General features: G+C 44.5%; 4 protein-coding genes across 6 annotated transcripts; 2 read left to right on the top strand and 2 right to left on the bottom strand.

The window, feature by feature from the left end:
- Window positions 1-49,837: 49,837 nt before the first annotated feature.
- kif16bb (kinesin family member 16Bb) lies at window positions 49,838-231,020 on the bottom strand (the record flags this gene model as incomplete). The annotated part of the gene is made up of 21 exons (XM_084321873.1): window positions 49,838-50,224; window positions 52,029-52,034; window positions 90,138-91,995; window positions 100,965-101,306; window positions 115,595-115,683; window positions 138,700-138,782; window positions 142,988-143,125; window positions 143,655-143,706; window positions 145,879-145,998; window positions 187,328-187,387; window positions 189,583-189,648; window positions 190,815-191,005; window positions 201,182-201,304; window positions 201,901-202,069; window positions 202,751-202,893; window positions 203,547-203,662; window positions 224,298-224,395; window positions 226,948-227,064; window positions 230,459-230,575; window positions 230,660-230,729; window positions 230,974-231,020. 21 exons carry the CDS (start codon window positions 231,018-231,020, stop codon window positions 49,838-49,840), a joined length of 4,392 nt encoding a protein of 1,463 aa, XP_084177999.1.
- Window positions 231,021-232,274: 1,254 nt separating this feature from the next.
- mad2l1bp (MAD2L1 binding protein) lies at window positions 232,275-239,830 on the top strand. 2 transcript variants are annotated; one of them, XM_084321122.1, is made up of 3 exons: window positions 232,275-232,646; window positions 237,010-237,281; window positions 238,522-239,830. In XM_084321122.1, the coding sequence occupies exons 1-3, from the start codon at window positions 232,397-232,399 to the stop codon at window positions 239,047-239,049; spliced, it is 1,050 nt and encodes a 349-aa protein (XP_084177248.1). In that variant the 5' UTR covers window positions 232,275-232,396; the 3' UTR covers window positions 239,050-239,830. The 2 variants fall into 2 exon arrangements, with proteins under 2 accessions (XP_084177248.1, XP_084177247.1); XM_084321121.1 differs by having other exon boundaries at window positions 237,007-237,281.
- Window positions 239,831-240,526: 696 nt separating this feature from the next.
- Window positions 240,527-260,440, bottom strand: ephx5 (epoxide hydrolase 5). Of its 2 annotated transcripts, none has more exons than XM_084321275.1 (9): window positions 260,168-260,440; window positions 259,830-260,052; window positions 258,936-259,116; window positions 257,783-257,992; window positions 253,007-253,136; window positions 244,421-244,632; window positions 242,700-242,808; window positions 242,377-242,538; window positions 240,527-241,462 (listed from the first exon to the last, which is right to left on the bottom strand). In XM_084321275.1, exons 1-9 carry the CDS (start codon window positions 260,188-260,190, stop codon window positions 241,261-241,263), a joined length of 1,452 nt encoding a protein of 483 aa, XP_084177401.1. In that variant the 5' UTR covers window positions 260,191-260,440; the 3' UTR covers window positions 240,527-241,260. The 2 variants fall into 2 exon arrangements, with proteins under 2 accessions (XP_084177401.1, XP_084177402.1); XM_084321276.1 differs by having other exon boundaries at window positions 242,377-242,502.
- Window positions 260,441-260,604: 164 nt separating this feature from the next.
- On the top strand, window positions 260,605-268,236 carry LOC311234531 (cystatin-like). The gene is made up of 3 exons (XM_084321774.1): window positions 260,605-260,923; window positions 264,734-264,841; window positions 267,941-268,236. The coding sequence occupies exons 1-3, from the start codon at window positions 260,720-260,722 to the stop codon at window positions 268,028-268,030; spliced, it is 402 nt and encodes a 133-aa protein (XP_084177900.1). The 5' UTR covers window positions 260,605-260,719; the 3' UTR covers window positions 268,031-268,236.
- Window positions 268,237-288,358: the final 20,122 nt, after the last annotated feature.

Genomic DNA, 288,358 nt, shown 5'->3' with positions numbered 1-288,358 from the left:
CTAATTGGGCTGAGCAGGCTTCCATGGCTGGCCAGGCCCATATGCAGCGTGTGTTGGAGGGAGCGGGGCAGGCCATGCGGTGGAGGGGTGGGTGGGGAGGTGGGTGGTGTAAGGCGACTGAGAGGCTGGTCACACTCCAGCAGAGCAGACACAGGCTCGGTGTGACGGGGAAGAGTGAGCCAGCTGTCACCTCCTGACAGGAACCCCGCTCTCCTCTCCGTGTGTATGAATGAATCCAGCTTCATGAACACACACACACACATAAACACACAACTAAATAATAATACACAAAGGCCAGCTTATGAAACAAGCAGGTTAATCAAGGTGCAGACTACGAGGGGTTTGGGGTGGGCAGTAATTTGGACCCAAACAAACAAACAGGAGGGGAATATGAAAGACAGAAAGAGGCAGATGTGTGTTCTATGCCTCCCTCTGGATGTTCACTGCCTGGCAGTGGAAACAATTAGAGGCGATTAAAATGGAGGTGAACTGGGGGAGTGCACCCCACCACACATACTGTACACACACACACCATTCTTCCTTCATGCCAGGGAGACGGGGGTGTTAGTGCGTGTCATGCTCAGGGGGAGAATCGATTCCCTTCACACTCATGGCAGCATTAATTAATGATCTGTACCCTGTACTGTACTATATGGAAGTGACTGACTGTCACATACACATATACTCTCTATTTCCCCGCCTCCCCCTCCCCACTCTTCTCCCTTAACCCTTTCACTACCACTACAGAAGGTGAACCTTTCACTACCACACTAAAGACGTGGTAGTGGTAGTGGTAGTGAAAGGGTTAACCTTCTGTAGTGTGGTTGTGAACGAGTTAACCCTTTGTTGTGTGGCAGTGAAAGGGTTAAAGGTGGGGTAGGCGATTTCTGAGAAATGAGCAAGCGTGCGCTTGCATGTCCAGCAGAACTAGAACAAGCTCTGCATCACAGCCAGGCGACGTGCGCTACGACTCCCAGAGGCGCCGGCAGCCTCAAGCTAGATTTATCAGAAAATGCTCAAATAAAGATAGTTCCCGCCCTCTCTGCAGGGGTGGATTTTTCAATGAAGAAGCCAATAGTGGTCTTAGTTTTCCCATGTGACCCTGGGCACACCACTTGGAAGGCCAAATAAATCTGATTGGTTGTTGAGATTCAGGCCATTATGGAACGTGATACCAGGACCTGGACAGTCAAAGAGACCAGATTTCTTTCTCAGAACATTTGATTTATTAGTAGCTGTCGGGATGTAAAGATAATTGAACCATTATCAAAATGGTTATGAAAGAAAAATTCCCTATCCCACGTTTAAGCCTATGCTTGTATGTCTACTCTATTTTTATTTTGAAATGTGACAGTATACAGTATAACATAACATACCTAAGCATATCATATTGTAACGTGATGTGATGAGACTTAACATAATATAACGCAACATAATGTAACGCAACATAATGTAACGCAACATAAACATAATATAACGCAACATAATGCAACGCAACATAACATAACGCAACATAATGTAATGCAACACAACATAATGTAACTCACAGTAACATCAACATTTTGATATATTATGAACAAATGAAAACGTAAGGTTATCCTATAAGTTTCAAGTTCAAGTTTCTTTAATAGTTGTCATACAGAAGTACAGAATACTTTCATACAAAATGCTTCTTACTGTTACGCTCCAGAGACTGTGCTAGACAAGATAGTATCAAATAACATAGTATAGCATGTAATTTAGAAGAAGAAAATGAGGTCACAGTGTTCGGTATAGACATATGTACAATGTTCTGAGTTACCATATAATATACAATACTATGCAGTGTACTAATGTACAGTACTATATAGTGCAAAGCAGAAATGGGATGAGGTACAATTTAGGTACAATTTACAGTAAGGTGTACGAGTTGTAGTGCAATCCTTCATCAATAAATATAAAGTGTGGGGAGTGGGTGCTACAGTGTGTTTGTTTAAAGTGGGTGTGTGCTATAAAGTGTGTGGAGTGGGTGCTACAGTGTGTTTGTTTAAAGTGAGTGTGTGCGTGTGGATGTGTGTGCTATGTGCGTTTGGTGGTTGTTGTTGTGTAGTGTTCATTGTTCGTTTAGCAGCCTGATGGCCTGGGGATAGAAGCTTCTTCTGAGTCTTTCTGTGCTCGCCTTGAGACTCCGGTATCGCTTGCCTGACCGCAGCAGTTCAAAGAGGCAGTTGTTCGGGTGACTGGAGTCTTTAATGATTCTCTTAGCCTTGCCCTTGCAACGCTTGTTGTAAATGTTCTGGAGGGTGGGGAGCCCCCCTCCAATTGTGCGTTCGGCTGAACGTGTCACTCTTTGTAGTCTGCTTCGGTCTTGTGCAGTGCTATTCCCAAACCAGGAGGTGATGTTGCCAGTCAAGATGCTCTCTATTGTACATGAGTAGAAGTTCTTAAGGATCTTCTGACTGACTTGGAACTTCCTTAGGCGCCTGAGGAAGTAGAGGCGTTGTCGTGCCTTCTTCACAACACTGTCAATGTGTGTGGTCCATGTCAAGTCCTCGGATATGTAGGCTCTGAGGTACTTAAAGCTGTTGACTCTCTCAACCGGTGCCCCGTCGATGCTGAGGGGGCTGTAGTCCTTGACCCCCGACCTCCTGAAGTCCACAATCATCTCCTTTGTTTTGCTGACGTTCAGGGAGAGGCTGTTTTCCTGGCACCATCCCGCCAGGACCTTGACCTCTTCCAGGTAGGCCCTCTCGTCGTTGGCAGAGATCAGGCCCACCACCACTGTGTCGTCAGCAAATTTGATGATTGTATTGCTACTCCGCTGAGCCACACAGTCGTGTGTGTACAGGGAGTAGAGGAGGGGACTCAGAACACAGCCCTGGGGGGCCCCTATGTTGAGGGTGATGGATGAGGAGGTGCAGTTGCCTGCTCTCACCACCTGGGGTCTGCCAGTCAGGAAGTCCAAGACCCACTGGCAGAGGTCATAGTTCAAGCCCAGGTCCCTGAGCTTGGCTATGAGTATGGAGGGGACTATGGTATTGAATGCCGAGCTGTAGTCGATGAATAGCATTCTCACATAGTTCCCCTGCCTCTTGTCCAGGTGTGATGCTGCTGTGTGCAGCACATGGGCTATGGCGTCCTCCGTGGACCTGTTGGGGCGGTATGCAAATTGCAGGGGGTCCATGTTGATGGGGAGGGAGGAGCAGATGTAGCCCTTTACTAGCTTCTCAAAGCACTTCATGGCTATGGAGGTGAGAGCTACAGGGCGGTAGTCGTTGAGGCAAGCAGGCTTGGATTTTTTGGGTACAGGGATAATAGTGGACTTCTTCAGGCAGGTGGGGATGACAGCCTGTTCTAGTTATATGAATACTGGCTGAGCATCTCGCTCTGCCTACTGATATATCATAATCTCCAGCACCTACTGTGCCCGTGGAAACTTAACACATGCACCCACCTGCACGTGACCACGCCACTTCCGTGCGTGCCTCTACAATAGGCAGGCAGTGGTCACGCTTACACCCTTCCAAGTTCGAATTCCATACACGGAAAACATCCAAGGGACCTCAGGGCACTGAAGAGCGAGACGCTCAGCCAGTATTCATATAACTAGGGTTATAGGATAACCTTACGTTAAATATCATACTGGCCAATCGCGTCTCGGTCTTCCCACTGAGATAAAGGGCAGAGCGGACGCGTGGCCACGTCAAATGCACCCCATGAGGGCCCGTAAGCCCCTGCCAGGGAGGAGGGGAGTCCCGTCCACCCGCCCGTCCTAACGAAGGGGGGGAGGCAGTCAACTACAACCAATGTGCGAAAGGGGAACCAGGCACCCCAGAATGCACAGTGCAAGCGGGACCATGTGTGACACAGCACTCCGCGGTCCACACCCACACACTCCTGCTAGCCCACCTGACGGCCCAGGCAGACCAGACGCGATTCAAGGCGGACGGACGGGCGGGCGACCACCGCTTCACTTCCGCTCCCATGTTAATGGACGTAGCTGTGCACACTGGCCTCAAGCGGGCGTGCGACTCGCGGGGCGGAAGCGATCATTTCCGCTTTGGTTGGATTCGAGGCGGCGCGCAGAGGCGTGCGCCATGCACATTTTCACTGAATACACTCAATATCTGCATTATTACCACACATATAGATGTTGTTCAACCAGCTAATGTATCTGTATCTTTCCCAATGCAAATAAACCATATTACTATACTTAGTACCCCGCCCAACCCCCCCTGTCTGTCTGTCTGTTTGTTTGTCTATCTGTCTATATATCTGGTTGCCTGTCTGTCTGTCTGTCTGTTTGTTTGTTTGTTTGGCTATCTGTCTATATATCTGGTTGCCTGTCTGTCTGTTTGTCTGTCTATCTGTCTATATATCTGGTTGCCTGTCTGTCTGTTTGTCTATCTGTCTGTATATCTGGTTGCCTGTCTGTCTGTCTGTCTGTTTGTTCAGCCAAACCATTGATAATGTAGTTTTATAGTGGCGTAGGAATCCATCTGAAGAACTATACTGTATCTATAACTATATACTGATATCAAATAATAACCTACAATGTTGCATAATAATAATAATAATAATAATAATAATAATAATAATAATAATAATAATAATAATAATAATAATAATAATAATAATAATAATAATAATAATAATAATTGTAACTGAGGGGTACAATTCCCTGACTGTATTGATAAGTATGGTATCATTAAACCACTACCGCTTTATGTACTTTAATTACTGGCCATACAGTACACGATATATGAATATGATGAACACTTCCCACAATGAAATCGGTTCCAGTCAAAGGTATTAATCAAGTATTTAATGGAGCAAAAGGTACATAGGATACTTTACATTATTCTTTGAATGCACTTGTAAGGCAAAGGAGTATGCGTAGGCAAATCAATAACGAATGTCCATTCTCTGGTTACGCAGGAGGTAATTATACAACCTGAATCTTAGGGAATTATATCTATGGTACACTAGTAATAGCGGGAGATACTGGAAAGGGTTCCCACTGGTTGTAAGCCAGCAAGGGGTTAGAAGATCTGTCGGTAGTAGGACGTCTGGTCAACGATGACTAGGGAGACTTCAGGTACAGAAGCCGGTGCAGTAGTCTCTTGATCCACAGACGAATACAGCTTGGTTCTCTTGTAGACTGTAGCTCTACAGTGAAGAAAGCTAGGCGGCCTCAGGCTCTCTGAGCGCCGACTCGACTTGACTCCTCTCGGGTAAATCCAACACGTGCAGGCGTCGGCGATTATCCGCTCCATAAATCATAGGACCAAAGCAAATATATTCCAGCCGCAAAGGGCTATGTAGTCGTCGGGTAGATTAATCCAGTGTACATGTCCATACGGTTCTCGCCTAGGTCTCCTCGGGTGAAAGCGCCATGCGGTCGGCCCAGCCTGGATAAGAACTCTAGCTAATACGAGAAAGCGTTGGAGATGCTGGTCACTATAGAATTCTAACCGCACGATACACTATACACAAATAGACTATTAAAGACTCAATAGAAATATGTCGCACTCGACGGTATAGCGCCAAACTCTGACAATTCAGTTACTAATTCGCACGCGGTCTCGATGCTCTATTCTGAGGCCAAACAGGCCATACTTCACCGCACGTTGTATCGTGGGTGAGGCTTCACTTAGTGGGTAACATACTAAATGGACGAAGGGTACGGAGGTAAGGGGCTAAGGGGCTTCTACATTCACCTGCGCCGTATTTATACGCACGGTGCACAAATAGTGCCACTCTCATTTCTGTCGCCGTATCCCTGGGCAGGGCCGGGGCAAGTACAGACATGTCGTGTCGGTGACTTTGAACTTGGCTCCGGGGGCCGGTCCCTGGCGCCGGTGGACCGCTGTCCAATAGGAGAATGAACTATTATGGGCTGGACTAAAGGGATATTCCGTGTATATGTACAAGGAATATACAAGGGATATCAAACGATATACAAATACTATGCAATATATATCAATAAATAAATATATATATTCGGTTTAATCTGATCCTTTGTAACAGCCGCTCCCCTAATTAGTCCCACCTAATTAGCTAAGCAGAGACAGATTAACCGCACTGTCCACTACTCAATGTCTGCTGTGAGGGGTCTGTCAGTTCACAAAGTCATGGGGTCATGGTCGTCATCGATAGTATCGGGGAGCCTTGGCAGTTCTATTAGCCTCGCCACGGGTCGGGTGTAGGTCCGCCCTTGGACGAGCACTTCAGCTGCTCGGACCTTTCCGTCGGCACCGGTGATCACTTTGCTTACGCGGCCAGCCGGCCACATAGCTCGGGGTAGTGACTGGTCGATAATCATGACGACTGTTCCTTCTGTCAAATTGTCTCTCTCTTTTACCCATTTCTGGCGGGTCTGTAGAGACGGTAGGTAGTGGAGTAGGAAGCTGTTCCAAAACTTGTCAGCCAATACTTGACTGTACCTCCACATTCTTCGGCCGTTCGCTTCTTCAGGCCTGTACATTGTCTGGGGTAGCGCGGGGTCCAGCCGCACCATCAAGAGTGTGTTGGGGGTGACTGGGTCGACATCTGCTACATCACTTGAGACGTAACCGAGGGGCTTTGAGTTCAATACTCCCTCGATCTCCGTGAGGACTGTCATTAGGACTTCTTCCGCCACGGTCTGGGCCCCAAGCACGGCGTACAGGGCTGTCTTTATTGAACGTACTTCTCGTTCCCAAGTTCCACCGAAGTGAGGTGCGTTCGGGGGATTAAACTGGAAGTCAATCTGGGATGGAGCGAGGTGGGTCTTAAGTTCTGGGCCCATAGCTTGGAAGCTCTCTCTCAGCTCTCTTTCTCCGCCTTTGAAGTTTGTCCCGTGATCAGACAACAATATAGACGGTTTGCCTTTCCGCGATGTGAATCTTCGGAAGGCCATAAGGAATGAGTCTGTGCTCATGGTTGGAAGGAGTTCTATATGTATCGCTCGGGTGGTCATGCATTTGAATACAATACCCCACCGCTTCTCGGTTCCTCTTCCTTTCTTTATATACAGCGGGCCGAAACAGTCCATACCGGTGGAGTGAAAGGGCTTGTCGCCGAGTCGGAGGCGACAGGGAGGTAGGTCAGCCATCCGGGGTATACTGGGCTGCGCTCGCCACTTACGACAGTCTAGACAGGTTCGCTGGAAGCGCCGCACTGCTTCTCTCCCTTGCAGTATCCAATAACGACGTCTGATCTCCGCGAAGACTCTCTCTGCCCCTGCGTGGTGCACATCCTCGTCGTATTTCTTTATGATCAGCTCTGTGACCTTGTGTCGGCTGTTCAAGACTATCGGGTACTTGACGTCATCCGGTAAGTCTGGGGCTCTCCGCAGACGACCACCCACTCTGATGAGACTATGGGCGTCGCTCTCGGGTGCTAGGTGGAGCAGTCTGCTGTCTGATGGGACGGGCTTTGCTCCCTGTAGACAGTCTAGCTCATCGGGGAACAAGTCTCTCTGTAGTAGAAGAAGTTCTGCTTCTTCGTAGTCAGCTGCTGAAATGTCAGTAGTGGGCTGAACCTCTGGGTGGTGCCACAGAAATGTCTTTAGCTGCGCACTCTCTAGGGTGAGGCAATCGTCTATGTCGGGGTCTGTGGAGACGAGTGTGTTCAATCCACAGAACACAGATTTCTTGTTTTCGGCCTCCTCTTTACTCGCCTCCCGTGGGGTGGGTGTAGGCCACTCTTCTTCCGGGAGCTTGAGAAACTCTGGTCCATCACTGTATGGGTTGTGACGGGTGAGGTCATCCAGGGACATTCCCCGGGTGATGACGTTAGCTGGGTTGTGTTTTGTGTCCACATACCTCCAGCTTGCTACTTCTGTTAGATCTTGAATCTCTGTGACTCTGACCCCCACGAAGACCTTGTCTCTGCACGAATCAGACCGGATCCATGTGAGTACTGTCGTGGAGTCTGACCACAAGATTGTTCTTTGCACCGGAATGGTGAGTTCACGTTGGATTAACGTGGCGAGGTGCGCTCCTGCTAGGGCTGCGCAGAGCTCTAGACGCGGGATAGATTGTTGCTTTCATGGGGCTATTCTTGAGCGAGCCAGGATGAAAGCAGTATGTATTTCTCCTCCCTCCTCTCGGGCACGCAAGTAGGCCACCGAGCCGTAGGCTACTTCGGAGGCGTCGCTGAAGACGTGCAGGTCCATCTGGCACGTCTCCGGCCTCACTGTGGGTGGGAAGTAGCTGCGGCGTATGTTAACACCTGGGAGTGAGCTGAGTTCCGTCTCCCACTCTCTCCATGTGGATGCAAGGTGTTCGGGTATGGGGTCGTCCCAGCCCTGGTCCTTGTCCCATAACGCTCTTACAATCATCTTTGCCCTGGTGGTGTAAGGTAGAATACATCCCAACGGGTCATATTGTCTGGCGAGTGTTCTGTATACACTCCGTCTGGTGGTCGGTAGTGCAGTCGACCTTCCCTGCTCCTTGGTCAGGGGTGTGTGTTTATAATGGAGCGAGTCTGTTTTGAAGCGCCAGACTAGTCCTAATGTCATTTCTTGGGCTTCTCCTGGGATGGTCGCCATCCAGGTCTCGCTGCTTGCTGCCTTGTCCTCTGGGGAGAGGCTGCGCAATACTTGCGGGTCGCTGCTGGCCCACTGCCTGAGATCAAAGCCGCCTTTGATCAGGGAGGCGCGGAGCTTGAGTAGAAGGGCCTCGGCTTCTTCTGGCGTCGAGACGCTTTGCAGACAGTTGTCCACGTAGAAACTATTTTCTACACTTTTTCGGACCTCTTCATCAGCTGCTGGGTCCTCTGCGACGTGTTTTTGCAGTGCAAACGTAGCACAGCATGGGCTGCATGTGGTTCCGAAAGGGAGGACTTCCCATTGATAGATGGCTGGTTGCTCATCCCCGATCCTCTCTCTCCATAGGAACCGCAGCAGGGGCTTGTCCTCCTCCACTAGTCTCACCTGCAGGAACATCCCTTTGATGTCGCCGCTGATGGCCACCTTGTCCTGGCGGAAACGTAGTAACACGCCTAGTAGGGAGGGGCCGAGTGTTGGGCCGGGCAAGAGCTCTTTATTCAGATTTTGTGATCCGATCTGGTAGCTGCAGTTGAACACAATACGATCCTTGCCGTTGTGGTGGACTTTGTGGTGCGGCACGTACCATGATTCGGTCGTCTGATCGGCCTCTTTAATGTCAATTTTCTTTATGTGTCCCGCTGTGATTAGCTCGTTAATCTCAGCGCGGTACACAGTCTCTTGAGCGGGGTCTCTGGCTAGGCGCCGCTCTGTGTTCAATAGATACCGCTCCGTCGCTTCTTTTGGGGCGTGGAAGGTGGGCATACCCTCTCGCCTCAAGAGTGGAGTTGCGTATCTCATCACTCCGTTGACTTTGACTCTCTTTGTCCCTTGCTCGAGGAGTGCTATGGCGTAAATGTCTTCCTTGGAACGAATGTCTTTCTTTTCGTTCTTAAAGGGCATTGTCTCTAGTGTCCATAGCCTCTCGACATGCTGTAGGAGGGTGGTGTCTTCTTCTGTCACTCTGGAGTGGAGGCAGCTAGTGGCTGCTGTTCGGTTAAGAGACTTAGCGAGGGGGCCTTGTAATGTCCATCCTAGGCGGGTCTCGACTGCTGCAGGACAGCCTCTGGGCCCTGTGTGGACCCGGTCTATCGGGACTATGAGGTCTGCATGGTCGGAGCCTATCAGCAGGGTCGGGGTGGCACCGTCTATGAGCGGGATAGGTAGTTGACGCAGGTGCACATATTTATCCATCAGCTTGGCGATGGGGTAGGTGTACTGCGACAGGCCTATTTCTTGGCTGGTGAAAGCATTAGTAATCCTATACCGTCTCTCTGGCTGCCCGCTTGCTGCGATAGTGAAGGAGACATTCTCGCCCTTTATCGTCTTTAGATCTCTTCTTATTGTCCGAATCGTCATCTGGTTTTCGCTCCCCCGCAGCCCCAGCTGGGCCGCAGCGGATGCGAGGAGAAGGGTCTTCTCTGACCCGTCGTCAAGGACGGCGTAAGTGTCCATGACCTTGTCTTGGTAACTCAGTGTTACGCGGACCACCTTTAAGAGCACTCGGGCGCCCCCGCTGCTGGCGGGGTCAATGTACATAACACTTGCCTTTGTGCTGCTTGAGGGTGCGGGCTTTCTTCTGTTACTGTCGTGTAGGACATCTAGGTGGGCTCCGTCACACCGACTACACCTCTTCTTTAAGCGGCACTCGGCTGCCATGTGACTGCGCGCACATCGGTAACAGCGTCGGTTGGACTTTATCCATTGACCCACTTCGTCGGCGGTCATCTTCTTGAATGTGTCACATTGTGACAACCAGTGTTCTTTCTCGCAGTACGGGCACACCATCTTCCACTTCTCTTTCATCGAGGGGGTACTGTGGTTCTTGCTGCTCGGTACTGGTTCTGATTGGTGCATGACAGTCACCAATCTTCGGCCATCGTTTGCTCTCCTAGGTCCCTCTCTGGAGCTTGGTGTGCTCCGCACGAACGTATCCAATCGCAGGCTGCTGACTTCTCTCGCCAGGAAGTCGGCTAGGTCTAGGAGGGATGGCTCGGGACCGTTAGGATCACGGTGGTCTCTTTGCCGCCTGAAGCGCTCTTGTCGGGCGGGCGGAAGCTTCTCTAAAATCCTCTCGACATTAGAGTTTGCGTATAGTTCGTGCATACCCTTTTCTCGTTGCGCCCCCAGCATCCCTACCAGGGATTGTACCTTGATAGACAGGTCGTCTAGTGAGCGGTTGTCTGTTGCTGGGGGTAGGCGGTCAATATGCCTTATCTCTTGTATTACGTAGTCCCATATGCGTCCATATCTTTGGTCGAGTGCTGCTAGAGCCGCTGTGTATGGGGTAGTAGAGGTGGCATAGGCCAGCGCTATATTGTGCGCTCGGGGCACCTTGAGGTGCTTCAATAGGATAGCATACTTGTGGCGTTCATCAGCTACATCAGCCATCATTGTCTCTAAGCACATCCGTAGCTCCGTGTACTGTGCTCTGTTCTCATGGGTGAAGTCTGGAAACGTCGGTGTGCCAATGTATGATGCCGTAGATGGCTGGCACATCGGTGAGCGTTGGAAGAGAGGCCTCCTAGGCGAGTCTCCTCTTACGCCTCTCGGTGGGCTGGTACCGGCAGGGTACCATGGCCCGCGTATCCAGGTGCTATTCCTCGGGACTGGTCGTGCGTCAATCTCACCCGTGAATTGAGTCGGGGGTCTGTAGCGCAGAGCCGCGGGGGTAGAGCCTGGGCTGTACTGGACCTCCTGGTCCTGTGGAGTACTGTGCTGCTGTCGGGCTTGACTCTCCTCCTCTCCCTCGTCTTCTTCCTCTGGCAGGTCCTCTAGATCCTGTAGTCGTCTATTTAGCCTCTCCGCGGTGTATACCGTTCCTTCCTTGTAGCTGGGTCTCGCTGGGACCGGTCGGGGAAGGAGTTCGGAGGGGGGTATAGGCTCTCTCTGGTGGTCGGGCTCAGGGTCGTTTGATCGGTTAGGGGAGGGTGCCCTTGACCCGTGTCTTGACGAGGCCCTGGAACCCCGTGCGGAGGGAGGGGGTGTTGCCCTGGCGATCAGCTGCTCCATTAGCTGCGCTTGTAATCGGTCGCGCTCGGCTTCGCGCTTGGTGAGAGCGATGTCGCGCTCTGCTTCTCTTTGGGCACCGGCAGCGGCGCGCTGGGCTTCGGCGGCGGCGCGCTGGGCTTCAGCGTGGTCTCTTACCATATTCTCTTCCGTCTGAAGGCGTCTAATCTCTAGACGTATACGATCTTCGTCGCTCCGTTGCTGCGCTTGAATGCGTTCTCTTTCCATGGAAGAATGTTCGCGCTCGCTAAGCATCTGTGCTTGGAGTCGATCGCGCTCTGCTTGGAGTCGATCGCGCTCTGTAGAGGCTGCTAGGCTGGCGAGGAATGCCTGTGCCAGCATCTTGTCCGCCTCGCTGGGGGAAGACGCTGGTTGAGGTGATCCGCTCCTGGCAGTACTCGTTGGAGATGCGTTCTCCTGCGGGGAGTCCTGGAGCTCTATCTCCTGGGCGCTCTCCTCTTCTTGTACCGGGCAGAGTTCCATCTCTGGAGGGTTGTCTTTCTCCTGGAGCTCTCCGGGGACTACTTCTTCGGTCTTGGCGGGGGGTAAAGTCGTGTCAGTTCCCTCCTGGTCCCTACCGTGAGCTTGGTCAGTTACATTAGAACCCACTAGGGCCTCTGTTGGCGGGGTAGCCTGGTTGATAGGGTCAGACATAATTTTACTTTCTACTTTTTCCGCGTTTACCGTCTGTAGAAGGCTAGGTAGTATACTGGCAACGTAATCCTCTAAGTACTGAGGTGGCTGCCGTCTACGCTGCGGGCGATCTACTTTAGGAGGACCGTTTTGTGGAGTGTTCATCATAGGCCATTTCAATATTAATACCACTATATTAATATTACACTAGTTGTTCTCCGGCTCGAAGGACCAATTGTAACTGAGGGGTACAATTCCCTGACTGTATTGATAAGTATGGTATCATTAAACCACTACCGCTTTATGTACTTTAATTACTGGCCATACAGTACACGATATATGAATATGATGAACACTTCCCACAATGAAATCGGTTCCAGTCAAAGGTATTAATCAAGTATTTAATGGAGCAAAAGGTACATAGGATACTTTACATTATTCTTTGAATACACTTGTAAGGCAAAGGAGTATGCGTAGGCAAATCAATAACGAATGTCCATTCTCTGGTTACGCAGGAGGTAATTATACAACCTGAATCTTAGGGAATTATATCTATGGTACACTAGTAATAGCGGGAGATACTGGAAAGGGTTCCCACTGGTTGTAAGCCAGCAAGGGGTTAGAAGATCTGTCGGTAGTAGGACGTCTGGTCAACGATGACTAGGGAGACTTCAGGTACAGAAGCCGGTGCAGTAGTCTCTTGATCCACAGACGAATACAGCTTGGTTCTCTTGTAGACTGTAGCTCTACAGTGAAGAAAGCTAGGCGGCCTCAGGCTCTCTGAGCGCCGACTCGACTTGACTCCTCTCGGGTAAATCCAACACGTGCAGGCGTCGGCGATTATCCGCTCCATAAATCATAGGACCAAAGCAAATATATTCCAGCCGCAAAGGGCTATGTAGTCGTCGGGTAGATTAATCCAGTGTACATGTCCATACGGTTCTCGCCTAGGTCTCCTCGGGTGAAAGCGCCATGCGGTCGGCCCAGCCTGGATAAGAACTCTAGCTAATACGAGAAAGCGTTGGAGATGCTGGTCACTATAGAATTCTAACCGCACGATACACTATACACAAATAGACTATTAAAGACTCAATAGAAATATGTCGCACTCGACGGTATAGCGCCAAACTCTGACAATTCAGTTACTAATTCGCACGCGGTCTCGATGCTCTATTCTGAGGCCAAACAGGCCATACTTCACCGCACGTTGTATCGTGGGTGAGGCTTCACTTAGTGGGTAACATACTAAATGGACGAAGGGTACGGAGGTAAGGGGCTAAGGGGCTTCTACATTCACCTGCGCCGTATTTATATGCACGGTGCACAAATAGTGCCACTCTCATTTCTGTCGCCGTATCCCTGGGCAGGGCCGGGGCAAGTACAGACATGTCGTGTCGGTGACTTTGAACTTGGCTCCGGGGGCCGGTCCCTGGCGCCGGTGGACCGCTGTCCAATAGGAGAATGAACTATTATGGGCTGGACTAAAGGGATATTCCGTGTATATGTACAAGGAATATACAAGGGATATCAAACGATATACAAATACTATGCAATATATATCAATAAATAAATATATATATTCGGTTTAATCTGATCCTTTGTAACAATAATAATAATAATAATAATAATAATAATAATAATAATAATAATAATAATAATAATAATAATAATAATAATAATAATAATAATAATAATAATAATAATAATAATAATAATAATAATAATAATAATAATAATAGCAGGATATAGCAGTCAATCCACCTTGTCACCTATATAACCTACTAATAATGACAAACGTTTTATTTACACATTTTATTTGTTTCCTGACAGCTAATTATGGTAATTATTATTATTATTATTATTATTATTGAACAGCCATCAGTAGGCTTGATATCAGTGTATTATTGTAGCAGCTAATATATATATAGGTTAAATAGGTCCTTGTCACAGCTTTTCACAACCTGTCTGATCAGTGGACCTACAGTCTATAGAAAACCTGAGTATCTATGTCTATGACTTTGTCTAAATACTTCTGGAAATGATCCCTGCACATACTGTAAGACTAATTCTCAAATGCACACAGCACACACACCCACACGCACACACTCACTCAAACAACAACACACTGCAGCACCCACTCTCCACACTTTAGATCACACAAACACACTTACACTTTATATTTATTGATAAAGGATTTGCACTACAACTCGTACACCTACTGTGAATTGTACCTAAACTGCACCTCGTCCATTTATGCCTTGCACTATATAGTATTGTATATTAGTACACTGCACAGTATTGTATATTGTATGGTAACTACGTCTACGAACATTGTACATATGTCTAAACTGAACACTGTGACCTCTTTTTTTACTTCTAATTTTTACTATGTTTTTATTTCATACTTACCTTGTCATGCACAGTCTCTGGAACGCAACAGTAAGAAGCATTTTGTACAAAAGTATTCTGTACTTCTGTATGACAACTATTAAAGAAACTTGAAACTTGAAACTTGACCACAATCACAGGAATTCACTACAGTATCATATCAGTCCAAATCTGGATCACTTTTATTTATTTATTTATTTTGGTCATGGCATACTGGCATTTTTTTTAAATTATAAATAAATAATAATAATTCAAGAATTAAAAATAGCCTGTATTCTATAGGTATTGTAACTGAGGGGTACAATTCCCTGACTGTATTACTAGATATGATACTTACTACCACTACCTTTGTACTTAATATTCGGCCACCCAGTACACGGCATAAATATATTATGATGAACACTGTCACGTAGATGAAACGGATCCAACACAAATGTACGAATTAGAAATAGGTCTTTATTTCTACACAGCGATGGTGTGTAGAACAAGCACTTAATCAAATCAATCACATTTATGAATGGAATTAGTATGCACTTTTATGGCAAGAGTATTCGTCGGTATATCAATAGAGAATGTCCAATCTCTGAAGGCGCAGGTGGTACATATACGACCTGGAATAGTTTAAGGAATAACAGCAATGATACTTTAATGATTATATACTGGATACACTAGAGGGGGTTAATCCGGTCGCTTGTAAGCCGACAGGAGTAGGAAGGGGGGGGGGGGTAGAATCCGACTGCCTCATCCGGCCAAGGGTATCCCAGGTGAACCCACTGTAGTGCCGTTCAATGCACCGGCGATCCTTGGACCACAGATGAAAGCAGGTGGACTCTTTGTGGGCCGGCGTCATCCGGTCCACGGAGGAGAGACGTGAAGCGACCTCGTCTTGCAGAGCGTCTCCTCACCTTGCGTCCTCTCCAGGGGGGGGGGGTTCCAACACACGGCAGTGTCGGGGGTCTTTATCCATGGAATAATCAATGTATACAAAGCATAATCCGTGCCTGGGAAGGCGGGCTGTCGTCGGTAGAATAATCCGGTATACAGGTCCACTCGCTCGTCGGCTCTGGGGCTCCTCGGGTGCAGCTTCACGTGGGGTCAACCACCCTGGGTAAGCAGCCAGTTCTCTGCCCGAAACGATGGGGTACTGACTACGGTAGTATTCTCACCGCACGAAGCACTATATATTAACAGACTATTATTAGCTTAATAGACTATGTCCAACTCGACGATATAGTGCCAAATATGACTATTCAAATATTAATATACACGATGTCTCAATACCGATGGTAGGCGAACTTGGCCTTACTCCCACACGTGGCGTCGCGGGGAGGCTTTACGTCTGTGACTCTATTGGAGGGTAAGAAACTGGACTGAAAAGAAAGTCCTACTTTAGTAGCGCAGTATATATACGCACTATGAACAAATAGTCCCATTAGTGGTGCGGTAGCCAGATTCCTACGCGGAACTAGGACTTGTTCGTACATGTGGAGCGGTACGTTTGAACTGGGTCTGAGGGGTATGGCAGCCTGGCACCAAGGTCTCGACCAATAGTAGAATGGAGACTATTATGGGATGTTCAGTAGGCTAGAATGGATATTCAATGCATATTGTACAAGGAATATACAAGGGATATCAGGGAATATTAGAGAATATACAAATACAATTAAATATATATATATAAATAAATATATATATTCGGTTTAATCTGGCCCTTCACAACAGCCACCCCCTGATTGGTCCCAGACCTAATCAGTTAAACAGAGACAGATTAATCGCGTTGTCTATTTACACATAAGGGTTTGCTGTAGGGGTCAGTCAACTTCACAAAGTCATAGGGTTGTAGGGTCATGGTCATCATCGATTGTGTCTGGGAGTCGAGGCAGTTCTATGAGCCTCGCCACGGGACGGGTGAAAGTGCGACCCTGGACGAGCACTTCAGCTGCTCGGACCTTGCCGTCGGCACCGGTGATCACTTTGCTTACGCGGCCGGCCGGCCACATAGCTCTGGGCAGTGATTGATCAATAATCATGACGACTGTTCCTTCTGTCAAATTGTCTCTCTCCTTTACCCACTTCTGGCGGGTCTGTAGAGACGGTAGGTAGTGCAGTAGGAAACTGTTCCAAAACTTGTCGGCTAATACTTGGCTGTACCTCCACATTCGTCGGCCGTTCGCTTCTTCAGGCCGGTACATTGTCTGGGGTAATGCAGGATCTAGCCGCCCCATCAGGAGTGTGTTGGGGGTAACTGGGTCGATATCCGCCACATCACTGGAGACATATCCGAGGGGCTTCGAGTTAAGTACTCCCTCAATCTCCGTGAGGACTGTCATTAGGACTTCTTCCGCCACAGTCTGGGCCCCAAGTACTGCATACAGGGCTGTCTTTATGGAGCGCACTTCTCGTTCCCAAGTGCCACCGAAGTGGGGTGCGTTTGGGGGGTTGAATTGGAAATCAACCTGTGCTGGAGCGAGGTGGGTCTTAAGTTCTGGGCCCATAGCTTGGAAGCTCTCTCTCAGCTCTCTTTCGCCGCCTTTGAAGTTTGTCCCATGATCGGACAATAGGGTAGACGGTCTTCCTTTCCGTGATGTGAATCTACGGAAGGCCATAAGGAATGAGTCTGTGCTCATGGTCGGGAGAAGCTCGATGTGTATCGCTCTGGTGGTCATGCATTTGAATACAATACCCCACCGCTTCTCAGTTCCTCTTCCTTTCTTTATGTGCAGCGGGCCAAAGCAGTCCATACCCGTTGAGTGGAATGGCTTGTCACCGATTCGGAGGCGACATGGAGGAAGGTCAGCCATCCTTGGTATGCTGGGCTGCGCGCGCCACTTGCGGCAGTCTAGACATGTTCGCTGGAAGCGTCGTACCGCCTCTCTTCCTTGTAGGATCCAGTAACGACGTCTGATTTCCGCGAAGACTCTTTCTGCTCCTGCGTGATGTACATCCTCATCGTATTTCTTTATAATCAGCTCTGTGACCTTGTGTCGGCTGTTCAATACGATCGGGTATTTAATGTCATCCGGTAGATTGGGGGCTCTGCGTAGGCGACCACCCACTCTGATGAGGGTGTGAGCGTCGCTCTCGGAGGCCAGATGAATTAATCTGCTGTCGGATGGGACGGGCTTTCCTCCCTGTAGACAGGCCAATTCATCGGGGAACGAGTCTCTCTGGGCTCGCTGCAGTAGAAGCAATTCTGCTTCCTCGTAGTTAGCTGCTGACATATCAGCGGGGGACTTGCACTCCGGGTGGTACCGCAGGAATGTTCTTTGTTGTGCACTCTCTATGGACGTGCAATCGTCTATGTTAGGGTCGGTGGAGGCTACGGTGCTCAATCCACAGAACACAGACTTCTTATTTTCCACCTCCTCTGGACTTGCTTCCCTCGGGATAGGCATGGGCCACTGTCCTTCCGGGAGTCTTAGGAATGCGGGGCCGTCACTGTAGACATTGCGACGGGTGAGGTCATCCAGGGGCATCCCCCGGGTGATGACGTCAGCTGGGTTCTGTTTTGTATCAACGTAGCGCCACTCTGTTTCTCCGGTTAACTCTTCGGTTAAGTCTTGAATCTCGGTGACTCTGACTCCCACGAAGACTTTGTACTTGCATGAGTCCGATTTGATCCAGGCGAGTACCGTCGTGGAATCTGACCACAGGATTGTTCTAGACACCGGTATGGTGAGCTCACGTTGGATGAGCGTGGCTAGGTGCGCTCCGGCTAGGGCTGCGCAGAGCTCTAGACGTGGGATAGATTGTTGCTTGCGTGGGGCTATTCTCGAGCGGGCGAGGACAAATGCTGTGTAGATCTCTCCCCCCTGGTCTTGGGCCCGCAAGTAGGCTACTGATCCGTATGCGACCTCTGAGGCGTCACTGAAGACGTGTAAGTCCATTTTACATGTCTCTGGCCTCACCGTGGGTGGGAAGTAGCTTCGGCGCATATTAACGCCTGGGAGTGAGTGGAGCTCCATCTCCCACTCTCTCCAGGTGGATGCAAGGTGTGCGGGAATGGGGTCGTCCCAGCCCTGGTCCTTGTCCCACAATGCTCGTACAATCATTTTTGCCCTGGTGGTGTACGGTAGAATACATCCTAGCGGGTCATATTGTCGGGCGAGTGTTGTGTACACACTCCGTCTGGTGGTCGGCCGCCGGCCTTCCCTGCTCCGTAGTCAGGGGCTTGTGTCTGTAGTGAAGCGAATCTGTTTTGAATCGCCACACCAATCCCAGGGTCATCTCCTGGGCTTCTCCCGGGATTGTAGCCATCCAGGTCTCGCTGCTGGCTGCCTTGTCCTCGGAGGAGAGGCTGCGCAGTACTTGCGGATCGCTGCTGGCCCACTGCCTGAGATCAAAGCCGCCTTTGATCAATGAGGCGCGGAGTTTAATCAGGAGAGCCTCGGCTTCTTCTTGGGTTGAAAGGCTTTGTAGACAGTTGTCTACGTAGAAGCTGTTCTTTACGCTGTGTCGGACCTCTTCGTCCGCTGCTGGGTCCTCTGCTACATGTTTCTGTAGTGCAAATGTAGCACAGCAGGGGCTGCACGTCGTTCCGAAGGGGAGGACTTCCCATTGGTAGATGGCTGGGTGCTCATCTCCTGGCTTCTCTCTCCATAGGAACCGTAACAGGGGCTTGTCCGCCTCTACTAATCTCACCTGCAGGAACATTCCTTTAATGTCCCCGCTGATGGCCACCTTTTCCTGGCGGAAGCGGAGTAGAACGCCGAGTAGGGAGGGGCCGAGTGTGGGACCGGGCAGTAACTCTTTATTCAGATTTTGGGATCCGATCTGGTAGCTGCAGTTAAATACTATGCGGTCTTTACCGTTGTGATGGACCTTGTGGTGAGGCACGTACCACGATTCAGTGGTCTGGTCAGCCTCTTTAATGTCCATCTTTGTGACGTGTCCCGCTGTGATGAGCTTCTCAATCTCAGCGCGGTATACACTCTCTTGGGCGGGGTTCTTGGCTAAGCGCCGCTCCGTGTTCAGCAGGTACCGTTCTGTGGCGTCTGTCTTGGCGTGGAAAGTAGGCATTCCTTCTCGCCGCAGGAGTGGCGTGGCGTATCTCAACACGCCGTTGACCGGGACTCTCTTGGTCCCTGTCTCGAGGAGGTGAATGGCGTAAATGTCATCTTTAGAGCGAATGTCTTTCTTTCCGTTCTTAAAGGGCATTTGTTCCAAGGTCCATAGCCGCTCTACGTGTTGCAGGAGTGTGGTTTCTCTCTCTGTGACTCGGGAGTGGAGACATCTAGTGGCTGTACTTCGGTTGAGAGATTTGGCGAGCGGGCCTTGGAGAGTCCATCCCAAACGGGTCTCGACTGCTGCAAGACAGCCTCGGGGTCCGGTATGAACCCGGTCTATCGGGACAATGAGGTCTGCATGGTCGGAGCCTATCAACAGGGTCGGCATAGCATTGTCTATGAGCGGGATCGGTAACTTGCGCAGATGTGCATATTTCTCCATCAGCTTGGCGACGGGGTATGTGTACCGCGACAGTCCTATTTCTTGGCTGGTGAAAGCGTCTGTAATCTGGTACCGTCGCTCAGGCTGGCCGCTTGCTGCGATAGAGAATGAGACATTCTCGCCCTTTATCGTCTTCAAATCTCGTCTTATTGTCCGAATTGTCATTTGGGTTTCGCTTCCCCGCAGCCCTAGCTGGGCCGCAGCGGAGGCGAGCAGCAGGGTCTTCTCTGACCCGTCATCGAGGACGGCGTAAGTGTCCAGGACTTTATTCTGGTAGCTTAGTGTCACACGCACTACTTTTAGGAGTACTCGGGCTCCACTGCTGCTGGCGGGATCGATGTACATGACGCTCGCTTTGCGGCTGGATGGTGCGGGTGAAGGGCGCCGTCTGTTACTGTCGTGAAGTATGTCCAGATGGGCTCCATCGCACTTGGTGCACCTTTTCTTTAAGCGGCATTCGGCTGCCATGTGTGAGCGCGCACAGCGAAAGCAGCGCTTGTTGGACTTTATCCATTGACTTGCTTCCTCCGCGTTCAGCTTGGGGAAGGAGTCACATTGCGCTAGCCAGTGTTCTTTCTCACAGTAGGGGCACACTATCTTCCACTTCTCCGTTCTGGAGGGGGTACTGTGGCTCCTGCTGCTCGGTACTGACTCCGATTGGTGCATCACGGTCACCGATCTTCTTCCATCATTTAGTCGTCTGGTTCCTTCTCTGGAGCCAGGGGTGCTCCGTCCGAATGTATCTAGCCGTAGGCTGCTGACTTCTCTCGCCAGGAAGTCTGCTAGATCGAGGAGGTTCGGTTCGGGGCCATTCGGGTCTCTGTGGTCCCTCTGCCGCCTAAAGCGCTCCTGACGAGCGGGCGGCAGCTTCTCCAGAATCCTTTCCACATTTGAGTTGGCGTAAAGTTCATGCCTCCCCTTCTCTCTCTGCGCTCCCAACATCCCTACCAGGGACTGCACTCTGATGGACAGGTCGTCCAGTGCTCGATTGTCTATTGCTGGGGGTAAGCGGTCAATGTGTCAGATCTCCTGGATCACGTAATCCCATATGCGCCCATACCTCTGGTCCAATGCTACCAGCGCTGCTGTGTATGGGGTGGTGGAAGTCGCGTAGGCGAGCGCTATATTATGTGCGCGGGGCACCTTTAAGTGCTTCAGTAGGATGGCGTATTTGTGGCGTTCATCCAATACATCCACCAACATGGTCTCCAGACACATGCGGAGTTCTGTATACTGGGCCCGGTTCTCTTGGGTGAAGTCGGGTACCATAGGCGTGCCAATGTATGACGCTGACTGTGGATACATCGGCGAGCGTTGGGGGAGAGGCCTCCTAGGCGAGTCTCCTCCCGCTCCTTGGTATGGGCTGGTACCGGCAGTGTACCATGGCCCGCTTGTCCAGGTGCTGTTCCTCGGTGCGGGTCGTGCGTCGTGCTCACCCGTGTATAGAGTCGGGGGTCTGTAGCGCAGCTCCGCGGGAGTATAGCCTGGGCTGTACCGGACCTCCTGGTCCGGTAGAGTACTGTGCTGTCTTCGGGCGTGGTTCTCCTCCTCTTCCTCTTCGTCTTCAGTTAGGTCATCCAGTGCTTGTAGTCTCTGGTTTAGCCTCTCCACAGGATATGCTGCTCCTTCCCGGTTGCTAGGTCTCGCTTGGACCGGTGGGGGGAGGTGGTCTGTGGGGGGTATAGACCTCGTCTGTTGGTCAAGTTCAGGGTTGTTTACTCGGCTAGGGGATGCCGCCCTGGAGGTGTGTCTAGACGAGTTCCTGGAGCCTCTGGCGGAGGGAGAGGGTGTTGTCCGTCTGATCAGCTGTTCTATTAGTTGCGACTGCTGTCTGTCGCGCGCTGCGTCCCGTTGAGCACCGGCTCGTTCTCGGGCCACATTCTCTTCCATCTGAATGCGTCTTATTTCTAGACGTATCTGCTCGTGTTCGCTTCGCTGCTGGATCTGCAGTCGGTCGCGTTCAGCAGCGGCGTTCAGGCTGATGAGGAAGGCCTGCTGTAGGGTCCTCTCTGCCTCGCTGGGAGAAGGCGGTTGTATAGGGGAGCCTTCCCTCGGGGTACTCCTTGCGGAGCCTTGGAGCTCTATCTCCACGGTGCTCTCCCCGTCTTCTTCCGTGCCGAGTTCTCTCTCGGTAGCGTTGTATTCCTCCCGGGACTCATCGGGGACTACTTCTTCAGTACTGGCGGGGTGTGAAGTCATGTCTGGTTCCCACTGGTCCCCACCGTGAACTTGGTCAGTTACATTAGAGCCCGTAGGGGCCTCTATGGTCGGGGTAGTCTGGGCGTTGGGGTTAGACATACTTTTACTTTCTAGTTTTACCGCGTTTACTGTTAGTAGAAGACTAGGTTGTTGACTGACAGCGTAAGCCTCTAAGTACTGAGGGAGCCGTCGTTCGCGCTGCGGGCGTTGGTTAGGAGGATCGTTTCGTGGAGTGTTCATCATAGGCCATTTCAATATTAATAACACTATATTAATATTACACTAATTACCCTCCGGCTCGAAGGACCAATTGTAACTGAGGGGTACAATTCCCTGACTGTATTACTAGATATGATACTTACTACCACTACCTTTGTACTTAATATTCGGCCACCCAGTACACGGCATAAATATATTATGATGAACACTGTCACGTAGATGAAACGGATCCAACACAAATGTACGAATTAGAAATAGGTCTTTATTTCTACACAGCGATGGTGTGTAGAACAAGCACTTAATCAAATCAATCACATTTATGAATGGAATTAGTATGCACTTTTATGGCAAGAGTATTCGTCGGTATATCAATAGAGAATGTCCAATCTCTGAAGGCGCAGGTGGTACATATACGACCTGGAATAGTTTAAGGAATAACAGCAATGATACTTTAATGATTATATACTGGATACACTAGAGGGGGTTAATCCGGTCGCTTGTAAGCCGACAGGAGTAGGAAGGGGGGGGGGTAGAATCCGACTGCCTCATCCGGCCAAGGGTATCCCAGGTGAACCCACTGTAGTGCCGTTCAATGCGCCGGCGATCCTTGGACCACAGATGAAAGCAGGTGGACTCTTTGTGGGCCGGCGTCATCCGGTCCACGGAGGAGAGACGTGAAGCGACCTCGTCTTGCAGAGCGTCTCCTCACCTTGCGTCCTCTCCAGGGGGGGGGGGGGTTCCAACACACGGCAGTGTCGGGGGTCTTTATCCATGGAATAATCAATGTATACAAAGCATAATCCGTGCCTGGGAAGGCGGGCTGTCGTCGGTAGAATAATCCGGTATACAGGTCCACTCGCTCGTCGGCTCTGGGGCTCCTCGGGTGCAGCTTCACGTGGGGTCAACCACCCTGGGTAAGCAGCCAGTTCTCTGCCCGAAACGATGGGGTACTGACTACGGTAGTATTCTCACCGCACGAAGCACTATATATTAACAGACTATTATTAGCTTAATAGACTACGTCCAACTCGACGATATAGTGCCAAATATGACTATTCAAATATTAATATACACGATGTCTCAATACCGATGGTAGGCGAACTTGGCCTTACTCCCACACGTGGCGTCGCGGGGAGGCTTTACGTCTGTGACTCTATTGGAGGGTAAGAAACTGGACTGAAAAGAAAGTCCTACTTTAGTAGCGCAGTATATATACGCACTATGAACAAATAGTCCCATTAGTGGTGCGGTAGCCAGATTCCTACGCGGAACTAGGACTTGTTCGTACATGTGGAGCGGTACGTTTGAACTGGGTCAGAGGGGTATGGCAGCCTGGCACCAAGGTCTCGACCAATAGTAGAATGGAGACTATTATGGGATGTTCAGTAGGCTAGAATGGATATTCAATGCATATTGTACAAGGAATATACAAGGGATATCAGGGAATATTAGAGAATATACAAATACAATTAAATATATATATATAAATAAATATATATATTCGGTTTAATCTGGCCCTTCACAACAGGTATGATGTGTAGGCCCTAACCAAAAATCACAACCCCCCCCCCCAACCCCCCGCCATGCCTGGCCTGACACGTGAAAGTCCAATAGCTGTGAGAAGTAAACATAGAAATACCCGAAAGAGAGAGACAGAGACAGAGAGAGAGGGGGGGGGAGAAAGAGGGGGGAGAGATAGAGAGAGAGGGAGAGAGAGGGAGAGAGAGGGAGAGAGAGAGAGAGCTTGTGCTGCTGCTGGGAATTCCTTTGGTTCTATGGAGGGCTCGCGCTGCAGTCAGTCGTCCGCTCGCTCTGAAGTCGGAGTAGGTGTGCCAGGCCAGGCGCGCGATCTCACACGGAACCCGCGCGTGACTTCGTGCGCGTCTGGTCTGCCCGGGGCGTGATGGCGGGATGCAGGAGAGGTCCCGGACCTCAGGACTGCCTGGGAGACAGAAGCCCCAGTCGCCTGTATCAGTTCCGCAACCGTTCCTATTTCCGGGGTAGGCCTGATTGGCCGCGACAGGCACGTGACCCGCCGCGGCCACGCCCCGCGGCAGCCCCAGGACGCGGCAACGAGGCTGCTGTGTTTCACCGCCGCTTTCCGCCTTCAACGCCGCCCGCAGCAGCAAATTTGCGCGAGCGCAGGATTATTTCAGTGTGTATCATGCAATCATTTATCATTTAACATTTGAAAGGCATACATTGTTGTATGAAATAAAATAGTATAGAGACATATGTACAGCGTTCGATGCAGAATAGAAGTAACTGAGTTACCATACAATATACAATACGCTATAGTGCAAAGCAGAAATGGGATGAGGTACAATTTACAGTAAGGTGATACTATGCAATGTACTAATATACAATACGGCTCACTTTTCCCACTTCAATGACAGAGCCGCTGTTTAATAATATTGTCGCGGCGGAGCTCCGTCGCGGCATCATTATGCAGCAATAATCCCCCTTTTTTACTATCGACAACTAGCTCAACTGGCAGCGCTGCCTTGCTGTGGATCCTCTGGTCCGTTGGTCACAAGTTCGATTCTCTTAAACGTTTTTTTTCTTTTTTTTTTTAACGTGCATTCTTTCGCCGGTTAAGTTTAGGCATGTTAACTTTAAGCATAGTATATTGTATGGTACAGTAACAGTCTCTGGAGTGCAACAGTAAGAAGCATTTGCACTGCAACGCATACACCTTACTGTAAATTGTACCTCATCCCATTTCTGCTTTGCACTATAGCGTATTGTATATTGGTACATTGCATTGTATATTGTATGGTACAGTAACAGTCTCTGGAGCGCAACAGTAAGAAGCATTTGCACTGCAACTCCGAAACAATGCTTAAAGTTAACATGCCTAAACTTAACCGGCGAAAGAATGCACTTTGACAACCTAGGATGGCTTAGAGTAGACGACAGAGTACAGCAACTTGCTGTAACAAGCTTGATAATAATAAACAAACCTGTTCAGCTATAAAGAATGAGAGTACTGGAACAGTGTTAAATTCAAAGAGTTGTATTAACCAAAAAGAGGATCAAAATAAATGGGGCACCCCATAGCAACGTATGGTACAACAAAAATCATCTCAAACCAATAAGAACGGTCCTGTCAGATTTACAGTCCATTAGCCCCAACATAAATGTTACCATGTATAATGTACCGTGTATAATGTTACCCTGTATGTTTACCATGTACAATGTTACCATATATAATGTACCGTGTATAATGTTACCATGTATGTTACCATGTACGTTTACCATGTATAATGTACCGTGTATAATGTTACCATGTATGTTTACCATGTACAATGTTACCATGTATAATGTACCGTGTATAATGTTACCATGTGTGTTACCATGTATAATGTTCAGGCCTACCAGACCATGCAGCCTGCATGGTAGAGTTAGTAGTGTCCAACAACACTCAAACCTTTGAGTGTCCAAAAGGTGATAAGTCCTGGGTTGATCCACATCTTAGAAAAGGAAAGGAAAAAGTAATCCACTGGGAAAAACCACTGTAGCTGAACTGTCCTTGGTTACTGGAGAATCTTTTAGGAGGCCTGGAAAAATCCCCCCTTCCTCTCACAATAGCAGTAAGCAAACAAAACTCCATGAGGCCATGATTCCAATCCAAGATGGCCCCCTGATGGCTGGGACCGCCCCTAACCACACCCATACCTGGAATCTTAAAGGTCAAGTGACCCAAATATGCTGACATTGGCATATCCTAACATATTGGGCCCACACTTCATTTATCAACACATTGACATCTTCTTCATAAAGTAACGCATGTTACACATCCCCCCCACCAAGCGTAGTACCACCGCCATAAAACATCTTCATGTTCTCAACATGCAAGGTGTCATGGGTGGTGGGACTGCTATCCATGGCTACTCTGTAGTTCACTGACCCTAAATGTCTGAGAACTGTGGCTGGCCCTCTCCACTTTGAAGCAAGTTTTGCCATAAACATGGCCTTGGCATCAGACTGTGGGTGCAGCTTAACCCATACCTTCTCTCCTACTTGGTATGTGACAGGAGACCTCCTTCTATTGTAGCTTCGAGCTTGATGCTCCTGGGCCTGAGCCACATTTTGCTGAACTTGTTGCAGGATTTGCTGTTGCCTTTCTAACATGGAGTAGGCCTTTTGGTCCGGCTTGGGAGGCTGATATAGAAGTCGCTCCAGGGGTCCTTTCAATCTTCTTCCCAGCGCAATCTCTGCGGGAGTGAACCTAGTACTCTCATGGTAGGCGGTGTTGATGGCAAAGCGGAACTCGCCCAACCACAGATCCCAATCCTGATGCTGATCTTTGACGTAAGAGGCCACCATGGTCTTCAGGTTTCTGTTGACTCTCTCGGTCAAGTTAGTTTGGGGGTGGTAGCTTGTGGTCAGTTTTTTTACTACACCCCACTGGCGACAGAGTTCTTTTAAGAGATGGCTGGTGAACTGTGGGCCCCTGTCAGATAAGAGGTACTTTGGGGTTCCCCAGCGAAGGAAGATCTCCTGTCTGAGGATATGTATTATCTTTGGTGTTTTGGAGTCTCGTAAAGGGAAGTGTTCCACCCACTACTACAGAACAGTAGTCTACTATAACCAGAAGATACTGATTCCCCTTCTTACTTCTGGGGAAAGGACCCATCAAGTCAATCCCCAACATCTCCCCTGGTTCGCTGACCGTGGTGGACTGAAGGAAACCCGCCGGTTTCTGACACCCAGGTTTGTACTGCTGGCATATGAGACATTTCTTTGTATAGGCCCACACATCATTCCTGACTTGAGGCCAGTAGGCTACCTCCAGCAGTCGCAACAGTGTCTTCAGCCTTCCCATGTGACCACTAAGAGGGTTGTCATGATAATACTTCAGAAAGGACTCCCTTAGTGATCTAGGCACGAAAAGCTGTAACTTGTGGCCTAGAGTTTGACCAGGTATTTGTCTGAACAGAATTCCATTTTCAAGAACATAGACTATCCGACCTGCTTTAGGATTTCCTTTTTCTATCTCCTCCATCAACGCTTGGGATTCTGCGTCAGAAGCTTGGGCGTCAGCAATCTCTGCCCAATCCGCTGGTAGATCGCATCCCGAAGAATCACTTTTGTTCTGCTTGGTCACACAGGCCGCAGCGATGGAGTCTGGGGTTGTGAATGCCCGTGACAAAGCATCAGGTACCACGTTCAATTTTCCCTTCCGGTATACCACCTGGAAATCAAAATCCTGAAGCCGAATGGTCCACCTGATGAGCCTTGATGTGGGTTTGGGGTTGTTGAAAGCCCAAACAAGGGCAGCGTGGTCGGTAATTACTTCAAACCGTTGACCCTCGATCAAGGCCCGCCACTTCTCCACGGCCCATACAACAGCAAGACATTCTCGCTCTGCGACAGAATAGTTGATTTCAGCTGGCTTCAACAATCTTGAGGCAAAAGCAAGAACATGGTCCTGTCCGTCTCTCTGCTGGGTCAGTACGGCTCCTAAGCCAATCCCACTAGCATCGGTCTGCAGTGTGAATGGCAGGCTGTAGTCTGGCTGTTGCAAGATAGGAGCTGACTGGAGTGCTGCCTTAAGGTCCTCGAATGCGCCTTGGCACTCTGGTGTCCATTGCCATTTTACATCTTTCTTTTTCAGGGCATTAAGGGCTGCAGACCGTTCTGCAAACCTAGGAATGAACCTATGGTACCAGCCCACCATTCCCAGAAAACGTGCGACCTCCGGTAGTGTCCTGGGAGTAGGAAAGGCCTGGACAGCCTCAACCTTTTGGTTGTCAGTGACAATTCCCTCGGTAGTCACAATGTGTCCAAGGAACTGCAAGCGGTGTTGCATTAAGTTGCACTTCTTGAGGTTCAAGATGAGGTTTGCCTTCTGCAGGCGGAGAAAAACATCAGCCAGATCCTGAAGGTGCTGTGCTTCAGATTTTGAATAGACTATAATGTCATCTATGTAAACAAAGCACGTGACTCCCTTAAGATCGGCTAGCACCACTTCCATTAAGCGCTGAAACGTAGCAGCAGCATTCTTCAAGCCAAAAGGCATGACTCTAAATTCAAAGAGTCCGGCATGGGTCACAAAGGCAGTTTTCTGCCGACTGGCTGGATCCATCCTCACCTGCCAGTAGCCACTTTTGAGGTCTAAGGTGCTGAACACCTTTGCACCATTCAGCGATTCCAAGATTTCATGAATGTTTGGCATAGGGTAGGCATCAAGAGGGGTCTTGGAGTTGAGACCCCTATAGTCCACACAGGGGCGATCGCCTCCATCCTTTTTCTTAACGATTACCATAGGCGCAGCAGCCCAGGGAGACTTGGAAGGTTGGATAATTCCTTTTTCCAGCATGGACTTCACTTCCCTATCCACCACAGCCTTTTTCTTCGGTGAGACCCGATATGCTTTTTTTCGAACTGGCTGCTCATCTGTCGTTTGGATGGTGTGTGTCACCACCTCTGTTTGCCCAAGCTGTTCTGAACAGACCTTTGGCCACTGGAGTAGAAGGTGATGTAGGGCTTCCTTGGTGGACTGATCCACGTTAGCCTTGCTGACAAGTACTTGGAGATTGACTTCTTGCTGGGCTACAGGGGTTGCTGCTAAGTACAGCCCCACCAAGGGCTTCCTCTTTTCATCCCAGTGACCCTCCCATCCTACCTCCTCTTGAAGAAAGCGATGGAACTGGAGTTTCCCTCCATGCCTAATCCCATATGTCCCCGACTTAAAGTCAAGTTGGATTCCCGTCTTAAACAGGAAGTCAAGCCCTAACACAACTGGGAAGGCCAAGTGTTCTTTGCTCATAACGTAGGCATCCATCAGCCATAAGTCCTCATGCAACTCAAAACAAAGTTTAGCCCGCCCCCAAGCAGGGCCTGGTCTACAAGATACACTATACGACCGGGGTGCCCATGTACATGTCAAAATACTTCCCAAAGGTCAGTGAATACCACAACCACTACACCAGAGGAAGCTCAACTAATCATGTTAAACCCAGATTCGGCTCAAACAAGGGACTAAATACGTTTCGCAATTATGCCACAACAATGTGGAACGCCCTACCCAAAGCTGTAAAGGAATGTGAATCCCTGCCCACATTCAAAACCGCTCTTAAAGAGCACCTACAGGAGGCTGCAATTCGAAACTGGCCACCGTAAATGCCCAAAACCCCCACCACCTCCTAATAGACAGTCTCCTCCCCACCGCATGTATATATTCCCTCCCCGCCGTATGTATATTTCTCTCCCACCCACCCACCCTCTCCTAATGTACAGTCCCCTCCCCATCATATGTATATACTCTGTCAGGATCTAGGGGTAACAGTACTGTATATTTGAATACCGTTTATGTCACAAATGTATCAGTACTAAATACCTATATGTCCCAATGCCATAAATGTCATGTATGTTGTGTATGTCATAAATGTCTATATGAATTGAAAATGGGGGACCCTGATGGAAACAAGACAAACGTCTTTCTCAGGTCTGCATCCCCTTAACAATTGTATGTATTGAGCCGTACTGTATTGTACCCATTCTGCAATCTGTTAAATAAAGTTTTCATTCATTCATTCATTCATTCATTCATTCATTCATTCATTCACATTAAAAAAAAAAAAAAATTTAAGGGAATCGAACTTGTGACCAACGGACCGGAGGATCCACAGCAAGGCAGCGCTGGCAGTTGAGCTAGTTGTCGATAGTAAAAAAAAAAAAGGGGGGATTACTGCTACATAATACTGCCGCGACGGAGCTCCGCCGCGACAATATTATTAAACAGCGGCTCTGTCATTGAAGTGGGAAAAGTGAGCCGTATTGTATATTAGTACATTGCATAGTATCACCTTACTGTAAATTGTACCTCATCCCATTTCTGCTTTGCACTATAGCGTATTGTATATTGTATGGTAACTCAGTTACTTCTATTCTGCATCGAACGCTGTACATATGTCTCTATACTATTTTATTTCATACAACAATGTATGCCTTTCAAATGTTAAATGATAAATGATTGCATGATACACACTGAAATAATCCTGCGCTCGCGCAAATTTGCTGCTGCGGGCGGCGTTGAAGGCGGAAAGCGGCGGTGAAACACAGCAGCCTCGTTGCCGCGTCCTGGGGCTGCCGCGGGGCGTGGCCGCGGCGGGTCACGTGCCTGTCGCGGCCAATCAGGCCTACCCCGGAAATAGGAACGGTTGCGGAACTGATACAGGCGCCCCAGTCATGTCCGACGCCATTGGATCGTCTGTCTTAAGACCGCGTTCCAGTCGAGGACCAGTCGAGGAGCCGGGAGCCGGTGTAGCAGCCAGACCAGGTGTCCATCCGCGGAGAGGGGAGCCCTGAGGAGGAGACCCCTCCCCTCCTCAAGGGGAGATTGCTCCAACAAAAGATACCTGTGAACAAGCGTTGACAGCATCCTAGCCCTCCCTGCGGTTATAGCTTGCGGCTGGGTCAAAAGCTGAATAACCTCAAAACCTTGCGCGATGGTTTTGACGTCGGCTGGCCCTAAGGCCCCACCACCCGACACCATTTTTGACAGAAAAACAGCCAATTGAGCAATGTTATCAGTTGCTGCTCAATTCTGTACTGCGGCGGTATAAGCTTCATCAGCCCACTCAGCCACCTGCCGGGCCGACTCGCCTCTTGGCGTCGGCCGGGCGGGATACCGTTCTACCATGTCAGGGCAAAGGACCGATGCCACCTGCTTTTCTAAGCACGGAACACCAGTGGCGGCTGCTGACCAAAATCTATTACTAGTGAAGCACTGCTCCACTAGTAGTCATGCAATAGCCTCCACTGCGGCACACCTGTGCACCCGTGTAAGGGATAAATGAATGAATGAACGAAAACTTTATTAACATATTGCAGAATGGGCTAGCCCAATACACACAATTGTTAAGAGGATGCAGACCAGAGAAAAACGTTTGTCCTGTCTAGATCAGGGTCCCCCATTTTCAATTAATAGATTCACAAATGCACACCTGTCCTGAGCCCTGTCGTCAGCCCATCCACCCGTGTAAAGGGTAAATAAGCCTCAGCTAAACCCCCAACATTAGACACCGATTGACCGTCAGCAATGAAATGGTTAAGAGGAGGGAAGAGTGGAGACAACCCCGGCGGGGCACATGGGAACGGCGCCCCAAACACTTCAGCATTAACATCAGCTGCGCGCTAGGATAATTGGACAAACATTCAACAATGAGTCATGATGACCACATTTATCTAAATACCCAGCCCCCCGGGCCAATACATCGCCCGGTCGTCTCACGAGACAACGAGTAGTATCGAATATGCCAGTACCAACGCCTATCGGTGTTGGTCCTACCTGAGCACGGCGTGGCTCGACTGCCAAACGCTGTGCGTAGCCCATCGGTCCGCTGCCAAGCGACAAGGAAAGCACAGAATATGACCAACGTTCCGTCTGGACGTGCCGAGAAGGTTCCGGGAGCTGGCGAACCTCTGGCGAAAGTCCAACATTGCGTAATTTCTCCCTACGCTTCATAACAATGTTCCACCTGGTTGAAGTGCATATGAGCAGCTTCCGCGGATGGAAAAGAATGGGTGTAAGCGTGACCACTTCCTGCCTATTGTAGAGGCACGCACGGAAGTGGGGTGGTCACGTGCAGGTGGGTGCATGTGTTAAGTTTCCACAGGCACAGTAGGTGCTGGAGATTATGATATCTCAGTAGGCAGAGCGAGACGCGATTGGCCAGTATGATATATAACAAGTCAATCACCTGTAGTATGAGTGCACATAGTTTTGGAATTGATGACCCTAGTGAGTGTGAAACCAGTAACCATAACCGTGTTAGGGGGCCAGGGGCTCAAGCTACAAAAGGGGACTCTGTACCTAAAATGTTCGGGTGAGATGGGGTTCCAATTCTCTTGATGGATATCCTGTCCCATTTTAAATGGAGATAAACAATCAATCCCTTTCTAAGAGGGCACTCTCTGTATGGCTGCCAGGGGCTCTCACGTTTGAAGCATAACTGTGTGCATGCCTGGTTAGTACCATGCTCTACCCACAGAGACACAAAGGAACAAGCTACTGAATGACAAGTACACAGGTGTACTTTAAAAGCCTGATCCACAATCCAAACATGAACAACATGTTTTTATTCTCTATTTGACAGACTGAGCACCTGATACAAGGACTACACTGTACAACAGGTAAATATGCATTTTAGTATTTGTTGTATTTTGTGTCTGTAAAGGGGTCGTTTGCACTAGTGATATTTCTAAATGCTGGAGTAGAACAGACCTACAGTAAAGTTTGATTCACATTGAGGTAAGAAAGCTCATCTTCAATCAACAAAGTCTTCTGGAATGTATGTAAAATTCTATCCCAAATGTATACGATAAAAAAAAAATATATATATATATATATATATAATACACACCAGAAAATTGGATTGGGGCTTTAAACATAAACGCTGACAAAACCATAAACGTTCCAATAAGGCAATGTAATACAGAAAGAGAATATTTGTTTCCAGGGGACATAAATTCTGGTACATGTCATTCACAAGGCTTTTGTTTTTATTTATGAATTCTCTTTACAACCAAGCAGATGTCTGGAGGCCAGACCACAATCCTGTTTATGAGAGAAAAGAAAGAGAGAGAAAAGGAAGGGAGGGAGGGAGAGAGGGGGGATTGGAAGAGAAAGGTGTAGAAATGTCAAAATAGATATGACCCATGGCTTATTGCTGCCCCCTACTGTATGAACAAAGGTACTTGAACCTACTGGATCACAGCCAGTCTATTCTTGAAATAAAGGTTGAGAAATACTGTCAGTAAGCTGCTGCTAACACAGAACTATTAGTTTTTATAGCCTGGGGACTCAGGTTTTTAATTTCCGTCTGTGTGTGTGTGTGTGTGGCTGCCTCTGTCAATGTGTGAGCCTGGGTGTGTGCACGTGTGCATGTGTGCCTGCTACATGTGTACAGGAACACATGACGCAGTATTTATATTGCCTTAGTAATACCCCTAAGATTCTATTGTGTGCATTGGTTCATGTTAGGTAACAGCGTAAGGCTCCATAAAGCAAGGAAATAAAAAAAAATGGAGACCGAATTGTCACTAGTGAGAATGTGTGATTATGTGAACTTGAGTATGAAGAATGTATGTGTATATATATATATATATTCATGCTCACTCACATACTTAGGCATGTGCACCTGTGTGTGTGCGTGTGCATGTGTGTGTGTTAAATTCATCGGAGAGAGACTGCGATAGTCTCAGGGGGCCATGAGTGAGCCATGAGAAAAATCAGATCACCTTGAATTTGCATAAACAGTCTTCAAACAGCAGCGCAGAGGGTATAAATGTTAGCCGTCCGAGTCTGAATAACTTCCAGCCGCGGATTAGTATGGGGTTCACCTGGGTCATCTAACACTTAAAGATGGTCCCCGGGGAGCCTATTCATGTCGGGACAAATTGTTTTGTCTCCGTGGCAGCTCCTTCCACCGGGGTGCTGTGGGACTTCTGAGGAGCAATTTGCCGCCTGTAGCAAGGGACACTTTGCACCCTGTTCCCTCCACGCGGAGAGCAGGGCCACATCGAGACTCCAAAGTGGCACCTGGAGCAACATCAGCGCCAATTACATGGAAATAGCTCCCAGACTGGGTTGAGGTCTCGGGGACGGCACTGAAGAAAACGCCGGGAATAATGAGTGGACCCAGACACACGGACAAGGGAAAATATAGGTAAGGGCTTCAGATGAGTGAAGCAATGCAATGACATGAGAGGCTGAATCACTGTGTGTGTGTGTCAAATATAATATGTATGTTTTGCAGATAGTGTGGAATCCTACATGAGCCATCGCATTAATGCCTTCACTGTCCCAACGCTTGTTCAGTACCTACCAGATACCCTCTCTCCCTTCCTTTCTTATTCCGGCCCCCTTGATCTCTTCACAGATAAGCTTAACGCCAGCCTTCGTACCACGCTTGACACTGTCGCCCCTCTTAAGCCTAAAAAGAAGCGTGGTCTGCAAAAACAAACTCCCTGGTTTACAGAGGAAACTCGTACCATGAAAAAGGCATGCTGCAAACTTGAACATAAATGCCGTTCGACCAAACTCAAAGTGTTCCGCCTTGCCTAGAATGACAGTCTACATAAATATAAAAAGGCACTCTCAATTGCCAAAACCTCATACTTTTCCAGGCTCATCAATGAAAACAAAAATAAGTTTAAGTTTCGGTTTGATACAGTTGCAAAACGTACTCAGAAACAACCAACTGCGCTAAATCATGTGTTTTCGGCCAATTACTTCATTGAATTCTTTACCAAGAAAATGTATCTCATAAGAGACTAAATTGATGGCTTACTCACCAATCAGAATCCCTCCCAACCTCCGATGGGCCTTCCCTCTGCTATGCAATCCAGCCATACGCTATCCTGCCTTGAAAACGTCTCACTTAGTGTGTAAAATTGGTTGGTGCAGCTAAACCAGGGGTAGGCAACCCTAGGCACGCGTACCTGCATAGGCACGTGGGGGCATTTTCATAGGCACAGGAAGCAGCATTAAAAAAATTATAAAAAAATTATACTTTTATTTTTTTTGCTTTGAAATATTATAGTGAAATATTTTGCACTGTTGTCGCATTTATCTTGTTGAAATCCTCCCACAGGTTATTTTTACTACCACATATTTAATTGAGACCCTTTATTTGTTTATTATTTCAATTTAGCTGGAAATACATTGCTACATCATTCAGTAACATTTGCAGAGCCTTATAACAAAAACATTACGGTCACCATTGTGACCAGTGGGATTAATCAACAAATTTTATTATTTATTTTTCTATTTCATTGAACATTGCAGATGTTAAAAGTCATTTTTTTTACTCAAAATGTGAGTATTACCAAGTCAACTTGTGTTCTTAAAACAATGACAATAAACATAGTTCTGTATCGTATCGCTCTCGCTCGGCATCGCTCTCTGCACTATCTCGCATACGTGCACGCGCACTGAATAAAGACCACAATGTACCTTTAATCCCAATATTCGTCTGACCACACCCCTATCAGCTTACCCATATAAGCAGGGGTGGGGCCACCCACTCGCCTCCTTCTCGCTTTCACCACAAGGAAGAAGTGCCTCGGTAGATCCCCACACTTGACACCATGATGGAAGAAAGGTTTAGGAGCAGCTTGGGAAACAAGGATACGTTGACATCATATCTTTATTTTCTCTCTCACTATTTTCGAGAAAATACGGCGATATTGTCTTCGTACTGGAGGGTCTGGAAGATGATGATCATTCTAAAAACCCTCCACCGGTTTTCGTATTGGGAGCACGCCGCTGCATGCTTCTCAACTGCAGTTCCTTGCTGTGTTTGTTGGGGTGAAACCTGTCAGGCCACAGCTGAACTGTCGGACATGCCGCTGTTGTGAGAAGCGGTGCGTTCCAGGTTGGGTGAGTAGTGTTTTGCTGGCAGGCTCCACTTGTCTGTTAGTGCTATGGGGGCTACTTGACAATGTTTATGGAAACCGGCCCCAGGCTAGGGTCCTTTGTTCAGCCACCTAGGCGACAGAAGGCCTTGGTCTGAAGACCATTATAGTTTTAACTAGTGGGCCGCGACCATTAACACTGGTGATCCCTGTGTGTTCTGGACGAGTGGACATCTCTCTGTCACCGTGTTAAGGCCCCATCTTTCATATCCAAATGAGAGTATTCCTTCACGAGGGGATATGTGCATGGATGTGCGATAGCGGCAGATCCATGTTCAAATCAGTTACACAGGCCAGTTTGGTATTGTGCTGATTCCGTCGGGTGTTGGTAAAATCACCGTTGTAAAGCAGTGTTGACATCTTGTTTCTCTGTTCTCTTAAACAGTGAGGAGAGGTTCAGAACGGCGGCCTGTCTGGGTGAGTGTTATGTCATTGTTTACATGTTCAGTTGATAGCTGCTTAGCTTACGGGGCCATGGCTGGCGCGGGGTAGCTTAGCTTCTCGCGCGCCGCCGTGAGCTCGCTTCTGATCGCGTGCGTCGTTAGCTCGGCGTCTCGCAAGCAGAAGCAGTAGCACCCGAACGGTTGGAGCGGCCGTTAGCTTGATGCTATTCTGTTGAACGTGCTTTGATTTTAACATGTTTTACACTCTTGACCGCGACGTCATCCTTGACAGGGGATGTTTCGTCGACCCTGCCCTGAGCCTGGACGGCAAGGTTGCATCAACGGGGGACTGTAGTACGGGTTGGGGCGGTGACGCTACCCAGTTCGGACAACACAGGAGCGGCTGTGTTCCTACGGTGTCTGTGACTGCACTTCGCTGATCTGCGTTCCGGGTAGGAACGGGGTTGACCAGACCTCATAACACGTCTTCTGGTTTTACTTTGCTAAATGTATTGTGAATAACGGTGTTTTTTCCCAAAACGTGTGTTGTTGCAATGCATTTAGGATACGTTGCGGGTTATGTGTGAGCTGTTTTTTGTCACTGGCAGTTAGCTTCTCCGTGTAAAATCGGGATGTAATGATCTGGTTGTTGTGTGAGAAACATCATGGTGTTTATATGTACCGTGTACTCACAATTAAGGTAACTAACCTATGAAGCTATGCTTGGTGACAAGTGAGTAAAAGAATGTTCTTTCTCAGACTGTAATGACAATGAACAGTGTGTTCACACATTAACAGGTTTTCCTGTTTTAACTGGCCGTATTGAGGGTAAAATAGGAGGATTGTGTTTCCCCCCCGGTTCCCTGGGGACTTTTTCATCCTCCTATCAGACATGTTGTGCATTAATTGTGTCTTTTGTGTGGTAGGGATACGATGTAACTCTTAGCTTGATTGCTGAGGTTGTGCTAAATCTGCTGGAGAAACGTATTTTCTAAAGGGAAATTGGTTTGGTTGCTGTCATGTGTGCTTAGCAAGGCCTGTGGTCGATACTAATCAAGAATGATGTATTCTCTCATTATGAAAAACGGCGTTCCTCTGTAGAGTGTTTTTGCCATTTTTTGTAGGTGATGATGGGTTGTGTGTGTCATGTGACCTACAACTGGGTTGGACTGGCCACAGAAGCACATGTGTGTGTTGGACCGGGGCTCTTAGAGCCCTCTCTATTCTGTGTTTTTTCCTTAGTAAAAATCAGATAGCAGGTTAGCTCATGCGCTGTGTGGAGCTGTGAAACGCTTCATAGAGCTGACTATGACTGTGTCATATTCTCTTTTTGTCGTTACATCGTATCATGGGTGTGGGGTCGTAAAGGGGTGAACTGGTAACCTTTCCTCTCCCCATTGTTCTGTCGGTCAGGGGTACACCCCCTGTCCTTCAAGGTTCCCGTCACGTGGCGGTTCGGCACGTTACAGGGGGGGGGGGGGGGGGGGGGGGGGAGGGAGTTCCTGGTCCCACGGCCTGGTATATTGGGCGTGTGCACCGCAGGAATTCCCCCGCCATAGAGTACGTCACCGTGCGCGTCTCTGTTGGTAGGACTTCCGTGGGCTGTTCAGGTCCATGTGATGGATCTGTTTTCAGGGGGGGTGGTCAGGGCTCCTCCTCACCAAGCGCCTATTCAGGCCTTCTGTGAGTTCGGACTCCTTCTTCCATGTGAGGAAGCCTCCATCAGAGTACAGAGCCTTCCTCCTCAGATTGTCAAAGTGAGTGGACCCTCTAGAAGGGTCCTTTTCTATTGTATGTATATTCGATTCAATTCGTTTATTGAGTGTGTATGGGTTCAGTGCCTCTTCCCCGGAGGCCCTAAAACCAGTTTTTTACATGGCTCAAGGTGCAATATATTCTTTTCAATCTGTACAGCTCGCGTGGGAAGTCTCTCTGGGGATCCCCGTCTCTTTCCTATGGGAGGGTGGTGGGATGTAAAAATGTGAACATTTTTTACCCCGGCTGTGTAGACTGGGATACATACTGTTGATGCTTCCTTCTTTCTATTCCAGAAGTGTTGGAGTTAGGGAGTGTCACACCCCTCTTGTCGTTCTCCTGGGCGCCTTGGGGATTCAATGACAGGTCTAAATAGCCTGTTCATTGATGGGGGTGTGTCCCGACGCACGTATAGTGCTAGCTCGCTGTAAACAGGCGATTGACTGGCACGCCTTGGTTGCTTGTGGTTGAAACAGCGTTTTTATAAAGCAACTGAGATGGGGGTTTTTCCTCTTCCGACGACCACATCCCATGACCTGGGTGGGTTGTCGACGGATTCTCGTTCATGTCTGGGGGATGATGACGGGATGGATCTGAACATATGTGGTGGGGTCTCACGCCCTTGGGGTGGGCCACCAGGCGCGGTTCGTCCGAACGTCTGGGTGGCGCCTTCTTTTCATGTTAAGATCAACACGCATATCTGCCCTTCTCCTGGAGTAGGCATGTCGGCGTGGTTAGGGCACGGGACTGGTTCTGGTCACGCTGGTCCAGATCAGTTGAACCCGTTGTCCGCCGGGGATGCAGATCTGCTGTTCTGGTACCCTGAGGGACTTGGGCTTTTTTCAGGGGGAAAAATGCCAGGTCGGTCTGGGTGTCACAGGGTTAAGCGCTATGGAGACCCTGGTTGGGTATGTTTTTACTCAGCACTGTCGTCATGGCTTACAGCCATGCCATTCTGTACGCGCTCGATCTCGTCGGATCTCGGCCGCTACACAGGTTGGTCCTGGTTAGTACTTGGTTGGGAGACCGCCTGGGAATACCAAGTACGGTGTGCTTAGGGGCTGGTTCTCCATTATTTTTCGATCCTCTCTCACGCATGGCGAAGAGGGGCCTGTGGGGGTGGTTTTTTGACCTCCTCTGGTGACCCTGTGCTTCCCGTACCGCCAGGCCCGGTCCGAAGTGATGTTTGCGACCCGTAGGCCTGGGTTAACCCTTTTTGGAAACTGAAACACTTGTACTGCGGTATAGCCGGTGTATACCCGCAGGTGTGTTTTGGAGTTTTTTCTTGAGGGGTTATAGGAACAACCACCCCATTGGGTAACACCGAGGTGGTTGATTCCCTGGTGTGTTGGTGCAGTGTCAACTCCCGGGTTCACCGTTTGAGGGTGCCCCTGCACGTTCATGACGTCTGCCAATCGTGTCAGCCTTCTCTGCCTCGACCCCTCTGGGTGGGGGTTTTTAAATGGAGGCTTGGTCATGCAACAACGCCAGCATACGCCCCTTCCGCCGGGGCAGCTGTGTTCAGCTGTCCCCTCTGGCGCCTGTCTCGTCCGCAGTCTCCAGGCTAGGGTTAACAGCCTGTTGCCTGGTTTTTCCCCGGTGCGCTGCCTGCTTCCGTTGGTTAACCTTTTTTGTGTGCTTACGGCCATGCTGACTGTCTGTTCTGCAGGGTCAGTGTGCCAGGCGGTGTACTGTTGGGGGGACGGGGCCCGCTCGGCTTACGGCCATACCGACCTGAACACGCCCGATCTCGTCGGATCTCGGAAGCTAAGCAGGTTCTGGCCTGGTTAGTACTTGGATGGGATTCCGCCTGGGAATACCAGGTGCAGTAACTGAGGGGCCTTTGTCCGAATACGCTGGCGATGTGGGGGGCGGGGCACTACGTGCCCACCTGGTGGGGTCTTGATGCTGGCATCATGGACTTCTCCGGGCCCCCATTCTAGGGAGTCCAGTCCTTTTGGTGGGTCTGGGTCTTCCTTCGTGCTCCGCTGCTACGGCCTTGCCACGGGGTTGGGTTTGCCCTTGACCCCGTGATTCTGGGGGCAGTAACGAGGTTGTTCCTCCGTTCGTACCCGGGTGGCATGCGGGTTGTGCGTGTGTGTAGTCGTGGGGTCAAGCCACGGTCTGCTCACCCTGTGCGTTGAGTTGCTTGAGTGCCTCTTCGCACGGTCGGGTCCGTCGCCCTCCCGTGAAGCCCCTAATAGGGGGGGTGCCCGCCATTAGGGTGGGTCGGGGGGGCTCGGCCCTCCCTGTTCTGATGGTTTGTGGGGGGCTGTCAGCGGGGTGTATTTGTCGGCCGTTGGCTCTCGCTCGGCCTCCCTTGTGCAGAGAGCGATGCCGAGCGAGAGCGATACGATACAGAACGTTAGGTTATGACTATAACCAAGTTCTGTTAGTATAGCGACGCTCGGCATCCGACGCCGCTGCAGCCTTTGACCTCGCCTTGTGGCGAAAGCTTGGGAAGGAGGCGAGTGGGTGGCCCCACCCCTGCTTATATGGGTAAGCTGATAGGGGTGTGGTCAGACGAATATTGGGATTAAAGGTACATTGTGGTCTTTATTCAGTGCGCGTGCACGTATGCGAGATAGTGCAGAGAGCGATGCCGAGCGTCGCTATACTAACAGAACTTGGTTATAGTCATAACCTAACGTTTTATTAGGTTGAAATAATGTGGTTGTGTACTTATTTTTCTGTTAACTTATTATGGATTGAAAACTGAAAACCTTAATGCACAGTAACTGAACTCAATATTTTTAAGTTCTGGTAACTTATTATTATAATTTTTTTTACAGTGTAGTCTTGCGATCAATCAAAACTTATTTACACAATATACCTCACATTCACCCTCCATTCACATCCTGGTGTTCTCCTGGTGTTCTCCATTAGGCCTGTAGGTGGAGCTATGACAGCACACGTACTGTACAGTACACACACCGATGGTGTGTGATGTGTCCAAAAATGAATGGGCAAATGTGAGTGAAATGGTCGCACTGTATGCAGCTGTTTGTCTGCATTGCATTCCCCCCCCCCCCCCCAACTCAGATTTAGGGTTGATACAACCATCATAATAATATTGTTAATAATAACAATAACAATAATGATGTAATAATGTAAAAATTATCATTAAAAAGACCTGATTATGAGAAAAAAAATTACGATGCATGGAATATTGTTGAGGCACACTAGTTACAACTATATTTCAAACAGGCACTCCATGTCAAAAAGGTTGCTGACCCCTGAGCTAAACCCTCAACCTGCTCGCTTGACCCTCTTCCAGCAACTCTCATTAAAGAACTTCTCCCAACTTTAGGTCCCACCCTACTAAACATCAACACCTCACTGTCTAAAACTCTAATTCATGCATTTGTCTCATCACGTTTAGATTACTGTAATGTGCCTTTTCCAGGCCTACCTAATGTCGCGGGTGGGGGTATGTGGGTGTACCTGCGGGATCCCAAGAGGAGGACGTGCCCCGGGATGGTCTGGAGGAGGACCTAAAGGCTTACCTGGCTGATATAACAGGCAAGTGTATATATATATATATATATATCGGCCTATGATGGGTATTCGAATCACCGTCACTGTACTGCACCATGCTGTCCCTTCTTTCTTGTCTAGACGGAGTCCAGGAAGTCCTGGTGGGAGAGTGGAGAGCCATCCTGGGAGGATGGTGATTTTGTGCAGAAGACAGCGACAGCAGGCGAGTGCAGGACCACCAGGGGGGGGGGGTAGCCTACTTAACGTCATGCAGTCTACACATGTGTTCCCTCTTTCTTACGCAGCTGGGGAGTGTCGTTGGAGGGAGCAAGAAGTGGATTGGCTGGCTGGCGTGGCGGGGCGGTGCCCGGAAGTACTGCCGCTGTTGAAAGGAGGATCAATGGTGGACAGTAGCAGAAAGAAACGGGAGTCGAGAGGACGACACCAGAGGACGCGGAGCTGCAGGAGTACGAGGACACGCAACTCTTTTTGTCTTGTGCTTTTCTCCAGTGGAACATTTTCCTGTTGCCGACTGCGGTGTCCCCCCCGCTGTGGAACGGGTGGAACCTCAGACAGGAGAGACATTGTCGCAGCACTGCACGCCGTGAGTAAATGGATACAAGATATCAGAATACGCGCCTGACAAGCAAACTGTTTCCAGAGCGGTCAATGAAAAAATAGAAGAACAGTGACTGCATTGGAATTATGAATAATATTAACAGTGTGGAGCTGAAGATGATCAGAATGGCATGCAGTAAGCCAGTAAGACTGTAGAAGATTTGAGCCCAGTGTTTTGGACGTTCCACCCTCTGTGAACTACCTCTCTCTCTTTGTTTTATCATATGGAGAATATATAAATTGTGCATAGTGACGAACCCGTGAATGGGGGGACTTTGCTATTACTGACTTTGCCTTCCATTGCAGGCGGGAGGACATTATTATACGCCCTCGCTTGGAGTATACTAAAACACCCCAGTACGGACAGAACGGTTTTAGCCCGAAGGCGTGAGGGGCTACGGGAGCGGAAGGGGGAGGCGTCCTTCCGGCCCTCACCTTCGGGCCCCGGTCATAACTAAACCTTTTTTTGTATTGTTTGTAACTCAGCGCTTCCACTGCCCCAAACATAGGTTAGGATATGAGAGGAGTATTCTAGGCCTGGTCACAACCCCTAGCGGTGAGCAGCACCCACTATTCTATCCCAGCCCCCTTAGTTGCTGTGTGACACTTGGTGTGTATTTACATAACCTGTGTTCTCTATAATTATTTGCCGAGACTCAACGAGAGATGGTGTGATATATATACCTATTTTAGGCTATTTGCAGTGAACTGTGTTTTGAGGTGTAGTGTGATTCTAGACTAGTGTCTGATAGTCATAGACCCGTGTGCAGGGTGAGCACTTTTATTCACGTGTGTAGTGCCTCAGGGGCGGGGATAGGTAGCGTGGGTGGGAGTAACAGCCTGGGGGTGGGCTGTCAGGGCATTGAGCGCTTCCTCCTTTTTAACTACCCTAGGCCTAGGAGGCGTGGGTCTTTTAAATAGGTTAACTAGTAATTATTTATGTAAAGTATAACCATTGTGTTAGATATCTATTTTTCCTACAATAAAAGCTTTCTTGCTGTTTCTCAAAGCATTCTCCTGTGTCTGTTTGTGGTCTTGGGGAAATTCGTTGTGGTAGGTCGGCTGAGCCCTTTGGGAAGTGTATCCGTGCATTTGCACACCTTAACCTTAGACCTGGTTACTTCCCGTGGGGGTCTGGCGACACTAACTCTAGTGTAAAAAATCTTCAACTCGTGAAAAATGCGGCTGCACGAATACTAACTAAAACTAGAAAATGTGATCATATCACACCAATTCTGTCATCCCTACACTGGCTTCCCATCCAGGCCAGATCTGGATAAAGTGCTGCCCCTCACTTACAAAATTCAAATGGGTTTGCACTGCTCTATCTATCCGATCTCATTATACGATACTCGCCCGCTTGTGTATCTTCACTTAACACCCATCTTTTCTCTCTTTCAGCCTACCCTGATCTCACCTGGTCGGGGATAGACCCTTAGTTTAATCTGGTTAGTTCAGTTAGGATGTCTGTTTATTTGCTCCCATGTCTGCTTATTGCAGACATGGGACATTTTCTAACCCCTGTCCCCGTCTCTCTGAGTGGATGTATCGAGTGATAGTGTGTTGACATACAGATTGCAGCGACTGCTCTACCTCAAACTAGTTCTGACTACCACTGGCGCCATTTTTCTGCTTCATGCCGTCTTCAGTCTGACCTATCTTTGTTCTTAGTTCTATTTATTACTTACATTTTATAATTTTCTTACATACCTTAATTCTATTGCTACTATGTATGCATATATATGCTTATTACATGTATTTATTGCTCCTATGTCTGCCCATTGCGAACACAGGAGCTCTCCAACCCCTGTCCCTGTCTCCCTGAGTCGATGTCTCGAGTGATGGTATGTGTAACGTTTGGGGTTTTGCTCTCCTCAGGGAGCAAAGCCCTAGCGTTACCTGATGATATTTGACCTGTCTCTCTGCCCTAATTGCATTCATTGGCACCTGGTGTGTCTAGTTAAGGTGGCTCTTCTGTGTCACTACTGACACATGAGTCGATCACCAGACTATCCGTGAGTACACCTATGTGAGTAGTCTTATCACTCCTTGCCATAGAAGGATAAGTACGTTCGCTACTGTTCCTTGTTATCATGTCACTTTGATTGCTGTGTCAATCCGTTATGGTAATGAGTTATATCGCTATATATCGGTCGAGAAAGTGCTGATCGACTTGGGACTGGTCTCTCCATATTCAGGAGACTCAGGCATATAAAAGTATATTGGATCATGTCTTCAACACCCTCACAGCAGTAGCTACAACCACTTAATGTCAAGGTTCTCATTCACATTCATTAATTTTCTCCCCTCGCTCTCTCTTCCATGAGCTCAATGTAATGCGGACGTGCAGTGGTCTATCCCAGGCTGAGCTGGCGACTAGAAACATTGAAAGTTTTGAAACCATGACATAAAGGCTCAATCCTCACTTGTAAACATGAACGTAAACAAAAGGGTGATCCACTACTGGAGATTGAAACTAGAGACATATTTTTATGAGCAGATGTATTAACCGTGCTCTTCATATACAGTACTTACTTACTTAAGCCCATTGCTCCCAATGGAGCATAGGCCATCTACGACTATTCTTCATCCAACACGGCTTTGGGCTGTCCTTTCTGCCTCCCCCCAGCTGGTTCCTTGTCTCTTGAACTCTGCCTCAGTGTCCCACCTCCAGGTGTTCTTAGGCCGCCCTCTCTTCCGCTTCCCCTGGGGATTCCAAGTCAGGGCCTGGCGTGTAGTACTGGTTGCCGGTTTCCTCAAAGTGTGGCCTATCCATCCCCACTTTCGTCTCAGGATCTGCTTCTCTACTGGTTCCTGTCTTCCTCTCAGCCATAGTTCCTCATTCTTGATTTAGTTTGGCCACCTGATCCCAAAGATGCGTTTCAGACAGCTGTTTATAAAGGTCTGTATCTTCTGCAATGTTCTTTTCGTCATTCTCCAAGTCTCTGAACCGTAGAGAAGGACGGATTTTACATTTGAATTGAAGAGCCGCACTGGTTGTCATGGCGATGTCCTTGGAGGACCAGATGCTGTGACGTCGCTGTCTGTGCCGCCCTGCTTATCCAAGATGCTGCCTAGGTAAGTGAAGGAGTTGACTTCCTGTATGGATTCATCACCTACTGTGACTGTGTTGTTGGTAGAGGTGTTGATCATCATTAGGTTGGTTTTATTCCTGTTTATTCTCAACCTGGTCTCAAGGGATGTACTGTAGTTGCCAGCTTGGTTGTCTTGTCCTGCATCTGGTATAGTTGTGTGACAGGAGAGCCAGGTCATCAGCAAAGGGCTACTGGGTGAGAAGTTGGAGGCGATGCAAGTAGAGGCCCCCCTGGTGTCCTGGGTTGTGGACTATCTGTCGGGAAGACCACAGTACGTGCGCCTACGGAGCTGTGTGTCAGACAGACTGGTCAGCAACACTGGGGCCCCGCAGGGGACAGTCCTCTCTCCCTTCCTCTTCACTGTCTACACCAACGACTTCCACTATCGGTCAGAGTCCTGCCACCTTCAGAAGTTTTCTGATGACTCTGCGATAGTGGGATGTATAAAGGACGGTGACGAGAGAGAATACCGGGAACTGGTAGTGGACTTTGTCACATGGTGCGACAAAAACCACCTGCAGCCAAATGTGGCGAAGACCAAGGAACTGGTGGTGGAGCTGGGGAGGAGGAGGAGTGCACCCGTGACCCCCGTTTCCATCAGGGGAGTTGATGTGGACATGGTTGAGGTGTACAAATACCTCGGTGTGCACATCGACAACAAACTGAACGGGTCAAAACATGCAGAAGCACTATACAAGAAGGGCCAGAGCCGACTCTACTTCCTCAGAAGGCTGAGATCCTTCAATGTCTGTACAACGATGTTGAGGATGTTTTATGAGTCGGTGGTGGCGGGCGCCTTCTTGTACGCTGTGACCTGCTGGGGCAGCGGACTGAGAGCAGTGGACACAACCAGGCTGGATAAGCTGGTCAAGAAGGCCAGCAGCGTGGTTGGGGTTGAGCTGGACTCTCTAGCGAGGGTGGCGGAGAGGAGGAGCCTCGCTAAGCTCCAGGCCATCAAGGAAAACCCCACCCATCCACTATCAAGTTTCAAGTTTCTTTAATAGTTGTCATACAGAAGTACAGAATACTTTTGTACAAAATGCTTCTTACTGTTGCGCTCCAGAGACTGTGCATGACAAGATAAGTATGAAATAAAAACATAGTAAAAATTAGAAGAAAAAAAAGAGGTCACAGTGTTCAGTTTAGACATATGTACAATGTTCGTAGACGTAGTTACCATACAATATACAATACTGTGCAGTGTACTAATATACAATACTATATAGTGCAAGGCATAAATGGACAAGGTGCAGTTTAGGTACAATTCACAGTAGGTGTACGAGTTGTAGTGCAAATCCTTTATCAATAAATATAAAGTGTAAGTGTGTTTGTGTGATCTAAAGTGTGGAGAGTGGGTGCTGCAGTGTGTTGTTTGTTTGAGTGAGTGTGTGTGTGCGTGTGGGTGTGTGTGCTGTGTGCATTTGATGGTTGTTGCATAGTGATTATTGTTCGTTTAGCGATTATTGTTCGTTTAGCAGCCTGATGGCCTGGGGATAGAAGCTCCTTCTGAGTCTTTCTGTGCTCGCCATAAGACTCCGGTATCGCTTGCCTGACGGCAGCAGTTCAAAGAGGCAGTTGTTCGGGTGGCTCGAGTCCTTAATAATTCTCTTAGCCTTCCCCTTGCACCGCTTGTTGTAAATGTTCTGGAGGGTGGGAAGCCCCCCTCTAATTGTGCGTTCGGCTGAACGTGTCACTCTTTGTAGTCTGCTACGGTCTTGTGCAGTGCTATTCCCAAACCAGGAGGTGATGTTGCCGGTCAGGATGCTCTCTATTGTACATGAGTAGAAGTTCCTAAGGATCTTCTGACTGACTTGGAACTTCCTTAGGCGCCTGAGGAAGTAGAGGCGTTGTCGTGCCTTCTTCACAACACTGTCAATGTGTGTGGTCCATGTCAAGTCCTCGGATATGTGGGCTCCGAGGTACTTGAAACTGTTCACTCTCTCAACTGGTGCCCCGTCGATGCTGAGGGGGCTGTAGTCCTTGACCCCCGACCTCCTGAAGTCCACAATCATCTCTTTTGTTTTGCTGACGTTCAGGGAGAGGCAGTTCTCCTGACACCACTGTGACAGGTTCTCTACCTCTTCCAGGTAGGCCCTTTCGTCGTTGGCAGAGATCAGGCCCACCACTACTGTGTCATCAGCAAATTTGATGATGGTGTTGTTGTTCCGCTGTGCTACGCAGTCATGTGTGTACAGGGAGTAGAGGAGGGGGCTCAGAACACAGCCCTGGGGGGCCCCTATGTTGAGCGTGATGGATGAGGAGGTGCAGTTGCCGGCTCTTACCACCTGGGGTCTGCCCGTCAGGAAGTCCAGGACCCACTGGCACAGGTCATAGTTCAAGCCCAGGTCCCTGAGCTTGGCTATGAGTTTGGAGGGGACTATGGTATTGAATGCTGAGCTGTAGTCGATGAACAGCATTCTCACATAGTTCCCCTTCCTCTTGTCCAGATGTCCACTATATGTCCACTAGATGTCCACTTGTCCACTATACACAGACTTGGCTGACAGGAGGAGCATGTTCAGTGCTAGGCTCACACTACCCAAATGCAGCACTGAACGGCACAGGAAGTCCTTCATTCCAACAGCCATCAGACTATATAATGCATCACTGTGCCTCCAGATGTCCACTATATGTCCACTAGATGTCCACTTGTCCACTATACACAGACTTGGCTGACAGGAGGAGCATGTTCAGTGCTAGGCTCACACTACCCAAATGCAGCACTGAACGGCACAGGAAGTCCTTCATTCCAACAGCCATCAGACTATATAATGCATCACTGTGCCTCACTGCATCACTGAGCACAGAGCGGCAGCTCAATAGTGGCAGGAGGCCGCGACTAGCGGCCTCCAGGCTCCACAACAGGGGGCAGCGACGGCTGCCAGACATTGATATAAGTCTTATTGGAACCCAAGGAGGTCAATACACTACCTAAAGCATACTGCACCTAGTTACACTGAATACTGGAATATATATTTCATATTTCATTTAGTTAGATTTAGATTTAAATTATAATTATAACCAAATTGTTTACCCCATGCTCAGTATGCTCAGTATATTCTTACTGTATTTATTTCTGTATATATCATTTCATTTCATTTTATCCTATTTTATTTTACTCTACTCTTATCCTAGGCAACTTGATTTGATTTGTGTTATTATTCTAATTTGTGACCTGTCCTGTCTAAATGTTTAAATGTTGAGCGATTTGCAGTGTCTAATTTCCCACGGGATAATAAAAGTATTTCTATTCTATTCTATTCTATTCTATTCTATTCTATTCTAAAGTCGAGGTCATCCAGTTGTGTCCATAGGGTCCACTGTATGCCGTTTTTCTTTCCTTTTGTGGTGGTCTTCATAATCCAGTCTATGACTAGGAGGAAGAGAAAGGGCGATAGGAGGCTCTTCATATAAAGACTATATAAAGTTGTCAATAACGTGAATTGCTGTATTTCAAAGCTTTGGTTAGTTTATAACAGGTTAAGCTTTTCAGACATGGCCTGATATAACTTCAGATAATCAAGTAGTCTTGTGAGTGTGGAGGCACAATTTACTGTAAACAAGGGCACGACTGTGAATTAAGGAGCCATTAAGATGAAAACACTGATTGGATTTGAGGCTTTGTTTCCAGGGGCTTTAAGTATCTAAGTTTGTATCCAAATATTGTAAGTAACCAAATATTTCGATTTAAGACCCTAAAAAAATAACAGATGAGCCGTCATTTTAGGCTCTTGGAAAGGGACGGAGCCAAAAGATCAGTCTCCCTTCAAAGAGCCATAATGCCCACCACTATATATCGATTTCCTCTATTTGAGACAGTATTATATAACCACACCTGTACAACCTCCCCTGTCCAGCTCCTACAGAGGAAACCAAGACAACGTCATCGTTTTCAGCTCCAGGCAGCACAGTGTCTTCTGCTTACACTCCCCAGAGAAACAGACAGACCTGTGTTTTTATCTTTTTTCCCCCATCTACAATATGATGATGGTCAATATGATACAAGCGCATTGATCATTCATGTCAGTGCTTTTGTTATTCAAAACACACAGAATATAGCCAAGTTAATGCTAGATACAAGTGCTTGGGACTTCTATTTTGAAGAGCAGGGGCACTGTGACATGCCAGAAATAATCAAGACGCCTGTAGGAGCTGTAGTCTACAGCCTTGCTTAATATCACAGTGGTCTGATTGTTGTATAGCTTCATTTTACTGCTATTTAACTTAATTGTCTTTGTATGACTGCACACTGATTACTTTACAGTGCTACATCTATTAAAAGTGACAGTCTACTGCTGGTCGCTGTAATGCTGTTCCTGTGAAATGCAGTTAACCGTCTGTAGTGTGGCAGTGAAAGGGTTAACCTTATGTAGTGTGGCAGTGAAAGGGTTAACCCTTTGTCGTGTGGCAGTGAAAGGGTTAACCTTCTGTAGTGTGGCAGTGAAAGGGTTAACCCGTTGGTAGTGTGGTAGTGAAAGGGTTAACCAAACACAACAGGCAACATATTAAATTCTTATATCCTCTTTAGCGTTGTAATGTAGATTAATGGTATTTGTCCTCCCACCATAGAGAGCCTGTCTAGGCTCTGGGGCATCACGGTATGTCACTCTGGGGCTTGCTACAGTATGTTGCTCGGGGGCCAATGAAAATATGAATGTTAGGTGTGTGAGCAGCTACTTCACTGTGTGCATAATATCCCCACTGTACGAGTGCTGCATCATCTGATGGAAAACGAGAGGTGGACGCTGGGGTTCAGGACTGGTTCGCGTGTGAGTGGAGTGCGGCAGCCCAGGCCATTGAACAGGGCGGGTCAGTTTTGGTGCCGTGGGGAAGCGGAGGACCTTGGTTCCACTGTTGCTCTGCAGGGTAAAACCAAGGATGACAAAGAGGTCGAGGCCCCTGATGTTCTCACCGTGGAATGCGATGTGGAACGGGAAAGGGTCCGAGGTCGTGGAGCCATAGCACCCAGGGAGGTGGAGTACGCCGACGGCGTACATTTTGCTCTGGCCATAGAGATCTCTGGTCGTAGCTTTGCTCTGGCCACCCACCGCCGATAGAGGCTGCAGCCGTCAATGTGGAAAGAACAGGTTGCAGGTTTCAATATTCAGCAAGGACACATTGGCCCCAGTGTCGAGGAGGAGAGGGACACTCCGTTTGTGTGTCCTGTTTTACATTTACATAGTAGGAAGGTAATATAGGCAAGGTAGATTCCTTAGTAGCAGAGTGCATACTAGTAAAAGACAGTAGTAGTAGTTAGTATATCAGCTAATTGATTATTCAGCCAGGGAGGAGCGGTGCCACTTTGCAAAGTGATTTGGTTTCCGACAGCATCTGCAAGTTTGGCCCTTAGCAAAACAAAGAGTGAGAGTTCCCATGTTTGTAGTGCTGTGGAAAAGCAGAGATGGGAGAAAATAGACATCCTAACTAAACTAGACAGATTAATCTAAAGGTCAGTCCCCGACCAGGTGAGATCAGGGTAGGTTGAAGGAGAGAGAGAAAAGATGGGTCTTAAGCAGGGATTTAAAAGCTTCGACAGAGCAGGCTCCCCTGACAACGGCAGGTAATTTGTTCCACAGGTAGGGAGCGCGGTAAACAAAGGCTCTGTGGCCGGCAGGACAGTCTTGGGCCCTCGCGGTGTGACGGGTGGAGCCACATTTCCCACAATGCCTCTGCCGGCACGTGTGCTCTGGGGGGGCGCGGTACCTGTACTGCAGCGTTGGTGTCGGCTAAGTTGTCAGAGCTCAGTAGCTGTCGGACCGGCATGCTCCCTAACAGCTATTGGCTTCAGCTATTCTAGCAGCATATTCAGCGGCTAGGGCTGTACCAAATTTTTTTTTTTTTTTTTTTTTACATTCAAAGCTTCTATTGAAGTTTTCGAATAAATCTTTGAATGTCTGTGGTCATATTTTATGACGTAATCATAAAAAATTTAATAAAAAGGTTATTCATCTGATTAAATTAGTCTTTTTTTTAACCTCTTAACTGGCGCCCCCAAAAGTGGCAATTTTTTTACTTGAACTTGAGGACTGCATACTTCTTTTGCAAACCAAAATACTATAGGCTACTATAGTAGTATTTCCAAAATAATTGAGAGAATTCTCTTCCTGTATTTGCTCATGGCTTTTCACCTAGATCCCTCATTCCCATTGGAAAGCCACACTCATTCGTTACAACCCTGTCCAATCATTTTCGAGATCGCCAAATGATTGACGGAGGTAGATGCTCAAGAGTCGGGAGTGGTATTTGAAAACATTTCAAATCTGCCGTCTACTTGGGCGCACGCCTCACATACCGGCATGTAACTCGAGAATCGCTGAACGGATGCTGTCGCCTGAAACGGCTCTCGACATGGAACAAATCGATCTATATATATTATATTGTATAAAAAAATATTTGACGATTTGCCCACCGGTGCGACGCGCCACTTTGCTTTGCTTATTTATGTTTTATTAAAATTTTTATGACGAGTCATATACTATAATAGTGTAGCGACCTTGGGATTTGGGTCGGTTGGTCAGCCGAGCTGTCACTCTGCACTCTGCCAACCTGGGGCTGGCAGCGGCGACGCTATTGGTCGTGCGAGCCGGGGGTTGGCAGAAGGGAGGGGGCAGGGGCTGACCTGGAAAGGGTATAAGAGGGTGTGGCACCTAGGGTGCGCTCTCTTGAGGCATGGGAAGTTGTAGAGATGAGTCTAATGATGACAAGCAGAGGTGATGCACCCCGTCTTGATACGGAAAACCTGTAACTGAAGTGTGAATAAAGAACCAAAGTGAGAACTATAACATCTGCCTTGAGAGTCGTCAATAGGGTGAAACGTTACAATAGTATAATAATACTATAATATTAGTGTAGCCTAATCTTTACCGGCAACTGTGAAGAAAAACCACACAGAATTTAAACAGAATAGACACATTAAAAAAATATAATAATAATTTGAACGTTGATTTAGAATTCGAATGTCAACGTTATGAATGAAGCTTTGAACTATTCGGTACAGCCCTAGCAGTGATGAGCGCATCAGCAGGTTTCAGTGCAGTATCTTTCAGCAGCAGATCTTCTTGAACTCCGGGATTAGAGGTTTTTTCCCCCCCAATGAGCCGGTCACGTATGAGATCATCTGTGAGGTCACCAAAATTACAGCACCGTGACAGGGCTTTCGGGTCAGCTCCAAACTGCTGAGCAGACTCATCGGGTCGCTGACATCTCTGTCTGAACAATAGCCGTCTATAGTAGGACGTTCCGGACGGGATTTCACAAAATGTCCGCTCGAAGACGTTATGGCTGTGTTGTAAAGGCCTCTCTACATGCTACAGCAACTGCGAAGCAACTGCAACACAACATCGACAACGCAACAGTGTTGCAGACACTCTGCCTTTATGCTTCTGCAACATCGACGCGCAGCCTATGCAACATTGTACCCCGGATGTAGCTAGGTTCCCTAGATAGATGAAACTTCCCTTCTCAACCAACCCATTGATAACAAGCAGATAACGAAGCATCATAAATACTTCCGGTCGGGGGGTTTCAAAATAAAAGAGCGACGTCTAAAGCACCGGAAATACGTTTATTTTGTACATTATCTAACGTTAACACAAACCTAAACTAACTTTAAGTGTCCGCGGCTCAGAGAGTATTGAGGATCCGGTGCCCCTCTGCCCCCGGCAAGTGTAGGAGGAGAGCTCACTTCCTCGAGCTAGCGACGCCTACGTCTCTGATTGGCCAGGTAATTTCTGGTCATGTGACATGTACGCCCAATCGTGGGACCGCAAGTGTCTACACTGGTTAAGCTTAGGCGCTCTTTTGAAGTTGGTTAAGGTTAGAGTTTGTCTTAGAGCATGGTGATAGAACGCCTGCCCTTCTTTCGACGGTTAAGCTTAGGCACTCTTTCGAAGTTGGTTAAGGTTAGCGTTTGTCTTAGAGCATGGCGATAGAACGCCAGGTAGTTTGCAGGCTGTTAGACCCGGAAATAGGCGCAGAACTTGCTGTCCCACGATTGGCGCACATGTCACATGACCTGGCCAATCAGAGCGCAAAACTCGCACCCGGAAACACAACTGGGTTGGGTAAAGCATACACGCATCCAGGCCAGTGGCTACAACAAGGTAGTATGTCTCAAAACAAGCTTTTCCATTGATCCCAGGGGATGACAGGATCACCAGGAAGAGGTACAAGTACAACGTGTACATTTATCTCATTCCTTACAATATCCCACTTGTAGTTCAGTATGTTATATTCAAGAAGGAGGAAACTTTAGGCTGGAGCCGTGTTTACTTGTGTATTTTCACATTACACTGCACCGCGAGCCACTCCTAACTCTACCAAAGTACTGTACCCCATAAACTGGGTATATTATTCTCAATCACAAACTGAAAGGTGTAATCAATGTAACACACAACCTTTATTTATTCTCAAAATTACAATTGAGGTCGCTCTCATTTTCAATGTAGTCGAGACTTTACAGACATTTCAATGCACACATTTCTACAATATAACAATAATAAATATTAATAGCTATCTACATAGTACTCCCAGTCCAGAGTGCACCACAGCAATTAGTATAATCTTTTTTAAAGAAAATAAAAATGAACATGGGCATAAAATCAGCACCTTGACAGGCCCAATGGGGGCAGGACCAGGGCTGGCTGTATATATAGGCTGTGTACCTGTATATCATCATACAGTCACTCGAGACATCCACTCACAGAGAGACAGGGACAGGGGTTAGAAGACCGACATCCTGACTATGTTCCCATCAGCTCTACCTTACTCTAGCACGTAAACTGAACTAACCATACTAAGCTAAGCGTTTGTCCCAGACCAGGTAGGATCAGGGTAGGCCGAAGGAGAGAGAGAAAAGATGGATCTTGAGCAAGGATTTAAAAAGGAGGTAGGGAGCACGGTAGGCAAGGGCTCTGTGGCCGGCGGATTACCCTAGGGATCGATAGGAGCTCCGCATTCATTATCATCATCATTATAGACCAGACAGTGTGTTCCGTCGGTTAAATAAGATTTAAACCAAGCGAGTGCGTGACCCTGAATGCCAACGTGATTCTCAAGCCGACTGAAAAGAATGGAGTGGAACATTTCCACTGAGGTCAAGCAGCAAGAGCACAGAGGTTAAGTTAGTCGAGAGAAAGCAGTAGGTCAAATTATGATAACATCATCTATGCCAGGGGTCTCAAACTCGCGGCCCGCGGGCCAATTGCGGTCCGAGGGATGATATTTTGCGGCCCCCTACTTGACATCAAAGTGTAGTGTTAATGCGGCCCGCGCGCTACTGTTTGCCGAGACGTTGCGCGAGAGTTGGAAGTTTTATTTATTTGATCACTTGTAGGCTACCATAGCGCAGGCTCATGACAGCAACGTTATGTTAGTGACTTGGTTGAAACGTGATTCCGGAGTGATATCAAGTAAAGTGGAAGGCAAATGCATCCTCGCTATCTCCAGAGCAGTGCTCTGCATAAGCGGCTGGCTGCACTGCCACTGTCCGTGTCTGTGTACGGGTCTGGTCCAATCACATTCAGCATCCCGTCAGCGTTCCCCCCCCTCACCCACAGTCTGCGAATCAGATGCAGAGTAGGGCGGGTCTTCACGGAATGCAAGTCGTCTCTCTCTTTCAGTCTGAGTCAGTTGACAGCGCATCTACAGTAAACTCGCTCCCAGTTTTATCTCTGTGAGATAAATGTAGCTACTAGCCTAGTTTCTAGCCATTTTCAAAGATGGTCAGTAAAAGAAAAGTCGACTGCAATTCAAAGGTGAATGGACTGAAAAATATGCATTCATCCTGAGTCCCAGCACCAAACCAATGTGACTATAATTATGCCAAGAAACGGTAGCTCTTGTGAAGGGTGGCAATTTGAAAATAATGTATGACTGAGTGATGGAGACCATGTTTGAAGGCAAACAAAAGCAAATCCCCCTAAGATCGCACAGCAACCAGAATAACTGAAATACTGGCTGGTGATTTGATTAAACAGCTTTGTGATAGAATAAAAAAAAATGCACAGTGCATTTCCATAGCTGTGGATGAGTCCACTGACACCACTGAGAAGCCTATGTTCTGAAGAACTGTTCATGTTCTGAAATGTTATTGCTAAGGATCGAGAAGATTGGATCAGTTGTACCTTTTTTTGAATGCTTGAAACCCTTTTTTGTGGAATATTTGATGCGGCCCAGCCTCACCCAGACTCTACCTCCAGCGGCCCCCAGGTAAATTGAGTTTGAGACCCCTGATCTATGCCATAACAACGTAGCTCCTTCTGAAAGTCAAAAACCCACAAACATCTGTACCATTCCATGAATACCTCTTGCTCGTCTCTCATCATACAGTAGTGTCATCATACCATAGGATGTCAACCAGGCGGGTGACATTTGCAGACATAGTTGAGCTGAGAGAAGGTCTTGGACCGCTTGCAAATTGTCCAAAATGCAGCTGCTAGACGTTTAACTAGAAATAATAAGAGGTCTCATATCACACCTATTTTGGCCTCCCTACACTGGCTCCCATTAAAAATGTGTTAATTTTAGGGTGCTGCTTATTACTTTTAGAGCCCTTCATGGTCCATCACCTGGATACATTACAGACCTTCTTACACCTCACTCAACTCACCGGGCCCTTAGATCCTCAGAAGAGACAAACTTTTATGTGCCTAGAACCAGACTTGAGTTGCAACCCAGGGTGATCGTGCCTTTTAGGTAGTTTCTCCCAAATTCTGGAATGCCATCCCATTCTTTCTGAGATCAATAGAATCATGCGAATCATAGCTAAAAACGCTACTGTTCAGCCAGGCGTTTGGCTAGTCTTATCTTGATTTTACTTGGTATTATACTCTCTAGTTGTGTGTTTGATTGGTTCCATGTATTGCTGATGATGATGTTTGATGTTTAATGTTTTTGTGGAAAGCACTTTGTGATCCTACTTACTTACTTACTTACTGAGACAAACACATAGGCAGGAAACAATAGCTGTCTAAACAACTCTACCTCCCTACATCATAAGAATAAATCCGACCATTGTGAACTATTCCAAGAGAATGTAGCTGTCAAACCCACTAACATTACGTGCAATGAATATCGTCTCATCACATAAACGGAGCATTTTATTGCGTGGTCCGTAACAGCTTGTTTTTATAGCATAACAGTACCGTGAGTAGGCGACACGTAAGCAATCAGGACACAGTTTTTTCTTTGTTTATGACAACCGATGTCTATATAGCACAGGTGCATTGGCATCTGTGTGCCTTCTGATTTGTGTGCACCCTGTGTGGCGGTAATCACAGATATATGGTGTGCCTAAGTAAGAAGGCTGTCGTATTTCTAACGATGCAGAAACAGGCCACGTGTACGTACGGGCATGTGGGACATCGCTCGTTTGGTACAGTAGAATGGAGTCATTTTACTTATGGCGTCTCGTAGATCATCTCAGACCCAGGATCCCAGCAGCAATTGGCTCTGCATTCCCGGACTGTTACTAAAATAAGATAAGATATTCCTTTATTGATCCCCTTGGGGAAATGCGGGTGTCATAGCAGCATGGGGGAGGGGAGGCACAGGTATGGGCAGGGTAATAATATAAAGACATAAATATAGGCAATAAAATTTGATCACAATATAAAAATCTGAGAAAAAATAAACAAGTGTAAATAATATAATTAACTCGTAAACTGTTAAAAAAAAAAAAAAAAAAAAAAAAAAAGTGCAGATGAGGGTCTGTATGCCCTATCGGTATATACTGTACACAAGGTGCAGTATACACAAGGTACCGTAACTGGCATGATATACGTCATACGTTGTAGTCTGTGCAGGTTTTGGTGGTTAAGAGTCACAGTTAGTGGTCAGACATTCCTAATAGTTCTTGAGTGTTGCAGCCGTTAGTTCTCCAGCTGCTGGCAGCGGTCCATGCCCACGGTTGTGGAGCCTGATGGTCGATGGCATGAAGGACTGGCCAAGGCGGATAGAGGAGTGTCAGGGGGGTGTGAGTCTGAGGCTGAACATGCTCCTCATCTTGGCTAGCTCCTCATAGAGGGGGGGGGGGGGGTAGCCAGTTTCCTTCTCATCCTAGTCACTGGCAGCTTTACTCCCACCACAGAGCTAGCCTTCCTCACCAGCTTGTTCAGTTTGTTGGTGTCCCCCCCCCCCCCCCCCCCCCCCCCCCAGCATACAGCAGCAAAAAAGAGGACGCTGGCTACTACAGTCTGGTAAAACGACTGCAGCAGTCTATTGCACACATTGAGCCAGTGAATATGGTAAATTGCCACCAGCCCTAGTGGCTGCAGAATGTCTCGCTCGAAGAAACATGTTAAATGCAAGGGCATCTAAGTTGTTTGCTTCTCTTCAATTGACAACTTTTCACATTTCCAACCTGACAACACCATCATGACCACCCCTAACAATACCCCCCCTCCCCCCCTCTGTGCATGCATGTGATGTTTAAGTATGTCACTTTGTTATCCATTACACAATCAATATGGCGTCTTCCAAATTAGAACTCAACTGCGTCTTCTGGTTAATAGATATGTCTTTCAAATTATTAGATCCCTGTGGGGGAACCTCATTTGCCACCAAAAACAACTCATACAGACAACAATCAATAAAACAATAAAGACATTGCAATCATGGTACACAGCAAATAAATAACACCATGAGAAGACATTTGAGATGTGATGTGAGATGTGCTAAAAGATGCTATGGATCTAGAGTAGACCACATCTAGACATGAAAGTGTTCATTAAGAAAGTTGACCGCTACTGGAACACAAATTGTTGAGTAGAACACAGAGGCATCACTAGTCACTCACTGAATGAGCTTCCGAGTCATTCAGTAGAACATTTTATATTTACATTCAGTCATTTAGCTTAAGCTTTTATCCAAAGCGTTCTGTACAACAAGTCAGCAGGTAGGGTACAACTCTGGCAGCTAAGGGTCAGTAACATTGTTCATCAAACAGTCTTGAACTTGAGTGCTACAGTCTTGAGTGCATAGTAGTATAGAGATATTAGCATAGTAGGTAGTAGTATAGACAAGGTAGAGTACGTAGTAGCAAAGAGCATAATAGTAAAAGACAGTAGTAGTAGTTAATAGTTTTGATTTAAAAAAGAAAAAAGATTATTTCAGATATTGATCGAAGAAGTGTGTTTTTAGTCGACGGCAGAACATTTGGCGAGTTTCAGCCGTCTGTGGTGGGAAGCTTGTGGGAAGTGGAGTGAGGACCCGAGAATAGCCTGCTTCTCTTTAATGACCCCCCAGGAACTCGGATAGGAGTGGGTCTGAGGCGGCTAGAAGACAGAGCGTAGGGGCCTTGAGGGTGAGCAGTTAAAGGCATCACTAGTCGCTCACTGAATGACCTCCTGAGTCAGTTAAAAACACAGTATAATGGACGGCCTTCAAAATACAGAACCGGTTTTAATTGGGCCCTTATTCTCTTTTCTACAGTGACCTCAAGTGCGTCTGGGGTAAGGCCAATCACTGAGCCAGCCTTTCTGATCATCTTATTGATCCCGTTTTTATCATCCGCAGTGATGCTGCGCATCCCAGCAGAGCACAGCATAAAAGAGGACACTAGCTAAGATTCCCTGATAAAAAGATGACGAAGCTACTCTGCCGATATTACAGGATCTAAGCCTCCTCAAGGACGAATAGTCGTGACTGAGCCTTCTTGATTACAACCTCTGTTCTTTTTCCAGTTTAATTGACTGTTAAGTAGACACCAGTATATTAGTAAGCCTGGACAATTTCTATCAGCTGACCCATAATTGGATGAATAACTAATTGAAACCCAATAGTTATTATTCGCTCTCTATGGAAATAAGAGTTTTGCACTAGACCAGTGAAAGCGAGGTGAGATATGTTTTGTGCGTGTGTGTATTCTACTTCCTTCTCTAATAGTCCAGGACCAGTTCAGCCTAGAATTGTGAATTTTACAAACTCTTGGGTGAATAATTAATTGAATCCTAATATATATAATAAAAAAAAACATTTAAAAAAAAAGAATCTATAATAAGCCAATCATCCATAAATGATGGCTCCTTACCCACCCTTTAAAGACCCCTCCTTGTATTCACTGAGGCACCAGAGAATGAACAGAAGTGGAATTACAACATATTGAGCTGGTATGCACACATCGAATAGATAAAAAAAATTAAATAAACAATTAATCCTGTGACCTCAGCAAAATACACCTTTTCTTTAGGTATTATCATGTGTCCGGCGAGAATCTGTATTTTTCATTTGGGCCCCCATGGTAATTGAGTTGGACGTCCCTGGTCTATACTGTGTCGGGGGAGATAACAGCGGAGAGATATAATCAGGAAAGTCATTCTACGCAATTTTCTCACTGCGCTAACTTCTAATGAATGAGATTATAGCGAAATTAAACTATTCTTCATTCTGCTGGGACCCCATGGGCCCCCCTCTCTGGGTCCTACTTCGGGAGCCACTGTGCTATTTCATTAGTCTCTCCGCTCAAGAGTTTTCGCCGGTTCCCCCGCGGGGGGTTTCCAAAGTTTCTCCACATCTCATCAGCTGAGATCAGACGCCGCTCGCGCTCCAAAGCAGCGATTATCATCCCTGTAGAAAAGCAATCGGAACAAAAACGCATCCCCAACAGAATACAGTACGACTGTAAAATAGATTTGTTGCCAACTAATTATGCATCTCCCGTGCAATTTATAACGCTGTGACGCGCCCGCAGTAACACTTAACTTCTCGGAGCTTGATTAATGGCACCTCGCCCGAAGCCGGGAAGACAGGGGGCCGCGGGAAAAAGGAGGAAGAAAAGCTCTTCACCACATCAGCCGGCATCAGCAGTCTGGACCTGCTCCCTCTGTCACAGCTCTCACACAACCCCGGCTTCCCCCATAAAAGTCAAAGGCAGCGGGTTTAGAAAACAGCCTCGTCCCCGTCGTAAATAGTGTGGGTGTCAGGCCCTCGGAGGTGGTGGTGGTGTGGGGGGGGGGGGGGGGGTCGCTGATGGAACTCATCACCGCCGCAGCACTTTATCGTCGTGCAGTGACACAACAACCACGCACCAGTATAGCCTACTGCAGGGAATCCGATGTGCTACGGATACGCTATGGCCACACAGCGCTGCTACACCGTGACACGCTGTTATTCTGCACCGTGTGGCGGTCTACAACAGTAATCTGTTATAGTGTGAGTGCAAGAAGACTTTTATAACACTAGCCACGAGACAGATCTGAGGTCAGTTTTGGTTGTAGTCAATCTACTATCCTCTTTTCAACAGGTACGGTTCTGAATCCACTACTATACTGTGGCCCGTTGATCAAAACATTAGGTTTCACACCTTGATATTTTTATACCATGAAGTGCTGCGATATTGTAATCGCGCAGCATTTTCCACTGTACTGCAAGGTCGTAAGAAACCTTAGGATCTCGCTCGCACACTATTGGAACGTGAAGTGCTGATGTCGTAAAAAAAACAGGTAACAGTCTGTTGCTGAACTCATCAAACTGTTCGAATCAAGTATTGATAAACGTCGGCCCGTAAAAGCCCATCTGCTACTGAATAGTAATCCTCTTCCCTCCCCTGCGTCGATACCGTGCAAAACGCGCCGTCTGTTTTGATGAAGTCTCGTGTATCGAAATCGGTGCAATTCAACGCGGTCCCTTTTGAAGCGTCACGAAAGTGAAGCACTCGCATTTTCCGTGCCTCCGCATTCATCCCGGAACGGACTTACGTCGGGCACATAGGCAGAATAATGAAGGTACAAATCACAATGGGGAGGCGGGGGTAACCCGCCAACCCATACAACTGACTTGTATTCAGCGCCACGTCCCGCCACAACTCTAAGTGGGTCCAATATGCCGCAGCCCCTGTGTAAGGCAGACAATTAACTTTGTGCTTACACCCTCGGAAATTCGATGTAATCCGCGAGATACGTCATGAAAGAAGGTGCCTAACTGGCAAGAAAAGAGGACAAAACGGACTATTCTCACGAACAATTCACCAATCTTACTTAACATTCCATTGACTCCGGAGGGGCAGATTGAAATCAGCATTAACATGGCGAGCGGCGCAATCATTTGCCTCATAATGAACCGAGACGCTTTAGAACTCCGGTTGGTGCGGGAAGAGGGATGGGTGAGAGAAAAAGTAGGAACACCATCTGACTGTCAACCCCCCCCCCTCCCCCCCTACTTGTCACCTGCCATTGGTGTGAAGAGCAAGCATATTTCTGCCCCGGACAAGGACGTAGGGGGTAAGGTAAAGGTAAGAAGGATATAAATGTTTTGACCCCCCCCCCTTTTGGGGAGGGGGTTGTCTTTCATATTTTCGAGGGGGACAAATTGACCTCTTCTCAATATTGAGGGGGACATGTCCTCTGCAGCCCCCCCCCCCTCCTAAATATACAACTATGACCCGGATATACTGTAAGAAATCATCCATGAGCAAAACGTGTGCGTGTTTGTGCGTGTGGGGTCTGCTGGTGTGAAGCTCCTTATGCTCCCTTATTACAGTCGGTTTAAGAACATAATCATCCCTACTTCACATCTCAGAGGACAACAGTGAACAGTGCCCTGCCAGCACTCATGCAAATTGGGCCGTTCTCTCAAGGTGTTGTCGGGATGTAGTATTGCAGGAATCGCCGTCTAAACAAACACAATCCTTCTTTGAATCCTCGACACAAAGCCCTGTGCAGTTTTTTCGAAGCAGTTTGAGGTTGACAATTCTGAAGACACAGTTTGTCAGGAGGAGACAACGTTTGGGATGGCTTTGTCTGGGAAAGCGACACCCGGCACAAACGGGTATAATATTCACGAGAGCAACCAGCACAGCGCGATCCCCCAGAGATGGGCCTCGGCGGCGGTGGCAGAGACGGCAGCCTCTCACGGATCTGCTTGCGTACAGTCACAGTCAACAGATGGTGAGCGCTGCCGCACCCCCCGCCCCCAAGGGCCACAGTCAAATTGAGCTCGTGAAATCTGTCACAATCCGCGGCGGCAAACGCCTCGCAGTTCCGTGTGCGAAAATGCTAATGAGACTCGCGCGAGGTCCACATTCGAGGGAGGGGTGGGCGGGAGAGCAACGATGACGAGTCCCAATTTAAAAATGACACTGTGTGACAAAACTGTCCCTCTTATTAAAAAAAAAAAAGACAAGAGAAAGACGGGGGGACATTGAAATTCCTCTGGACATTGGGAGGGCTCTGTTTATTGTACTTTCATTTATCCTTTATTTAATTATTGTATCTGTATGTACCTTACAAAATGTTAGTTACATTACACAAATGTCTTATGTTTGTTTATATTTTTGTAATCTGTCACAGAGAAGTAAGCATAGAAAATACATACTCTACATACTACATAGAAAATGTTGTGGCCGTTTGTGTCGCTTTACATTTTTTAGTACTATTATTAGTATTATTATTTTAATAAAAAAAATGTTCAATGTCTTTTGTCTTTTTGTGTAAAATGTCAATAAAAATATCTCTTAAAAAAAATACGAAATTCCTCTGGACAGATATTCAGAAACGAGCTCAGCTCAGAGACGCCAGTGACATTCAGGTTGCCATTGTGAACGTTGTCCTTCGAGACTCAACCCCCCCCCCAACAAATTCCGTGAGAGGCTTGGATAAAAAGCTGCCTTTTGCTGGCACACACACTGCGCCTCATTAGATGGGAGTGCAGCGATGAAGCTAATTACATAGTGCCGCTTTTGACTGGAACGAATTTAAAAACAGTGGGGACGAAGCCCGCACCGGACTCGCGCTCAGCTGGAATCGAACTTGAAAAACTTGCCCTTGGTACACAAAGGCTCTATCGCAAATGACAGAAATCCAATAACTTTGGGTTCATCTGCTGTATTGCTGTAACGCACATTAAATTAAAAGATTCCACGTGATGGGATTACTGTAGTCCGATTACAAGTATTGCAGCGGTCAAAAGGCAGTCGTTACAGGAAGGTGTTTGAAGGAAAAGGGACATTAATATGCAAGACGAGCAGGATTTCACACATCTTGTATAATAATGGTTGAAACTGGGTGTAGAATGACGACCTAACTGACATTACAGTGTGTAGGTTGGAATGAATTATTCATTCATTTAGAAACATATGGATTTCGGAAGCAGAGTAATACATGCCGTGCAATCAGAACAGTCCTGTACAGGGTCGAGAGAGCTTACTTCTCTGCAGCTCCTACTGTATAAGAGATCCAGCCAATGCGTCTTTAGCCCCTATATAATAAACAATAAACAACAATAAACTCACAACGCTTCCTTTGTTGTCTGTCCCCCGTCCACAACAACCACCTTTGCACTATTGTTCCGTGTGGTTAACCCTTTCACTACCACACTACAGAAGGTTAATCCTTTCATTACCACACTACAGACGGTTAATCCTTTCATTACCACACTACAGACAGTAGTGTGGTAGTGGAAGGGTTAACCTTCTGTAGTGTGGCAGCGAAAGGGTTAACCCTTTGTCGTCTGGCTTAATTAACCTGTTAAGCCCGTAGGGACCCTGATTTTCTTTATCATAAGTCGATCAATAGAGACCATATTAGATCCACAATTATCATATCATGGGGTATCATTGGAAAGCCACACTCATTGGCTACAAAAAAAAATCTCGATCGCCAAATTATTGACGGAGCTAGAGCCCCCGGAGGTCGGGGGTGGTAATGTGTACTTTGGCGCACGCCTCACATATCGGCATGTAACTCGAGAACCGCTGAACGGATTTTGTCACCTGAAAGGGCAAATGACAGGCAACTAATAGGGCTTTAATTCTATCTATATATTGGCAAAGTGGCGCGTCGCGAATCGTCCTCATGAGGGCCCACACTTTTTTTTTGTAGCCAAGAGTAAATACCATAACCTAACCATAACCATAACTATCAAAACAGTGGTCAAAGTGGATATTTTCATTTTTACCAATGTTTTATACGATTTACCAAAAATACGAATTTATCGGAAAAATGCTAATTATATCTCTTTTATCGTAAAACCGCAAGGAAATGACTAAATCCAGATTCAACCCTGCCATTGGAAAGAGGAGCCTTTTCCCTATCCATAGATGTATGATTTGGCCATAATAAGGTCAAGTTCAAGGTAAAATATGAATTTATAATTAAAATCGATTATCATTTATTACTGTATCTACAAATCCTTCTGTTTAATCATCTTCCCTTTATTCATTTGCTTAGATTTTTTTTTACACTTGATCTCAATAAGGTGCTGAATGAGCTCAGTGAGCGAGCTCGGCTTGCTCACAATTGTAACGGGTGTTATTCACCGGCACAGATGCAAAAATAAATCATTATTTATATTCTCCCTTTTTTCATTACAATTTACTCAAGCCTAGTAACGGACACAATATTTCTGACACTGGAAAAACATACCCCCAGGTCCCTAGATGTTCCTAGATACCAAGAACATGCTAATTGGCCTTGTAGAAGTAGAGCAATCTTCCATTTACTTAGGCATGTACCTTTGGGCGAGATTTCTGAAAATAGGGCTACAGCTTAACATGTTCTGTATTGTCGCAGTGAAAGGGTTAACCCTTTGATAGTGTGGCAGTGAAATGGTTAATGGTTAAATCCAGTGAATAACAACCATGTGTTAATCAAATGTATTTTTATTTTTATAAATGTGATCTGTATTTGAACACAGCAACGCAAATACCAATCCTTACCGACACACACATACACACACACGGCCTAAATCCATTTTAAAAGAAGATGATTTGAAAATAACATGAAATGATTAATTTGCTTGGCTGCCCACTTTGAAGCTTTTCAAAACCAATTACAGGTTACAACTTGTGTGTTTGCAAATCGACAACAACAGCATTACACCATTAAGTAAACAACATTACATTGTACATTTGCGTTCTACAACACACTCCCTCTTGCGTCACCTACATACTTAACTCCAAGCCACACAAGTTGAATAATGACAACGTTCCCATCCCACTTGGATCTCCTGTCAGGTCAGAATGATTGGAAATGGAAAACACACTGGTGTTTATACATCACGCTGCACTAGGCCTGTCCCCGACTAAGGATTGTATAGTCTACTTTGATTGGCAGAAATTTTGCCCCCCCCCCCCCCCCCCGAATACAAAAAAGATATAACAAATTTGATATTTTCATTTGAATTTTTCACTGTGCGTCGCGGTGTTTGGAGGGCTATATCTATATTCTATATTATAGCTATGGAGACAATACTATGGCTCATTTGACATTAACTATCCATCGTTCAACATGTGAAAAAGAATGAATTTTTTCATGTATACGTTTGCGTGTTATACCGTGGTGAATATTGTAGTTTCAGAGTGATCCTGCTAATTACTGAGAACGGCGCTATGGGGCAATATGCATTTAGCTAAGAGCGTTCGAGTTGCTCGCCTGGACACGCTACTATTTCCAATTCAAAGGTATATATATTATGTTGCATCATGAATGCATCAAAGGGCGGGGGGGGGGGTCGTTTTTTTATGCTCCGATAGTCATCAACGGCATTCGTTTTGAATACTACATACGTTGATCGACTGGATCGATATGAAATCATTGTAGGATCAAGGTGGAATTGATGTCAGATAGTCCTTACCTTTGATCGGGGGTATCCCATAAAGGATATTCCAATCGTCTGATTGCGATTTACAGTATTGGTGTCCATCGGGTCCCCGACATAATATGGCACAATGCATCAAGAGGCCATGGACGTGTTCCAATGTGATCGGGTGAACCGCTAGGCTTGCCTGGACCAAAATTCTCCACCCGGAGGAAATTAGATGTAACACACTGTGTGAAATAAGGTTTCAAAGGGTGGGCGATACTGCCACCTAGCAGGATGCGGCTGGTATTGCACTCTAGGCATCTCAGAATGATTTCCTATGGTAACACAGAGGTCCGTGACATTGCATAGAATAAAAAAATCTAATAAAAGAAAAAACCATGATAACCCGACTATCATCGGGTCTGGCGCTGAATGTGTTAATGTCTGAAGAAGTCGACTGAAGGCTACTTGTCCTCTGCGAAAGCATGCAATTGGTCCAATGATGGATCTTGATATGTCTAGTGTGTGAAATCCTCTTTCAGTGCCTCTGTGCCCGTTTTCTTAGGCAGTTAGCCTCGCTGGTATGTGCGCCATTAGCGTTAGCCATGCTTCTAGGCCTCTTTGCTTTTGGAAAGAATGATTAAAAAAATATATATAATAATAAAAAATTATTTTTTGGCATTCGACTAAGAGGTTGGCAGTCGACTACGGCTCCTTTCGATCGATTAGTCGACTATTCAAGGTCAGCCCTACACTGCACCAATAGGCAAGACGGGCTCTGTGGTGGCAGGTGTGGTTAAGTATCCGGGCCGCCCAGGGTGATAAACATCCCAAAACAATTAAAGGTACTAAGGTGCCCTTTCAGCAGGGAGAGCTCTAGGAGGAGTTATAGGCAAAACAAAAACCTAGAGATATGGGTTTCTCTTCTTACATTATTTGTCCTGTGTTGGATTATGCCGCTGGAGTTTGGGGTCATAAAGTCTATAAGGCATGTGAACGTGTTCATTATGGAGCTATTGTGCTTTTTGGGAGTCGACAAAATACGCTCCAATCTCACCCATTGCAGGAGAGATGGGATAGGAGCCGTGATTGTGACCCCCCCCCCCCCTAATTCTGGGCCCTTTAGGGGGATTTAATTATTATTATATAACTTTTTTTTACATAATATGAAAGTACAAAATAAGCCATCACTTGTACAAATCAGGCAGATACTTTTCAATATATGTCTTATGAATCATGGTGATAACACACTATTATATGTCTATTACATAATATGTCGGGCAGTATGAATGAATGAATGATCTTTATTGTCATTGTTACAGTGTTACAACAAAATAAAAAATGCAGCCCTAGGTGCTAGCCGTCACACAGTCCTAGATCATAAAAACAGTCCTAAACACAGTATTAAATATAAAAACAAGAGTAAGGCATAATAACATAACATAAACATAAACAGGGGTGTATAAAAGATAATTGCACTATCCCTTAGTGTTGTGTGTGTGTGCGTGGGGGGGGGGGGGTGCAGGGGAGATTGTTGTTTAAAATGTTTGCTGAGTTTAGTGCACATATGGCCCGGGGAAAAAAACTTAACTTCAGTCCGTTAGTCCGGGTGGGCATGACGCTGAAACGCCTGCCCGAGCACAGCCGTGTGAGGTGTTTGTTGCCCGGGTGGTGTGGGTCCATCAGTATTTTGACTGCCTTCTTCAGACAGCGGGAGTTGTATAGTTCTTCCAGTGAGGGGAGAGGGCAGCCGATGATTTTCTGGGCAGAGTTGACGACCCTCTGGAGCGCCTTCCTCTCTGCGGCTGTGCAGCTGAGGAACCACACGTTGATGCAGTAGGTGAGGATGCTTTCCACGGAGCAGCGGTTAAAGGACACAAGCAGGTCTTGTCTGAGGTGGTAATTCCTGAGTATTCTTAGGAAGTAGAGTCTCTGTTGTAGGAGTAGATTGTGGAATATGAGCGATAATAGACTATGTAACTGTTTATGTGGATATGCAGACGTGTGGCCCTAGGCCAGAACATATCCACATAATAATAAGGACTTGAAGGATTGTATATCCAGAAAGAAAAGGTTAATATTGATCAAACATGAGTTCAGTACTGATAATTATAAAATTAAGTATATAGACAAAAGCAGAAATACAAAAACCATACTTCAAAAATATCAAACATGCATTCATCATCCCATATATCAATAGTCTACATAACCATAAGATTAGAATAATGTTAAAAACAAAGTTATTGTTGGGTCTTAACACCCTTCTGTAACAAGTTAGCTAGATCAAATAACAATAAGGAAAATTACACCTGTTGAATTATTACAAAAAAAAAATCTAATTGTGGGTTAGAGTCTAGAAATATACAAAAACAATTATATATAGAGAGGAGAGAGAGAGAGAGAGAGATCAAGATACTACCAACATTTCCTATTTTAGAGAGATGTTTGATCGAGGCGTCTACTGATTGATTCAGACCTCTAGGTGTGAGAGTCTGGAGAGTGAAAATATAAAAACCTTCTCTTTGGAGTTAAGAGTAAACCACTTCCTCTTCTCTGAGATCTAACTCGGTGCCAATGTACCTGAGGGATGATTTCCCTCTGAAATGCACTGCCACCACGCAGGTCCTGGGTTCTGAGCTCTGTGCTTCTCCTACATAATGCTAAACCACATGGGCATTTCATAAGATAGATCACACTTCTTGTGGAACAAGATATAGTGCCTCTTACTTTCATTGCTATCTCCACCAGGCAAAGCCTGGGGGGGGAGATCATGCATTTGGTTGCGTGTGTGTGTATCCAGAGCTAATCTTACCAACTACAAGGCCATGATGGGTGAAACTGGGCACACAGGCTGACAGCAGGCCAGGGACATATGAATCCTGGAATATCTTTCCAATCGTATTTTATTTAAATAAATTTCCATTATTGTCTATTCACATTCAGTATAAAGTTTACACCTTTGAACACAAGGTACTACACAGGTTCCTTGCTCAGAGCCTCAAGTAATCTGCTCTCTGGCCCCCATTTAGAACATGGAAATCCAGAGTGAACCTATTGTCGTGGCATTGTGTATTACCACATGTATTGCCACAACCTACCGGCAGCTAATGTGTGCGTAATATTGCATTAATGTTCCATTTACAGCATATGAGCAGTATACTAGTATTTGATTGTGGCCTCGAATGACATATTTAAGCCCCTTCCCCAAATTCCAGCAGTTAATCACAGGTCTCTGACATTAGTGACTTTGTAAACAACAAGACAAATGACCAATTATCTTAAGGTGTTAATCATGTCCATTGAATCCTGCACATACTGTAGGATGAAATGCTTTGAAAGGCTCCATTACCGTTTGAAAGTTTTGAGATATCATGTTTTAAGAGTTAAGTTAACTCTGAAGCTATGAATGCAGTGCTATCAACTCGAGGGACACCAACAAACTGAACAAGCTTGTGAGGAAGACTAGCTCCGTGGTGGGAGTCGAGCTGGTCAGACTAGAGGTGATGGCAGAGAAGGAAGCTGGCTGCTATCTTGGATAATCCCTCACCCCCTCTACGATGAGCTAGTCAAGATGAGAAGCACGTTCAGTCACAGACTCATACCCCCCGACACTCAACTAACCGCCTCGGCCAGTCCTTCATACCAGCGGCCATCAGGCTCCACAACAGTGGGCAGGGACTGCTGCCAGACATCCAACTACAACTACTAGGAACCTAAAAAGGACAATAACACTACTTTATGCATACTGCACCTTATGTGATACTGTGAATACTGTATATTTCAGTTTTAGTTAGTTAATTATTGTTTTTACTACCTGTTAAATGAACGTTTAAGATACTTTTTTCTTAAAAAAGAAAAAATACTATTATTTAACGTTAGTTTGTGTGTGTATGTGTGTGTACTGTATGTGTGTGTGCTTGGAGTTCCACAAACCCTCATGTGCACTCACTGTAGTTTTTGCGATGCTGTAGTTGGCCCACGACACACACACACACAAACGAAGGGTTATGTATATAACCCAGTTCTATGAGTTATGGTGCGCTCAGCACCTGTCTGCATATATCTCGCTTCAGCGTATATACACTGAATAAAAACTTCCACCATGTACCTTTACATGCCAGCATTCATCTGGCCACACCCCCATCCGCTTACCTACATAAGCAGGGGTGGGGCCACACACTCATCTCCTTCCCAACAAATTTCACCACAATGAAAAATCAAGGGCCGCAGCGGCATCCAGGTGCTGAGCGCACCATAACTCATAGAACTGGGTTATATACATAACCCTTCGTTCTATGTCGTTATGGCTTGCTCAGCACCTGTCTGCATGACAGGGGCTGAGCGGGAGCCATAGCCCGACAAATGTACCCCGCTGAGGCCCCCCACAACCATCAGACCGGGGAGGACCGAGCCCCCCCGACCCTCCCTAATGGAGGATACCCCCCCTATTGGAGGTTCACGGGAGGGCGACGGATCCGACCGTGCGAAGAGGCACTCAAGCAACTCAACACACAGGGTGAGCAGACCGTGGCTTGACCCCACGACTACACACACGCACAACCCGCATGCCACCCGGGAACGAACGGAAGGAACAACCTCGTTACTGCCCCCAAAAATCACGGGGTCAAGAGCAAACCCAACCCCGTGGCAAGGCCGTAGCAGCGGAGCGCGCAGGAAGACCCAGACCCACTGAAGGGACTGGATCCCCCGGAGAAAGGGGGCCCGGAGAGGTCAATGACGCCAGGCATCAAGACCCCACCAGGTGGTCACTTAGTGACACCGCCCCCCACATCACCAGCGTATTCGGATAAGGCCCCTCCAAGAGCGGGCCCTTTCCCCCCAATAGCACACCGCCTGGCACACTGACCCTGCAGAACAGGCAGTCAGCATGGCCGTAAGCACAAAAAAAAGGTTAACCAACGGAAGCAGGCAGCGCACCGGGGAAACCAGGCAACAGGCTGTAACCTGAGCCTGAAGCACTGCGGACGAGACAGGCGCCAAAGGAGTCAGCTGAAAACAGCCCCCCCGGCGGAAGGGGCGTATGCTGGCGTTGTTGCATGACAAAGCCTCCATTAAAAAAAAAACACCCAGAGGGGTCGAGGCAGAGAAGGCTGACATGATTGGCAGACGTCATGAACGTGCAGGGGCACACTCAACCGGGTAACCCGGGAGTTGACTCTGCTGCAACACACCAGGGAATCAACCACCCTCTCTGTACAGACGGTGGTTGTTCCTATAACCCCTCAAGAAAAAAACTCCAAAACACACCTGCGGGTATACACCGGCTATACCGCAGTACAAGTGTTTCAGTTTTCAAAAAAGGGTTATCCCAGGCCTACGGTATCAACAAAACTTTACTTCGGACCGGGCCCGGCGGCACGGGAAGCCCAGGGTTACCAGAGGAGGTCCAAGACCACCCCAACAGCCCCCTCTTCGCCACGCGTGAGAGAGGAGCGAAAAGAATGGAGAACCAGCCCTAAGCACACCGCACTTGGTATTCCCAGGCGGTCTCCCAACCAAGTACTAACCAGGACCGAACCTGCGTAACGTCCGAGATCGGACGAGATCGGGCGTGTACAGGTTGGTATGGCCGTAAGCCATTACGATAGTGCAGAGTACAACATGTACCCAACAAAGGGTCTCCATAGCGCCTAACCCTGTGACACCCGGACCGACCTGGCATTTTTCCCCCCGAAAAAAGCACAAGTCCCTCAGGGTACCAGAACAGCAAATCTGCATCCCCGGCGGGTTAACTGACCTGGACCAACGTGACCAGACCAGTCCCGTGTCCTAACCACGCCGACATGCCCACTCCAGGAGAGGGGGTATGTATGCGTGTCGATCTAAAACATGAAAAGAGGGTGCCACCCAGACGGTCCCATTTGGACCGTGCTCAGCGGCGCACCCCAAGGGCGTGAGACCCCTCTACCTATGTTCAGATCTATTCCGTTAACATCCCCCAGATATGAACAAGAATTCATCGAGACAACCTAGTAAACTGGCGCTCGGAAGAGACAAAACTCCATCCCAGTTGCCCTATAAAAACGCTGTTTTAACAAGCAACCAAGGCGAACTTAGCCCCTGTGTGATTCTTTAACAGAAACACACCGAGCCAACACTATGTATGCGTCGAGACCCAAACACATCAATGGATAGTCTAGCAAGACACCAAACATTGTTCCTCCAAGTCGCCTGGGAGAACGACACGGAGCCGTCGTGCTTCATGTACCTTCCTCTTTTTATTCAAAAAAGAAAGAACACAGACTGACATGAATCCCTCGTGACGCAGCTGAGGGTAAAAATTGTTTACATTTTTACATCCCACCACCCTCCCATAGGCAGGAGACGGAAATCCCCAGAGAGACTTCCCACGCGAGCTGTATAGATTGAAAAGAATATATTGCAACATTGAGCTATGTAATATTTGGGTTAGGGCTCTCCGAGGAGGAGGCACTGAACCAATACACACTCAATAATCTAATTGAATCGAATACACACACAATAGAGCAGAACTCCTTTTTGAAGTTCCACTCACCTTGACAATCTGAGGAGGAGGCTCTGAACTCTGAGGAGGCTCCCTCACAGGGAAGGAGAGTCCTAACTCACAGAAGGCCCGAGGAGGAGCTTCGTGAGGAGGAGCTCTGACAACTCCCTGAAACAGATCCATCACATGGACCTGAACAACTCACGGAAGTCTTACCAACAGAGACGCGCACAGTGACGTACTCTATGGCGGGGGAATTTCTGCGGTGCACACGCCCAATCTTCCAGGGCATGGGACCAGGAAACTCCCCCCCCCCCCCTCTTACCCTGTAACGTGCCGAACAGCAACGTGACAGGAACCTTGAAGGACAGGAGGTTTTAACTCCTGACCAATCAAAAAGGGGAGGAAATGATTACCAGTTCACCCCTTTACGACCCCACACCCATGATAAGATGTAATGACAAAAAAGAGCATGACACAGTCATAGTCAGCTACATGAAGTGTCTAACAGCTTCACACAGCTCATGTGCTAACCTGCTATCTGATTTTTACTAAGGAAAAAACACAGAATAGAGAGGGCCCCCGTAAGAGCCCCGGTACCAGATTTACACATGTGCTTCTGTGGCCAAACCTAACCCAGTTGTAGATCACAAGACACACACAACCCTTTATCACAACAAAAAATGGCAAGTACACTCTTGCTACAGAGGAACGCCGTTTTTCATAACGAGAGAATACAGAATCCTCGATTATGTATTGGCCACAGGCCTTGCTAAGCACACACGATAAGCGACCAAACAATCTTTTCTTTAGGAAAATATAGTTTCTCAAGCGGTTAGCACAACCCCAGCAATTAAGCTAAGGGTTACATCGTATCCCCACAAACACAGTGACACAATATATTGTAACAACATGTCTGAGAGGAGGGTGGGGAAGCCCCAGGGAACCGGGGGGGATCACCCCTCCTACCTTACCCTTGATACAGCCAAGTTGAACAGGTAACCCTGTTAATATGTGAACACACTGTTCATTGTCATTACAGGCTGAGAAAATAATTCATTCTTCACTCATATGTCACTAAGCATAGCTTTATAGGTTAATTAACCCCCTTAGTTGTGAGTTCAATGTACACGAACACACATGTTCTCAACACAACTAACCAGATCATTTTTACACATGTAAAACAACAACCCGATTTCTATGGAGAGAAGCTATACCAGTGACAAGACAATTCACACACAACACGCATCTTATCCTCAATGTATTGCAGCAACACCCGTTTTGGAAAACATCGTTATTACAAAACATTTAGAAGGGAAGGAAAGAAGAAGTGTTTAAGGTCCGGCCGGGACCTTCCTACCCTGAGCACAGGCCAAGCGAACTGCAATCTGGCTAACGGGTCACAGACGTTGAACACAGCATTCCTGTGTTGACGACGAGGGCAGCGTTGCTAGGCCACCCAGCCGCTACGGTTCTCCATGTTGACGCAGTCCTCGCTGGCCGGGCTCCCGGTAGGTTCGACTAACATCCTCTGTCAAAGATGACGTCGTAGTCAGAGTGTTTAAGGCATGTTATAGTCACAGAAAACGTTCAACAGTGTAGCATTAAGCTAACAGCCGTTCGGCTGATAGCAACAAGCTAACGTATACCAGCCTGGTAAACACAGCGAGCTAACGCCGCAGCTAACAGCTGACTGGCTAACACAGTAGTCCACAAACTAGCACGCAAGCTAAGCAGCTATCACCTGAACTGTATACAATGACATAACAAGCCACACTTCAGACAGGCCGCTGTCCCAATCCCTCCCCTAACAGGGAAAAGAAAAAGAAATGTCAGAACACAGTTGTCAACGGTGATCCAGACATACAGCGGGGCCCTTTGAGCATGGAACTTCCGATAAAGAAGATCCTATGCCCACATTTCCTCGTTAGGGTATACTTTCATTTGTATATGAAAGATGGGGCCTGCACGGGACAGAGAAGCATCCGCTCTAGAATCCTGGGATCACCAGGACCTAGCGCGGCCCACTAGATTAGCCATCATGGGCGTCAGACCAAGATCCTCCGACCGCCGTTTAAGCCGAGCAGAGGACCCTAGCCTGGGGTCGGCGTTTCGTAAATTGTTAGCTAACCCCCACAGCATCAACAACAACCAGAGCTCGCAAGCAAAACAATACGTACCCAACCTGGAAACAACCGCTTCTCACAACAGTCGGTGCGTCCTACAGTCCAGCTGTGTTGCTGGAGGGTAACCCCATCCAGCCGCAGCAAGGAGGATTGTAGTTGGGAAGCATGTCAGCAGCGTGAGCTCCTAATATGAAAAATCCGTTGAAGGTCGGAATGATCCAGACACTCCAGTAACGAAGACAATATCGCCGTATTTTCTCGAAAATAGTGAGAGAGAAAATAAAGATATGATGTCAACGTATCTCCTTGTTCTTCCTTTCCTCAGATTAATATTTTTCTCCACGTCAAGTGGGCATATAGCAGGCACTTCCTTGTGGATGAAATTTGAGAAGGAGATGAGTGTGTGGCCCCACCCCTGCTTATGTAGGTAAGCGGATGGGGGTGTGGCCAGATGAATGCTGGCATGTAAAGGTACATGGTGGAAGTTTTTATTCAGTGTATATACGCTGAAGTGAGATATATGCAGACAGGTGCTAAGCAAGCCATAACGACATAGAACTAAGTAAGGGATAATGTATGGCTACGAGGTCATTGTCGCAAAATAATTGACTGACACGGAGTTTAAAATACCGAGCCGCCGCGGCGAGGTGTTTTAAACGTAGTGAAGGTCAATTATTTTGCGACAATGACCGAGTAAAGCTATACATTATCCCGCTTATTACATGGCTAACTTACTAACAATATACCTAATTCATTTGACAAATCGCAGTTGTTCTGTGGCTCTGTCAGCCCAAATAAAGTGATTATTATTATCGCGGGCAGCAGCCTCTGTTCTGGCTCCGCTGTGTTCTGGTCCGCTCGTCGCTCCGCCCCCTGTCATCGCCGGCAGCACTGAATTGCACTGAAACAGTGTGTGTCAGTGGGCTTGATTGCGAACAGCTGCGCTCTGCGGTCATTATTGAAAAATCTGCGGTCATTATTGAAAAATAATGACCGCAGTCGGGGGGCTGTTGACCAATCACAAGCAAGCATTTCGGCGAATGTGAAAACGCCATGTAATAACGTTAAATAATATTTTTTTTAGGGCTGTCAGTTTATCGCGTTAATTAGATTAATTAATTACACAGCAAATAATCGCGTTATGAAAATTAACTCAAAATTAATTACAATTACAATAATATTTTTTTTGTATCTCATTCATTCCATAAGCATGTAGAATACACATTTACAGATTTATTTTTTATATGGTCCATTTGCATGTTCTTGGTATCTGATTCTAGGGACATCTATGAATCTCAGGGAATGTATTCCCAGTGTCAGAAATACTGTGGGCTAGATCCACAAAGAATGGATTGCACGGTGCAAGTTGCACCCTTACTTACAATTCATTATGAATTGAAAATGGGGGACCCTGATGTAAACAAGACGAAAGTCTTTCTCTGGTCTGCATTCCCTTAACAATTGTGTGTATTGAGCCGTACTGTATTGTACCCATTCTGCAATCTGTTAATAACATTTTCATTCAATCAATCAATCTGCGCGGTGATTGATTGAATGAACATTTTATTTTAAGTAAATTGTAATGAACCAAATGAGAATATCAATATTTTTTTTTTATCTTTGACTGTGAATAACACCATGCTCAAATTGACCAGACCTGACAAATATAAGCAAATTAATATATGGAAGATGATTAAACAGAAGGTTTTGTAGATACAGTACTGAATTCTGCCATCTGGACACATGCAATTTGAAATATGATTATAGAATATAGAATATGAGGCATAAAATGGTAATGTGATTAAAATGCGATTAATTAGATTAATTAATTACAAATCCTGTAATTAATTAGATTAATTTTTTTAATCGCCTGACAGCACAATTTTTTTTTCTTTTTAAGAAAAAAGTATTTAAAACTTTTTTTGTGGCGGCTGGGTGGTGCAGCGGACATTGCGCTCGTCACCAACGCAACAGACACCGGGTTCGACTCCGGCTGTCGGTGTTGCCTCCGGCTTGGGCCAGCCGTCATACTAACTCAATTGACAGAGTTAGCGGGTGGAAGTCGATGGGTGGTAATCTGGATGTTATGATTGATTGAAATGTTTATTAACAGATTGCAGAATGGGTACAGTACAGTACAGCTCAATACATACAATTGTTAAGGGGATGCAGACCAGAGAAAGACTTTCGTCTTGTTTACATCAGGGTCCCCCACACTGTACATTGGAATACTGACAAAGCCATACTTGGTAATTTACTGTACAACTGGGTTAGGACATTTGTAGGGGCCAGTTTCGAATTGCAGTCTCCCGTAGGTGTTCTTTGAGAGTGTTTTTGAAAGTGGGTAGTGATTCACATTCCTTTACAGCTTTGGGTAGGGCGTTCCACATTGATGTGGCATAATTGCTAAACGTGTTTAGTCCCTGTTTGAGCCGAATCTGGGTTTAACATGATTTGTGGAGCTCCCTCTGGTGTTGTGATCGTGGTATTCACCGACCTTTGGGAAGTATTTTGACATGTACATGGGTACCTTGGTCGTGTAGCGTATCTTGTAGACCAGGCCCATTGCAAGCTGCTGTACTCTGTCGTCTACTCTAAGCCATCTTAGGTTGTCAAAGTGGGCAGGGGTGAGGTGTGTTCTAGGAGTCAGGTCAAGCAGTAGTCTGACTAGTTTGTTTTGAGATGTTTGTAATTTGGTTTTTAGTGCCTTTGAGGTGCTTTGGTACCATAAGTGTGCAAGCATAGTCGTAGTACCCTTGAATGAGTACGGTTCGTTGGTTGACTTTTTTTATTACACTGGATGCCATTTTGTCACAGGAAAGATTAGCCTCTAGGATGGAACCCAGGTAGGTAATTTCATCTTTCCCTGTGACAATATTGTCAGCGATATGGACAGCGACTCCTACAGGTCGGTTGGGGACGCCTGCACAGCAGAGACAGGAAATGGCGGGGGTAGTGTGAGCCTCCCACACGTTACATCTCGCCAATGAGAGTCCGCGCTGGCAGGTGAAAAGATGCGACAGGCTGCCTCCTTGTGTATCGGAGGGGACACGTGATGCAAGGCTTCTATCCTCCCTACAACCGGCCAGTGGGGGGCATATGCGAGCAACGTTCAAGACAGGGGAGGGGAGAATTGGCACAGAGGAATTGGGATGGGAGAAAATAGAAAAAAGGAGAAAAAGTGGATACAAAATTATAATAAAAAATGTGTACACATGCAAAGAAATCAATAAGTGACGCCACTTATCGATTTCACGCAGTTATCGATACATCGATAAGTGGTCTCAGCCTTCGTTTTATTCACAACATTGTATAAAAACTGTTGTATGAAAGCAATATAACACTAGGACCTAGAGTCTAGGTCAGGGGTCAGCAACCTTTTTGACATGGAGTGCCTGTTTGAAATATAGTTGTAACTAGTGTGCCTCAACAATATTTCATGCATCGTAAATATTTTTTCTCATAATCAGGTATTTTTAATGATAATTTTTACATTATTACATCATTATCGTTATTATTAACAATATTATTATGATGGTTGTATCAACCCTAAATCTGAGTTGGGGGGGGGGGGATGCAATGCAGACAAACAGCTGCATACAGTTCGACCATTTCACTCACATTTGCCCATTCATTTTTGGACACATCACACACCATCGGTGTGTGTACTGTACGTGTGCTGTCATAGCTCCACCTACAGGCCTAATGGAGAATACCAGGAGAACACCAGGATGTGAATGGAGGGTGAATGTGAGGTATATCGTGTAAATAAGTTTTGATTGATCGCAAGACTACACTGTAAAAAATATATAATAATAAGTTACCAGAACTTAAAAATATTGAGTTCAGTTACTGTGCATTAAGGTTTTTAGTTTTCAATCCATAATAATCCAGAAGAATAAGTACACAACCACATTATTTCAACCTAATAAAACTATGTTTATTGTCATTGTTTTAAGAACACAAGTTGACTTGGTAATACTCACATTTTGAGTAAAGAATATGGCTTTTAACATGTGCAATGTTCAATGAAAAAATAAATAATAAAATTAGTTGATTAATCCCACCTGTCACAATGGTGACCGTAATAATGTTTTTGTTATAAGGCTCTGCAAATGTTACTGAATGATGTAGCAATGTATTTCCAGCTAAATTGAAATAATAAACAAATAAAGGGTCTCAATTAAATATGTGGTAGTAAAAAGAACCTGTGGGAGGATTTCAACAAGATAAATGCGACAACAGTGCAACATATTTCACTATAATATTTCAAAGCAAAAAAAAAAAAGTATTTTTTTTTTTTTTTTTTTACTGCTGCCCCCTGTGTCTATGCAAATGCCCCCGCGTGCCTATGCAGGAACGCGTGCCTAAGGTTGCCTACCCCTGGTCTAGGTCATGTGTTATATAGTCAATAACATCACAGCTTTGCTGATGTATGGCACTCGCATGCAGCCAGGACCCGTGACTACAGCCGTGACGTTATCGACTACAATACACTCCCTCTTCTGTTCCATTCTTCTTCTGTTCTTAATTATGACAGGGAAGCTCAATCTGAAAATTATACCAACACACAATTAACGATAGGTTATGTAGATAACCTAGTTATATTAGTATTGGCTGAGCGTCCCGCTCTGAGCCTTACGAGATACTTCTATCTCCTGTGATACTTAATGTATCTCCCACGAATAAAAAACACATGCACCCCACCTGTATGGGGCCCCGCCCCTTACGGTGGCACCACCCATATAACCATGACTCTGGTCATGAAACACCCTTCCTCGCCAAAACCCGTCCCAGGAAAAGATCCCTCAAGAGGGAACTCAGGGCCGCGCAGAGCGGGACGCTCAGCCAATACTAATATAACTAGGTTATCTACATAACCTATCGTTATATATCGTATTTGCATCGCGTCCCGCTCTGAGCCTTACGAGATAATGGGGAAGAGCGGGCGCGAGACCCGACAGATGTACCCCCTGAGGACCCGTAAGCCCACATCAAGGGGTGCGGGGAGCCCTGTCACCCCATCCTCCCTAATGAAGGGGGGGTGCAGTCAACTCCACCTGAATGCGAACAAGAGGGAAACTAGAACCCCTTGAACACACCGTACAGGCGGAACCACGTGTGACTCAACACACTGTGGCCCATACCCATACACTCCTGCTACCCGACCAAAGGACGGGAAGCAGGAAAGGCCACAGACCCCAGAACCGCCTGGGAGACAGAACCCCCGGTCATGTCCATGAGGAAAAACCTTACAAAGGAGCCCGGGGAGGACCATGAAGCTGCAGCATAGATGGCCTCCACCGAGGCCCCACCCAGGAGAGCGGCAGAGGCAGCCACGCCACGAGTGGAGTGCGCCCTGACGCCCCCAGGGGGATCCTGCCCAGCCAACGTGTAGCAGCGGGTAACACCCTCGCACAACCAATGGGACAGGCGCTGCTCCGACAGTGCCTTACCAGCACGAGCCCCACCGTAACAGACAAAAAGCTGGACGGTAACCCTGAAATCCTGAGTACGGCTGAGGTAAATCCCCAAGCACAGACTGGACATGACAGGTGAAGGCCCGCATCTAACTCACTAGTGTGAGGAGGAGGACGAAACGCCTGAACCACAATATCCCGGGAGCGGAAGGAACTCCGGATATTCTTAGGCACGAAAGCAAGATCAGGTCGCAGAGTGACACCGCAATCGGTCCGAAAAGACAGGCACTCTGGACGTACCGAGAGAGCACAGAGCTCACCTACGCGTTTAGCGGAAGTGACAGCCAGAAGGAACGCGGTCCTGAAGGACAGCTGTCCCCACGGCGCCTGCTCGAGCGGCTCAAACGGGGCCAAGGACAACCGACCGAGGACCAATTGAAGATCCCAAGTCGGAGCCAAGGAGCGTTGCACCGGCTTAACGCGTCGAGCGCCAAGCAGGAAACGCTTCACAAGAGGGTGGCTGAACAAGACATCCCCTCAAACCCCTCATGATAGGAGGATATAGCTGCTGCATATACCCTCACCGTCGAAGCCGACAGTCTATCAAGGAGAGACTGGAGGTAACCAAGGACAGCATCCAGGGGGCAGGAGACTGAGTCCCGGCCCCCCGCCTCACACCACACTTGGAACATACGTCATCTGCCCGCGTAAGCGCGACAGTGGAGGGAGCATGCGCATTCCAGATGGTAACACCATCAGGATCAAGAACCTGCGCCCCTCAACGTACCCGTCCCAACAACTGACCTAACAGATGTATGGGGAAGAATCCCTGGCGGCACGGCATCGGTCCCAGACCTGCCTGGCCATGTCCAGACGCAATCCTCACCAGTCAGGATGAGGGCCGCCCCGCGACAGTACACCTGCACCCACATTCTCCCTGCCGGGGATGTGGGGAGCCCTCAGGCCGCGCAGATGGAGGACGCCCATAACCAGCCGCCCGCCGCCTGGTGCAGACAGGGGGAGCGTACTCCTCCCTGTCTGTCGATACACGACACTGACGTCGTATCGTCCGTCCTGATCAACACCATTTGTGGACCAGAAGGACCGCTTTCAACACCAACACATTGAACGTAGCGCAGACCGGGCAGCATGGTTTGCCAGCTGCCCCCTACTGCGTTGGCCCGACGCATCACCAGCGAGGGAGGCGTCGGTGAAAACGCGATGTGAGACAGCGCCGTAACCGTCCTAGGACGGAACCTCCCGAGCGTGTTGACAACACGCTCTGAGATGGATGCCCATAGCCCTCCAACCGTTGACTGGGAAGAGGAATACTCTACATCCAGTCTACAGCAACCCCAGGCTGGTAGAGACCTGCCTGGTATGAGACCTGACGATCCACCTTGACCGCGAAGGACCAGAACGTCATCAGGGCAGAACACTCCGTAACCCCGGACGACGCAGAGGCCCCAGTGCGGCCTCCACGCACTTGGTGAAGATGCGGGGAGCCAGAGAAAACCGAACGGCAGCCTCTGGTACTCATACGCTAACCCTGCAAAGGAAGCGTAGGTAAGCCCTAGGATGGAAGATCGGGGATGCGCATACGCATCCTACAGGTCTATGGAGGAGAACCAGACCCCCACCTGACAGTGTTCAACAGGTAGGAGACGATCCAAAAAATGCTGAACCTTCCCATGGGACAGGTCCAGCCTGGGTCTTACACCCCTCCCTCCCGACTTCTCGGGCTGAGAACACCGGGAGGAGAACGCCGCGACGATGGCTTGCTTCGTCCACAGAGATTGGATCTCGTTGACCAGAGCTGTCCCTGCTGGAGACCCCGACAACAGGGTCTGTACCAAACCTGAAAACGGGTGGGGTTGTGTAAACACAAGTCCCCGCCTCACCGTTCTCTCCATCTACCTCGACATATGGTACTGCCGTAGTCATATGTGACGACACTCCCAACGCACCCGCCGTCACGTGGCGCAGGTCCGCCAGGAACTGTAGATAGTTGGCCCGGTCCCCCCGCTGTGCGTAGACAACCCCGGAACCGTGCGAGGAGCGCGTTCCGTGTCGGAACACTTGACCCTGACACACCCACGAGGCAATCGCACCCAAGGGGGAACCCCGACAGAAAGGGCCGATCTGATACGGGGGGCTTCCGATGAAAAAAGCCCCCCCACTGAACACCCCTCCAGAACATGCTGAAGGAGTTGTTCTGCAGCCGGACATGCAAGGTGTAAGGCCCCCATGGGTTCCTACACACCGTAGCCCTGCAGTGATATTACTACCACCCCAAACCATGTGAGCTGCGACCACTTGCCAATATTTCAGGAGTGGGAGGCACCAACATGATACCTGGCCTGGCGAAGGCGAGGCCGGGGAAGCCCGCACTGTGTGCCTCAAAAGGTTTCGAGCCCCCCTGCTGACAACACTTAAGTTGACAGACGTAACACCAGGCTCAACCAACACAGTTCAAGGTGTGGGAGCCGCTTGACAGCACAACATTCTCACGGACAGACCCAGGCTCAGCCATCAACTGGGTGTCAGCCCCTGTCCCCATGAGAAGCGAAAAAAGGGGGGCCGCCCGCGCATCAACGAAGGCACGCGGCCCGCAGCCAAAGGAAACAATCAGAGCCCACTTCTTCCGCTGGTGTTGGGGAAGGGAGTGATCGGAGAGCGGGCTGCTCGCGGCAGGACGGTGACGGCTTGTTTGTTCAAGCCGAACCCATCCTACATGGCCGATCCCTCGGCCGCCAAGGCTGTCGGCCTTGTGGACACCTGTCGAATCAACGCCCAGGATACCTCTGGCGGGGGAAAAACATGGCCGCCTGTCGAGGACCCCGTCATCGCCGCTGACGAGGCCGTGCTCTCTCTTCTTCTGGCTGCGCGGTGTGAGGCGGTGTAGGGCCTAGGACAATACCGCCCGCGCTCCAGCAGAAGACCAAAATCCCCTGCGGAGAGGGGAACCCTGAGCGGTTATAGCTTGCGGCTGGGTCAAAGCTAATAACGTCAACAACCTCGCGCGATGTGTCGACGTCGGCTGGCCCTCAAGGCCCCTCCACCAGACACAATTTTTTGAATAGAAAAAACCAGCAATTCGAACACAGTTCTAATCGTTGCCAATTCCATACCGTGGCGGTACAAGCCTTAACAGCCCACCAGCCACTCGCCAGGCCGACCCACCCATGGTGTCGGCCGGGCGGGGCATTGTTTCAATATATCAAAAACAAAGGACTGACGTTAACATGGAGCACCAGTGGTGATTGCAAACAGCACCCTCCACTGTGGTGTGCACCATGAAAGGGTTAAATGAATAAAAGAGCTAAACCACAAAAAACTGTAGAATGAGCAAACCCATACACACAAAGTTTAAGGGGAGACGGACCAGACCCGTCTTCATTAAAAATATTCACAACAGAACACCAGCCCTAGTTTAGCCCATTTACCAAAAAAGGTAAACAAAGCCCCCCCCCCCGCACTACTCCCCCAGTATACCGATTGACCGTCAGTATGAATGGTTTGAGAGGAGAGAAAGCTGTAGCAAGACAGACCTTCTCATAGCAGAGTGACAAAACGAAACAATAGCCCCCTACACAGGGCCGCCCCAGGAGGTGGGGGGCCTCGCGTCTAAAAACGCACAGGGCCTCACATTTCTCCCAGGCGGCCCTGCCCTTATACTACTGCAGCCTAACGCCAGGCAATGTGGGACCCAAGACAACAATTGCCTGTGCACAGACACGCAACATGTTTATCATGTCGGCTGGACCCATAGCCCCACTACCCGACGCCAACCCAGATGGGAACACCGTTCAACAAACCCCGCCGGAACACAAGGTAAAATACCTGGCTAGGAACCTAGCCACGACCTACCCCGTTGTCAACCCATTTACCCGAAAAAGGTAAATAGAACTCAAAAAGCCCCACAACAGCTACCGACTGACCTTCATTGATGAACCGGGCAAGAGGCGGGAGAGTGACAACATCTCACGGCGGAGACATTAAAACAGCATAGCAATTAGCAGTAGTAATAGCATGCGGCAGTAGCGATAGCATGTAGCATAGCTTCAGATGTTTTAGCAGCACGCCCAAGACAGCTTGGAAACCGTTCCCTGCAGAGAACGTTCACCAAACCATCCTGCCCCCGGCGCCAACACACAACATGGTTGTGTTAACAAAACAAACCAGCATTACTAACACTAATACCCATGCCTGAAGACACAGGGCCTACCTGAGTACAAGCTGGCCCGACAGCCAGCCTTGTACAGCTGAACCTCGATGTGCAGTCATCAAACGAAGAACATCAACACAGGCCCGTCGTGTCGCCGAAAACATGCGTCGAAGATGCCAGGGGCCAGCAACCTCCGGTAAGCTTCCAACATTATTAATCTTCCTTAATCTTTTCATTCCGCTAGTCTCGTATGGTGCACGCATCCAATACGCTGGGACGAAAACAGAGGAAGGGTGTTTCATGACCAGAGTCATGGTTATATGGGTGGTGCCACCGTAAGGGGCGGGGCCCCATACAGGTGGGGTGCATGTGTTTTTTATTCGTGGGAGATACATTAAGTATCACAGGAGATAGAAGTATCTCGTAAGGCTCAGAGCGGGACGCGATGCAAATACGATATATAACTGAAGACTGGACTAAGTCACCCTTTGCTTCTCTCCAAATAAACGGGTAAACAGATGTGTGTTGTCAATGTCGGGAGCATAATATTCTGGCCAGAGAAGCCAGGAGGGAAATCACAGAGTAGCGATTAGAATTCCAGAACCTTGCCTGTGAATAAAACTGTCTGCTGCCTGAGCGTGAGGCGCATCACCCAGGCCAGGGCAGTGACGGGCACGAAGCCCACGTCCGTCCAGGACACAAATAAGATAAGATATTCCTTTATTGATCCGCTTTGGGAAATTCAGACATCATAGCAGCATGGGGGAGGTACAGTTAGTATAAGACATGGTACAGGTGACATAAGTATAGTACAGTGGAGGTAAAAAATAAAATAGAATAAAAAAGCAGTGTAAACAATATAACAAATCAATATGATTAACTCTGGACATATGGGCAACAAGGTGCGAGATGAGGGCATATTATGCCCTCAGTTATATTTGCCCTACAATAAATATATAAATATAAATAATCTAAATCGAATCTAAAAAAAAACGAAATGCTGGGCGCCAGGGTGGTGCATCACGTACAACACTGCGGTGCAACACGGCCATCCCAGCTTCGACTCCCGGACCCGGCGACCTTTGCCGAATGTCTTCCCCCATCTATCCTCCCATACTTTCTCTCTCTCTCTACTGGACTGCCTGGAAAAATAACTGAATAAAATATCTACCAAAAACATAAACAAATAAACGAAATGCTAAATATATGCAATATATAATCTAATAATCCAATAATCTAAATCTAGTCTATGCTAAATATATGATCTTGCTAAATCAGTCGCATTGAACACGTTACACAAATGGCTGACGGCTGAATGCAGACTCCTTGTAAACCTATAATATAAATCCTATATTTGAACTGATTATTTTGAATATAGTCGCAGTAATTTCACCAGACAGGCGCTAAGTGGTGACCTGGTACTTCCTCGACCGAGGACTAATCATTTAAAATCTACAGTGTGCTTTTTTTTCTTGTTTTAATTGTATTGCTAATTACATCCTGTATTTGTTGTGTTATTTTCTTGTCAGGACCCCAGGAAGACTAGTGGTCATTAATTTGACAGCTAATGGGGATCCTAATAAAACAAACAAACACACAGGGTTACAGTAGTCTATTTTCAATAAAAGAAAGGAGTTTCTCCTGAACCTTTGTACTCTAGACCATTCCTTCTTTGGTGAGATTCCCAGATCGATAGTCACTGCACTACAATTGCACTTCTAACAATCCTAAGGTTTTCAAAAAGGAACGCAAGGTTACTTCATTTAAAAAGAATAATAACTCTGAATGAGCCTCTGAGCTTTTGCATTACTGTAGAAGAGAGGAGGAAAGGTTATTAAGAGTGATGGCAGGCGAATGCCTCCAGCACCAACACGCGACTGCCCCTTCCTTACAAGGAGATAAGAAAATGATCAGTGATAACTTTTTTTTAAATTTTTTATCGCAAATCTCACGGCTTTGTTTTATGACCCTTCATAAAATTGTATAAGACGTGGAAGTCTAATTTCAAATGGATGAACCCTCCTTGTGTTTTCAATTACCGCTCCAATTTATAGTCTTATCTACCAAAGGACAGTCTCTCCTTCCTCATCCATATTAAACCTTTCATAACCTGTTAAAATATTTGCAATACATTAGCCCCAATATAATCCCATAATTTAGAAATGATCCGGTGGAAAATTAAAACCATAATTCTTATCTTTCCCTGCACATGGGACTAGCGATCTCATTTTAATATGCTATATTAACTTATGATTTCTCAGCCTTTTTGTGTTTTATTCACAAGATGACATGATTCACAGAGGATGGTACAAGTGCTAATTAAATGTCTTTGAGCAAGGAGAGAAAGAGCCTCGCACAGCCTGGAGGCTTTAAACCTACCTCTCTAAAAGGTGAGATGTGTTTCTGCATTCAAGGCCAAGTCTCCCTCCCGGTTCGCACTGGAGCAGACAAGAGGACTGATTGCAGGGTACAGGCCCAGTAATTTTCCATGTTGGATGGAACGACTCAAGATGAAGTGCAGCCAGAGAATTAGCCTCCAGCTCCTCAGCTGTGGATTTGAACCCCAATCTTTTCTCAGAATTGGAACATGGTCCAACCTTTTCCGATCTCCAAGCAGAACTCAACGTCACACAGCCTGGCGGTGAAACATCATTTAACCCTCTGCACAGTGAAAAAAATGCCTCAATCAGTCGTGGAAGACGTACACAGTTAACCCTTTCACTGCCAAAACGGTTAACCCTTTCACCACGACAATACCCAGAGGGTTAACCCTTTCACTGCCACACAACAGCCGGTTAACCCTTTCACCTTTAACCTTCTGTCGCGTGGCAGTGAAATGGTTAAGTAAAAGTAGAGATACCAAGATTAAATAGTACTCTGGCAAAAGTAAAAGTCCGTCATTAAAAATTCTACTCAAGTAAAAGTACCTATGTATTTTATATTTTGATATTAAGTATCAAAAGTAAAAGTACACATGTTACATGATGGTTTCCATCCTCAAACCATTGACCTCTAGAAGTTATGTTATAGTGGTATGTGGTCCAGTTATGCTGCTCTGATTAAGTCCTCTTGAAGTTGGCAGGCTTCAGATTTGAAAGTATATAATCTTCTTGTAGTGGAGTAAAAGTACAAAGTTCCCTCAAGTGCAATTACCTCAGACATATCTTTATAATTAGTGAAAATGCTTAGTTACATTCTACCCCTGGACATTACTCGCTGGCAAGGGTAAATCCACTGGGTGTTGAGTGGGCGAGGGAGTAGAGATAATCTGGAGGCTCACCTTGACCCGAGATGCAAAGCGTGCGTCTCTCCAACTGGCGGGTGCGGTGCCAAGTTGGAATACTGATTCAAATACATGGTTTTCCCAGAGGATTCCTAAGGGAAAGAAAGCAACCAAGTGCCAAAAACTATCGAGAGAGAAAGAGAGAGAGAGAGAGAGAGAGAGAGAGAGAGAGAGAGAGAGAGAGAGAGAGAGAGAAAATAGACAATATTACATGAATGTCGCTTTAAATTTCCTAGTTTCTTGTGTCAATAGCTTAACCATGAAAGCCACCATCTGCATTCTAAGTGGTAAACAAGCCAAACTCCAAGGACAGCAGTAGAGGTTACACAAATAACTTTAATTTCCATTTGACATTATTAAACAAACATGGGTCAAACACCATCCATTTCAATACATCTAAATAAAATAGTTTTAAACGTAATATTGGTACCTTATTACACAACAGTAATTCTTTGATTGACTTTGGATAAGACACTGAGGTCAATTAGTAAAAAAAAGAAAAAAAGGAAACATTAAAAAAGTGTGAGGTACCACAGTTACAACAACCTTGTGCTCCTTTATGCTAAACACGTTTTACTTTTCACAAGGGATACATTCTTATCTTGTAGCCTGCCATCCTTTGTCTACCACGCAGAACACAACAAACAGCAATGAGCAATCAGGTAAAGGGTTCTCTTTGACATAAAAACAAAACAAAAAAGAAACATGGAAAGTGAAGGTAAAGAACTTTAAAAGAACAAGACAGAATGAGGTAGGAGGACGAGCCGGAATGAGGACAAGACGGAATGAGGTAGGAGGATGATGGAATGAGGACAAGACAGAATGAGGTAGGAGGACGAGACAGAATGAGGACAAGACAGAATGAGGTAGGACGAGACAGAATGAGGACAAGACAGAATGAGGTAGGACGAGACAGAATGCAATAGGAGGACGAGATGGAATGAGAACAAGACAGAATGAGGTAGGAGGAAGAGCCGGAATGAGGACAAGACAGAATGAGGTAGGAGGACGAGACAGAATGAGGTAGGAGGACAAGACAGAATGAGGTAGGAGGACGAGACAGAATGAGGTAGGAGGACGAGACAGAATGAGGTAGGAGGACGAGACGGAATGAGGTAGGAGGACAAGACAGAATGAGGACAAGACAGAATGAGGTAGGAGGACGAGATAGAATGAGGACAAGACAGAATGAGGTAGGAGGACGAGACAGAATGAGGACAAGACAGAATGAGGTAGGAGGATGAGACGGAATGAGGACAAGACAGAATGAGGTAGGAGGATGAGACGGAATGAGGTAGGAGGACAAGACAGAATGAGGTAGGAGGACGAGACGGAATGAGGACAAGACAGAATGAGGTAGGAGGACGAGACGGAATGAGGTAGGAGGACGAGACGGAATGAGGTAGGAGGACAAGACAGAATGAGGTAGGAGGACGAGACGGAATGAGGTAGGAGGACAAGATGGAATGAGGTAGGAAGACGAGACGGAATGAGGTAGGAGGACGAGACGGAATGAGGACAAGACAGAATGAGGTAGGAGGACGAGACAGAATGAGGTAGGACGACAAGATGGAATGAGGACAAGACAGAATGAGGTAGGAGGACGAGACAGAATGAGGTAGGAGGACGAGACGGAATGAGGACAAGACAGAATGAGGTAGGAGGACGAGACAGAATGAGGTAGGAGGACGAGACAGAATGAGGTAGGAGGACGAGACAGAATGAGGACAAGACAGAATGAGGTAGGAGGACGAGACGGAATGAGGTAGGACGACAAGATGGAATGAGGTAGGAAGACGAGACAGAATGAGGACAAGACAGAATGAGGTAGGAGGATGAGACGGAATGAGGTAGGAAGACGAGACAGAATGAGGACAAGACAGAATGAGGTAGGAGGATGAGACGGAATGAGGACAAGACAGAATGAGGTAGGAGGATGAGACGGAATGAGGTAGGAGGACAAGACAGAATGAGGTAGGAGGACGAGACGGAATGAGGTAGGAGGACAAGATGGAATGAGGTAGGAAGACGAGACGGAATGAGGTAGGAGGACAAGATGGAATGAGGTAGGAAGACAAGATGGAATGAGGTAGGAAGACGAGACGGAATGAGGTAGGAGGACGAGACGGAATGAGGACAAGACAGAATGAGGTAGGAGGACGAGACGGAATGAGGTAGGACGACAAGATGGAATGAGGTAGGAAGACGAGACGGAATGAGGTAGGAGGACGAGACGGAATGAGGACAAGACAGAATGAGGTAGGAGGACGAGACGGAATGAGGTAGGAGAACAATGTAGATTCACTTTTTCAAGTAAAAATTTTATTGACATGGAACAGCTACATTTATATATTCAAAACAGAAATCTACAGATATATAAATTCAACATCACAATATAAATACTTACATTTGAGTCTATCCCATTGAAAATCATCTATAGTAAAAGCTATAGTACAGTATTCCTTTGTTGTTTCTTCTTGGAGCCTATACACTATAGAGGTTTACCACACACACACACACACTACTGTATATGACTCACCGTAGCATTTATGTAGTGGAATATTATAGAAATATATGGTAAATCACTATAGCATTCCTGTGGTTGAACCATAAACGCTATTATTTTCACAATAGTATTTCTATAGTAATCAGTGTGTACAGGGGGGAACCAACCACAGGAATACTATATAGTTTTAGTAGTTCATTTCCATAAGTATGATTATCTTTCAGCTGTCTGTCTGAGGTGCACTTGACTTTGTGTGTGTGTGTGTGTGTGTGTGTGTGTGTTCGTGTGTGTGTGTGTGTGTGTGTGTGTGGTTCCTGGCTGGGCTGTTCATTATTGGCTGTCCAGTCCTTGATCAGACATTTGACAAGTGATTAATCAGGAGGGCAGCCTCAGCAGAGCAGCTGAAAGTTAATTTCCACACTTCAGCCTGTGGAGATGAATTAGGAGCTTGCGTAGACGGGACAGCTACCCTCGCTGCCGTTTCAGGGTGACCCCTGCCCCCCACCAGGATCACATCCAGCCTGCTGGCTCCGCCCTTCGCTCTGCCGCTCCCATCGCCATCGCGTACCAGCACGAAGCGGATGTCCGAGCGACGGCGCAGGGTCACGTCCTGGAACGGGGGGGCGCGGCAGGGTACCGGGGGGACAGAGCGAGGATTGGGTTGGAACACAATGTTCTCCTGTACCAAGCCCAGGTGGGTGTCGGTGAGAAGAAGCTGGGCCAGCGGCTCGGGACGGGGGTTTGGGATGACGCACACGCTTACACTGGTGTACATCAACAGACGAACCTCCCCCATACTGGGCTTCACTTGGTCCATGTTCCCGTGCAGAAGGTAGACCAGGTCAGCCAGGGACTTCTGAAACTGGGAGCAGACCCTCGGACCTGCATCCGGCAGCAGGTCAGGGACACGGGCCTGCCAGTCCAGAGAGAGCCCCATCAGGTCTTCTTGGAGTAAAGGGTGCTGGGAGACCCCGCTGTCCCCGGGGGAGAGGACACCGAGCAGGGCACGGCAAAGCTCCCGAGTCAGCGTCTGGCTGTGGGTGTGGAGGCCCAGGATGCTCTCCGCCGCGGCGCACATCAGACGCAGGCTCTGGCCGCCCAGGCCCACCTGGACCTCCGTGAGCTGCAGCAGGGGGAGGTGGTGGAACAGCGCCGGGGGGTGCCCGGGATCATCACAGGTGAGCGCGTAGAGGCCGGTCTCCAGCAGGACGAGGAGGGCAGGGCGGGGCTGGGGGTGGCTGCACTTAGCCACGCTGAGCCAGTAGAGCGCCACCATCTTCTGGGAGGTGAACACCGATGGGGAGATGATGGACTGCAAGGAGGCCATCAACATGGGCAGGGGAAGGGACTGGAGGTTACGCAGGGCCTCTGGGAAATCGACCAGCCTCTGACAGAACATCGTCACGCCCTCACTCTCCTGCACCGTCACTGACCTCTCCTGTGATTCTAGGACCAGGGTCGTGGTCCGTTCTGAATGAGAGGCACAAGGGTTATTGTCTGTATAAAGTGGACAGGCCTGTGACTCACAGCTCTGCTTGTCCAATAACAGCGGCTCCTTGATCTCGTTCGGTGCTGGTTTAAAATTAAGAGCGTCAGTCGCATCCTGCTCTTGTGGAAACTCCAGTTCCCTTATGACACTCTCATTCTCTTCTTGGATCGGGTCCCGTGGCAACTCTGTGACCTTGGCGGTGTTTGGTGCCAGGGGCAAGGGCAGTGCCGCGTCTGGACCGAGGAGAGCTTGTACAGTCCTAGCCACCTGCTCCGAGTCAAGATCCCGAGTTAGCTCCATCTGGATGTACTGTATGAGCGGCAACTCCTTCACCATGGAGAACACCCGACTATCTGTGACCAGGGAGAAGACTTTGCTCTCTTTGACCAGGGAGAAGACCGGGCTGTCTTTCACCACAGACAGAAGCTGGCTGTCCTTCACCACAGACAGAAGCTGGCTCTCCCTGACCAGAGATGCCACGTGACAGGACAAGCGGGCCCCGGTAGTCTGCAGCCCTTCCTCCCTGACCTGCTGCAGCATGCTCGGGGAGCGCCGCAGGAGACGCCCCGCGCCCTGGAACATCACGGACACGGTGCTGACCATGGAGCCCAGCCTGGAGCTTTGTTCGACAACCGCCTCTCTCTCGCCGTCCCGCTGGATGTCCTCCAACGCCCCGGATCCATCAATCACTCTGCGGCTGAGTTGGCCTTCCGTGACAACAGCATCCTCCTCCGGTGGACAGCGGGCTGCCTGGCTGCTGTGCGTCTGTGTGGAGAGGAGGGGAGAGTGAGTGTCAGCCTGTGGGAGGACCGACCTGGTGCTGGGTTCCTCCAGTCCTCTGCAGGTGGGACACACTGCCTAATGAGGTCCCATCAGAGCCCGGGACACCCGTTGTAGCAGTCAGCTTGTCTCTCGTTAGCATCCCCACCCCCCCCGGCCCCACGCCACATCCATCAACCAGGCCCAGGACGGCGGTCTGCTGGAGCCTGGCATCCCCCCCAGGCCACACCTCTCTCCCTCCCTGACAACACTCAATCCGAGCCCCACTCTCCGCTCCCCCTCTGCAGACTCTCAGAAACCAGGCCTGGCCCTGATTTATGAGGCTGGCCCCTCTCCTGCTCCTGGCCATCCCTGGTGCTTCTCCCACCCCGCAGAGCGTTGAGCCCCACCCAGCAGGACATCTCCCAGGTATGACCTCATTTTTAGAGTAAGACGAGTGTGACGGAAAGAGAGAGAAGAACAAACAAATATCTTAATTCTTTCCATGCGTCTTCAAAGTAACTCAATAATCCTGGTTACTTATCTACTACTCTACAGTAGGCAAGAAATAATTAACAACTGTGTGCTGAGAAATAGAAGAAAAAAAGGCTCTCCTTTTTATAAAAATAAATAAATAAAATCATCTTTTTATTCTATGCAAATGCATCAAAGCACTCACACAGGCAAATTGAGTGAGGAACAAAATGTATAAATATGAATGTGCTGGAAGTACAATCTCCTTAGACAAAATGACTTATCTTCTTTGAGGTGGGCCACAAAACCCAGCAGGAGAGTGTAATAGGTTTGAAATATGTGCATAATAAAAACAAACAAAACAGGCTGAAGGAGAAGACATTTCATGCTTCATAAGAATCTGCGTTGAGCCTGGCTGGAAGGGAAGAGCAGCTATTGACTTTTGCTCCGCTTTGTAAAGACAAGATGGAACTAGTACTGCAGGTAAAGACAAGAGGGAACTAGTACTGCAGGTAAAGACAAGAGGGAACTAGTACTGCAGGTAAAGACAAGAGGGAACTAGTACTGCAGGTAAAGACAGAGGGAACTAGTACTGCAGGTAAAGACAGAGGGAACTAGTACTGCAGGTAAAGACAAGAGGGAACTAGTACTGCAGGTAAAGACAGAGGGAACTAGTACTGCAGGTAAAGACAGGGGGGAACTAGTACTGCAGGTAAAGACAGATGGGAACTAGTACTGCAGGTAAAGACAGAGGGGAACTAGTACTGCAGGTAAAGACAGGGGAACTAGTACTGCAGGTAAAGACAGGGGGAACTAGTACTGCAGGTAAAGACAGAGGGAACTAGTACTGCAGGTTAAGACAGAGGGAACTAGTACTGCAGGTAAAGACAGAGGGAACTAGTACTGCAGGTAAAGCCAAGAGGGAACTAGTACTGCAGGTAAAGACAAGAGTGAACTAGTACTGGAGGTAAAGACAAGATGGAACTAGTACTGCAGGTAAAGACAGGGGAACTAGTACTGCAGGTAAAGACAGGGGGAACTAGTACTGCAGGTAAAGACAGAGGGAACTAGTACTGCAGGTTAAGACAGAGGGAACTAGTACTGCAGGTAAAGACAGAGGGAACTAGTACTGCAGGTAAAGCCAAGAGGGAACTAGTACTGCAGGTAAAGACAAGAGGGAACTAGTACTGCAGGTAAAGACAAGAGGGAACTAGTACTGCAGGTAAAGACAAGAGGGAACTAGTACTGCAGGTAAAGACAAGAGGGAACTAGTACTGCAGGTAAAGCCAAGAGGGAACTAGTACTGCAGGTAAAGACAAGAGGGAACTAGTACTGCAAGTAAAGCCAAGAAGGAACTAGTACTGCAGGTAAAGCCAAGAGGGAACTAGTACTGCAGGTAAAGACAAGAGGGAACTAGTACTGCAGGTAAAGACAAGAGGGAACTAGTACTGCAAGTAAAGCCAAGAGGGAACTAGTACTGCAGGTAAAGACAAGAGGGAACTAGTACTGCAAGTAAAGCCAAGAAGGAACTAGTACTGCAAGTAAAGCCAAGAGGGAACTAGTACTGCAGGTAAAGACAAGAGGGAACTAGTACTGCAGGTAAAGACAAGAGGGAACTAGTACTGCAGGTAAAGACAAGAGTGAACTAGTACTGCAGGTAAAGACAAGAGGGAACTAGTACTGCAGGTAAAGACAAGAGGGAACTAGTACTGCAGGTAAAGACAAGAGTGAACTAGCACTGCAGGTAAAGACAAGAGTGAACTAGTACTGCAGGTAAAGACAAGATGGAACTAGTACTGCAGGTAAAGACAAGAGGGAACTAGTACTGCAGGTAAAGACAAGAGGGAACTAGTACTGCAGGTAAAGACAAGAGGGAACTAGTACTGCAGGTAAAGACAAGAGGGAACTAGTACTGCAGGTAAAGACAAGAGGGAACTAGTACTGCAGGTAAAGACAAGAGGGAACTAGTACTGCAGGTAAAGACAGAGGGAACTAGTACTGCAGGTAAAGACAAGAGTGAACTAGTACTGCAGGTAAAGACAGAGGGGAACTAGTACTGCAGGTAAAGACAGGGGAACTAGTACTGCAGGTAAAGACAGGGGGAACTAGTACTGCAGGTAAAGACAGAGGGAACTAGTACTGCAGGTAAAGACAGAGGGAACTAGTACTGCAGGTAAAGACAGAGGGAACTAGTACTGCAGGTAAAGACAGAGGGAACTAGTACTGCAGGTAAAGACAGGGGGAACTAGTACTGCAGGTAAAGACAGGGGGAACTAGTACTGCAGGTAAAGACAGAGGGAACTAGTACTGCAGGTAAATACAGAGGGAACTAGTACTGCAGGTAAAGACAGAGGGAACTACTGTAGTACTGCAGGTAAAGAGAGGGGGAACTAGTACTGCAGGTAAAGACAGAGGGGAACTAGTACTGCAGGTAAAGACAAGATGGAACTAGTACTGCAGGTAAAGACAAGATGGAACTAGTACTGCCGGTAAAGACAGAGGGGAACTAGTACTGCATGTAAGGACAAGATGGAACTAGTACTGCAGGTAAAGACTAGATGGAACTAGTACTGCAGGTAAATACAAGATGGAACTAGTACTGCAGGTAAAGACAGGGGGGAACTAGTACTGCAGGTAAAGACAAGAGGGAACTAGTACTGCAGGTAAAGACAGAGGGGAACTAGTACTGCAGGTAAAGACAGAGGGAACTAGTACTGGAGGTAAAGACAAGAGGGGAACTAGTACTGCAGGTAAAGACAAGAGGGAACTAGTACTGGAGGTAAAGACAGAGGGGAACTAGTACTGCAGGGCTCTACCCTAACCTTTTTCACTAGGGGCACAGGTGCTCCTAAATGAAAAAAATTAGGAGCACACAAAGAAATTTAGGAGCACCCACAAATATTTAGGAGCACAGTGAAAATATGTCAAGTAACAGAGTTTTTTTTTTTTTTTTTTTAATAAATGTATATTTGTACTGTGCGTGCATGTGCAAACGGGACACATCTGTGCAATAGCACATACCACCAAAGTCACTGGCCCACTGTGTGCGTGTGTGTGTATCATCTGCGTGTGCAAACGGGAATGGGACAGACATTTGAACTATTAATTAAGTGATTAATGCCTACTATGGCAAAGTTGTAGCCAACAACTAGGCCTAATAAGAAAGGCAGTGATATTGAACAAAAAGGAGACACTGGCTTTACAACCAGGGCCATCAGTAGAGGGGGGAGCTATATTGCTCTTTTAGAAAAATAATCCTTTCAGGGTTGCCTATTGAAATACTGTACACCTCCAGTACAGTAGTTTGCGTGTCAGGTAGACCATTGATTGACAGTCGATTCTGCCAATTACGACGTCACACCGTTGCACTCTGGCCGTCCGGCGCTGCAGCTGGACCCTATTGCCACACCGCTTGCACTCTGGCCGTCCGGCGCTACAGCTGGACCCATTGCCCACCTCTGCGGTTGATAACGCTAGCCAAGTTAGCTGTACACACATACACAGTGGGCCAGTTCAGTTGTAGGGGTGTAACAATGCATCGCAATGCATCGATCCTACTTTGCAATATTTACAAAACATGACATTGTTTTCGAACTCTAGCCATGGGGAAATGTTTAGCCAATTCACGTTAAATTTGTATGTCTTCCCTCCGGCTCCAGTGGGTGTAGCTTCGCTAGCTACAGTGGCTACATTGGGTGCTACAGTGGGTGTAGCCTCGCTAGCTTGGCCAACTTCGCTAGCATGCTGGCTAGCGTCAGTATCTTGGTTAACGTTAACGTTAACCATCACCTCTGTAACATGAGCTGCCTCGCCTGACTTCTCATTCTCCGGTATCTTTTGCGCAAAATAAAAATGAATGGGCTTCGACATGGCTGTATTATTGTTTGACTCAGACAGTGACGCAGCCGCTGATCATTACTTTGGTTTCCAGTCGCGTGACCACAGGAAACTACTGTGATTGGAACGTTTATGCGGCTGTGAACTGTGGGACTTGTAGTTTTTTAACGATTCTCGCAGCGGAGAAAAAAAAGGACGAATGAGAGGCTGTACTCTGCACTCGCTGGCCCCACTCGCACGCCGTGCGAGTACTTGATTTTGCATGTTCGCACGCACATATTTTTAGGGGCATATGCGAGCAATATGGTCGCACTGTAGAGCCCTGTACTGCAGGTAAAGACGAGATGGAACTAGTACTGCAGGTAAAGACAAGATGGAACTAGTACTGCAGGTAAAGACAGAGGGGAACTAGTACTGCAGGTAAAGACAAGAGTGAACTAGTACTGCAGGTAAAGACAAGAGTGAACTAGTACTGCAGGTAAAGACAAGAGTGAACTAGTACTGCAGGTAAAGACAAGAGTGAACTAGTACTGCAGGTAAAGACAAGATGGAACTAGTACTGCAGGTAAAGACAGAGGGGAACTAGTACTGCAGGTAAAGACAGAGGGGAACTAGTACTGCAGGTAAAGATGGGGGGAACTAGTACTGCATGTAAAGACAGAGGGGAACTAGTACTGCAGGTAAAGACACGATGAAATTAGTATTGCAGGTAAAGACAAGATGGAACTAGTACTGCAGGTAAAAACAAGATGGAACTAGTACTGCAGGTAAAGACAAGATGGAACTAGTACTGCAGGTAAAGACAGAGGGGAACTAGTGCTGCAGGTAAAGACAAGATGGAACTAGTACTGCAGGTAAAGACAGAGGGGAACTAGTACTGCAGGTAAAGACAGAGGGAACTAGTACTGCAGGTAAAGACAAGATGTAACTAGTACTGCAGGTAAAGACAGAGGGGAACTAGTACTGCAGGTAAAGACAGGGGGGAACTAGTACTGCAGGTAAATACAGATAACTAGTACTGCAGGTAAAGACAGAAGGGAACTAGTACTGCAGGTGCCATTGGTAAATGCGCAGCATACCAGACAGCGCGCCGTAATAATAGAAACTTGGGATTTACACAATACATCTCTTACCTTCATTCAAATCCGTAAACAATACAACCGACCTTCACACTTTGAAAAACTGCCCACGGTTTTCATGAGGATTTATGGATATCTATTATATCCAACTAAGAGTGCGTATGTGACCTAGTTGCGTGCGTGTGTGTGCGTGTGTGTGTGCGTGCGTCCATGCGTGCGTGTCGTGTATACACACCATCATATGGGTCTCCGGTGAGGCAGACAGCACAGAGCTGCTTGGCAGTCTGGAGTCAGCGTTCACCGTGGCTGGCAAATCCATCCTGCTGAAATAGGAGGCAGTAAAGACAGAGGATTGAAATAATACATTGTTCTTCTATAAGGGAAAATAAAGGGGGGGGGGGGGGGGGTGTCTTAATGATATGAGGGGGTGGGCACTGGGCAACTGGGTTTATATTCTGATACACAGCTACCAGGCTCTTTGTTTTCAAAAGCAATTTCATTATTTGTGGTGGTGTGACACTAGAGACTTCAAACTGTTTGCAGGCGAGAGACAAGACTTAAAAAATTAAAACGCGTCCACCCCGTTCCCTCTTACCTCCTCCTCATTCACAAAACCATCTATTAGATTTGAATAGCAAACAGTCCAAATGGCTGCATGAGATTATAGAGCCATCCAACTATCTGTGAAATTAAATGGAATCTGTGCATGTAGATTTGAGGATTTACAGACAATATAACCGCCACTTAATGGGATGGAAAAGACAGAAACCACAATATTCAACTTTGGAACATTTCCGACAGCAAACAGCAGCTTTGTTTGGGGGGGTATTAGAGCAGGTTGAGGAGAAGCAGGGTCCTTCAACCAGGGCGCACAGAGCGGCTCTTCGGTCTGATTAGAGGATTTCTCCTCGGATCCAGCGATCAATACAAAACGATGTCCAGCACTCTGCTCTGCTTACCTGTTCTGCTCACGCAGCCCTTAGAGAAAGTGGTGCCCGTCCACTCGCAGGACTTGAATGTGATTCAAGTTGTACTGGGTGTAGAACGGATCTGGCATGGAACCCATAACATGCCCAGCAAGGCCGTGACTGACTAAATCAAAGCCAACCACCAACTACTCTGCTCTACCAGTCACTGCTGCACATTACACTGTCTGAAGGTGCCAGTCTTTTCTTTGTGTGTCTGCATGCTCTGATGATGGTCTATCTTTTGTTTTGCATGTCTGCATGCTCTGATGATGGTCTATATTTTGTGTTGCATGTCTGCATGCTTTGATGATGCCCCCCTGAACTATTTTTTTTTATTTTTAAAGTTAAACACAAAATCGACTAGAGCAGTGATTCCCAACCTGGGGTCCGCGGACCCCTGGGGGTCCGCCAGGGGGCGCAGGGGGTCCGCCAGACCACAGATGATTTGAGTTTTTTTTTTTTTTATCATCAGAAGCATGAATAGTCTCTCCACTACAATAAAAAAATAAAGATAAATAAATAAACATCTAGACATGATTTTTGAATGTTAACAGTAGGCTACCGGGTAGCCGCTAAAACGCGAATCAGTTGACTGTATCACTTTCTGTAGCTAGCCTAGCACGCTAGTTAACTTTCTCGGCTCGTCTGCAGTCAGCCGCCAGAGGCGAAAATGTGTGACAAGCGAAAAGGAGATGATGGCAGCTCATCTGCAAAAAAAGTTAGGACCTACAGCAATCGCGAAAATTACATCACCATGGGCTTCACTGAGGGACCAGACAAACGACCTGAGTGTGTGATTTGTGGAGAAAAGTTGGCAAACTCGAGCCTGAAGCCCAGCAAGCTGAAGAGACATCAGGCGTCTAAGCACCCAGAAACCGTTGGGAAGGATCCAGACTTTTTTCGGAGGAAAGAACAGTCTCTCAAGGCGAACAAGCCTGTTGATGTTAGAGTAGCGTGGAGCAGGGGTGGCAGTGATTTACAGAAGGCTACCGAAGCCTCCTTTGAGTGTTCGCTTTTAATTGCAAAAGCAAAGAAACCGCACAATATTGGCGAGCAGCTCATCAAACCAGCCTGCATCAAAATGGTTTAGAAACTGTGCGGCCCACAGGTGGCGGATAAACTAAAATCAGTACCACTCTCGAACAATGTAGTGAAATACCGAATTGATAAGATGTCAAGTGATTGCGAGCAGCAGCTGTCAGAAAAGCTTAGAAAGGGTCCATTTGCCATACAACTTGATGAAACTACAACTGACGAGGCTGTGCTCATCGTTTATGTGCAATATATTGAAAATGAGGATCTGAAGCAGGACATTCTCATGTCAGTCAACCTTACTACCACCACTCGAGGTGAGGATATTTTTACTGCAGTGGATTCTTACTTCATTCAACATAAATGCAAACCGTTCACCATTAGGGCCTGATTTGAGAGGATGAATACAGGATTTGAATATTGGCCAAAATTTTTAAATACATAAGGTGCAAGATTAGATTTGTTGATTGAAGGCACAAGTCAAAGAAGCATAGTGGGTCTAATTATGATGCATATGCCTGTGTATAAGCAGTTTGTTATTAAAATGACAAAAAAAAGGTATTAAACCCAGCTAGGACAGATTCTCTCTGCTACTGATTGGAATTTCCTGTCTCATATTTAGTTTAATTTGTTGCATTGATTTGTTCCATAAATGCAAACCGTTCACCATTAGGGCCTGATTTGAGAGGATGAATACAGCATTTGAATATTGGCCAAACATTTTGAAATGCATATGGTGCAAGATGAGATTTGTTGATTGAAGGCACAAGTCAAAGAAGCATAGTGGGTCTAATTGTGATGCATATGCCTGTGTATAAGCAGTTTGTTATTAAAATGAAAAAAAAAAAAAGTATTTTATGGTATCTTATTAGGAGGGGGTCCGCGAATTTCATCAGAGATGTTTGGGGGTCCCTGGGGGGAAAAAGGTTGGGAACCACTGGACTAGAGCATACATTTGAGCCATCAAAGAAATGAAGCAAAAGTGGTTACCTGTAGAAAATAAAAAAATATACTGGATTACTATTATGACTACTACCACTGCCAATACTGTACTGATACATCCCTATTGGCAAACTTTATTTAAAAAAAAAATATTTAAAATTTATAATAATAAAAAAAAAAATGTATTAATAAAAAATGTTTGGTTCATTATAAAACTGTGGTGGGACCAATCAGACTGTGGCGGGTAATTAATGGGAAACACTGTGCATGTCTGCATGCTCTGATGATGGTCTATATTTTGTGTTGCATGTCTGCAAGCTCTGATGGTCTAAGGACAGAGTAGTGCACAGATTCTCTTCCATCATTGGAGTCTGAATAGGTTGCATCCTGTTGCACCAGGTTTGGGCGTGAAGATATAATGGAAGTTCTGAAAGGTTCCATTCAGCAGGTCAGGTTTTGCTGGTAGACGAGTTAAAAGTCGACAGAGTGTTGTGTTTGAAAAATGTCAGTTTTGTTAACCAGTATCTGTGCAATACTGATCCTTTTTTGTAGATTTTTATTGGTTTATTGGACGAGCCCGGCAGAGAGGAAGGATGGGAGAAGATATGGGGGATGACATGCGGCAAAGGTCGCCGGGTCCGGGAGTCGAACCCGGGATGGCCGCGTTGCACTGCAGTGCGTTAAGTGGTGCGCCACCTTGGCGTCCCGAGACCAACCTTTTGAAGTGCTCCGATTGTAGTCCCTTCGGGTTCGCCGTCATCTCGGCAACCTTGGCTTCATCGTCATCACCATTAACACGCCGTGCATCTCCCCCGGTAGGCCCACTGCTCGCTCCCTCTCCCCCGGTAGGCCCACTGCTCGCTCCCTCTCCCCCGGTAGGCCCACTGCTCGCTCCCTCTCCCCCGGTAGGCCCACTGCTCGCTCCCTCTCCCCCGGTAGGCCCACTGCTCACTCCCTCAGGGACTCCTCTCTGCTGCAGGAGGTTCTGGAGTAGTCTTTCAACATCTTGGTCGTCCCTCTGCAGGCTCTCATGGACCCGTTGCCACTCCTCCTGCTGCCTGCACACACACACACAAATCCATTGTTCAATATAAAAGAATTAACTAAATAACATCCCAATAAATGTTATAGCAATGTCTAAATAAAGCTAGAATAAATAAGTGATATTCCATAATAATTGTTATGAGTCCGGTGTGCATTTCGTAATGAGAAACCTCTCACTACCCCCGATTTTCAAAGTGTTCCAGTTCCTCAGCCAGTTTTTTCTTTTTCAAACTCCAACCAGGACAAAGGATGAAGAGCAGAGACAAAGTGGTAATAGGCAGCACCCTATATAGAAGAGGACGGTGCCAGAAGACAACCGTCACAGTAGACAAAAAAACAAAAAAACGCTTTCAGACCCTAGTTCTCCAGGTGAATTCAGTCTAACAGCAGCTCATATGGGCCTCAGTGGCAAAGCAGCTGCCAAGACGGGTGACCTTTGGCCAAACGTTGTTATTAACGTTGTCATTTTCAAAAAAGGTCTCGGCTCCTAATAACAGCCCGTTTTTCTTTTCGTCAGCGGAGGCAGATTGCTCAAAATGCCATCCGACCTTTGGGGCGAGAGGTCGCGTGTACCGAGAGGGTTGTCAGAGGAGGGGACCTTGAACAACTGAAAGGATGAACATTATTAAAAAGGTGCGCGGGTCGAACTGCCAGCCTGCCCCCGTCCTCTACTGGGAGCCCCTCTGTGCCCTGAGTCTGGGTCGTATCATCTTTGACGGGGTCCGCGTCCGCCTCGCCGGTTCGTTTAATGAAGGCTGAATTAAACATGTTGATCCAGTGGTAGCCATGGTAACGAATGGTAATGGTTTGAGCGTGCAGTCACACTCTCGCATGCCACTTGCCGAGGGTATTCAAGGTGAGCGTTTCAAACAAAACGAACCACTTTGAGAGCAGACATGTAGGTGTAGCATTTTGAAGGGCCCCAGGTTTAAATAAAGGAATCCAATTAACGCCTCTTGGTTTATACACTAAGAAAAAAAAGAAAAAAATCCCACACAGTGCAGCCTCGTACATGCAACTTCACAAATCAACACTTTCAAAAGGGATTTTTGTTAGACTTTGGGTGCATATATAACCTTTTTTGATGACATACAGGCAACGAGGGTAAGCTACGCTAGCGAGTCGGCTAGTTTTGACATCAAAATGAGAACATTTACAAGACTGAAATTGACATTCCTGATATTTAAGCAGTTGAATGGTGTGCACATAATGACTGATGTTTAGTTTTAAATTACATTTACATTTGTATGTGAAAGTAACCGGTAAGTAAATCTACTTTGATGCAACTGACATCTCTGAATCAGCGACGGGGACTTTTGTTCTGACTGAGCAGCGACAGAGGGTCAGTTTGTGTTGATACCACGTCGGGACACTGATTGCCATTTTGAATTCATTTTCTTCATCAATTTATTACTCGCACCGCTTCAGCTTGCCGCTAATATAATTGGGCAAAAGAAGCGATCAAACCCTGGCCGTCTCAGACCCACTCCTATCCCGGTCATCAAGGAGAACCTGCTTTTTCTCAGTCCTTGCCCCACAATGGTGGAATGAACTACCCACCCCAGTTAGGACAGCCGAAACCCGTCCAATCTTTCGTCGTCGACTAAAGACGCACTTCTTCAACCATTATCTGAAAAAATTATAATCTAACCCTAACTAACCTTACCGTCATGCACTTGTCCTAATAAACGAACCTACACTGTAGCACTCAACATAGGGTGACCATATTCTGATTTCCAAAAAAGAGGACATGCTGGCCCCAGCCTCGAGATATAATGATACTTTGCACAATCGAAGCGGGCATGGCCACCTTCATTTCACTATGTCTTGTGTATGTACTGTACTGTATGTGATGAATAAACCTCTTGAATCTCTACTCAAAGTTTACTCAAAGATGCCTTTATTGTTTTAACCTCTTAACATGCACCCAGAAAAGCGGCAATTTTTTCTTTTTTTGTATTTTCTTTTTTTATAATTTTTTAAACAAACACATAAACAAACATGACAACACACGATAAGATACACAAGCATTAGTTGACAGTGCACATCCAATGAAATCACATTTTAGTTAATTGTCATATATAGGATATACCCTTAATACCTGTTATCTAAAAACCTACACACATATGCTCCAGCTCGTACCCCCCCCCCCCCTCCCGGACCCCCCATTGGATAATCCATCCATTTTCCCTCGCTCCTAACCAGACATTACCATTATATGCTAGCTTTTATTTTCTCCACCACTTCTAACCACAATGTCATTTTGGATTCATTGAGACCCAAAATTCTTGCTGTAGATATTTCTTGATAGATCACATCGAGATATGTAATAATCCAGACCTTTCGGCAAATTTTTTCCGGTTGGAACCATCGTGATGCTATCAGCTTTTTAGCCACTGTGATACCCGATAAAACCAATCTCTTTAGCTGTGGATGTACTGCACACTCAAAAACATCATTCAGCAGTAATACAGAGGGGTGTACACTGTACAGGTATATTCCAAGTTACGAGATTTGATAATTGCTGGGTCACCTCTTTCCAGAATATCTTAACTGGTGGGCAGTCCCAGTACATGTGCATAAATGTCCCCTCGTCCCCATTTGTACATAAAGAGCATTTGGAGTCTTGTATAAGACCCATTTTTTTTCAGTCTTATAGGAGTCAAGTATGTCCTGTGAATATAGTTAAGATTGATTTGTTGATGGTCCGGGTTCCTTGATGTGAGTCGAACATTTGCCCAGGCTTCTTGCCAATCAAAATCACTTTCCAGGTCTGGTATATCCCTCCTCCAGACGGAGTCTAGGTGGAGGGTTTCATATGAGGATGTTAGTAATTGATGATAAAAATCTGAAACAAAACCTCTTGATGTCTCTCTTTCATAGAAGAATTTGTGGTATCTGTGGTGTTCAATTGGTTTCGTTAATGGAACACCTTGAGTCTTCAAACATAACAATAACTGCAAGTAAAAAAGATGTGTGGACTTGGTGAGATTAAATTTCTTCTGTATTTCTTCATAACTACAGAAACCCTGTTTGTTAAAAACATCCCCTAATGAGTGTATGCCTTGCTTTTCCCATATAGGGAATCTTATAGGTCGTTTTCCAATCAAGAGTGCATTGTTATTGAATAAGGGAGTATGATTGTGCCATTTATGTGGGTTAGGATATTTTTTTTGTGTTTCACGCCATATCCGGATCGCATGAGTAATTATGGGGCCAAATTTCCGTTCACAATGCTTGATTGGTAGTTTAGTGTATGCTATGTCCTTCAGTCTATGTGGGGCTACTATGTTTTCTTCTAATTTTCTCCAGGATACTAATGCTTGGGGATCAAACCATGTTGTCAATGGTCTTAATGTGTACGACTTAAAATAGTGGAAAAAATCTGGAAATGCCATGCCACCGTCTGCTTTATTTCTCTGTGCAGTGGATCTTTTTATACGTGGTGGTTTGTTATTCCAAATAAATTTGTATGTGGAGGAGTGTAATCTTTTCCAGTAACCCTCTGGAGGGGGTAACGGTAGCATTGAACTGAAGAAGTTGATTCTAGGTAGTACGTCCATCTTAACTTGATATCCGTGCCTGTACTGAGTTTTTAAGTTTTGCCCACCTATCAAGGTCATCTTTGATTTTGTTTTGGATTTTTGTGTAATTGTGCTTCACCGTTTGTCTTATGGTGGGGAATATTTCCACTCCCAAGCATCTAAAATGTTTTACTATAGGTATCTCTCCTGGGAGGGTTATATCTTTTTTTGCAGGGGTGTTAAGTGGAAGGAAAGCCGACTTCGGCCAATTTATCTTGAATCCCAATAAATCTCCAAAGTTCTCAATCAACTTGAGCAGATGAGGCAGTGTGGTGTTGGGGTTTTGCATGAACAATATTATGTCGTCCGCATATAAACTAATTTTATGTTGTGTGCCCTTGATTACGATTGGTTGTATGGATTGGGATTGTCTTATATATTGTGCTAAAGGTTCTAATGATAGATCGAATAGTCCGGGACTAAGAGGGCAACCCTGTCTAGCTGAGCGTGATACCGGAAATATTCCGGAGGTGATTATACCTGTAGTAATCATGGCTGATGGGTCTTTGTATACTACTTTAATCAATGAAACCTTTACCTAACCCCATCTTCTCTAATACTGCCCATAGATACGACCATTCCAGCCTGTCAAAAGCTTTCATTGCATCCAGGGACAGCATCGCCTTAGGTATGGTGTCGTCCTTGTCGGCATCTAGTACGTGCAGTATTCGTCTTATGTTATCAGTGATCAGGCGGCCTCTTATGAAGCCAGTTTGGTCCGGATGAACTAAAGACGTCATATGCTTTTGTAATCTGATGGCTAATACCTTAGAGTACAGTTTGATATCGGTTCCGAGGAGGCTTAAGGGTCTGTAACTACCGCACTCGGTGGGGTCTTTGTCTTTTTTGAGAAGGACTGTTATGAGTGCAATATTGTCGTTTTTATGGAACTTCCCCTCCTTGACTGAGTATAAGATCATATTTAGTAATAAGGGTCCAATTATGTCCCAACAAGAAAGGTAAATTTCTGGTGGGATACCGTCTCTTCCAGGAGCCTTACCACTTTGCATTTCGGATATGGCCTTCTTGAGTTCCTCTAGTGTGATCGGTGTTTCTAACTGTTTAGCGTCATCCTCTGAAAGTTTAGGGAGAATAATTTGATTAAGATATGTGTCCATTTTGTTTTGATCGAAGGTCGTTTCTGATTTATATAAGTCGGAGTAGAATTCTTTGAATGTATCGTTTATTTTTTCAGGGTCTGTTTCAAGTACTTGTTGTGCTCTAATGGTAGTTATATCTGCAAATTTTGCATTAATTCTTAATCGCATGGCTAATAGGTGACTAGGTTTAGAACCTTGGGAGTACTGCTGTTGTCTTGTGCTACGTATTTGTATTTCCGATTGTTGTCTGTATATGGCATTGATCTCTTTTTTTAGTACCTTAACTTGATTTTCTAGTCGAGTTGAGTTGTTGTATTTTAAAGAATTAAATAACGTTGAGTAAAGCGTTTCCAGTTCAGCCAGTTTTGTGCATCGATTCTTGCGCATTTTGGAGGAAAAGCCATCAGTGAAATCCTTGATCGTTCCCTTTACCGACATCCATATTATTCTGGGGTCTTGCACCGAGTTTGCATTCTCCCGTAGGAATACTATAAGAGCTTCTTTGAGTTGTGTAATGAATTCCTTGTTATTAAGCAGCATCGAGTTAAATCGCCATCTTGGGGCTCGGGAAGATAGTATACCAAATGTTCCTTTTAGGAGTAAATAACAGTGATCTGATAGTGCATTGGGTATCATTTCCACTTCATAGTTATCAAATAGTCTTGGGGATGCAAAGACATAATCTATTCTGGATAATGTGTTATGTCTCGCAGATCGACAAGAGTACTTTCGGGTCGTGGGATTAAGTGATCGCCATAAGTCATTTACACCTGTAATCTTCGACCAATCCTTTAATGCATTAGATGAATTCTTTTGTTCGCTGGAAAAGGCGAGGTAAGATTTGTCCATCCTTGGATCCCAAATGGCATTAAAATCAGCACCTATTATAAATGAGTAATCGGGAAGGTCTAACATTGCTTTGGTTAGTGTAGTGAAGAAACCCTCTTCGTACAAATTTGGGGCATTTACCGCTGCCAACGCTATTTTCCTGTTCTTGTGTACAATCATAGCTATAGTTATACGACCATCTGCATCAGACCATACTCCCTTTAATTCAATATTCAACTTACATCTAACGACTATGGCTACACCACGAGTTCTCGTACCAAAAGAAGAGTGACTAATATTATGATATGTGTTGTCCGCTAACGTATCTATGTCTTTCTCTAGAATGTACGTTTCACTTAGCAGAGCAACGTCCACCTGTTATTTTTTCATCAGTGTGAGCATGCTTTTGCGTTTGTGTTGGTTATTTATTCCCCCAGTGTTCCAGATCATTATATTCAAACTAGCCATAATCTATACATGTTGTTGTGTAGTTATTGGTAATGCTTCTGGAGTGCGAGGCAACAATAGATATACATCCAACTAGTGAGGTCCCGTTGAGAGCCGAGCTTAAAAACATACATATATACAAATAAAAATCCCCTTTCCCCCCCTCCCATCGAGAGTCGTACAGGATTGTGTCCCATAGACACATCCTACACTTATGACTCCCTCCCTTAGGCCACCAGATTACCCAAATTGAGCTTTGTAATCCTATTCTTCCTATGCTAATTGCCATAGGATCTAAAACTTTCATTCTAATTCGATAGAATGTCGCTTTTGGTCTTGCGCCTTCCCATTAATGTACTAACAATAGTTGAAAAATGAAAAATTTATTATTATCTAGAAGGTTGTAGAATACTAGTAAATATGTAAACACTGCTGTATGATCCAGAATGATCTTCCTACCCAGGGGTCATGACCTTCTAGTATTTTCCGGGATATTCCTTTGTGTCCCTGAGCAGTCAAGAGAGGAGCCCAGAATGTTCCAGAATATTCATAATGTCAATGTTGGATTATTGTCTCCACAGAGACCAGAAGACTGTAAATATAATGCCTTACGAGCCATATTAAACATCTTGTGCCTTATTGTTGCCAGCGTGCATATCATCTGTTACTTTTGTTGAGCCGTGGTAAAGTCATTCTAATAAAATTACTAAAATACAAAGAAATAGAGAGATGAGTAAGTTTATCTGATTCGAGCCAGTGTTGCGTCCTGCCCGGGGGAACCTGATCCATGTAGCTTCATGTAATCTTCGGCGGCTTTAGGCGTGCGTATTACCTGTCTAATACCGTCTTTTCCCATGATTGATAATAGTGCCGGGTAGTTAAGAATTGGCCTGAGACCACTCTTGAACATTCTCTGCATCACATCCTTGTAGGGGAAACGCTGAGCGATGGCCTCCTTACATAGATCTTCAGATAGCTATTGAATTTTCACCATATTTCAGTTTCCCCCTTTGATTGCGCGCTGCTCTAATGATGGCGTCTCTTATTACCGTCTTACGCAGGGTAACAATGATAACTCTCGGACCGTTACCTCTTTGGCCTCGTGTACCGACTCTGTAACATTGGTCCACTGTCGGCGCTGTGGGAAGGTTGTTATTACCTAAAATATCTACTAACACTGTTGGAAAGCTGTCGTCTGTGCATTTGACTGATTCATCCAGTCCCACAATGCGGATATTATTTCGCCTGTAGTAACGTTGGGTCTCGAGCTGCCTCTCCATTGCTTTCTCTTTGACTTCTTGTATTTTCTTCCGACATTCCTCCTCCACCTGTTTTATCTCCGCCGATAATTCTGTTAATCCATCGTTGAGGTTCTTCTCGTTCACTTGGACCCTCTGTGTAATTTCTATCACCGTATTCTCCACTGCCGTGATTCGCCCGGCCTGTACAACGGCTGCTTCCATAACCAGTTCGAATTTAGCATCGATGTGTGCTTTGAATTCCTCGATAGCGACCATCTGTTCCTTCATCAGGATAGTCAGAGAGTTGAAGTCGGGATGTGAAATTGCACTGCTTGTGTCAGATGATGTTGTGGGTGCAATGATGGACCCGATGAGTTTGTTGGAGATTATCTTCTCAAATTCCCCTGCTTTATCTTTTACGGTATTTTTACACGTCGTTACCGTTGTGTCGTCAACTGCTGTCTCCCTCTCGGGGCCAGTCGTCGTTGGTCCCGGTATATTCTCTACTATAGTCCCCCCATCGGGGCTAGTCTCCAACGGTACCGCTGCTGCGTCCGCTGTGCCCTTCGAACGTGTCAAAATCGGCGCCGTTGGAGGGTTTTTCTTTCCACTCTTTTTCTTATCATTAGTATCCATGTTGAGTCTTTCTGTCTTTTGATATAGTTAGTAGAAGGTCTTATCAATACATACGATGTGGTTTAATCTCTTTTGGTATTGTTCAAATAAGGTAATTTTTTCTTACTTGAACTTGAGGACTGCATACTTTTTTTGCAAAGCTTATCTTTATACGTTATGCTTATAGCACATGCATAAGCCTGGTCTCTTTTGAAAGATAACATTCTGAAGTTACTAATGCAAAAAAGGAAAATCACTTTTAGTGCTAATGAAATTGAGTAGCATATAGGTCTGAACTTGAGTTGAACGTGAACTTGTGTTAGGGCTGACCTTCGAATTTTTTTTGGCAATCGAAGCTTCGGGGCCGAGCTTCGATTTTAATTCGAAGTTTTGAATAAAAAAAAATTGATTAATTTTTTTATTTTTTTTTTATCTTATGTTGTGGGACTTGTACAGCACTTTGGTAAACTTTGTTGTTTTTAAATGTGCTCTATAAATAAAGTGGATTGGATTAATGAATTAAGTAGCCCCTTTCGTGACTGTGACGCAGCCAACACGGCTGTGTGATTTAATTCAAGGTGGATCGCTGTTGTCGTTTGAACAACTTCAGATTTCATGGGAACTACCCCAAATCAAGAATGTTTAAGATGAATGAAGTAAGATTTTGATTATTTGAAATATGGCCTGTGTAGACTAAACTATGCACAGAATTATGTCAGTCTACAAGGTCCAGCAATGTAGACCTTGTAGACTCCACTACTACAGACCAATTATCAGTGAATGTTCATGCATTTTTAAGAAGGGCTACTTCCACAAAAAAACAAAGAACTCACCAAAACATCTCAGTAGCACCTTATCTAAATGTTCTATTTCATATATGGAGATTCATATTTATTCATTTCTAAATTTTATTTCCTATTTTGTTTATTCATCCCAGTATCTTTCTTTCTTATGTGTGGAATTCTACAAGGCATTTACATTCACATTTACATTTAGTCATTTAGCTGACGCTTTTATCCAAAGCGACTTACAAGTTCTGTACGACAGGTCATCAGGAAGGATACAACTCTATCAGCTGAGTAACAATATTCATCAAAGTGTTGCGTGTTACAGTGTAGGTTAGTTTATTAGGACAAGTGCATGACAGTAAGGTTAGTTAGGGTTAGATTTTTTTTTTTTTTTTTTTTTCAGATAATGGTTGAAGAAGTGCGTCTTTACTCGACGGCGAAAGATTGGACGGGATTCGGCTGTCCTAACTGGGGTGGGTAGTTCATTCCACCATTGTGGGGCAAGGACTGAGAATAGGCGTGTAGGTGGTGTATATGTGTTTGAGGATGATATCCTTCAAACAGGCAATAGTGATGATATAATTTGGGCAGTGCTGAGCTGGGTTACTTTCCTCCAGTGTATTTGTCCCCCGGCCCCACCCAATGGCCCCATGCACACACACACACACACACCGAAGTAAAAAAATAAAAATCGTTGAAATTTTTTTATTTATTTTTTTATTTTTTTAAACTTCTATTTTTTTTTAATGTTCGAAGCTTGTGCCATCGAACGAAGCTTCGAAGCTTCGAAGTATTTAAGACAGCCCTAACTTGTGTACTCACATTTTTATGCAGTGGTTGCAATATCCCAAATTTAACCACATAACATGCACCCAGAAATGTGAAAATGTGTTTACTTGAACTTGAGGACTGCATACTTTTTTTGCAAAGCTTATCTTTATACTTTATGCTTATAGCACATGCATAAGCCTGGTCTCTTTTGAAAGATAACATTCTGAAGTTTCGTACACAATAAAGAAAAATCACTTTTAGTGCTAATGAGTAACATAGGGCTGAACATGAGTTGAACTTGAACTTGTGTACTCACGTTTTTGTGTAGTAGTTGCAATATTCCAAAATAATATATATATATATTTTGTATAAGCTGGAAAACACCGCAAATCCATAGCCTGAAGTCTTTTCCAAATGTTATAAAAATCCATTCAGAAATGAGTCTTATAGACTACAGACATCCGGGTAAACCGTGTGCCAAGAAAAAAGGTCTCCATCTCTCTATTTCCTCATCCAAGTAAATTAATTCTGAATTTTTATTACTTGATCCCGTCTTCGCTTGTCAATTTTCACCTAGATCCCTGATTCGCACACCGCCACGTGGGATATCACTGGAAAGCTATACACTCATTGTTAGCTACAAGTTACAACGCTGACCAATCATTTTCGCAATCGGCGGATGATTGACTTCTGGAGCCTCAGGAGTCCGGGGTGATAATCTGGCGCGGCGCGTAAAAAGTTGCACGCCTGACATATCGGCATGTAACTGGAGAACTGAGGCACGGATTTTGGCGATTCAGATGGCATTCGAACGGCAACAAATAATGCATTAATTAGGTAATTTATATGTTCAGCGAAAAATGCAGTCCCGAGCCTTCAGATGCTCGCAAAGGGCCGTGAAACTGAAACTGAAACTGAAAAACAATGAAACCCGGACATTTCCATGAATTTATAAACCCCCCCCGGACGCCCCGGACAGGGCGTGAAAAGAGGACATGTCCGGGCAAAAGAGGACGTTTGGTCACCCTAACTCAACACCTTGATGAACATTGTTACTCAGCTGATAGAGTTGTGCCCTTCCTGATGACTTGTCATACAGAACTTGTAAGTTGCTTTGGATAAAAGCGTCAGCTAAATGACTAAATGTAAATGTAAACCCCTCTTCGCTGGACCTCGCTGTGTGGGGGGTCTAACTAGCCACTACGCTAACATCAAACCCCTCCTCGCTGGACCTCGCTGTGTGGGGGGTCTAACTAGCCACTACGCTAACATCAAACCCCTCCTCGCTGGCCCTCGCTGTGTGGGGGGGTCTGACTAGCCGCTACGCTAACATCAAACCCCTCCTCGCTGGACCTCGCTGTGTGGGGGGTCTAACTAGCCACTACGCTAACATCAAACCCCTCCTCGCTGGACCTGGCTCTGTGTGGGGGGTCTAACTAGCCGATACGTTAACATCACACCCCTCCTCGCTGGACCTCGCTGTGTGGGGGGTCTAACTAGCCGCTACGCTAACATCACACCCCTCCTCGCTGGACCTCGCTGTGTGGGGGGTCTAACTAGCCGCTACGCTAACATCACACCCCTCCTCGCTGGACCTCGCTGTGTGGGGGGGTCTAACTAGCCGCTACGCTAACATCAAACCCCTCCTCGCTGGACCTCGCTGTGTGGGGGATCTGACTAGCCGCTACGCTAACATCAAACCCCTCCTCGCTGGACCTGGCTCTGTGGGGGGGGGGTCTAACTAGCCGCTACGCTAACATCACACCCCTCCTCGCTGGACCTCGCTGTGTGGGGGGTCAATCTAGCCGTTACGCTAACATCACACCCCTCCTCGCTGGACCTCGCTGTGTGGGGGGTCAATCTAGCCGCTACGCTAACATCAAACCCCTCCTCGCTGGACCTCGCTGTGTGGGGGGTCTAACTAGCCACTACGCTAACATCAAACCCCTCCTCGCTGGACCTCGCTGTGTGGGGGGTCAATCTAGCCGTTACGCTAACATCAAACCCCTCCTCGCTGGACCTCGCTGTGTGGGGGGGTCTAACTAGCCGCTACGTTAACATCAAACCCCTCCTCGATGGACCTCGCTGTGTGGGGGGTCTAACTAGCCGCTACATTAACATCAAACCCCTCCTCGCTGGACCTCGCTGTGTGGGGGGTCTAACTAGCCGCTACGCTAACATCAAACCCCTCCTCGCTGGACCTCGCTGTGTGGGGGGTCTAACTAGCCACTACGCTAACATCAAACCCCTCCTCGCTGGACCTCGCTGTGTGGGGGGGTCTAACTAGCCGCTACACTAACGAGGAGCCGCCTACAGGAGAAATCAAAGCCTCTCCTCGCTCTCGACGCTCGCTGCTCCAAGACGATCAGTAGGTTTTCATCACATGTTCGCCGTTCGAGGTGAGAGGAAGAGGAAGGAAAAAGACACCACAACAACAAAACCGAGTATGTGGCCGGTCGATGGTTCCTCAAGGTGGGGTCCGGAGACCCCCCGGTGGTCCTTTAGGAGGTCCCCAGTTAAATTAAGAATAGTTTAATTTAATTTGACAATTATTTAATTCAGTTATCTCAAAATGTACTGTGTATGGCTGACTATTCTGATCGTAAGTTTCATTCTCTCTGCCTGCGGTATGAAACAGTAATAGGATTTAGCACAAGCAGAAATATTTTCTAGTGGGACTGGGGGACCCTGGGACCAAACTCTTGGTCCAAACTGTGTCCTCGCATTTCGGGGTCCTTGACATGTAAATGATTGAAAACCAATGCTGTAGGTCACAGTGCATGGACCGTGAGAATTCAATAATCACCGTGCGGCGTGTATTGGCCATATGTCATCTCGTCACCCTCTGCGTGTTGGTCATGTGTTATTTCATCCCCACTGGGGGACCCTGCTGCAGCATGACTGCCGATGGACAAAGGAGCTCTTTTTCTCTCTGATAACTTTTCTCAATATCTCCCGCATTAATAATATCCTGCATTAAAAGACTCCTCTCCTCTCCTCCCCCACTGAACTAACTACCTCAGAGCCACAGAACTAACTACCTCAGAGCCACTGAACTAACTACCTCAGAGCCACTGAACTAACTACCTCTCTCTCTCTGCCTCTCCGTGCCGGTCTCACTCTGTAAATCACCTGTGCGGCGTCTCCGGCTGCCTTGCAGAATAGATGTGGTTGTGGGGCGCTGCCTTGTGGAGGAGATTGCGTGTCAGAGTTGTAAAGCACCAGGGCATCAGATCCAGCCCCGCGGGTAGGAGGGGAACAGAAGCCTGCGGTGATCTGGTTGCAGGCGCTCCACAGAGCTCCATGCAGCCCCCCCCCCGCCCACGGACGCAGGCATGATTTATAGCTTTCATTTTGCTCTGTATGCCAGACAAATGCAACGCAACAGGCCTACTCTGGAGCTCGAGGTGGGTACAGACTGTGATTTGGGCATAGCTAACAGCTACCCTTTCTCTGGCTGCCATTCTTCCACCAGAATAGCCATGAGTACAGCGCTACGCACGCTGGGTGGGAGGTCGACATCAGCCAGCAGCTAAATAGCAGTATTCTCTCTTTATATGAAACAGTATGAACTGTGATGGACTTTTTGTTTTCTTACAAAAATAAAAACGAGTATCCCCTTGAGGGAAGCAGCGGTTGTGATTGGAGGATCAAGAAAAGAGGGCACACTGCATCACACTTCCCATTAACAAGCCGTTGAATATGGTGGACATCGTCCAACATATATGACCCAACATGTGGATTAATCTTTTTTTTTGTATCCACTTTTTCTTCTTATTTTCTATTTTTCTCCCATCCCAATTTCGAGTTTCCAATTCTCCCTTCCCCTGTCTTGAATGTTGCTCGACTATGCCCCCACTGGTCGGCTGTATGGAGGATAGAAGCCTTGCATCACGTGTCCCCTCCAGTACACGAGGAGGCAGCCTGTCACATCTTTTCACCTGCCAGCGCGGACTCTCAGTGGCGAGGTGTAATGCATGGGAGGCTCACACTACCCCCGCTACTTCCTGTCTCTGCTGTGCAGGCGTCCCCCAACCGACCTGTAGGAGTCGCTGTCCACAACGTCCAAATCCCCACCCATCGATTTCCACCCGCTAACTCTGCCAATGAGTTAGTATGACGGCTGGCCCAAGCCGGAGGCAATGCTGACACCCGGATTCGAGACCGGAGTCTCTTGCATTGGTGACGAGCGCAATCTCCGCTGCGCCACCCAGCCGCCAACATGTGGATTCATCTAAAATGTTAATCTAATTAAAAAACCAGACCATCAATTCTGTTTTCCCTTCTCCTTCCCCAATACTGCACTCCATGTTGGGTCTAGTGTCTGGACGGCCAAAATAACAAACGCCCTGGACTACGCTAGTTCCTAACACATTGGTGAGAAGTGGGAATTGGAGGTTTCCAACATAATGACCTTTGGAAATCTAAACTCCTGGCATTCACGGTCAGAAAACGGGATGTAGGTCATGGCATCTACTATTATACTATGATATGTTGCCAGTTTGTCCCTCGGTTGTAAATTTTCACCTTACTAACAAAGGTTGCGTTCGCGGAAAGTCAACCTCCAAGTCGTAAAAATACCCCTCGAACAGCCACCAAACTGCATCGTTGGACCTCTGAAGTTTTTCATAGAGCTCGGATATCTCCAACTTGTTACCCTGATGTCACGTTCATTAACATGGTGGTATTTGTAGTCTCAATTTTAAATAGTTGTGTTTTGGGTATGATATACGCATTTAACTGTTTGCATTTTTGTAGTGAGGTAAAAGTATACAATTGAAGGACTAAAACTAAAACAGCAAACAGCGAGAGAATAAGTTATGTCTTTATTGGGTAAATCGGTAAATCAGCTAAATGAACACAAGGTTTGCGTTTGTTATTGTTGTAAAGTTGAAGCGGTCTACACCGCATGTCTGTTTGTAGCTCACCCTGGCTTGAGCAGCATCACCTTGGCCATGTTCTCAGTGGACTGGGAGAGGTCGCTCAGAGACAGGCTGAAGGTGGAAAGCAGCCCACTCTGGAAAACAACAGAACCACAACCTTTAGTATCTGCATACTACATGTATTTAAAAACACAAGAGTTAGTTAGAGTTGTGCCCTAATGATTTACATTTACATTTAGTCATTTAGCTGACGCTTTTATCCAAAGCGACTTACAAGTTCTGTACGACAAGTCATCAGGAAGGGCACAACTCTATCAGCTGAGTAACAATGTTCATCAAAGTGTTGAGTGCTACAGTGCAGGTTAGTTTATTAGGACAAGTGCATGACAGTAAGGTTAGTTAGGGTTAGACATTTTAAAAAAAATATATATTTAATGCATTTTTTCAGATAATGATTGAAGAAGTGCGTCTTTAGTCGACGGCGAAAGATTGGACCGGTTTCGGCTGTCCTAATGATACGGATACGGATACGTGCTCAAAGAAGAAACCCAATCACCTTGCCAAACATCTATGCTACTCATACGGGTCAAATAAAAAGATCATCATGTGTGTGTGTGTTTGTGGGTAGGATACAAACCCGGTTTAGGGTAAGGGGTGTGGGTCCAGGAGGAAATGGTTCAAATGTGAGCTCCAGGTATTGACAATGCCCTCCCAATGGCCACCACAACCCAATGTGTAGATAGATGGGCAGCGAGAGCCAGCATATCACCATTATGATCAATCTAAAAGCAATAAAACCAACCCAAGCTATATATTAAGAAGTAGGTTTATTTTACCTTGCACATTTTAAAAACATTAACTGTAGCTACTGTATGTGCAACAGTTAGCTTTGTTAGATAGTTAGCAAACAAGCTAATGTGGTGAGTAGCTCACACTGCAGGTGAAAGTGGCCCAAATCGGATACATTTTTTGCTCATACTGTATGTGACTCAGAACAGTGTGAACAACACAAATCACATGGAATCTGATATTTTCAATTCTGATTTGGGCCACTTTCATAATGTGGTCCTAAATCAGATACAGGTCTGACTTGATTAAACCATAAACTTTGACTTCAATGTCCTTCGATGTTTACGTCCATCATCATTATTGTTCATTTGCGCATGTGGGTCAGTTCAGGAGCGTCGCCAGTTCACACTGGAATCTGCCACATTTAAAAAAGAATGTGGACAGCCAAACAAAAGCAATGAATAAGAATTGAGCACTAAAGCTTGCAGTGTGAACATAGCCACCATAGACAGGAGAAGGAGGGGGAGAGACTTAATTGGTGCTAAAATCTTGTTGCTATATAATACAAATCTCAAACGTTTGACTAATATCTCATCAAGCTGAATCAGGCTACGTTTAGACGGAAAGAGTCTGAACAGAAACCGCAAAAGTCGTCTTGCGGTCTCACTTTTAATTTTGCGTTTAGACTAGTGTTTTGGGGTGGAATTCTCCGTGCAGACGAGGCTGTAACAACTCGAGACAACGGAGCCCCGCTGTCACACGATTGGCGCATATGTCACATGACGTGCTGTGAACACCCGCCCTACTCTGCCTCTGATTCGCAGAGTGTGGGTGGGGAATGTGATTGGACCAAAGCAGAGTCACTCACAGACAGTGGGTCCAGTCATAATAGTTGTGATAGCCACAGGACAGATTATTGTGTATTCAAGTACTGCCAATGTAGCCTTCAGGTGATCGCCATGGATAGAATCAGACATGCTTTGTTTACGCTTCTAGGCTACTGGCGCATGCCTGTGATGTAAGCAGTAGGCGCGACGAGAGCCTTGACGACCCTTTCGTCATCGTTTTATGCGGTTTGACAGTTTAGATGAGAGCGCAAAGGTTTACCATTTCTAGGAATTCCACCCTGGAAGGTGGTCTCACTTTTTTACGGTTTCACCCCGTAAAAACGCTGTTTCCGTATAAACGAAAGGCACATCTGAAAAAAAAATTTGCGGATTCACCTGCTAGCGTTTCCGTCTAAACGGGGCCTCAGATCCATTCTTGGGGTGAAAGCTGGGCATGTTTTCCTTTGTCTGAATCATGCTCCATCAGATTGAGCTAGTATCGGCCCAATACCGATACTGGGTATTTGATCGGCGCATGCCTGATAATAGATCGATTTTTCACAGCGGTCATTTTGACATGTTTACAGCAGGGTGTAAGATCTGATCACAATCAGCCAGTATCACCTCTTCCTCTGTTGGCTCGTGTAGTTTCTGCGTTGTGTTTATCTCTGGATCTTCTCATACCGGCTGTACATCGTGGTCATTTCCCTTTAATGCAATCCGTAATCATAATAATTCAGCACCGTCAGACGTGTTACCTTTCTTGGAAAACGTTGTTTATTACATAAACAAAAGCCTCGTATCAGATGTTACCCATCTCGTATTGTCATTGTTTAGTCTTAAGTCTCTTCTCCATCGTCTCTTCCAATGGTTCGGGCCTCGTTGTTAGCCAAACCATTATTTCCTGTTAGCCGAAGCTAGTGATGATGTGTCACTCCCCTCCCCCACCCAGCGAGGGTGGAGAGGGATGAAAGTCTCTGATCAACGCGTGCGCTCTTCTGTGTGGTTCGTTTCTCATTCTGGCTTACACCCGGAAGAAACTTACTTTTCTATATTCTCGCCATAGCAACGACAGGCCCGGCCTCTCTTCTTGTCGCTATGTGACGCGCTGTCATGACAACTGCTGTTCACCTTCCACACACTAAACATAAATTGATGTCTCTCTGTCTGTCTACACTTTCAATGCTTATCAAGATGACGAATGACCTTGGAGCACACACCCTGCTCGCTGCTCCCACACTGACTCTCTGACCGCCTCCTCCACCACATCTGTTGTCTTCCTTCTCCGAGATGGCTATAGCCATGCATTAAACATTATACACTTTATACACTTTGAAAAACCTTGACATCCTTCAAGGGTCAACGCATGTTTAAGTAATAACATTAATTATGGTTGTTGCATTTAGGTGTGCCAAGGCTCAGTTTTTTTTACAGCTGTTGTCTACATTGTTAAAATGCACTGCACTTTTCTTTGCTTTTAGCTAGATTGAGAATTCATATTAGCCAGATATGGTTTGATGCATCACCAAAATCTCTATTAATTACAGAGTTAGTAGCTCAAAAGTGTTAGCACAGCAAAGCTAATCGTTTCATGTAAGTGAATGGAAAATGCTAGCGCCGTTAGTAGCATACTCCGGGATATGTAGCTAGTTAGGGATTAGTCTAAGCAGTAGGGTCCATTACATAGATATGGTAGTTTATAACAATGTTATTTCTTGAATGGAAAATTAAACGATAGCTACTTCCACTAAAATAAAATACAAATAAATAAATAATAAAACTAATTATTAAGAAGTTACTTCCTCTAAAAAGGAGTCGTCAATCAATCGAATTTCCCCAAAGGGATCAATAAAGGAATATCTTAAGCACTGATCATGCCCTTAACTGCCCTTAACTGCCAAGCTGTTTTTCCATCTGTACTCCCTGGTGCCAGCGTTTTTTGACAATTTTCACGATGTTTGCAGACCCATCATGTATTCTATATTATAGCTATGGAGACAATAGTATGGCTCATTTGAAAGGAAATATGTATGCTCCAACAAGGGAAAAAACGTTTAGTTCTACATACCTTCGTTCCTGCACTATCCCATGCTAAAAACCGTCCCGTTTCAAAAGAATCCAGTTCCGTTTCCTGGAACACGAGATATGACGTGTTTTGTGCGCATATGCGCATTTCATGCGGGTTGCTCGCCTGCCACCTATATTATTTCCAGGTCAAAGGTAACATGACCATATTGGAATGATTCTCAAACCATGGGGGGGGGGGGGTCCCTTAGCGTAATCTTTTCTCTGGGATCATTACAAAGGCATGTTTTATGATGGGGTTCGGTAAAATAGACGCTACCTTTGTCAGCAGGTCCACCAAAACCCTGTCCACTCTTGCTCCGAAGTGTCTTGGGTCGGAACAATAAATAACGTTAGTTGGCCCTGGCAGCGCCCAACTGATAACGTTATCGTTACATCCAAACAGCCTGTTTGAAAATACTAGAATCCAACATAGTCTGGTGAAAACGCACCTTATGCTATGGATGGATCGTCACCGCTTGTTCTCTTCATAATAATCTCCAATAGTTCGCTCATCTAGGTGATCGCCATTGCCGAACGTTAGTTGGCCCTAGTCTGGAGTGCTCTCAACTCTAGTGTCGGCGACTACCACGGAACGGTGAACAGATGTTACATGCTCGGCCGGTTCGACTATAGTATTTTTATGATTTACCAGAAGTGCTGAGTCCAATGTAGTCTGGTGAAAACGCACCTTATCATCCATAAGTGTGATTGTTTTGTCCTCTTCATAATAATCTCCAATAGTTCGCTCCACATTGCATAGACAGTCCGTAGGCTAGTGGTAGCCAGCAGTGAGTGAGCCAGCAGTGAGTGAGCAACCCCCTTTCCCACAGTAAACTAGCCCAGTTCAAAAGGTAGGCGATACTGCCACCTATCATTTCAATTCCAATTCACACAGAGCTCACACAAGAAGGTCAGACGGACTGTCAGCCAACGGTTGGCTTTGAAAAACGAGAATACTCGTTTTTGGCGTGCAATGAGTTAAAGAGCCAATCGGCCAACCACAACGTGATATCGGAGGCACGGCAGTTCGTCACATTGTGAGGTAGGTTAGGAAAGGGTTAAAGGGTAAGTGACGCCATTGACAGGCGACCACACGATACAACATCTAGTCTGTCAGAAAGTAAAAGAAGAAGAAGACGAAAACCACAAAACACGCTCCATGTTCTTGATTGAACTTAGAGATTTCTCAGGGTTTGAACATTGATGGAAACATATGGGATAATGTAAGTTACACAACTCAACAAAATATATAACATACCGTACTTTTCGGACTATAAGCCGCGGCTTTTTCCCCCATTTTTCAACCCTGCGGCTTATATAACGGTGCGGCTTATATGTGACTCGACGTGACCAAACCCAAAAATGTAAAAATCTAAATATTGCTTTTTTGACTGCATTGAAATGTTATTTATCTGTTCCCTTATTTGCTAAACTTAATACAACTTGTAAATGAGTTAATTCTTGTTATTTGTCCGACAGTATTGTCTAGGGCTGACCTTCGAAGCTTTTTTTGGCAATCGAAGCTTCGGGGCCGAGCTTCGATTTTAATTCGAAGCTTCGAAATTTTTTTTTTTTTTTTTTTATATATATATTTTTTTAATTTTTTTATTTTTTTTTTTATCTTATGTTGTGGGACTTGTACAGCACTTTCGTAAACGTTGTTGTTTTTAAATGTGCTCTATAAATAAAGTGGGTTGGATTAATTAATTAAGTAGCCCCTTTCGTGACTGACGCATCCAACAAGGTTTCACTCGGCTGTGTGATTTAATTCAAGGTGGATCGCTGTTGTCGTTTGAACAACTTCAGATTTCATGGGAACTACCAATCCCCCAAATCAAGAATGTTTAAGATGAATTAAGTAAGATTTTGATTATTTGAAATATGGCCTGTGTAGACTAAACTATGCACAGAATTATGTCAGTCTACAAGGTCCGGATTCTACATGGTCCGGCAATGTAGACCTTGTAGACTCCACTACAGACCAATTATCAGTGAATGTTCATGCATTTTTAAGAAGGGCAACTTCCACAAAAAAACAAAGAACTCACCAAAACATCTCAGTAGCACCTTATCTAAATGTTATATTTCATATATGGAGATTCATATTTATTTATGTATTGCATGCATTTCTACATTTTATTTCCTATTTTGTTTATTCATCCCAGTATCTTTCTTTCTTATGTGTGGAATTCTACAAGGTGCGCGCACACACACACACACACACCTACACACACACACACACACACACACACTTACATTTAGTCATTTAGCTGACGCTTTTATCCAAAGCGACTTACAAGTTCTGTACGACAAGACAGCAAGAAGGGTACAACTATATCAGCTGAGTAACAATGTTCATCAAAGTGTTGCGTGTTACAGTGTAGGTTAGTTTATTAGGACAAGTGCATGACAGTAAGGTTAGTCACGGTTAGATTTTTTTTTTTTTTTTTTATCATTTCAGATAATGGTTGAAGAAGTGAGTCTTTAGTCGACGGCGAAAGATTGGACGGGATTCGGCTGTCCTAACTGGGATGGGTAGTTCACACACACACACACACACACACACACACACACACACACACACACACACACACACACACACACACACACACACACACACACACACACACACACACACACACACACACACACACACACACACACACACACACACACACACACACACACACACACACACACACACACACACACACACACACAAATCGAAGTAAAAAAAAAAAATGAAATTTTTTTGTTTTGAATTTTTTTTTTTTTTTTTTAAACTTCGATTTTTTTTTAATGTTCGAAGCTTGTGCCATCGAATCGAACGTTCGAAGCTTCGAAGCATTTAAGACAGCCCTAATTGTGTCCCAATGCTAATTACATATGGTAATTAAACATTAAAACACCTGCGGCTTATATATGTACACATCATTCAATTTAGCTGCTGCGGCTTATAGTCAGGTGCGGCTTATAGTGCGAAAAGTACGGTAGGTCTATTCATTTGAATGCAAAAATATTAACTTTTTTTCTCTTAACAATTGTGTATTGAGCCGTACTGTATTATATCTGCAATCTGTTAAATAAAGTTTTCATTCATTCATTCTGTACCAGATATGCAATTATGCCACGGTTAACCCTTTCACAACCACACTACCAAAAGGTTAACCCTTTCACTGCGACAATACATAATGTTAATTATCCTAAATCTGTCCTCGGAGCTGCTGAAAAATTGCATGTCGCTCATCGACACAATCGAATGAATGTGTCGAACCACTTGGAACTAGCCTGTATTCAATGTTATGCCTGGGCTAAAAATAAATGGCAAAAAGCTTTCCTGGAAGCGCAGTGGGGCAGGGACCTGTGAGCTCCGTTTTGGCTCCAACAATGTGCTACTTTCAATAACGCAGAAAAGCACAAGGCTGTCAAAATGTCCAGCTGTGTCAACTAAAAATAAAAATAAATCACATCAAATGTGGTAAAAAAACATACCCGTTGGTTAGGCACTAACAATGCCGGCGTTAGGGTTGGACTCCCACTGCGGCCAATCATAGTATAAAAAAAGGATGCACTAGTGGTCACAAAGGTGTTCACCAAATACCATATAACTATAACTATAATTTATATTATTAATACTATACTATAACTTTATAGTATGTTCAGATTCAGATTCCTTTATTAAGCCATTTGTGTAAAAACACATTGGTAATTATTGCGGCATTACAGTGTATGCATTTTTTTCATTATTTTGTTCACAGTAACAACAACAACACACAGGACAAAAACAGTGCAGTGGAGGATTAATAATTTAAATACATATATATATATAAAGTGTAAAGTGCAGAGTTCCAGTAAAGACCAGTGCTGTGCAGTGTCATTGTGCCAGTGTCACTTGGGGGCGGAGGGGGGGAGGGGGCCTGAGGCATTGATCAGCCTGGCGGCTGAGGGGAAGAAGCTCAGTCTGTGACGAGCTTTCACAGCCTTTGGGAACCTCAGCCTTCTCCCAGAGGGGAGCAGGGTGAAGAGGCTGTGTCCAGGGTGGGAGGGGTCGGCCATGATCTTTCTTGCCCTCTTCAGCAAGTTATTGTAAGTGTAAGTGTTCTGAAGTAATTCAGAAGTAATCCAATCATTGATGCACCAATAAGGATACAAATAAAACTTTATTTCCCTACCAACAAAAATTTATATAAGATAAGATATTCCTTTATTGAACCCCTTGGAGAAATGTGGGCATCATTGCAGCATGGGGGAGGGGCAGGGTAATTGTAGACATGTATTGTAGCAATATAATTTGATCAGAATATAAAAATATGAGAAAAATAAATATTGTGAACAATATAATATAACTCTTGAATATAGAAATATGAGGGGGGGGAAACCCAGTGTAAACAAAGTCTGTATGCCCCATCAGTTATACATTACAATAAATATAGGATATAAAAGAAGTTCTAATGCCACGACATCATTAGCTTCGGCTAACACGAGGAGGGTTCAGGCTAACGAACAGGCCTGAACACTATTGGACTGAATAACAAAAGGACGATAGATGAACACACCGAAAGATCATTAGAATAGACTCTTCAAGGACGATACAATTTGATAACATCTGACAACATCTGATTATGAGGTTCTGTTTATAGCAATAAAACAACGCTTTTCCTCATAAGGTATCTCACGGTGTCGAAGTGTCGAATTCTTACGGAGGTGGAGAATTATTATGGTTTATGGATTGCACTAACGGGGGAGATAAGGATCTTATCAACCGGTATCGGAGACGTCAGGACCATTAAAAGTACACAACGCAGAGGAATTGGATGGAGAGCCAAACAGACGAAGACGTGATACTGGCCAGTTTGATCAGAATCTTACAGTTGGTGCCGTGACCCGGATTTGCAAGAGATTAAAACAACGGGAACAGTTGGTTGTTGATGACAGCCGGATTTGCAAGAGATAAGAACAACGGATAAAGACTTTTTCAATAATGGGGCGACAGTGGACAACAGTCATCAATGTGTGGGAGAATCATGATCGAAGCAAGGCCGGCCAGCCCTGGGAGAGAGCGTCGAGTCGAGCGGTCATGAGGCGGACCAGCGCTGTAGGAGAAACAACGCTCCGGAGAAAGATGTGAGTTCACTGTGCACACATGGTTGTTTTGATCTTTTAAGCCAAATAAAAACGAACGAAGATAGTGCATCCGTAAATAAGTAGCGACAGAGAAGCCAGCTGTAATAATATGAGCAGAGAGCCATGGTGTTTTGAAAAACCAAGATGGGTTTTATCTACAGGGAATGAAAAACAAACGGGCCAGTGAAGGAAGGCAGTGTTCTAAGGGGTTAATTCCATTTTTGTTGGTCTGTAATATAAGGGTTGTTTTCCTCGCAAGAGGCGGGAACGCGGGACTGTGAGTCGGGAGAATCTACCTACGTTTTTCAGACCTACCGTCATTTGGCATTCAGTCTATTTTTGACCTGTTCAGTACTTGCATGTTAGTAGATCATCTATTGTCATGTGACCTGCAGACATCATTATGACCTGTTTGGCCGACGAGACTCTAAGAAACAGTTTGTTTTGTTGTTAGGCCTTGAAAAAGGAGGGCAGCGTTTGTTTGTTTGAGTAGCCATTAGGAGCGAGACAAGATGGCCGCAAAAAGGAGCCACGAGGAGATAACAACAGATAAAGAACCAGGAAGTGACACGTCAACTAAAACACCATCGAGGAGGAGTAGGTCGCCACCTAGTGGCGGAGGGGGGTAATGCTGGGGAGTTTTCATTACCCATAGGGGAATATTTAGCACAGAGAGTGGATTATTATTATAATAATAATAATATTAGATAGAGTTTAATTATACAATGGATTAAATAAGAATTGCACAGAAAGATGGTGCAGTTATTTGAATGGGTTAATTATGGAATAAAGAGGGAGGTTGAATTCCAGTGGGGCCTTCTCACACCTAATAGATAGGCAGGGTCTTCAGAAGACACGTCACCAGAAGAACTGGCGCGCGCTGGGGGTCAAACTGGGATGAAGAGTTGCGCGGAGTGGGTATCGGAAACTGCAAGTGTCACGCCGGAAGACAACAAACAGGGAACCGCCCTGTAAGATGGATAATAGGTGTGGAGAAGGTGGTAGACTAATAGCAAAACAAGGGAAGTCGAATGTACAGACGACTGCCGGTGTTGTGTTTCTGCTTTCAAGGGGGGAATGACACCAACAGCGATGGAGATGACCAGGAGACAGACTGGAGGAGGAGGAAGCCGCAGGGGCCAGGCACCGACGAACACAGATCATCCACGACGAGAGAGAGGAGACGGCGGCGGTGGAGGAGCAGATGTGGAGAGGACAGCCAGAGACACTGAGCAGTAGCAGACCAGGGGAGACATTTTTGCCTAGGGGACCGCGCCCTGGGAGGGGGACCAGCTCAGGAAAGGAGCCGTCACTGAAAGGGGCCCTTGCCCTAGAAGACGGGACCGGCCCAAGATGGGAGGTGTACTGTAAGAGGGAAGGGAGCGCTCTGATATGGACGTGGGGTACCTAATAGGGGGGCCGAAGGGTTTAGGGGTGTCGTCTGGAAAGTTGCAATCTGTGTTTTTCTCTGTCTCTCTCTCTCTCTCCTCCATGACCGTTGTTTATCCTTTCTGGTTTGAGTGTGATGCGGGTAATGGAAAACAACAAGGCAAAACAGCAGACGGCGGGGCCCTCATTGTTATGAGTCTATTTTTGGGTATAATTAATTGAAAAACCAAGGAGTCTATTGATTCTGAAGGTTGATTAAGAATCAAAGGGGGGAATGAAGGATTTGGGGTGCTTTTTCAATGTATGTGATGTATAGATTGGGGGGACCACAGCTAAAATGGTAGATCGAAATGTGCATGAAAGACGGTGATAGAACGGTGACCAGTGGATTGAATACACTGCCAGCGAGGGTGTTTTGTTTTGCATTCCTTGGAAGAACACAGATAAGAGCGAGTGTACTGTAGGCCCAGAGCGAGGGAGAGGAGTGACCTCTTTAATGCAACAGTAGAGAAACGTTTTGAAGTGTGTGTAAAGGTTAAACGCGGTTGTCATGACAGCGCGTCGCCCTGACAACCAGAAGAGGGGCGTGGCTATCGTTTCTACGGCGAGGATCTATGAGTCGAACGGTGTTTCCGGGTGTAAGGCAGACTAGAATCTGACCGAGAGCGAGTAGGACTGAGATCACACAGAGGACTCTCTCTCCTCTTATCACGAGAGAGGGGGGGGGGGGAGGGGGGGGGGAAGAATGCCACGACATCATTAGCTTCGGCTAACACGAGGAGGGTTCAGGCTAACGAACAGGCCTGAACACTATTGGACTGAATAACAAAAGGACGATAGACGAACACACCGAAAGATCATTAGAATAGACTCTTCAAGGACGATACAATTTGATAACATCTGACAACATCTGATTATGAGGTTCTGTTTATAGCAATAAAACAACGCTTTTCCTCATAAGGTATCTCACGGTGTCGAAGTGTCGAATTCTTACGGAGGTGGAGAATTATTATGGTTTATGGATTGCACTAACGGGGGAGATAAGGATCTTATCAACCGGTATCGGAGACGTCAGGACCATTAAAAGTACACAACGCAGAGGAATTGGATGGAGAGCCAAACAGACGAAGACGTGATACTGGCCAGTTTGATCAGAATCTTACAATGAGTAAGAGTAAAAGTAAACTGTATACACAAGGTACCCTAACTGGCATGATATACGTTAGTCCGTAGTCCATATATAGGACCGTAACTTCATTTGACATCACAATGAAAATGAACACTCAAAATATCTCCATGCCGACGGAAACATTGTTCAAAAAGCATGTTTTGAGGAGTCTCTTACCTGAGAGCCCATTAAAGTAATTTCATTGGCACAGGTTTGTAAAAGTAACAGACCTGAACGCCACTACTAAGACATTTAACAGTCTGGAAGCATTCCATTACCTGCTGAACCTGCCACAGTAAATATAGTTGATTGAAAAGAAACGTCCCACACAATCAGGCCGCCTGCCAGACTCTCTGCCTATTACCGAAGGCGTTTCCTCACATCTCCCAAGATATATTCGGGTAAGTAAGAGAAAGGAGACATGGGAATATGGGCGATATATTTACGAAGGAAAACTTGAGGAGGCTTCTCCCCTTTGAAGGGAGATCAGTGCGTTCGTTGCTTGGAGTAAATTAATCACCAGCGGCACAGCAGTGACCGTTTTGACTCCAATTAAACATTTGCAAACTTTAAGAGAACATTTATCACTATATGAGAACACTTATGGGTTCGAGGAACAAGAGTGTATGTTTAGGGATGCAAAGATAATACCTTTTAATTGCCAATACAAATTCAGAGAGCAAAACATACTCTTCTGTCAAAATATTGACAAAAGAGTATGAATCTAATCCAGTACCATCACTTGGGGTCATTGGACAAAAATCATTAAAAAGTAATACATGTTTCTTCATTTCATTTTTATTTTATTTTTTATCTTTTTCCCCCTCCTTTTTCCTCCGTTTTTCTCCCATCCCAATGTTAGTCGTTATGCCAATTCCCAATCCCCTTCCTGGTCGCTGCGCACTTACCCCCCACAGTCGGTCTGGGAGAGTGGAGGCTATCACGTGCTTCCTCCGACACATGTGTAGCCAATCAACCGCTTCTTTTCACCTGGCAGCGCGGACTCTCACTGAGAGGGTGTAACGTATGGAAGGATCACACTACCCCCCTTAGATCCTTTCCTCGCTGAGCAGGCCCCCCGACCGAACTGTAGGAGTCGCTGTTTACAACGACCAGGACCCACCCACCAGCTTTCCCACCCCTAACACTGCCAATTGTGTTAGTATGAACGACCAGCCAAGCTGGTAGCAATGCCGAGAGCTGGGCTCGAACCCAGCATCTCCTGCACTAGTGGCGAGCGCCTTGCCCACTGCGCCACTTAGCCGCCCATGTTTCTTCATTTTAAAAATCTATGTATGAAAAAATTGTTTAGTTGCTTTGCTTTAATACAGTATGTTGCCCATCGCTCTTTGTATACAGTATGTTATGACCCAGTCCTCAGTTTAGGAGTGATTATAACTATGAAGCTAAGAGTGCAAACCCTAATCAATATCATGGGTCCTTCTGGCTTTCTAAACTGTTCCAAATAGGATGTGTACACTATTACACACTATTATACACCATTACACTATTACACAGTACTACAATATTACACTATTATACACCATTACATTATTACACTATTACACACTACTACAATATTACACTATTATACACCATTACATTATTACACTATTACACACTACTACATTATTACACTATTACACACTAGTACACTATTCCACAGTATTACACTAGTACACTATCACATTAGTACACACTTGAAGCATGGGGCCTGGTTAACCTCCTAGACCTAGACCAATGAAAGTAGTAGTGTGTACAGAGTTCATTGACACCTCCCATAAGACTCGACGGCTCATGAGCAAACCTCTGTAGTGTCGCCCTTTTATTTTCAAAAAGATGTTAACTTTATACTGGATATCTATTTGAATGGACAATGATGGAAATCAATTAAAATTAAAAATATTCCAGAAATCAAATCCCTGGCCTGCTGTCAGCCTGTGGCTAAATTCATCCACTATGACCTTGTAGTTGGAGAGACTGGCTCCAGATAGACAGACACAGACAGACAACTCTCCTGCCCACATTCACATGACTGCATTGTTGGCTCTTCATACTGTTCTACGTTGCTGATCACATTGCATGCCTTTTTAACTATTTCACTACCACACTACATAAAGGTTAACCCTTTCACTACCACACTACATAAAGGTTAACCCTTTCACTACCACACTACAGAAGGTTAACCTTTCACTACCACACTACATAACCCTTTCACTACCACACTACAGAAGGTTAACCTTTCACTACCACACTACAGAAGGTTAACCTTTCACTACCACACTACATAAAGGTTAACCCTTTCACTACAACACTACAGAAGGTTCTGTTTCATTATGGCTTACGCTCAGCATCATTCTGCACTGTACTTCACTTCGTGCACGTGCACTGAATAAAAAATTCCACCATGTACCTTTACATCCCAACATTCGTCTGGCCACACCCCCATCCGCTTACCTTCATAAGCAGGTGTGTGGTCACCTACTCGCCTCCTTCTTCACTTTCACCACAAGGAAGTGCCTTCGGTAGATCCCCACTTGACGAGGTTGTTAGTAGAAGAAAGTTGGAAAACAAAAGAACGGGAAGATACGTTGACATCATATCTTTATTTTCTCTCTCACTATTTCGAGAAAATACGGCGATATTGTCTTCGTTACTGGAGTGTCTGGAAGATGATGATCATTCTGACCTTCAACGGCTTTTTCGTATTAGGAGCTCACGCCGCTGACATGCTCCCCAGCTACAGTCCTCCTTGCTGCGGCTGGATGGGTTGGCCCTCCGGCCATACAGCTGGACTGTGGGAAGCACCGACTGTTGTGAGAAAGCGGTCGCTTCCAGGGTGGGGTATGTACTGTTTTGCTTGCAAGCTCTGGTTGTTGTTGATGCTGTGGGGGTTAGCTGACAATTTTACGAAACGCCGACTCCAGACTGGGGTCCTCTGCTCGGCTTCTTAAACGGCGGTCGGAGGATCTTGGTCTGACGCCCATGATGGTCAATCTAGTGGGCCGCGACCAGGACCTGGTGAACCCAGGATTCTCTGGACAAGCGGATGCTTCTCTGTCCCGTGCAGGCCCCATCTTTCACATAAAAGTGAAAGTACACCCTAACGAGGAAATGTGGGCATAGGATCTTCTTTAACGGGAGTTCCATGCTCAAAGTCGGCTGCAGCCCGAAATGGGAATTGTGCTGGCCCCGCTGTATGTCTGGATCACCGTTGAAAACTGTGTTTGACATTCTTTTTCTCTTCCCTCTTAGGATGGGGAGGGACTTGGACAGCGGCCTGTCTGAAGTGTGGCTTGTTATGTCGTTGTGTACAGTTCAGGTGATAGCTGCTTAGCTGGCGTGCTAGTTGTGGCCTACTGTGTTACCCAGTCAGCTGTTAGCTGCAGCGCTAGCTCGCTGTGTTTACCAGGCTAGTAAACGTTAGCTTGTTGCTATCAGTCGGACGGCTGTTAGCTTAATGCTACACTGTTGATACGATACTGTGACTATAACATGCCTTAAAACACTCTGACTACGACGTCATCTTTGACAGAGGATGTTAGTCGACCCTACACCCGGTTGCCAGTGCCAGCGAGGACTTCGTCAACATGGAGAACGGCGGCTGGGTGGCGTTGCGGACATACCCTCGTCACCGGCGGAGGAGGTGCTGGGTTCAACTCGGTGTCTCGTTAACCAGTGTTGCGGTTCTTTCGGCCTGCGTTCTGGGTGAAGGTAGGAGTCCCGACCGGACTTTAAACACTTCTTCTTTTCTTCCCTTTTTTTTTTTTTTTTTTTTTTATATTTTTGCACAAATCTTTCCAATATTCACAAGACATCTTTCCACAGCATAATATGCAACATCCAAGATTTGTCTTTTTCTTTTTCGTAACATCATACAAAACATACAAAAGACTCATACAAACACATTAACAACTGACATGGAAATTAAAAAAGCACTTACAAACAAAAAAAACATTACTATACATTGTGCATATATATCCCTGATGCACATACGTTACATGTAGACCGATCTACCTGCGAGCAGGTATGTGCTGCATCTTCTATCGGGATGCCATCTTTCTCCATAGTGCATGTGAGAGGATGCGTCTCAAATATATGTAGGTGTGCGTGAGAACATGTATGAATGTGTGTCTCAGATATGTGTATGTGGGTACGTGTCTCACGTAAGTATGTGTGTGTGTGCATCTCTCAGGTACGTGACTGTAATCCTACCTTCTGTGTGTGTCTCGTATCCATGTGCGTCTCTGCCACCTGTGTGAGTGTATATCTCAGGTGTGTATATGCATGTGCGTCTCAGCTATGTATGTGTGTGTCCCCTATGTATGTGTATATCCCCTATATGTGTAAGTGAGAGCTTATGCTTCAAATATGTGTATAAGTATGTGTGTGTATGCCTGTTCCCTACAAGTGAGTATATGCGTGTATGTGTGCCTCTGGCATGTATATCTCAGCCTTGTGCATATGAGTGTGTGTAATTCAGTTATGTACACATACAAGTATGTGTGTCCTAGACATGCGTATGCGGCTAGATATGCGCATGTGAGAGTGTGATAGAGAAAGTGGCCATTCCATAGATACACCATCCGGACATACAATCTATGCATATACATATATAATACAATATAAAGTATAGGTACCATCAGGTCAGATCCCATTTTTCACATTCATCTTTGATAATACTGAAACCCCACCTTAATCATTCGTCCCCAGACCGTTCAGTCAGGCGTAGAAAACTGTCCCATACCTCAGCAAAGATATCCTCTCTCCCTGCGACTCTATATGTTACCCTTTCATATGATGCTGTCCGGAACATTAGTTCCATCCATTCTTTAAAAGTAATATCAATGGGTGATTTCCAATGTCGTAAGGCAATTCTACACTCTGATATCATGGCCATTCTATACCACATTCCCTGGTATTTAGGCAGTTTAATCTCTTTCGGTACTATACCCAAAACACATGCCATTGGGGAGTTATTAACCTTTACATTCAAAACTTTACTTAGGAACATCACAATTTGATCCCACATTTTCCGGACTTTCTCACATTCGTATAACATATGTAGTAAAGTGCCTGTCTCCTTCTCACATCTCCAGCAGATGTCACTGTCCCTTAATTTTAGTCTGGCCAGTTTACTAGGCGTCCAATAGCTTCTGTTTAAAACTTTGTAAAAGATAAGTTGTGATTGTGCCTCCCGCGAGAATTTACCCCATTTGGACACCAGCTTCTCCCATATTTCCTCAGTAATATCCTCACGTACATCGTTCTCCCAGCTCAACCTCAGACCGCCAACTTGGGTGCATTGTGTTCCCTTATAACATCATAGAATCTTGACGCACCGCCTTTCCTACGCCATCCTTTATAAAATATTTCTTGAATTGCAGTAATCGGGCCACATTTTGGCCCTCCCACTGATGACGATATACAATGTCTAATCTGTAGGAATTTATAGAAGTTTTTATTATCTATACCAAAGTCCTTTCTAATATCCTCAAAAGGTAATATCCCATCTTCCCCGGCTATATCACCTAGTACATGTATCCCCCTTTTAATCCAGTCGTCCCATATGACTGATTTCTTACCAATCTTTAGTTTTTTATTATACCATATAGAGGCTCTTGTAGTTAGATATGGGCTATCACTAGTCAGCCTGTGCGACTGATTCCAAGTTTCCCTGGCAAACGCCATTAGAGGGTTCTTAAAAGGTATAGGTCTGTCTGATTGTGTCAGGAAGGATTCCAGAGATGAGGGATATACCATTTCCTCCTCCATCTTGACCCAAGCAGGTGCCTCCTCAGTCGAGTGATTCAATTTGGAGAGCTGGGAGAGTGAGAACGCGTAGTGATACCAGTCTAGCTTAGGCAGGGATAAGCCGCCATCTTCCTTTGCTGCATACATTTTGGCCCGACCAAATAGTGGCCTTTTGCCCCCCCCACAAATATACATTAATTACCTTGTCATACTGTTTGAGTAACTGAGTCGGGAGAGTCAACGGCAGCATATAATTTAATTTGGGAGCCTCTTTTCTTCCCTTCTAAATGTTTTGTAATAACGATGTTTCCAAAACATGTGTTGCTGCAATACATTGAGGATACGATGCGTGTTGTGTGTGAATTGTCTTGTCACTGGTATAGCTTCACTCTGTAGTGAATCGGCGTTGTTTTTACGTGTGTAAAAATGAACTGGTTTGGTTGTGATGAGAACATGTGTGTTCATGTAAACGTTGTACTTGTACCGTGGGTGAACTCACAGCTAAGAGGGTTAATTAAACCTGTAAAGCTATGCTTAGTGACATGTGATTGAGGAATGAATTTTTTTCTCAGCCTGTGATGACAATGAACAGTATGTTCACACATTAACAGAGGTGCCTGTTCGCCTTGGTCGTATCAAGGGTAAGATAAGAGGGGTGTCCCCCCCGGTTTCCCTGGGGCTTCCCCCCCTCCTCTCAGACATGTTGGTTACAATATATTGTGTCACTGTGTTTGTGGGGATACGATGTAACCCTCAGCTTAATTGCTGGGGTTGTGCTTTCCGCTTGAGAAACAATTTTTTCCTAAAGAAAAGATTGTTTGGTCACTTATGTGTGCTTAGCAAGGCCTGTGGCCAATACATAATCGAGGATTCTGTATTCTCTCGTTATGAAAAACGGCGTTCCTCTGTAGCAAGAGTGTACTTTTGCCATTTTTTGTTGTGATGAAGGGTTGTGTGTGTCTTGTGATCTACAACTGGGTTAGGTTTGGCCCACAGAAGCACATGTGTAAGTCTGGTACCGGGGCTCTTAAAGGAGCCCTCTCTGTTCTGTGTTTTTTCCTTAGTAAAAATCAGATAGCAGGTTAGCACATGAGCTATGTGAGGCTGTTCGATGCTTCATGTAGCAGGCTATGACTGTGTCATGCTCTACTTGTCATTACATCGTATCATGGGTGTGGGGTCGTAAAGGGGTGAACTGGTAATCCTTTCCTCCCCTTTTCTGATTGGTCAAGGGTTAAAACCTCCTGTCCTTCAATGTTCTTGTCACGTTGCTGTTCGGCACGTTACAGGGTAAGAGGGGGGGGGGGGGAGGGAGTTTCCTGGTCCCACGCCCTGGAAGATTGGGCGTGTGCACCGCGGAAATTCCCCCGCCATAGAGTACGTCACTGAGCGCGTCTCTGTTGGTAAGACTTCCGTGGGTTGTTCAGGTCCATGTTATGGATCTGTTTCAGGGAGTTGTCAGAGCTCCTCCTCACGAAGCTCCTCCTCTGGGAGAAGTGCCTTCTGTGAGTTCGGACTCTCCTTCCCTGTGAGGGAGCCTCCTCAGAGTTTCAGAGCCTCCTCCTCAGATTGTCAAGGTGAGTAGAACTTCAAAAAGGAGTTCTGCTCTATTGTGTGTGTATTCGATTCAATTCGATTATTGTGTGTGTATTGGTTCAGTGCCTCCTCCTCGGAGAGCCCTAACCCAAGTGTTACATAGCTCAATGTTGCAATATATTCTTTTCAATCTATACAGCTCGCGTGGGAAGTCTCTCTGGGGATTTCCGTCTCCTCCCTGTGGCGAGGGTGGTGGGATGTAAAAATGTATAAAAAAAAATTACCCTCAGCTGCGTCACGTGGGATTCATGTCAGTCTGTGTTTCTTTCTTTTTTAAATAAAAAGAGGAAGGAACATGAAGCACGACGGCTCCATGTCGTTCTCCCAGGCGACTTGGAAGAACAATGTTTGGTGTCTTGCTAGACTATCCATTGATGTGTTTGGGTCTCGACGCGTACATAGTGCTGGCTCGGGGTGTTTCTGTTAAGAATCACGCAGGGGCTAAGTGCGCCTTGGTTGCTCGTTATTAAAACAGCGTTTTTATAGGGCAACTGGGATGGAGTTTTGTCTCTTCCGAGCGCCAGTTTACTAGGTTGTCTCGATGAATTCTCGTTCATATCTGGGGGATGTTAACGGAATAGATCAGAACATAGGTAGAGGGGTCTCACGCCCTTGGGGTGGGCCACTGAGCGCGGTCCAAATGGGACCGTCTGGGTGGTGCCCTCTTTTCATGTTTTAGATCAACACGCATACCTACCCCCTCTTCTGGAGTGGGCATGTCGGTGTGGTTAGGGCACGGGACTGGTCTGGTCGCGCTGGCCCAGGTCAGTTAATCCGTTGTCCGCCGGGGATGCAGATCTGCTGTTCTGGTACCCTGAGGGACTTGTGCTTTTTTCGGGGTGAAAAATTTCGGGTCGGCCCGGGCGTCACAGGGTTAGGCGTTATGGAGACCCTTTGTTGGGTACATGTTGTACTCTGCACTATCGTAATGGCTTACGGCCATACCAACCTGTACACGCCCGATCTCGTCCGATCTCGGAAGCTAAGCAGGTTCGGTCCTGGTTAGTACTTGGTTGGGAGACCGCCTGGGAATACCAAGTGCAGTGAGCTTAGGGCTGGTTCTCCATTCTTTTCGCTCCTCTCTCACACGTGGCGAAGAGAGGGCTGTTGGGGTGGTCTTTTGGACCTCCTCTGGTAACCCTGTGTGCTTCCCGAGCTGCCGGGCCCGGTCCGAAGTAATGTTTTGTCGACCCGTAGGCCTGGAATAACCCTTTTTTGGAAACTGAAACACTTGTACTGCGGTATAGCCAGTGTATACCCGCAGGCAGGGGTGTAGCTCCAGATTCTGGGCCCCCTGAAAGAATGTATTTGTAGGCCACCAGTGAATGCGAGCGCGCGTAAGCGGAATTTTTTTGTGCCATTTTTTTATTGATGAAAACGCATAATATGGTTTTTACCTATACATTCGGATCAGCAGTTCAGCACCTGCACTGTTGGTGGGTGAGCCTAGTAAAGGATGTCGCATTGCGTTCATCTTCAATTAATGGACCAATGCAATAGTCTACCAAAGCCCCCCCCTCTCTCTCTATATATCTCACACACACACACACACACACACACACACACACTTCAGAAACAAACATAGTATCAATGAGAGCATCAATAATACACCTGAGTGATGTCTAGTAAAAAAAATTAAAAAAAAATAATTTTTTTTGGGGCCCCCCCCAGTGCTGGGCCCTTGGAATCATCCTAAGCTACCCCCCCCCCAGCTACGCCCCTGCCCGCAGGTGTGTTTTGGAGTTTTTTCTTGAGGGGTTATAGGAACAACCACCGTCTGTGTATCGAGAGGGTGGTTGATTCCCTGGTGTGTTGGAGCAGAGTCAACTCCCGGGTTACCCGGTTGAGTGTGCCCCTGCACGTTCATGACGTCTGCCAATCATGTCAGCCTTCTCTGCCTCGACCCCTCTGGGTGGTTTTTTTTTAATGGAGGCTTTGTCATGGTGCTCAACAACACCAGCATACGCCCCTTCCGCCGGGGGGGCTGTTTTCAGTTGACTCCTTTGGCGCCTGTCTCGTCCGCAGTGCTTCCAGGTTACAGCCTGCTGCCTGGTTTCCCCGGTGCGCTGCCTGCTTCCGTTGGTTGGACTTTTTTGAGTGCTTACGGCCATGCTGACTGCCTGTTCTGCAGGGCCAGTGTGCCAGGCGGTGTACTATTGGGGGGAAAGGGCCCGCTCTTGGAGGGGCCCTATCCGAATACGCTGGCGATGTGGGGGGCGGTGTCACTAAGTGACCGCCTGGTGGGGTCTTGATGCCTGGCGTCATTGACCTCTCCGGGCCCCCTTTTTCCAGGGCATCCAGTCCCTTCAGTGGGTCTGGGTCTTCCTTCGCGCTCCGCTGCTACAGCCTTGCCACGGGATTGGGTTTGCTCTTGACCCCGTGATTTTGGGGGCAGTAACGAGGTTTGTTCCTTCCGTTCGTTCCCTAGTGGCATGCGGGTTGTGCGTGTGCGTAGTCGTGGGGTCAAGCCACGGTCTGCTCACCCTGTGCGTTGAGTTGCTTGAGTTCCTCTTCGCACGGTCGGATCAGTCTCCCTCCCGTAAGCCTCCAATAGGGAGGGTATCCTCCATTAGGGAGGGTCGGGGGGCTCGGTCCTCCCCGGTCTGATGGTTATGGGGGGCCTCAGCGGGGTACATTTGTCGAGCTATGGCTCCCGCTCAGCTCCTCTTGTGCAGAATGATGCTGAGCGTAAGCCATAATGAAACAGAACGTAAGGTTATGTATATAACCAAGTTCTGTGAATTATGGTGACGCTCAGCATCAGACGCCGCTGCGGCCCTTGATCTCGCCTTGTGGTGAATGTTTGGGAAGGAGGCGAGTAGGTGACCACACACCTGCTTATGAAGGTAAGCGGATGGAGGTGTGGCCAGACGAATGTTGGGATGTGTGGAATAATATAATGATCCCCCAACTCTCTCATGTAAAGACATTCCCCTCCCCTGATATTATACAGTAATCTCACCCACATTATGAAGAGAAAAGTGAGTAACTGGAATAATATAATGATTCCCCAACTCCCTCATGTAAAGACATTCCTCTCCCCTTTCCCCCCCAATCCTGTGTGTCGTCCCCCCCCCCCCCCCCACCCATTTGACCTATCAAATGGGACCACCTCCCCCCTTTTAACTATATAAGGCGAGAACAATCCAGGTCTCTTTACCTCGGTCATTTCAGCTGATCACCTGGGGCGAGAGCCTCAGCCATTCTCTCTAACTACTATGTATATAATTGTATCTGTCTGGATAATAAACCTTATTATCTTGACCTCAGTTGACTGAGTACATTCTTCAGGATATTCAGAATATCCCACAGATGTAAAGGTACATGGTGGAATTTTTTATTCAGTGCACGTGCACGAAGTGAAGTACAGTGCAGAATGATGCTGAGCGTCACCATAATTCACAGAACTTGGTTATATACATAACCTTACGTTAACCTTTCACTACCACACTACATAACCCTTTCACTACCACACTACAGAAGGTTAACCTTTCACTACCACACTACAGAAGGTTAACCTTTCACTACCACACTACAGAAGGTTAACCTTTCACTACCACACTACATAAAGGTTAACCTTTCACTACCACACTACATAACCCTTTCACTACCACACTACATAAGGTTAACCTTTCACTACCACACTACATAACCCTTTCACTACCACACTACAGAAGGTTAACCTTTCACTACCACACTACAGAAGGTTAACCTTTCACTACCACACTACATAAAGGTTAACCCTTTCACTACCACACTACATAAAGGTTAACCATTTCACTACCACTACAGAATGTTAACCTTTCATTACCACACTACATACAGGTTAACCCTTTCACTACCACACTACAGAAGGTTAACCTTTCACTACCACACTACATAAAGGTTAACCTTTCACTACCACACTACATAAAGGTTAACCTTTCACTACCACACTACATAACCCTTTCACTACCACACTACAGAAGGTTAGCCCTCTCATTACCACACTACAGAAGGTTAACCTTTCACTACCACACTACATAAAGATTAACCCTTTCACTACCACACTACATAACGGTTAACCATTTCACTACCACAGTATAGAAGGTTAACCTTTCACTACCACACTACATCAAGTTTAACCATTTCACTACCACTACAGAATGTTAACCTTTCACTACCACACTACATACAGGTTAACCCTTTCACTACCACAGTACAGAAGGTTAACCTTTCACTACCACACTACATAAAGGTTAACCCTTTCACTACCACACTACATAAAGGTTAACCCTTTCACTACCACACTACAGAAGGTTAACCTTTCACTACCACACTACGGAAGGTTAACCCTTTCACTACCACACTACAGAAGGTTAACAGAAGGTGACCAAAGGCATAATCTGGCCCAGGCTTTGCCTGGTGGAGATCACTATTTGACCCATCGTACATACCTTGTGTTTTTCTCTGAGCTGTGCAGCCTCAGTCGGGTGGTTGAAGCGGAACATGGTGCCTCTCCCCAGCTGTATGATGGCCCCTGCATTGAAACCAAACGTCCACTCAGTAGGGATCAACCCTCATCCCTACACCAGCCAAGCAGGCTCCCCTGAAATGAAGTCTATTGAACATTTCCTAAACTAACTAAAATGACTAATATCTGGTCTTTTATTTTAACATGAGAAACATTTTGCACAGAAACCCCTTTGAAACCCATGCAGCTTGCCTATAAGCACATGTTTATGCATTATAACACAGTGAAATTATTACTAGCAGCATTATATTGACACGTGATTAAAATGTTGTGGTCACAGGAATATTCCAATCTCAATATTGGGGTCACCTGTGAAATAAGGCAGGGGCCCCCTTGCCCTACACTCTGCATGACTATTTGTATGGAAAATTACCAGGCCGATTTTGGTACTGGAAACATACATTTCCACGTATCGAGTAAAACAAGAGCACATTTATCTTCTACGTTGAAGTTACTGTGGCTTGGTGGAAGTGTCCAACCTTCCCTGTGTTGTGCCCTTCACAGATAGCTATTGGAATTTAGCCGAGGTGAGCATCAATGAGTGAGTGATAAGAAACGCTGACGCAGCCAGCGCAGAAAGTTTAGTATTAAAGTGCAGCTAAGAGTTTGTGGCCAGCAGTCCTGGGCTCCTCGCAGGGCTCTGGGAGAAGCTGGCAGCGCTAGTGACAGTAATGAGGGCTGAAAGTCCACTGTGAAAACACACCCAAAACAGGTGTGGGACGGTGTCCAACGCGCACAGTGAAGCATGCATTATGTAATCAAGGTAAGTCTTGCTTTAACCATGGGAATCTTCATTAGTCTCTCTCCTCTCCCCCAGTCTTGGACCGCGGTGGACCGTATCTCCGCTCTCTACAAAGGAACTTTGACAAACAGGCTCTGAAGTTCTCCTCCCGTTTTCCTTCGCCAGGGCAAAATAGTTAATAAATTGCCATGACGAACACAATCTCTCCAACAGTGGCGGCTGGTGAACATTATTCTAGGTGGGGCGGTGCCATATTCAATCAGTTTCAGTAACTACAGAACAGTATACAGGTGCAGCTCGATAAATTAGAATATCGTGGAAAAGTTATTTTATTTCAGTAATTCAATTAAAAAAGCGAAACGCTCGTAGATTATAGATTCATTACACACAAAGTGAAATATTTTAAGCCTTTATTTGTTTTCATTTTGATGATTATGTCTTACAGCTCATGAAAGCCCAAAATTCTGTATCTGTATTTTTCTTTTGTATATAGAAATGTCGGCCTTCTGAAAAGTATGTTCATATATGTTCACTCAGTACTTGGTTGGGGCTCCTTTTGCACAAATGACTGCATCAATACAGCTAAATATATAGACTTTTACACAATATTCTAATTTATTGAGCTGCACCTGTATATTGAGGCTGAGACTCCCTCTTTTTGCTGCCGGTAGACCATCACATACGAATGGGAATAGCCGTCGCGTGTCGCGCTAACCCTTCGAGAAGCTTTGTGGTCCAGGCTTGAACTTTCCATAAATGTGTCCATAGATCCATTTTGTTAGATCCAACACTGTCTGAATGTATCTTGTTGTGATTATTATCAATTTCAATTTGGGGGCAGCTGTCGTCTTGAGTCCCTGCATCTATCATTGTTGTCGTCAGTCCGTGCACCCCCTAACACACCAATGACTCTGCTTGGAGCGCTAAATAAATCGCCCTTTAGGCATCACATTTGAAGATGCTGATTGGCAAAAAAAATTGCTAGGTGCATTTATGTTGCCCTGTGCATTTTTCAATTGGCTGTGTTGCGCACTAACGCCCAGCGCAATATTTCTAGCGCCCCAGAAGAGAGAGGGGATGAACAGGACGCACAAACAATGATTTATATATTACACGTTAGTGTGCATTTTAAACACAAACACTTAAAATGAGTAATTATTATTTATTTAAAAAATATTCTACTCAAATCTAAAACCACTTTCCACCAGGGGGGGGGGGGATGGTGCCCTAGCGCCCTCTATGGACCAGCCGCCACTGCTCTCCAATATGATTGGCATTGGCCCGGCTCCAGCGGGATGATTTACCAGAGGAAATAGGCTAGAGAGGAACGTGGCCCGTCTTGTGAAGCTACAGAATTGGGAGTGATATGAGGGTTTATAAATCAGGCTCATGCTCACTGAGACAACATCCACAGAGGCCACGTCCACGGATTCTCTTTTGGGCACGCTCCTTTTCCGATTCTCCTCCTTGCTCTCTCCGGTGTGGCAAACACTAATCTCGCCACTATTAATGACTTCTGACGAGTGACAAAGCACCTGAGAAGGGCAGCCCGTGATAGATTCCGGCTCGCGGTTTAGACGGAAAATTACTATCATTTGTTCAAGAAAATGGCTTCAGATGCAGCCGTTTCTGAAGGGGATACTGGGCAAATTGAAAATGGTTATAAAGCCGCCCGGCGTGGCCAGGCCCTTATTTCTTTTCTTAATCTCTCCAAAGCAAGATGGAGAGAAGGTGGAATGCGAGGCGCGCGGGGGGGGGGGGGGCACGCTGAGGGGGCAAGGGAAAGCTCCCCCCGGCCCTGGCAGCGAGGTCTTTTCTCGCGGAGGGCAAGAGTCGGGAGCTCTCTCTCTCTCTCTCTCTCCTCGTCTCCGTCCTCGGAACGGTTAATCCTCCGACCCACTTCAAACCCCGCCAGCCCCTATCGGCTCCATCTGCCAATTAAACGGAGGGCCCGGGGCTTTGTCTGCGGCTTTGTCCGGGGCCTCTCGCCCTTCAAAATGTTTAGTAAGAGAAATGGCATCTGCCCCCGCGGAGAGAGAGAGCCGCGTTTCACATCCACTCGGTGGTACCGAGGAGGTGGTGGTGGTGCGACGCGCACGTTCACACCGCCGCGAGGCGACCCGGGAACACTTCCATGTGAGGCGGTGACCTCATACCGTCTCATTTGAAGAGGAGAGATGTATTGCTGCCACCCGCTTGCTGAATACATGCTAGTCAGAGAGGGGGCTTTGAATTGGCACGTAGGTGGAATCTACAACAACGTTTTCTTTTGAGCAGCAGAGTATGAAGCCGAGGTGCTCGGAGGTGGCGTAGAGGCCGTGGTGGGATTTGGTCGCGGGCCAGCAGGGGGTAAATTACTACTTTGTTGTGGATTCCACCTCCGTCTCTCTCTCTGTCAGCCTTCCTCCCGTCTCAATAACAATAATTATAATAATAACAACAACAACAACAACAACAACAACAACAACAACAACAACAACAACAACAACAACAACAACAACAACAACAACAACAACAACAACAACAACAACTAGAAGAATGTACTCAACTGATAGTCGATTCATTGGTTAGTCAATCAGTTTGGTCGATTAGTCGTTTTTTATAGGTTTTTTTCTGAAGAATTATAAGATAATTTTTGGTAAATGGTAAATGGCTGGTTTTTTATATAGCGCTTTTATCCAAAGCGCTTTACAATTTGTTACTCACATTTTACCCATTCACTCACACATTCACTGACACATTCACACACCGATGGCGGAGGCAACCATGCAAGGTGCCAACCTGCTCATCGGGAGCAATTATGGGTTAAGTGTCTTGCTCAAGGACACATCGACACGCTGCCCGGGAGGAGCAGGAATCGAACCGGGAACCTCCGGATTGCCAGACGACTGCTCTACCTCTCGAGCCACTGTCGCCCCCTGGTAAACACCCGATTTAAAGTGGTTCCTCTGTTATTATTGCATGTAGAAATGAACTAATCCATTAGTGGAAAAATCCTATGAATATTAGTGGAATCTTGATGAATTGAAAATGGAGGACCCTGATGTAAACAAGACGACAGTCTTTCTCTGTTCTGCATCCTCTTAGCAGTTGTGTGTATTGAGCCGTACTGTATTGTACCCATTCTGCAATCTATTAAATAAAGTTTTCAATCAATATCAAAATCAAAAATCAGTATAATGTCCGCGACTGAGCGACTAATGGATCAGGAGATGCACTCATTTGAGATTTGAAAGTTTGGCCTTTCGGTGGCACCATGAGGAAAAGGTAATGGGGTCACCAAAATCAATAGGTTTCCCCCTCTAGTGGTTATCAATGTTCACAGAAGGCGTCATGGCAATCCGATCATTACTTTTCGAGATATCTTTGTACACAGACAAAACAGCCAGACAGACGAACAGGGATGAAATCACAACCTTCTTGGTGGAGGTGATAAAAGATAAACACACATCAGCTGCAGAATCCTTACCCTGAGTCAGCTGCTGGGGCTGTGTTACTTCCACCCCGTTGACTGAGCACAGTGCACCACTCATAGGGATCAAACTCACGGTTCCAGACTGGTTCTCAAACACACAGTGTTCACTCAGCAGCCCAGACCCATGGAGCACTGGGAGACAGACAAGTAATAATAATAATAATAACAATAATAAGGATAATAATAACAATAATAAAGGTTATTTGTATAGCACCTTTCATACCTTTCAGACAAGAATTGCAGCCCAAAGTGCATCACAGCAGTGATGTAGTCACAAAATAGACATAGGCATAAAATTTGCATAAGATTGGCATACTTAGACGGGCATAAAATTAGCAAACCTCCCAGGTTTAAAATTTAAATCTTAAAAAAGACTTAGCAGGTTTCTGACTAATTAAAAACAATGCATAGAATGGGTATAAAAGTAGACTGAATAAGAGCAGCGAAATAAAATAGACATACATTAGCATGAGATAGACAGTAAAATAGTGCAATGCAAATATAGAAAATAGTTGTCATCTACAGTAGAGTAGAAAAACAAAAAACAATAACAATAATGAGTTATTGAATTGAATCTCCTCTTCAGTTCAACGGATGACAAAGGGCTTGTGAAGGTATTGTAGGAAGTGGTCCTGGCAGGAGATGTCTGCCCCTGACTCACCAATATCCTGATGACACCATGCTTCATCAAGCCCCACCAGCGTTCTGCCCTCCTGCAGCCAGATCAAAAGAGGCCATGTTAATGTATCGCTGCTGTCAGGTTAAAAGCTTTTTCATCTCCAAAGGTCAACTAAATCAGGAATTAAGAACAAACGGCCCTATTTCCAGACTGATGACCTTGCGGTTTGGAAATTCTACAATGGTTTCTGAGAGGTTTTCACCGCAGGGTTCCCGGGTCCTGTGACTTTCTTAGCGCACGGAAGGACCGCGATATAAAGGTTCTATTCTGGACACAAGGGAGGGAGGTTTTCATACAACAGCAGCAGTATAGTGTCTGTTAGACAGAGGTAATCTACTCAAACAGTAGGTATACTGGGATTGAATGATGTGAGCTAAATATATTGTTGCTTTTGCATGCAGTACAAATAATAAATTATTTGTGCTTTCTTTACAAGTAATATATGTATGTAGAATATTATTTTATGTTTATAACGAAACATAACGAATACAGATGCTTCCATACAGTCGTATTTCATGATACAATTAAGTATTTATGCTGTGTGGGGGGGGGGGGGGGGTAATTTTACTGGCATAGTTTGTGCCTCACTGCAAATCAATACAAAGTTATTCTGAGTGATATGAATGTTGTTCAGCCCTAGTGGGTTTCCTTTAACACTTTGAGTGCCGACGACGTGTATTGTCGTCTTATCATGCCCCCCGTTGAGTGCCGACAATGTGATTTGTCGTTTGATTTTTTTATTAGCGATCTGAATTCATATTTCATCAACAGAGTCTCCCGTTGGTACAGCAGACCCTCTAGGAGCTCAGATGGGAAAATACCGCCCCCTATCGTCTATCCCTGTGTAACTGCAGGCCATTCGATTATACTGCTGGATCTGTGGAGGTGGCTCCACTGTGCTGGCACATAGATATCTATAGAACACTAGATAGCTTAAGGCGGAGTCACCAGCGTCACTGAACCGCCGCCATCTTGCTCCAGTTAGCCTTGAGTGAGAGTGAGTGAGCTGCACAGACAAAAATACTCATAACTCGCTGAAATATTGACGGATTTACAAACGGGTTGGTTTGCTATAAACATCAAAGATGTAGTTATGATACTGCATACTTATAAAAAAATAAATAAATTTAAAGATGTTTTTTTTTACAAACCGCTTGAATCATAGCCACGTTAATAATGCTTGTAATAAACCAAACCGTTTGTAAATCCGTCAATATTTCAGCGAGTTATGAGTATTTTTGTTTGTGCAGCTCACTCACTCTCACTCAAGGCTAACTGGAGCAAGATGGCGGCGGTTCAGTGACGTCGCTCTCCATTGGCCGGCAGCGCGGGCAAGCTATCTAGTGTTCTATATATGTCTATGTGCTGGCACGCCGTCTGATGAACATGGAAGTGATCGCGAGATGGAAAGCAGCGTGGAATATATATTTACAGCAGCCAATAATCAATCAATAAACGCGATCGATATTTGGAATGGCGATCAGGAATTGGAATAATCTTTTTGGAGAACATCTGATCTAAGGTAAGGAGTCTATGTTACCAGTTTTAGGATAATCAGAGCTGTATTCACTGAGATATCAGCATGTGCCGTGTGTGTGTGTGTGTGTGTGTGTGTGATGTTGAGGAAATGAGAGAATAGATTTTTCAGCCCGCTTCTATAGCGTGCATAAGTACACATATACTATCGATAATCTAGCATTTATTTGAAAACGATTCATAAATAGGCAGACAAATGACAACGTGTCTAGTGTATTCGAGAATATTCCAATAAATGCCGTTTATGGGGGAATCTTAAAATTTTCAGAAAATTTTCGAGAGAACGATAGCTTTTCGAAATGCTATAAAAAGGAGATGAACGGTTTAAAAAACAATCCGTTTTGACAATGTTGACTGCAAACAAGTCATTGATAAGCGACGGGCAGATTAGACACATAGCCATAATTTAAAACATAGATTATGCATTTTTAACGCTAACATTGAAGTGGATGATGGCATTCAAGGGGGTAAAAAGGAAAAACAAGGCCGGGACTGATAGTGTTAATATCCACTTCCGTGAACAACACGCAGCGGTGCTTTAGAGCTGGAAAGCCTTCAAATCGGCTCATCGTATGGGGAAACGTAGCCGAATACACAGCATCACAGGCTTTTTGTACGGAAACATAAAATGCGTGTATCGAAGGGGAAACGTTAAAAGCGGCTTATTCACTTTCAGGTGATAGAGGATGATGCCGGCGCTCAGTAGGTCGTCGTCGATGCCAATCAGATGAGGCCAGTGGGAGTCGAGGACCACCCCGTTACCCGCCTTCCTCAGAGCTAAGGTTTCCTCCTGGGGGAACGCAAAAGAGGAAAACAAGTTGATTGATTGATTGATTGAAAACGTTATTAACAGATTGCAGAATGGGTACAATACAGTACAGCTCAATACAAACAACTGTTAAGAGGATGAAGACCAGAAAAAGACTTTCGTCTTGTTTACATAAGGGTCCTCCATTTTCAATTCATCAAGACATGTATGACATACAAGACATACAAATATACGGTACTGTGTAAGAAAGAGAGAACATCATTAAAAAATATATAGAAGTCCGAAGGGGAAGAAACTGTACATTAGAGGGGGTTGGGTGGGGGAGTGGGGGAACGGGATTTTGACATTTACCGGGGCCAGTTTTTAAGAAAAGAGGGGAAAAGAAAAGAGAAAATATAGCCCCCCCAATAGCCTCCTGTAGCCCCCGAACGGCGCACAATATAAAACAAAAAAAATAAACGCAGACAGACATTTAATGGCAACCAGCAGAAAGGTGAATTCTTTACGAGTGCTCTACCTCGCCCCCGAAGGCCGGGCAGAATAATAGTGCCGTTCTGACCGTGTGTGTCGCCGGGAAGGGGCGGAGTGGCTAACGGGCAAAGGAGGCGCCGTAAATCATTCAGGATTACCATGGCTACAGTGTCAAACACTGTACACGGTGCTCACCGGGCGAAACCGGCTGCATCAACTCCCGCCACACACACACTGTGTCGTACGCGCCATTGGTTTTAGTGATACATAGCTATAAACATCCTCCGCAGCTATTAAAAGACTCCCGGACTGGTGAAAGTGAGTCAACTACAAATAACGGGGACAAACTTCAGCTAATGTCATCCGAGATAAATATATATATATACATACACACATATATATATATATGAGGAGAGTGTTGCTAAAGATAGAAATCAAATTAAACTCAAGTCTTGGGTTCCTCATACATGAAGTGCAGGCGCATCATTTGTAGCCATGAATACAGCAAAACATTTTGTCTTTGTTTTGCATTATTCTGATATCTTGTGGAGATCAGGTGAAGAGTCGTGGGAATACAAGTCAAAGCAAATTCTCAAGGTTTTTATGGATATTTTTCTGTGGAAAATGTGTATTTATCAACGCCGATCCCATCTTGGGAGTGTGAATAATTAGAAAGTAAAAAAAAAATAAAAAGGGGTCTATATGTCACACAGTGACTGATGCCCTATTGGACTGATATTTCAGACACAGCCGCCACACACACACACACGTGGAGACATTACAGTCACATCACAAAACCAAAAGTCAGCTGCAAATCAATGTCCACGTGGAAAATCCATTGGCCCGTGTCCAGAAGTCCCTGCTAAATATGTATTTAATGGCATTTCGGCACCTCGCTACAGGAAGGTGATAAGAGCTAGAGAAATTGATTTAATCCGTGAAAAGCCATTTCTACAGCATACACTTCCACCTCTGATCGGTCCCAAACGCCACCTACTGCCGCCAACCTAGAATAATAAGACGAAGCATAATAGACGAAGAGAGAGAGAGAGAGAGAGAGAGAGAGAGAGAGAGAGACCGCACAATTCACAAGGGGAGGTAGTAGACATACTACTACATAATACTTAAATGAATATCTTGACATTTAAGTTGTTTTTCTTAAGACACTTTGTCACATTGTGTGAAAAGAAAGAAGCCTATTGACATTTGGATGATGCTTTATTTTCCCGGTCCGCAATTTCTAAACTAAAGAAATTAAAAGGAGTGGACTACCTGTTCTCTTAAGAAAACAAACGGAGTAGACTGCCTGTTCTCTTAAGAAAACAAAAGGAGTAGACTGCCTGTTCTCTTAAGAAAACAAAAGGAGTAGACTGCCTGTTCTCTTAAGAAAACAAAGGAGTGGACTGCCTGTTCTCTTAAGAAAACAAAAGAAGTGGACTGCCTGTTCTCTTAAGAAAACAAAAGGAGTGGACTGCCTGTTCTCTTAAGAAAACAAAAGGAGTGGACTGCCTGTTCTCTTAAGAAAACAAAGGAGTGGACTGCCTGTTCTCTTAAGAAAACAAAAGGAGTAGACCGCCTGTTCTCTTAAGAAAACAAAAGGAGTGGACCGCCTGTTCTCTTAAGAAAACAAAAGGAGTGGACTGCCTGTTCTCTTAAGAAAACAAAGGAGTGGACTGCCTGTTCTCTCAAGAAAACAAAGGAGTGGACTGCCTGTTCTCTCAAGAAAACAAAGGAGTGGACTGCCTGTTTTCTTAAGAAAACAAAAGGAGTGGACTGTCTGTTCTCTTAAAAACAAAAGCAAACTAAGAAAAACGCTTTTATCTGGATTAAATTAAATAAAGAAATCCAAAATATCAAGCTATTCCTGTAACTCGACTAAAAGGATACAATAAAGATATTCATGTAACTTGGCTAAAAGGATATAATAAAGATATTCCTGTAACTTGGCTAAAAGGATATAATAAAGATATTCATGTAACTTGGCTAAAAGTATATAATAAAGATATTCCTGTAACTTGGCTTAAAGGACATAATATCAAGCTATTGCTGTAACTTGGCTAAAATGATATAATAAAGATATTCATGTAACTCGGCTAACATGATATAATGAAGATATTCATGTAACTCGGCTAAAATGATATAATAAAGATATTCATGTAACTCGGCTAAAATGATATAATAAAGATATTCATGTAACTTGGCTAAAATTATATAATAAAGATATTCCTGTAACTTGGCTAAAATTATATAATAAAGATATTCCTGTAACTTGGCTAAAATGATACAATAAATATATTCCTGTAACTTGGCTAAAATGATATAATAAAGATATTCATGTAACTTGGCTAAAATGATACAATAAAGATATTCCTGTAACTTGGCTAAAATGATACAATAAAGATATTCCTGTAACTTGGCTAAAATGATACAATAAAGATATTCCTGTAACTTGGCTAAAATGATATAATAAAGATATTCATGTAACTTGGCTAAAATGATATAAAGATATTAATGTAACTTGGCTAAAATGATATAATAAAGATATTCATGTAACTTGGCTAAAATGATACAATAAAGATATTCCTGTAACTTGGCTAAAATGATATAATAAAGATATTCATGTAACTTGGCTAAAATGATATAATAACGATATTCATGTAACTTGGCTAAAATTATACAATAAAGATATTCCTGTAACTTGGCTAAAAGGATATAATAAAGATAGTCATGTAACTTGGCTTCTTCTTGTTGTGTCCACAAGACAGTCAATTACAAGGCTTGGCTAGATGTGGTACAATAAAGATATTCATGTAACTTGGCTAAAAGGATATAATAAAGATATTCATATAACTTGGCTAAAAGGATATACGGGCAAGCTTGAGAAAAGACCAGACCTGGTCCAGGAGGAAGCCTTACTATTCTTAGCAGAAAATATGGTAAGGTAAGGAACACTTGGCCTCACGCACCCTTCCAAGTTCAACAGAGGTACTAAATTAAGCAATCAAGAAAGCGCAGACTTTCCAGGCAAAGGTTCAAGGCTGATGACCTCTGGGTCCCGCGGGGCTTGACTCCTGCTGAATAACCTGCAGCGTAAGCATACGAGCGGGCCCGCTGTCAGAAGACCTCCCCCCTCCCCCCATCTCTGTTAAGCTGTGGGACTAATGCCTCACATTGCTATGGATTATCATAAGTACCTCCCCAAGAGGAAGGAGAAAATATATCTCATATGGAGGATTCAGAGCAAGTCAATACCCTGCATAAACTAGCAGCCCCCCCCCCCCCCCCCCCGTACCCTTCCTCCTCCTCTGACCTCCCTCTAACTCCACCTCCATAGGGGTTGGAGGAGCGTGAAGTGAGAGATGTGTCCACCGCCTGGCATCTCTCCTGTCATTGGCTGACGTGAGACGGGAGAAATCCTTTTTTCCCCTAATGAACAGGGAGAGGCATCGACCCCCCCCTCCCCTGTACTTAATTAAAGGGATTCTTCACAGACTCCATTAAGAGGTGAGGAGCATCCTGGTAGATAAATGCACCTTGTCACTTTACCCCCTCAGACACCCAGGAAGAGATGAGATCCTATCCCCCTTCCCCTCTCTCCCTCTCATATGTCTTGTTTACACACAAATACACAATCTAGCTCTCTTGCAAACACACACATACGAGTACACTCTCTCTCCCTCCCTCCCTTCCCCCCTGTCTCTCTCTCTCCCCCTCTCTCACCACACCACATCCCCACCACACCCAGTCCATGTGTCCATCAGTCAGTCAGTCTGTCCGCTGTGCAGAGAAAGTCTCGCCTTCTCCCTCCACCTTCCTGATGGAAGCAGCTGGTGAACATAATTAACGGTGGCCTAACTATGCAGCCAGGCTCAGTCACCATTTAAACAGCAAATTACAGCCATCATCTGTGGTTGGGTAGACATTTTTATGGATTTTCCCAGCACTTCCCAACAGCTTAGAGCCCCCACCCTGCCCCTCCAACGTGGTTCACCATGCATATCAAACACCGCTATAGTTATGCCCGACCAATCATCCCCTTCCCTTCGTCAACCTTCCCCTCATTCAGAACAAGAGAAAGACGTCTCCTCCAGTTTCAAGTGCTCTGTTAATTTTGAAAGACCAATTTCCCCTAAAAAGAACGATGTTGCGGGTTGCGGGGCATCACAAACCTGAAGTGAGTGATGAATGCTGTGAAGGCAACTTCCATGACCGGTTCTGAAAGACATGTTGAGCCAATTAACGGCAATAAAACAATAAAAAAAAGTACAAGGTATTTATGTTGCGTTCGTGATGCATTTCAACAACCCTGAAGCGCAGTCTCTCACATGGGAAGCCAGACATCTACCAGCGATGTTCCTCACTGGTTCTTAGGTTATTTGTGGCTTCATGTGGGACACTGAGGGTGTTTTCATACCTATAGTTATATTATCATACTGGCCAATCGCATCTCGCTCTTCGCCATAATGAGATATCTCTTATCTCCTAGCACTACTGTGCTCATGAACAAACAATTGCACCCATGAACCTGACCAGGCCACGCCCCAGCGTCCTCCTATAAGACGCCGGACATGGTCATACTCCACCCTCCTTTTTTTTTTTTTTCAACATGCCCCTGGAATCTTCTCGGCACATCCTAACAGCGCATCGGGCCTGTCCTGGGGTTTCCACGTCTCGTGACAGCGGACCGAGGGACGTCGCGCGGCGGCTAGCTGTCGGGCTAGGTCGCGCACTGGTAGGGCCTGCGCTGCCAGGCATTAATGCTAGCATTTGTGATACTGCTCGTTGTCCCGTGAGACAGCAGAGTTGTGTATTGGCGCGTGGGGCAAGATATTTGGGAAAACATGATCATCATGACTCTGTTTTGGGTGTTTTCCCGGCTATCCTAGTGCGCGCGGCTAATGCTAATGCTACAATGCTGGGTCTCCGTTCTTGTTCCCCGCCGAGGGCTATCTTTTCTAAAAGGTCTTCCCTCCTCTTAACCATTCATGCTGACGGTCAATCGGTGTCTACTGTTGGGAGTTTTGACGGGGGCTTGTTTACCATTTCATGGGTGGATGAGCTGAGGCCTAGGGCTGGTGTGCTTTTTGTGAATCTATGAATTGTGTGCAGGACTGGTGTTTCTCTGGTCTGCATCCCCTTAACATTTGTGTGTATGGGCTAGCCCATTCTGCAGTGTGTTAGTAGAGTTTTCGTTCATTTATTCATTTACCCCTTCATGGGTGCACACCACAGTGGAGGTTGCTGCATTCCTACTAGTGAGGCAGTGCTTCACTGGTAGTAGTCTTTTGTTGCAGCCACCACTGGTGCTCCGTGCTTGTGAAGCAGTTGGCATCAGTCCTTTGCCTCTGACATGGTGGAACGGTGTCCCGCCCGGCCGACGCCATGAGGCGAGTCGGCCCGGCAGGTGGCTGGTGGGCTGTTAAGCCTATATCGCCACGGTATAGAATTAGCAGCGACTAGTAACATTGTTCGAATTGCTGTTTTTTCTGTCAAAAATGGTGTCGGGTGGCGGGGCCTTAGGGCCAGCCGACCTCGAAACATTGCGCGAGGTTTTGAGGTTATTAGCTTTGACCTAGCCGCAAGCTATAACCGCAGGGAGGGCTAGGATGCTGTCAATGCTTGTTTACAGACATCTTGGTTGGATCAGTCTCCCCTTGAGGAGGAGAGAAGTTTTTTTCCCTCCTCAGGGCTCCCCTCTCCGCAGAGGGACTTTGGTCTTTCCACAGGAGTGAGGGGCGGTATTTGACCTAGGCCCCACACCGCGCAGCCAGAGGTGAGGGCGTGGCCTCGCCAACAACTGTGGCGAGGCCCTCAACCAGCGGCCATGTTTCCCCCACCTGAGGTACCCTGGACACAAAGACAACAGGTGATCGCAAGGCCGACAGCCTTGGCGGCCGAGGGATCGGCTACATTAGACGAGCACGCCCTAAAAAACCGTCGCCGTCTAGCTGTGTCTAGCTCGTTCTCCGGTTACTCCCCCCCCAACACTAGCGGGATAAGGGCTCTGATTTGTTTCCTTTATCTGCGGGCCGCGTGCCTTCGATGAAGCGCAAGCGGCCCCACGTTTCGCTTCTCATGGGGACAGGGGCTGACACCCAGTTGCTGGCTAGGCCTGGGTCTGTCCGTGAGAATGTTGTGCTGTCAAGCGGCTCCCACACCACACGTTCTGCGTCTGTGTTTGGTGAGCCTGGTGTTGTGTCTGTCAACAAAAAAGGTTGTCAGTGGGGGAGCTCGAGGCCCTTGGGGTCGCAGCGCGAGTTCCCCCTGCCCCGCCCTCGCCAGGCCGGGTATCACGTTAGTGCCTCCCACGGCCGGAAGACCGGCGGTGGTCAGGCAGGCGCGCGTGATTTGGGTGGTAGTAATATCACTGCAGGGCTACGGTGTGTAGGAACCCACCCTATCGCGCAGTGTGGGGACCTCACGCCTTGCATGTCCAGCTGTAGAACAGTTCCTCAGCAATCCATGCCGGGGAGGTGTTCAGTGGGGGAGCTTTTGTCACCCAGTGTGATGTCAGCTTCCCCCGTATCAAACCGGCCCTTTCTGTCGGGGTCCCCCCTTGGGTGCGATTGCCTCATTGGTAGTGTCAGGGTCCAATATCCCGTATTCCGCGTGACACCCTGCTGACGCGGTTGGCGGGTCCAGGGTTGGCAACGCACAGCGGGTGGGACCGGGCCACCTATCTACGATTCCTGGCGGACCAGCGCCAAGTGGCGGTTTGGTACAGACCCTATTCAACAGCAGTGACAGCTCTGGCCGATCCAATCTCTGTGGGCGAAGCAAGCCATTGTCGTGGTCCCAAAGGAGGACGCGATGCGTGGCGTTTCCTCCCGGTATTCTCTGGTGCCCGAGAAATCGGGGGGGGGGGGGGGGGGGGGGGGGGGGGTGTCAGACCCATACTGGACCTGTCCCATGGAAGGTCCAGTATCTTCACCAAGTGCGTGTAGACCGCACTGGGGCCTCTGTGTCGTCGGGGGTTTCGAAGTGTATTCTGCCCTGGACGACATTCTGGTCCTTGGCCGGTCAGGGTAGATCGCCAGGTCTCATACCAGGCAGGTGGTGTCTCACCAGCCTGGGTTTAGCTGTAGACTGGAAGTAGAGTTCTCCTCTTCCCAGTCAACGGGTGGAGTACTTGGGCTTTTTCTAAGCTCAAGGTCTATATGGGCATCCCTCTCGGAGCGGCGGCGAGTGGTTGGGTTCTTGGCGCGCTCGGGAGGTTCCGTCCTTGGACGGTTATGGCGCTGTCCGTGATGTGCCTGCTGCTGGGGTCCCTCTTGGCCTCCTCTTCATGGGGAGGATGCAGAGGTGGTTTTTTCCAGTATGGAAATGGACCCGGTGTGAGACATATGGAAGCGGCTGAAGGTTCCCATGTCAGTACTGGGGGACCTCGTCTTCTGGGGAGGGTCTGGTGCCCTCACCTACGGGGTCCCCTTGGGCAGCAGGCTGTCACACGTCACGGTCTTCACCGACGCCTCCCTCATGGGATGGGGGGACGGACGTGTCGGACCAACGCAGAAGGGGGCAGCTGCCATGCTGCCCGGTCTGCGCTACATTCAATGTGTTGGGATTGAAGGCGGTCCTTCTGGTCCTCAAACGGCTAGACCACCTTGTGGTGGGCAAGCATGTTTTGGTCAGGATGGACAACACAACGTCAGCGTCGTATATTGTCAGACAGGGTGGAGTGCGCTCCCCCCGTCTGCACCGGGCGGCGGTCGGGCTCTGGCTATGGGCGTTCTCCATCTGCTCTGCCTGAGGGCTCTCCACATCCCTGGCAGGGTGAATGTGGGTGCAGGTGTGATGTCGCGGGGCGGTCCTCACCCTGACAAGTGGGGATTACGTCCAGACATAGTCGGGCAGGTCTGGGACCGATTCCGTGGCCGTCCGGTATTCTGTACGCTTTCCCCCCCTTACACCCGATAGCTCAGCTGTTGGGGCTGGTACGTCGAGAGGGCGGGACTTGGTCCTGCCGGGGCTCAGCTGTGTGGTCCCCGGCCCTGATTCAGCTATTGGTGGCCCCGCCGTGGCCTGTTCCGTGGTCACCGCGGGCCCTCTCTCAGGCACGCGGAACTCTGTTCTGCCTTCCTGTTCTGGGGCAGCCTCTAGGCTTGGCTGCTGACAGTGTGAATCTGGTGGGGATGCGTCTTGACTTTCTGTGGTTAACGCTATCCGGTACGCGCACGCTCCATCCTCTACCGCGGCCGTTTACGCTGGGGAGTGGCGTATGGTCGAGTGTGGGGGCGGAACGTTGTTCAGCCACCCTCTCGTGGGACGTTCCTGCTTGGCGCTCTGCGTCTCAAGCCTGTGGAACGTTCTCTGTCTCCGCGTGGGACCTCCAACTGGTCCTGGGCCGGTTGTCGGAGGCCCCGTTTTGAGCCTCTTGAGCAGGCGCCATTGGATCTGCTGTCTTGAAGACCGCGTTCTTTTTGGCCATCACCTCCGCTAAACGCATGGGTGAGCTGTGTGCTCTCTCGGTGCGGCCTGTCTATTCGGGCCAATATCGGTGCGACTCTGAGGCCTAATCCAGTCTTTGTGCCAAAGAATATCCGGAGCTCTTTTCGCTCCAGGGATATTGTGATTCAGGCGTTTCATCCGCCTCCTCACGCTAGTGGGTTAGAGGCGAGCCTTCATCTGTTGTGTCCTGTCCGTGCTTTGGGGTTTTACCTCAGGGATCTCAGGGCTGCCGATCAACTTTTTGTTTGTTACGGTGGCCCTCGCGCTGGTAAGGCACTGTCCAAGCAGCACCTGTCACATTGGTTGTGCGAGGGCATTGCCCTTTGCTACATGTTGGCTGGACAGGTCCCCCCTGGAGCTGTCAGGGCGCACTCCACTCGTGGAGTGGCGGCCTCTGCCGCCTTGTTAGGGGGGGCCTCGGTGGAGGACATCTGTGCTGCGGCCTCCTGGTCCTTCCCGGGTCCCTTCGTTAAGTTTTACCTCATGGACATGACTGGGAGTTCTGTCTCACAGGCGGTTCTGAGTTATATGACCTAATTATATGAATACTGGCTGAGCCTCTCGCTCTTAGCGCCCTGAGGTCCCTTGGTTGGGTTTTCAATGTTGGAAACTTTTTTTTCCGAGGAGGGTGGAGTATGACCATGTCCGGCGTCTTATAGGAGGACGCTGGGGCGTGGCCTGGTCAGGTGCATGGGTGCAATTGTTTGTTCATGAGCACAGTAGGTGCTAGGAGATAAGAGATATCTCATTATGGCGAAGAGCGAGACGCTCAGCCAGTATTCATATAACTAGGTTATAGGATAACCTTTCATTCATGTGCGGGGAGTGAAATTGCGACTATATGTTGCATTTTTTCATTTGGTTCGGTTAGCTTTCACACTGCACTTTGTCAAGCGCACCAAACATTGTAAAACAAATGTCAAGCCATGTCTGTAGCCATGCTATAATGACATGTGAAGAAGTATTCTGTAGCCATGCTATAATGACATGTGAAGAAGTATTCTGTAGCCATGCTATAATGACATGTGGAGAAGTATTCTGTAGCCATGCTATAATGACATGTGGAGAAGTATTCTGTAGCCATGCTATAATGACATGTGACGAGGTATTCTGTAGCCATGCTATAATGGCATGTGAAGTATTCTGTAGCCATGCTATAATGACATGTTAAGAGGTATTCTGTAGCCATGCTATAATGACAGCTTGTGTATGAAGGGTACAGTAGATGCTGAGAAATGAATACAAGAAGGGCAGGGAACACTATAATGATGAAATAGGACACAACGACATGAAGCAAATTGAGGGTGAACTGCAAGAATCAGAATTATATCACCTGCGAGTTCATCTGTGCTGATTTTAGCACCTTTGTTTAAAAAATACTAAAAGATTTCTTATGTCAAAAAGAAGAAAAAAACTGGTTTGTTTATTGTTCCTGAAAGGAAGTGAGGTTCCTCCCATGACATCTTCTTCTAAAAGGAATCTAAAATAGGGGATTGGGGAGGGGGGAAGGGGGCATACAATGCAAACCATTACTGTCTGTGTGTGTCTTCCCCCTACCCTTCTTCCTCTCTCTCGCCTCACTACATCTCCTTTCAGCGTCGGTCTGCCAAGAGGCTGCTCTCGAATCCATCTCTCATTAATTACTGTCCTTTCCCACGTGCACTGTAACCAATCTGGGAGGGGTGAGGATGAATAACTTTGCATTTCAAATCTGCGCCCGATACAGAATTCAAACGTCTGTTTACCGTGTTCTCTCGCTTGCCTCCTGAGCTGCCATTTACTCCGGCTCTCACCGTGCCAACAGGAATTAACCTGCCAAATATGCACACGGCTGAAGGAGACCGGGAGAACACCGAAATGAGATTCATGTTTTACACGAACATGTGCTGCTAATATATGTGTTTTGTCATTTTCTAAATAAATAAAAATGTCTAAATAAATTGGTAACTGATGGTAAATTCGTGTGGAAATAAGTCAGCGGCAGTGATTTGATTGGCCGTGCACTTTCACTGCAGATAGCCGATTGGCTGAATTCCGGTGATGCCACGTCACATGTTACTGTACCTCAGTGACATTCCATACTTCCACATGGATTGACCGGGGGCACGCTTAGGTTTCGTAATCACTCAGACAAACCAAGAATGAGACCAAATTAAGATGATCATATCACAATATCTTTCTTCATTTAGGATGGTATAGAGGTATTTGACTGTATAGTTTTCCAGTACAATTTCCAATGTGATTTGACATCTTGTAATACAATTGTCACTGTGCCATTTCATTTTAAGTGGTCTATTTTCTTTAACATCTTGCAATTCTGCTGCAACGGAAAAACAATTAAAAACTAGCCTATGTGTTTATATTGTGGATGGCTGTAGAGTAAACCTCCATGCCTTTGCATGGATCCATGACGGTATAACTCCTTTTGAATAATAACCTAACTTCCTGCTTGGACTTCAGTCCAACAAAGTGACAACCATAAACACAGACAGAAGCGTTGCCTTTCACAGAACAATAAACGCAAGAGCATGGATTAAATCAGGGTTATCATTTCAGGTGGTCTGGTTATATTTCATTGGCTACGCTGTCTGCTTCGCACTATGGGATACACTCAGCGCCAAATGCGCATCAACTTCTCACATGCACCCTTCATCTGCCCGACCACACCCACCTCCGGCCAGCATATAGCCCAGGTGTGGTTGATCAGCTCCCTCTTCCTCATAGTTTCAACAAAACGTGTGTGCTCACAGGCCTTCGGCAGTTGTAACAGAAGTTAGTTAGTTAGTTAGATAGGAGTTGTAAGGATATGCCACCGAAGTCCTTGTTTCAGGACTTCCCCGGCGCATTCGGAAAGGGAAGTGCTTGGAGTGCCGCTGTAGTGCTCGTTATGGAGTTTTCCTAGCAGACCGGTGCTTCTCTTCGAAGGGCTACCGGTATGCTGTAGCGCGGCCGGTGGACTGGCTGTCGAACCAGGGGAGAGACTCGCTGTCTTCCCTGGCGTGCTCCCCTCCAAATGCCTTTTTACTCCTGCATGGAGTGATGGGGTTAGTTGCAGGCTGGACGTGGGAGAACGCGTATTCGAGAGAGGCGCGTCAGAGGGAATCCCGGACAACAGGAGGGTGTGTGTGATGCTTGTGTAACCCTGAGGTGTGTGTGTGTGTCCTTTCTCTCGAGTGAATGGACCCCACCCGTCAGTTCCTGCTGTGTCTTCTTAGCCAGTACATTCTATGTGTCATGCTGGCTCGCACCTTGTATCGCCTGTTTTTTAACAGTGAAGTGCCGCGCTGGGCCATGCAGTGTAGCCACATTCCCCACTCGTGTTTCATGAGGATGGGGAATGGTATGAGAGGCCATTTAGGACATATACCGTCACTGTCACATATACATATTGAAATGCGTCTCGTATGTCTACACTCCCCACTCGTGTTATGTAATAGCACAACAAACGGGGAATTGTGGTTTTGTATGGTATATTGTGAATGAGATACACTGGGGTAAATGAGACTATAATGTATTTTCCTTGGTCTGCATCCCCCTAACAATTGTGTGTATTGAGGCGTGCTGCATTGTACCCATTCTGCAATCTGTTAATACGATTTTCAATCTATATTAATCGTGTGTGTTGGATATGACGTTTTAGGCAAATCCCCCATGAGAAAATGCCTGATATGATGCTAGACGGCTTAATGCCATTTTGCCTCGCCTGTGGGGAGGCACAATGGTAGCAGGTCTTGCGTTTTTTGTCATCGACGGGTCCTTTTTCAGTAAAGAAAATGTACTGGTTTTGATCAAGTGCCCCACCGATTCTATTATTATTGTAATATGTTTTGACCCCACTGCCTCCTGGCGTTTAGCCCGGAGGACTGTGAGCGGTGCTTGAGGTTCCATTTATTTTATTTGAAAAATACTTGGAACTGGCGTTACACTCGGCGGGGGCATTAAACTTAATCGTGTGTGTTGGATATGACGTTTTAGTCTTATCCCCCATGAGAATATACCTGGTATGATTTCTGACTGTGTCTGATACTAGATTGTTCAGTGACCCTACAGTCTGTTATTTATAATAATGTTAAAGCCGCTGTATCCGGTGGCGCTCAGCCCGGAGGCAAGCGGGCGTTGCCTGGTCCCATTTTTTCAATTTGGGACCAGCGTTATACCTGAAGGGGGTCCTTTACAATCTATTCATATGTGTATATGATGTTTCGTCTTCTTCCTCTGGAGAAGGCCTGGTGTGAGGGGCTGTACTATATTTATTCATTAAATATCTTACATCCAGCTCCTCTGGTCAATAAATATGATTTTCAATCACTATTATGTTTCGTGTTCAATCTATATATCATGATGGCTTGCGCCTTATATCACCTGTTTTGAACAAGGTGAGGCGCCACAGAGCCATGCAGTGTGTCCGCACTTCCCATTCGTGTTTTGTACGCGACATCTGGGAATTATGGATTTAGGCATATGTATATAATATATGGTAGATTGAAAACCGTTTACCATGTCTGATGTGGTGCCAGACAATGGCTTGATCGTGTGTGTTGGATATGACGTTTTAGGCATATCCCCCATGAGAAAATGCCTGATATGATGCTAGACGGCTTAACGCCATTTTTGCCTCGCCTGTGGGGAGGCACAATGGTAGCAGGTCTTGCGTTTTTTGTCATCGTCGGGTCCTTTTTCAGTAAAGAAAAATTACTGTCTGATGTGCTGGTTTTGGTCAAGTGCCCCACCAATTCTATTATTATTGTAATGTGATTTGACCCCGCTGCCTTGTGGCGTTTAGCCCGGAGGACTGCGAGCGGTGCTTGAGGTTCCATTTATTTTTATTTGAAAAAGACTTGGAACTGGCGTTGCACTCGGCGGGGGCATTGAACTTAATCGTGTGTGTTGGATATGACGTTTTAGTCTTATCCCCCATAAGAATATACCTGGTATGATTTCTGACTGTGTCTGATACTAGATTGTTCAGTGACCCTACAGTCTCTGTTATTTATAATAACGTTAAAGACGCTGTATCCGGTGGCGCTCAGCCCGGAGGCAGGAGGGGGTGTCTGGTCCCATTTTCTCAAATTGGGGCCGGCGTTATGCCTGAAGGGGGTCCTTTACAATCTATTCATATGTGTATATGACGTTTCGGTCTTCTCCCTCGGGAGAAGGCCTGATGTGAGGGGCTGTACTATATTTATTCATTAAATATCTTGCATCCAGCTCCTCTGGTCAACCATGAGCGCGAGCAACACGGCGCGTTAAAAAGTCAGTCTTGGGGCGCCCTCGTGGCGCATACCATAGTGCCTCGCGCACCTACGCGGCCGACCCGGGTTCGATCCCAGCTCCCGTCGTTATTTGTCGCATGTCCTCCCCACCTCTCCTCCCATTCGCCCTCTCCTCTGTCGGTCCTGCGTGACCAATAAAGCTGTAAAAATGCTAAAAAAATATATAAAAAATAAAAGTCAGTCTTCTCCCTCTGGAGAAGGCCTGATGTGAGGGGCTGTACTATATTTATTCATTAAATATCTTACATCCAGCTCCTCTGGTCAACCATGAGCGCGAGCGACACGCCGCATTGCCGCTCCCACTGGGAGAATGTAAGCGGTGAAGTATTGTATTTACGTATCTGTATTTACATATCTGTTTTTTGCAAAAAAGGGGTTCCCCGCTATCCGTTAGCGGATATATGGGGACCCTCGCTAGCTCTGGCGTTAGCAACCAGGGGAGTTGCGTGTGCACCTCCCCGGTTCGGGTTGTTTATTCACGGTTCTTTTTCGTCTTGCTCTGTTTCTGGCTCTGCTGTGATACAGCAGGTGCCACATCCACGACGGCCAGATAAAATCGGTTTCATTCTGAATTTTGTTGGCAAAATAGGTCGATTTTCCGGTCCCAGTAAGGGGAACTGGTTAAAGGGTCTGCCCCCGTTTTCTGTGAAAGCGGGGGGTGGAGGTTCAGACGCGTGCCACACGTGTCTCCCGATCGGTTGATTTTAGGAGGAGGCATGGTGAAGGTTCCCATCCTCGGTATGGGCTGTTAAGACAGCCCCCCCTACTGCTGCAAAGGGGGATGACGTCTGCCCACACAGGGTGGCCCTACTTGTCATTCGAATATGGGGTGGAAGAACGCACAGTGGTACTGTGCTGTGTTTCCCCCCCCGACTCATATGAGTGGATGATGAGTTGAGTTTTTAGCTCTGCCACTGGGTTGTCACATCTCACGTGGCGGACTTCACCGACTCCCCCTAACGTGGGGTGCCGGGCCAATACGGTGGGGAGGTAGTGGGCCTATTCTGCCTCCCTACGGCCTAACGTATTGGTAATTAGAGGTCAGTGCTTCCGGGTTTCGGGTGTTTTTCAACACTGCCGTTAGGAACGGGCACGCCCCCGGATCTGTCGGTACAGTATAGAAACGGCGTTTTCTATGTGTACAGATGGGAAGGAGGGTTTTTTGTGTAGGTTTCCCTCGTCCGGGCTGACAGACTAAGGTATTGGTCAGCCTGTAGGTCCTTGTAACCCCTGGGGGGCTCGGTGAGAGGGCTCGTCTGGTTAGACGTGACGGGGCAGGCCTGTGGTCACAGGGGGGGCCCCCCACCTATGTGGGTGGGCCAGTGGAATGCTGCTCTCGGCGGTCAGTCCTGGCTCGGAGCTTCCGGTGTGGGGCTGTGTGGGGCAGGCTTGCCGTCACAGGGGGGGGTCCACCCGGGGGTGGGCCGCGGCGGAGCTGTTTCGGACAGCTGGCCCCCGTGGCACCCTCTGTGACTCATCGGTCAAGCATGTGCGCACTCCCTCTCTCGGCGCGATAGGAAGCACGGTGGCCCTGGGGGGGGGGGGGGGTAGGGCGCTGTCGTAAATCCGGGTGAGGACTTTTGGTCCTCATCGGAACCTTCGGGGGGGTTCTGTCTCGCGGCCATGGCCGGCGGCCCCGCCTCTGTAAAGGAGAAGTGCGGCTCTTGGAGCTGGAACCCCTTCTGCATCCCGCTGCCGGGCAGCTGGCGGGGTGCATGGTGAGGTAGACTGCGGTTTTTCGCATGATCTACTCACCTTATGCGTTTTGGGGTAACTGTGCCCCACTGCGCATGATTGGAGTCCTTCCCTCCGCTCCTCGTTAAACCCCACCCCATGTTTTTCTGATGGTCGTGAAGGGGACCTCAGGGGATGAATTTGTCGGGCTACGCGCCCTGCTTCGCCCGTTGTCCCATAGTGTGAAGCAGACAGCGTAGCCAATGAAATATAACGAAGGTTATCCTATAACCCTAGTTATATGATTGGTGTAGCCGTCTGCTTTTAACGCAGCCCTGAGGACCCTTGGCTGTGTTTCGTTGACATTCAGACTCGGAAGGGGGAGCTGATCAACCACACCTGGGCTATATACTGGCCGGAGGTGGGCGTGGTCGGGCAGATGAAAGGTGCATGTGAGAAGTTTTCAGTTGACGCGCATTAGGCGCTGAGTGTATCCCATAGTGCAAAGCAGACAGCTACGCCAATCATATAACTAGGGTTATAAATAATCAACTCAAAGAAATTTGACAAGGCTTTTAAAAATCGCTGGGATCAAACTTTGCATTTCTAAGTGTTTATCTTTTCTCCGATAGTACTTTGAAAATCAAGCGCGTGTGAAAAGAGAGCGTCTGGATGCACTCGTTACGTTACTCTGCATGCTGAACGGGACGGAGCCAGACGCAGGCTCGTAATGTGTCTGCCGCATTCCACACGGGAATCTCACTAATCATCGTCACTCTGGCAGAAATGCAAATGCGTGGGAAGACAAATGTCAAATCCATAAAGTGGCTCATCAAAACATTCAGAGTTACGGCAACATCAGTGTGCCGAGCGGTTGCCCCGGCACGCCGTCCATTTAGCCAGGGGGGGGGGGGGGAGGGGGGAGTATGCCAGGTATCCTAATGGATCACTTTACACTGGAGACGACTGGCTACGAGCACAGAGACACCATTATTATTCAGGATACTCAATTATTTCCTACTACTCAAATATTTAGCACATCAAACCTTTGATCAGAGTGACGGAATATGCAAACCTATCCAAAAGAGAAACGTTTTGGATCCACCATCTAGATGCATTACATTATCTTGGTCTTAAATTTGACTTGCATTGGCATCCGTTTCTGTATAAGGCCGTGATTGGTGATCTCCCGCCCTTACACCACTTCCATTGCCGGATTGGAGCTCTGGATCTCATCACACTTGCTCTGGTGATTGGCTTTTACACACAACGGTTCCCAGAGTTTGCACTCAAGTTAGGAAAATCAGCTTTTAGCCGCTGTGCCCCAGAAATGTGGAACATTTTGCAATGCACTTTAAAATTCAATTCATTAGCATCTATTGGTCAGCTTAAATCTTTAATAGCAAACCACTTCACCACAGTATGCAGTTGTTTAGTTATTTTTAAATGTCATCATTGATTGACGTTCTGTTTCTATGTTGTTTTCTCTCTTTTTTTTTTATTCATTATGTTTTGAATTTCTCATTGTAAATGAGAGCTTGCTCTCAATGATCCTTCGTGATTAAATAAAGATTGAATGAATAATGAGGACTTAAGACTTTACTTGTTTTCTATAATTATTTTCCATCTAGGGTTCTTTTTCGACATTGCCATTTAACTTGTTATGCATTTTCATATTTATATTTCTCCCCTTTTTGCAATCTCATCTCATTATCTTTTCTATGTTCTAATAGTCATGTAATCCATTACACCCGTCAGGCCATCATCTGGGTCATGTGACTATTTGGAATATCATTATGTCATCAGCCTCTGTATAGGTCCAAACATGTTGGCAATTTTAATGTAGCCATAACTGTTGTGAAGGGCCAGATTAAACTGAATATATATATGTATCGTTTGATATACTTTGTATATTATTTATATATATACACGGAATATCCCTTTACCTGCGTACAGACCAGAGTAATATTCGCTCTCCTATTGGACAGCGCCCCCAGGCGCCAACGCGCAAGCCCCCAACGGCAAGTTCAAAGACAACTCCAGGCATGTCAGAACATGCCCAGAGTCTGCGTAGTAATACGAGACAAGGACTGAGGTTGGGACTAGATATTCACTTAAGTATAAATACGGCGCAGGTGTAAACAGCAGTAATTCAGTTCAGTACCTTACCACCTTCACCACGAGTCAACGTGCAGTGAAGTGAGCAACCTTGCATCTAAATAGAGCATTGAGAACCGCGTGCGAATAGAATGTTAAAGTGTCAGAGTTTAATGCAGTAACGTTGAGTTCGACTTAATCTAATGTGAAGTAATAGTCGATCATTTATTGTATATCGTGCGGCCACAGTTTTTCCGTGTGTAGCATTACCCATCGGTTCGTCGTGTCTTTAGCTAGTGCACTTATCCAGGCTGTGTGACCTAAATACGTCGCCCACACCCGAGGAGTCCTAGGCGAGAACCGTTGGACATGTACACAGGAGAATTGGCACCGGCGATTGCAGAACCATTCCTGGTTGGATTATATTGCTTTGGGACCGTGACTACCGGAGAAGAGCACCGTTGATTTCCACTATCATTTGGGATTTAACCTCGTGAGGATTACCACTCGGGCCTGCCTCGTGGAAGGGGCTGGCTAGCTGTCGTCAATGCTGTCGAGCATCTTGGATTACAACTATTGCTTTTGTCTGCGGATCAAGGGAGTCTCTTTATTCCTCGTTGACTCAGACGGAGTACCCGAACATTCCTCTACCCATTGTCTCCAGTTGGTACCGGTGTTGCCCTATATAATTGCTACTATACAACAGGTGGCGTCAGCTTAGACCCATCGTAGGATTCCTACTATTCTTAGTGACTTATGCTCTTGACTGACTTTACGTATATTCTTCGTCATACAAGCGCGACCCTAATTCTCATTCTGTAACCTAACGTTGCCTAATAATAATAAATTACCCTCCAATAGTATTTCTGTGTCATGCCGTGTTCTTGTGAGTGTTCACCATCAATATTTGATGTACTGTCTGGCCAGTAATTAAAGTACATAACTAGCAGTGGTTTAATATATCACAATCTTTAATACAGTCAGGGTTTTGTAACCCCTCAGTTACAATAACAATAAAGGCTGTTTAATTGACTTCCTTCCTCTGTGTCATTGTTCAAGCCAGAGCATGTGAGCGGCGTGGATGGCAGAGAAATCCGCTCTTCACTCTAGACGTCTGGTTCCGCTCTCATTCGCTCATGTTGGCCCCCCCCCAAGTCGCTCTCCGCTCGCTCAGCGCTCAGCTTCATTTGCGCATCAAGCGCTCCCCACTCCACAGCCCGCTCAGTAGAAGAAAATAATTTGATGTAAATTAGCTTGATTTGACCAAACTACAACAGTCTGCACCCCCTGGGCCCCTTAACAATCGTTTGTATTGAGCCGTATTGTACCCATTCTGCAATGTTAAATAACGTTTATCCATTCAACTAGCTGTACTATGCTAAGCTAGCTAGCCTAGCCGCAATGCTATGGCTGATCCCATTCACGTTAGCATGTAAGCTAACAACAACAGTGTTAGCTTTAGTCTCTCGCTTTTTGTGAGACTAAACTCCGCTCTTGGTGGTACATTGTGTTGATGACTCTGCACCCCCTGGGCCCCTTAACAACTGTTTGTATTGAGCCGTATTGTACCCATTCTGCAATGTTAAATAACGTTTATCCATCCAACTAGCTGTAGTATGCTAAGCTAGCTAGCCTAGCCACAATGCTATGGCAGATCCCATTCACGTTAGCATGTAAGCTAACAACAACAGCGTTAGCTTTAGTCTCTCGCTTTTTGAGAAACTCTCTGCTCTTGGTGGTACATTGTGTTGATGTTGGTTTCGTTTCATCAATAAATGAGGCAGAACACAGTGAATGTATCCTTTTTTTTTTATTGCACTTTGTTTGTTTCTCACTGAAAATAAATGTTGCGTTCAGTCACCCGAGGTCCCGAGGTGATTTAAAGATGGCGGATTCGGCTTTGACTTAGCAGGATGTGTAGTGACGGTTCACCCTTCTGATTGGTTAAAAATTACCTTCATGTTTGTACATCGCCACCTATTGCTTTGGCATTGTACTACATGTATATTACATCAGTTTTAAACCACTGTGTGATCGTGTGCACTGAGCGGCTGGGAGCGGCTCGGAGCGGAGGAGAGCTCTCGCTCCGGAGTCGCTCGGACCCATTTTAAAACCCACTCCACGCTCACTTCAAAATCCACGCTCCGCTCGCGCTCCGCTCACATGCTCTGGTTCAAGCAGAGTGCTTTGATCATCCTCCTTTTTCTATTTAGCTTTTCCTGTTGGCACATGCCAGCACAATATCCCATGTACAGTAACCCAGATAAAGGCTTACCCTCATGAGAAATCCTGAGGTAAGATACAGGTGCTACCTGTGATATATGAATATTATCCAAAAATTATCCGTTATGTCTTTGGAAATGTATCCCATTGTATTCCTTATTCAGCTTATTCTGAATAAATCCTTAAAGCTGTAGTATTGTAAACATTTTAAGCACTGAAAGGATAACACTTTAATATTATTATGAATCAAGAGGGATCGATAAAAGCCCGGTCATCTGCACAAGAGCACTTTTAAGATATAGTGTCTAGATCAAATAGCAAAAGACACTAGCAAAGAAAAAGCTTGTACCCATCTTCGAGCACTTCAATCCATGACTTCCAATCAGTGTTGATGCTACAGGTGCAGCTCTCAGGTCTCTGAGCTCTGCTCTACTACTGCGGTAATCATGCACCATTAGCTTGGCAGTGCTGTTAACGATAGTCGTTCGATTTTTAAGAGCTGGATCTTGTAAATGTAGTCCATTGAATCAATGCATCCCTCAGTCTGCCGGCGGTGCCTACAAGTACCAGGATGCATTGCATGTGAGCTCCTTGCAAAACCCCGCCCAGTGGCCCAGTGAACTGGTGGGGGAGAGCGTTGTATTGGTCCTGTGTATAAAAGCCAGAAACGGCATCTCAGCTTCATTCCTCAATGGAAAAACTGAAAGAAATAACGACATACAGTAGGTCGATTTGTATTACTTTTATTGAGACGAAACATGGTACCTCATTGTATGGTGCCTGGATGACAGATAGGGTGACCAAATCCAAAATGCAGGATAGCAAATGTATTATCGACAAGAGCAATATTCATTGGATAATCAATATTTGTTTTACAGTTTGTTATAAAAGCAAATGGTCATCATACAGTAAGATGAAATCCAAGGCCAACATTGGTCTGTGGTTACGGACTCACAGAACCCCTTTGCACATGATATGCAGCAGATATCTCAGCAGGTCAACATACTGTAGTCCTTTATTTATGGCTCGTCCGGAGCATCGTCCGTTTCCTGGAATCTGCGGTACCGTCCATCCACAGGAGGATATTTGGTTGTGATATAGCCTGTACAACACACTGGCAAAACTAGACGTTGTCTTTCCCAAGTCTCTCTCCTTGTAGAACCCACTTCCAATAACTGTTGTTACGCTGCCAAATGGTATTGCCTGCAAATAAACACATTAGCGTTAGTCGAATAACGTTACCATAGTGATATTTATTTACATTCTCCACTCCACGTATATTTGTGTCATCTTGGCTCAATACAGTAACGTCAGCTGGCTAACAGTCAAGTCGTATCATACAGTAGCTGGCTGGATATCCTAGCTATAACTTAACATATGAGGAAGACTAGATATGATTATGATTAGATATGCAAGTGTTAGCTAGCCAAGGAAGCAAATGCAGGGAGTGGGGAATGTAATCTAGACTGATCACTCCTTTGCTCTTACAATGTCACTCCTTTGCAACAACAATGTAATGTGTAGATTATAGCTAACAACGCCAGATAATGTTATGACTAAAAGGATTGTTAGATGTTATTGGCCTTTATGAGAAGGTTGGTTGGCCCTGTCTGACGGTGAGTTGCACAAACACTGGTATTTGTTAATGTTTAAGGTAGGGATGTTCAATATTGGCTTTTTTACCGATACCGATATACCGATATTGTCCAACTCTTAATTTCCGATACCAATAGCAACCGATATCAACAGATACCGATATATGCAGGGTTCCCCCCCCCCCCCCCCAAAAAACGGAATAATTTCAGGTAATTAACATTACATATCTCTTGTGTGGAATTAACACAACATTATTAGGGATGTCCGATATTATCTGCCGATATCGGCATTAAAGTGTGATATCGGAAAATATCAGTATCGGTTTTCAATTTTTTTTTCTTTTTTTTACATTTCTATAGAAATGATGTCCGATATTATCGGCCTACTGATATTATCGGCCGATATCGGCATTATGTGATATGTGATATGTGAAATGTGAAATGTGATATCGGTTGATATCGGTATCGGAAATTAAGAGTTGGACAATATCGGTATATCGGTATCGGTAAAAAAGCCAATATCGAGCATCCCTAAACATTATGCATACTTTTGACAATAAATTAAATCAGAATTTGTTCTTACTTGCTTGCCTGGGTAAATAAAGGTTAAATAAATGTAAAAAAAAAAAAAAAATAATAATTGAAAACCCATACTGAAAATTTTCGATATCACATTTTAATGGCAATATCGGCAGATAATATCAGACATCCCTAGTTTAAGGCCCTTACTGGTAAAGCTACCTCCTTATACTACTACTATATCATTATTGGAATGGAATGTTGGAACCTATGAAACCCGTTCTAGTGACTGGCTGGTCTTCGAGGTCCCTCGAGTTTGCTCGGAAAAGGGTAAATCTGCATTTTATTATGATGCCCCTAGCTCATGGAATGAACTCCAACAATCCCTAAACATTGAGATTCTCCCCTCTATTTGCAGAATTTAAGACCTTGATTACTAATCATTGTCGATCAAGTTGTACGTGTTTTAATTTATTTGTTATCCTTGCTTTTGTCTACCCATGTCCTGTGATTTTATATGCTGCGTTTTCTATGCTGTATTTATGATCGCTTATGTACGTAAAGTAAACTCCACGTAAATGTAAATGAGGGAAGCCTCAGTTGCCTTTCTAGTATAAATAAAGGTTTGAAATGACAAATTAAATGAAATGATCACATTAGCTACACTATAGTGACAAAGATCTAACAATAGCCTACAGCATGGATGAATATTGTACTTACATCTTACAGCCATCTGTGCCTATTTGAACCCGCTGGCTTGGGCTGTTTTGTCCAGCTGGGAGGTTCCGTCTCCTCCTCCCCTTCCATACGCTGCATCTCCTCTGTGCTACAGTATATTCAGGCTCGAATAAGTAACCCTGAAGATCTGATTCCAACATTACATAATAAAAAGTAGTTTTCATCCAAACGCTCCAGTATAATCACGAGCAGCCATGATCTATCTATGATTGCGTTCGTCTCTACAGCTAAATGAGCGAACAAGATGGCGGAAATATTCTTGGTTGTCTGAATGTATAGACCCCCTTCTTCTCTCTCGGAATTCACACCTTCGGAGGCGGAGCTACTGGACTTGAGGAAGTGCAGGTTATAGTTCTCTGCTCGCCCCGCCCTTCTCCGGTTGATGCATTTTGCATCTTCCCAGCGATGTTAGGAACATCAAAGAAAAGGCTAGTTTTAAAATAAATCTTAAACACTATTTACACTTGCACACACAATAACATTTTGTATTCAGCACAGCTGGAATACATGCATACCCTGATAAATTGTTTTATTTTGGTATAACTGGATTTTATCTCTTGTTTTTTCATCTCCTGTTTTACATTTCTTTTTTTCTATGATACATGTTTTTACTCTATTCTGATTAATTGTCTTTGTGATATATGCTAGGTGTATGTTATCTTGTTGTGTATATGTATGTTGTTGGACCCCAGGAAGACTAGCTGCCGCTAAGGCATCAGCTAATGGGGATCCGTTTAAATAAACAAATAAACCTAGAGGAAGTTCCAGAGCGACGAGGGCGAGCGACATGTCCATGTGTCCTCCACGTGTCCTCATGACATGTCCATGTGTCCTCCATGTGTCCTCACGACATGTCGGAAATAACGAATGATATTGGAAAGTTGAATTTGCCGCCTTTCGATAGTCACCCTACTCAACCTATTGTGTGCTTCCAGTCTCGGGTTACAAGACCAAACATCCAACGAGCATCTGGTTTGGTCAGGTCCTGAACAGACCAGTCACCTCTGATGGCGAAAATTTATTTATTGACCACCTTTGTAGCCAATGAAATTCTGGAGCCAACGCTATCCCATGCGAGGGGTGATCACAACGAGAAAGACAAAGAAGAAGCCAGACAACTGCTTTGTTTTGACTAGCACGTCGGAATCAATGGCAGCAGACGGCCATTTTGAATAATCATGCCGAATTATTGCCGGTACACACATTACAAAAACCTTTGTAAAACACTCATTTTCCGTGGGATTGTTATCAACTTTGGATCTGTACTAGATAAGACTTCAGGCCAGTGCTGGCTGGTGAAAATTATTCTAGGTGGGGCGGTGCCATATTCAATCAGTTTCAGTAACTACAGTATATAACCATACCTGCAAACTGATAAGAGGTGAAAAGGTGACATGTTTACAAAGCTGTAGGGGTTTGTGAGCATTGGGTCTCATTCACTCATTAGCGCCACTTGACATTTTCGGGCCGATTTTGGGATTCACCAACCGTCCCTTGTCTTGGATTCGGCCCTAACTAAGAGCAGGATTTAAGATCCCTGAATAGCAGTCGTAAGTTGACAGAATGGTGTGCGCCGTGTTCTTAAGGGCTTTATTTTGGAGGAATCATAGTGATTCCTTCATGTCAACTCTACAGGCCTCCTTGGAATTAATTAATCATAATTAAAATAATAAATATGACTATTTGTACGATAAAAAATTACGTTTTATATTTAAAGTCATGCCTCAACGATGCATTTGATGTCCGAAAATAAATAATAGCACTACACAAACACTGCAAATGACTTTGAATAAATAAATAAGAAAGACAGCTAATCACATGGATATATCTATAGTGGAATAGACTATTATTATTCCATATTTCGCTCCTGCCTGGCCACCTGTTCAGCGCATGCACACACACCTACCTGCGTAATGAATGAACAGTAGGCTTATATTATTCTAATGACTTGTTTTATTAGGAGATCAGATACTGCGCTGCCCTATAGTAGTACAGTACATACAGTACACATCTTAGCGTGACATCTCCACAGAGTCAAACTTACCACCGCGTACAAATTTCCTACATTTCTCATGGCAGTTTACTACATTTTATGCAGGTCGATGTCAACCAACATGCCAAGCACCCTTTTGTGGGACACCAGTGCGAGTCGACTCTGGAGTCTGGTCCGCTCACGCCCGACTCTGTGGAGATGTCACGCTAAGATGTGTACTGCACATGCTGTAGGGCAGCGCAGTATCTGTGATCTCATAATAAAACAAGTCAGAATATTAATATAAGCCTACTGCATTCATTAATTACACGTAGACTATACAGTATGCGTGTGTGTGTGTGTGTGCTGACGCTACTAAATAATATAACTTTCCTCCTTTCCACTCCCAGCACTGCAGGTGCGCCTCTAACTCTCTTCGCTCTCATTGGGATTTAATTTGCACACAGCTCTGTTGGCTGGTTTTATAAGGAGCTGCCGGAGGCGTGTCTGTATGTGTAACGGAGGTACCGCATGTCTATCCACAGTCACGAGGGACTTGTATAGTGAAGTGGCTGTGGACGTTAAGCGGTACTGCAAGTAAACTCACTCCCCAGAGGCATCCAGACCCATTAGCAAGAAGTGAATTCACATCTTGGTATAGTGGTCTGTGATGCCGCCCGCGGCGCGGGAGACCGGGGTTCAACTCCCACTCAGGGCCATCCGAAAAACACAATGCAGAGCAAGATCACACCGGTTACATATGCAAATGAAGTAAACGGGAACACGTGTTCAAGTTTGTCAATATCTCATTGTGGCCATCGCAGCTGTGATAATTTTGGCCATGTATGTACCGTAATTCCTCTAATAGTGACCCGGGCTTGTATTTGTTTCAACTGTAGCGGGTACCAGGCTTTTATTGAAAGGAGGCATGTATAAGAGAGAGGCCTATATTTCTAATTTTCAAACAGATCATAATGAATAAATCAACATTTTGTGTCAGTTTGAACCCAGTAAAATGTACTGGGTTCATTTATTGAAACCAAGTACTGTATGAAATAGTAAACAGTGCAATTACAGGTGGTCACTGGTCATTTCAACGTTTTCAAAGTGAAATCAAGTAACTTTACCCGAGTAAAATAGTGCAATCACAATACTGGTATAAACAATTCTGAGGTAGGCTTACTCTCTTGGTAAACATTAACACCATACCATTTATATGGTATTTACTGCACAGCCAGCATATAACAACAATAACAAAATATATTGCCTATGGTAAATACCAACGTAGTCAACAAATGAAACTAGTTTTATCCGGATCTTTCTGTGCCATAGTGGTGTGTCGTCTCAGCAACAGGCCATTGCGGTGTAGAAACTTCTCTAGCCAACCTTTACTGGCCACAAACGCCTTGCCTCCATCACTCACTGTTGGGTAGATTTCCATTGCTTTTCTTTGTATCATTTTGCGCGACACGCGGTTGCGTTTGTCGCGCAATGCATAATTCCACTCGGAAAGTAGTGTCTCCATCACCTCGCTCACTTTTTTTCTCCCTCCTCCAGTTATGCGTGCTCTTTTACCGTCAGCTGCTTTTAGCTCATTCCTTTGTTTTTTCCAATATCGGATTTGTCTGGAATCAATGTTAAAGTGCTTTGCGGCTTTCTCTCCCGAATGCTCCGCCGCATACCTCAAAACTTCCTCTTTAAACGTAACGTTTAGTACCGGTAGCCATGCTTGCTCTGTTGTTGTTGTGTTACGTGCTGCGCGCGACCCGTGTTCCATATACGGAAGTAAGGGGAGGTTCGCTCACGCGTATATTAGTAACCCGGCTTGTATTAGGAGGTCGGCTTATAATTGCTTATTTCAACAGCGCACCCGGTCATTAATAGAGAGTCGGTTTTTAATTGAATACAGGTCACTATTAGAGGATTTACGATATGTTAGTAGGTAGGTGTGTAAGCCTATCCATGTTGTATGTTTTTGTTTGTTTATATTTGTGATCAGGCTCCCTCCAAAAGCAATCTCGACGATGATGTTCTCACCATGAAGATATGTATATGTAATATATCGTGTGTGTGTGTGTGTGTGTGTGTGTGTGTGTGTGTGTGTGTGTGTGTGTGTGTGTGTGTGTGTGTGTGTGTGAATAAATTCATTCATTCATTCATTCATTCATTCATTCATTCATTTAAGACAGCCTCTCCACGCGTTGGTGAATCCAGGTGTAATAATCGTCGAGTTTCTCTTATGACCTTCCAAGCTGGTTGTCGTAAGAGAAATCTTATGGCAATGTTGGTGAATGAGACCCATTGTCCCCCAGAAGAAAATAGTTGTGATGTAAACGAAGCACTCGGAGAAGAAAATAAATGGAAAAGACCCGTACAACCCGTACAATTGCATTTTCATATCATAATATAACAACGCAGAGGCTGAGACTCACTTTATTTTGCTGCCGGTCAGGGACGCGAGAAGGGGGGGTGCGGCAGGGGCTGCAGCACCCCCTGCTGGATGGGAGTGTAACTGCAACTGCAAGGTTGTTTTGGATTTTATTCCAAATTTTTAACCGAGGCTACTCATGTCACAGAGCGGAACGGCACTGCAGATTTACCCTACTCTTGGAATTCATTCAGATCGTCATAGGGGCGCTGTCTCGATAATGCAGTGTTATTATCAGCGTGTAGCCGACGCATGAACCGGTTGGGATTCGAATAGACGCGGCCTGGAAGCGTCTAACGCGGAACTGGAAATCCGTTGGTAAAAAAAATAGACACAACGGCTGCGCCCTGCCTGGGATAGGTTTGGGACGCTGAATTCGCAGTAAAGGAATATATGAACAAGCCAGCAGAACTATCCGAGCCCCCGGGAGGGTGATCATGTATGCAGGGAACGAATTGCAGAGGGAGGTCGCAACAGCCAGGTGGGGTAAGCTGGGCTGTGATGTGTGCATCAGAACGCTCAGAGCGCGGAGTTGGGCAGCGGTTTTGATTGAAAAGTTTGATTGAAAAGTTTATTAACAGATTGCAGAATGGGTACAGTACAGTACAGCTTAATACATACCAGAGAAAGACTTTCGTCTTGTTTACATCAGGGACCGTCCCCCATTTTCAATTCATCATAGTATCCTCTAGTGAACGAGAGTGTTGGTTATGACGTGACAGACAGTGGAGCTGTTTGCAGATAGCGAGCATTTTGACGTGTTGCGTGGTGGCGATGTCTCGCAGACAATACAACTACAAGTATAATTATATAATATATATATTTTATATAAAAAAAATTATACAAAAAAAAATGTATCAAAAACTATCGATATCTCAGCACCCCCACTCCCCGCGGACTTCTCGCGTCCCTGCTGCCGGTAGAACTGGAAGAGCAGTCGGTGTCGCGCTAACCCTTCGACAAGCTTTGTGGTCCGGGCTTGAACTTTCCATAAATGTGTCCATAAATCCATTTTGCTAGATCCAACACTGTCTGAATGTATCTTGTGATTATTATCAATTTCCGACGACAACAACTATTGGCGTTAGTTATTTCCTGGTTGACGTGATTCGGGACACCAAGCTCTTTTTTTTATCTACTTTTTCTCCTCCTTTTTTCTGTGATTTTTCTCCCATCCCAATTTACCTCTCGTGCCAATTCTCCCTCCCCTGTCCTGATCGTTGCTTGCATGTGCCCCCCACTGGCCAGTCGTAGGGAGGATATAAGCCCATCACATCACCCCTCCGATACATGTGGAGGCTCTCATTGGCGAGGAGTAAAGCCCTTCTCATAATCGAGCGGACCGTACACGGACTGGACTCCGCGGAGGTCCACTGGACTCATTGAGCTTTCATAGTTGATCGTACCTCAGCGGACCTCCACGGACCAATTTCCTACATGTCTCGCTCCAGTTTACAGATACATACAGCTAGTGGCGCCAGCTTTTTATAGTGCCGGAGTCTCAGCCGGAACACAAAAACAGGTATCTGGCAACAAGTAAACAGAAATGTGAGTAAACAAAACCTTTACTTCAGTGTGTTCAAACCTCTAACAATTGTATTAGCACTCAGAGTGATTCTTCTTTTTTTTTGGAAGAAAGTTCAGAATATTTCCTTTCAAAAGCGACCAGACTCATGCATGTGGTACAAGTATAAAGTATAATAAATGGCAAATTACTTTGGGTATGCAATTGGCAGGGGTGTTGTGCAAAACTAGCCCCATTTTTGCCTGATGCATAAGACTAAGAGGTTAAGGATACTGTACGTGCCCTCATTGCACAGCGACGTCCCCTGTCGTGCCAGGTGGCTACTACAGGTGTGATGGCAGCACCAAAAGTATTTACATGAGATGGGATAAGATATTCCTTTATTGATCCCCTTGGGGAAATTCAGAAATACATGCACATATGCAATGTGCAATGAGAGATTTAGCCATCCACACACCGGTCGGGACATATCCATAATGTAGTATATAAACACATGATATAATGTAGTATTATAGTCTAGTCGTATATCTCATTTGTTGTCCTTTGCAGCTTGGTTTAAGTCTGTAAAACTTCTCGAGCTTTGCACACGAGGATTAGTGAACATAGCAACGTTAGAACGTAGAACTATGTAGAACTGGGGATGAATGTTACCCTGTGGCCAGCGTACTGAGACACGTTGGTGTATAATAAGTTGGAGAAGCCTCATATGAGAGGTGATCTTGAAAAAAGTATTCTCCCAACGTGGAACTTTCAGGATCCATTTCCTCAATACCATGTCCTCCAATCTTCCCTTTCCCCCGCTTTCGATAGTGTCCTAGTAGACTAGTGGTTAAAATAACCTTCTGGAAATTCCATATTTTGCACGTTATGCTATATGGTTTTTAACTATCATTCCTAAATAATATATTAACACTATGATCGCCGTGGACGAGTTTACACGTCATTCCTAGCCATGCTCATTCTGCCGAAGACGCCGTAACTCGTCTTTGATGTCAATATTTCAAAAATCTGTCATCGAAATCATATTTCCTTTCCGGAGCCCTGAGACACACTGCAAAGCTCCACTCAACTCTCTAGCGGTTCAAGAGCGCCATCTGGTGGCCGATCGGCAGATCGCCAACCGGAAATTAACCTTTGAACCGGTAGTGCTCATCCATATGTGGTCCGGGCACTCGCTATCGTTAGAGAGACTCCGTATTGACACAGTGAACATCGATCGGTGCAAATAACTCGAAAAAACAACATGATTTGGACGTATATACTATTATACAACCTGGAAATGGATCGGGCATTTCTCCATCCCATAATAGAAAAAATTCTGTTCCACGCTCATCTGCCAGCGGCGCGAGGAAGCCACGGTAAGATTCAGCGTTATATTCTAACGTGTTCCATATACACTGCTATGATGAACATATGACCCACTCTGGATGAATCATCTAACGCTGCCCACGGAATTATAAACGATCCCCCGCCCATCCGGTCATCATCAGATGATGCGTAGAAACTTCTAGAACCACGTCCAGTTGACATTTTTTATCTCGCACAGATTCCTACCAAACTGTATTTGATCATCAATATAATGCATTTTAGGGCTATAAATCACGTTCTGAAGAAAGCTGCAGAAAACGATAAAAACATACTTATACTTTAGACCATATTTTAGTATGAATATGTGAATGAAAAAGTTTAACGTTGCTACACCCTGAACAATACATATAGGACATTGAATGGGCCATAATAATGGCAATTTAGCAATAGAATTTAAAAAGTTATAGCCCTGCAAAGAAGGGGAACTTCTCCATAGACAAATAGAGCTGGCGAGGGATGGTAAATTATGAATTTAACCCATGGCGATTAAAGTGTTAATAATAATAATATATTATTTCTTGTTGGCATGCTATTTTGCTACTTTTTGTAGCAAATTGTATTTTTTATATTTTGTATATGATTGCCTATATACACCCTTCTATGGGTGACCCGGCATATGGGTCATTTGCCTGATGAAAAACCTGTTGGGTTGAAACGTTGCTCTTTAGGCAGTATTGGGAGCTGTAATCCGGTGTGCAGACATGCATTTTCCTTCTACACATCTGTGTTTTACATCATATCCATAATCAATTTAATAATTCGTAACCAAATCATAATACATTGTGTGTCATGCCTTGTTATTTTACACATGCCTCGTCTGTGATGATAAAGAGTGAACCGTCTCTCCCTCAAACGGTCTGTTCAGTTCAGGTTTAATGGTCAGGCCGTGGCCAGAGAGAGGGGCTTGAGGCAAGTAAAGCGTTTTGCACCAACAATCGTTATTTCGCTGGCATCCTGCTTTCTGATCTTAAGTGCCCAAAGAAAGTTAAATATTTAGTTGACTCATGCATCCCGAAATGTAATGACTTTGTTCCCGCTCTTTCCTCCAACGTGTGAGAGAGAACGTTAAGCTCTGCCGGGGTGCTGTCTTCACTTCTCTCTTGCTTCAGTTCACCTCTTAACACGCTTCTACTTCCACTGTTGATTGTACTGTAGCACTATTTTACTCTGTCCATTCTATTTTATTGCACTGCACTTTGCATAATTTTACTTTACTTTTTATTGCACTGCACTGTTGCATAATTTTACCATCCATTATATTCTACTATTTTATTGCACTGTACTATTTTACTCTGTCTATTACTTTTTATTACAGGTTCAAAACTGTCAGGTATTAAACTGTGTGGGTATCAAACAAGAAAGACTGTCGGGCTTTAAAACTGTGTAGGACCTAGGCTTAGAACTGCACCCTGAGAGAGGGAACTGCGCCCTGAGAGGGAGGTTTGCCCTGAGTGGGAGGTTTGAAGGGTCAAAGTGGGTATCAAACAGGAGGGACGACTGTCGAGTTTTAAACTGTGGATACCAAACAGAGAAGGTAAAGACGACTTTGAACTGTTGAACAGTCATCCAGAACTATTGTATTACTGTAAAAAACATATTTTATATGTCTGCACTTTATGTGCTAATTTTATGTCTATTCTATTCTACTATTTTATTGCACTGTACTATTGAACTATTTTACTCTGTCTATTTTGATCTTACTCTTTTTATTATTGTCTATTTAAAACTGAATCAAACCATAAACAAGGTGGCCTGTTGGGATGTTAGATCCTAATGTGAAAAACTGATTTTATATGTCTGCACTTTATGTGCTCATTTTATGCGTATTTTTTTCTGTTGTGAAGCACTTTGAGCTGCAGTTTCTGTATGAAAGGTGCTATACAAATAAAGTTTATTATTATTACTTTTCTTACCCATTCTCCCTTTAACACTTTCAGTGCCCACCACGTGATAACACGTGTTATCAGCCCGACGCCTGAATGCCCACCACAACAATTAGCGTGTTATTTTTTTATTAGCGATCTGAATTCATATTTCATCAACCGAGTCTCCCGTTGGTAAACCAGCCCCACCAGGAGCTCAGATGTGAAAAAACCGCCCCCTATCATCTCCCAGATGGTAATGCACCCTTTTGGAATGGACTCCACATTTTACTTCTCAGGCATGTAACCCGAGCCGATCGGATTCATTGTGGACCATCAGTACAGCGTGGAATATGTGTTTACAGTATGTAGCGTTGGATCAATAAAAGCGATCGATTTTTGGAATGGCGATCAGGAATTGGAATGATCTTTTTGGAGAACATCTGATCTGAGGTAAGGAATCTATTTTACAAGTCTTGGGATAATCAGAGTTGTATTCGCTGAGATCTCAGCGTTCGCCCTATGTGTGTGTGTGTGTGTGTGTGTGTGTGTGTGTGTGTGTGTGTGCGTGTGTGGGCGATGGCTTTGAGGAAATCAGAGAATTGATTTTTCAGATCGCCTATATAGCGTGCATACGTACACATATACTATCGATAATCTAGCGTTTATTTGAAAACTATTCATAAATGGGCCGAAAAATTACAACGTTTTTGTGTATTCTAGATTGAATATTCCAGTACAGTGCGTTTATCATGGAATCTTTTTATTTTCCTTGAAAACGAGGGCTTTTCAAAATGCTATAAAACGAAAATGAACCGATAAAAAAACAATCCGCTTCGACAATGTTGACTGGAAAACGAGTCATTGATAAGCGACGGGCAGATTAGACACATTTAAAACATAGATTAGGCGTTATTAACGCTAACATTGAAGTGGATGGTGGGCATTCAAGCACTAAATTGTGCGCCCCCTGCTTGCACTGAAAGTGTTAAGCGCTAGGCCTAATTTCTATAGAACTAATAATCTTTTGACTATTGTTTTATATAATCCTATATGGATCCATACTGTAATAAACTATCATATTGAACTTTAGAAATAGTCTCCTGATCATTCAACTTTGACAGCAATTGAATATTCTTATTTTAATACTAATCAATAAATCAGGGAAACCCAAATATTAATCATTAGGGCATAGTCTTATGCATAGTCATTGTCACACATCATTTAGCCAAAAGAGGATACAGTAGTGAACAACAACACCAGAGACAACTGTGCTCAAACGATCCATCTTCTCCATGGAAAGCGCCATGTTAACCAGGACACCATTATGTCTGTTCTGTATCCACGTTATACTGTGTCTAGGGATGCACCGATCCAATATTGGTATCGGCCGCCGATATCAGTAAAATAGCTGGATCGGGTATCGGTAAAAAACAATATATATAATCGGATTATTTTTTTATATATTTTTTTTATAATAAATAAAATAAGAAATAACCATTCAGTACATTTATATCTATGTGTTAATTTGTTACATTTAGTTTCACTAAGTTAGGAAAGTAATGTTTTAAGTCAAGCCTGATGTTGCCTTGCACAAAAGAATGATCCCAGTCTCTTCCACACAGTGACAGTGAGGCATAACAGAACGTAGACCAATCTCAGTCACTCTTATTGTCTGGGACCAAATTCGGTCACGCCCCATTTTGCGCGACATCCAGGCTTTTTTTACGGTCAGCGTTTTGGAATTTCATGTCGACAGGTAGATGAAGTGAAATTATACTTATTTTAGAATATATATATCAAATTATTATTATTATTGAGTATTCATCTATATTTAGTCATCTAAAGACTATTAGATATGAACCTATGTACCAGTAAAAAGTGGGAATCTCTAGAATGTGTTTTGGGCAACGGTGTTTACGGAAGTGCGGGTAGCCTCTCAAGTTGACGATACACAACACTTTCTGTTGTCAGTAGATGGCAGCATTGGTTTAAAATTAAAAGGTGAAAATGTTATGACTACAACATGAATACAATTCCCAAGACCTTTAGCACAGGTCACAGGTCACTGGTCAGCACCGGATTAGGAAAACGCGATCTGAACAGCGTTAAACTATTAATGGGACCCGAGTACAGTGATCGAGAATGGTCACCCAATTATCTTAACAAAAGTGCATCATTAGCATTATGTTTATTGTCTAAACGGGAACATAATGGTACAATTTAAGATTTTAATGTTATCCGCATATAAAGGACAAATAAAACATCGCTAATTTGTAAGAAACCTCAATGAAAACGGCGCAGGGTAAGTTATATTCGCTATTGTTATGAAAATGTGATAGAATCCTATAAAAATGTGGACGCATTTGGTCACCGTGACGTTACAGTTTATTAATTGAATGAAGTTTATTTTCTGTCTTTGTTTACAACAAATCAAAAACACACTTGTGATCCTTTACAATTCTTAAAAACTAAATATATTTTAATATAAAAAAAATAAACGTGGATTCAATTATTATTATTTTAAACTTTTTTGGAGAATATTTTTTTTCTGATTGGCCAATACCCAAACCCAGGTATCGGTATCGGGACTGAAAAAGTCGGATGGTTGCATCCCTAACTGTGTCCATGTAAAAATATATTTTGCTCTGTGTCTCTTAGGCCCCAGTGGGCAGAAACGGACCGTTCCATCACGGTAACGCAAAGTCAACTCCCTTGAACATGCAATCAAGAGATTTACAACATGGACACTTTAATTAACAGCGAGATGCTCAGAAACCAAAGCGACATATGCAACTCATCAAGACCTCTTAATTAACAGCAGTGGTGGCGGCTAATGAGTTCCAATAAGCCGCCCTGATGTGGACCGACTCTGGAGAGGCTGCTTCATCCTCAACATGTCACAGCTGCCCGTCACCTCCTCCTCCTCCTCCTCCTCCTCCTCGCTCTTCAATACAGTGTCAGTTTCTTACAATTAACACACACATACTGAATCTGAAAGCATGCACACACACACACACACACACGCATATCAGAAAGCAATCACACACACATCAGAAAGCATTCACACACACACACACACGCATATCAGAAAGCATTCACACACATATCAGAAAGCATTCACACACACATTTCAGAAAGCATTCACACACACACACACACATCAGAAAGCATTCACACACACATTTCAGAAAGCATTCACACACACACACACATATCAGAAAGCATTCACACACACATATCAGAAAGCATTCACACACACACACAATCAGAAAGCATTCACACACACATATCAGAAAGCATTCACACACACACACACACACACCAGTGGAGGTTGTTGAAGCACAAATTATTATATTATATTATATATTAAATTATATTTTTTAAACATCCCCAATGCTGCAACACCCCCATTCCTCCCAGGTGTCAGGCTCCTCATTCACTTCCATTCATTTTGGGGACCATGTTTAAATATCATACTTCTGAAGTATAAACAAACTATACTGCTGTGACGATTTCAATAAAACAGACCATTCTGAGTCAATGGTATGCAAAACTGTACATTGGAATATCTAACATGTATTTAAATTACCACCTTCCTCTGCACGAGGCCACAGATGGGTTTTATGTAACACAAGGACAATGAATGAATGAATGAATGTGAATGAATGAATGAATGAATGAATGAATGAATGAATGAATGAATGAATGAATGAATGAAAACTTTATTTAACAGATTGCAGAATGGGTACAATACAGTACGGCTCAATACACACAATTGTTAAGGGGATGCAGACCAGAGAAAGACTTTCGTCTTCCCCCATTTTCAATTCATCATAACATGACATACAGATAGACAGTACTGCTACGTCTATATATGACATACAGAGATAGACAGTACTGCTACATCCAGACATTAATGACATACCAGATCTACAAATATACATTACTGTTTAAGAGTACAACGCCTGTCATATAGACCTATAGCGTTGGAAACTCTGATTAAGGAGAGGAGAGGAGAGGGGGAGGAGGAGGAGGAGGGGAGAGGAGAGAGGAGAGGGAGAGGAGAGGAGGAGAGGAGGGGGAGAGGAGGAGGAGGAGAGGAGGGGAGAGGAGGAAGAGGGGAGGAGAGAGAGGGAGGAGAGAGAGGAAGAGGAGGAGGAGGAGGGAGGGAGGGCCACGGCGGACCAAAATAAATTGCTCGTTACCCACAGAAAGGCAGAACGCATACCAACTAGGGCTGGGCGATATATCGAGTATACTCGATGTATCGCGGCTTGTTGTAGTAAGATGTAGTAAGACGTGAGATGTAGTAAATTACTATATCGTGAACATCGAGTATATATTGTCACGTCGCGGCTGATATGTGACTTGCTTTAGTGCAGAGCGTTCCTCTCATTTCATTATAGACAGACCAGCGCGGACCTTAAATCACATGCAATTGTAATTTCATTACACAGACCAGCGCGGACCTTCAATGACATGCAATGGGCTAATGTTAGCTGCTAAGTTAAACCATAATAGGCTAAGCTAACTAGCGTTAGCTCTTAGCTGCTAGCGTTAGCTCAAAGCGGACTCCACGACACTAGTTCCATTTGTGAGAAAAAGGGGTGGGTTATATTGACGACGCTTGACAACAGAGGTTTAAAGATAACTTCATATTTATTGGTTATTCGTTTCTTGCATCCAGTTTCAATCTCCGTTTGTTCAACTTCCTGTGTTTACATTCGAGTGTGACATCATCGCCTACGGCAACTTATATGCTCAAAACGCAAACGCGTTCTCTCTCTCTCTCTCATCATAATCAACACAGACCCGCCCCACACAGCTACTAAATATAAAAAAATAAAATTTCACTCACCATTGACAACGTTACTTCTTAGGAGGAAATAGTGTCCCTGACGCTCCTTGTAAATGAAATCCATCCTTCGCTCTTATCTGATGAAACGTTCAATGACCTCCTCTGCAGTTGCAAATCCAGCAATGCAACAAACAGCAGTCTTTTGTGATCTAATCGATCCTTCATTTGCGTGAGGATGCTGTCGAAATCCACTAAACATTGTTCTGTTGATGCGTGACACACGTTCCATCTTCGGGACTCCGACAGGTGGTCACTCAGACAGTCACCCAAGCGATTGCCAAAGCAGTGCATTCACCAAAGCTGTGGGCTCACCTATCCCATCTTCCTCTTCTTCTTCTTCTTCTTCTTCTTCCTCTGGGTGAACGTTTCGATGACTTAGCTATTAGCTCACGTTAGCTACAACAAGTTAGCTTACACAGTCCAAGCCGGCAATCACGTCAATTACACTACTAAAAATATATATATATCATCAAACGATGCACAATAAGTTCATGAACAATAACAAAACACTCCACCCTGGGCCTGGTAGCTGCGGTGGTAGCCCTTTAGCTACGTTAGCTCCAACAAGTTAGCTTCTTAAACTGAGATAAAAATGATTTTGTAAACAAAGCTGCTGCAGAGCCGCAGGCCACAGAAGAGAAACCATTCTCTGATTGGATCTCAAGGCTGCCAATCATTCAACCTCCGTCCAGCTGCAGAGCAGCAGAGTTGCCACATTCTCTGATTGGATGTCAAGGCTGTCAATCATTCAATCCCCCATTCAATGGCAAGAGTTTAAATGCACGGACCGTGCTTAGATGACGTTAATAGCCTATTTTGATTGGCTATTATTTATTATTTATTTAATCCTGGGTCAACCTGTGCAGCCATCTGCACGAATATTTACTGCAGTCATTACAGCGCTCTGAGTCAGAGCAACAGTCAGTCAGAGAAGAGCGCTATATAAATCCAATCCATTATTATTATTATTATTATTGCAGTGCAGGCCTGCTCAGAGCTGTCCATTTTGGCCATTTTTTAAGAAAAATAATTCACTGGAATTTTGTTTTTACAGAGGAAAACATTTCTAATAAAAAATTATAATAATAATAAATAAATAAAAAAATATATATATAAATTAATAATAATTATGAATTATGATTGAATTTGTGTTTCACGTGTTGTCATAGAGAAACCTCCACTGACAGACAGACAGACAGACAGACAGACAGACACACAGACACACAAACACACAGACACACACACACACACCTGAAATCCTACAGTATATTCTAGTGGGACTCTAGCAAATCAGACCCTGACCACTACAGAAAACAATCTGTTCTGAGAGGACATCTCCTGGAATCTTACTGTGCATCGTTAAACTTGAGGAATTAGCACTGTGGCAAGACAATGAACGGGTAATCCAGTACAAGAGCACATGACAGAAACGCGTCGCCCCAGGGAAGTATGGAAGTTCTGCGCCGTATTTAAAACCAACAACAAGATTGTTGAGAAGGACATCCACAGCTCATCCACCACATATCGACGGAGAGATGGCGTGTATTTCCTCATTTTGGGGCTCGACGCGCTCCACCGAGTCATGCATGAGGATGTAGCGGCACATTTGGCGGCAGGCGACGGGCCCCCCCCCCCCCCGAACGGAGGACATTCGGGTGGTGGCGTTAGAGGTGCGTCGTGGCGGGACGTCAAAGGCGCCGCGTCCCGGGCCTCAGTGCAAAACATACGAGGATGGATGGAGGAGAGAGGGAGGCACGTCAGCTCCCTCTTCCTCCAGACTCTCTCACTGTCACACTCACCGTCTTCAGGATCATTACGTCGGGCTCAAATGGCTGCTGGCTGCCATTCTAATCTAAATAGCTGGAAACGCCAGGTGGACTTTCCACTCTTATTGCCCCTTTCTACAGCCGAGAGGGGTTTTCTGACGGACCTACAGTGACATCCGCTGGCGGGATGAGTGAACTGCAAGCGGCGAGGTGCAGTGTAATTCCCTCTGAGGCAGAGGCTGCTAAATGGTAGTGCTTCATTTAATGCAGCAGACTTGCCTTGTATTCATTTTAATGAGGTATTCTGGGAAATCTAAGTCAGTTCATCCTTAGTACAGAGGTATTAATAATACAGAGGTGAGTAAACAATACACCGTTGTGTGTGTGTGTGGTTTTTTTCTTTTATGGAAATCTTTTTCTACAGTTCTAAGACATTATCAAATCACGCAATGGATAAACTCGATCTCAAAAGTCTCATTGTTGCAATTTGCATTCAGAGCAAAACAAACAAAAAGGCAGAGGGTCGTCCCGTGATATATCTCTGATGCCGAAAATATGCAAATGCTACTTTGTGACAATTTTAAAAGTGTAATAAGAGGGTTCTGTGTGCGTGCTCCCTCTGAGACGAGATTCAACTTGACATCAAGGTTGATTCTGTCCCAGCTTGCATATCAGATATGCACACTCAAGCTGAGACGCTGTTATTCAGGTTATTCATGATAATCTATTAACTTCCTCATTGTTCGTGCATTTTCCATGGACAGGCTCATTGAAACCGGGACACACATTTGTGTGTATATGTAGGCTATATAATGCATTATTAGCAGGCGTTTTAGGTCTAAATGGGTTAAATCTCCCAGATTTTCCACAAGATAAGGACACCCTGATGTAGAAAAAATAAAATAAGAAAACTAAAAAACCTTTCCAAGCAGACATTTTTTTTTTTTTTTTTTTTTAATTGGACTCTATGGAATTCCAAAGCAAAACTAATTCATCGTGACATTGGTAAATTGAAGCGGGGAGCGTGGAAATGTAAACTAAATGTAGGCTATCCGGACGTCAGTGAGCAAAACTTTTGAGTCTCGAGCTGGGCGCAAAAACGTCCTCCCAACTCCCTCTGCAAGAAGCGGTACTATAGATTTTATTTTAGACCTCGTGACAAGAGCACTGTTCTGAAGAAGGAACAAACGACCGTGATTAAATAAAAATAACTGGGAAACGTGGGAACAAAGCCCTACATCGAGTGATCCTCTCCTCCACGACTCTCTCCATCTCACTCCCGGTCTCGTCTCCGGCGTGCAGCAGACGGTAAAACACAGTAGGGCTTCTAAGAGTCAAACTACATTAAATTGGCTCCCATGATATTTACTCCACAAAACTACAATTTTTTTTGGCTCTCATACAAAAAAAACAAGACTTTGCAACAGAATGGCATGAGACGGCAGGCAGCCAAAAGCCAACATTAAATGCTGTTGATACTGTATGTCAAGCTCCCCCTGTCTTATGAGAGGACCCAGAGGAGCTGGGCGGACAGAGCCCCCAAGCTCAGGCGCTGTGTAGGACCATCTGTTTGGTGTACTTTTATCTTTGCATGTGTGTGCGTGTCTGTATTTGCAAGAGAGTGTGTGTGTGTGTGTGTGTGTGTGTGTGTGTGTGTGTGTGTGTGTGTGTGTGTGTGTGTGTGTGTGTGTGTGTGTGTGTGTGTGTGTGTGTGTGTGTGTGTGTGTGTGTGTGTGTGTGTGTGTGTGCTTGCGTGTGTTCATGAGCACAATATTGTATTGTGTGGGTGAGTGTGTAAGAGAGGCACACAGACCAAGCCAGAGAGAAAGCCAGCGAGAGTCATAAATACAGGAATAATACACAAAGTCATGGTGAGATCACAGTCTAGCTATGAGGGAGATAAGACTAGGAGACAGTCGGGGGAGGGGGAGAGGAAGGGAGATACAGTATAGAAACCGGGGGAGGGGGATTCGATCCCAGGCCAGCGAGAGTACATGAGAATAATTATTAGTCATAAAAAAGTTGAATAGATTCAGAATATCCAGCCGTTTTCACTTCAGCGCTTTCCGACGTCGTCGTTTTTTAAATAGATGAAAAACAGATTGAGCGAGTGGTTAGTAAAATCAATGGACTGAACCACTGAAATATCAAATTAACTCTGTTCGTCCGTCCCTGGATCTCCCCCGACAACCACTCATCCAATCAGCTTCACACTTGGTGGGTGTATTGAGTCGACTGTGAAGTTGATTAAAGTGCGGTTCTCGAGAAAGCTGCAAGCGTCAATACCGGGGGCCAAGCAATCGGCCCCTTTCGAACGAGCACTGCACTAGTAGCAGAAATTAAATTAGCCATATAGACCTTTTCTAAACATTCAGAAAATTGGCCCAAGTTCATTTCCTGTTGCAGTGTCTGCTGATACAATAGCCGACAGGAAATACACTGGGGCCCAAGCTGTTCCCCTAGCAACGGAATCCTTCGGACAAAGTAAAATAATATACATTTTGATGGTGTGTTTGAGGTATTAGCATACCTTCAGAATGCTCTGGGTCTCCCCCCACTTGCTGGTCCACTCCCTGGTCAGCTCCAGCACCTGGGAGAATGGCAAAGACAAGAGGATCCGTTTTTTATGTATTTTATTTACTTTATTTATCCAGGGTGGAAAAAGCAAGCCCTGCGCAGCTCAGTGGCCCAGTGTGAGTATGTGTGTTTTTGATTGATTGATTGAAAAGTTTATTAACAGATTGCAGAATGGGTACAGTACAGTACAGCTCAATACATACAATTGTTAAGGGGATGCAGACCAGAGAAAGACTTTCGTCTTGTTTACATCAGGGCCATTTTCAATTCATCATAACATATATGACATACATGACATACAGATAGACAGTACTGCTACATCTATACATTTATGACATATCAGATTTGCAACAGTACTGTTTGTGATACAAAAAGTGTCCAGAAAAAGAGTGTATATACATTTGACGTAGAAACTGTACATTGGAGGATGTTGGGTGGGTGGGGTGGGGTTGGTGGGTGGGGGCTGTACATTGGAGGGGGGGGGGGGGGGTGGGGTGGGGGGGGGGCACTGTACACTGTACATTGGAATACTGACAAAGCCATACTTGGTAATTTACTGTACAACTGGGTTAAGACATTTGTAGGGGCCAGTTTCGAATTGCAGTCTCCCGTAGGTGTTCTTTGAGAGTGTTTTTGAAAGTGGGTAGTGATTCACATTCCTTTACAGCTTTGGGTAGGGCGTTCCACATTGATGTGGCATAATTGCTAAACGTGTTTAGTCCCTTGTTTGAGCCGAATCTGGGTTTAACATGATTTGTGGAGCTCCCTCTGGTGTTGTGATCGTGGTATTCACTGACCTTTGGGAAGTATTTTGACATGTACATGGGTACCTTGGTCGCGTAGTGTATCTTGTAGACCAGGCCCATTGCAAGTTGCTGTACTCTGTCGTCTACTCTAAGCCATCCTAGGTTGTCAAAGTGGGCCGGGTGAGGTGGGTTCTAGGAGTCAGGTTAAGCAGTAGTCTGACTAGCTTGTTTTGAGATGTTTGTAATTTGTTTTTTAGTGCCTTTGAGGTGCTTTGGTACCATGAGGTGCAAGCATAGTCGTAGTACCCTTGAATGAGTGCTCCTGCCAGAGTCTTCAGGGTATTCTTGTTTACCAGAGAGGAGATCCGGTACAAGAATCGAGTTCGTTGGTTGACTTTTTTTATTACATTGGACGCCATTTTGTCACAGGAAAGATTAGCCTCTAGGATGGAACCTAGGTAGGTAATTTCATCTTTCCTTGTGACAATATTGTCACCCACTGTAACCAAGAAGCCGTCGGTCTTGCTGAGTTTGTTATTTGAACCGAAGAGTATAGACTCTGTTTTGCCCATGTGTAATGATAGTTTGTTGTCGGTGTGTATATTCCAGTGTGTGTATATTCCAGTGTGAGTATGTGTGTATATTCCAGTGTGTGTATATTCCAGTGTGAGTATGTGTGTATATTCCAGTGTGTGTATATTCCAGTGTGAGTATGTGTGTATATTCCAGTGTGTGTATATTCCAGTGTGAGTATGTGTGTATATTCCAGTGTGAGTACGTGTGTATATTCCAGTGTGAGTACGTGTGTATATTCCAGTGTGAGTAGATGTGTATATTCCAGTGTGAGTAGATGTGTATATTCCAGTGTGAGTAGATGTGTATATTCCAGTGTGAGTAGATGTGTATATTCCAGTGTTTGTATATTCCAGTGTGAGTATGTGTGTATATTCCAGTGTGAGTACGTGTGTATATTCCAGTGTGAGTAGATGTGTATATTCCAGTGTGAGTAGATGTGTATATTCCAGTGTGAGTATATTCCAGTGTGAGTAGATGTGTATATTCCAGTGTGAGTATATTCCAGTGTGAGTATGTGTGTATAATCCAGTGTGAGTATGTGTGTATATTCCAGTGTGAGTATATTCCAGTGTGAGCAAGTGTGTATATTCCAGTGTGAGTATATTCCAGTGCGAGTACATGTGTATATTCCAGTGTGAGTATATTCCAGTGTGAGTATGTGTGTATATTCCAGTGTGAGTATGTGTGTATATTCCAGTGTGAGTATGTGTGTATATTCCAGTGTGAGTATATTCCAGTGTGAGTATGTGAGTATATTCCAGTGTGAGTATGTGAGTATATTCCAGTGTGAGTATGCGAGTATATTCCAGTGTGAGTATGTGTGTATATTCCAGTGTGTACGTGTGTATATTCCAGTGTGAGTATGTGTGTAAATAAACAACCTCACCTTGACCTCATTCTGATGCAACTTCTCCTCGACGATGAACGTGGAGGACGGGTCCCCGTGAGGAGCCTGAGGACAGAGAGACAAGACCACTAGTTTGACATAGAGTAAAACCCTACCGATACGCACACACACACACTTGTGCCTCGCAGCGCTTTGAGGCCGTGGTTATAAAGCCAGGAAGTCCACACCTCTGCGCGCTGAGAACATGAGTGAATTGTTTATTCACTTGGGACGACCATCCACGTGGGACCTGGGACCTGGTGGCAGTTAGCTTCCTCATCGCTCGTGCATTTTCCATGGACAGGCAATGATCTTTAAATCTCCCAGGTTTCCCCCAAGATAAGGACACCCTGATGTAAAATTAAGTAAAAAAGTATTCAAAAGTAGAAAATTGGACCCTGGACTCACAAATTCATCGCGACATTGCTAAATTGAAGCGGGGAGCGTGGAAATGTAAACTAAATGTAGGCTATCCGGACGTCAGCGAGCACAGCAGACGTCACACTTTTGAGTCTCGAGCTGGGCGTAAAAACGTCCTCCAACTCCCTCTGCAAGAAGCGGTACTATAGACTTTATTTTAGACCTTGTGAAGAGAGCGATGTTCTGAAGAAGAACAAACGTCTGTGATTAAATACAAATAACTGGGAAACGTGGGAACAATTTCCCACAAGAGCGGGTGCTGAAGCTTTATAAAATGGTATGTGGTGTGGTGCATTTATATACTGTAGCTTTTATCCAAAGCGCTTTACAAGTTATGCCTCACAGTCACTCACACATTCACACACCAACGGCGGAGGCAACCATGCAAGGTGCCAGCCTGCTCTTCTGGAGCAGTTAGGGGTTCAGTGTCTTGCTCAAGGACACTTCGGCGCGCTGCCCGGGAGGAACGGGAATCGAACCGGGAACCTCCGGATTACCAGACGACCAGCTCTACCTCCCTCCACATTTGCATTCAACAAAACCTCACGCCCCAACCTCCCAACGCTCAGCCAATACCGCTCTTGCCTAAAACTGTAACGTCGACAATGTTGACACACCTCGTTGAACGCGCTAATGATGATAGATGTCATATCACGGTAGAGTTATCGGCAAGAGCGGTTTTAAAGCTAAACACCAGATCGGCGATGGGCACACACATCATAGAGCGCCCTCCCTCGGAGTCACGTAGCAGCTCTACCATCCAGGGGGAAACCCTGAGGGGTATTGGTGAATCTGTAATTCAGATGTTGTACATGGTGGGCGCGGACCTTGGTAGCTTGTTCCACCAGCCCTCGGAGCCTGGCGATCTCAGCCTGCAGTTCCCGGATCACTCGGACACTGCCGTCCTCGTTCACCGTGGGTGTGTTCACGATGTTCTTGGCTCGGTGGGCGTAGCGCAGGGTGCTCAAGGTTTCTCCATAGTTCACATCAGCAGGAGAAATGGCTGTGGTCAGACATCACCAAAAGGAAAAAAAGAAGATGTGTTAGTTGACGAGGGGCAGTAAGATAGGCATTAAGACCCCTTTTGTACATGACATAACCATGCATCTCGGGTGATTGGATACTAATTGGAGAGCACTTAACTGCATGTAATTCCGGTGTAATAAGGTTGCGCCCCAAAACACATTGAGGATCGACTGTAATCCGATTGCCAGAACCACCTCTGGAGGTGATCAGGGACACACTGTGACCAGATTGAGAATAAGTGTAAACGCAATCACATTTCCCAATCCACATACATCAACTAAGTCTGTGCGAAAACTCACATTTGGAACCAACAGTGAAGCTAGCTAGCAAGTAGTGGGTAATTGAATGAAAACAGAAAAGAACATAAAAAATTGATAAAGGTGGATGAATTGTAATCTGGATGATTATCTGGACTGCATTTATATAGCGCTTTTATCCAAAGAGCTTTACCACTTATGACTCACATTCACACGCCGATGGCGGAGGCAGCCATGCAAGGTGCCCACCTGCTCATCGGGAGCAGTTAGGGGTTAGGTGTCTTGCTCAAGGACACTTCGACACACTGCCGGGAGGAGCAGAAATCGAACCAGAAACATTTCCGATTGCCAGACGACCACTCTACCTCGCCCGACGATTATCTGAATTTTGCATGAGAAATTCTATAAGATCTCAACATGGACAGGACACTGGTTTAAATATGACCTGCTTACATCATATCTGGTAGACACAGTGATCCTGATACACCGGGATGCATGTCAGGGGTAGATAGACAATAAAAGGGTATTTACTGTGTTGGTTGGTGGTGCAACTCAACATTATCTCCTCGGGCTGTAAAGACAGCTTTAGGTGCTGATAGGAGGAAAGAGTATGTCCTTTCAGACATGCATAGCCAGAGACAAAAAATGCTCAGAGTTTCGTAAAAGTCAGCCAAAACTTACCAAAACCACGAGCAGTGAACTCCAAGACCACGTGACTGAACTCAAACTAGAAAGAAACAGACTAAGAAATTACGTAAACTCCATGATCAAAACTGCTAAAAAAAATTGCATCACTGACAAAACCGAGGAAAACTAAAATAAACCACGTGAACTTTGGAAATTACTCAACAATCAACTAGGCTGCAGTAAAAAACTTAAAACCAGGTTCTCAAACATAAACATAAAGACGGACAACACGCTCATCACAGACAAGCTGGATGTAGCCAATTACTTAAACACTTTCTTCACAAACATAGCCACAACCAACACTGGTAAACAAACTACCCTCCCACTCAGGGCAGTATGGGGTAGAACACATAGTAGCATACTACAAGAACCTAGGCGTCCACAAAGACGACTTCAAACTGGAAATGGTAACTACAGATGAGGTACTCAAAAAACTGAGCGCCCTCCAACCAAACAAGGCCACTGGCCATGACAACATCCCCTCCAAATTCCTCAGAGACTCAGCAGCAGCCATCACCCCAGTCAGATCACACGCATAATAAACCTCTCCATAAAACAGGGACACGTCCCCAAGGACTTCAAAATTGCGAGAGTGACACCCCTGCACAAAAAGGGCAGCAAATTAGACCCGGGCAACTACCGCCCTGTTTCTATCCTTACATCCATCTCGAAAGTCATGGAAAAAATAGTATACGAACAGATCGAAAAGTACCTCGCGGAAAAAAATCGAATCTACGAATTCCAATCTGGCTTCAGAACATCCCACTCCACTGACACATGCCTTCTCTATTTGAACGACCACATCAAACAAGAGGTGGACGCGGGCAAATACTGCGGCATGGTCATGCTGGACCTACAAAAGGCCTTCGACACTGTCAATCACACCATTCTGATTGACAAGCTAAAAGCAATTGGTTTTGATAGTCTATCAGTGAGCTGGATACAATCCTACCTGGAGGGGAGAGAACAGATGGTGGAGGTAAACGGTACCCTATCCCCCCCCCCTCACAGTGAGCTGTGGTGTTCCACAAGGAAGCATACTAGGACCGCTACTATTCCTAATTTATGCAAATGACATGTCGTCAGCTTGTGACTGCAACTTGTTCCTGTTTGCGGACGACTCAGCCCTGCTGGTCTCTGACAAGAACAAGTTACAGGTTGAAAAAGCCCTCAGCTCGGAACTAGGCAAAAATCTACATATGGCTCGCCGACAACAAACTATCATTACACATGGGCAAAACAGAGTCCATTCTCTTCGGTTCAAATAACAAACTCAGCAAGACAGACAGCTTCTCGGTTACAGTGGGTGACAATAGAGGCTAATGCTTGACCTGACTCCTAGAACCCACCTCACCCCTGCCCACTTTGACAACCTAGGATGGCTTAGAGTAGACGACAGAGTACAGCAACTTGCAATGGGCCTGGTCTACAAGATACACTACGTGACCAAGGTACCCATGTACATGTCAAAATACTTCCCAAAGGTCAGTGAATACCACGATCACAACACCAGAGGGAGCTCCACAAATCATGTTAAACCCAGATTCGGCTCAAACAAGGGACTAAACACGTTTAGCAATTATGCCACATCAATGTGGAACGCCCTACCCAAAGCTGTAAAGGAATGTGAATCACTACCCACTTTCAAAAACACTCAAAAAACACCTACGGGAGACTGCTATTCGAAACTGGCCCCTACAAATGTCCTAACCTAGTTGTACAGTAAATGACCAAGTATGGCTTTGTCAGTATTCCAATGTACAGTGTACAATGTGTGTGTCCCCCCTACCCAACCCCCCCCTCCCCCCCCACCTCCAATGTACAGCCCCCACCCACCCAACCCCACCCACCCACCCAACCTCCTCCAATGTACAGTTTGTACGTCAAATGTATATACACTCTTTTTCTGGACACTTTTGTATCACAAACAGTACTGTATTTGCAAATCTGATATGTCATAAATGTATAGATGTAGCAGTACTGTCTATCTGTATGTCATGTATGTCATATATGTTATGATGAATTGAAAATGGGGGACCCTGATGTAAACAAGACGAAAGTCTTTCTCTGGTCTGCATCCCCTTAACAATTGTATGTATTGAGCTGTACTGTACTGTACCCATTCTGCAATCTGTTAATAAACTTTTCAATCAATCAATCAATAGCAGAGAGCTGAACAGCACATGTATAGACAGGTTCAAGGTGACAACAACAACATTCAAAATGTCATTTGAGGCTAAAGGAAGGCTTGTTATTGCCTGTGCTCGATTACGGTGATGTTCTGTACATGCACACGTCGTCTCAGTGTCTGAGTATGATTGATGCTGTCTATCACAGCTCGTTGAGGTTTGTGACTACCGTACTTTTCGGACTATAAGCCGCGGCTTTTTCCCCCATTTTTCGACCCTGCGGCTTATATAACGGTGCGGCTTATATGTGGACAAAAGAAAATCGAAGTATTGCTTTTTTTACTGCATTGAAATGTTATTTATCCGTTCCCTTATTTACTTAATACAACTTGTAAATGAGTTAATTCTTGTTATTTGTCCGACAGTATTGTGTCCCAATGCGAGTCATTCTCTGTAGAGGTGGGAGTCATTCTCTGTAGAGGTGGGAACTTAAAGCTCAATATAAGAACGGCCATGCACCACCACCCACAGAATCGAGAAAGAGCAATCAATCTGTCAATCCTTTCCGTGTCCGGGCCGGGTGAGGTTTCCCGTGTTGAGTCAAATTAAGCCGCAGGCTCCACTCCTTACATATGGTAATTAAACATTAAAACACATGCGGCTTATAGTCCAGTGCGGCTTATATATGTATACATCATTCAATTTAGCTGCTGCGGCTTATAGTCAGGTGCGGCTTATAGTGCGAAAAGTACGGTAATTGTAAATCAAATCAAATCAAATTTATTTGTAAGGCCCGACAACACATGTTAATGTCCCCATGGGCCGTACACGTCTTCTTTAAACAAGTCAAGAAGAAACATAACAATAAGTTAAGAACAGAACAGGTGCCGACTCATCACTGTACCCTGTATGCCCGGGTTGGCTGGTCTGCACTGGCCACCCGCAGACTTGTACATTGGTACATATTGATTTACAAGGCAATTCTCGGTCTCCTCCCCTTTTACTTGTGTACTTATATGGTCCAGAAAAGTGCTCCGAGTTATTTTTTACGTTCTCAAAGTTTGCTCCTATTGTCTGTTCCCAATGTTCACACTGAAATGGGAATGGGAGCATTTACTTATTCTGCTCCCTCGGCTTGGAACATGTTACAGAATGTCCAGAAACTCTTTGACTATGTATCACTGGATGCTTTTAAATGCCTCATGAAGGGACTAGAGGTTGAATCAATAGTTTGTTGTTGTTTTGATTTGCCCTAATAGTCTATTGTTGCTGCCTGCCCTGCTAGGTTGCCTCTGGCTCTGATATTGGTTGTTTAGGCTGCGGTTACACTAGGGCCAGTTTCGTTTTCAGTTTTCAGTTTCAGTTTCGTTTTTCAGAACGCTACGTAATGGCAGGCAAGTTAGACATCGTTTTGTCTCGTGACCACCGAGTGATGTATATACATGTAGTACAATGCCAAAGCAGTAGGTAGCGATGTAGTTCAAACATGAAAGCCATTTTCAACCAATCAGGGCCCCGTTCCCCGTACCTGGCTAACTAAGTTAGCCGGATAATTTTCAGCATAGCTTGACTTAAGCCAGACATTTCCATTCCCCGACGTCGGATTTTCTAAATCGCCATGGATCAGAAAGTTTGAACCTGGTCGAGGGCAGGGTTAAGTTCAGTTAGCTGGATGAACCATGGCCACGCCCCCGCAAAGAAATGCCAGCTCGCTTCCTGAAATATTTCTCACAGTCTAGATCCCATTATGCCATTCTGAATTATGTTTTTGAAATGTAAAATAATAGGTCTACCTAAAATGCTGATAATAAATCATATTCAGCCTATGAATTTACTTTGTCCTATATAATGCACGTCATATTTATACGGATACGGCGCTCGCGACAGTTATTTTAATAATGGACTAAACGGATCATTGCAAATGTGAATCCCGCAGGGATATTTTAATGAATGAAACCTATCGGGTGTTTGGCTCTGATTAGTTTAATATTCTTCGCTGTGTATTTGCTTAACGGAGCACCCGGATGCGTTTCATTCAAGCTGAAGCGTCTATGCGCGGATTGTGGATATGAATTATGAGGAATCTGAATCTGTGGAGTATTTAATTGTATCACTGTCACTGTGACAGTGTCACACGTTATTGTGATATTGTAACTGGGATTAAAATATATGAGGAGATGCGCTGTTTGATGGATTTGATGACGTGACGTGACTTGATAAATTGAATGAGCCTTTGACGTTTTTGATGAATGAATTTGAGAAAATGCATTTATCTTTTCAAGCACTGTTATCTGATGATGAACATGAGGTGTCACTGGTATAAACCAAAGGGTAATCAATTCAATGCATGTATGGATTAGGTCCGAAACAGATTAAAACCTGATTAATAGTGTAACTGCAAGCCTCCCTCCAAGCCGCTCTTTGGAAACCATGTATTTATATAGTACATAATACCTAAGCACATACAGTACAGATATCCTCATAATATAATTCGTATCAATTAGATATACTATTTGGGCTTGTTTTTATCCTTATTCTGAAAGAGTTGAACTAATTATTTTCGCTAGCAAGATCTCATTTGATTATTCATTCCATAAGCCTACTGCCAGCAGGCACGTTTAAAGAAATATAATCTGATTGATTGGGGTAATGAGGGACTTAAAATGTGCCTATAGATTATGCATTTAACTTGTCGGCGAGGCTATTGAGCCGTACTGCATTGTACCCATTCTGCAATCTGTTAATAATAATCAATGCCGTTAGAAGATCAGGATTTCTGCGATCGACACCTGCTGTCTTTTCAGCTGAGGCGGCCGCGCGCAATTATCCTGAGTCTCAAGTCTGGTTGAAATGAACGAGACTGAATCCACCTTCGAGGAACAGGAACATCCCGGATTCAAACATCGGGTTAATTGAATCTGGATAATGGGACTTTTGATCGACTTAGTTGAACCAGGTACGGGGAATAGGGCCCAGAAAGGTTGAACGAGTCACTCCACATCCTGCTCAAAATCTCAGAATGCCACCATCTTTATACCTCGCATGAGCCATTTAGCTACATAGCATTTCTTTTTCAGCAAGAAATAAAGTGCAATAAACAAAAACGGATACATTCACTGTGTGTTCTGCCTCATTTGTTGATGATTTGTTGATGAAACAAAACTAACATCAACACAATTGACCACCAAGAGCGGAGTTTAGTCTCACAAAAAGATCGCCGATTTTGTTAGCTTACGTGGTAACGTGATTGGGATATGCCATTATAACAGTATAGCATTGTGGCTAGCAGCCTAGTAACGTTAATGCTAGCAGAATAAATGGATGGAAAGTTAAGTTAATAAATGGAAGTTGTAACTGAGGGGTACAATTCCCTGACTGTATTAATCAAGTACTGATATCATTAAATCACTACCGTCTATGTACTCCTGGCCAATACTGTACATAAGTATATTAGATTAGAACACTCCCACAATAACACGGTTTTCCACACAAAATACTTGTTTACAATATTTATTACATAAAAGGATAGTATTACATAATATACTTTGCTTAGATTGCGCTTATAAGGCAAATAGAATGTGCAGGTAAATCAATAATGGATATTAAGGATGATCTCTATGGTGCTCTGGGAAAGGGGGTACTACCGGTTGTAAGCCAGCAGAGGGAGGCAAAGCTCTAGGCAAGTCAATGGTTCACGGAGGCGATGTCACCCCTGGAGCTGCGGGGAGAAGCAGCCTGGTCCCAGGATGCGCGCCGTGTAGGTGAGAGCCGTGGAGTCTCTGGTACGACAGAAACGGGCTTGAGTGATGTCCCCACGGGCACGTGGATCCCACAGCAGTGGGTGTAGACGGTTCTCTGCTTCCGGCAGCTTAGTGAAGAATGAAGAATAATAATCCTTGCCGGAAAAGTGGCACTGCGGGCGGGGTGTAAATCCCCCGTGGTGCTGCTGCTCCGGTGCAAATATCCTCCGGTGCGGTAGTGCACGGTTAAACTTGACGTTACTATACTATTAGCACGGGCAATAAGTGCTCTATGTCGACGCACAATTACTCACTCCACGTGGTCTTTGACTCGTAATGAAGGTTTACTAATAAATAGCGAACGATACGACAAACAGACGTATTAGGATAACACAAGGCTTTATCTTGGGGCAATGCGAGCCCTGCCCTGCCCACGTTGCGTAGTGGGTGAGACGTTACTTGGATAACTGAACCAGACTGAACTGAAGGCGAACTGAAAGGGAACTGCAAGGGGAGTTCTACATTTCTTGCGCCCTATTTATATGTACCGTGGACAAATAGTGCCATTCTGCTTTCGGTAGCCGTATTAGTGGGCAGAAGCTGGGCATGTACAGACATATCTCGTCGGTACCTTTGAAGTCAGCTCTAGGGGGTAAGGCAGTGGCGCCGGGGGATCGCTTCCAATAGGAGAACGAATATTATGGTCTGTCCTGCTACCAGGTAAAGGGATATTCCGTATATATTGTACAAGGAATATACAGGGGATATCAAACGATATACAAATATTATACATGGGATCTCAGGCAATAAATATATATATTCGGTTTAATCTGACCCTTTGTAACAGAAGTTATTTAACAGAGAATGAGTACAATACAGCTCAATACAAACAATTGTTAAGGGAATGCAGACTGTTGTAGTTTGGAGTACTGGGTTCCTTATAACAATAACTTGACAACACATTGGTAGCCGCAGCTACTTGGGACAGCTCTGCTGTAAACACTGGAAATAACCGTGCGGGTCTCTACTGCACATGGGCATTGGGCAGCACGGCTCCGTATCCGGCTCGCGCAAATTACATGGCACCATTGTCGGCGAGTTTCGGCAAGTTTCCAAAACGAAAACACCTTTTGAGCGTTGCCAATAGGAAAAGCATTTTCCTGCCAAAACTGCGTTTCTTTTTAACTTGGACATGCAAACGTAATCATTTGAAAATAGAACGTTGCTGTTTCACCCCAGTGTAACCATGGCGTTTTTGAAAGCCAGCGGTTGAGTGCCAAAAAAAATTGAAATCTTGAATTTTTTTGACGTTTTTCCTTTTTTTTTTTTATATTCACTTTTTCTCCCATTTTCTATATTTTCTCCCATCCCAATTTCGTATCATCCAATTCAACCCTCCCCTGTCACGAACGCCGTTTCTTGCCTCCCACAAGCCGGCTGCAATGTGGACTAAGTCATACATAGCACAAGTCCCCTCCGGTACTTGAGGTAACAGCAGTCGCATCTTTTCACCTGCGCAGCTCGATCTCTCAGTGGCGAGGAGTAACACGTGGGAGGCTCACGCTGCCCCCGACACTTCCTGATTCTACTGCGCAGGCGCACCAACCGACCTGTAGGAGTCCACAACGCCCGATCCCCACCCATCAGTTTCCCACCCCCTAATACGGCCAATGTGTATTAGTATGAACGACCAGCTAAACTGAAATCAATGTGGAGCGCTGGGCTCGAACAGGCAAGCCCAGCGTCTCCGTCATTCGTGGCGAGCGCCTTGCCCACTACGCCACGTAGCCGCCCCACGTTTTTCCTTTTTTTTATTATTATTATTCTAAACAGTCACGCAGACCTTAGTGTGTGTTCTAGGGACCTCAGAGTATGTTAGAATTGAAATGACAATCGAATCCCGACAGGTGGCAGTATCGCCTACCTTTTGAACTGGGCTAGTTTAGTGTGGGGCCTCCCCACGCCGCAGCGAGCACTCAAAGCACTAGAGAGTGAGCAACTAGTGGAGACTATTATGAAGAGGACAAAACGATCACACTTATGGATGCTAACGTGCGTTTTCACCAGACTACATTGGACCCAGACTACAGCCAACTAACGTTCGGCAATGGCGATCGCCTAGAGCGAACTATTGGAGATTATTATGAAGAGGACAAACAGTGACGATCCATCAATAACATAAGGTGCGTTTTCACCAGACTATGTTGGATTCTAGTATTTTCAAACAGGCTGTTCGGATGTACGTTCCTGGATGTAACGTTACCCTGGCGCTGCTAACGGGCCAACTAACATCCTGTTCTGACCTAAGACACTTGGAACAAGAGTGGGCAGGGTTTTGGTGGACCTGCTGAAAAAATGTAACGTCTATTTTACCGAACCCCATCATAAAACATGCCTTTGTAATTATCCCAGCGTAGTTTTTCTACGTATTTCAAGAAATCTTGCCAAGCCAAATTAGCTTATTGCACTGGCAGATAAATGTTTCAAGGACACATTTGCTTAAAACTAGATTTTATTTCTTTATTTTTGTCAGACCATTTTTGCAGTGTGGTTGTTCTCTCTCCTGATTGGATAAAGTGGGAATGGGATACCAGAAAAGAAAATTCTGTTTACTGCAGAGCAGGAGGGACTGGGAGACCCATGTTACTGACCAGTAGGGGTGGGAATCACCAATTTCATCACGATACGATACGATATCGATTCTCGATATTTGCCGAAAGTCTGCCACGATACGATACAATTCGATTCAGGTGCCTGCGATCGATATGGGACGATATATACCCATTTAACACAATCAGTAACATTTAGATCAACTCAAAAAAGGCAACGGAAATGGCTCTGATCAGCTTAGCTTAGTTATCTTACGCCAAGTAACGTAACGTTAATTTCGGTCTGTGACGTGGGCATAAAGAAATGGCAAGGATTCAAAGCATGTTAGATGCATTTGAGCCATTGTGGGAAAAAAACAGCAGGCACTTATTTCGGGTCGCAGAATAGGCGGACTCTGGAGCTATGCTGTAACTAACGTCTACACACGCAGAGCTACTGTTGTTGGGGCCGGGCGGATATGCTCGCCAGGGGATTTTCAAAATAAGAGTATCGCAATATGAATCCATCTTTTTACGTTGCATCGATCCTATTGGATCATTGATAATAGATCGATATATCGATCTGGATCCATGTATCGTCCCACCCCTACTGACCAGACACTCTATATCAGTGATGTCTGATATGTGTAGAGCTATTATTTTAACATGTAGACCTTTAACAAACTACATTGTTAACATTGTACATAGAGTGGTAAAAGGCCATGGTATCAGCAGAATGCAGATAAACATACTTGCTATCATAGTAGTCTTTGAGTTTCCACCCAGGCTGTCTTTGAGGAGCCACGTCAGCACAGAGTCTCTGTAGGGAATGAAGACCTTCTTCTTCCTGGTCTGTCCGCCCTCTTTGAGGTCAGCTGGGAGGCAGAAGGAAACAATGACTCACTGAAGACATGAAACATCATATTCCAAAATTATTATTCTCTCTTTTTATCCCGTTTTCTCGGTTTAATCTCGTCGTACCGGTATGTTTTCGAGGGTCAGCCCTCGATTTTTTTATTCATTGAATGCATGAATGAAAATGGTAAATGTCAATGTGGAAAAAGAATTACAGTATCAGGGTCGTTGCTCACAGCTTCAATGATACAAATGATTAAATTAATAAAACCTTGGAAATGTAAAAATTATTTATAGAAGATACAAAGAAACTGGTTAGTGAGTTTTACCAAAAGTCCAAGTGTCATATTTTTCAAATGGTAAATATCTCATTTTGGAACAAAACTCCTTTGTTAATAAGGGTTTATAATAATGAAGAATCTTAAGATGCGGTTAACGCGGGCAAAACTTAAAGAAGTCATCCCAAATGTCAAAGTGTTGCTGTGTAAATGGTCGGAGGGCGTCTGAACGAGAGTGTCCTTGCTCAGAGGTTCTAGCCGTCGGGCCTCAAGCGGTGCGACTGTGCTCCGTGACAGATGAAGTTGTTGTGGCGCATGGCGCTGTGACCTTCACTTACCCAGAGCCGAGATCACACTGCCCAGGGTGACGAGGGATTTGTTGATGTTGCCGCCCTCCTTCAGCCTGGCGCCCGTGGTGCGTGTGGCGTCGGCTCGTTCGCTGCCCGCCAGGTCCACCAGGTGGATCCTACTCAGTGTCTCGCGCGGCAGCTCGTCGTCGAACTGAGCCTGTGGCACGCGGAGGGGAAACCCATTACTCAGCGAGGAATATTTTGGAGTAGGAGTGCCGTATATGCAGTATCATCATCAACAACAACAACACAGTAGGAGGTCAAACTGAATAAGGCTTTGAAGATTATCATAAAAAAAAATTAAAGTCTTTAAACAGACTATGAAGTTGAGCAAATATTCCTGCAGGTTTACCTCAATTTGAACTGCTTACATAAAACTTGCATTACCATCAGGTTACCACTTAAGGTGCTATAGAAAACATTAGATGTTGCACTACTAGAGCACCAGCATGTCCATGTGGGGAATGGGAAGTAGGGAGAGGATACATGCAACATGTAAACAACAAACAAACCATAATTATTTAAATGACACTTTTTTTTATTGGGGGGGGGGGATACTTTTATTCTGCACCTTTCTAAAAGCTCTGTGGATGTTTTTTTTATTGTATTTTTTAATAATAATAATTTAATAAAATGTTATCTATAGCACCTTCAATTCTACCAATGAGAAATTAACACAAAAGTGGTGTGTGTGTGTGTGTGTGTGTGTGTGTGTGTGTGTGTGTGTGTGTGTGTGTGTGTGTGTGTGTGTGTGTGTGTGTATGTGTATGTGTGTGTGTGTGTGTGTGTGTGTGTGTGTGTGTGTGTGTGTGTGTGTGTGTGTGTGTGTGTCTCTCACCTGGGTGAAGTGAATGGTGAAGATTGCATGGGAGCGGCTGCTGACGTCGTTCATGACTGTGCTGGCAGTGGTGCGGTTGGCGTTCCCAGCCGTCATCAGGTCCTCCAGCTCACTGTAGTTGTGTACCAGGTGCTTGGACAGGCCTGGAGTCCAGGACAGATAACAGAAAACAAAGCAAATTAAGAAAAGGGCACCAATTATTTCAAACATGAGATTATGACTCATTCGAATATATTGTTTAGGTTATTATTTTGGTTATTTACTTTGGGGGGAAATGTAAATAAGAATTGTGGATGAAAATCATTTTGAAGGAAACATGTATATGATATGTAGTGTTTTGAAACCCTTCTTTTCTTAAATCTACTAAATGTGGGCTTTTGGTGGCTGCCCTAAAGTCTACAGTTTGTATAGGTTTATAACTCTCTGAAACTGCTCGTCTGAAACTCAGCCCTAAAGATTATATTCAGTAATAATACACAAAAACCATACACAACCATCTCAAATCAATAGTGTGGTCTACAATTGGTTCCATTTTTATAGAACTTTACTTGTTTTATAATTTAACCCTTTCACTACCACTACATAAGGTTAACCTTTCACTACCACACTACAGACGGTTAACCGTCGCAGTGAAAGGGTTAACCATTTGGTAGTGTGGTAGTGAAAGGGTTAAAAAAAACAGATTCCAAGCAAAAATATTCTACTGTTGACAAAATGGCTGCAGACATAATCTCCTGCAGCTAACCGGCACCTCGTGGAGGTGGTACAGAGACGATGAGTACAAAGCCCATCTTACCCTCCACATACGGCCCATCTTTGGGGTGCTCTCTCACCCTCAGAGCTCCAGTCCCTGTGGATGGGAACTCTCCCTTCAGAAGATCCTGAACACGCTCATTGTAGATCTCCAAATAGCTGGCGCCAAGAAAGAAAGAAAGAAAGAAGTGACATTTTAGACCTTGGTTTAAAAAAAATTATAAAAACATCCGAGGCCCATATTGATGCCAATGCAGGAGAGAACTGCACTGGCATCCGTTTCTATAGAAAGCCATAACTGGAGCCAATTTGTCTGACTTCTCAGTCGGAGTGGATATCTGTACCATATGGCACATTCCAATAATTGGCTCACACCTAGAGTTTGCACTGCACTTGGGAAGTCTGCCTTTAGCTTCTGTGCTCCTGACACGTGGAACATCATACAACAAACTCTAAAACTCAATGCTTTGGTCAGTTTAAATCCTTAATCACCAACCATTCCACCATAATGGAATGGTTGCATGCCGAATAAAGACCTCTGCGACAGGTCCTGCATTATTATTATTATTAATCTGCAGTTGTTTTAATTGATTGTACAAACTCTATTATGTTTGTAAGCTCAATGTCATTGGAACATGAGAACTTGCCCTCAATGAATTTGAGTTGAAATAAAGATTTAAGGAACATGTCAACATTATCGGAAATTCGCTTCTTCTCCAGAGTCGGACAAAAAGATTTCATCTCTGTGCGTTCAGTAGAAAGCTAGCTTAGCACAAATGAATGGAAGCAGATACGCTAGATCAGCTAGTCCAGCTTTAAACTCCAGAGGCGTTTTTGGCCTAGCCTATAGCCACTCCATATCCGCGTCCAATGATTTGTGCCAAGCTAGGCTAGCTTGCAGCCCGATAGCTTACTACTGAACTCACAGAGAGGAAATTGATATCCATGTTCTCGTCCGACTCTGGAGAATGTGGTAAGCGCATTTCCCATAATGTTGGTGTGTTCCTCTAAGTAAGGACTGCAACGCTTATAAGTGTAGGTCATGAACTAACCATGTACAATGAATGGTGAGTGACTGTACACCGCATGCAAAGCGAGATGGTTGCGTGGTGTTGGCGACACATGACGTTACTCGACACGCCAAGTGGGCTTTGGCAGAAGATTTGGCCGTAAACAATAGATTTCACAATATTGGGCCGTTTCCAATAGAAAGTTACAGGCCATCAGGGGTGTAAAAAGTTATAGTTTTTAAATTTAAATTATACTTAAGTGAAAGTATGGGTACCGTCTCAAAATCTTACTTGAGTAAAAGTATCTGGCTAAAAACACACTTGAGTAAAAGTCAAAAAGTTTCTACTTTTAAAATGTACTTAAGTAACGTCACGGTGACCAATTGCAGCCACTCTTATTGTCTGGGACCAAATACGGCCACGCCCCACTCCCAGCAAAAAGTGGGAATCTCTAGAATGGGTTTGGGGCGGCGCTGTATACGGAAGTAGCTCTCAAGGTGACGATTAGACAACACTTTTTTGTTGTCAGTAGATGGCAGCATTGGTTTAAAATGAAAGGCTGAAAATGTTGAGAACTACAACACTGCATTTCCCAAGAGCGTTAGCACAGGTCGCAGGTCACTGGGATGGGTCTATATTCTCCGACGTGATCTGAACAGCGGTAAACTATTACTGCAACCTCGGTATAGCGACCGCGAATGGCCAACTAATTATCTTAACAAAAGTGCGCTGGTAGCATTACATATGTTGTCTAAAGGGGGACATATGGTACAATTTAAGATTCTAATGATAATCGGCATATAAAGGACAAGATAAAGCATCGTTAATTTGTAAGAAACCTCAATGAAAACGGCGCAGGGTGCTATTGTTATGAAAATGTGATAGAATCCTATAAAAATGTGGACGCACTTGGCCTACGTTCCGTTACTAAAAGTAAAAACTTTTTCTTATTTCGGGGCAATGAAATGTTCTGTTTCATCCTCTTCCTCAATCGTACTATAGTTTGTGGTAGGGATGTCCCAATAAAAGAATTTTGCTCCCGATCCGATCCTGATCATGTGATTTTGAGTATCTACCGATACCGATCTTTCCCGATCCGATCAACAACAAAAACATTTAATAAAAAATAATAATAATAAAGATTATTATTTTATTTTTTTTCATCCCAATTTCTCACATTACATTCACCCTGAATGTTGACGTTATCCAGGTGAAAAGTTAACTTCATTCAAGCGAGGCATTGCAACCGGAGTAATCTAAAAACTCCGCCTCCAACCTGCTGCTTCATGAGAGCAATGGCGCCATCGTCTGTAAAAATGAGGTAACTGCAAGTTCTGCAACTAGTGGATGTCCCTCATCCTTGACATAAATTATTTGATGTATAATTAAATCAAAGGAAATGCGTTTGTTTTGGCAAAATTCTTCTGCTGTGTGACAATAAATAAATGGATGATATGCAATTTAAAACCAAAACTAAGGCCTCAGTATGAGTTTAAGACGTGAACATGGTCATGTTTGTTGAATAAAAAAAGAAAGTTAAAAAGAAAAAGAAAAAAGAAAAAAAAATCCATATTATTATTATTTTTTTTTTATCCCGATCTTCTGAAAACGTGATCAGATCGGGACATCCCTAGTTTGTGGCCATCTTCTGTAGCTTTTCACTACAGTCCTTAGGATGGTCCTCTCTGTACCAAAGAAGACAATCACACATGTTGATTTTTATCCTTAAGTCATTGCTAGGTAAGCTGCCCTTATATATCTCCAGACTTCTGCCCTTTTATACTTGCTTTTTTAACACCAGACGAGCAGCAAATGGGATGCTTTTAAATGTTCCTTTGATGCAGTCAGAGCTTGGTAAAGCTGCATTCTCCCACTATGCTCCCTTTTTATGGAATACGCTGCAAGTAAAACTTTGTCTAGAGGCACTTCCTACTGTGAATGCTTTTAAAGGTATGCTACGATTAGCCCTTTATGAAACATGTAACTGTTTTACCTGATGCTATTGCTGATCCGATTATGCTCCTTGCCACTGCACAAATGGCCTTCTGTATTTATATTTGAATTGTATGTTTTTTGTTTAACACAATGGCGCCCGACCATGGAGATCTCCGTGTTTCGATTCCACCCGTTGTGGACAGAAGCACGGATATATCCGTGGCAAGTTGTTATTGCTTTTATTCCATTTTAATAACCTATTCAAGGTCGCCGAGCGGCACTGCAGATGTACCCTACTCTTTGAATTCGAGAAAGTGCAATACCGGCCAGATCCTCTTAGGGGCGCTATCGCGATAATGCAGTGTGTCCTGTGGCTGAACGGAGCATTATTTTTTTTTACTTTCAATGGAGTTTTCAGTTAGCTGGGTTCTGGATGTGCAGCATGTAGCTTAATGGACATATCGATCTACCAGATGGCGCTCGATAACGGGGAAATGCTCGGGGGGATCCCACCGGCCCACGGTAAGATCTTTTTCGCGTAAAGTACATCCCGATCGGGTCTTGTTTTGATAGCCATCCATCCGATCAATGAATGAGGCTAATGAGGCTAATGCGGTTATTGGTAATCAATAATCAGAAACGACGTCCCCTGCCCCCCCCTTTCATGCATACATGCTTGAGGATCGTGCCGATCATATGCAGTTTGAGTTATTTCTGTAGCATATGTATAACGGAAATGCCATTGGATATAACGTTAGTAGCTATTAGCCCTGTATCTCGCCTTCCAGGTGAGATACAGCTTTTTTAAATATACATTATTCAGAAAAACGTGAGATGTTCGTTTTTCCCAGCTCCTCAACCGTAGTAGATTTGTAAACAACAATACACAACTATACTATACAAGGTAAAAAAAAACAGCAGATAAATAAAAATGAATTATTCTACAGTGTAAGCAGCATAAGTGTGCTTGTGTGGTGTGTAAGTCACTTAAGGTGCATTTGTGTGTATGCTCATGACCTATCATCAGGCCAGAGATATATGCCTAATGTACTGCACATGCTCCAGCTTCCTGCTTTACAAAGCACTACACTGAGGTGAAAAAGGGCAGGCGTCAAGACAACAGCAGTCAAAGGTTGCCACTCCTATCAAAACACACGGAGGGGACAGAGGTTACTTCTGGTTACTCAGTTACCTGGCGAGAGCGAGTGGGGAACTGATCGAGAGAGACGATCATCCTACCATAAACCATATATCTATATCCTACTCTTACTAGTTACGCTGCTGGCCAGTATGACTACTTCCATACCGTCTTTATACCAGTATCACTGTACATATTATACTACACCTCTGTACATACATCTGTTTAGTACTACACTCTGTAGTTTAATAATCTGTACATTGTATATTGCTGTTGCACTTTACGGTTACATTTGCACTATGGTTGCACCATCACGAGGACGTCCCACGCCGGCATACGTGGACGCAGGATGCAGGAGTGGAGAATTCTGTAGAGCTTGCTGCATGTATGGATGACCGAGAAGACCGGAGACTCCGTTGTCGAGCTCGTCTGAGGACGACCAAATGATGATGGTTGGATGCCCTGCTATGGTCTTTTTCGTTGTACTGTACTTTCGCTGTATAATGACAATATATTAGAATCTAATCTAATGATTAAGGTCAATTCAGCCACCCATTGCAAGTCTTTGAAATCAAGTGAGGGTAGAGCTATGGGTTATGATTTAACTACCAATGCTGTTGATGTTTCTGAGCAGTGATTGCTTTGACCAGCCACATAGAGAATTAATCAGTTATGCCTTAATCTGGTTAATGGGATTAATGTGGAACATCCCCATTAAAAAAGGAGACTTGTGGCGGCTAGGTGGTGCAGTGGGCAAGGCACTCACCTCCAATGCTGGAGACGCTGGGTTCGAACCCAGCTCTCCACATTGCTTTCAGTTTGGCTGGTCGTCCGTACTAATACAATTGGCAGTATTAGGGGGAGGGAAACTGATTGGTGGGGATCGGACGTTGTGGACAGCGACAGTATTAGGGGGAGGGAAACTGATGGGTGGGGATCGGACGTTGTGGACAGCGACAGTATTAGGGGGAGGGAAACTGATGGGTGGGGATCGGACGTTGTGGACAGCGACAGTATTAGGGGGAGGGAAACTGATGGGTGGGGATCGGACGTTGTGGACAGCGACTCCTACAGGTCGGTTGGTGCGCCTGCGCAGTAGAATCAAGAAGTGACAGGGGCGGCGTCCCTCCAAAGCGCAGACCCCTGACGCTGAAAGATCGCGCTGCGCAGGTGAAAAGATGCGACGGCTGCTACCTCGAGTATCGGAGGGGACTCGTGCAATGTATGGCTTACACGTCCACATTGCAGCCGGCTTGTGGGAGGCATGAAACAGCGTTCGAGACAGACAGGGGAGGGTTGAATTGGACGATACGAAATTGGAATGGGAGAAAAATAGAAAATGGGAGAAAAAGTGGATAAAAAAAGAGAAAAGAAAAAGGAGACTTGTTCACAAATAGAAATTGAGATGTACAGTATAGGATAACGGGAATTCTATTTTAGGGTGGGTTTTCCCCTTTACTAGCCGTCAAAGACAATCCACTACTACCACCTCATACGCATCAAGGGCAAAATTACTACAATTCCAGGACTGTTGATCCAAGGACAAATAGGATTAAATAATATGCAAGGCTATGATTTCTTTCTTAGCAGACAGACGCATCCCAACGCCCTTCCGCCTGATTACGTTTTAGAACTCTCTCTGAACGATTCTTCAGTTTTACTAATACCAAACATAATGACCATTACAGCTAAATAGACACCAACTCCTCTGCTCTGAAGGCCCTAAACTATGAGGGGTGGAAGTAACAAAAATTGATAATGTAACCAATTAAATGAATGTGTAACCGATTAAAATGCAATCAAATCAAATAGTTACTTGATGAATTAGCAAATGATTTAATTCATTCAGAACCAAACTGAATAAAACATCAATAAAAATTAAATAACAATCAAACACATAATTTAAATAAACTAGACTGGTTTTATCTAATCACCTTGAAATTCAATTCAGTGCACCGCAATTCCATTCGCCACCACTTTCATACATTTTTGTTACTTCCACCCCTCATAGTGGGCGGGGTCATTTGATTGACACATGGAGCACAAACAGTTAACGAACCGTTCAACCGTTTGCCATAAATGTCATGATGTCATGTATGTTGTGTATGTCATAAATGTCACTATGAATTGAAAATGGGGGACCCTGATGTAAACAAGACAAACTTCTTTCTCTGGTCTGCATTCCCTTAACCAGGGTTTCCCATTAATTACCTAGACTGTGGCGGCCACAATAAAAAATAAAAATAAATGTAATTATATAAAAAATATATATATATATTATTTTTTTAACTATTTTTTTAAATATAAAGTTTGCCAATAGGGATGTATCAGTAGTATTGGCAGTGGTAGTAGTCCTAATAGTAATCCACTATATTTTTTTATTTTCTAAAAAATTAACCAGTTCAACACAGGTAACCGCTTTTGCTTAATTTCTTTGATGGCTCAAATGCACTGAATAAAAACTTCACAATGTACCTTTACATACCAACATCCGTCTAACCACACCCCCTTCTGCTACCTACATAAGCAGGGGTGGGGCCACACACTCATCTCCTTCTCAAATTTCACCCCAATAAGAAGTGACCTGTATACCAATCACTTGAAATGAGGAAAGAAAGTATTTAGCTGAAGAGAGGAAAACAGAAGACAAGGAGATACGTTGACATTATATCTTTATTTTCTCTCACTATTTGAGAAAATACGGCGATATTGTCTTCGTCACTGGAGTGTCTGGAAGATGATGATCATTCTGACCTCCACCGGCTTTTTCGTATTAGGGGCTCGCGCCGCTGATATACTCCCCAACTGCAGTCCTCCTTGCTGCGGCTGGATGGGTATTGACCCTCCGGTCATACAGCTGGACTGTGGGAGGCACCGACTGTTGTGAGAAACTGGGTTGCTTCCGTGTTGGGCGAGTACTGTTTTGCTTGCGAGCGCTAGTTGTCTGTTAACGATATGGGGGTTAGCTGACAATTTTACGAAAGCCGACCCCGGACTGGGGTCCTCTGCTCGGCTTCTTAAGCGGCGGACGGAGGATCTTGGTCTGACGCCCATGATGGTCAACTTAGTGGGCCGCGACCGAGACTTGGTTTGAACCCGGGATTCTCTGGACGAGCGGATGCTTCTCTGTCCCGTGCAGGCCCCATCTTTCACATGAATGTGGAAGTACACCCTAACGAGGAAATGTGGGCATGGATCTTCGTTATCGGAAGATCCATGCTCAAGTCGGCTGCAGCCCGGATGGGAATTGTGCCGGCCCCGCTGTATGTCTGGTAAATCACCATTGAAAACTGTGTTTGACATTTCTTTTTCTCTTCTCTCTTAGGATGGGGAGGGACTCAGGCGGCGGCCTGTCTGAAGTGTGGCTTATTAAGTCGTTGTGTACAGTTCAGGTGATAGCTGCTTAGCTGGCGTGCTAGTTGTGGCCTACTGTGTTAGCCAGTCAGCTGTTAGCTGCGGCGCTAGCTCGTTGTGTTCACTAGGCTAGTAAACATTAGCTTGTTGCTATCAGTCGGACGGCTGTTAGCTTAATGCTACACTGTGGAACGTTACTGTGACTATAATATACCTTAAAAACTCTGACTACGACGTCATCTTTGACAGAGGATGTTAGTCGACGCGTGTTGTGTGTGAATTGTCTTGTCACTGGTATAGCTTCTCTCTCCATACTAAAACGGCGTTGTTTTTTACATGTGTGAAAATGAACTGGTTAGTTGTGATGAGAACATGCGTGTTCATGTAACGTTGTAACGTGGGTGAACTCACAACTAAGAGGGTTAGTTAACCTGTGAAGCTATGCTTAGTGGGGTAGAACACATAGTAGCTTACTACAAAAACCTAGGGGTCCGCAAGGACGACTTCAAGCTGGAAATGGTAACAACAGATGAGGTACTCAATAAACTGAGCGCCCTCCAACCTAACAAGGCCACTGGCCATGACAACATCCCCTCCAAATTCCTCAGAGACTCAGCAGCCGCCATCACCCCAATCATCACACACATAATAAACCTCTCCATAAAACAGGGACACGTCCCCAAGGACTTCAAAATTGCGAGGGTGACCCCTCTGCACAAAAAGGGCAGCAAATTAGACCCAGGCAACTACCGCCCTGTTTCTATTCTCACCTCCATCTCGAAAGTCATGGAAAAAATAGTCTACGAACAGGTCGAAAAGTACCTAGCGGAAAAAGATCTAATCTACGAATTCCAATCTGGCTTCAGAACATCCCACTCCACTGACACATGCCTTCTCTATTTGAATGACCACATCAAACAAGAGGTGGACGCAGGCAAATACTGCGGCATGGCCATGCTGGACCTACAAAAGGCCTTTGACACGGTCAATCACTCCATTCTAATTGACAAGCTAAAAGCAATTGGTTTTGATAGTCTATCAGTGAGCTGGATGCAATCCTACCTTGAGGGGAGGGAACAGATGGTGGAGGTAAACGGTACCCTATCCCCCCCCCTCACAGTGAGCTGTGGTGTTCCACAAGGAAGCATACTAGGACCGCTACTGTTCCTAATTTATGCAAATGACATGTCGTCAGCTTGTGACTGCAACTTGTTCCTGTTTGCGGACGACTCAGCCCTGCTGGTCTCTGACAAGAACAAGTTACAGGTTGAAAAAACCCTCAGCTCGGAACTAGGCAGAATCTGCATATGGCTCGCTGATAACAAACTATCATTACACATGGGCAAAACAGAGTCCATTCTCTTTGGTTCAAATAACAAACTCAGCAAGACCGACGGCTTCTCAGTTACAGTGGGTGACAATATTGTCACAAGGAAAGATGAAATTACCTACCTGGGTTCCATCCTAGAGGCTAATCTCTCCTGTGACAAAATGGCATCCAATGTAATAAAAAAAAGTCAACCAACGAACTCGATTCTTGTACCGGATCTCCTCTCTGGTAAACAAGAATACCCTGAAGACTCTGGCAGGAGCACTCATTCAGGGGTACTACGACTATGCTTGCACCTCATGGTACCAAAGCACCTCAAAGACGATAAAAACAAAATTACAAACATCTCAAAACAAACTGGTCAGACTACTGCTTGACCTTACTCCTAGAACCCACCTCACCCCTGCCCACTTTGACAACCTAGGATGGCTTAGAGTAGACGACAGAGTACAGCAACTTGCAATGGGCCTGGTCTACAAGATACACTACACGACCAAGGTACCCATGTACATGTCAAAATACTTCCCAAAGGTCAGTGAATACCACGATCACAACACCAGAGGGAGCTCCACAAATCATGTTAAACCCAGATTCGGCTCAAATAAGGGACTAAACACGTTTCGCAATTATGCCACATCAATGTGGAACGCCCTACCCAAAGCTGTAAAGGAATGTGGATCACTACCCACTTTCAAAACCTCTCTCAAGGGACACCTACGGGAGACTGCAATTCAACACTGGCCCCTGTAAATATCCTAAGTTCCTAACCCAACCCCCTCCAATGTACAGTCATTTACCTAGTATGGTTGTCAATAGTCCAATGTACAATTTTGTTTGTTTGTACAGTGTCTCCTCCCCCCCCCCCCCCTCAATGTACAGTTTTGCTTGTTTATACAGTGTGCCCCCCCCCCCAACCACCTCCAATGTAAATTACCCAGTATGGTTGTCAATATCCCAATGTACCCAACCCCCCCCCACCCAACCTCCTCCAATGTACAGTTTCTACGTCAAATGTATATACTCCCTTTTCTTGACTCCTTCTGTATCACAAACAGTACTGTATTTGCAAATCTGGTATGTCATAAATGTATAGATGTAGCAGTACTGACTATCTGTATGTCATGTATGTCATATATGTCCTGATGAATTGAAAATGGGGGACCCTGATGTAAACAAGACGAAAGTCTTTCTCTGGTCTGCATCCCCTTAACAATTGTGTGTATTGAGCTGTACTGTATTGTACCCATTCTGCAATCTGTTAATAAAGTTTTCAATCAATCAATCAATCAGTGACATGTGATTGAGGAATGAATCTTTTTCTCAGCCTGTGATGACAATGAACAGCATGTTCACATATTAACAGGGGTACCTGTTCAACTTGGTCGTATCAAGGGTAAGATAGGAGGGGTGACCCCCCGGTTTCCCTGGGGCTTCCCCCCCCCCCTCCTCTCAGACATGTTTGGTTACAATATATTGTGTCACTGTGTTTGTGGGGATACGATGTAACCCTCAGCTTAAGTTGCTGGGGTTGTGCTTCCGCTTGAGAAACAATTTTTTCCTAAAGAAAAGGTTGTTTGGTCACTTATCATGTGTGCTTAGCAAGGTCTGTGGCCATTACATAATCGAGGACTTGTGTCTTCTCTCGTTATGAAAAACGACGTTCCTCTGTAATAAGAGTGTACTTTTGCCATTTTTTGTTGTGATGAAGGGTTGTGTGTGTCGTTGTGATCTACAACTGGGTTAGGTTTGGCCCACAGAAGCACATGTGTAAGTCTGGACCAGGGCTCTTAAAGGGGCCCTCTCTGTTCTGTGTTTTTTCCTTAGTAAAAATCAGATAGCAGGTTAGCACATGAGCTATGTGAAGCTGTTAGATGCTTCATGTAGCATGCTATGACTGTGTCATGCTCTACTTTGTCATTACATCATATCAGGGGTGAGGGGTCGTAAAGGGGTGAACTGGTAATCCTTTCCTCCCCTTTTCTGATTGGTCAGGGGTTAAAACCCCCTGTCCTTCAAGGTTCCCGTCACGTTGCTGTTCGGCACGTTACAGGGTGGGGGGGGGGGTTGGAGTTTCCTGGTCCCACGGCCTGAAAAATCGGGCGTGTGCACCGCGGAGATTTCCCCGCCATAGAGTACGTCACTGAGTGCGTCTCTATTGGTAAGACTTCCGTGACTTGTTCAGGTCCATGTTATGGATTTGTTTCAGGGAGTTGTCAGAGCTCCTCCTCACGAAGCTCCTCCTCAGGGAGAAGTGCCTTCTGTGAGTTCGGACTCTCCTTCCCAGTGAGGGAGCCTCCTCAGAGTTTCAGAGCCTCCTCCTCAGATTGTCAAGGTGAGTAGAACTTCAAAAAGGAGTTCTGCTCTATTGTGTGTGTATTCGATTCAATTTGATTATTGAGTGTGTATTGGTTCAGTGCCTCCTCCTCGGAGAACCCTAACCTAAGTGTTACATAGCTCAATGTTGCAATATTTCTTTTCAATCTATACAGCTCGCGTGGGAAGTCTCTCTGAGGATTCCCGTCTCCTCTCTGGTGAGGGTGGCGGGATGTAAGAATGTAAACAATTTTTACCCTCGGCCGCGTCACGTGGGATTCATGTCAGTCGGTGTTTCTTTCTTTTTAATAATAAAAAGAGTGAAGAATATGAAGCACGACAACACCTTGTCGTTCTCCCAGGCGACTTGAAGGACCAATGTCTGGTGTCTGGTTAGACTATCCATTGATGTGTTTGGGTCTCGACGCGTACATAGTGCTGGCTCTGGGTGTTTTCTGATAAGAATCACGCAGGAGGCTAGTACGCCTTGGTTGCTCGTTATTTAAACAGCGTTTTTATAGGGCAACTGGGATGGGGGATTTTTTCCTCTTCCGAGCGCCTGTTACTGGGTCTCGACGGATTCTCGTTCATATCTGGGGGATGTTAACAGAATAGATCAGAACATAGGTAGAGGGGTCTCACGCCCTTGGGGTGGGCCACTGAGCGCGGTACAAATGGGACCGTCTGGGTGGCGCCCTCTTTTCATGTTTTAGATCGACACGTATGCCTACCCCCTCTCCTGGAGTGGGGATGCCGGCATGGTTAGGGCACGGGACTGGTTCTGGTCGCGCTGGTCCAGGTCAGTTCCCCCGTTGTCCGCCGGGGACGCAGATCTGCTGTTCTGGTACCCTGAGGGACTTGTGCTTTTTTCGGGGGGAAAAATGCCGGGTCAGCCCGGGTGTCACAGGGTTGGGCGTTATGGAGACCCTTTGTTGGGTACAGGTTGTACCCTGCGCTATCATAAAGGGGCTGGTTCTCCATTCTTTTCACTCCTCTCTCACGCATGGCGAAGAGGGGACTGTTGGGGTGGTCTTCTGGACCATCTCCGATAGCCCTGTGTGCTTCCCGAGCCGCCGGGCCCGGTCCGAAGTTGTGTTTCGTTGACCCGTAGGCCTGGAATAACCCTTTTTGAAAACTGAAACACTTGTACTGCGGTATAGCCAGTGTATGCCCGCAGGTGAGTTTGAGTTTTTTCTTGAGGGGTTATAGGAACAACCACCGCATGTGGTACCAAGAGGGTGGTTGATTCCCTGGTGTGTTGGAGAAGAGTCAACTCCCGGGTTACCCGGTTGAGTGTGCCCCTGCACGTTCATGACGTCTGCCAATCGTGTCAGCCTTCTCTGCCTCGACCCCTCTGGGTGGGTTTTTTTTTGGTGGAGGCTTTGTCATGGTGCGCAACAATGCCAGCATACGCCCCTTCCGCTGGGGTGCTGTTTTCAGTTGACCCCTTTGGCGCCTGTCTCGTCCGCAGTGCTCCAGGCTCGGGTTTAAAGCCTGCTGCCTGGTTTAAGGGATCTGCCTGCTTCCGCTATAGTTTAGCCTTTTGAGTGCTTTAAGTTACGGCCATGCTGACTGCCTGTGTTGCAGGGTCAGTGTGCCAGGCGGCGTACTAGTGGGGGGAAGGGCCCGCTCTTGGAGGGGCCCTGTCCGAATATGCTGGCGATGTGGGGGGCGGTGTCACTAAGTGACCGCCTGGTGAGGTATTGATGCTTGGCGTCATTGACCTCTCCGGGCCCCCTTTTTCCGGGGGATCCAGTCCCTTCAGTGGGTCTGGGTCTTCCTTCGCGCTCCGCTGCTACGGCCTTGCCACGGGGTTGAGTTTGCTCTTGACCCCGTGATTTTGGGGGCAGTAACGAGGGTTGTTCCTTCCATTCGTTCCCTGGTGGCATGCGGGTTGTGCGTGTGCGTAGTCATGGGGTCAAGCCACGGTCTGCTCACCCTGTGCGTTGAGTTGCTCGAATTTCTCTTCGCACGGTCGGATCCGTCTCCCTCCCGTCCTCCAATAGGGAGGGTATCCTCCATTAGGGAGGGTCGGGGGGCTCTGTCCTCTCCGGTCTGATGGTTGTGGGGGGCCTCAGCGGGGTACATTTGTCGAGCTTCTGGCTCCCGCTCAGCTCCTGTTGTGCAGACTGATGCTGAGCGGAGCCAGTATGATATAGAACGTAAGGTTATGTATATAACCAAGTTCTATGAATACTGGTGACGCCACTGCAGCCCTTGATTTTTCATTGTGGTGACATTTTTTGGGAAGGAGATGAGTGTGTGGCCCCACCCCTGCTTATGTAGGTAGCAGAAGGGGGTGTGGTCAGACGGATGTTGGTATGTAAAGGTACATTGTGAAGTTTTTATTCAGTGCACGTCACTGGAGTGAAATGTGTGCAGACTGACGCTGAGCGTCACCAGTATTCATAGAACTTGGTTATATACATAACCTTACGTTAAGTTGAATCAGGTGTGCTGGTGGTGGAATTTAACAAATACATTGAACGGCTGGGGTGCTTCGAGGAGAGGATTGGGAAGCACTAGTCTAGTCGACTTTGTGTTTTGAGCACAAAGTTCATCATAGATCTAGCCTCTTTATTTTGCTCTCAAAGTGTACCAGATTGATGCATTTAACTTTAAAATGTACACACAAAAAAAAGTTACGGGGGGGCATGCCCCCGGACCCCCCTAGAGGGTCGGAGGTTCACCCCCCATAGTCTCTGAAAATCCTGTGGGAAACACTGCCTTAACAATTGTGTGTATTGAGCCGTACTGTATTGTACCGATTCTGCAATCTGTTAAATAAAGTTTTCATTCATTCAACAACGAAGGTGTCCTCGATTTGATGAAAGTGGTGGCGAATGGAATTGCGGTGCACTGTATTGAATTTCAAGGTGATTAGATAAAACCAGTCTAGTTTATTTAAATGATGCGTTTGATTGTTATTTCATTTTATTGATGATGTTTTATTCAGTTTGGTTTTGAATTCATTACATAATTTGCTAATTCATCAAGTGACTATTTGATTTGATTGCATTTTAATCTGTTACACATTAATTTATACATTTGTTACTTCCACCCCACATACTAAACAGCAGATTCCATTTAATCCTCATTGAAGTTGGCATCTAACCAGAGTGCAAAGTAATAGAGTACAGTGTAATATGTGACTATATGGAGTAATATATATATATATATATATGACGACGCTATGGAGTAAATATGCTAAGCTAATGTATGTACAGTATTATTATACACAGTGGTACAAGTGTGAATACACCATGGTAGTAAACCATACAAGGTAATACAAGTATGTGTGGAATATATACAGATATAGGTAAAAGTATATAGTGTGTACAGTATGGATATATATATACACCACATAAATATACATATAGTGTTATTGTACATTGCTATCCTACAGAGTTGTATATGGATAAGCTATGAATTGATGTAGGTAGTTGTGACGTACAGCAGCGTTTCCGTTAGCCGGTAATTACCGGTTTTTGACCGGCAAAATCTGTTGAAGTCCGACTTATTTAATATCTCCGGTCTTAATGTCCGGTGAAAATAATTCCCTGAGTCTAAGCACAATTTGATTATTTGAATTGTATTAAAATAGGCTAAAATTAAATAGCCTATGCGATGAACGAAACGATCATTACATTTGTTTCCTCGTTGCTTCTAATAATGACAACGACGTTGTCAGCGAGAGCTTAGTGCTGGGTGTGCGAGTGCATGTGAAGCTGCAGAGCCAGAGAGGCAACGGCACAATGCAGTATTCCATCAGTACTCCAATTCGGCCATTTTCAGCCAATGTTGGGTGGGGGGCGCTGTTGTGCGGTTCCCAGAAAAGAGCCAATAACAGCTGAATGAGCTTCTCTGCAGCGCCATACTCTTTGCAAATAAGTTGTTGCGAGGTGGAGAGAGTCGTCACGCAAACCACGATAATGTTGCCGCCTCTCTGCTTTCTCAGTTCTTCGCTTGATATAATTAATACAAATGTCCAATATAACGGAATTCGTTAGCTCATAAAAATGTGATTATAACAGACTGATGTTTAGTGTCGGACCGACTGCCCACATACGCGGTCTATTTTAGTTCAAGTCAGCAGCAGCACGGAGTATCGAGGGACTTATTTTATTTGGAATATATTAATTAATGACTGTATACGCAAAAGTAGCCTAGTTTTAAGTAATAATATTATAAATCTACATGCCTTGAGGATGACATTCTTTATTCTAAACTATGACCGGAATTAATCTCATTTGTCCGGTAGATTGAAATCTTGCAGGTCACGGAGACCGACAACAATTTTTTCTAACGGAAACCCTGCATATGGATCGAGTATAGGCAACACAGAGAGAGAGAGAGAGAGAGAGAGAGAGAGAGAGAGAGTGTCCGGTTCATCAAGATGACAGCTGGGGGGGAGATGCCGTTCCTGTGCCTGCTGGTCCTGGAACTGAGATTCCTGTAGCGCCTCCCAGAGGGCAGGAGGGCAAACAGTCTGTGGTTGGGTTGGGGTGAGAGTTGATGATATTGCCTGCCTTCCTCAGATACCGTTTGTGCCAACAGCGGGAAGTGATGTGCTTTCCGGTTCGAGACGGAGCAGTCGTCATACCAGACTGTGATGCATGAGAACTCAACTGTGGTTACTTCAAGTGTGCACTATGTTGTTTTGGGAGATAAATGTTGATCTCAGAGGTAAAATATTATATTACAATATGTTTTCATGAATAATTCTTTTTTTTAAACTGACAATTGGGTCCTTGGAACATAGTTTGAAGCTAAAAAGCGACCCAAATAAAGTACCGTTTCACTGTTATTCAAAGCAATTTTGTGTATGAACATAGTTTGGTTCAGAGTGTTTTGTTATGATGACATGATATTAAGAGGAGAGCATTGGAGCACAGAGATCATATGGATTAGGTACAAGAATGAATAATGTTGTGACGTAACAACAGTACACACTGCTTTAGACAACAACAGTCACAGCTTCCATCGCCAACTGAAGACCAGCTCTACCCATTAGGATGTCATTGCAGCGGGTGGCCAGGCTAGAGGTGAGGCCTTGGTGCATGTTGTCCTTCCAGCTCCATACTCGCTGAAGTCATGGCAGGTAAAGAGTGAGGAGTTGTGTGCGACTACCAACAGAGATGACAGCATAACATCCAGCATGCCCCTCTGCTAATTCGTTACACCTCCCGGTAGGCGCTAAACGATTGAATAGATGGCTGCGGCTCGCAGTCACAATAAGATAAGGAGGAACTTTATTGTCTCCGTGGAGAAATTACTTTATTGCAACAGAACAGCACGGGATAAAAGATAAGGTCAAAGAAAATTGGTAATAGATATACAAAAAGATAAATTAACACTTTGATCGCCGGGGTTAAATTCATAATTTACCATCCCTCGCCAGCCCTATTTAACATGGAGAAGTTCCCCTTCTTTGCAGGACTATAACTTTTTAAATTTTATTGCTAAATTGACATTACTATGGCCCATTCAACGTCCTATATATATTGTTCAGGGTGTAGCAACGTTATACTTTTTCATTCACATATTCATACTAAAATACGGTCTAAAGTATAAGTATGTTTATCGTTTTCTGCAGCTTTCTCCAGAACTTGATTTATAGCCCTAAATGCATTATATTGATGATCAAATACAGTTTGGTAGGAATCTGTGCGAGATAAAAAATTTCAAATGGACGTACTTCTAGAAGTTACTACGTATGATCTGATGATGACCGGATGGGGGGGGGGGGGGGTCGTTTATAATTCCGTGGGCAACGTTATATCATTCATCTAGTGTGGGTGATATGATCATTAGAGCAGTTAGTATAGAAGACATTAAAAAACAACGCTGAAACTCACCGTAGCTTCCTCTCGCCGTTGGGAGATGAGCGTGGAACAGAATTTTTTCTATTATGGGATGTCGAAATATCCGATCCATTTCCAGGTTGTATAATAGTATATACGTCCAAATCATGTCGTTTATCGAGTTATTGGTAACGGATCACTATCCGTTGTGATCAGCTCGAGTCCTGGGACTATTACCGAGTAGCCTCCAGCTGCAGCCCTGGAGATTGTTCCAGATTGAGCAACTTCCGCCCGGTCCCACGACATTTCTCCCGGGACAGGACAATGTGCGCTGATTGGCGGAAAGTACGGAAGTATCTCGAAGTACGTCTGACGTATCTCGAATGACGTCTGTAAACAATATGTAAGGGATAATGTATGCCTACGAGGTCATTGTCGCAAAATAATTGACCGACACGGAGTTTAAAATACCGAGGCGCCGCGCCGAGGTGTTTTAAACGTAGTGAAGGTCAATTATTTTGCGACAATGACCGAGTAGGCTATAAATTATCCCGCTTATTACATGGCTAACTTACTAACAATATACCTAATTCATTTGACAAATCGCAGTTGTTCTGTGGCTCTGTCAGCCCAAATAAAGTGATTATTATTATCGCGGGCAGCCTCTGTGTTCTGGCTCCGCTGTGTTCTGGGTCCGCTCGTCGCTCCGCCCCCTGTCATCGCCGGCACGGCAGTGTCTAATTGCACTGAAACAGTGTGTCAGTGGGCTTGATTGCGAACAGCTGCGCTCTGCGGTCATTATTGAAAAATCTGCGGTCATTATTGAAAAATAATGACCGCAGTCGGGGGGCTATTGACCAATCACAAGCAAGCATTTCGGCGAATGTGAAAACGCCATGTAATAAACAATATTATTAACTCTAATAATAACACGCCTTGCGGGCTCTTTATAATACGAGAGCCGTGGGTCTGCATTGTATAGAGCGGATCCCCTGGATTATTACTACTAATATAGTAGTAATAATAGTAGTTGGCTAGTTGCGCGCTTCTGGCCACCTCCCGGCTCCCGCAGTGCGCGCATACACACGTACTGTATACAGTACCTGCAAAATTTGTTGTCAAGAGCCAATCGCACAGGTTGCCTCATCTCATCTGGCTCTGCAAATAGATCTAGAGTCTGGATATCATATATAGCCTGCTGATGATCTCTCTCTCTCGAGTCAAATCCATTCTGAGAACGGGATGCCGTGCCCGCGACGCGGCCTTGATTGATTGATTGAAAATTGTATTAACAGATTGCAGAATGGGTACAATACAGTACAGCTCAATACACACAATTGTTAAGGGTATTCCCCCTTCTTCCTGCGTGATTACCAAAGGTAGCCGCATTTCTGGCAGACGCTCTCTGATTGGGATAAGTCCCCCCCACCTACCCAACCTCCTCCGATGTACAGTTTCTACATCAAATGTATATACTTTTTCTTCTGGACTTTTCTGTATCACAAACAGTACTGTATTTGCAAATCTGGTATGTCATAAATGTATAGATGTAGCAGTACTGTCTATCTGTATGTCATGTATGTCATATATGTTATGATGAATTGAAAATGGGGGACCCTGATGTAAACAAGACGAAAGTCTTTCTCTGGTCTGCATCCCCTTAACAATTGTATGTATTGAGCTGTACTGTACTGTACCCATTCTGCAATCTGTTAATAAAGTTTTCAATCAATCAGTCAATCAAAGAGTATAAACAACAGTACAGGAATGAGAAACAGTCTAAATGGGTATTAACATTTTAGTTTATTTCATGCGTTCATTTTGACGTTCAACGTCAGGCGTACTTCGAGATACTTCCGTACTTTCTGCCAATCAGCGCACATTGTCCTGTCCCGGGAGAAATGTCGTGGGACCGGGCGGAAGTTGCTCAATCTGGAACAATCTCCAGGGCTGCAGCTGGACCCTATTGCTATTACCGAGTGATCGGACCCAATTGAAATGAGCACCAGCTTCCACTTCCTGTTTATGCCCTGGGCGATCCGCCGATCGGCCACCAGATGGCGCTCTTGAACCGTTGTAGAGTTGAGAGGGGCTCACCAGTACATCTCATGTCTCCGGGGGAGAAATATGATTTCGATCACAGATTTTTGAAATATTGATATCAAAGACGCTGTCCAGCGTCATCGGCAGAATGAGCATGGCAGGGAAAGACGTGTTTCAGCGTCAACTGCGATTAAAGTGTTAATAAAACATAAGCCAACTTGTGTAGAATATGTATGCGTGTGTATCGATATATGAATGCATCAGATAAAAGATAACAGTATGTACAGGTTTTTTTTTATCCACTTTTTCGGTTTTACTCCTATCACAACTTTAGTCGTGCCAATTCCCCCCTCCCCTGTCTTGATCGTTGCTCGCATGTGCCCCCCACTGGTCGGTCGTAGGGAGGGTTGAAGAATCCATCGCATGTCCCCTCCGATACATGCGAGGTCAGCCAGCCACTTCTTTTCACCTGCCAGTGCGGACTCTCATTGGCGAGGTGTAACGTGTGGGAGGCTCACACTACCCTCGCTCCTGTCCTTGCTGTGCAGGCGTCCTGACCGACCTGTAGGAGTCACTGTTTACAACGACCAGATTACCACCCATCGACTTCCCTCCCGCTGACTCTGCCAATTGAGTCAGTATGACGGCCGGCCCAAGCCGGAGGCAACGCTGACAGCCGGATTCGATACCAGTGTCTCTCGCGTTGGTGACGAGCACAATGTCCGCTGCGCCACCCAGCCGCCCGAGTACGTACAGGGTTATAGCAAAAGTTATGTAGAGTTATGTAACATAATTATATACACATTGTGTGCAAAGACAAGATATTCAGGTTGGTGCAAAAGGATTTATGTACATAGCAGATAGCAGTGCAAGACTGCAGATGGAAATATACTAAAGGAATACTGAATGTTAGTTTGTGGCTTTGTGTCTGGGCCGAGCTGCAGCGTGCGGGCGGGGTCTAAATACTCGGGCAGGACAAGCGGTTATAACGGATGCATCGACGAGGCTCGAACCTTCTTCTAATGTAAATGTGCTTTTCTCCGTGCACTTTCGCTCGCTCTGAAGTCGGACTCTGTGTGCCCGGCCACGCGCGCTGTTCTCGCACGGACCTCGCAAGTGCATGCATGCGCGACTGGTATGTTTGTGCTGTCACGTATTCGTCGTATGGCTGCACATACCGCACCGTGACGGCCGTACCGTAAATTCGCGGGACGAATACACGTACCGTTACACCCCTAATATTTAATGTAGTTTTAGCACTACAAACACCGGCATGTACCGTACCCCCATTTCATTACAGCGCTGGCACACACTATACGCCCACAGCGACCTCTGGTGTCCAATGAGTTAAGGCGAGCTTGAATGAAAACATTGCTCGAATGATGACGTGCTCGGTGAGTCAGGTCGAGTGTCACTTGAGTGTCACTGACCCCCACGCTGGCGACATGTGTGCAGGGAGAACCCATGGTCCCGACAGCACCCATGGCAGGAGAAAATGAAGCATAACGTCCATAGTACAGCTTTAAGGGAGACATTTAAGGTAGAAATTGCTCACTGAACAAGTCAATATCTTAAAGGCGTATTAACTGGACTAATGAAGAGTGTCTTTCCCGTCTCTTGACAACCTCAGACCAATGAGCACCTTCATCAGCAATCGACCTACCTGAAAACCCTGCCCTCTTTTCTTGATCCTCCAATCACAACTGTTGCTTTACAGCAATAAAAAGGGCGGGTTTTAGATCAATTCCATCTTCACAAACCTAACCTAAATGTAGCACTTCATTTCTTGTTTTCATTCTAGAGAATTATGTTGTTTTACGCAACCGTGTCCCTGGTCTTGAAGATAAGCAGGAGAATGACCGCTTACCTGACCTCTGTGCGGAACGAGGCAAAATCACTCTGGGTTTTCTCCGAAATCTTGCAGAACAGGCCTTCACAGATCCGGGGGATTAAACCTTTATCACCCTGGCACAATAGGACAGGGGAGTGAGAACAGTGGATTATATCTCAATAATTTTGTCCAATAAAAAAAAGTCCAATTGTACACTGAATTTGGCCTAATATTTTGTTGTCAATTGTCTAAAAAACAACAACAATCTCTTGACTGCGTTCTCCGAATTCGCCTTTGTCACATGAAAATCTTATTTAACTCCAGTTATGGCGATTATGCTTTTACTTTGATAAAGCCTTGCGTGGTATTTTATGGGTTAAGAGAGCTTCATGACCCTATGACCCATGAAACCCTTTTCAAAGACATAGCAGAATGACATTTCTTTATAAAAATATGTCATCTGGGGGAAAATAAAGAGTTGCTCGTCTTTTTGGGAGATACAAGGTTTCCGCACAACGTCAACGTAACACCATCCTGTAACCACAAGACTTCTGATCAACACCAACAACAGCTCATCTAACGCGGGGATACTCAAACTTGAAGGCAATCCCGCTTTGATTTGTATGCCCTCTTCGTTTGAATTACAAGTAACACATTGTAAGCATTAGGAGCCCCCCCTCCCCCATATGGGGATGGGGAGGAATCACAACAACCATCTAGATTTCAAAACATGACATAGAGCGGCAGCTGGGTGGCACAGCGATCTAAGCGCTCGTCACCAACGCGTGAGACACCGGTATCGAATCCGGCTGTCAGCGTTGCCTCCGGCTTGGGCCGGCCGTCATACTGACTCAATTGGCAGAGTCAGCGGGAGGGGAGTCGATGGGTGGCAATCTGGTCGTTGTAAACAGCGACTCCTACAGGTCGGTCAGGGCGCCTGCACAGCAAGGACAGGAGATGGCGGCGGCAGTGTGAGCCTCCCACACGTTACACCTCGCCAATGAGAGTCCGCGCTGGCAGGTGAAAATAAGTGGCTGGCTGACTCCGCATGTATCGGAGGGGACATGTGATAGTATCTATCAACCCTCCCTAGACCGACCAGTGGGGGGCACATGCGAGCAACGATCAAGACAGGGGAGGGGGGGATTTGCACAACTAAATTGGGATGGGAGAAAAACAGAAAAAGGAGAAAAAGTGGATACAAAAATGTTTTATAAACACGACAGCGAGCCAAGGTGAGGGGGGAACGGGATATATATCACTAGATGACTCACCCGCGCTGCTGGCCAACGGAGACCGACGTTGTCACATGGCGGCCATCTTGCGTGGGTGGAGCACGCCCACTCATAACATGCATGTCTATGGTGCATGTACTATTGAAATAACCATAGCTTGCTAAATTTTCAACCGTTTGGTTTGTTAAAAAGGTCAGCCATGTAGTTATCATACTGCATTCTTATAATGGACATTAACAAAAATTCTTCCAAGCAGGAATCATAGCCACGTTAATAGCGTTTGTAATAAACCAAACCGTTTGTAAATCCGTCAAGATTTCCACGAGTTAAGAGTATTTTTGTTTGTGCAGATCATCAGCTTATAGCAGTAGTCCACTCAAGCAAGATGGCCACCGGTGAACTACGTGGGAGACTCCCGCCTTGAGCCATCTAGTCTTTATATATATCTATGGGGACCGCTGCCCTCATCACATTTTCCGATTAGCGGAGGGAAACCTAAGGATGGATGGAGGAGGAGGAGAGGTGCGTCTGCCAAGAGGGTGCCATCACTCAGCCGCTAACGTGCCGCCGGGGAGGGTCGGTAGTGATGGACCGGATGCCCAATGATCAGGCCGATATGACACTTTGAGATACCGGCATCGACCGACGCCCCGAGCTCACGAGGTCGATGAAAGAATACACAATACCTGCAGGCAGCCTAGCCAGTATGGCTCCTGTGGAACGATGTTAGCCCCCCCCCCTTTTTTTTAAATCTTTTTCCCCTCCTTTTTCCTCCGTTTTTCTCCCATCCCAATGTTAGTTGTTATGCCAATTCCCAATCCCCTTCCTGGTCGCTGCGCACCTACCCCCCACAGTCGGTCTGGGAGAGTGGAGGCTATCACATGCTTCCTCCGACACATGTGTAGCCAATCAACCGCTTCTTTTCACCTCGCAGCGTGGACTCTCACTGAGAGGGTGTAACGTGTGGAAGGATCCCCCCTTAGATCCTTTCCTCGCTGAGCAGGCGCCCCGACCGAACTGTAGGAGTCGCTGTTTACAACGGCCAGGACCCACCCGCCAGCTTTCCCACCCCTAACACTGCCAATTGTGTTAGTATGAACGACCAGCCAAGCTGGTAGCAATGTCGAGAGCTGGGCTCGAACCCAGCGTCTCCTGCATTGGTGGCGAGCGCCTTGCCCACTACACCACCTAGCCGCCCGGCCGTATTGCATTCCTAATAATAGGCGACTGTGTACCCATCGCCTTTTGGTTAAAAACTAAAAAGTCCCAAACGGAAAGAATAATACGATTTTACACAGTTGTAGTCGAGACTTGGGGGAGACATTTCGATACAAGCTAGCAGTGCTCTCCGTTGCGACTGGTCAAGAAGTCTTGCCTAAAAACAGCACTATATCAACGCCAGATAAGACATGTCCAGTTGTGACGGGGAAGACAGAGGAGAGAGGTCTTACCGTGTCTCCCATCATGGTGTAGGATTTTCCAGAGCCCGTCTGTCCATAAGCAAAAATGCAGGCATTGAAGCCCACAAACGCAGCCGTCAGGACCTCACTGCCCAAGTCATGAAAAACCTATAATGATAAATAGTCAGAGGAACAATTGGCACTAATTAATAGAAGAACTAGAATAGAAAGATGGGAAATAAGAGAAGGAAAGATACTGGTAATTCTCATTACATTAGACATACCTTGCTACCATGCCATTTTCAACAACTATCCTATTTAGGTTACAGCCGGTCAATATATACAATCTATCCATGGAATCAGTGTTTTTTTTTCTTTTTACTGAATTGTGATACAAATGTCCAAATTCATTGTATCGTTTGATTCCGGTCACAGTTCCCATTACCATGCAGTCCCAAGATTTGGATTGGATCTCTTTTGGGATTTAAAACATGTTCTGCCTTTTTACACCCATACATATCTATTCAGGGCAAAACATGAGCTAGGTTAAGGCACCTCTAAATAACAAACATGTACAGTATTCAGTATGCTGAATTTCCCTCTGGATCAATGAAGCACTTCTATTCTATTCTATGCAGCCAAGCAACCTTCACACTGTACACTAGGGGCATTGGGGTTTCCATCCATTATTTGACCAGTCTTCTGATTATGGTCACAATTCAATTATTGAACATCCCTTATTTTAGATTTCAATTTGAGAATTGTTACAGTGCTGACACCAAATTAAGTTCAATATTCATCAAGACTATACGCCCCACCTCAATATTAGATAAGATTATAATTTATTGTCATTATACAACACAAGTACAGTACAACTAAATGAAGTTTGGCATCAAAACCAGAGTGCTTAATGTAACAGTAAAGTGCAATAGTAATATACAATGTACAGGTGATTAACTGGGTATAAATATATGAATTAGTACTACAGAGTATAGTGCTAATCAGATTCAAGTACAGAGTTGTAGTATTAATATGTACAGTGATGCAGCTGGTATAAAGACACTATGGTAGTAAGTCTGGCCAGCAGCATACAGTAACTATAAGAGTAGATAAGGGATGTGTACAAATATAGATATAGTATCACTATCTACAGATATGTAAAAAGGATTATATGCAGGTGTGTGGCTATATATATATATATATATACACACACGGTAAGAATAAATATATATATATACAGCATTATTGTACATGCCATCATACAGAGTTATACGGGTTATATGCAGGTGTATAAGTAGGTACATAGAAGGATCATGCAGGTATACACACATATATATATATATACAGACATATATATATGGTATATACAGCACTATTGTACATGCTATCATACAGAGTTATATGGGTAGTATGAGGTAGGTAGTTGTGATTACTATGATACAATACAAGACAGGCTCATCGGCGTATTTAGACCACTATCAGTAGGGCACGTGCCCTACTGATGATCATCTGTGCCCCACTGATAAAAAAAAAAAAAAGACAAATGTTTTTTATTTTCCCTTTTTTAACATGATCAAATGATCATTTAACATGATCAAATAATTATTATAATATTTTTTACTTCGCTTTGAAATATTATAGTGAAATATTTTGCACTGCATTTATCTTGTTGAAATCCTCCAACAGGCTCTTTTTTGACTGGTTTGCACACCAATAATTCAGTGCAATAATAGAATAGTAGAATAGATAGTAAAATTATGCAATAGAATGGCCAGAGTAAAATAGTGCTACAGTACAATCAACAGCGGGGTGTATTAGAAGGCTATGGTGAAGAGGTACGTTTTTAGCTTATTTCTGAAAATATTAAGAGATCTAGCTTCCCTAATGTCCATAGGTAGTGTGTTCCATAACTTTGGTGCATAGTTAGCAAAGGCTGCATCCCTGATTTTCTTTAGACTGTGGCTTGGAACCTTCAATAGGCAGTAGTAGATGATCGCAATGTTTATACTTTGTATATAAGGAGGAGGACCTTGAAATCAATTCTAAATGTTACCAGAAGCCAGTGTAGGTTACTTACTTGTAACTTCGGGTTTGATCCAAGGAGTAAGTTGCCCCATATTGCTCTGTAACATTTCTCTTTTTGTTATAGGACCGACTAGTAGGATTTCAGTTTTGCCCTCATTTAATTTTAGGAAGTTGTTCGTCATCCATTTGTTTATTGCTAAGAGACAGGCGGAAATGGAGTTTATAGCTGTGTGATCATTTGGTTCAGCGGAGATGTACAATTGTGTGTCATCTGCGTAACTATGGAAACATACACTGTGCTTTCTAATGATGTCTCCTCAATGTTCAATGTTCAATGCAATGTTCAATGCAAGTAAAGCACTTTAAACTTTAAGTATGACTAAATGCTTTCTTGACTATATATATAGTAACTGTTCCAAAATGCATAGATTTCTATGTATTTTAGGGGTTTGGGTGGCTAGCTCTTTTTAATATAAATGTCAGATTGTTTTATTTATTTCATAGATTTCTATGCATTTCAGGAGTTTGGGGGGCTGGCTCCCCAAAATAATTAAATAACATAACCCTAACCCAGGGGTCGGGAACCTTCTGGTGACAGGATATGGCTCCCAGAATTTTTTGAGTAAATTTTTTTTTTTTTTTTTTAATACTTGTGATATTTCTTAATAATACTGTGTCATTTAAAAGTAAACAGAAATTAGTTTTGAAGATACAGCTAATAGTATCTGTAGCTGAAGATATAGCGAGCAGAGCTGGCGAGGGAACACAAGTGGACAGAAATTTAAAATCTTCAACCTGAAGACCAGCTGATTCTTAAAACTTGGAACGAGCTTCCTGTGACATACCACACAATGCAGCGTGAGTATTGCCGTATATTGACCATGTTTGGCTCTACATATGCATGTGGGCAGTCATTCTTGCATATGAAGAACATTAAGACCAACCTAGTAACCTACGCTCACGTTTAACTGATGGAAGCCTCAACGCCTGCATGAAGCTCAACCTCACCACGTATGAACCAAATTACAAGGCCATCAGCAAAACCATGCAGCACCAGAAGTCGCATTAAAAGTAAGACATATTTAATTCATTATACGTTAAAAATACTATATGGCTCTCAATGAAATATATTTAGAAATATTTGGCTTTTATGGCTCTCCCAGTCAAAAAGGTTCCTGACCCCTGCCCTAACCTAACCCTAAAACCGAAATAAAGTTAAAAAAAATAGTTACAAAATCCACCCATTTTCGCCCACAAACTGGCCAAAAACGTGCTCCCGCTTCATACTTTTTGGTGCCCTTCTGTGCCCTACTGAAGTGCTGGGTCTAGATACGCCCCTGGACAGGCTTGCAACAAATAGCCTGAACTCCTCAAAATGATCATATAAAAGTGATTTTTGGGTTGCATAAATCCATTTACAATGCTTTTTGACCCAAGAGACTATATATTCTGGTCCATAGCATAATAATGGAAATGTATTCACATGTTAACAATCACTAATAATAGAACATACTAAAACAATTAAAGACTTTAATACCTTCTCCTGAGAAACATAACCGATGCTTTCTCTATCCGTTGAATCGTATGAGAAATCATAAGAGAAGCTTTTCCCTCCGTCCCTCTGCCCATACTCTTGGATGCCCTTGAATGAACGCTATTGGGAGAAAATAAAATGCATTAATTTCTCACTGCCAACTTCAATAACTTAATTTTTGTTTAATGCAATAAGATACTGTACCTTAATATTGCAAATTGAAGCTGTGCTTCCCTTTACATGGATTATCACCTTGGCCTTTAAGTGTTTTTCTCTGTGGAAAAGATAGAACACACAACAACAATATTCATTCGAGGGCTGCCTGTGTCTCGTATACTTTGAAAGATAAAAGTATGACGAGTAAATACCTGAATAAAAAACGCGAATAAAGTCATGTTAAATTAGGTCACCGTACACTGAAACGGTCTATTTACATTAATTGTATTAATTAATATTGACAGTAGGCTACACAACAACATGTTGACACTTGACAGTAAACTCAACAACAGTAGGCCTACCTCTTGTTCAAGGGTCGAACTCGCACTGCCACTCGCACTGAAGCCATAGTTGTCCAACTAAATCACAGTTCACCCGACGCGACTATCAGCCTGTTCACCTGGACAACTTGTTGGTGTGCTACCTACCTACCACCCGCCGAACCGTGCCATGTCGCACCGTGATATCTACCTGATCAATCATTATAGGCTGCTTACATCATTCATCTCACCTGTGAAATTGAGTAACTGTCTACGGCGCGCAGTCCCATTGTATTGCTGAGGGACAGCCATGGCGACCACCACGTACTCGCCACATGATGGCGCTGTAGGACTTCGTGACTTCCACAACGAGCAAACCTGTCTGCAACGAGCACGTTTCAATGCAATGCAAAAATAAAAATTCACAGAAATGTTTTTGGCGAAACTACATGAATGATTTTAATGCGAATGCAGTTTCACCAAAAATATTTCGGTGATTTGTTTGTTTGTTTGTTTGTTTGTTTGTTTGTTTGTTTGTTTGTTTGTTTGTTTGTTTGGTAATGATAGTTCAGTATGCCTAAATCCTCTTATGGGCCCTGTCTCATTATTAACAGATTGCAGAATGGGTACAATTCAGTACAGCTCAATACACACAAGTGTTAAGGGGATGCAGACCAGAGAAAGACTTTCGTCTTGTTTACATCAGGGTCCCCCATTTTCATTTCATCATAATGTACATATTTGGCTAATGCCATAAACAAGCAGTTAGACAGACAAGAAATTTGGGGGTGACGTTGTATCAAATTAAACTTTTTTTGTTTGTGTTTCATGGAATAGAACAAACTATTCCAAAGTAGGCGACTCAGGGGTAGGGGTATGGGTAACAGTAGGCCCTACTGTATATTTGCATATCATATATGTCACAAATGTAACAGTACTATATACCTGTATCATATGTCACGCGTCCTGTATGTCCCTATGCCATAAATGTCATGATGTCATGTTGTGTATGTCATAAATGTCACTATGAATTGAAAATTGGGACCCTGATGTAAACAAGACGAAAGTATTTCTCTGATCTGCATCCCCTTAACAATTGTGTGTATTGAGCTGTACTGTATTGTAGCAATTCTGCAATCTGTTAAATAAAATGTCCATTCATTCATGGGGCTGGATCAAGGCAGCTCCGCCCGCCGCAGTGCAGCGGGGCTTTTGCGGGTATCAAAACGAACACGCCTGTGTCGTCGACTCCAGTTTCCCATCATGCAACACGAAACGGACCTCTCAGACGTCACGCCTCTCTGACCAGGGAGGGACTTTCAAAATGTCGGCGGCGGAGTCAATACAATGTCCTGCAGCGGTGGTGGGTTTAGAAGCGAACATCACCGTCAATAATTACAGCTTTAATAGCGGAGAAAGTGGGATAAAAAGGTCTCTGCCAGTTTGTCCCGAAAAGGTTATTATTATGACTCTCAACGAGTCGGAGACAAATGACGACCACAACACAATTGCACGCCAAACTACGGACATCGCCGCGACGTTATTAGTGGCACCAGCGCAGGAGATAAACAAATGCATAAAGAAATCAAACACAAACCAAGTTGTATCGTCAGAGAATGAGTCAGACTCAAACCCAAAACAAAGTAATGTGGTCAACATAAAAGACAAGGAAAACTGTATTGACGCCGCAATGGCTTCAACAACCACCAGTCCTGGTAAGTAACTATACTGTACCTTTCATTATACAGTAACGCTACCACATTACATTACAACATTAGCTACCTGCAACGTAAAATAAAACACCAGCTTTGCCAGGGCAGTAAGTGCATACGGTCCAGATTTGATGACGTAAAATGTACGTTCTTTTTTTTATCTTGTTTCCATTTTAAGGAAATAATATCTTCACAATTATTTATTGGACTGATCACAGGAATAATATTCATGGATTGTTGAATCTTGATTGAACCCTTGCACTAAATAACCATATGTACGTTTTGAAATGTTTTTGGACAGCCCTTGTAGAACAGTTTAGATTACTTTGAGTGTGAAATGTGATATAGCACAATAAACTACTCAACCTCTACTGTCTTTATGAGTGAACACAACAGTCTTAACGTCATACCATCTTTAGATGATAAACTACTCAACCACTACTGTCTTTAACTATGAGTGAACACAACACTAACTTACCATCTTTAGATAAACTACTCAACCTCTACTGTATTCTATATTCTAATCAATCGTCTTGAAAACCTTTGTGCTAAGCTGGTTTAAAACATACATCAGGGAGGAAATTCTATGTTAAACTAGGAGGCCACATGTCTGATATGACAACAACTATGGAGTTGCACAAGGGAGTTGCTTAGGTCCTTTACTCTTCTCCCTTTACATGTTACCGCTGGGTGATATCATCAGCTGGTGAAGCTAAAAGCAATTTGTTTTGATAGTTTTATCAGTGAGCTGGATGCAATCCTACCTGGAGGGGAGGGAACCGATGGTAGAGGTAAACGGTACTCTATTCCCCCCCCCCTCACAGTGAGCTGTGGTGTTCCACAAGGAAGCATACTAGGACCGCTACTCTTCCTAATTTATGCAAATGACATGTCGTCAGCCTGTGACTGCAACTTGTTCCTGTTTGCGGACGACTCAGCCCTGCTGGTCTCTGACAAGTTGCAGGTTGAAAAAACCCTCAGCTCGGAACTAGGCAAAATCTGCATATGGCTTGCTGATAACAAACTATCATTACACATGGGCAAAACAGAGTCCATTCTCTTCGGCTCAAATAACAAACTCAGCAAGACCGACGGCTTCTCAATTACAGTGGGTGACAATATTGTCACAAGGAAAGACGAAATTACCTACCTGGGTTCCATCCTAGAGGCAAATCTTTCCTGTGACAAAATGGCATCCAATGTAATAAAAAAAAGTCAACCAACGAACTAGATTCTTGTCCCGGATCTCCTCTCTGGTAAACAAGAATACCCTGAAGACTCTGGCAGGAGCACTCATAAATCAAATCAAATCAAATTTATTTATAGGGCCCGACAACACACGTTAATGTCCCCATGGGCCGTACAGGTCTTCTTTAAACAGGTCAAGAAGACAACATAACAATAAGTCAAGAACAGAACAAGAACACCATAGGGTCCAAAATTTTTTTAGATGAATGCAAATAAATGAAAGAATGCAAGCACTCCCAGACATACCCCACGCGAAGGTAAGGAAAAACTCACTAAAACCTAACAATAGGGAAAAAAGCTCCACAGGCAGTGTGGAGGAGAGAAACCTTAGAAGGGCCGTTCAAGGGGGGATATCCCTTCTTAGATGTTGGTGATAGTAGTGTTGCAGACGGACAGTTGGTAAGCATGCACTCATGTGTGTGGTGAAACACAGATGAGTGCATGCAATAGCAACTGTACATTTTGAAAAATTAAAGATAGAGCTAATAGCGATAGCAACTGAACATTTTAAAAGATTAAAGATAGATTGAAGACCCTCATTCAAGGGTACTACGACTATGCGTGCACCTCATGGTACCAAAGCACCTCAAAGGCGCTTAAAACAAGATTACAAACATCACAAAACAAACTGGTCAGACTACTACTTGACCTTACCCCCAGAACCCACCTCACCCCTGCCCACTTTGACAACCTAGGATGGCTTAGAGTAGACGACAGAGTACAGCAACTTGCAATGGGCCTGGTCTACAAGATGCACTATACGACTAAGGTACCCATGTATGTACATGTCAAAATACTTCCCAAAGGTCAGTGAATACCACAACCACTACACCAGAGGAAGCTCAACAAATCATGTTAAACCCAGATTCGGCTCAAACAAGGGACTAAACACGTTTAGCAATTATGCCACATCAATGTGGAACGCCCTACTCAAAGCTGTAAAGGAATGTGAATCCCCGATTCCCTACCCACATTCAAAACCGCCCTTAAAGAGCACCTACGGGAGGCTGCAATTCGAAACTGGCCACCGTAAATGCCCAAAACCCCCACCACCTCCTAATAGACAGTCTCCTCCCCACCGCATGTATATATTCCCTCCCCGCCGTATGTATATTTCTCTCCCACCCACCCACCCCCTCCTAATGTACAGTCCCCTCCCCATCATATGTATATACTCTGTCAGGATCTAGGGGTAACAGTACTGTATATTTGAATACCGTTTGTCACAAATGTATCGGTACTAAATACCTATATGTCATGTATGTTGTGTATGTCATAAATGTCTATATGAATTGAAAATGGGGGACCCTGATGTAAACAAGACAAACGTCTTTCTCAGGTCTGCATCCCCTTAACAATTGTGTGTATTGAGCCGTACTGTATTGTACCCATTCTGCAATCTGTTAAATAAAGTTTTCATTCATTCATTCATTCAATCATCAGAGAACATAATGTAGGTTTCCATAGCTATGCGGATGATACACAACTGTACATATCTGCTGAACCAAATGATACAGCTATTAACTCAATCACAGACTGCGTATTGGCAATAAATAAATGGATGAGTAAGAACTTCCTGAAACTAAATGAGAACAAAACTTAAATTCTAATTATCGGCCCCAAAACAAAAAAAATAAACGTTAATAATTAAAGAACCTGGGAGGACTAACCCCTTGGATCAAATCTGAGGTCACAAGTCTCGGGGTTATCATGGATTCAGAACTGAACTTCAATTCTCATATTAACAAAGTGACCAAAACATCGTTCTTCCATCTCAGAAATATAGCAAAAGTACAACCATTTATTAATTAAAACGATGCTGAGAAGCTAATTCATGCATTCATATCGAGCCGGTTAGACTACTGTAATGCACTTTTTACAGGTCTCCCTAAGAAAATCACAGAGAGGCTTCAGCTAATCCAAAACTCTGCAGCCCGACTGCTTACTAGAACTAGAGAGAGGCGAGAGCACATTAGTCCAGTCTTAGCTGCTCTACACTGGCTTCCTGTAACATTTAGAATAGACTTCAAGGTCCTTCTCCTTACATACAAAGCTCTAAATGGACAGGGACCTAGCTACATCGCCAACACTCTAATAAATTACAGGCCAGCAAGAACACTGCAATCATCAGCTGCTGGACTACTAGAGGCTCCCAGAAACAGTCAAAAGAGGATCGGTGATGCAGCCTTTATCAACTACGCCCCAAAACTATGGAACAAACTGCCCAAAAACATCAAGGAAGCCAACTCGCTAGACATCTTCAAAAGACAGCTTAAAACCTATCTCTTTGCTCAGGCATTTAAATGAAACATCAGGGATATCCTGACACAAATTGTACTTTACCTGCACCATTCTTTCTTAGTACCATACCTACACTTCCTATCAATGCATGTGTCGGTTCTATATGCACTGTAATTTTAAGAGCACTGCCCTGTTGTAATTCAAAATTGAACTATTTTATCACACTTTTTACTTCTTACTGATTCACTGCTCTGTTGTATGTTAAATACCCTGTTGTATGTCCGTTCTATTTTATAATTTGTAGCCTATTTTTAAACTGAATCCAATCGCACTTTGTTTTTACTCTGTCTATTCTATTTTTATTATTTGTATTACTGAATGAAACTGTAAACAGAAAGGCCTATTGGGATGCTAGATCCTAATGTGAAACACTGTGATTTACCTTACCTTGCTACCTCTCTATCTTTTTTATGCTCGCTTATGCCTGTATTTTTTACTGTTGTGAAGCACTTTGAATTGAACTGCAACTTCTGTATGGAAAGTGCTACAAATAACGTTTATTACTGTCTTTAACTATGAGTGAACACAACACTAACTAGTCTAACTTACCATCTTTAGATAATCAAGTACCCAACCTTTGATTGATTGATTGAAAACTTTATTAACAGATTGCAGAATGGGTACAATACAGTATGGCTCAATACACTGTCTTTAACTGTGAGTGAACACAACACTCTAGCTTGCCATCTTTAGATAATAAAGTTTGAAAACATTGCTCCTCTGTAAACTTAAAAATGGTTCTTCGTCTGACATACTCAAGTATTGGTATTCTAATGAACAGAACAGTCTGACCCTTCTCTCTCGATTTTGACAGAAGATGTTCCACAGGCGGACAGTTCCCAGGCCACCGCTGAGCCCCCCCTCACTCCCACTAAGTGCGATAATACAGAAGACGGAGATGCCGAAGTGGCGAGAAGAGCGCAGGAGGAAGGCAGAGTGGACGTGGTCTTCCCTGGCACTGTGACCCTGGAGGGCTGCTGCCGGTTCGTCAGCGAGATCCTTAAGTGCATTCTCTACCAGAGACAGCAGCTGCCGATGACCTACGACCAGCTGGTGTACTCTCAGAGGAGACGGCACGATGACACGCAGGTGAGCCCAGACATGTTCCCCCTCACACTACATCGCCAATGTCGGTAAACTGTACAATAATAAGTTCTACGGATTATTATATATCACTGCTAATACTAATGCCAATGGGCCAGTACCAGGTATCGATCTGATCCATTACTTTTACTGACCATTAAGAGTCTTAAATCAATGGTAGCTTAATACATTTTTCTTCCATAGAGAGATCTAGCATCTCTATATGCATTCAAAAAAGAATTATATTATTTAATATGTTCATCAGTTAGGTTAGGTGTGTATGAACATAATGTATACACAGTAAATTTTGCAGAGTACATTTTACTCAAACAAACAAAAAAAATTACTCAGTTTGAGTAAAATTTACTCTGCCAAATTTACTGTGTAAGTATTTTTTAGCTCATAATTATGATCAATAACTACCAGGTTGGGTGGCAGATTGCATCTAACTAGGTGTGTTTTTATGAGTGTTTTAATGTAATAACTACTTGTGATTGCTATTTATTTTGTAATGTGATGATGTACGTTATGTTGTACTGTCACAATGTAAAGCTTTTTGTGGACCCCACTAAGAATAGCTGCTGCAATGCTGTAGCTAATGGTGATCCTAATAAACTAAACTAAAAAGTTAGAAAAACATGTGTGCGAGGGCGGCTAAGTGGCGCAGTGGGCAAGGCGCTCGCCACTAGTGCAGGAGATGCTGGGTTCGAGCCCAGCTCTCGGCATTGCTACCAGCTTGGCTGGTCGTTCATACTAACACAATTGGCAGTGTTAGGGGTGGGAAAGCTGGTGGGTGAGTTCTGGTCGTTGTAAACAGCGACTCCTACAGTTCGGTCGGGGCGCCTGCTCAGCGAGGAAAGGATCTAAGGGGGGTAGTGTGATCCTTCCACACGTTACACCCTCTCCGTGAGAGTCCGCGCTGCCAGGTGAAAAGAAGCGGTTGATTGGCTACACATGTGTCGGAGGAAGCATGTGATAGCCTCCACTCTCTCAGACCGACCGTAGGGAGTAGGTGCGCAGCGACCAGGAAGGGGATTGGGAATTGGCATAACGACTAACATTGAGATGGGAGAAAAAGGGAGGGGGAAAAGATAAAAAAAAAAAAACATGTGTGCGGTTCTTAGATTTTTGTAGTATTGGGTAAATCCTCCTATACCAGTACCTCATTTAAATTTACATTTAAAATCCAGTTTTAAGAGTATAGTTGTTGACTGAACCCGGGGTTTGGTCGTCTTCCCCTCCCCAGAGTCAAGAGGCGGTGAGCTGGAGACCGGTGCAGTCACTGGACCTGAAACTGCGCAAGTGTCAGCGGACCCTGCAGGAGCTGGAGGAGATGTTGCAGCAGCTGGAGGTGCTGTTCTCCCTCAGCCGGGTGCCCCGCGCGCTGCTGCTCCTGGGCGGCTCCGTCGTCCTCCCCAAAGAGATGTACGAGATCAACATGGAGCAGCTGGCGGTGGCGGCGGGCGGTCAGAGTTTGCGTGTGTCGCCGTGCCTGAGGCAACTCTTCCGCACCCTCTTCGTGGCCGACCTCCTGTCCGACGCCAAACCGGTCCGTCTGATGGCCACCACCGTTTTGGTCCTGGCCCACAGGGATTGCGGCGTGGGGTGGTTTCGGCCTAAACTAGACTTTAAAGTGCCGACCCGGGTAAAAAGGCAAATCATCGCCCTGTCCTCCGACACTGGCGTCTGCGGGGGTGCCCGGGCGGAGGCGTCGGACGGGGAGGATTACGTGTGGTTTCAGGCTCCTACGGCCATCAAGGGCTTCAGCAAGTGACTAGCCAACGATGGAGGATTCTGTGTTCCGTCTCAGGAACCCCTAATGCCAGTGGCGTCGTGCCCCTATTTAAGCAACAGATTAATAATAGTGAATATCTGGATTTCTTTTTATTACTGCTCAGTCTGAGCTTTTATTGGCAATGGAACAGACACTGCTATGTCAGTCATCTGTACTCGAATCGTACTGCTTCCTATCCATTGTTTGAAAATACAGCTATTACCATGTCGGCAGGCTCTTTTCATCTGTGGCTTTATTATGTTCTATATTTTTTTGGGGTGAAGCAGACAAGATTGAGCTCTTTCTCAAGAAAAGTGGCAGCAGTGTAGAAGTGAGAGAATAACTGAGTGTAATTTTCAAAAACCACAACGGCACGAATAACTACATGAAAATCTCAAAATAAATATACCTATAATTTTGCATGACACTACTATGCTTTTCATACATTTTTAATGAGACTAAGGTTCAGGTGAATTATGGGCGGTTAAACTGTACAGGTTTTTATTGAATAATGGCCATAATTACTTTTACTTGAGATTAAAAGTCCTTTAATTGAAACGATAGCAGTGTTTTTTTGTATTATGAATGGGTTGGTGTATTATCTTCTGTAGTCTGTTTTGTTTTTCAAATATGTACAGAATTTGTACCTCATACTTAATCAAGTCTTGATTGCTCAGCATGTATTCCTAACAGTCTTTCATGAAAGATCTTTCCCAATGTTGCATAAAGTATTACTTCATTACCGACTGCATTTAATGTCATTAAACATTTATTTCATGTATCATGGTAACTTTATTAAAGAAAACACATTTTCTCACATGTTCTGGGTTTAAAAGGTCCTTATTATGATGGTATTCAATTTCCAAAAGTAAAAAGTGAAGTTTTTGGATATGTGCCCTTTAATCTTATTCTTGGTTAATAGATTCATTCACATTTAGCACAAGATGATTGATGTTTTAAAAGGGCCAAGTCATGATTTATGTATGTATGGCTTTAAAAACGTTTATGTTAATTGTATTGTCTGAGCCTTTGACACGCGTACTGATGGCATGCGACAGCCAGACGTGAGTTTTACTGTAAAATGTTTGTTTGGCTAAGGAGGTAGAGCGGTCGTCTGGTAGTTGGAAGGTTCCCGGTTCGATTCACTCCTCCCGGGCAGCCTGTCGAAGTGTCCTTGAGCAAGACACTTACCCCCTTAGCCTAATTGCTCCCGATGAGCAGGTTGCCTCCGCCCGTCGATGTGTGGATGTGAGAACAAAAATTGTAAATCGCTTTTGATAAAAGCGCTATGTAAATGCCCATTTACCATGGGAGTAAAACAGGCCTCTATTTTGAGTTGTGAAGGGCTAAGAAAAAAACATTTTTCATCTACAAAAGAGAAACTCTTCAAGAACATAATACATACAATGTTCAATATATATGTTCCAATAGTGATTTTTTAATAAGCAATAATGATTATTTACAAACAATAGGTGATTCTCTATAAGCAATAAGTCATTCTCTACAAGCAATAATGGTGATTCTCTATAAGCAATAAGTGATTCTCTACCAGCAATAATGGTGATTCTCTATAAGCAATAAGTGATTCTCTACCAGCAATAATAGTGCTATAAGGTTAGAAACAAAGCCAGCAGTAAAGAGCCAGTCGGTAAGTAAGGTAACAATAGTAACCATGTAAAAAAAAGTTATCCTGACAATCAAGGTAATCACTAACATCACCAGTCTTGAGAAGTGATCAGTATTTGCAGTATATTTACAACTATACAAGCTGTCAGGGAATCAGATTGTGTAATTCACAGAATATTAAGAGTTTTAAAAATAACAATTGAAACATACATATTTCAATACATTCATTAAATATTAATATTTTTAGGATTTTCAACACAGCTTATTCACTCCGCCGTCATATTGGTCGATGACTTCGATGCAACAGATGGTATGGAGGCACAAGTGCCAGTTCATATAAAAGAAAATACCTTTCACTACCGTTAACCGTCTGTAGTGTGGTAGTGAAAGGGTTAACCTGTAGTGGCAGTGAAAGTGTTAACCCTTTGTAGTGTGGTATCGAAAGGGTTAAGTGGTGGCAGGCCACCCACACACTTTCCTGATAAAAGCACTCTTTTAGCCCTTAGTCTCAAGTTTCCAGAAATGTTTATGCAAGTCACCCACATTGTGGCTTTAAGCCTCTATTCTTGGTTACGGTTAACCGCTCTACAACATCTCCACTTTCCTAACGAACTGGACAAAGTCATCAGCCAGCAGCTGGGGCTCCTCGAGCGCGGGAAAGTGCCCTCCTCTGGGCATGAAGGAGTAGGAGCGGATGTTTCGATATCTGATGTTGGCCCACGAACGAGGGCAGTGCAACAGCTCGTTGGGGAAGGCGGCCAGTCCCGTGGGCACAAATATCCCCGTCCTAGACGTAAAGAAGAAGAAATGTTATCAGAGAGGCTCCGATAGCTGGGTGGAACTGGTTTGAACTGGCTGAAACTCACGCAGAACTACTGTTCTGCTGAATTGGGCGATTAAGTCGCAGCAGGCCACAGCTGTTAAATATGCTGAAAGTGGTATATTCAAACTAATATACTCTCAATAACTGTCAGACTAAATTAACTAAATTATTAAAATAAAAACAGTCAGCATTGTTTTTGGTGAAGTGCCCCTTTAAAAAGGAGCTGTAAGTGTTAAATATCTCTACATTCTGACAACCATCACTGATATAGAGTCTAACACATGTCTCCCAGTCCCTCCGCTCTGCAGTAAACACAAAATCCATTTTCTGGTAGCCCTTCCCACTCCACCAATCAGGAGAGAGAACCCTAGATATTTGTACTTGTTTCAAGAAATCTTGCCAAGGTCAAATTTGCTTACTGCACTGGTAGATTATTTTACTTGTTTCAAGCACATATTTGCTTATAACTAAGTTGTATTTCTTATTTTGGTCAGACCATTTTTGTGGAGTTCTCTCTCCTGATTGGATAGGTGGAAATGTGAGGGACTGGTAGACCCTGTTACTGGCCAAACACTCCCATCAGTGATGACCGTCGGAATGTATAGCTATTATTCTAAAAGCACTTACAGCACCTTTAAAAAAGCGACCCTTTTGGAAGTCATTACAACAAAACCCAATAAGAAGATGGGAGACTGAGTTAGCCAGCAGTAGTATAATCAGGGCAGGTATATGCAAATTATTATTATTTTCTTTGCATTTTCAAGCACAAATTGGATGGAGAGATCCCAGTATATACCACACCCACCTCCTTAATGTTCAATACACTACTAGCAGCCAGCTAAGCTGAATAGAAGCAAAAAATTAAATAAGCAAGAGACCTAGAATCCACTCTTTTAGCAATATTGGTCTTGAAGTTCTCTTTGTAGAAGCGCATGGAGGAGCACATGCAGCCTGTGGTCCAGTAGATCATCACATTGGTCAAGAGGTCATCCAGGCTGTACTTCCTGTACAAACAAACAGCCAGACATCTGTAGCTTTTGCTACACGTTAAATATATAAAAACATACTGTAATGAGAACATACTTTGGGTTCTGTCTTTCTGTATTCAGAAGTCAGAAAACACCAAAAATTACAGGAACTAAAGACCTCTCCAATCCCCCGTCCTCCAGGTAAAACGACAGGAACTAAAGACTTCTCCTACCTCTCCAATCCCCCGTCCTCCAGGTCTCGGTTCTTCAGATCAGTCCAGGAGGAGAATTTCTCCAGAATGTAGGCAGCCAAGCCAACAGGAGAGTCATTCACTCCACAGCCTGTACACAAGATGTAAAATGGTGTTGAGATTAGAATTGTAATAGAGTAAGGTCCACAATAATGAACTCAAACCAGCTGCGTAGCACACTGTTAACCTTTCACCTATATCATTACCTCCAGCTCTTATAAAAGAGAAACAGAGTGGACTGGTGTTTTCTTGACCAACAGTGGCAATTTGTAGTTAGAGACTCGAGTCGATTTATTTATATGGTAAAATATGTCACACAAAGTAAAGTGACAGTGAATTGATCAATTAAATCAATATTAGCACCAAATGTCAGCATTTCCGCACATGGGCCTCTTTTTAGGCTTTATTTAGATTAGATTAGATTAAAATGTATTGTCATTATACAGCACAAGTACATTTACAACAAAAAGTTTGGCATCCAACCAGAGTGCAAATGTAACAGTAAGTGCGATAGTAATACGCACTGAATAATGGATTATCGACAGCTTCATAATTGACTTTGAAATGTCTACATTGAGTTTTAGCTCGACTGTTAAAAATTATTTATTACCAGAGAAAAAAAAAAGAGATTCCCTACCATACTCAAATGTACTTTTTTCAATCTAAACAATGTCAATGAACAATGTGCTCACGTATAATAATACCTATAGTAATAATACAAGTCGACAAATCCAAACAATATATTATTCAGTCGTAGCCACTACAGAATAATCAACAACGACCAAGTTAAGGGTTCATTTTATATAAAAGCTACACCAGAGACAATCTAAGATATGTTTATGATACTTACAGAAAGGTATCATGGTAGTTTGATGGTCATTTTAGTTTTACCATGCACTGTAAAAAAGAAGACTGTAAAAAAAACTGTAAATGTCTGGCAACAACGGTTGCCAAATACTTACTGTCAAATTACAGTAAAATCAAATACATTTACAGATTACAACCTTTATTTAATGGTCAATATTTTGATAAAGGTAAGTTACTGTTTATTTTCTTTTTACAGTGTGGTACCGGGCCATTGTATACATAATTTGCCATGGTAAAGGGGGGTGGTCAGTGTGTGAATGGGTCAAATGTGAGGAACAAATTGTAAAGCACTGGATAAAAGCGCTATATAAATGCAGCCATTTACCATTTATGTGTAACCATGGTACCACTTTTGCACTTAAATAATACAATGGTATAGATGAACAATGCCACTTGCCCTTAGACACCAGAGTTGTACCCCTCTTGCTGACTTGTTGTACACAATTTGTAAGTCACTAGGGATAAAAGTGTCAGCTAAATGACTAATGTAAACCATAATACTGATGGTAGTATCATGATACTTTTGTGTAAGGGGAACACATTTTACCGGAGAAAGAAAAGCGATTCCCTACCATACTTAAATATAATTGTATCTAAACAATGTCAATGAACACTGTGCTCACGTCTAATAATACCTATACTAACCCAGAGAACAGCAGTAAAGAAAGCCCTGCCTCTGCCTTGTTCACGTGTGTTCTCACTCCTCTGGCTGCCAGAGAACAGCAGTAAAGAAAGCCCTGCCTCTGCCTTGTTCACGTGTGTTCTCACTCCTCTAGGCTGCCAGAGAGCAGCAGTAAAGAAAGCCCTGACTCAGCCTCGTTCACGTGCGTTCTCACTTGCAGTATCAGGCTTAGTGGCCTGTATGTGGAAGTAGCCAGATTCCCTCAGCATCTCATAGACATTCTTCTCCTTGAAGGGGAACAGCCGACGGACGTCCTCACGGGTGAAGCCCACCAGGAAGGGCAGGTAGGGACCAATCACGAGCGAGAGCATCACTTTGAGGCCCCAGTTTGACGTGAACATGTTCAAATGAAGACCTTTCACGCACCTTTGAAAGACGAGAGTTAATAGGTTACAAAGAGGTTAGGGAAGGGATGTGTTTATTTAATTTTTTTTATCAATCGAGATTAATTGTCAACTTTCCAATATTCTCTTTTTAAACGCAAACTAAACGGCCTACAAACCAATGGCGTGTCCTCAATTTATTATTAATAATAATAATAATAATTACATAATCCTCAAACCTACCAGTTTGTATTCAATGTCTCTTTAAACCAAGAGAAGGAAAGTATAATTTAAGAGGGTTATGTATTCTTAAAACATGTATTAAAAAAAAAAAGAAAAAAAAAAAAGAAAAACGAATGTAAAAGCTAGATGTGTTTCACTATGGAATAGCCTTAGTGACGGGTTGAAGTTGTGTACTTCTCAGGGGAGATTTAAAAAAGCCTTAACATTTTTTATAATTCAGGAGTACAGTTGAGTAAAACATCAAACTCTTTTTTCTTTATATTAAAATATATTTAGTTTTTAAGAATTGTAAAGGATAGGCAAAAATAAGCATGTGCTTCAGCCTATTCCTTTTTTCAGTCATTGAGTTTGGATTTTGTGTGTGAGCTTACTTTGAATTTTCTTTTTTGTAAGTCCACACAAGTGTGTTTTTGATTTGTTGTAAACAAAGACAGAAAATAAACTTTTCATACATAATAATAACATTGTTCAAATGTCCAATCATTCAAATAATACATAGACTGATACAAATAATCTCCTGAAAAATCTACTATTCGGTCATAGCACTACAGAATAATCAACTGCCAGAAAATGAGGATTATCAATTTGGCCCAAGATTGAAACTCTCAAAACATGTTTGGAGACATCTTTTCCTCCAGGTTCAGTTTTGAGATGATTGATATATGTTTTGAAAATGTTCATTGTATGATGCAGTGCGGAACAGATTGTTAATTAAAGTCATTGTTGTCTCAAACTGAAACATTGGAGTGGCTTGTTAGAAGCGTTTAAAATGGCCCAGTTTAATCTCTAAAGCTTGGAACATGGAGGTAACTAGACCCTCTGTTTGAATTATATTATATGTATGATATAATCACGATATGAATCTATTTGTGTTGATATATGCCAACTATAAAAAGGTATAAAGTAAATACTATCTATATACTACGTTTCGTTTTTTGATTATTAGTATATTTGGTCTTGCACCCATGCACAGAACTGGACAGTAAGCCTGCGAGGGCAGTGTGTCATTTGATGTGAAAAACTAAAACCAACATTGACTGATCCAGGTTCAGATTCAGTATGTGTAATCAATTATGCAATCAGCTTGTTTTTCATAAATGCTAGACTTCTTGTCCCTGCAAGTGTATGACTAAGGATTTCCCAATGTTCTCTCTAGGAAAACAAGTGGGAGGGGGACATTCCAATCCGGTGACAAGGTTACTCTGGTCTGTACGGTCCTTGTTTTAACCTGACCTATTATAATAATAATACATCGGATTTATATAGCACTTTTCCAAATGCTCAAAGACGCTATTGTTTATTAAAAAGTATCCCCATTAGCTGATGCCAATGGCACCAGCTAGTCTTCCTGGGGTCCGAAGTCCCACATATCAATATATACACACATACAAATATACACACGCACATATATACATGCACACACACACATACATACATATACTGTTTACATATACTATACATATCCACATACATGCACACATATTATACACAAATTCAGTATATACACAAATTCAGTATATACACAAATTACACAATACAACAACCTAACTTATTACAATCATCCAAAAAAAGACATCATACAGAAAGATAAAAACCAATATTGCACATGAAAGATGAAGAGCTAATGCTTGCCTGTAAAGGGCAGCATTGCCATCTTCAGCTTGCCACAGTTAACTCATTCTGCGCCATTGCTTAATGCGCCAGAGGGCGCTAATACACCAGCACTGTAAGTCAATGGGGCGCTTTGTTCACTTGCGGGTGCTTAAAATATATCTTATACAATGGCATGCAAATTTCTCGAGTCAAGTTACACGTGGGTATTTGTCATAACCAACGCTCTTGGTCCCAGGACCCGCCCACAACCGAATTACCATCAATCCGCCGTGCAAGTATTTAGAAGTGAAAGCAAGATAGCGGACAGTAAACATTACGATTATGTTGATAGGGTCATAAAGACTAAATGAAAAACGATTCTGTCACGGCGAATGTGTTAGTTTCTTACACAATGTTGAATTATGTAATTAGTGGGTCATGAGTCATTGTGGAACAAAATAAAAATTGCGCGAATTGATTGATTGATTGCAAATTTAAGTGAGCGTGGATTATTGAATTGATTGATTGATTGCTAATTTTATTACTGTCCGCCTTGTTTCCAACTGGTTAAGCTTGGCGACTCTTTCGAAGTTGGTTAAGGTTAGAGTTTGTCTTTAGAGCAGGGCGATAGACCACCAGCCCTGATTCCAAACTCTAACCTTAACCAACTTCGAAAGAGAGCGACTTCGAAAGAGTCGCCAAGCTTAACCAGTTGGAAACAAGGCGGACAGTAATAAAATTAGCAATCAATCAATCAATCGCAAATTTTATTACTGTCCGCCTTGTTTCCAACTGGTTAAGTTTAGGCACTCTTTCGAAGTTGGTTAAGGTTAGAGTTTGTCTTTAGAGCAGGGCGATAGACCACCAGCCCTGATTCCAAACTCTAACCTTAACCAACTTCGAAAGAGAGCGACTTCGAAAGAGTCGCCAAGCTTAACCAGTTGGAAACAAGGCGGACAGTAATATAATTAGCAATCAATCAATCAATTCAATAACCCACGCTCACTTAAACCAGCGCAACTCCCAGCTGCTTCTATAGAAAGGAGGTTTAAAAAAAATAAAAATAAAAACTTATAGGGCAAAGAAAACTTTTTTTTAATTTGTTTTACCTACTTTCTATAGAAGCATCTAAGAATGAAGTTCTATAGAAAGTAGGTTCAAAACTAAAGAAAAGTTGGATGTGTTAGTTTGTTGGATGTCTAGTTGAAAGACAGTTGGATGTCTTAGTTTGTTGGATGTCTTAGTTGAGACAGTTGGATGTCTTAGTTTGTTGGATGTCTAGTTGAAAGACAGTTGGATGTCTTAGTTTGTTGGATGTCTTAGTTGAGAGCAGTGATGGGAATAACGGCACTATAAGTAACTTCGTTACTAACGGCGTTCGTTTTTTCAGTAACGAGTAATCTAACGGATTACTCTTCCAATCTTAATAACGTCGTTACCGTTACTACAAAAAAATGCGGCGCGTTACTATGAATGAACCTGTTTCTTTCATCAGACAGATCTCTGCGCCGAGAGGCAATAATAATGTTCTTCCTTGTTTAGTGGACAGTGCGCGAGCCAAGCATACATGCTGATGATTGGCTGAGGTTGAATACAATGTCATGGTAAGCCAATCAGAGGTGGAGGTGGGCGGGTGTCTAAAGCATCCAGAGTCTGACACACAGCGCGACAAGACAAGCGATCACTGATCAGTCAGCATGAGACCGCGGTCCGTGTAGTGTACGTTTTGAGCTCAAAAACGAATCCAACGAACAACACAATGTCAACATGAGACCGCGGGTCCTTGAGCGTTTTGTGTTCAGTGTTCACTCTTTGCAGCGCAGGGCACTGAGTGGCTATACTGCAGTGCTGACAGCCTTATCAACAGTGCTGCACTTCCTGGTTTAATAGCACAGGCTTCAGCTGCTCAGAGATATATATATCTCTGTATGTCATGCATGTCTTAAATGTAATGATTAGATTAGTTTAGATGATTCGATTAGATTCTTATATCTGTATGTTGTGTATGTCATTGATTGATTGAAAAGTTTATTAACAGATTGCAGAATGGGTACAGTACAGTACAGCTCAATACATACAATTGTTAAGGGGATGCAGACCAGAGAAAGACTTTCGTCATAAATGTCATGAATTGAAAATGGGGGACCCTGATGTAAACAAGACGAAACTCTTTCTCTGGTCTGCATCCCCTTAACAATTGTGTGTATTGAGCCGTACTGTACCCATTCTGAAATCTGTTAATTAAAATGTTCAATCAATCAGTATATATTTGTTATTTATTTTTGGTATAGTGCTTAACAAGCATAATTTAATTTTCCCCAGTTGTGGCCTGTTGAATAAATATCAAAATTCCAAAACATCTATTGTGGTATTTCATTTGTATCGATTCACTATATGTTACGAAGGATCAGATTAAACCGAATATATATATTTATTTATTGATATATATTGAATAGTATTTGTATATCGTTTGATATCCCTTGTATATTCCTTGTACATATACACGGAATATCCCTTTAGCCTACTATAGCCCATAATAGTTCATTCTCTTATTGGACAAGGACCTGGCGCCAGGGGACAAGCCCCTTGGAGCCAAGTTCAATGGTACCGACGAGACATGTCTCTACTAGCCCCGGCTCTGTGCAGGAATACGGCTACCAAAAGGAGAGTGGCACTATTTGTTCACCGTGCATATAAATATGGCGCAAGTAAATGTAGAAGACCCTTAGTCCTTTACCCTTCTACCCAACTAAGTAACAGAACGTGAAGCCTCACCCACGACACCGCGTGCGGTGTAGTATGGCCTGTTTGGCCTTAGAATAGCATCGAGACCTTGTGCGAATTAATAACTGAATTGTCATAGTTTGGCACTGTACCGTCGAGTGCGACGTATTTCTATTAGGTTAATAATAGTCTATTATGTATGGTGCATCGTGCGGTTAGAGTTCTAAAGTGAGCAGCATCCCCATCGCTTCCTTGTGTTATCTAGAGTCTTAACCAGGTTGGGCAGACCACACGTGGCGCTTTCATCCGAGGAGTTCTAGGCGAGGACCGAGTGGACCTGTACATTGGATTACCTACCCGACGACTGCTGAGCCCTATGCGGCATGGAATATATATTTGCTTTGGTACTTTGATTTGTGGAGCGGATAATCGCCAACACCGGTGAGTGTTGGATTTACCCCGAGAGGAGTCAAGGTGAGACGGCGCTCAGACCAGACTGAGGTCGCCTCGCTTCTTCTTCATTGTGGACCTACAGCTACAGCTACAGCCTACAAGAGAGCCAAGGTGTATTCATCTGTGGATCAAGATTCTACTGCACTGTCTTCTGTACCTGAATTCTCTCTAGAAATCGTTGACCAGACGGGCTACTGCCGACGGCTCTCCTACCCCCCCTACCGGCCTACAACCGGGAGGACCCCTTCCAGAATTATCCTGCTATATCATTAAGAGTACCATAGATCTAATTCCCTAAGAGCCAGGTTGTATACTTGCTTCCTGCGTAACCAGAGATTGGACATTCAGTGTTGATTTGCCTACGAGTACTCATTTGCCTTACAAGTGCATTCAAATCATAAATGTAATAGTAACTATTATATGTACCTTTTGCTATATATTAAATATTTGATTATTACCTTTGTGTGGACCCGATTTCATTGTGGGAAAGTGTTCATCATATTTAGATATCGTGTACTGTATGGCCAGAAGTTAAAGTACATAAAGCGGTAGTGGTTTAATGATACCATACTTATCAATACAGTCAGGGAATTGTACCCCTCAGTTACACTATATAAACATAGTAATTATAATAATATACATACATGGCATTTGATTGGAGGCTAGTCTCACTTTGTCCCACAGCAACATTAAAATAGTTTAGATTTGTGTACATTGTTTATGTTAATAATGTATTGTATTAAGTTTTCATTATAATATTTAGATTTATCATAAATAATTGAACATGCACATGTATTTTATGTTCCGTTAAAGAGGGGTGGAGGTCGGGTCACATTTGAGCAAAATTTTACTTGAAAGTAACTTAATAGTTACTTTCTGAAGTAACTAGTAACTGTAACTAGTTACTTTTTGAAGAAGTAACTAGTAACTGTAACTAGTTACTTTTTTAAAGTAACTTGCCCAACACTGGTTGAGAGACAGTTGGATGTCTTAGTTTGTTGGATGTCTTACCGAGAGTTGGATGCACTTCCGAGCTGCTTCCACATGGAGGCAACTTCTTATTTTTTTTGGGAACAACTTTTTCTGCGGATGGTTTTTTTCAATAAATCTTCAATTAATGTGTGTTTATTGTATAGCAATAAGGTTGGATGAATGCACCAGTTGTATAAAAGCCATTACATCATGTGCAGTCGTGGGTTATGAGAATTAGACCATGCCTAGGGGGGTCTAACGACCCTCAGCTGCGCCTCGGGCCTGACGACCACCCCTAGGCATAGTCTAATTCTCACAACCCACTCCTGCGCTTGATGTAATGCTTTAATAAAAGTTGGATGTGTTAGTTTGTTGGATGTCTTAGTTGAAAGACAGTTGGATGTGTTAGTTTGTTGGATGTCTTAGTTGAAAGACAGTTGGATGTGTTAGTTTGTTGGATGTCTTAGTTTAGAGACAGTTGGATGTGTTAGTTTGTTGGATGTCTTACTGAGAACAGTTGGATGCACTTCCGAGCTGCTTCCACATGGAGGAATTTTTTTCTTTTCTTTGGGAATTACTTTTTCGGCGGATGGTTGTCAATAAATCTTCAATTAATGTGTTTATTGTATAGCAATAAGGTTGGATGACATCGGCCATTGTATAAAAGCCATTATACAACGGCATGCAAATTTCTCGATTCTGATTGGCTGAAACAGTCCATTTACACGTCTTTATTGGCCCACAACCGAATCACATATCACTCCGCCGGCTCACTCCGGGAGAAAACAAGATCGCGGACAACAAATGGATATGTTGATAGCGCCATAACGACTAAATATGAAGCGATTCTGTCACTGCGAATGTGTTAGTCCTTTAAACAATGTTGGATGATGTAATTGATGGGTCTTGAGTCATTCTAGAACAAAAGAAAAATCGCGATTTGATTGATTGATTAATTTGCATTTTTTTTTCAATTTCTTTTTCCTTCTCTCTGACTGTCAGCGCTAGCTCTAGTCTCAACCCACCGCCACACACACCCCCCCCCACACACACACTCCTGTCTGCAACGCGGGTCAGACTGAGAGAGAGCTGGGTGCTGCGCTGTTCTAAGTGAGCATGGCCTATTGAGTTGATTGATTGCTAATTTTATTACTGTACGCTTGGTTTCCAACTGGTTAAGTTTAGGCCCTCTACAGTAGGTTTAAAAAAATAAATAAAAAAATAGGGCGAAGAAAACGTTTTTTTCCTATAGGGCCAAGAAAACTTTTTCATTTGTTTTACCTACTTTCTATAGAAGCATCTAAGAATGAAGTTCTATGGAAAGTAGGTCTGCATTCCCTTAACAATTGTGTGTATTGAGCCGTACTGTATTGTACCCATTCTGCATCTGGTAATACAATTTTCAATCAATCATTCCAATAATACACAGTTGGATGTGTTAGTTGGTTGGATGCACTTCAAGCTGCTTCCACATGAGGCAACTTCTCTCAATCATTCCAATAATACACAGTTGGATGTGTTAGTTGGTTGGATGCACTTCCGATCTGCTTCCACATGGAGGCAAATTGTCTTTTTTGTAGTTGTGGGAACTACTTTTTCTGGCGGATGGTTTTTTCAATAAATCTTCGATTAATGTGTGTTTATTGTATAGAAATAAGGTTGGATGAATGTGGCAGTTGTATAAAAGCTTTACACCACTTGCAGTCGTGATTTGTGAACAATAAACCATGCCTAGGGGGGTCTAACGACCACCCCTAGGCATGGTTTATTGTTCACAAACCACTCCTGCGCGTGATGTAATGCTTAATTACACCACGTGCAGTCGTGGGTTATGGCATGGTCTAATTTTCATAACCCACTCCTGCGCGTGATGTAATGCTTTATTATATTATATCTATGGGTCTAATACACCCGTCAACTGTCAGTGAGTTGCTTCCAGTCAACATCCACGAAACAGATCGTTTTTTCATCAGTACATTTCCGTTTTATACCGTTTTGAATATGAATATAGTTTGGGTGCTTCTGAGTAATTCCAGGGAAAGACGCGATAATAGCCCTTTAGTGGAATACACATTAAACACGTTGTAATTTTTCGCCTGATTATCGAATCTTCCTGAAATCAACGCTCGATCATCATTATTATCCTTCCTCATGCAAGAATGAAAAGAGCCCTGGACCGCGACCCGACTATACTCGTGATTGGCGCTGAACGGTCGGCGAGTTAACCCGACTATACTCGTGACTGGCGTTGAATGAGTTAAGAAAATAATAAGAACAAATCATTCAAAACTAAAATAAATAACCACTACTGCTCACTAGCTAAGTAATACATTCGTAATTTATGTTTAAATGATGATTTGTTATTTAATTGACATGTGTTCTGGGCAGCCATTCCAATAAGTAATGGCTCGATAAATGACCTATACACTCACTGCGGCTTCATCTGCGCCATGTTGGTGGTGATGAAGGAGCCCCAGTCCCCACCCTGCAGGTAGAACTGTGAGAACCCAAGACGGCCCATCAGTTTCAGGAAAACTCTTGCGGCAGCCATGGTGTCAAACCCTGGAAAGATAAACAAAACAACAACTACTGTTGAGGTGCCCTTGAGCAAAAAACCACAGTGTATTGCTTTTCATTATACAATGGCATGCAAATCTCTCGATTCTGATTGGCTGAAACAGTTAAGTTACACGTGGGTATTTGTTATTACCCCCGCTCTTGGTTTTTAGAAGTGAAAGCAAGATGGCGGGCAATAAACGTTACGAATGTATATGTTGACAGCGTCATAACGACTAAATGAAAAACGATTGTGTCACGGCGAATGTGTTAGTTTCTTACACAATGTTGGATTATGTAATTAGTGGGTCATGAGTCATTGTGGAACAAAATAAAAATCGTGCAAGTTGGTTATGCTTAGAGTTTGTCTTTAGAGCAGGGCGATAGACCACCAGCCCTGATTCCAAACTCTAAGCATAACCAACTTCGAAAGAGTCGCCAAGCTTAACCAGTTGGAAACAAGGCGGACAGTAATAAAATTTGCAATCAATCAATCAATCAATTCAATAATCCACGCTCCAACTTCAACATTTTGGGAAATTATTTTATTTAACATCTTCCCTGGAGGTAGACAAGAAGATCCATACCTTTTTTGTCTGTGCATGCATTAGGCTTAGGGAACAGCCGCTCCGTTAGCGTAGCTTAGCTTCATCACTGGAAGTGGGTCAGACTTGTACCCTGACGTTCCCTACAGTGCCCTACAGTCACGAAATACACTCCAAATACAACTACAAAACGTTCCTGTAAACATGTTGTGACCTGTGTATTTACCACGTGGAGAAATAAAAAATAATTGAATTCGACAATTACGCTTTCTAAGCAAATATACTCTGAACTATTTTTTGCCTAACCACTCCTCTCTAGGCGCAGTGATTTCAGTGCTACTTTCTAACGTGACGCCGTGTTTGTTTACATTCTCATTTCATTCAAATGATCCGAACCGATTGAAGTTTATGGATACCATGACTTAAAATCCTCTTACCTTGACGATTAAAAACCTCCCCAATTTAGAAAACAGTATTCCCATGGCTGGTCTTGATATGCTGCACGCTAACGGAGCTAACCAGCAACCGGACACTCAAGCAGATAACGAGGGTAATGACTTCCGGTCGGGGAGTTCCAAAATAAAAGAGCGACGTCTATAGCAGCGGAAATACGTTTATTTTGTACATTATCTAACGTTACTTAAAGGGGAACTCCAACATTTTGGGAAATTAGCTTATTTAACATCTTCCCTGGAGTTAGACAAGAAGATACTGTGGCAACCCCAAGCCACCCCTGGGCTTGGTGATTGATGGGCGCTATGTGGCGACCCAATGGCTGGGCGCTGCCCATGTTTGGGCGTCCGCTTCCGGACGCACCTGTCACTAAATACCCATCAGAGTGATTACCTGATTAGCGAATCACGGCGCGGTGCGCCTGTTGGAGAGGGGGGACTTAATGGAGCCGAGGAGCCTCCTCTCAGTCCCCCGTAGCAGCGCAAGGCAAAAGGCCACAGAGCGGAGACGCCGCCCGGCCGACAGCAAACCGTTATTATTTGACTAAGAAAATAAAGAGTATGATTTTGGGAACTGCAACCTGTCTGTGTGTTGTTTATTCTGCCACCCCTACACCTGGAATTGCCACAATACATACCTTTTTTGTCTCCGTGCGTGCATTTTAGCTTTGGGAATAGACGCTCCGTTAGCATAGCTTAGCTTCATCACTGGAAGTGAGGCAGGACAGTAGCCTTACAGTGCCTTACAGTGTATTGCAAGGTCTGACATTGACCAAACTTGATATGCATGACCTTGGTGGGCTCTAGGTCAACTCCTGAAAAGGGGGTCAATGTCAGACTTTGCAATCAAAAGTTAGGGGGCTAATAACCCTTGCCATAATTTCAGTGCGCCCCCTAACTTTTGATAAGCTAATTTCCCAAAATGTTGGAGTTTTCCTTTAAAACAGCGCACCTCCCAGCTGCTTCTATAGAAAGTAGGTTAAAAAAAATCTCTCCTATAGAAGCATCTAAGAATGAAGTTCTATAGGAAGAAAAGTTGGATGTGTTAGTTTGTTTGATTGATTGATTGAAAACTTTATTAACGGATTGCAGAATGGGTACAATACAGTACAGCTCAATACACACAATTGTTAAGGGGATGCAGACCAGAGAAAGACTTTCGTCTTGTTTACATCAGGGTCCCCCATTTTCAATTCATCAGGACATATATGACATACATGACATACAGATAGTCAGTACTGCTACATCTATACATTTATGACATACCAGATTTGCAAATACAGTACTGTTTGTGATACAGAAGGAGTCAGGAAAAGGGAGTATATACATTTGACGTAGAAACTGTACATTGGAGGAGGTTGGGTGGGGGGGGTTGGGTACACTGGGATATTGACAACCATACTGGGTAATCTACATTGGAGGTGGTTGGGGGGGGGGGGCACACTGTATAAACAAGCAAAACTGTACATTGAGGGGGGGGGGGGGGAGACACTGTACAAACAAACAAAATTGTACATTGGACTATTGACAAAACCATACTAGGTAAATGACTGTACATTGGAGGGGGTTGGGTTAGGATATTTACAGGGGCCAGTGTTGAATTGCAGTCTCCCGTAGGTGTCCCTTGAGAGGTTTTGAAAGTGGGTAGTGATCCACATTCCTTTACAGCTTTGGGTAGGGCGTTCCACATTGATGTGGCATAATTGCGAAACGTGTTTAGTCCCTTATTTGAGCCGAATCTGGGTTTAACATGATTTGTGGAGCTCTCTCTGGTGTTGTGATCGTGGTATTCACTGACCTTTGGGAAGTATTTTGACATGTACATGGGTACCTTGGTCGTGTAGTGTATCTTGTAGACCAGGCCCATTGCAAGTTGCTGTACTCTGTCGTCTACTCTAAGCCATCCTAGGTTGTCAAAGTGGGCAGGGGTGAGGTGGGTTCTAGGAGTAAGGTCAAGCAGTAGTCTGACCAGTTTGTTTTGAGATGTTTGTAATTTTGTTTTTAGCGCCTTTGAGGTGCTTTGGTACCATGAGGTGCAAGCATAGTCGTAGTACCCCTGAATGAGTGCTCCTGCCAGAGTCTTCAGGGTATTCTTGTTTACCAGAGAGGAGATCCGGTACAAGAATCGAGTTCGTTGGTTGACTTTTTTTATTACATTGGATGCCATTTTGTCACAGGAGAGATTAGCCTCTAGGATGGAACCCAGGTAGGTAATTTCATCTTTCCTTGTGACAATATTGTCACCCACTGTAACTGAGAAGCCGTCGGTCTTGCTGAGTTTGTTATTTGAACCGAAGAGAATGGACTCTGTTTTGCCCATGTGTAATGATAGTTTGTTATCAGCGAGCCATATGCAGATTCTGCCTAGTTCCGAGCTGAGGGTTTTTTCAACCTGTAACTTGTTCTTGTCAGAGACCAGCAGGGCTGAGTCGTCCGCAAACAGGAACAAGTTGCAGTCATAAGCTGACGACATGTCATTTGCATAAATTAGGAACAGTAGCGGTCCTAGTATGCTGTCTTAGTTTGATGTCTTAGTTGAGAGACAGTTGGATGTGTTAGTTTGTTGGATGTCTTAGTTGAGAGATAGTTGGATGTGTTAGTTTGTTGGATGTCTTAGTTGAGAGACAGTTGGATGTGTTAGTTTGTTGGATGTGTTAAGTTGAGAGACAGTTGCACTTCCGAGCTGCTTCCACACGGAGGCAACTGCTCTCTTTTTTTTTTGGGAACTACTTTTTCTGCGGATGGTTGTCAATAAATCTTCAACTAATGTGTGTTTATTGTATAGCAATAAGGTTGGATGACATCGGTCATTGTATAAAAGCCATTACACCACGCGCAGTCGTGGGTTATGAGAATTAGACCATGCCTAGGGGGGTCTAACAACCCTCGGCTACGCCTCTGGCCTAACTACCACCCCTAGGCATGGTCTAATTCTCATAACCCACTCCTGCGCGTGATGTAATGCTTTAATAGGTTTGACCAGAGGAGCCTCTCCCCGTCTCCCAAGCACCCAACCCTCGACGGCAGCAGTCTGCCCCCCACCACCCATGAACACCAACCGCCCCACCACCACCCCGTCCCCAGCCACCAGCCGACCACCCCTGGAGACATACAAGTTCCTTGGAGTACACCTGAACAACAAATTAGACTGGTCGGACAACGCAGAGGCCCTCTACAGGAAGGGACAGAGCGGGCTGTTCTGTTCTGTGGTGACTCAGCTCTTTCAATGTGTGCAATAGACTGCTGCAGTCATTTTACCAGTCTGTAGTAGCCAGCGTCCTCTTATTTGCTGTTGTATGCTATAATATTATAACAGATGGGGCATACAGACACAGACCCTCATCTGCACCTTTGTTTACACCGTTTATCTTTCTCATAGTTTTATATTCAGAGTTATATTAAATTTGCCTATATTTATGTCTTTCTACTATTACCCTGCCCATACCTGTTCTACCCCTCCCCCATGCTGCTATGACGCCCGAATCTCCCCAAGGGAATCGATAAAGGAATATCTTATTTTAGCTGTATGTGTGTGTAGCAGAGTGTTGCTGGAAGAAAGAAAAGCAACTGTGCTCAGTCAACCTGCCCTTGTAAATAAGCATACCTATAAACACATGTTCCTCTCACTGAAAACCACATGTTGTGTGGTCTTTACCTTGTTTGTGAGGAGAGTCTGAATACGCATAGCCAGGGATGGATGGGCATATGACTTCAAATGCAAGGCCATCTTGGACATCTGTGAGTATGGGGAGAATCTTGTAGAACTCATAGAAGGAGCCAGGCCAGCCATGGACGAGCATTAGAGGCAGGACCCTCTGACCCGGCCGGGGGGGCGGTCGGACATGGATGAAGTGGACATCTAACCCTGTCAGGAGTATTCATTCATTCAATATTAATTTATACTAGATAAATAAATACACTGAGTAATTAAACTCATACAGTGTCGTCGAGTTAAGATCACCTTCCAAAAACAGAAACGGCGGTAAAAAATGTAAAAACAACTACATATTGTGGCGATTGGTCATCAAGGTTCTAAACCAAGTGTCTAGTTTCAGAGTTGCAGGGTATTCCATTAGGTAGGGGCAGAGAAACCAAACGTAGATCTACCAAGTTCAGTACAAACTTCAGGCACTCTTTTTTTTAATCTTTTTTCCCCCTCCTTTTTCCTCCGATTTTCTCCCATCCCAATGTTAGTCGTTATGCCAATTCCCAATCCCCTTCCTGGTCGCTGCGCACTTACCCCCCAGTCGGTCTGGGAGAGTGGAGGCTATCACGTGCTTCCTCCGACACACGTCTAGCCAATCAACCGCTTCTTTTCACCTGGCAGCGCGGACTCTCACTGAGAGGGTGTAACGTGTGGAAGGATCACACTATCCCACTTAGATCCTATCCGCGCTTAGCAGGCGCCCCGACCGAACTGTAGGAGTCGCTGTTTACAACGACCCGGACCCACCCCGCCAGCTTCTCCCACCCTCTATTAGTGTGAACGGCCAGCCAAGCTGGTGACAACCCCGGAGCTGTGAGCTGAACTTCAGGCACTCTTAAGTGGAAGTCAATCACTGGATCAAATACGATAGTGTCCAGTGGTCCATTCCAATAGTAATATAATTTGGACAGTCTCTAATTATAACTTCATAAAGAAACAGATTCTAATGCAACTCACATCTCTCTGCCCGAGTATTGGAGTGAAAATGTTTGTGAAAATGGTTTTAACATCGTGGAACGATTCCAAACTAAAATACACAAGTTATTGTGTCAGAACGGGTGTGAGAAATGCTTATTGAGCGGTGTGCCAGGCGGGAGAGTACCTTCTATTTTGGTTTTGAAGTGTGGATACTTGTTAATCACTGCAACCTGTTTTTTCCAGTCAAACTCGTGTCTCCAATAGGAAACCACTTTCTTGAGATGGTTAGAGTTGAAGCCATACTGGAAGCAGGAGTCTTCTAAAGGGTCAGTGTAGCGGGCTCTGTCAATGCGCTCGTGAAGGTCCTGCAGACGAGGTGAAAGGAGTATTGACAATAGAGGCCTTGCACTGCATGTTCGTGTAATTCTCTTTCTTCCAGCATGGCTGGCTATAGAAAAGAAAAATAGTAAATGCCACATTTCTGTGCAGTGGTAGAGTATTTAAAAACACTGGGAAAGCATGATAATACTGTTCTACTGTGACTTGTTCACAAGATCCAGTAATAAGACACCAAACTATTACAGTTTTGTTGATATATTTCTCATATATCAATAGCAACCGTTGTCTCTTCCATTTCCATGTACAAAACAAGGAAACCTTAAAAGAAGGAAGGGTCATCACGTCAAAATACCAGCGTTCTATGCTCTGCTTGGTGCCAGATTTTGGTGCCTATTAGTAAATATATAAGCCTTCTGGGGAAATATACCGGTCATCAAAAGTTAGCGAACGAATGCAACAAATTTTCAGGTCTGCATCCCCTTAACAATTGTGAGTATTGAGCCATACTGTATTGTACCCATTCTGCAATCTGTTAAATAAAGTTCTCATTCATTCATTCATTCATTCATTCAGAGAAAGACTTTCGTCTTGTTTACATCAGGGTCCCCCATTTTCAATTCATCATAACATTTATGACATACACGACATACAGTAACTGTTACATCCAGACATTTATGACACAAATATATACAGTACTACTACTGTTATGATCAATGTTAAACTATTTAACCTGTTTTACCTCAATCTCTCTAGCTGAAGTTTGGACCTCAAATGGGTAGACCTTGTCGTCCTCTCCCAGGGCTCTCTCTCCTGCCCCCCACCAGCCATCACCAACAGGAATGGTTCTGAATCTGATCTGCCTTCCTTTGCGCACCAGGTAAACCACTAGCCCCCCCACAGCCACTGCAGACCCCGTCAGTAGAGGGTGTTGCCGGACAGGCTCCAAGCTACAGAAGGCCTCTCTGCAAAAAACAACGTTTAGATGGAAAACAAACAAAATATTGACCTAATAAAAAGTGCTGTATTGAGTTTAACATTACACTTACATGAATAGTTTAAAACAGCATCGTTACTTACTTTAAATAGTGAAGACTCTGCATTATGCCGTTATAAAATGCGTGTGGGCCTGGTTCTCAGAAGTGACCCCCACACACAACAACAGACTTTGCACTGTGCTGTTAGTGTTTTGTCTGCCATCCTCCATCACCAGAAAGGCTTTCGAAATAGTGAAATGCCATGTTGGCCTCAATATTTTCAAAACAAATTATATGAAAAGGTTATGAAATGAACAAGAATGTGATAAAATATGTAATAAAAACGGAGCTCAACGCATACATTTGATAAGTAGAAATCCGGTTGTTTCCCCAATACCAAGATGGCGGCGCTCTCGTGACGTCAGAGTGTCTTCGAGAATATTATATTATGATCCGCGTTATCTACCCTACGGTGGCCTATAAAACCAAAGTACTCCGGTTTTTAAAACGAACATTCTCCACGGCTGGGGAAAACACGTGACCGATTGTGACGTCAGTGTCGGTTATATAACGGTCTTCGAAATCAGGGTCCGTTGTTGTTTTGTTTTTCTCTCCTCTTTGTGGAACATTTTGTATCATCATCTGTGAGAGAATCATGGATTATTGGAAGGTCGTCATTCCAATACTGGCGGCGGTGTTCGCCGTCGGAGCGGCCGGTTTGACAGGAGGTCCGGCTGAAGCAGACATCAATGATTCGAGAATACAAAACGCCTTGAATTTCGCAGTTGTCCAACACAACAAGGGGTCCAATGGCATGTACCTGACAAAGGTGGCCAAAGTGATCAAAGTTCAGCAACAGGTGAGTGGAATTTGGAAATATGTATCGATTATGTGCCATATATGTGTGTAGACTAATAATAATAATACACTTTATTTGTATATCACCTTTCATACAAGAATTGCAGCGCAAAGTGCTTCACAGCAGCAAAAACGACTAATTATAAAAATGAGCAAAATAGACAAAGTCAAGGTAAGACAGAACACCAAATCAGTTATTCACATTAGGATCCAACATCTCAATAGGCTTCCCGGTTTACGGCTCATCGTCACACATAATATAGACAATTTTAATATAATAGAGTAGCAAAATAGTGCAATGCAATAAAAGTTAGTAAAATAGTGTAATAAAAACGTGGGTTGTATCATAAAAAGGATAAACTGCTTATGTAGCAGGGGAAACTGTTTGTCAAAAGCCTTTCAATAATCAACCGCACAACCGGGGTACAAAAAGGTAACAACTTTATTGGATAAAAGCATAAATCATTGATTGATTGATTGAACATTTTATTAACAGATTGCAGAATGGGTACATTACGGCTCAATACACACAATTGCTAAGGGAATGCAGACCAGATCAGGGTCCTCCATTTTCAATTCATCATGACATTTATGACACGTACAGATATATATCATGACATTTATGACATACATGACGTATACAGTAGGCCTACTGTTACATCCAGACATTTATGACATACAAGATATACAAATATACAGTACTGTTTAACCTTCCAAATAATGTAAAAATATAGATTTAACCTAATTTTGTTTTTATTTAACAATCGGCATGAACAGTCGGATTAAAGGGGAACTGTCTACAACCATTTACAGAATGCATATAAATGTTATTCATGTGTTCAAGACAGAAATGGTAATTGACATTAACAACTCTTAGCCCAAATCCAATAAATAGAGCGCTAAAAACTAAACTAAATGTTACGTTTTCAGGTAAAGTGTTAAGCTGCTCCATAGACAATGCATTGGGGAGATGGTATAGGTGACAGACTTCTATGACAGACTTCTATGACTTCTATGTTTTACTTATCTATTTTATTTTGTATCTAGCACACTCTCAGGAGCAGAACAGGAAAAAGCATTTGATATAAAAGTATTCTGTATTTTTGTATGACAATTAATAAAGAAACTTGAAACTTGAACCGAGAACACCCAGGGGAATGTTCGGAGTATGTGTTCATTTTCAGTTTCAGAGCTGAATACCAGAGCCAGCCCTGACCAGTTTGATGCCCTAGGCAAGATTTTATTACACCATCAATCATGTATTAATATATGTATATCGATAGCATTATATCCATATTCTTATGTCCTATACTCTTATATTACTCTCTAGAATAGAATATACTTTATTGATCCAGAGGGAAATTCAGCACTACAGATCGCACACAATAAACATTTAAATCACAAATAAAAATACAGTCAGGGATATACATTCTAAATATGTATACATTCTAAAATATACAGCCAAAAATATGCAGTCAAATGTACAGTAATAAATGTAAAGTGTCGATGTAAAGGTAAAACGTCATTGAGTCAAAAAGTCCAGGAAGATTACCAGAGTTTGTACTGTCACTCTGTGCTCTGACTGATGGCTGTTGTAATGAAGGACTTCCTGTGCTGTGTGCCGTTCAGTGTTGCATCTTGGGAGTCTTAGTCTAACACTGAACGTGCTCCTTCTCTCTGCCAAGTCTGTATATTGTGGGTGGGAGGGGTTGTCTATGATGGCGTGGAGCTTAGCAAGGCCCCTCCTCTCTGACACCACCGCCAGAGTTTAGTCCCCCCCCCCACCACGTTACTGGCCTTCCTGAGCAGTTTTTCCAGCCTGTTTGCATCCCCCGCTCTCAGTCCGCTGGGAAAAAAAGAATCTTTCCTAATTCACTGTCTATAGAGTAGCTTCAGAGGAATAACATGTATGCATTCTGAAATTGGGCATACTTCCCCTTTTTAGTACAAAAACTGAAAAAGGGATGGAAAAGTTCACAGATATTGATTTGAACTTTCCTAAGCTGATCACTTCCGCCTGGGCGTTGTGTCAGACTCATAGTGCCTCCCATCGCCTGGGTGTTGTGTCATAGTGCCTCCCATCGCCTGGGTGTTGTGTCATAGTGCCTCCCATTGCCTGGGTGTTGCCGTTGTGTCATAGTGCCTCCCATCGCCCAAAAAAAAATACACAAGAATCACATTTATAACTTTAAAAATTTGATTTGGCAATCGGTAAACTATCTTTAAACAAGTCTCCAGGCGCTACATCTAACTGCTACAAATTATTTTGGAGTGACATAAGAGAATTACGGTATTTAGCTTTTATCAAATGTATCAACAAACGCATATTGTTATACCAACAATGAGGTAAGGTATAATTCCCAGCATATTCATTCATACAATCTTTATTTATACTCGATAAATACACAGAGTAGTTAAACTAATTTACAGTGCTGTCGAAATGTTACATTCACAAGTGTCACAGTGCCTTCATAAATATAAAGACATCAGAATAATTAAGAGCACATTTTAAAATACATTTTACGTTTTTTTAACCTTAACTGATGCCCAGAAAAGTGGCAATTTTTAAACTTGAACTTGAGGACTGCATACTTTTTTTGCTTTATACTTTATACTTATAGCACATGCATGAGCCTGGTCTCTTTTGAAAGATAACATTCTGAAGTTTCTGATACAATAAAGATAATTCATAGGTTTGAACTTGAGTTGTAGAAAAAACTTGTTACTCACATTTTTCTGTAGTAGTTGCAATATCCATAAGTATCAAAAAAGATTATATGAGCTGGAAAACACCCTGGTTCCATAGCGTGAAGTCATAGTACATGTCCAAATTTCATAAAAATCCGTTCAGAGATGAGTGATTAGGAGCGATTTTGGTAAAAAAATAAAAAAGCTCTGCAGGTTTCAGCGTTTTTTTTCTCTTCCTGTTTTCGCTTGTGACTCTTCACCTAGATCCCTGATTCGCTCATCCCCACATGGGGTATCATTGGAAAGCCACACTCATTGGTTACAGCCCTGTCCAATAATCTTCGAGATTGACGGAGCTAGAGCCTCTGGAGTTGGGGGTGGTATTTTGAGAAAAAAAATATCCAAAGATTGCATGCATTTGGAAATCATATAATTGCAAGTCAATTAGCGGATGATGCAACCTCATTTCTAAAAGATAAAAATCAAGTCCAAGGTGCTCTCTCAAGCATGTAATTATTTTTCAAATGCATCAGGCATAGAACTAAATTAACTGGTATATGTATCAACTAAGATATACAAAATATAATAACTGTACTTCGTTGCTTAGGCTGGTCAGTTGATTTGGTTTTAGTTGACCATGTCTTTCTTAGTCGATTAGGCCTAGTAGTCTTTCATGCCCATTTCATGCCCCCCCCCCCCCCCCCATGCTGAATGAGTTACTTCTTGAAAAATGATAAGCTCATCTCTGGTTAATTTTAAAGAGGTCCTTCTGCATGATTGCATGTGGGAAACACACTTTTACAGATTTGTTGATTTTCAACTAATCAATTAGTCAAATGGATCAATTCCATGACTAAAAATCTCTTTAGTCTGAATTTAAGATACTCTAGCCCTAATATGGTATTTCGAGAGGAACATAATGGTAACATGCTAATTGGTGCGGGCGCTTTTATCCAGAGTGTCTCCAAGTACCACAAGTGCATAGTTTTAGCATGGGTGGCCCCCAGTGGGGAACAAGCCCCTGGCCCCTGGCAGTGGTCCTGTCATACTCTTTAGCCATTGAGCTACAGAGGACCGTAGAAAATAAAAATAATAACCCTCCCAACTCTGCCTCTCTCCACAGGTGGTTGCTGGTATGAAGTATATTTTCACTGTGGAAATGGCAAAGACCCCCTGCAGGAAAAGCAGCATTGAGGTTTGCAATATCCACACAGATCCTGCACTGGCTCAGGTAACGACTCCACTCCAGTAGGGTTGCACGATACACTTATACTAGAAAAGTATTGCGATACCCAGCTGTTAAAAACGATCCAATACTAATTTTACTAGTATCGATACTTTTAGAATAGCCTGATGCCCTATTTTCGTGTGTGTGTGTGTGTGTGTGTGTGTGTGTGTGTGTGTGTGTGTGTGTGTGTGTGTGTGTGTGTGTGTGTGTGTGTGTGTGTGTGTGTGTGTGTGTGTGTGTGTGTGTGTGTGTGTGTGTGTGTGTGTGTGTGTGTGTGTGTGTGTGTGTGTGTGTGTGTGTGTGTGTGTGTGTGTGTGTGTGTGTGTGTGTGTGTGTGTGTGTGTGTGTGTGTGTGTGTGTGTGTGTGTGTGTGTGTGTGTGTGTGTGTGTGTGTGTGTGTGTGTGTGTGTGTGTGTGTGTGTGTGTGTGTGTGTGTGTGTGTGTGTGTGTGTGTGTGTGTGTGTGTGTGTGTGTGTGTGTGTGTGTGTGTGTGTGTGTGTGTGTGTGTGTGTGTGTGTGTGTGTGTGTGTGTGTGTGTGTCAGCTGAACACACACCAAGGTATTTCCAAGCCAGGGCCCTCATTTATGTGCGTACGATCATTTCTAAGCAAAGTGTGGGATTTATCAATATGAACTTGTGCTTGAGATTGTACGCACCGTGTACACAGCTCTGACCCGTGCATACATGGCACCAAACGGTAGAATAGGAAAACTGCTACAAAACGGAATACGCTTTCATGCATTAGTTTCAACACCGACGTGTTCGGTATGACTTATAATTAATTATAGTTAATTGTAAAATAGAGACATGAGTGTAATTATTGTCAAACCCTATAAATAGCAATTGGAATAGGTCTTTCCGAATGAATGCAGCATGGTTTATCTTGCATTATCGGAAGACTTGTCACGGGGTGCGCTCCGTGGGGGGGTGTTTTCAGAGATATGGCAGTCTATTTGCAGAGAGAATATAATATTAAGTAGAGTCCGCTACCCAAGACACATTCTCCTTGATTTGTACCGCAATTTGGGACCCAAATTGGAGCATGGAACAAAACACACAAATGCCATCCCTGTGCACATTCAAGTCCTCTCCACCCTGGGATTTTTGGCCACCAGCACGGTCCAGTGTGAGATTGAAGATGGATTGGGCATTTCCCAACCCTCCATGAGCAGGATTAATAAACTTCATAAGCTCCATCAATAAACAAATTCAGTTATGTGAATAGAAAGGGATTCCACTCGGTCAATGTACAGATAATCTGCAATGCACATTTGGCTGATAAATGTCACTGCCGGTGACCGGGAGGGAAGCACGACTCATTCAGGCCTAATATAATACAATTGAATTGTAACGTTATTACTGGGGTATCTGTAATTTAAATATCACTTAAATGCGGGTGATCAGGGTTATCCACTGAAGCCATGGTTAATGACTCTGACCAACCCAACGAGTCAACGACCCAACAGGAGCTCACGCGCGCCCAAGAGCCATTGTAGAGCGCAGTTGGCCTGCTGAAAGTTTGGTGGCTGTGCTTGGCACAGGGGTGCAGACGCAGAACACCCACCTCCAAACGCCGTAGCAATTTAGTCAAGAGGATCATACAGCAGTTTTAAGTAAGTCTACCCTTGCAAGGTCTTAATCTAACTTTTAAAAGGGCATTTATTTTGCAGTATATAGTAAACGCAAGCGCAAAATAGTGGTTACGAGTTTTTATTCTCCATTGGGTTGCACAGGTAGAAATTTGCTTCATTTCAGTCATTACTGTGCAAATAGTTTGTCATTTATTATGTGCTGGTTCTGTACTGCGTCAGTCAACCTTGGCTCCCTGCACGTTGAAGATCATCTGGACACTCCATGGGTGTCCACGGGAACTCAGCAGAGTTGTCTGTGAAATTGACAACTTCATTGGATAAAATATTTAAAATCATACGATTTAAATATTGTTTAAAATAAAAATCTGGATATTATTTTGTGTCATGTTTCCAAATAAGATTGTTGCTTCAATTTGTTTGTTTGATGACCTCCGTGATCAATCTCGCTCTCAGCGAATTTTATCTTTTAAATTAGCTTAGCCATTATTCCACATTCCACAAACAGGCATGTTCCCATGGGGGTGTTTAATTACCATTATATGGTTGATTAGGGGCGGTTCTGTATGCAAATACTTAGAATCGTGCACGAGCATAGACTGTAAGAACAATTGGCATTTATCAACACGGGAGTACTTGCATGTGTGTGGTTTCTGGTGTGATTTATAATCTGAGAAAGGTAATAAGTCTATATGGAAATACTGTGATACTTTTTCATGAGGGAGTGTAGTTTGCTTAGTCTTCAGCTATCACATGGTACAATTAGAATCAGAGCACCAAACTGCATAGTCTAATCTTCCATTCAGGTGGGCAAAAAAAAGAAAGTACAAAGTAAACTAAAGCACATGTAGATATCACACTTGTTTTGATATGACAACTTTTCGGCTATTTCTTTTTGGGAGCTTTCTTGTCTGTACTCAATGGGGGGGGGGGGGGTTCGATACGGTACAGTATTGTGATGCTTCCTCATGTTATAGTTGGTATCAATACACAATGATATTTCCAGGATTTTAATGAAACCCCACATAATGAACTTCTGTAAAATAATGTTCTTAAAAATAGGAGAAAAAAGGGGTTGACTTGACAAAGTCTGAAAGGCCTTAAATTTCATCTGGTAATTGATTCATGGCTTCATTGATTGGATAATTTGTGTCATATTGAAAGGTATCTTTTGGGCAGAAAGTGCATCCCAAAACATCATTATTGTTTACAAACGGATAAAGGCCTATTAGGGGATATTATTTACACTTTGTTTTTAATAGTAACTAAATGTACTTAAAGTGTGATATATTGCAATATAGGGGAAAGCCAATACTTTTGTATCATGAATCATGATACCATTGCTATTGTGGCCTAAGTAATGGTAATGGCATCATATTGTGAGGTCTCTGTTGAGTCCCACCCCTAGAGTACCTGATGGTACCAGCTTACATTCACCTGTGGTTATACATATAATGCACCTATGAGGCCTTAACGCACTTCAGAGTAACTTGTTCATTCTTTTCTCCTCAGCCTTACCAGTGCACATTCGAGGTGTGGAGTCGCCCTTGGATGAACGACATTCAGCTTGTGAAAAACAAATGCTTGGAAAACGCAGCATAGAATTAAGACGCCTACAGGGAGGATCTTCAATATCAGCATTTATTTTCTAATATAACTTAAAATATTTGGTATTTTTGATCAGATGATGTTATCATGCAGTATAATATTGCTGTCTTGAATTTAAACCAGATGTAACCATACAAGGAATCACCTATGCAACACTGCAACATGGAGCATTGATCTGACAATAAATTGCTTTGAGCATCTCAACTCTCTGTGCTGCACTTTATTTTGTGTCAATGTTGGTTCTGAATTCATACAGGTGTCTTGCACGGCTGACAAGAGATTAGACCACAGATCTGCCTGATCTAGTGTTTCTCAATTGATGGGACCTATATATTATGTCAGTAGAAACCCATGATTCAGTAAAGCAAAAGGAAGATGCCATTTTGTATGATGATGTATGTGGGTTCCAAGTCATTTTGTATGATGATGATATATTAATTCTTGCCATGATACAAACATCTTCTTTTTTCATTATTGTTTACCGTTACTGAAAAATGTTGGATGCAATTTGCTGTAGATTCAATTGGATGCAATTTGCTGTAGATTCAATACTGCCATAGGCTTCCATTGTATCTGAAAAATTGTCTTAAACACCACATAAACCCATGAGTCACCACATCTGACTACAATGCCATGCTAACATCGGATGTGCATTGATTTTCCTGAAAGGTTTTTCTCCCCTGAAAAGTTGCCCTATTTTGCCTTAACAGTCTAAAAAGGAAGAGGAGGAATACTTCCTCTGATAAAACGGTAGCTTTTCTGAAAACAAATGACACATGATGCATGGCATTTTAGTAAAATGTGGTGACTATCCCATAAAATAAAAAAACGTTTTATGGGAACGTTTGTACCCCTTTGCCTGTAATTCTGATCTGTTTATCACGATGTGAACTTATCGTCTATAGAAATCCAGGTTCTATGTCACAACAACACAAGGTAGAAAATGGCTCTTGGGTGTAATATGGGTAGTTTTAACCCTTTATAGGGCACTCATTGAAATACTTTAAAATCCAATATTTTATTGGAGTGTTATTATTATTATGTGTTATTATATTATTTTTAAAAAACTTGTCATTTTCATGTTGTAAATCAAGCTCATTGAAATGTTCATATACAGTTTATTGCCGGTCTAGGGTAAAATATCTATATCAATGAAGTGTTCAAATATGGTTCCTCGCCCTTCGAGGGCAATTTTTTTCCAGAAAGTGTATATATAAGAAATATAACAAAACGCATATAAAATTAAAAATATTTATTTTGAGCAGAGGTGTTTGGGTTGCCTGGAAGTACTGAACTTCTACGGGGGCGAGACATGACTGGCTGCTGGCACTCTTGAAGACCTGGATCCTGAAGTTCTTCAGTGACAGACAGGCCCTTCTCAGCAAGCGATGACCCGCAGGCATGCCTGTTGTGAGGCTGACATCATCAACATAGTCACACGTACAGTAGCTGCCTAGTTTTTAAAATCAAGTGTGGATTGGCTCCTCCTTTGTCTGGTTTCATCAACCTCAAGTCTGCTTCAACCTAGCCCCTTTCGTGACTGGGGGACTGCCAATGGAAATGAGCCTTTTGGCTAAAATTGGGTGCATTTATGTTTTTTAAATGTTTTATTAATGTACGCTGTCCCCCTTGAACAAATAAAGTAAACCTAACCTAGCTACCACAAGGGACAGCCTTCTTCTCCATCTCCTTGATGGACTTGAGTGGAGGTACCTGCTGAAGTATTTGAATGGAGTCTCAACAAAGTCAGGGGGAGGGTGCTGGTACTCAGGCATGGCTGCATTGTCCAGGTCAACCTTTGTCCAGGTGGTTACCCTGGCTGCAGGCTTCCTCTTCTTGGTGGGCCTCTTGGCTTGTGGTAATGGTTGGTCATCGTCGTCATCCTCCTCAAGAACCTCCACTGCAGGCCGCACGCATGTCCTCTTGGGAGAGGGCCCCGTGTCACTCAGGCCTGGAGTGTCCAGGTTGTGGGTGGGTGGGGTGTAGTCGGGATCTCCCACATGATTGTCTTCCTCCTCAGAGCCCCCATCATCACTGATGGCCGGGTTGACTGGCACAACATTCACCCTCTTTCTGTACAAAATTAAATATAAAATGTATAAAAAAAAGTATAATTTATTTTGTCAATATCAAGCACGGTTTGAGTTATTTCTAAAGGAAAACAGTAGCAGTGAAGTGTAGATCTACTGAAAACAAAGGATATTTACATATAAGTTGTAAATATCATATATAACATAAATACTGGTGGTACTATTCAATCAGAAAAAATTATAAATCACAAATATTGAATTACTAAGTACATTTGAGCAGGCTTATGTCTAAAAATTTACATACTGTCAATTGAGCTAGTCTTAGGTGAACAGGGCATATAATCAAATATGGTGCCACCATCTAATGCACTATTGTTTTGTGTCATAATGCATGTAAGAAAATGCCATAAATATGGCTTAGTAGATGCAATGGGCATATGTCTACAAATGAACATATGGTCACTTGTGCTAGTCGTACACTATTGAACAGGGCATATGTGATCAAATATGGTTGCAAGCATTTTCTTCATGCAGAGGGTTCACTAATTTCTAGAAGTCCTACACAAACAATATCTATTTCCTCATTTAGCACAACTATTCAGTGTCATAATATGAGTTTCATCAACTTACCATTGTTGGTTTGGATTCTATCACTTTAAGTGTGTGAGTAACACTTAACACACTTTATATTTATTGGTAAATAGATTTGCACTACAACTCATACCTCATTACACCCTAAGTTGTACCTCATCTCATTTCTGCATTGTACTGTATATTGTATTGTAACTCAGTTACTTTTTCTACTCTGCATTGTATATTGTATATATATGTATATCGAACACTTTTGTTTACGTACTTTTGACTTCTATTTTATACTTATTTTATACTTATCTATTTTTATCTAGCACACTCAGGAGCAAAACAGAAAGAAACGTTTCATATAAAATTATTCTGTATTTACAATTTTTGTATGACAACTAATAAAGAAACTTGAACTTGAAGTAGGTGGGGGCACACAGGTGCACAAAATCAATTCTGGAATAACACTGAAGTTTGAAATACCCCAGGCCACTGCTGATTGGTCACATGCCATTGTTTGACGTTCTGTGATGTAGCCACGTTTCCCCTGATTGGCTGAGAGAAATCGATGTTGTTCTCCAACCTCACAGAGAGGCAAGGGGGCGTTATTTTTTTCCGTAGCCGCATTTTGCGGAGACGCTCTCTGATTGGCCACTTCATGTGACATGTGCGCCCAATCGTGTGACGCCTGTTTCTACACCGGTTAAGCTTAGGCACTCTTTTGAAGTTGGTTAAGGTTAGAGTTTGTCTTAGAGCAGGGCGATAGAACACCAGCCCTGATTCCAAACTCTAACCTTAACCAACTTCGAAAGAGTCGCCTAAGCTTAACCAGTGATAAATGGGCAAAGACACAGCTCGTCACGCGATTGGGCGCACATGTCAGTGGCCAATCAGAGAGCGTCAGTCAGTGGCCAGTCAGAGAGCGTCTCCGCAAAATGGGGTTACGGAAAAAAATAACGCGGCAAGGTGGCGGGATGAGGCATGTCCACTTAAGTTACCAAATATGGTTCCCTGCCCAATAAAGGGTTGGGGCCAGCAACAAATTATATTACACAGCTTTTGCTGTGTTTTGGGAGGTCAAAGTTGAGATCTGGATTCTGGACAAGTATTTTGACATAGGCTTTAATGTGCAAAATAAAGCTTATTCTGTATGCTGCAGACCTGTGCAGAATCAGGCTTTAATTTTGAAGAATGAAAAAATTCCGGGAAGTATAATTGTTGCAGCTGCTAGCAGAACCATAACTATGGAAAGCCAAAGGGTTCACAGTTACGCCACAATTCCCCACCCATCGCACGTCAAAATGTACAATTCAGAACTATACAAATAGCGGAACACAAAAGAGTGAGGAGGCACGTGCGGAAGTGGCAGTTTTTCAAAGTAAAATACCCGGAAGACAAATGAAAATAAAAGACATTTCCTTTTCACAACGGGGTGTTGCTCCCTCAAGTGTGCTCGGGGACGAAGCAAGATTGGTAGTGTGAAAGCTAGCCAGTGGGGAGGGGGGACTATCGTTCTCGGGAACGGAACGGAGGCAGCCGTTCCTAATGAGAAAACGCCTGTATAGTCTAGCACTGAACGTGCTCCTTCTATCAGCCAAGTCTGTGTATAGTGGGTGGAAGGGGTTGTCCCTGATGGCATGGAGCTTAGCAAGGCTCCTCCTCTCCGCCACCAACGCTAGAGAGTCCAGCTCCACCGCTACCATTACAGCTGCGATTATGTTTCTAGGTATAAGGATTTGCGTATGGAATTAATACAGACAACCCCAGTACACTGGAAGTACTTGTGGACACATGGCCTGATTTTAAGGTTATTATATGTCGCCCTGATGTGAAGGTGAGTTCAGTTTAATAAGGTTGTCACTAAACGGCCATGCTGCAAAGTAAAGAGAGCCCCCATATCTTCAAGAATCGATGATCACAACATGTTTTATGTGAGGTTGGAACTTGAGGCCATTCATATCTTGATTAGGCTATAATAGATTCTTATATTTTCTTTTTTTACAGACATCACATTTGATCACAAATATTTAATATTTATTTATTTGCACTAGCACTATTGCACTTGGGACATTGATGGTATATTATTATTATTATTATTGAGGACATTGGGACATTGATACTATATTATTATATTATTATTATTATTATTATTATTATTATTATTATTATTATTATTATTGACATTATTATTTTGCACATGCTATATTTTATGTTTGTATGCCAGTGGTGATGCTCCAAACAAAATTTCGTTGTACCAACGATGACAATAAAGATTATATTCTATTCTATTCTAAATAGCACTTTTATTGATAAATGTGATCTAGCAGAGGTAAATGGCATATATATATATGCTGTCTAGATTGCTTGTAATTGACATAAATAATACATCTGCTCTCTCTACTACAAAACAAACATGTGCTGAATATAATGTGTATACAGTAAGGGTTTTTGTTCCAGGCAAATTGACCATCTCTCTCTCCTTCAACCATACCCTGATCTCACCTGGTTGGGGACTGACCCTTAGACTAATCTGTCTAGTTTAGTTAGGATGTCTATTTGCTATGGGAGCATTTTTTAACCCCTGTCTCTGTCTCTGCGTGAATCTATCAATATAGACATTCCAGTGACCTTCTACCTCATACTGGACTTGAGTACCAACCAGTCCCATGGAACAGCTTCATACCGCCTTCTGTCTGAACCTTACCTACTCTGCCCTGACCAATTCTGAGTGGTTTCTCCTGCCCCCCGGGGCATATGGCCCTGAGCCATCGTCTTGTATCTCATCCTGTATTACATACGCTTGCAGTAGTTCTTAGTTCTATCTATTACTTAATTTCACAATTTTCTTATATACTTTGATTCTACTGTCACCATGTATGCATATGCTCACTACATGTATTTATTGCTCCAACTCCGCCCACTACAAACATGGGAACTCTCTAACCCCTGTCCCCATCTCCCCATCTGGTTGTCTCGTAGTGTTGACCAAGGTGGTGGATGTCTCGGGGTGTTGGCCAAGATTGCAGTGACTGTTCTACCCCCACATTGGTAGAACAGAGGCCATGGATCAGCCTCATACCGTCTTCTGTCTGACCTACAACTTCTAAGCCACAGGCATGCCTGTGGTTTAGACGTTGAGTTGGTCAGTCCCCAACCAGGTGAGATCAGGGTAGGTTGAAGGAGAAAGAGAAAAGATGGGTCTTAAGCAAGGATTTAGAAGCTTGGACAGAGCAGGTGCCCCTGACAACGGCAGGTAATTTGTTCCACAAGTAGGGAGCGTGGTAGACAATGGCTCTGTGGCCAGCAGATTTATTTTTAACCCTACACAGTAAAATTCGCAGTGTCAAATATGCAGTGTCAAAGTACATTGACTCTTTCAGAGTTATTACAACAACAGTTTGAGTAAAATGCAGACAGTGTTGGTGAAATATTTCGTAGTTAATTGGCTGGTGTCATCACTACTCTGGGAAGCTCCGCCCATCTCCTTCTCTTGAAGAACGTCCAAGACACGCCATTTTCTTCACGTCGCGGCAGAGGTAACTCGGCAGGTAAGTTTCTCCTAATCACATATTAATTAATTAATTCGGTAGCTATTGGCTTCCAGCAACTTGCAAGAGGTAATGTTAATGTTGTTAAATACAATGTGGAGGGGTGATTGTGAATTGTATCGTTTGGAAAAAAAGATCGATAAAAACACATGGCGATACATTGGCTTATAGTAACAAACATTTGCACGCCATGTTCTGAGGTAAATGTGTGTACAGTATGAAATCAATTAACAGTTATTTGGCATTTGACCAACATTATTATTTTGTTAAGTCCACAGATTTCGGCGACAGCCAAGAAGAGTGCACGCACGTGCGCCATTTCACATTGAGTGAGGCCTTGAACGTGAGCCAGCCCTTAGTGAGTTTTTTCAAATGTGTCTTGCTAGCTAATGTTAATGCGGGGAAATACCCTTGAATGATATAAGTAATCTGTACTATGAAATGGTGTGTTATGAGAGTGAGTGCATTAGAATGCATACAATATGGTTGATTGAGTTTATTGGAAGAAACACAGGGCGATACATTGGCTTAACAAACATTTGCACGCCATGTTCTGAGGTAAATGTGTGTACAGTATGAAATCAATTAACAGTTATTTGGCATTTGACCAACATTATTATTTTGTTAAGTCCACAGATTTCGGCGACAGCCAAGAAGAGTGCACGCACGTGCGCCATTTCACATTGAGTGAGGCCTTGAACGTGAGCCAGCCCTTCGTGAGTTTTTTCAAATGTGTCTTGCTAGCTAATGTTAATGCGGGGAAATACCCTTGAATGATATAAGTAATCTGTACTATGAAATGGTGTGTTATGAGAGTGAGTGCATTAGAATGCATACAATATGGTTGATTGAGTTTATTGGAAGAAACACAGGGCGATACATTGGCTTAACAAACATTTGCACGCCATGTTCTGAGGTAAATGTGTGTACAGTATGAAATCAATTAACAGTTATTTGGCATTTGACCAACATTATTATTTTGTTAAGTCCACAGATTTCGGCGACAGCCAAGAAGAGTGCACGCACGTGCGCCATTTCACATTGAGTGAGGCCTTGAACGTGAGCCAGCCCTTCGTGAGTTTTTTCAAATGTGTCTTGCTAGCTAATGTTAATGCGGGGAAATACCCTTGAATGATATAAGTAATCTGTACTATGAAATGGTGTGTTATGAGAGTGAGTGCATTAGAATGCATACAATATGGTTGATTGAGTTTATTGGAAGAAACACAGGGCGATACATTGGCTTAACAAACATTTGCACGCCATGTTCTGAGGTAAATGTGTGTACAGTATGAAATCAATTAACAGTTATTTGGCATTTGACCAACATTATTATTTTGTTAAGTCCACAGATTTCGGCGACAGCCAAGAAGAGTGCACGCACGTGCGCCATTTCACATTGAGTGAGGCCTTGAACGTGAGCCAGCCCTTCGTGAGTTTTTTCAAATGTGTCTTGCTAGCTAATGTTAATGCGGGGAAATACCCTTGAATGATATAAGTAATCTGTACTATGAAATGGTGTGTTATGAGAGTGAGTGCATTAGAATGCATACAATATGGTTGATTGAGTTTAATGGAAGAAACACAGGGAAAATGCAAGGAAGGCCCTGTTACCAAGCTGCTAACATTGGCTTAGTAACAAACATTTGCATGCCATGTTCTGAGGTAAATGTGTCCTACAGTATGAAATCAAGTAACAGTTATTTGGCATTTGACCAATGTTATTATTTTGTTAAGTCCACAGATTTCGGCGACAGCCAAGAAGACTGCACGTGCGCCATTTCACGTTGAGGGAGGCCTTGAACGTGAGCCAGCCTATACCCTTCGTGAGTTTTTTCAAATGTGTCTTGCTAATGTTAATGCGGGGAAATACCCTTGAATGATATAAGTAATCTGTACTGTGAAATGGTGTGTTATGAGAGTGAGTGCATTAGAATGCATACAATATGGTTGATTGAGTTTAATGGAAGAAACACAGGGAAAATGCAAGGAAAAAACCCTGGGTTATATAGCTCTCCTTTTTTTGTCTGTTTGCATCTGTGGGAAATTAGTGTCAGGCTTGAATATTCAGTGACTTTGTACTTATTATTTACCTTATTGGGGACATTGATCTAAGTAAAACATTTAATAATAACTTAACTTAGATCAATGTCCCCAATAAGGTAAATAATAAGTACAAAGTCACTGAATATTCCAGCCTGACACTAATTTCCCACACTTCCCTGTGTTCAAGTTGCCCACTCGTTGGTAACTCTCTTGCAGGCTTGCTGCAAGCATGCTGTTGAAAGTCCAACTGGGAGATGTCCAAAAGTTTGTTCGGATTACAGAAATAAATCTGATCGAGTTTCTGAGTGCAGGTAAGAAATTGGGATCATTGGGAAATTGTCCTCAATGTGATACTCAATGGTTATCCACTGGGTGGATCTGTGGCTTCATCTATTGTATTGCAGACAGCAATTATTCAAGATTAAGTGAATATTTAGTGAGTAGATTTAGAAATCACTGGATACATCCAATGACATTTCTGTTTATGCTTTTGTGCCCGTTTCTAGCATTTGCAAAGTTTGGTGTCCCAGCTGTAACGGAAGGTGTGAACGTTTTTGACAGTTCGGGGACCGAATTGGATGACGATGTTTTTGAGGAGGTAGCAAGAGATGCATCCACTGGGGTGCTAATCATCAAATATGACACAGGTTTGATTACATTTGTAATATATATTTAATGAATAAGTTATTTGTCATGTGAAGCTTACATTCGATTAGATAAGGGACATCTTTATGAGGAAACTGTGTATAATCTTTTTATTTATTTATCCTGTCTCCACGCTAGCCTCATCTGAGCAGTCTGTCTCCACGCTAGCCTCATCTGAGTGGTCCCAACCATCATCCCTGGATTCGTCAGGGTCACAGCCATCATCCCTGGATTCGTCAGGATCACAGGATACTGTCATCATTTCAGAGGACCCTTCACGAAAACGCCATAGGCTGGATACAGAGGCCAAGCAAGTAAGAGTTGACACACATGTAATATGTATGCATCACCCTGTGATTCACAACTCAGAAATGCATGTTTTTTACTGTCAATGTTATGCCCCCATCTTTTCCATTGTACTGGTCGCGTGCCTGTAAGAATATTGTAGCTCACTTGAGATTGGATGGATCTCTCAAATTATCATCTCCACGAGTCAGAAGCATGCTAGACAGACCTCAGATAGGGTTAAAACTGATATTAAGGATACTTATCCTTTACCTTAACTTTGAATTGCAGTCTACAGTATATTCCTAACACTGAATTGTTTTTTGTGCATGTGCTTTTGTGCTTCAAGTTGGTGGAATCCATTCTTCGTGAGAAATCTGGTGGAGAACGCATAATAAATGAATACAATCGAACCAAGTCCTTGCACGATGACAACAGAAGGAAAATGGTGAACCTATTGGCAGCTGACTTGACAGAGAAGAATGGGTAATTAGCTCCTTGTTTTTAGTTTGTTCTCAATCTAGCTTTCCGATTAATTTGAAATCTAAATGAAATCCAGGGAATATGACTGAGAAATACATTCTTCTTTAATCTTAATCTTCCAGTACTTCACCACCCAGACATCTGAAGGAAAAGTATGCCAGAGGGATCGTGACCTTATTTCCCTACCTCAGTGACCCACACTCTAAGAATGGCTATGTGAGTTGCACACAGTAATGGTTGTGGCAATATTGATACATTTTTAATCCTACCAGAGCATGCTGTTTTTCACTTTTAAATGTGAAGTGTCTGTTTTTATTCCACCCTCCAAGGAGCATTATTATGATGGCCAGAGTGGCAGTGGATACTTGGCCTGGAGGATTAAAACTATTCAGAGAACCGCTGCTAAAGACAAACGATCATCATTTGGAGGTAACACTAATAATGCATATCTTGAGTACAACGAGTTGATTAACAAAACAAGCAGCATTATTGATTACTGTATACAGGGCCGTAGCCAGGGTTTAGAAAGTAGGGAGGTAATTTTTTTTTTATACAAACTTTATTATCTAGAGATCAACTTAAGGTCAGTCACTCACAAAGTAATTTACAGGACGTGGGGGCACTTACAGGTGAGTGGCCTAAAGAGTGCACCAAAGCCCTGTGGTCTCTTATGCATTTATAATTTGGTGAATGGGCTAAATGCATACCAAAATGAGTTATACAACCCAACCTATTCATTCAAAATGCATTATCTATAATAAAGTCACCTGTTGTTGGTAAAAAAAATAATTTTACTGAAGTATTAATATATTTCTCCACTTCTTGGCTCACTGAAAGTACACAAAATAAGGACAGACAAAGACAGAGACACAAAAAGCTGTACAATTTAAACAATACCATACTGGTAATGAGCAAATATGCGCAATTAATGCATGGAGCTGTTCCATCTTATTTCATTTGATACTAACTACTCAGTTCATACAGATTTCAAGTATCCAAATATCCATGATGAATATTGCATAAGGTTTACACAGTAAATAGATCACCTGTTTTATATTCATGCTCAGAGAGGAGTAATAGTTAGATCTTTATGTGTGATTTATATGTCAATTAAATCAATGGTGTGCTTGTTTGGTTGGGGAGTTTGACCTCGGTGGCCTCATAGCTGGCTACGGCCATGACTGTGTACCTGCAGAACTCCATCAATCAGGCCTTTGGTAGATTCTTTTTTTTTGTGTTTTTCCCCATATTCTGTAGAATCCTGTGGAGAACCATCTTGTGGAGGAGGACCAACTGCCAGACGAGATTCCCATGTTGTTGCAGAGACTGCCCTGAGCGAAGAGGAGTGCAAGGAAGCGATCTCACTAATGAAACATTCAGCTGATGAGGACACAGTGAAGAACAAGATGAAACTGACATTTGACTATAGGCACAACAAGGTCCTCGACTTTCCACGTTTCCAAGACGTCAAGGGCTTGGTAATTATCTATAGTTAGTAGAAAAGACTCACGCACATCCCAAGTGTATAGTCACGGGTGCTAGACTCAAAATAGATCTGTAATGTTGTGGAAAAAAAGTCTGCACACCGTCTGTAGTGTTCCCAAGTTTTAATATACTTGAACACAACGTTTCGGCCTGTGGTAATTATCTGCCATTATTTTGACCATTTTGTGACACTTGAATGATAGACTGTAGATGTATTGTACCTCAACTAGCACCCACTAACTTTGGTTGGCTGTGAAATCCTGAAATTGTCCCCCAATCACCCCTCTACAGGTTGAACAGGATTTCGTTCTGATGTTTGGAGAAGGTGTATCGGGCAAGCTTCTGGAAAAGTGGCCGACCACATACAAGAAAAAGATCATCCAACAATGCAGACGGCTTCCATCCACCAGTGAGCTTCAAGAGCTCCTGCTGATAGCTGATCCTCCTGAGGATGACACTGAAGTGGATGCTGACGTTGGTAAGCTGCTTTTGAGCAAACCATTCTTGTTGTTTTTCACTGAACTTCTGTGAAAAATGTACGAGGCATTTTGTATTATCAACCAGTCAAAAGTGTCTTCCCATTCACTTGAATGAGTGCATCCAAGCTTTTTACTGGTACTGTATATTCATATTTTGAGTGGCAGAGCTTCTTGTGATGAACTGCTGTCTTTTATCTTATTTTGTAAAAATACTGCTAACATTGCAGATGGACTGAATTTTGTTTATGGTCTACATAATTCAAGTGTCTTAACATCCAACTTGTATCGTTACAGGTTGGGACAGTGACCTCTCATCGATTCTACTGCTGTTGCACTTGATCCCACCCTCTGCTCAGGGGCGGAAGAGACCAGGGAAGGTGTCGGCGTCCAACGCGGAGCAGCATCTTGTGATCTTCAAGAAGGTTGGTATTTTCTCCTAATGTACAAATTTATAATTATAATGCTACAATCATGTAATTATTATTATTATTATTTTTTATATTCCCCCCCTCCTTTTTCTCTGTTTTTCTCCCATTCCAATGTTAGTCGTTATGCCAATTCTTAGCCCCTTTCGTGACTGCTGCGCCACCCAGCCGCCACAATCATGTAATTCTAATTGTTTCTCCATGTGTGTTTGTCTTCTCAGACTGGAACAAGCATCCAAGAGCATCTTGATGCCATCACTACCAGCAATCAACCCTATCTCCTGGCTGTTGGAGTGAAGAAGAATGCGATCCACCGGTTCTACATCATTCTTGACAAGAAGGCCATACCTTGCAAGTCAATCTCTTCTCTTGGTGCTTTAGATGAACTCTTTAAGGCACATTATGTGTTTGGCACAGCATACAACACCATGCTGCGCAACATGTACACGTTCCTCCAGACCACTGTGTATAGTATTGATGTTGGGAAAGTCAAGGAGAGTCCTCGTGTTGCTGAAGTTAGGGCGAGGTTGCTTCATTAGTGCATGAGGCTTCTCCTCCGCCATGAAGTGTTTTGATTGTCGGAAGGAGTTAGGTTGTACAAATAGGCTTGTTAGGCATTTGCGAATAGTTCACGGTTACGTTCAAGGAAAAAAGCTTCGCCTTAAATGTGCTCAGACTGGATGTGGCTATAGGTTTGGTACGTTTTCAGGTTTTAGGAAACATTTAGACAACAAACACACTGAGTATATTGACCAAGAGGTTGACACTGATGTTAATGTAAACAGTGTAGGAGAGGCGGTGATCGCTAATGTAGATGAGACCGCCACAACATCTGATGTCGATGCGACGGCCACATGTGGACTGTTCAGAAACTCTAATAGGAGCACTCTCGATATGTGTGCAACTGCTGTTGCACAACTCAAGGCTGCTGGAACCAGTCAGTCTACTGTAAAAAGTTTTGTCTCAACCATGGAAGAAGTGATTTCTGAGATTCATAGTCACGCTAAAGATGCAGCTCTACAGTGCTTATCTCCACAGGACACAGAAAATAAGAACAGCTTAGAACAGTCATTCCAAAAGTTGGAAAACCCATTCACACACTTAAATTCTGAGGCAAAAATAAACAAACACTTCAAAGAGAAATGGGGAAAAGTTGAACCCGTTGAAAAGGTGCTTGGCACAAGATTTGACAGCAGAAGAAACAAAACTACTGGGACATATGACCAGGTCATTGTAACTGATAAGTTTGCATATGTTCCCATTTTGGAAACGCTGAAGAGCATTTTTAAAAACCCAGAACTTGCAGACATGTTAAAGCCCAGGCACATGACTAAGGAAGGTGTGTATGCAGACTTGAGAGATGCCACCTATTTGAAAGAAAGTCCCCTGTTTTCAGTAGAAAAAGATTCCTTTCAAATTCAACTTTTTTATGATGACTTTGAAACTGCAAATCCATTGGGCTCTAAAAAGGGTATACATAAATTAGGTGGTGTATACTTTACATTAAGAAATTTCCCCCCAATCTATAATTCCTCTTTGATTAATATTCATTTGTGTGCTCTTTTCCATGCACAGGACATTAAGCGTTATGATTTCAATTTGATACTTGAGCCACTTGTCAATGATCTGAAAGTACTGGAGACAGAGGGACTTAAAATTCCCATGTTTAGACACGTAATTCGTGGTACCATAGTTCAGGTCACTGGGGATAACCTTGGCTTGCATGGTCTGTTTGGGTTTGTGGAGTCATTTGGGGCTCGGTATTGCTGTCGTTTCTGTCTCCTTGAGAAAGCTCGTTTTCAGACTGTATTCTGTGAAGATGATCCGGCTGTTGTACTAAGAACTGTTGAGATGCACGCACAACACTGTCAAACTATACAGACAAATCCAACGCTACCTCATATATATGGCGTGAAACGCAGTTGTCTGTTGAATTCACTTGAGTATTTCAACACAGCCACAAACTTCTCTGTAGATATCATGCATGATATTTTAGAGGGGGTTGCTCAGTTTGAGGTGAAACTTATTCTCAAGTACATTCTTCAGGAGAAACTTCTAAATGCTGAACAACTGGCTGGCAGAATACATGCTTTTGACTATGGTTACAATCAGCAGCGAAACCGTCCGCCAAGAGTCAAGTTGTTGGATGAAAGTAAGGATTTGGGGTTGAATGCCACACAGTCTTGGTGCTTGTTGCGCAATATGCCTCTGATATTTGGTGATTTAATACAGACTGATGATAAGTACTGGCATCTTCTGCTTTTGCTTCTACAGATTGTTAACATTGTATTTTCACCAGTCCTGTCATATGGCATGACCATTTATCTCAAACATGTAATCACTGATCATCATCGGCTCTTCAAGCAGTTATTTCCTAGAAGCAACCTATTGCCAAAGCATCACTTCATGATACATTACCCTCGTAATATAAGGAACATTGGCCCAATTCTGCACATGTGGTGCATGCGTTATGAAGCTAAACATAACTTCTTTAAGAGACAATTAAAAAGCTTTAAAAACATTACAAAGACATTAGCCCAAAAGCACCAAAGTTGTATGGCAATGTATCGGGAGTCCTTTACCAAAGAAAGATTAACCATAGGTCCAGGAAAGATGGTGGCACTTGTTGAGCTCAAAGAAGGTCCAGAGATTGCTTCCTTATTTGGAGATGTAACCAGTGTTTTTTCTGCCAAGTGGATAAAACATCATGGTACAGAGTACCGCTGTGACTTGATTATCTGTACTGAGGTAGCATTTGAGATGCCTGTGTTTTGTAAGATCAAGACTATTGCTGTGAAAGATGACAGTGTATTGCTCTGTGGAAAACTGATGGAAACCATGTGTTTTGATGACCATTACCATGCCTTTAAGGTCAGACTGCATCCAGACGGAGTTGTAAAGGTCTTGGATATAAATCAGCTGTGTTACTTTAAACCATTTGATATTCAAATGAATTATCGAACGACAGATTGCTCAAAGTATATTGTTCCATATTGCCACTTTATGCAGACCTGCTAATGTGATTGTTTTATTACTGCATCCAGACGGAGTTGTAAATAGGGTTGGGTACCGAAAACCGGTTCTAATAGCAACCGGTTCCTAACATCCGGTTCTGGAACCGGAAGTAACATATTTGCATTTCGATTCTTAATTTTTTATTTTTTTTTACTTTGTTAATTAATACCATAGTTGCAGTACAGCAACCAAATTAAACTGTATCAAGTCAACTGAAAATGTGAATAGTATGAAAAAATGTACACATTTTCAAAAAAAATCTGAACCGGAATCGTTCAAATCCAAACGATGCCCAACCCTATATAGTTGTAAAGGTGTTGTATAAATCAGCTGTGAAGTATATTGTTCCATATTGCACTTTATGCAGACCTGCTGAGGTCAATGTATATTTATGTTTTATTTTTTTATAAGCCTGCCTGACCCTGCCTGACCTGACCAACAATAAAATTGTTGAAATCATTTTGTGGTAACTTGTGATTTTTTAATGTATATTGTATGTAAATGCAATTTCACAAGAGTAAATTAAGTGTAAAATTAACACCAGTGAGGTTTATTTTCACCAATATAGTGTCCGGTTTCATTGACACTGTGCAGTGTTAATGGGTGTTATTTGCAGAGCTGTTTTTTCACTACTAGTGAGTAAATTATCAACACAGTACTGTGTAATGGCAACACTTCAGCAGAGTTATTTGACCTCAGTGTTAACTTTTAATAACTCAATGCAGTGTTAATGAGCATTGGAATTCAACTCAATCAGAGTTAATTTGTTATCACATAAGAGTAAATTATCAACACTTCTGAGAATAATAATTACACTCTCAAGTGTTATTAAACCTATAGTGTTAAGTTTAAATAACACCATACAGTGTAAGCGAGTGTTAAATTTGTACTCTATTAGAGTTAATTTAACTCAAAAAATTTAACACGGGAGCAAGAGTCGATTTAAATAACACCATACAGTGTAAGCGAGTGTTAAATTTGTACTCTATTTAGAGTTAATTTAACTCAAAAAATGTAACACAGGAGCAAGAGTCGATTTAACACTATTCGTAGTTGGAGTCATATACACTCTGGAATAGTGTTAAATTCGACTCTTTAAGTGTTAATTTGACACTGCGAATTTTACTGTGTATGAATCGATAGAAGCCCCGCATTTTGTGAGCGCAGAGCATGAGTGGGCGAGTATCGTGAGATGAGATCGGATAGATAGAGCGGTGCGAGCCCATTTAAAATATTGTAGGTGAGGAGTAGCACGAGTTGAAGATTTTTTATGCTTGAATTAGGTACAGTAGGCCTGAAAAAAGTGCATTACAGTAGTCTATACGTGATGAGACAAATGCATGAATTAGGGTTTCAGCGTCAACCAGAGTTAAAATGGGGAACATTTTTGCGATATTACGAAGATGGAAGAAGGCCATTTTGGTGAAATTTTTTATACATTCAATTTTCTTTTTTTTAATATATATTTTTTTTTATTTTTTTTTAAACAAACACATAACCATAAACATAACAACATAAAATTAGATATACAAGCATTAATTAACAGTGCACATCCAATGAAATCACAATTTAAATAAATGTATTATACAAGATATACACCTAATACTTGCTATCTAATACCCTACATGCTCTCGCTCGCTCCCCCCCCCCCCCCCCCCCGGGCCCCCCCTTGGACATTCAATTATTATATAAATAATATGTAATGGGAAAACATATTTGGGGGGGTCAATTGAAATTTATTATATTTAGTTTCATTCATTCATAACTTTTGAACAATAGATGATATTTCTAATCTGTTAGCTGTTCTATGAATGAATGAATGAATGAATTTATTCACACACACACACACGATACATTACATGTGAGTATCCTCATGTGATATAACAATGTCGCAAATTGTGTGCATGTGCCAGGTCTCCCAAGAAGCTATTTAAAGCTTTTGGAGGGAGCCTGAACACAGATACAAACAGAATATTGCCCAAAACATTGGCTAACTATCATACACTCAAATTTTTCTAATCCCAAGTAAGTAAAGTCCTTGAAAATTATTTTGTTTCTTCAAGTTCAAGTTCAATATCAACACGTGTAACCGCGTGTGTGCACGACTGCACCTGTTATGGTTTGATACCGACCCCAAACGCACGACACAAGAGAGTAGGAATTCAGAGTTGCCAAATACGAGGGCTTGTTTATTTGATACTAAATATAAAGAGTACAGGAAAGGCAAGTCAACAAGACAGGTACATAGGACAAGGGGCAAAGTTCTGCTGCTCTGCAGCTTCTCCCGTGATGGTAGTCTTGGGGATAGCAGGTGTTGACGTCTGAACCGCTCTGCAGAATTCTCTCGGCAGAATCTCAGATGTGTTGCGAGACCGAGAGAGGGAGAGAGGGAACGAGTCAACACAGTGCAGTTTGAACGAGCAGGAGAACAGGGTGAACAATTCCTCGTGTAATTTAAACACAGTGAGCACAATTCCAAAACAGCCCAAGTGAATCTCTTCGTGTAATACACACAGTGAGCAAACTCCAAACACAGTCCCAGTGAATATCTTCGTGTAATGTACACACCGTTAGCAAAAATCCAAACACAGTCCCAGTGAATATCTTCGTGTAAAATACACACAGTTAGTGAAGTCCAAAACAATCCAATAGTGAAATAATATCTTCGGTGTGAGCAACACACAGAGGGAGATGGAAGGTCCCAAAAATATTATCCCAAAAGGGAAACAGCAAAAATAGAAAAGCTGGGTGAGTGACTGTCTGACAAAAGGTGGTAGTCTTCAGTGTAATAGTTACACACGAAAAACGGAATAGATCAAGACAGTCAATAAAAACTCACCCAGACGAAATGCGTAATGGTGCTGGAACAAACAGCGGAGCGAGGGCGCGCCACGGGAACAGGTGTCCAAGGGAAGGCTTCTTGGAAATTCCTGGAGATAGCACAAGGAGCAAAAAGCAGCAGCAGCAGCAACACGGGGAAATGCAACCAGAGAAAAATCAAGACGATCCAACAAACTTAGAGTGGAGAAACGGGGTATAAATAATAAGGGATCGATTGATTGAAAGGCAGTGACAGCTGGGGAATGTGATTGAAAAGCGTGCGGTCCTGAGAGAACCAATCAGCGACATCTCTGATGACGTCACTGGGGAGAAGCGTGTGAATGAGGGAATTGAAATAATTAACAGAAAAACGAATGAAAACAGAGCGAGGGTGGTTAAAGGAACAGAACGAGTGAGAGAGCAAGGACAGAAACCTCACAGCACCCCTGCCCTTGAATGAGTGCTCCTGCCAGAGTCGTCAGGCCGTCTGGAATGTTAAGTGTCACCACACCTATCCATTGACGGTCGGCCGACCCCAGCCCCCCCCCCCCACACACACAGGTACACAGGGAAAAAAATAAAGGCAAATCTTTTTTTTCTTTTTTTTTTAAATAAATAAAAATAATGTGTCGACTGGTCTGGGAAGGCACAGCCTGCCCCAGCCTTACACACCCGCCGCCTATGGCCCTGGGTGCCTGGCTTGTCACTGGACCCCACAGCCACATTCAGCCACATTCCAGAGAGCTGGATGTCAGAATCTAATCCTTCAGGGGAATATTAATGAATCTCCTTACAATGTGGTGACTCTCATGGGTTATATGTGGTGTTTGAAGGTCCCACGTTTTGCTATTCCTTTCACTATTTGGGCAATGTTACACAATTCCTGTGAGTTTATGGAACACATCTGTAAGGTTTTTTTCAAATTTCTTTTATTGTTTTGTATTTCTAATCAAGTACTCTAAAGCAGCATTTTTCCACTTCAAGATTTCAAGCTGTTTTGGGCTGGGCTCTGCTCTGCCCATACTCGCAAAGCGCTTTGAGTGACAGTCACCCACAGTCTGCGGAGCGTTTTGCGCGTGCTCCAGACTGCGTGTGTGTGTTTCCCCGCTCGCGCGTGGTCTGGAGTGTGTGTAAGATGCTCCGTGTCCCTCTCTCTCTAACCTCGTTCCCAGCTTTATCTCGAGAGATAAAGCCTGGTAAAGTACTACGGCCGAAAGTGGGAATCGGGTAGGAAGTCCCGCCCCTGAAATCACGACAGGTGCTCGTGAAAATGCACTCCCCCCAGAAACAACCTCGTTATCACCTCCCTCGAAGTACGAGCGTCTGCTTGTTGTTTGTTTCCCTGGGGACTATAAACAGATCAGGGGGTGCCCGGAATCCGGAAAGCCTGTAGCCGGTATTTCTGTATTTCCGATGAACACTTTAGGAGGCATAGCTTTACCAGCCTACTCTCTCTCCCTCTCTATCTCTCTCTCTCTCTCTCTCTCTCTCTCTCTCTCTCTCACTGGCTCGTTCTCTGCTCTCTCTGTCGGCACCCGCGCCACGTCAACCCGTTTGAGGAAGTGTCAGTATTTCCACTCGCTCTGTTGTTGAGCGAATGGTTGAGTGTGCGCTACAACCATAGAGGGGGCGTTAGTTATGCAGATGAGAATTCTTGGACGTCACAGGTACGCGAAATTCAGAATGGCTTAGTTCTGTGGGGGAGGATATCATGACATAGGAACAGCAGTGGCACTTTGTCCATAGTGGGCGCTAGAGCGCCGCCCTCCCTGGTTAACCCTTTAATCGCCAAGGACGACTTAACACGTCATTCTCCGCCATGCGTAATCTGCCAATGACGTCGTACAGCGTCTTTGAGATCAATATTTCAAAAATCTGTCATGGCAATCATATTTCACCCACGGAGACTTGAGATCTCCTGTAGATCTCCTCTCAACTGTCCAACGGTTCAAGACCGCCATCTGGTGGCCGATCGGCGAATCGCCAAAACCGGAAGTGACGCGCCGGAAGTGGTGCTCGCCCATATTTCGTCCGGGCACTCGCTATCGTTAGCGGGACTCCATCTTGATACACTGGACATCGATCGGTTGCAAATAACTCGATAAACAACATGATTTGGACGCATATAGTATTATACAACCTGGAAATGGATCGCATATATCAACATCCCATAATAGCGATATTTCTGCTCCACGCTGATCACCCAACGGTCAGAGGAGGCCGCGGTGAGTTTCAGCGTGTTTGATTATTATTAACCGTATAATCTGCTCTGATATATATATCGCCCATACTACATGAATCATTTAACGTCGGCCACGGACTTATAAACCCCCCCCCCCCCTCCGGTCACCAGCAGATGATGAGGCATGATGTGTAGGACCTTGTACAATTGACATTTTTAATCTGACGTCAATCGGTATCAAACTACATTTGATGATCTAATATATGTATTTGTGGCTATAACTCACGTTCTATGGAATGC

Source organism: Notolepis coatsorum, assembly GCF_963971535.1.
Source record: "Notolepis coatsorum genome assembly, chromosome: 9".
NCBI classification, from domain to species: domain Eukaryota; kingdom Metazoa; phylum Chordata; class Actinopteri; order Aulopiformes; family Paralepididae; genus Notolepis; species Notolepis coatsorum.
The sequence above is the reverse complement of the archived record's forward strand: the minus strand, read 5'-3'. Positions and strand labels throughout refer to the sequence as shown.

What these genes read in the sequence shown, in the direction of transcription:
- mad2l1bp (XM_084321121.1), top strand. Translation starts at nt 232,397, where the DNA reads ATGACTCTCAACGAGTCGGAGACAAATGACGACCACAACACAATTGCA. An exon ending in TTCAACAACCACCAGTCCTG is followed by an intron (nt 232,647 to 237,006) that starts GTAAGTAACTAT and finishes CGATTTTGACAG; the next exon opens with AAGATGTTCCACAGGCGGAC. An exon ending in GACGGCACGATGACACGCAG is followed by an intron (nt 237,282 to 238,521) that starts GTGAGCCCAGAC and finishes TCCCCTCCCCAG; the next exon opens with AGTCAAGAGGCGGTGAGCTG.
- ephx5 (XM_084321275.1), bottom strand. Translation starts at nt 260,190, where the DNA reads ATGCAGAGTCTTCACTATTTAAA. An exon ending in CTTCAGCTAGAGAGATTGAG is followed by an intron (nt 259,117 to 259,829) that starts GTAAAACAGGTT and finishes CCTCGTCTGCAG; the next exon opens with GACCTTCACGAGCGCATTGA. An exon ending in GAGGACGGGGGATTGGAGAG is followed by an intron (nt 242,539 to 242,699) that starts GTAGGAGAAGTC and finishes TTTAACGTGTAG; the next exon opens with CAAAAGCTACAGATGTCTGG.
- LOC311234531 (XM_084321774.1), top strand. Translation starts at nt 260,720, where the DNA reads ATGGATTATTGGAAGGTCGTCATTCCAATACTGGCGGCGGTGTTCGCC. An exon ending in TGATCAAAGTTCAGCAACAG is followed by an intron (nt 260,924 to 264,733) that starts GTGAGTGGAATT and finishes CTCTCTCCACAG; the next exon opens with GTGGTTGCTGGTATGAAGTA. An exon ending in CAGATCCTGCACTGGCTCAG is followed by an intron (nt 264,842 to 267,940) that starts GTAACGACTCCA and finishes TTTTCTCCTCAG; the next exon opens with CCTTACCAGTGCACATTCGA.